Raw genomic sequence first — 262500 nt, 5'->3', positions numbered from 1 at the left:
CCCCACAAGGTTAGCTGTACAAGACTGTGTGTGTGTGTGTGTGTGTGTGTGTGTGTGTGTGTGTGTGTGTGTGTGTGTGTGTATGTGTGTGTGTGTGTGTGTGTGTGTGTGTATGTGTGTGTGTGTGACTCAGGCAGCAGCCCAAACTAAACCCGAGAGGGTACTGATTATGTAAAGTCACATTATGGAACACTGGACTGACTGACTAAGATATGAATCAGTCTGTGAGAGGATTTATCAACTTTAGCGAGGGAGGAATCTACTGCTGCACCACTCCCCTACCTCACCTCTCTCTCCCCTCCCTCACCTCTCTCTCCCCCCCCTCACCTCTCTCTCTCCCCTCCCTCACCTCTCTCTCCCTTCCCTCTCTCTCCCTTCTCTCTTTCTCCTTCTTCTCTCTCCCTCCTCTCTCTCTCCCCCCCCTCACCTCTCTCTCCCCTCCCTCACCTCTCTCTCCCCTCCCTCACCTCTCCCCCCCCCACCTCTCTCTCTCCCCTCCCTCACCTCTCTCTCCCTTCCCTCTTTCTCATTCTCCTCTGTCCCTCCTCTCTCTCTCCCTTCCCTCTTTCTCCTTCTCCTCTCTCCCTCCTCTCTCTCTCCCTCCCCTCTCTCTCCCTCCCATCTCTCCCTCCCTTCCCTCTCTCTCCCTTCCCTCTTTCTCCTTCTCCTCTCTCCCTCCTCTCTCTCTCCCTCCTCTCTCTCCCTCCCCTCTCTCTCTCCCCTCCCTCACCTCTCTCTCCCTTCCCTCTCTCTCCCTTCCCTCTTTCTCCTTCTCCTCTCTCCCTCCTCTCTCTCTCCCTCCCCTCTCTCCCTCCCCTCTCCCCCTCCCTTCCCTCTCTCTCCCTTCCCTCTTTCTCCCTATCCTCTCTCCCTCCTCTCTCTCTCCCTCCCCCCTCTCTCTCACTCCCTCAGGAGGTGGAGGAGGGGGAGGAGACGGAGGCGGGGACTCTTGGCTGTGCAAGCTGTCCTAACTCCCAATGACCAGGTTACATAAGCCAGCCAGTCACCGTGTGGTGTGTGGTGACTGTCTTGTAATCACTGTTTAACACAAGAACAGGACAAAATGAAGAGAAGAATAGCAACGCGTTTTGTTTTATGTCTCGTGTCATCCTCATGTGACCAGCGAAGCCCCCGCTGCAGGCCGACTCTTTAGATCAGCCCTGTGTAACGCCCTATGGCCTTACACGTTTGTTTCGTAGTGATAAATAAAGCCTATGTCAAGCTGCAGTACACTTGGTGCTTGGTGAAGAGCCTTGTGGTGAGATTTAAGAGGTTTCTCTGCTCTAGTAATACCATCTGGTAATCTATCCCTGCTGTAGTGTGTCTGGAGGGTGATGGTCTCTTAACATAATACTGTCCTGTCATTATTAGGATTCAGTTTGATCCCTCTGTCATCATCAGTACACAGCCCCCCCCCCCCCCCCCACACACACACACACACACACACACGCAGGCAGGCAGGCAGGCACGCACACACACATATACACACACACACACATATACACACATACACACACATACATATATATATATATACATATATATATATACATACACACACACATGCATGCACGCACGCAGGCACACACACACACACACAGGGAATGCTCGTCTAATCATATCTCAGTGTCTCTTGTCTCTAATAAACACAGAGTACAGGTTAGACTTCAGATTAACATCCAAATAATAGCCGACATGAATTACTGTGGAGGAAAAAAACGCCTTTTTGAAAAATGTATATCTGCAAGGTTCTGTGTAGCCTAGATTCTGAAATTTCTCTCAAATTGAACTGACTTCAACCTCTATAGCAGTTGTGTGTACTTAACATGGCCTGGTGTGGCCTGGTATGGCCTGATATGGCCTGACATGGCCTGGTATGGCCTGGTATGGCCTAATATAGCCTGGTATGGCCTGATATGGCCTGATATGGCCTGGTATGGCCTGATATGGCCTGGTATGGCCTGGTATGGCCTGATATGGCCTGGTATGGCCTGGTATGGCCTGATATGGCCTGGTATGGCTTTAATCCAGAGTCAATGAGATGTGATGAATACAGAGTAAAATCAACAGACAAACCCCATCATGCAGATTACAGCAGGATTAGTGTTATTCCTCTGAGCTGAACTCATTCACTAATTTGATGGAGACTTTTCCCTATCAGATAGATTTTTCTCTCTACGACCCATGGTGATGATACTAGATGGTTAGCTAACACTGATTTCCTCAGTGCTAATGTCCTAGTGTTAGTGGTTGACTCCACTGCAGACCTGTCCTCTGGCCTGGCTGGTGCTATCCTCTCCTGGCGACTTGGGGCCTTTGCTGTGTTAACACTATTAGAAACCATGCAGCATCTGTCTGGGGGTTGAACACATCTCCCATAAACACAACTCATCTGTGGACTACAGTAATTAAGGAGGTCAGGGAGGACAGGAAGGCTGGAGGGAGATACAGACACAGGAAAGGGAGGGGCTGGAGGGAGATACAGACACAAGAAGGGGAGGGGCTGGAGGGAGATACAGACACAGGAAGGGGAGGGGCTGGAGGGAGAGGCAGAGAGGTGTCTGAGTGGTGATAGGTCCATTAATCAACTGACTGGTCTCTCCTCCCCCCAGTAGCTGACAGCTGTACATTGAGGTGTCTGAGTGGTGATAGGTCCATTAATCAACTGACTGGTCTCTCCTCCCCAGTAGCTGACAGCTGTACATTGAGGTGTCTGAGTGGTGATAGGGCCATTAATCAACTGACTGGTCTCTCCTCCCCCCAGTAGTTGACAGCTGTACATTGAGGTGTCTGAGTGGTGATAGGTCCATTAATCTACTGACTGGTCTCTCCTCCCCAGCAGCTGAGGTGTCTGAGTGGTGATAGGTCCATTAACCAACTGACTGGTCTCTCCTCCCCCCAGTAGCTGACAGCTGTACATTGAGGTGTCTGAGTGGTGATAGGTCCATTAATCAACTGACTGGTCTCTCCTCCCCAGTAGCTGACAGCTGTACATTGAGGTGTCTGAGTGGTGATAGGGCCATTAATCAACTGACTGGTCTCTCCTCCCCCCAGTAGTTGACAGCTGTACATTGAGGTGTCTGAGTGGTGATAGGTCCATTAATCTACTGACTGGTCTCTCCTCCCCAGCAGCTGAGGTGTCTGAGTGGTGATAGGTCCATTAACCAACTGACTGGTCTCTCCTCCCCCCAGTAGCTGACAGCTGTACATTGAGGTGTCTGAGTGGTGATAGGTCCATTAATCAACTGACTGGTCTCTCCTCCCCAGTAGCTGACAGCTGTACATTGAGGTGTCTGAGTGGTGATAGGTCCATTAATCAACTGACTGGTCTCTCCTCCCCAGCAGCTGAGGTGTCTGAGTGGTGATAGGTCCATTAATCAACTGACTGGTCTCTCCTCCCCCCAGTAGTTGACAGCTGTACATTGAGGTGTCTGAGTGGTGATAGGTCCATTAATCAACTGACTGGTCTCTCCTCCCCCCAGTAGTTGACAGCTGTACATTGAGGTGTCTGAGTGGTGATAGGTCCATTAATCAACTGACTGGTCTCTCCTCCCCAGTAGTTGACAGCTGTACATTGAGGTGTCTGAGTGGTGATAGGTCCATTAATCAACTGACTGGTCTCTCCTCCCCAGCAGCTGAGGTGTCTGAGTGGTGATAGGTCCATTAATCAACTGACTGGTCTCTCCTCCCCAGTAGCTGAGGTGTCTGAGTGGTGATAGGTCCATTAATCAACTGACTGGTCTCTCCTCCCCAGCAGCTGAGGTGTCTGAGTGGTGATAGGTCCATTAATCAACTGACTGGTCTCTCCTCCCCCCAGTAGCTGACAGCTGTACATTGAGGTGTCTGAGTGGTGATAGGTCCATTAATCAACTGACTGGTCTCTCCTCCCCAGTAGCTGACAGCTGTACATTGAGGTGTCTGAGTGGTGATAGGGCCATTAATCAACTGACTGGTCTCTCCTCCCCCCAGTAGTTGACAGCTGTACATTGAGGTGTCTGAGTGGTGATAGGTCCATTAATCTACTGACTGGTCTCTCCTCCCCAGCAGCTGAGGTGTCTGAGTGGTGATAGGTCCATTAACCAACTGACTGGTCTCTCCTCCCCCCAGTAGCTGACAGCTGTACATTGAGGTGTCTGAGTGGTGATAGGTCCATTAATCAACTGACTGGTCTCTCCTCCCCAGTAGCTGACAGCTGTACATTGAGGTGTCTGAGTGGTGATAGGTCCATTAATCAACTGACTGGTCTCTCCTCCCCAGCAGCTGAGGTGTCTGAGTGGTGATAGGTCCATTAATCAACTGACTGGTCTCTCCTCCCCCCAGTAGTTGACAGCTGTACATTGAGGTGTCTGAGTGGTGATAGGTCCATTAATCAACTGACTGGTCTCTCCTCCCCCCAGTAGTTGACAGCTGTACATTGAGGTGTCTGAGTGGTGATAGGTCCATTAATCAACTGACTGGTCTCTCCTCCCCAGTAGTTGACAGCTGTACATTGAGGTGTCTGAGTGGTGATAGGTCCATTAATCAACTGACTGGTCTCTCCTCCCCAGCAGCTGAGGTGTCTGAGTGGTGATAGGTCCATTAATCAACTGACTGGTCTCTCCTCCCCAGTAGCTGAGGTGTCTGAGTGGTGATAGGTCCATTAATCAACTGACTGGTCTCTCCTCCCCAGCAGCTGAGGTGTCTGAGTGGTGATAGGTCCATTAATCAACTGACTGGTCTCTCCTCCCCCCAGTAGCTGACAGCTGTACATTGAGGTGTCTGAGTGGTGATAGGTCCATTAATCAACTGACTGGTCTCTCCTCCCCAGCAGCTGAGGTGTCTGAGTGGTGATAGGTCCATTAATCAACTGACTGGTCTCTCCTCCCCCCAGTAGCTGACAGCTGTACATTGAGGTGTCTGAGTGGTGATAGGTCCATTAATCAACTGACTGGTCTCTCCTCCCCCCAGTAGCTGACAGCTGTACATTGAGGTGTCTGAGTGGTGATAGGTCCATTAATCAACTGACTGGTCTCTCCTCCCCAGCAGCTGAGGTGTCTGAGTGGTGATAGGTCCATTAATCAACTGACTGGTCTCTCCTCCCCAGCAGCTGGGGTGTCTGAGTGGTGATAGGTCCATTAATCAACTGACTGGTCTCTCCTTCCCCCAGTATTTGATTAGCTGTACATTGAGGTGTCTGAGTGGTGATAGGTCCATTAATCAACTGACTGGTCCAAAATCTGTGCCATGCGATATTTGAAAAGACAACATTTTACTAGTCTGACGGGCCAGTTTTGCACATTTTCTACTAGCCCGGTGTGAAACGTACTAGCCCCGGGCTGACCTAATTTCCACCCCTGGTAACGCCCCACTGCACAGAGCATATGCTAAGACATCATGTTCCCAACATCTAAAATGTTAATGAAGTCTCTACATTTCCACTCCTCTATGCGGTGTATTAAGCTGTTGTTGTAGTTGTTGTTGTGGTAGTTGCTGTTGTTATTGTTTGGTAGTTGTTGTTGTTGTGCTAGTTGTTGTAGTTGTTGTTGTTTTGGTTGTTATTGTTGTAGTTGTTGTTGTGGTAGTTGTTGTTTTGGTTGTTGTGGTAGTTGTTGTTTTGCTGGATGTTTTGGTAGTTGTTGTTGTTTTGGTTGTTGTGGTAGTTGTTGTTTTGCTGGATGTTTTGGTAGTTGTTGTTGGGGTAGTTGTTGTTTTGCTGGATGTTTTGGTAGTTGTTGTTGTTTTGGTTGTTATTGTTGTAGTTGTTGTTGTGGTAGTTGTTGTTTTGCTGGATGTTTTGGTAGTTGTTGTTGTTGTGGTAGTTGTTGTTTTGGTTGTTGTGGTAGTTGTTGTTTTGCTGGATGTTTTGGTAGTTGTTGTTGGGGTAGTTGTTGTTTTGCTGGATGTTTTGGTAGTTGTTGTTGTTTTGGTTGTTATTGTTGTAGTTGTTGTTGTGGTAGTTGTTGTTTTGCTGGATGTTTTGGTAGTTGTTGTTGGGGTAGTTGTTGTTTTGCTGGATGTTTTGGTAGTTGTTGTTGTTTTGGTTGTTATTGTTGTAGTTGTTGTTGTGGTAGTTGTTGTTTTGCTGGATGTTTTGGTAGTTGTTGTTGTTTTGGTTGTTATTGTTGTAGTTGTTGTTGTGGTAGTTGTTGTTTTGCTGGATGTTTTGGTAGTTGTTGTTGTTTTGGTTGTTATTGTTGTAGTTGTTGTTGTGGTAGTTGTTGTTTTGCTGGATGTTTTGGTAGTTGTTGTTGGGGTAGTTGTTGTTTTGCTGGATGTTTTGGTAGTTGTTGTTGGGGTAGTTGTTGTTTTGCTGGATGTTGTGGTAGTTGTTGTTTTGCTGGATGTTTTGGTAGTTGTTGTTGTTTTGGTTGTTATTGTTGTAGTTGTTGTTGGGGTAGTTGTTGTTTTGCTGGATGTTTTGGTAGTTGTTGTTGTTTTGGTTGTTATTGTTGTAGTTGTTGTTGTGGTAGTTATTGTTGTTTTGGTTGTTGTGGTAGTTGTTGTTTTGCTGGATGTTTTGGTAGTTGTTGTTGGGGTAGTTGTTGTTTTGCTGGATGTTTTGGTAGTTGTTGTTGGGGTAGTTGTTGTTTTGCTGGATGTTTTGGTAGTTGTTGTTGGGGTAGTTGTTGTTTTGCTGGATGTTTTGGTAGTTGTTGTTGTTTTGGTTGTTATTGTTGTAGTTGTTGTTGTGGTAGTTGTTGTTTTGCTGGATGTTTTGGTAGTTGTTGTTGTTTTGGTTGTTATTGTTGTAGTTGTTGTTGTGGTAGTTGTTGTTTTGCTGGATGTTGTGGTAGTTGTTGTTGTTTTGGTTGTTATTGTTGTAGTTGTTGTTGTGGTAGTTGTTGTTTTGGTTGTTGTGGTAGTTGTTGTTTTGCTGGATGTTTTGGTAGTTGTTGTTGTTTTGGTTGTTATTGTTGTAGTTGTTGTTGGGGTAGTTGTTGTTTTGCTGGATGTTTTGGTAGTTGTTGTTGGGGTAGTTGTTGTTTTGCTGGATGTTTTGGTAGTTGTTGTTGGGGTAGTTGTTGTTTTGCTGGATGTTTTGGTAGTTGTTGTTGTTTTGGTTGTTATTGTTGTAGTTGTTGTTGTGGTAGTTGTTGTTTTGCTGGATGTTTTGGTAGTTGTTGTTGTTTTGGTTGTTATTGTTGTAGTTGTTGTTGTGGTAGTTGTTGTTTTGCTGGATGTTTTGGTAGTTGTTGTTGTTTTGGTAGTTGTTGTTGTGGTAGTTATTGTTGTTTTGGTAGTTGTTGTTGTGGTAGTTATTGTTTTGTGGTTGTTGTTGTTGTTTTGGTTGTTGTGGTAGTTGTTTTTGTTTTGGTTGTTTTGGTAGTTGTTATTGTTGTTTTGATAGCTGTTGTTGTTTTGGTAGTTGTTGTTTTGGTAGTTGTTGTTGTTCTGGTGGTAGTTGTTGTTGTGGTAGTTGTTGTTGTTGTTGGTTTGGTCCCACTCCCTCCATTACACATAGTCCTACTGACCAGGTACTTCCTCATGACCAGTATAGTTCTTGTGTTGGAGGACTCTCTCTCTGTCTGTTAAGGATGTGTCATGCCGCCGTGCGATGAGGGTCTCACATGGGCCCCTGGGACTAACTACGCACCACACTACGCTCATCAACCGTACCCCTAGATATAGCTCAAAGACTTTGAGGGCCAACTTCAACCTTTGGTTACAAGGGCCAGTCCAGTGTTTACCTCTCCAGTGCTCATCACTCTCGTCAGAACAGAGTCAGATTGTGCCAACAAACCTCTGATAGTTCTAAACCAGCGGAGGCCGACATCCCAAGAGACACCAATCAGTCCACTTCTATAACAAGGAGGAAACACTCATTATGGGATGTCACAGGAGAGATATTTTAATTTAATTTCACTAATGGAAGACCGCGCCCCACTCTGCTATTAAAAATAAATGGATCTAAGGGGGGGAAATGATGTTCAGACAATGAAATTAGGATTATATTAAAAAACATTATCTTGAAACGGATTCATATATACTGAAATAAATCCCCATTGCAATATCTACACAGACTGGAATCTAGCATAGTTCATATATTTTGCCCATTGTTGGAGTACGGCATGCCTTTTTTCAAAGTCAGAATCTTAAGCACCCTGGAGGACAGATAAAAGTCAGAATCTTAAGCACCCTGGAGGACAGATAAAAGGCAGAATCTTAAGCACCCTGGAGGATAGATAAAAGGCAGAATCTTAAGCACCCTGGAGGACAGATAAAAGGCAGAATCTTAAGCACCCTGGAGGATAGATAAAAGGCAGAATCTTAAGCACCCTGGAGGATAGATAAAAGTCAGAATCTTAAGCACCCTGGAGGACAGATAAAAGGCAGAATATTAAGCACCCTGGAGGATAGATAAAAGGCAGAATCTTAAGCACCCTGGAGGATAGATAAAAGGCAGAATCTTAAGCACCCTGGAGGATAGATAAAAGGCAGAATCTTAAGCACCCTGGAGGATAGATAAAAGGCAGAATCTTAAGCACCCTGGAGGATAGATAAAAGGCAGAATCTTAAGCACCCTGGAGGATAGATAAAAGGCAGAATCTTAAGCACCCTGGAGGATAGATAAAAGGCAGCATCTTAAGCACCCTGGAGGATAGATAAAAGTCTGTGTTTTTTCATGTTGTCTTACAGTACATTTACCTCAATGTTAAAAGACTGTCTGAAGACCTTCTCTCAATGGACACTCTCCCTTCATTTCTCTCTCCCTCCCTCCATTCCTCTCTCTCCCTTTCTTCCTTCCTCTCTCCCTCCCTTCCTCTCTCCCTCTCTTCCTCTCTCCCTCCATTTCGCTCTCCCTCCCTCCATTCCTCTCTCCCTCCCTCCATTCCTCTCTCCCTCGCTTCCTCCCTTCCTCTCTCCCTCCCTTCCTCTCTCCCTCCCTTCCTCTCTCTCTTTCCCTTCCTCTCTCCCTCTCTCTCCCTTCCTCTCTCTCTTTCCCTTCCTCTCTCACTCTCTCTCCCTTCCTCTCTCTCTTTCCCTTCCTCTCTCTCTCTCTCTCCCTCTTTCCCTTCCTCTCTCCCTCTCTCTACCTTCCTTTCTCTCTATTTCCCTTCCTCATCTCTCTCTCTCCCTTCCTTCCTTCCTCTCTCTCTCCCTTTCTTCCTCTCTCTCTCCTTTCCTCTCTCTCCCTTCCTCTCTTTCTTTCCCTTCCTCTCTCTCTTCCTTCCTCCCTTCCTCCCTCGCTCCCTTCCTTCCTCTCTATTTCCCTTCCTCGTCTCTCTCTCTCCCTTCCTCTCTTTCTTTCCCTTCCTCTCTCTCTCCCTTCCTCTCCCTCTTTCCCTTACTTCCTCCCTTCCTCGCTCCCTTCCTCTTTCTCTCTCTCTCTCTCTCTCTCTCCCTTCCTTCCTTCCTTCCTTCCTTCCTTCATCCCTCTCTTCCTTCTTCTCTCTCTTCTCTGTGAGTAAGAAGGCTGTGAGCTTCAGGCTGGCTTCTACCTCAACGAGATCTATTTTAAGCTTCTGCTCTTTTCTAACTCCTTGCAGCTATACTGATTTTAATATCAATACTAGTTATGACAATAGCCGGCCACTGAGATTTGAGGGGCTAGCAACTCACACTTCAGGCCTATTTTGCTTTTGGAACACCAATATGAGTTTGATGAGCTCCTGTCTCTGGTGAGGTGCATGCTGGGACATTAGATGTTCTCACCAGGAACCAAATGGAATAAAATGGTCTGAAACGGGGAGTTTTTGTTTTCCGTTGCAAAATGTTTTGCCACAGTGTGCACTAATGAATATGACCAAGTATAGCAGGTGGTTATCTTTAGATAGCAATATATGAACTAGACTCTCCTCTGTCTCGTGAAGGACATTACGATCCATCCAACCATTAAGCCAATTGGCGGTATGATCAGGAGGGCAGAACAGTACAGAATGTATTGTGTATAACACATTTGATTGATTTAATGTTTAAATAAGTATAACAATTAATTTAATGAGAATATCTAGAGCTCAGTAAAATTACAATTAATGAAATTCAACAACAACAACAAAAAGACCAGTTACTCTGTATGAAGCTAATGGTTTACTGCCATCTGGTGTTGTCATGATGTTACTGCAGTCAAAAATAAGCAACCTGGGGTTTATGCTTTTGCTACACTAGATGGCGCTCCAAACAGCTAAGTTAAAACTATTTCATCATTTATTTCTACATGTTGCCTGTAATTTCAATATAAAAGCTGTTCAAAGTATTTTTTTTATATATAGTTTTCCATAAATTACCATTTTATTACAGCGGCATAAGGTAAGTCTCATCTTGACTACATGGCAAAAGTATGTGGACACCTGCTCGTCGTCGAACATCTCACTCGAAAAATCATGGGCATTAATATGGTGTTGGTCCCACCTTTGCTGCTATAACAGCCTCAAATGTTCTGGGACGGCTTTCCACTAGATGTTGGAACATTGCTGCGTGTACTTGCTTCCATTTTGCCACAAGCGCATTACTGAGGTCAGGCACTGATGTTAGGAAATTAGGTCTGGCTCTCAGTCGGTGTTCCAATTCATCCCAAAAGTGTTCGATGGGGTTGAGGTCAGGGCTCTGGGCAGGCCAGTCAAGTTCCACACTTATCTCGACAAAACATTTCTGTGTGGACCTTGCTTCGTGCACGGGAGCATTGGCATGGTGAAACAGGAAAGGGCCTTCCCCAAACTGTTGCAACAAAGCACAGAATCGTCTATAATGTCTTTGTATGCTACATCCTTAAGATTCCCCTTCACTGGAACTAAGGGGCCTAGCCCGAACCATGAAAAAGACAGCCGGCCTCCGATGCACAACCAAGCCACACTGCTTCTTTAACACAGCGCGCATCCAACCAGGAAGCCAGTCCCACCAATGTGTCAGAGGAAACACCGTACATCTGGCGACCTGGTCAGCGTGCACTGCGCCCGGCCCGCCACAGGAGCGATGAGACAAGGATATCTCTACTGGCCAAACAAACCCTCCAGAGTCTCTGGTGGCACAGCTAGCACTGCGACGCAGAGCCTTAGACCACTGCGCCACCCGGGAGGCCCTATAAAGTGTATTTCTATGTTCATATACTACACCAAAGTCACATACAACACCAACATAGCAAATATATTTTTAGACACACACACACACAGATAGATACACACAACGTCTGCAAAACAAAGGAGCTGATTGTGGACTTCAGGAGGAACCAGGCTGGGCACGCCCCCATCTTGGTCAACGGAGCCGCCGTGGAGAAGGTCAAAACCGTCAAGTAACTCGGTATACACCACAGAGGAGCTGAAATGGTCAAACCACACGGACACAATGGTGAAGAAGGCAGCAACTTTTTAAACCTCAGGAGGCTGAAGAAATTCGGGAGCTCTGCCGCCACTGACCCAAAGACACTGCCGAGTGGCGCAGCGGTCTAAGGCACTGCATCTCAGTGTTTGAGGCGTCACTACACACACACCCTGGTTCGATTCCAGTCTGTATCACAACCGACCATGATCTGGGAGCCCCATAGGGCAGCGGGACAATTGGCCCAGCGTCGTCCGGGTTCGGCTGGTGGACGCTGTCATTGTAAATAAGAACAAATTGTTAACTGACTTGCCTAGTTAAATAAAAGGTAAAAACATGTTTTCGTACACTGAGCCAAACAAATCATTGGGTGAACACCGCCTGCCCTCCAGGACACCTACAACAGGGGTTACAGGAAGGCCAATAAGAGCATCAGACATTTTCCCTGCCCCCACCCCAATGGTCATCTATCATGTTACAGTTGTAAACATGTACAGTGCATTCAGAAAGTATTCAGACCCCTTGACTTTTTCCACATTTTGTTATGTTACAGCTTTATACTAAAATGGATGAAATAAAAATCTACACATAATACCCCATAATGACAAAGTCAAAAAAATGCCAAACGTATTTACACAAGTGTTCAGACCCTTTGCTATGAGACTCGAAATTAATCTCAGGTGCATCCTGTTTCCATGATCATCCTTGAGATGTTTACACAACTTGGAGTCCACCTGTGGTAAATTCAATTGATTGGACATGATTTGGAAAGGTACACATCTGTCAATATAAGGTCCCACAGTTGACAGTGCATGTCAGAGCAAAAACCAAGCCCTGAGGTTAAAGGAATTTTTCGTAGAGCTCCGAGACAGGATTGTGTCGAGGCACAGATCTGGGGAAGGGTACCAAAAAAATGTCTGCAGCATTGAAGGTCCCCAACAACAGAGTGGCCTCCATCATTCTTAAATGGAAGAAGTTTGGAACCACCAAGACTATTCCTAGAGATGGCCAAACTGAACAATCGGGGGAGAAGGGCCTTGGTTCTTGGTCACCTCCCTGACCAAGAACCCAATGGTCATTCTGCCAGGAGAGGGAGGAGGGAGTGAGAAGGGAGGGTTTACTGTCCTGGGGCTGTGGAGGGTTTACTGTCCCTGGGGCTGAGGGGGGGCTTACTGTCCTGGGGCTGTGGAGGGGCTTACTGTCCTGGGGCTGAGGGGGGCTTACTGTCCTGGGGCTGTGGAGGGCTTACTGTCCTGGGGCTGTGGAGGGCTTACTGTCCTGGGGCTGTGGAGGGTTTACTGTCCTGGGGCTGTGGAGGGGTTTACTGTCCTGGGGCTGTGGAGGGCTTAACTGTCCTGGGGCTGTGGAGGGCTTACTGTCCTGGGGCTGTGGAGGGCTTACTGTCCTGGGGCTGAGGGGGGCTTACTGTCCTGGGGCTGTGGAGGGCTTACTGTCCCTGGGGCTGTGGAGGGCTTACTGTCCCTGGGGCTGTGGAGGGCTTACTGTCCCTGGGGCTGTGGAGGGCTTACTGTCCTGGGGCTGTGGAGGGCTTACTGTCCTAGGGCTGTGGAGGGTTTACTGCCCTGGGGCTGTGGAGGGTTTACTGCCCTGGGGCTGTGGAGGGTTTACTGCCCTGGGGCTGTGGAGGGTTTACTGCCCTGGGGCTGTGGAGGGTTTACTGCCCTGGGGCTGTGGAGGGTTTACTGCCCTGGGGCTGTGGAGGGTTTACTGCCCTGGGGCTGTGGAGGGTTTACTGCCCTGGGGCTGTGGAGGGTTTACTGCCCTGGGGCTGTGGAGGGTTTACTGCCCTGGGGCTGTTGAGGGTTTACTGCCCTGGGGCTGTTGAGGGTTTACTGTCCTGGGGCTGTGGAGGGTTTACTGCCCTGGGGCTGTGGAGGGTTTACTGCCCTGGGGCTGTGGAGGGTTTACTGTCCTGGGGCTGAGGAGGGTTTACTGTCCTGGGGCTGAGGAGGGTTTACTGTCCTGGGGCTGTGGAGGGTTTACTGTCCTGGGGCTGTGGAGGGTTTACTGTCCTGGGGCTGTGGAGGGTTTACTGTCCTGGGGCTGTTGAGGTTTTACTGTCCTGGGGCTGTGGAGGGTTTACTGTCCTGGGGCTGTGGAGGGTTTACTGTCCTGGGGCTGTGGAGGGTTTACTGTCCTGGGGCTGTGGAGGGTTTACTGTCCTGGGGCTGTGGAGGGCTTACTGTCCTGGGGCTGAGGAGGGTTTACTGTCCTGGGGCTGAGGAGGGTTTACTGTCCTGGGGCTGAGGAGGGTTTATTGTCCTGGGGCTGAGGAGGGTTTATTGTCCTGGGGCTGAGGAGGGTTTACTGTCCTGGGGCTGTGGAGGGTTTACTGTCAGTTTAATGTTCTGTACACTGTATTGTTCAAGGTACACATTCCTGGTAGTAAACTCAGTGCAGACATGAAGACTAATGTAAATTATAGAAGAGACAGGACACATTTACCTGCTATTTCCCTTTAATTTACAGCTGTGTGTAATGGTGTCACAATAATGACACATTAAAGTGAAATGTATCTATAAACAACACTGAACGAGACCTACCATTTGAAAAGATAACTTTTCTCTCTTTAAAGAGTAAAAAAGGTTCTGCCTTCACAAAACTGAGGTAGAAGAGACCCAGGGAAATACAGAACATATCAGGTACATCATTTAAAATGTATTTGAACAACGAGTTGAAAAATGTTTGTGACCAAAAAAGGTATGACAAAGTGAAAACAGGACTTTACTGGCTCCCCCCCCCCCCCCCCCCACCCCCCATACAAAAAAAACCCAACTAGTTAATTTAAAAAAACATTACATTTTACAAACCTTCTGGCACAAAGAAGGAAAAAGGCACATTTCGAAAACATGACATGAAAGTACTGTAGAATTGATCATGGCGTCACATAGATGTCCGTAACTATTTCTGCTTCGTTTCTTTTAAGCCCCCGTTGTAATAAGCCCCCGTTGTAATAAGCCCCCGTTGTAATAAGCCCCCGTTGTAATAAGCCCCCGTTGTAATAAGCCCCCGTTGTAATAAGCCCCCGTTGTAATAAGCCCCCGTTGTAATAAGCCCCCGTTGTAATAAGCCCCCGTTGTAATAAGCCCCCGTTGTAATAAGCCCCCGTTGTAATAAGCCCCCGTTGTAATAAGCCCCCGTTGTAATAAGCACTGTTTTTTTTATACACATTAAACAAAACAAAACACTAAACTATCCACAAAGTAACAAAAATAAATAATCACACAGAGACTTCATAATAAACTGATTTGATAGTTGCATTGGGTTAGTTATCCCGTTTAGTAAAGAGTTAACTGCATGAAACAGAACTAGTTATGACTTAAACACCCCCCCCCCCCCCCCCCCTTCCATATTTGCTGGATTCCGTTTTGTACCTATTTAAAGAACCTAAAATGCACAGCTTCGAAAGCTTTTTGATTAATACATGTGGCAATGCATGAACAAAACTGTGGTTGAGTTTACGGAAGACATTTCTAAGCAGCATTCGACCCAATTTACAAATCATTTGGGGGAAAAAAAAAGTACAGGAACTACTTGGTTGGAGGGAACTTGTTCCACGTCATCTGCAAATCAGTCACACATCTCAAAACACCTGGATAAGTGTTCAACAAGTCAGAAATCACATAAGAGAGGAAAATCTTAACTTCCACAATGTCACATTGTCTTTTATTGGCATCGATGCATGACTATGTGAGAATTTGAGTGGAGGTTAAGATTCGCCCCGAAAGATTGGTTAATTTACGCAGTGTGGCTGCATTGTGCAGGCAGTCTGGAACACAGCCGTTGACAGCAGAGAGAACTGCCCAGTTAGGACGGCAAGGGTCTGACCCCTGAACCCTCTTCTACGTCCGCAGGGGGGTTGGCTGACTTGTGGAAAGATGTTTCCTTGAAGATGAACCAGCAGTTACCACCCCATAATATCAGATTGAGGAATCCAAAGATCTGCCGTAAGGGGGGGGGGGAAACAAAATCATTTTTCTTAGTCAGGAAGAGTTACATTTGCTACTATGCCTCATTATGAACCTTTCCCGTTGTGAGATTGAAAGAGGGTTCTACAAAAGAGAACTTCAAGTGAAGCAGGGTTCAATTCAATCAATTGAGGAAGTAAACTTTTTTTATTTTTTTTTAAAGCAGTTTCCTTGAATTGAAGGCGCAGATTATAACCAACGTACCACAGAGGAGTTGAGTCGCCCCATGTGAGGCACTGCTCCTGGCGTGCACTTGTTTCTGACGTCCTTGCAGGTGGCGATTAAGCCTACCAGGTTAGAGGGGCTGGTAGCCCACTTCACGTCCGTCAGGCCTTTACCCCAGGCAGAGGAGGACACCAGCCACAGGAAGGTGAAGGCTGCAGTCACCAGCAGGTCCTGTTGGAAGGATGGGAGACATGGTAAATTAAAAGTTCAATTACATTCAGGTTCAGGATGAAAGTTGGAACTTTAAAAAAAGAGAAACCCAACTAAACGGTTCCGTCAGAAAGTATTCACAACCCTTCATTTATTCCACATGTTGTTGTGTTACAACCCGAATTCAATAGATCAATGCAATACCGCAGAATGACAAAGTGAAAACATGTTGTAGAAACGCGAAAAAAAGAAAAAAATGGAAACAGAAATGTAATTATTTTATTTCAGTTTACTAAATTGTTTTTTTCATGATTCATTTTATAGCCTACTGGCAATGCCCCCAAAATTTGTTCTGTATGGTTCTGCCTGACAATAATGACTGAGGGCTGGCCACTAGCCTACTATAAACAGCCTTGCTCTAGAGGTGGTTTTAATAGCTGTAACAAACACGCCTGTTATACATACACACTACAGGATACAAGGGGCGGCAGGTAGCCTAGTGGTTAGAGCGTTGGACTCAGATCCAATCCCCGAGATGACAAGGTAAAAATAAATCATCTGTTGCCCCTGAACAAGGCAGTTAACCCACTGTTCCTAGGTAGTAACTGAAAATAAGACTTTGTTCTTAACTGACTTGCCTGGTTAAATAAATGTAAAATAAAAATGTCTAAAACACTTGTCAATCTCAACAAACACCACCTACAGACGGGTGTGAATGACTTGATACTGACAGATTTGCTGCAATGAAAGATGGCTGATAGTATTAAATTGTGTTGAGTATTACAGCCGTCTTTTAGTAATATACTGGTAGTATTTTATCAACATTTGTAGGAAGATGAAAACCGAGATTCTAAAGAGTAAAATGGGCTACCGTCTCTTCTCTAACGGCACAATGTGTCGGTGTTTCAAATGAATTCGAAATCCGTGCTACCGTCGCATATCCTTGAGTGGCCCAGCCAGAGCCCGGACTTGACCGCAAACAAAACATCTCTGGAGAGACCTGAAAATAGCTGTGCTGCAACGCTCCCCTTACAACCTGACAGAGCTTGAGAGAATCTGCAGAGAAGAACGGGAGAAACTCCCCAAATACAGGTGTGGCAAGCTTGTAGCGTCATACCCAAGAAGACTCAAGGCTGTAAATCGGTGCCAAAAGGTGCTTCAACAATGTACTGAGTAAAGGGTCTGAATACCTATGTAAATTTTACAATTTTTAATACATTTGCTAAAATGTTAAAAAAAAACAGTTTTGATTTGTCATTTTGATTGATGAGGAGAATTTTTTTTTTAATCAATTTTAGAATAAAACTGAACTAAATGAAGATAAAGAGGTCTGAATACTCTCTCGAATGCACTATAATAACCTCACTCTGTAACAGGTTAGTACTGCATTCCACAAAAATGTGTTATAAGGCTTATGATCTCCATTTTAATGCATCTGATTGTTTGGGACTTAAACTAGTGAATGAGACCTGGGTTAAATACACAATGTCAAAGACTTGAAAGTATTTGATGTGCGCTTGATTTAGCTTGGTTCCAGAGGACCCCCTCAGCCTCCCCAGTTCCAGAGGACCCCCTCAGCCTCCCCAGTTCCAGAGGACCCCCTCAGCCTCCCCAGTTCCAGAGGACCCCCTCAGCCTCCCCAGTTCCAGAGGACCCCCTCAGCCTCCCCAGTTCCAGAGGACCCCCTCAGCCTCCCCAGTTCCAGAGGACCCCCTCAGCCTCCCCAGTTCCAGAGGACCCCCTCAGCCTCCCCAGTTCCAGAGGACCCCTCAGCCTCCCCAGTTCCAGAGGACCCCTCACCCTCCCCAGTTCCAGAGGACCCCTCACCCTCCCCAGTTCCAGGTCTTCATTGACACACCCATTAAGTGCGCTTTCTCGGACCTCGTTTTAGACTCCACGGAGGTGGTGTTAGTCGAGGTGTGGTGTTACACTTCCTTGTAGTAAAACAAGGGTAGAACCAAAAGCATGAGTTTTTTAAAATTGTATAAGAATCAATGTGTGATCCAGATTGTTTGCAGAATATTTTTTTTAAAGTGCCGATATCAGGTGTCTTTAATTACACTCGAGTCGTTTAGTGTGTTTCATGCCACTCTTAACAAAAACAGTCGAGTGAAAATAGTTCTAGGAGGATTTTGCACAACACCATCTCACCACTACCACAGAGAGCATAAACACCATCTCACCACTACCACAGAGAGCATAAACACCATCTCACCACTACCACAGAGAGCATAAACACTCATCAACACCATCTCACCACTACCACAGAGAGCATAAACACCATCTCACCACTACCACAGAGAGCATAAACACTCATCAACACCATCTCACCACTACCACAGAGAGCATAAACACTCATCAACACCATCTCACCACTACCACAGAGAGCATAAACACTCATCAACTCCATCTCACCACTACCACAGAGAGCATAAACACTCATCAACACCATCTCACCACTACCACAGAGAGCATAAACACTCATCAACTCCATCTCACCTCTCATAAAGTTCACCATTCCAGTTTATTCACCTCAATGGGGCCAAGTTTACAGAATGTTTGCTTGTTCCCAAAGTCTCACACAGATTTCAAATGTCTTTAGCTACACACAACAAAATCTCTCAAGCTCTTTAGTGTTCAAGTCGTTCTATAGACGGGCTCAACACCTACCACCTTCAACTCACCACTACAACAACAACAAAAAAAGAGCATGAACAGAACAATTCCCAGTTAAAATCACCACAATGGGGCCGCGGCTGGTCTGCCTGTAGACGTGCTGGTAACCCAGGTAGATCACCAGGCTGGCGGTGCTGTAGAGGAAGGCAAACACCCCGATACAGACGTAGAACTCGGCTGAGGAGGAGTAGTCGCCGGTCAGATAGGTCTGGATAGTGCTGGAGTCGTTCTTACAGGAGGGGACAGTGAATGGATGAGCCATGAGTCTGTAGGGGTAGAGTGAGATAAGGTTACGAAGGGACGAACACGCACACACACACACAAACACACACACTTCTCAGGTCAGTCATAGTCGTACATAAATGCATGTTTTTGTTTTATGTTCTGCTTACCTGAACGGGTAGTTAAAGTCAGCAGTGATTTCTTGGCTTCTGCTTCCCTGGCACAGCACGTTGATGCTCGTAGCGCCGGCATAACCCGACGTTGTAGCGAAGGCAAATATGGAGAAGACCTGCAGAGAGACGAAAGCTCAAATAAGGACAGGACACAATCAACGTGAAAGAAGCAGATGACACACGACAGGACATAACTTTCTGAAATTACGTTCAGTCCAAAAACCTACAGAACGAAAGAAAAAAAAAACAGACCTTCAGGAGTCTCAACAGGACGTGACTGGGTTGGATAGGGGCACTAGGCGTTATTTTTTTAATGACTATGTCACCCCGTGGTAACTATAACGCCAGTTTGCCTTACAGGTTTAAAGCAGTCTGAAGGCGTTGTGACAGGAGTTGATAGGTCAGGTAACAGATCAGATAGAACTCCTGACAGAATGTGGAGCAAGACTGGATCATAGGGGCCTTCGAGTCATCGTGGATGAGTAACACACACACACTAGAATGACATCCTTCCTCACAGGAAGTGATTTTTATCACTTGAATATAGAATGAAAAAAAAACAGCCTTAGAGAAATCAACTGTGGTTGTAGAACTGTAGTGACGGTCTGGGTTTGATCCAAGGGTTAAATGTTTATGTAAACATTTATTTTTGCCCGCAACCAAAAAAAAAACAATCATGATTTATGTTCAGTTTAAAAGTTATTTTAGTTTGTTTTGGAGTCAAACATAGTTTCAGTATATTTTGTTTTTTCCAAACAGATTTGTACATTTTTTCCCCCCATTTGTTTTTCATTTGAGTTTTATAAGCTACTGGCAATGCCCCCAAAATCTGTTCTGTATGGTTCTGCCTGACAATAATGACTGAGGTCTGGCCACTAGCCTACTATAAACAGCCTTGCTCTAGAGGTGGTTTTAATAGCTGTAACAAACACGCCTGTTATACATACACACTACAGGATACAAGGGGCGGCAGGTAGCCTAGTGGTTAGAGCGTTGGACTCAGATCCAATCCCCGAGATGACAAGGTAAAAATAAATCCTCTGTTGCCCCTGAACAAGGCAGTTAACCCACTGTTCCTAGGTAGTAACTGAAAATAAGACTTTGTTCTTCACTGACTTGCCTGGTTAAATACATGTAAAATAAAATTGTCTAAAACACTTGACAATCTCAAGAAACACCACCTACAGACGGGTGTGAATGACTTGATACTGACAGATTTGCTGCAATGAAAGATGGCTGATAGTATTATATTGTGTTGAGTATTACAGCCGTCTGTTAGTAATATACTGGTAATAGAGGTCAACCGATTAATCGGAATGGCCGATTAATTAGGGCCGATTTTAAGTTGTCATAACAATCGGAAATCTGTATTTTTGGACACCGATTTTTTTATTTATTCACTTTTATTTAATCTTTATTTAACTAGGCAGGTCAGTCAAGAACATATTCTTATTTTCAATGGCGGCCTAGGAACTGTGGGTTAACTGCCCCGTTCAGGGGCAGAGCGACAGATTTTTACCTTGTCAGCTCGGGGGATCCAATCTTGCAACCTTACAGTTAACTAGTTCAACGCTCTAACCACCTGCCTCTCATTGCACTCCACGAGGAGACTGCCTGTTATGCGAATGCAGTAGAAGCCGAGGTAAGTTGCTAGCTAGCATTAAACTTATCTTATAAAAAAATAAATCTATCAATCGTAATCACTAGTTAACTACACATGGTTGATGATATTACTAGTTTATCTAGCGTGTCGTGCGTTGCTTATAATCGATGTGGTGCGTATCGTTGCTCCAATGTGTACCTAACCATAAATATCAATGCCTTTCTTAAAATCAACACACAGAAGTATATGTTTTTAAACCTGCATATTTAGCTCAAATAAATCGAGGTTAGCAGGCAATATTAACCAGGTGAAATTGTGTCAGTGTATATGCAATAGTTTGGGCCGCCTAATTTGCCAGGATTTTACGTAATTATGACATGACATTGAAGATTGTGCAATGTAACAGGAATATTTAGACTTATGGATGCCACCCGTTAGATAAAATACATAACGGTTAACTTTCTTACATGGCACATATTGCACTTTTACTTTCTTGCATTATTTAAACCAAATTGAACATGTTTCATTATTTATTTGAGGCTAAATTGATTTTATTGATGTATTATATTAAGTTAAAATAAGTGTTCATTCAGTATTGCTGTAATTGTCATTATTACAAATAAATAAATAAAAATTGTCCGATTAATCGGTATCGGCTTTTTTTGATCCTCCAATAAATCGGTATAATTGTTGAAAAATCATAATCGGTCGACCTCTAACTGGTAGTATTTTCTCAACATTACCAGTCAGATGAAAACGATAATCTAAAGAGGTATGTATGTATGTATGGTCTATAGTCTTTTGTAACTGCACAATGTGTTCCGTGTCACAACTCAGACAGGCAGTCATAACATGCTTCGCAAACTACAATGTAACAATCTCATAATTGCAACCATGTTTAATGTTCCGTTGACTACAACGAAGTTCTTACAATATAGGTTCAGGACGCCTAAATGATTACATTGTACTTACATGATGAATAGGTGAACTCTTACCATACCACCACTATGGGCATGCGCTGTACAGTGACAAGGTAGTTTCAACCAATTAGAAACTCATTCTGCCATACTAAGACCAGTGAAATGTAGGTTAAACTGACAAGAGTGAAGAGCAGAAACAAGCAAGTCGCAGCAATGAAGAACGCGAAGGGGTGGGGGATTTTCCCGCACAACACCAGCAACATGGTTTAAAAAGTCACCGGTTGCATAGGCCTAAATGATTTAGCTAAATAAAAACATATATTTGATACATTGAATTCCTCCCCATCCTAGGCCACATAATAACTAAGCGAAATTCGACTCGTCGATGTAACGTTACTTCACATCAACAGCGTTGAGCCTAATCGAGGCTATTTTTTGGTTAGACCAAAAGCCGTTTTGTTTTTTAAATAAAAACTTCATATTATGTGACGTGGGAGCGCCAGTCCGTCCACACGTCTCAACTCCGTCCGTGTAGAGTACATCTCCGGGTTGAGCTCTACTTGGTTACCTACATAATATCCTAATATGTAAAGAAGAACAACAAAAAACTCACTTACCCATTCAAGCACTCTAATAAATGCCAAGGGCTCTTTCAAGGCCCCCAGGTCAAGAGCAAATCCTGAAGTCAGAATTTTCTTTTGATATTCAGGGACGAAGAGGTAGACAACGTTTTTATTAGCTAAAACAAGGTGTTCGTTAGAGCTTCCGCATTCAACCACCACATGCATTGATTACCACGCAATATGTTTGCGGAATAGAAGTAGGTTGAACATTATATTTAGAAAACACATAAAAACGTATTTGACACGCTGTTGTTACCTGGGATATCCCGTCCATCGTACCACTATCCAAGTTTATTTATCGGACAGTATTAAACACTTAGACAATTACAAAATAATTTTCGAAATTTATGTCAAACTTTTTGTGTGTGTGTGTGTGAAAAGCGCTGCACACGTGATCACCGACGTTCTTAAAGTGACACGTTGTGAATGGATAGTCCGCCTTTCCGTCTTCAACTTCGTCTTCTTCTATGATATCATGGCGGTCCGCAAACAATCGTTTAAATGCACACCGCCACCTACTGTGTGGAAGGTTCGATCAATCGCGATCTGCCCGATTCTGTATTACCATGAAAATACAACTCTAAACCAAATAAATCCCTGACTTCTGCCACACCCCTCTCCCCAACCCCAGTAAACTGTATCTATATCATGCTGAAACACTCCACCCAGCATGTCAACAACCATTTCAACAGTAACATCTGTTAACCCCCCAATAAATGTTTTGCCATCTCCACAATAACCTTCAACCTGGCAATTCTGCTTTCCACAACCCAAGTCGTATTTTTTTATTTTTTTTATTAACAAATATCAGCAAACAAAAGAGGAATAGTCACATGCAAACAAGCATACATACAAACTATTTATATTGCCAGGAATCCTAAACAAACAAATCATATTCATTAATAATACAAGTTTTAATTGCCTTTTTGTTTTTCAGTTTAGTTAAAGTATTGCCACATTGTACCCAAGTCGTATTGATAGCCTTACTAATAAAAGCTATGAAGTGAACTTTATTCATTATCAAAAGTGTCCTTTGACACCACACATTACTGCACCTGTACATAGCCCACCTATAATTTAGCCCAAACAACTACCTCTTTCCCTACTGTATTTTATTTATTTATTTATTTTGCTCCTTTGCACCCCATTATTTGTATTTCTACTTTGCACATTCTCCCATTGCAAATCTACCATTCCAGTGTTTTACTTGCTATATTGTATTTACTTTGCCACCATGGCCTTTTTTGCCTTTACCTCCCTTATCTCACCTCATTTGCTCACATCGTATATAGACTTGTTTATACTGTATTATTGACTGTATGTTTGTTTTACTCCATGTGTAACTCTGTGTCGTTGTATGTGTCGAACTGCTTTGCTTTATCTTGGCCAGGTCGCAATTGTAAATGAGAACTTGTTCTCAACTTGCCTACCTGGTTAAATAAAGGTGAAAAAAAAAACATTCATGAACAAGATTTCTGAACAGGCCTTGAAACCATGACAGGACCATCAGAAACATCAGCCCTGACAGCAGGTCCACTTACTACAGGTACATCCATGTCAGCTCCATCAGCAGGTCCACTTACTACAGGTACATCCATGTCAGCTCCATCAGCAGGTCTACTTACTACAGATACATCCATGTCAGCTCCATCAGTCTGACAGCAGGTCCACTTACTACAGGTACATCCATGTCAGCTCCATCAGCCCCGACAGCAGGTCCACTTACTACAGATACATACATGTCAGCTCCATCAGTAGGTCTACTTACTACAGGTGCATCCATGTCAGCTCCATGAGTAGGTCCACTTACTACAGGTACATCCATGTCAGCTCCATCAGTCTGACAGTAGGTCCACTTACTACAGCTCCATCAGTCTGCACTGTAGTTCTACCAATCTGTTTTATGGCCTCTGAGTATGATACATCATGACTGATCCTTTATCTCTGAGCCTCTCTGGCCTCTCTCTGTACCTGTCATCCACCAAATGCTGCACTGTGTTCTCCCCCCCCCCCCCCTCAATTACAGCACTTAACCTTCACATTGCTTCCACATTCACCATAATCATGTTCTCCTCCTACAACACTTAACCTTCACATTGCTTCCACATTCACCATAATCATGTTCTCCTCCTACAGCACTTAACCTTCACATTGCTTCCACATTCACCATAATCATGTTCTCCCCACATTGCTTCCACATTCACCATAATCATGTTCTCCTCCACACTTGACACATCTTTTCTTTCCTTTACACTGAGCAGCTACATGTCCCATTCTTTGGGGCAGTTAATACACCATACTGCATATGGAAAAAAAATGATCTAAAATTGAAACTAAGGATTTTTTTATTATTTAACCTTTAAGAACAAATTCTTATTTACAATGACAGCCAAGCTAGTTCTCTATTGGCCAGTCTGTCCAACCCCGGACAAATTGTGCGGCTCCCTATGGGACTCCCAATCACGGCCGAGGGAGTGATACAGCCTGGATTCGAACCAGGGACTGTAGTGACGCTGCTTGCGCTAAGATGCAGTGCCTTAGAGCGCTGTGCCACTCGGGGAGCCCCGATCTGAACTTTTCCAGACAAGACTTTCTCAAACCTCAGCATCACAGATTAGCTTTCCCTTCTTCGACTCTCTTTCCTACTGATCAACCTTTTCGGCCTCAATCACTCTGCCTCGCTTCACATGTTCTTTAATATCATCTGTGGACATAGATAATGGGACACCAGTGATGACTCCCCTCAATCTAGCATAAGCACCAGGGACATGGTTTTTAATCTTCTTCCCATTAAGCTTTTCCATTTTAAAAATCTTCTCTTACTGAGCCTGGCTGCCACACAATATTAACAATCTACCATTTCCAATGAACCAAGCTAATTTCACTTCACCTACCTCTTTCTCTATGGTATGAGTTAGTCTGATAGGGTGTAAGTGAGGCCCTGTGGTCTCATCAAACACTATCACCACTTTCCACTCCAACACATCACCACTCCTGCTTCCTACCTTGGCCCTCTTTATGCTTTCTTTACTAGATGCTCAACTGCTTTCTGTATCATGATCTCTCTTCTTCCCGTGTCTTTCTGTATCATGATCTCTCTTCTTCCTGTGTCTTTCTGTATCATGATCTCTCTTCTTCCTGTGTCTTTCTGTATCATGATCTCTCTTCTTCCTGTGTCTTTCTGTATCATGATCTCTCTTCTTCCTGTGTCTTTCTGTATCATGATCTCTCTTCTTCCTGTGTCTTTCTGTATCATGATCTCTCTTCTTCCTGTGTCTTTCTGTATCATGATCTCTCTTCTTCCTGTGTCTTTCTGTATCATGATCTCTCTTCTTCCTGTGTCTTTCTGTATCATGATCTCTCTTCTTCCTGTGTCTTTCTGTATCATGATCTCTCTTCTTCCTGTGTCTTTCTGTATCATGATCTCTCTTCTTCCTGTGTCTTTCTGTATCATGATCTCTCTTCTTCCAGCACAGCTGTTGCTTTACCAACTTTTTCTCAATTTCTACCATTTTGTCCGCACTACTCGCCGCCATTTCAACTCTACACGCTTCACCAATCAAGGAGCCTCTGGAAAATAACGTACACAACTCGACATCGCACGGGACAATGCTGGCCTTCCAACCTCGCTGCAGCCCACCCCCCCGACCACCATTCTAAGTCACCATTCTAAGTCACCAGTCTAAGTCACCTTTCTAAGTCACCATTCTAAGTCACCATTCTAAGTCAGCTTTCTAAGCCACCTTTCTAAGTCACCATTCTAAGTCACCATTCTAAGTCACCAGTCTAAGTCACCTTTCTAAGTCACCTTTCTAAGTCACCTTTCTAAGTCACCTTTCTAAGTCACCATTCTAAGTCACCTTTCTAAGTCACCATTCTAAGTCACCTTTCTAAGTCACCATTCTAAGCCACCTTTCTAAGCCACCATTCTAAGTCACCTTTCTAAGTCACCATTCTAAGTCACCATTCTAAGTTACCTTTCTAAGCCACCTTTCTAAGTCACCTTTCTAAGTCACCTTTCTAAGTCACCATTCTAAGTCACCATTCTAAGTTACCTTTCTAAGCCACCTTTCTAAGTCACCTTTCTAAGTCACCTTTCTAAGTCACCATTCTAAGTCACCTTTCTAAGTCACCATTCTAAGCCACCATTCTAAGTCACCTTTCTATGTCTCTGTAGTTTATCCCTCTTGCTTCATCTCCTCCTAACTGTTAAAGAAAAGACGATATCTTTTCATCACCTTCTGCAAACAATCAATGTAACAATCATTGTAAAAAAAAAAGTATAATAACATATATATTACATATAATTCTGAATGAGTCGTGAATAATGACGAGTGACAAGGTTACAGAGGCATACCCCTCAAAAATGCTAACCTCTCCTGTTATTTGTAATGGTGAGAAGTCTGCATGTTTTGGGGACATGTTCTTTGTGCATCTGTAAAGTTCTCACTCATCATTATATGTAATCATTATCCGTTGTGGGGTGGCAGGTAGCCTAGTGGTTAGAGTGTAGAGGCGGCAGGTAGCCTAGTGGTTAGAGTGTAGAGGCGGCAGGTAGCCTAGTGGTTAGAGTGTAGAGGCGGCAGGTAGCCTAGTGGTTAGAGTGTAGAGGTGGCAGGTAGCCTAGTGGTTAGAGAGTAGAGGAGGCAGGTAGCCTAGTGGTTAGAGTGTAGAGGAGGCAGGTAGCCTAGTGGTTAGAGTGTAGAGGCGACAGGTAGCCTAGTGGTTAGAGTGTAGAGGCGGCAGGTAGCCTAGTGGTTAGAGTGTAGAGGCGACAGGTAGCCTAGTGGTTAGAGTGTAGAGGCGACAGGTAGCCTAGTGGTTAGAGCGTTGGACTAGTAACCGTAAGGTTGCAAAATCGAATCCCCCGAGCTGACAAGGTAAAAAAAAAAAATGTTGTTCTGCCCCTGAACAAGGCAGTTAACCCGCTGTTACCCTGAGCGAGGCAGTTAACCCACTGTTACCCTGAACAAGGCAGTTAACCCACTGTTACCCTGAACAAGGCAGTTAACCCACTGTTACCCTGAACAAGGCAGTTAACCCACTGTTACCCTGAGCGAGGCAGTTAACCCACTGTTACCCTGAACAAGGCAGTTAACCCACTGTTACCCTGAACAAGGCAGTTAACCCACTGTTACCCTGAACAAGGCAGTTAACCCACTGTTCCCCGGTAGGCCGTCATTGAAAATAAATAATAATAAGAATTTGTTCTTAACTGACTTGCCTTGTCAAATAAAGGTAAAAAAATATATATAATAATGGTAGTATACACATAGAAGTGTTCATAAACATACTATATTCTTAATTACAATAAAAGTGACCGCAAAATGACACTACATTATTTACCATTCATTTCTATTTGGCTCAAAATAATCTGAAACAACCAAAACAAACAGCAAATGCATCCAACACGTTTCTAGAGTCACAAACTTGATGTACCCATTGCATGCTGGGAATATGAAACCAAATAGGTCGATCCGATTGAAACATTTGACTCAATGTAACACGCTATAAGTGAATTTGTCCAAATACTTATGACACCTTTTAAAATGTGGTGGACTAGATACACAAAGTGCATTTATTTCCAAACGGTAAAATGGCAAAACCCTCAAATAAACGGAGATATTCTGTACTGTTGCCTCATTATTATTATTATTATTATTAATTTTTTAAATCTAAAATCCAAAATGCTGGTAGTATAGAGGCAAATAAAAAGTTTTAGCTTCTATGGGAGTGTATGTTCAAGACAGATGCATGACATTGCTTAATTTAAAGGTTCATAACATTGATTCATATGTCCTCTGTTGAACAAGTTGATGCCCTTCCTTTCTCTAATCTCTGTCAATGAATTCTCCTGGTTTCTCTCTGAACACGGAAGCCCAAGCCCTGTTGCCCACCAAGCGGCCAGACCCTGAACAACCAGCCATTTCTCTCTGAACACGGAAGCCTAGCCCTGTTGCCCACCAAGCGGCCAGACCCTGAACAACCAGCCATTTCTCTCTGAACACGGAAGCCTAGCCCTGTTGCCCACCAAGCGGCCAGACCCTGAACAACCAGTCATTTCGCTCTGAACACGGAAACCCAGACCTGTTGCCCACCAAGCGGCCAGACCCGGAACAACCAACCATTTCTCTCTGAACACAGAAGCCCAAGCCCTGTTGCCCACCAAGCGGCCAGACCCTGAACAACCAGTAATTTCTCTCTGAACACGGAAGCCCAGCCCTGTTGCCACACCAAGCGGCCAGACCCGGAACAACCAGCAGTTACTGTTAGAAAGGCTCCAGTCACAGTTTTCTCCACATCGTTGGGCACATCTCCAACAAGGAATAAGACTTTTGTTTGTTCTACACATTATGATGGTGGACTGGGCGTCCATGTTGGGGCCATGGGGGATGGGTCGCCTGTGCATTGTACAGTTCTGTCTACATCCTAAATGGAAACCTGATCTCTACATAGTGGAGTTTTGGTTCACTAAGCAGATCGTAGCGCTGCTTGCCTCAGTCGCCGGCCTCGCCAGAACGGTTGGCACTGAATCTGTGAGAGAAGTACTGTACATGTACCCAGTAACCACTGGGGCGTGGCTGGTATATATGTACCCAGTAACCACTGGGGCGTGGCTGGTATGTATGTAACAGGTAACCACTAGGGCGTGGCTGGTATATATATATGTACCCAGTAACCACTGGGGCGTGGCTGATGTTGTGGTTTAGGAAGAGAAAAGTAGGTCTGTACAACAACTCACCACACTGTTCGGATTGACGTAGGCCAATGTTTTGACAACAGGTCACACACAGTCAGGCTGTTGCACGGTTAGCAAGGCATCTTACATCTCGTCTAAAGATATTCAAACTGTTTACAGTAAAGCTGGATCATATTATTTGTTTACCATGTTACTGTTCTTCTGTATCTTGTTCTGAAACTATTTTCACCACCAGATGTTAAATAGTGGTGCTTGAATATGGTATCAAGAGTCCAAAAGGATGTTGGAAATGACACTGAATCTATGGGTGTGGGTTGGCATTGTGTTGCATCGTGTTATGGATTGGAATAGAGAAAAAGTGGCTCAGATGTGGCAACAGGTCACAGGTCAGGTCATCATCAGATTTGTGGGCGTGATAGTATGGTATCAAAAATCAACAGTCTAAAATAATGTGTAAATGGGTGGGGTTTGGGTGGATACTAGGTTGTCACATCAGCTGGCTAGAGTTGTCACTATCATGGTAGTGTGAATGTCTTCTCCTCCTTTCCTTACTCCCATCCAATCAGTGCAGGGACTTGTTGTTGTGGAAATATTCCTGCAGTGGAATGACTCAGCATTCTGGAACTCTGGAAGGCTCTAGAATGTCTTTCATCATTCTCAATGTTCCACCGCCAGGGAAGTAGGCTAGGGGTCCTGTGGTCGTGATGGCCACTGAGTTTTAAAACCGTCTGGCCGGCAAGAGACTCTCTCCAGGCAGTCTTTTTTCTCCAACACCACATGATCTCCAGTCATGGGTTCCCCCAATCCCCCTGGCACTAGGGCTCTCCCATCACATGAATACATTTAACATCTTATCGGGAAACAAAATCGGTTTCTGACTCACTCCTTCTCGTAAAATGAATTAAATCTAATCTGAGGTTGTGTACGGCGAACAAATAACACATTATGTGAGTTAATTCAGGGACAGAACGGAGAGCATAGTACGGTCATTTAGGCAGGGTTGAATTTTTCACCTGAATGACCCACCCGTCAGCACCTCCATCAATGTAGCCTATGGAATTCTGTAAGTAACAGGCGGATGGGTGGGCGGACCAAAGAGCAGACAGACAGACATACAGGGCAGGCCTGTTTACTGAGGGTTTATTCAAGCTGAGTATATACACTACCGTTCAAAAGTTTGGGGTCACTTAGAAATGTCCTTGTTTTTGAAAGAAAAGCAAAAAAAAAAAAATCCATTAAAATAACATCATATTGATCAGAAATACAGTGTCGACATTGTTAATGTTGTAAATGACTATTGTAGCTGGAAACGGCAGATTTTTTAATGGAATATCTACATAGGCGTACAGAGGCCCATTATCAGCAACTATCACTCCTGTGTTCCAATGGCACGTTGTGTTAGCTAATACAGGTTTATCATTTTAAAAGGCTAATTGATCATTAGAAAACCCTTTTGCAATTATGTTAGCACAGCTTAAAACTGTTGTACTGATTAAAGAAGCAATAAAACTGGCCTTCTTAAGACTAGTTGAATATCTTGAGCATCAGCATTTGTGGGTTCAATTACAGGCTCAAAATGTATAGAAAAAAAGAGCTTGTGAGACGATGTCAATAGCCTCCAACACTCTACTCAGCAAACTGGATGCAGTCTATCACAGTGCCATCCGTTTTATCACCAAAGCCCCATATACTACCTACCACTGCGACCTGTATGCTCTCATTGGCTGGTCCTCGCTACATATTCGTTGCCAAACCCACTGGCTCCAGGTCATCTATAAGTCTTTGCTAGGTAAAGCTCCGCCTTATCTCAGCTCACTGGTCACCATAGCAACACCCACCCGTAGGACGGGCTCCAGCAGGTATATTTCACTGGTCATCCCCAAAGCCAACTCCTTCTTTGGCCGCCTTTCCTTCCAGTTCTCCGCTGCCAATGACTGGAACGAATTGCAAAAATCACTGAAGCTGGAGACCTATATCTCCCTCACTAACTTTAAGCTTCAGCTGTCAGAGCAACTTACCGATCGCTGCAGCTGTATACAGCCCATCTGTAAATAGCCTATCAAACCAACTACCTACCTCATCCCCATATTTGTTTTTCTGCTAATTTGTACACCAGTATTTCTACCTGTACATCCTCATCTGCACATATATCACTCCAGTGTAAATTGCTAAATTGTAATTACTTCGCCACTATTGGCCTATTTATTGCCTTACTTCATTTGCACACACTGTATACAAATTTGTCTAATGTGTTATTGACTATACGATTGTTTATCCCATGTGTAACTCTGTGTTGTTTTTGCCGCACTGCTTTGCTTTATCTTGGCCAGGTTGCAGTTGTAAATGAGAACTTGTTCTCAACTGGCCTACCTGTTTAAATAAAGGTGTTTCCCTCTGCTCCAGTCCCTCGATTGTTCTTGGTTTACCGGTGTTGACCATTCTGCCTGCCGTTCTGTACCTTTACCCCACGTATCTTGATTACTGACCTCTGCCTGCTGTCCTCTACCTTTGCCCCACCTATCTGGATAACTGACCCCTGCCAGCCCTTGACCTGTCTTTTGCCTGCCCCGGTTGGATTAATAAACTGTTGTTACTTCGACGTTGTCTGCATCTGGGTCTTACCTGAAACATGATGGTATGAATTGGTCATGACTGACCCTGCAGACACGGGCCAGCTGCGCAACGCCATCTCCTCCCAAGGAGCCACCATCGGTAGGCACGAGGAATTGCTTCGTGGCCTTATGGAGGGGGTCCAAAAGTTGGCTGAATACCATGACCGGCATTGGACATTTTGCTGGAGCAATTACGCGGGTTGACTGGGAGGCAGCCTACCACGGTGGTAAACCCACAGCCCCTCAGTAACTCAGCTGTTAGCAGCTCATCGCCATTCCACCTTCTTGGGAGTCCCGCTTACCTCCCCCGGAACTATTCAATGGAGAGCTGAGCACCTGTCGGGCGTTTCTAGCTCAGTGTGCCCTCATCTTCGAACTTCAGCCCTCCTACTTCTCCTCAGATTGCTCCAAGATAGCCAACCTCATCACGCTCATGACCGGAATCTAATCCAGCTTCAGCAGGACTCCCGCAGTATGGCAGACTATGCGGTGGATTTCCGCATGTTGGCAGAGAAGAGTGCTTGGAACCAGGAAGCGCTGTTCGATATGTTCATGCACGGCGTCTCGGAGGAGGTCAAGGACGAGCTTGCTGCTCGGGAGTTACCTAGAGATCTCGATTCCCTCATCGCATTGACCATCCGAATCAATGGGCGATTATGGGAATGATGGAGGGAGAGTAAATTTGATTTTGCTCGCACGTCCAGGGATTTCACCTTGCCTCCGAGTCATCCCAGAAGTCCCAGACGGTCCCGTTGCCGAGAGAACCCGAGGCTTTCCGACCTTCCCCGAGAGTCGCCGAGGACGGCTGAGTCACCGCTTCCCGAGCCTATGCAACTAGGCAGAGCTGGGCTGTTGCCAGCGGAACGGCAATACAGAATCAACACGAAGAGTTGTCTGTATTGGGGACTCTTGGTCATTTTGTGTCCTCTTGTCCTTTAAAAGACCAGGTTCACAGGTAGGAGTTCTCTGGTGGGCAATATCGGCCAGGATCCAAGAATGTCAAGCCGGATGCACTGTCTCGCCGCTATAACCTTATGCTATTACCCCGGAGCCCGAGACTATCCTTCCCACCTCGTGCCTGGGGTATAGGGAAGCAGGTCCGGGAGGCGCAGTGTTCCCAGCCGAACCCCGGAGGGGGGTCCAGATAACCAGATGTTTGTGCCTGATGCAGTCCGCTCCGCGGTCTTGGCTTCCGTCGGACCCTGGCTTTTGTGCTACAATGCTTTTCGTCCCTGACGTCTCCGCATTCGTCAACAGTTGCACGGTTTGTTCACAAAACAAGACTCCTCGACAAGCTCAGGCTGGTCTTCTCCAATCACTGCCTGTCCCTCACCGTCCCTGGCCTCACATCTCCCTGGACTTCGTCACGGGTCTTCCCCCATCTGATGGCAACACCGCCATCTTGACAGTGGTTTTCCAAAGCCGACCACTTCATTCCTCTTCCCAAACTACCCTCTGCCAAAGATACGGCCCAGCTCATGATGCAGCACGTCTTCCTGATCCATGGCATACCAGTCGACATGGTCTCTGACCGGGGCCCTCAGTTCTTGTCCCAATTCTGTAAGGCGTTCTGCACCCTCATTGGGTCATCAGCCAGCCTGTCCTCCGGGTTCCACCCCCAGTCCAACAGCCAGTCGGAGCAAGCCAAACAGGACCTAGAGACTACTCTGCGCTGCCTGGTCTCCGCCAATCCCACCACCTGGAGCCAGAAGCTGGTGTGGGTCGAATACGCCTGCAAACACCTTTCTCTGCACTGCCACGGGCCTATCTCCTTTTGAGTGTTCCTTGGGGTATCAGCTCCCGCTCTTCTCTGAACAGGAAGAGGAAGAGGAGGTCGGCATACCTTCTGCCTCATATGTTTGTCCACCTCTGTCATCGTAACTGGAGGACAGCCCGGTTGGCCCTCCTCTAGACCACCTCCAGGAATTGACGACAAGTGGATCGCCACCAGACCCCGACATCGTCTCGGGCAGAAGGTAAGGCTTTCCACCCTGGATCCAAAATCATTAGCCCCTCTGCTGTTCGTCTTCTGTTGCCCCGAACCCTTCTTATACATCCTACCTTTCATGTGTCCAGAGTTAAACCCATGTCTCACAGCCCTTTGTCTCCTGTTTCCAGGCCCACCCCTCTCCCTCTTCTCATCAACAGCCAACCGGCTTACACAGTGAGGCCTCTCCTGAAGGTTTGACCTCGGGGCAGGGGGTTCCAGTACCTGGTTGACTGGGAGGGCCTCATCACAGATTTCCAACACCGGCATCCCAGTCAACCAGGTATGTGCCCAGGTAGGACGCCAGGGGGTGCCCCTAGAGAGGGGGGGTACTGTCACACACTGATCTGTCTCACCTGTCTTTGTGATTGTCTCCACACCACTCCAGGTGTCGCCCATCTACCCCATTATCCCCTATGTATTTATACCTGTGCTCTCTGTCTGTTGCCAGGTAATTTTTTTGTCAAGCATACCAATGTTTTTCCCTCTGCTCCTGTCTCTCGATTGTTCTTGTTTTCCCGGTGTTGACCATTCTGCCTACCCTGAGTCTGCCTGTCGTCCTGTACCTTTGCTTCACCTATCTGGATTACTGACCCCTGCCTGCCCTTGACCTGTCTTTTGCCTGCCCAGGTTGGATTACTAAACTGTTGTTACTTTGATGTTATCTGCATCTGAGTCTTACCTGAACCATGATAAGAGGATGCCACAACTAGGCTCTGCCATCTAATAAACTCGTATTTTGGACAATGGCTTTTCTAACATTTTATACAGTAGGTAGGCCTATACATGTTTTGCATGCTTATAAACATGTATTCATATTCATGTACAGTACCAGTCAAAAGTTTGGACACACCTACCCATTCAAGGGTTTTTCTTTATTTTTACTATTTTCTACATTGTAAAATATTAGTGAAGACATCAACTTTGAAATAACACATATGGAATCATGCAATAACCAAACAAAGTTAAACTAATCCAAATATATTCAATAGAAACATAATGGACATTAGACCAGTGGAAATGTATTCTTTGGTCTGATGAGTCCAGATTCGAGATTTTTGGTTCCAACTGCCGTGTCTTTGTGAGACGCAGAGTAGGTGAACGGATGATCTCCGCATGTGTGGATCCCAACGTGAAGCACGGAGGAGTAGGTTTGATGGTGTGGGGGTGCTCTGCTGGTGACACGGTCTGTGATTTATTCAGAATTCAACACTTAACCAGCATGGCTAAAACAACTTTATGCAGTGATACGCTATCCCACCTGGTTTGTGTTTAGTGGGACTATCATTTTTTTTTCAACTGGACAATGACCCAACACACCTCCAGGCTGTGTAAGAGCTATTTAACCAAGAAGGAGAGTGATGGATCTGATGCAGCATCAGATGACCTAGCCTCCACAATCACCTGACCTCAACCTTATTGAGATGGTTTGGGATGAGTTGGACCACATATTGAAGGAAAAGCAGCCAACAAGTGCTCAGCATATGTGGGAACTCCTTCAAGACTGTTGGATAAGCATTCCAGGTGAAGCTGGTTGAGAGAATGCCAAGAGTGTACAAAGCTGTCATCAAGGTAAAGGGTGGATATTCACACATGCAAAGAATATAACATATATTTTGATTTGTTTAACACTTTTTTTGTTACTACATGATTCCATATCTGTTATTTCATAGTTTTGACGTTTTCACTACTATTCTACAATGTAGAAAATAGTACAAAAAAATAAACAAAGAAAAACCCTGGAATGAGTAGGTCTGTCCAAACTTTTGACCGGTACTGTATATTTCCTTTGATAATTGTACATATTCTGAATCATAAATATTAACAAATTGATGAAGCTCACTGAAGGGACAAATACTTCCATAATGGAGAGAAATAGGCTAGTAATGGCATCTTTTTGTAGGCACTCCTCCGTGGCTCGTTGGACAAAACCTATTGGGAAATGAATGCCGTTTTTGGATAAACGCCCGGAAATAAGGTCCGTGGTAAACACAGGTTTAGGAGATCTGATACGTTTTGTTCTATCAGCTAACGCGACTTTTTGTGAATTTTTAAGCATTTATGTAATTTTAAAAAAAAGCACATAAATCACACTAAGGCTTCATAATTCATAGAGGTCATGTTAGCTGACTGCTTTTATCTCATAGAACAAAACATGAAGGATTCATAATTCATAGAGATCAGGTTAACTGACTAATAGTAACTCATAGAACAGAACATGACGGCTTCATAATTTATAAAGGTCATGTTAACTAACCCTTATTTTGACAGATCTCCTAAGCCGGTGTTTATCTCAGACCTTGTTATCGTCGTCGACCCCAAAACCCTATTCTCTCCCCGTTCATTTTCCCCATGGGGGAAAAAATTGGCAATATGGTCAAAAATATGACAACAAAAAGTAGCTTTTTGGTCTTAATTTAAGGTTAGGCATAAGGTTAGAAGTGTGGTTAGGGTTAATGTTAGGTTTAAAATCACATTTTAAGAAGATAAATTGTAGAAATCATTGTTTAGGTTTATGACTTTGTGGCTGTGCCAACTAGTAACAACCCTACAAGCTGGCGAGTAGTCCTTAAAACCGGAAATTAGTTACCCCTGGTTCGTTTAGTCATGTGGAAAATTGGTTTTGGGATAGACGACGATAATAAGGTCTGAGGTTAACACAGGTTTAGGAGATTTTATATGTTTTGTTCTATGAGATATTAGTAAGTTAACGTGACCGTATTTTTGGCGTTTATCCAAAACCCTACAAAAACTCAATTCATTTCCCCATAGGCTTTGTCCAACGAACCATTGCGAAGTTAGTGCCTACAAAAATACGCCATTATTATTGCTCTCTATCGGTATATCCATAATCTTTGTCTCTATAGAATAGCTGCAGTGCCCTCAACCAAGCTTGACAAGGCTTTGCCAGCGATCAGAAAGTTGTGTGATAGGAAGTGCGAATGGGGTCTTAACCAATCAGAAGACTCGTTTTCAGTGTCAAACACAGTAAAATCCAATCACAGCGGGCTATCTGCAAAGGTGTGTAATATCCATCCCATAGACACAATTTCATGCACCGTTACATTGTATAATTTTTGGACAAGGAGTTGCACGGTGGACAATTGGACCTAATGTATCTCGGCACATTATTGCGTCTGATTTGTTGTTAGCTGGGGACTTCCGAATTTTTTTCCGCGCATCGGGACGTAAAACTAAGCGCTCTGGAGACTGGAGCGCACCGCCTCAAATAGTCTATGACCCATGCAGAGCATACAAAGCCCGAAGTAGGTTACCACTCGCTGTCAGGACTACTGTTTGTGTTGATGTCATCGGCGGCCGTGTTCGAACCGGAGCGAACCACGATTTATAGTCAGGATTACTAGAATAACAAAAATATATCGTACAATAATAGTCGTGTTTTTGGCCAACAGTGAATATGGGAGTTCTGGCGCACTGTGTTATTCTTTTTATATTCCAGCATTTGACGTCATCTTATGATTTTAAAGAAGGACAATATAACAGCGGTCAGTATGAATTTGTGAAAGATCCCAGTTTGAATATCGAAAAGAGATCACCAGATTTAGATCCGTTTGATTCTGAATCATCCGACCACATTAGGAGCAGAAGAAGTGCGGATCAAGGAGACTGTGACCGTCTCCAGGGATTCGACACCAAGTTGACTAACAACACCCAAACCGTAAGTTAACCCCGCAGGTCCGGTTAGGTTACACTCACCCACATAATAGGTTAATGCTCTTCAGGTGACACTTTACCTCGACAATTATCCTCATAATGACTTGACTGCTCCCTTCTCAAATGACGTGGGTTTTAACAGTGCAACTGATCTGTTGCGGTTGCCATGCAACTAACCAAATAGCATATACTTTCCAGTTGTGTAAAACACTTCTTGTGTTAATGCTACGGCATGTGAACGAGATCAATGTTTTCATGTTTGACTCACTGAACTATCGTTAAGCCAGCCCTTACCCCCCCTAAAGAAATATTGCCGTTTTGAAACTGCGGTAAAAGTACAGTAACTGCAATCGAATGTTGTATCTTGGACGCATTTGCAGCATACTGCAGTTATACGGCAATCTGACTGCGATATTTTTTCGTAAGGGCTAATGAGGATTCATAATAAATGCAAATCAAGATAAATGTTTATTTGTCACATGCTTCGTTGACAAGTGTAACGCGTACACCCCTCCCTTTACTTACGGATCTGTTTCCAACAGCATATGATTGACACAAGTAGGCTACTGGAGTTAAAGATTACTTCAACCCCGTACAGTGCAGGACTATGGGTTATAATCTTCAATTTAGCATCTCTGTAGCTAATTGTTTTAGGGTATCCGTAAATCATGTCACGTTTAATCTTATGTGAGTTTAGCATACAGTTTGTCTTCTGTTCTACAGCTCTAATACAGTATAGAAATACAAAGAGCAATTAATTTAAATGTTATATCCCGCCCAGTGCCGTACTGCATGGAGGCCATTCTCCAGTCTAGTGTAAACATATACTAATATGCGTCTCCAGTTAGTCCGGTCTCTCAACTGTTCCCTGTCTAATGGTTATGAGTCTGACCTATATTTCCCCATAGGAATGATGCTGCTCTACTTCATACTAGGCCTTGTTTAGCTACCTTTTTTTCTCCACATGGCTTGAACTGGCATTGTTTTTCAATAAGGATATGTTCTTTATCTATGTAAGCTATAGACAATAGTTGTAACCCAGTGTGCCGTTTGATAGTTAGGTAATTCATGGAATGATGGTGGTGTACTTAATGCTACAAATTACATGGCCTGCTAGCTTGTTTTCATTTTCTGCCTAACTCTAGAATAGATAGTAAAATATCCTGTGTAGTCCATGGAGAGTATTTCATATCCTGTGTAGTCTATTTCATATCCTGTGTAGTCTATGGAGGGTATTTAATTTCCTGTGTAGTCTATGGAGAGTATTTCATATCCTGTGTAGTCTATGGAGGGTATTTCATATCCTGTGTAGTCAGTGGAGGGTATTTCATTTCCTGTGTAGTCAGTGGAGGGTATTTCATTTCCTGTGTAGTCAGTGGAGGGTATTTCATATCCTGTGTAGTCTATGGAGGGTATTTTCAAGAAAGTACTGGTGTCATCGGGTGTGAGTTTAGTTGTTAGGCATTTAGCTTATCAAATTCACACATGCAAAACCTGTAGGTCAGGCTACCTTGTTATCATGTTCTGACTCAGTGTGTCTGGATGGTAAAATGTTTTTCAAGAATGGTAATAGGCTAGGCATATAGGGAAAGGGTGTGTGTAGTTAGATATGTTCACAAGCAACTGTTTCTGCTTCTGAGAGCACATCGGACATTTACAATAAGCTACTTGGCAGAACTGATGAGAATTGGGAGTAAGGCCCATATTCATAGGTTTTTGACCATCCATTGATCAGCCTTGAGATGTTTCTACAACTTGATTGGAGTCCATCTATGGTAAATTCAATTTATTGGACATGATTTGGAAAGGCACACACCTGTCAAGGCACAGATCTGGAGAAGGGTACCAAAAAAAGTGAAAGAAGTTTGGAACCACCAAGACTCTACCTAGAGCTGGCCTCCTGGCCAAACTGAGCAACCTAGGGGAGAAGGACCCGATGGTCACTCTTGACAGAGCTCTAGAGTTCCTCTGTGGAGATGGGAGAACCTTCCAGAAGGACAAACATGTCTGTAGCACTCCACCAATCAAGCCTTTACGGTAGAGTGGCCAGACGGAAGCCACTCAGTAAAAGGCACAAGACAGCCTGCTTGGAGTTTGTCAAAAGGCACCTGAAGACTCTCAGACCATGAGAAACAAGATTCTCTGGTCTGATGACACCAATATTGAACTCTTTGGCCTGAATGCCAAGCGTCACGTCTGGAGGAAACCTGCCACCATGTCTACGGTGAAGCATGGTGGTGGCAGCATCATGCTGTGGGGATATATTTCAGCGTCAGGGACTGGGAGACTAGTCAGGATGAAGGCAAAGCTAAACGAAACAAAGTACAGAGCGATCCTTGACGAAAACCTGCTCCAGAGCGCTCATGACCTCAGACTGGGGAAAAGGTTCACCTTCCAACAGGACAACAACCCTAAGCACATAGCCAAGACAACTTAGGAGTGGCTTCGGGACAAGTCTCTGAATGTCCTTCAGTGGCCCAGCCAGAGCTCGGACCTGAACCCGATCGACCATCTCTGGAGAGACCTGAAAAATAGCTGTGCAGCAACGCTCCCCATCCAACCTGACAGAGTTTGAGAGGATCTGCAGAGAAGAATGGGAGAAACTCTCCAAATACAGGTGCCAAGCTTGCTTCATATTTGTAGTCATTTAATTGCTGCCAAAGGTGCTTCAACAAAGTACTGAGTAAAGGGTCTGAATATTTATGTAAATGTGATATTTCAGATTTCGATTTTTCTAAAAAGCAGTTTTTGGTTTGTCATTATGCGGTATTGTGTGTATATTGATGAGGTGGAAAAATACAATTTTAGAATCAGGCTATTTTACCTTTATTTAACTAGGCAAGTGAGTTAAGAACAAATTCTTATTTTCAATGACGGCCTAGGAACAGTTAACTGCCTGTTCAGGGGCAGAACAACATATTTGTACCTTGTCAGCTCGGGGATTCGAACTTGCAACCTTTCGGTTACTAGTCCAACGCTCTAACCACTAGACTACCGTGCCGCCCCTGTGGGAAAAGTCAAGGGGTCTGAATATTTTCAGAATGCACTGTACATCATGAACAAGCTGCTGACTGCCTTTCTTAATGATGTTGTCCTCAAACACCCTGTAGCTAGCTCTTCCTTAAAGCACAGTCTAATTTCAGATCACCAGATGTCCTTGAAACAAGGCTATATTATTATCTGGCTGTGTTAACACAGGATAGAGTAAACCATTTTTTTTAACAACATCTTACCCAATACGTCTGTGGTCTATTCGGATAACAAAACCGCTTACTCACAGACACCTCGTTGATTTAGTTGGTAGTTCCTGATAAGAATGTGTGTGTATGTCCTGTTCTTGATTGTCCTTACCGCCGTCCTTCATTACCTTCTAGCAAGTGAAAACAAATTACATTTAGTATAAACATTTTAGTAGGAACTTATAACGATGCACTTTCTTCTAAATTATTACCTTCTTCCTCCTACATATGAATGTGTTATTGCACGTTGGCTACATCACACATAAGGAAGCTTGACATGATTCAGATGTGGTAACACCAGGCCCTGAGGTGGAAAGAGTAGGGACACCACCTCCTGCACCCTAGTTAACCTCTGACAATGAACAATCAGCTTTATAGTCAGTCCTTGGCAACAACTTGTACATCTCTGAACCAACCGTGAATAGGACAAACAATGACCACTTAGTCATTATGGGCTTCCCAAAACATAATAAATGGATTCACTCCTGTACGTACAGTATTGTGTTGTCACAGATCTTCTTAGAGTCATGCACTGATAATGATCGACATAGTTTCAGATCTAACGGCATTCGTCCAGCCATTCCAAAGCGATATACTTTGCACAGTTGCTCTGTCCCAGCCAGACCTTGAAGCCAAAGGCAGGATTATGGGTAATCTAGGGACTAAATGTGTGTCCCAAATGCCACACTTTCTCCTATGAGCCCTGGTCAAAAGTAGTGACCTTTTATAGTGAATAGAGTCCTATTTTGGAAGAACCCTAAAGACTGAAGGCAGAATTCCAAGAGGCTCAACCTAAATGTCCTCCATAGGTCCAACATATTCCTGTTTGGGTACCGTACAGCATAGTTCCCACTGCAGCTTATAGTAGACCTGGGTTTACATACTATTTGAAATATTTCAAATCTATTAAATACTCTGAGAGTTTGACTGGAGTGCCAGGTGCACTTTTGGGATTGGTCTATTGGTTCCATTGCAGCAGGCAATCTCAACCAAGCATAGATGTAAGTATTTAAAATGATTTCAAATACTATTTGAACCCATGTCTGGTTTATAGATAGTACTGCCCGGATGTGGCCTGGGCCTAATCCTACGAATGTCCACATAGTGAAAGAGTAGAGTAACCGCTTGATGAGATTAAGAGTTTTAAGTATCTTATTCTAGCTAGCTAGCAGAACCAACAGCTCCGGTCAGAAATCCATGCTTTTGGTTTAATTTCCCTGGCACTGTTTCCACATGCTTAACGTTTTAGAAGTTGTGGCACAAATCCCATTTCAAGTCATATTAGCATTTGTTTTCACGCATCATTTTCAAATCATCTAGAAGTGACTTTGTTGAGCTTAACAATCCATTTTAGATCCTTTTAGGAGGATTTTGGAGAAAAAAAATGCTAATATCGGGATATCGATTTGAACTTGCAACCTTCCGGTTACTAGTCCCAACGCTCTAACCACTAGGCTACCCTGCCGCCTCTACACTCTAACCACTAGGCTACCTGCCACCCCTACACTCTAACCACTAGGCTACCTGCCACCCCTACACTCTAACCACTAGGCTACCCTGCCGCCTCTACACTCTAACCACTAGGCTACCCTGCCACCCCTACACTCTAACCACTAGGCTACCCTGCCACCCCTACACTCTAACCACTAGGCTACCCTGCCACCTCTACACTCTAACCACTAGGCTACCCTGCCATGTAAACTAAATCATGGATTGGCTGTCATAAGGAAAACAACATGTCATTTTTGTAATTTGGGTTAAGTACGTGTACGTTTGACTCTTCTTCTAAAGAGGATTTGGCAGTTGATTGACAGTTGGGACTACCGTAGTTGTACTATAGTGCAGCCTCCTACTGTGAGGACATTTTGGCCCAAGGCCTACTGGTCTGGTTCTGCACGCTAAGGATTAGCAGTGCGTGGCTTTGTAACACTCTAGTGTCTACATGTGATGCGTTGTAACACTAGTGTCTACATGTGATGCGTTGTAACACTCTAGTGTCTACATGTGATGCGTTGTAACACTAGTGTCTACATGTGATGCGTTGTAACACTCTAGTGTCTACATGTGATGCGTTGTAACACACTAGTGTCTACATGTGATGCGTTGTAACACTAGTGTCTACATGTGATGCGTTGTAACACACTAGTGTCTACATGTGATGCGTTGTAACACTCTAGTGTCTACATGTGATGCTTTGTAACACTCTAGTGTCTACATGTGATGCGTTGTAACACTCTAGTGTCTACATGTGATGCGTTGTAACACTAGTGTCTACATGTGATGCGTTGTAACACTCTAGTGTCTACATGTGATGCGTTGTAACACTAGTGTCTACATGTGATGCGTTGTAATACTCTAGTGTCTACATGTGATGCGTTGTAACACACTAGTGTCTACATGTGATGCGTTGTAACACTCTAGTGTCTACATGTGATGCGTTGTAACACTCTAGTGTCTACATGTGATGCGTTGTAACACTCTAGTGTCTACATGTGATGCGTTGTAACACTCTAGTGTCTACATGTGATGCGTTGTAACACACTAGTGTCTACATGTGATGCGTTGTAACACTCTAGTGTCTACATGTGATGCGTTGTAACACTCTAGTGTCTACATGTGATGTGTTGTAACACTCTAGTGTCTACATGTGATGCGTTGTAACACTAGTGTCTACATGTGATGCGTTGTAACACTCTAGTGTCTACATGTGATGCGTTGTAACACTCTAGTGTCTAGTGTCTACATGTGATGCGTTGTAACACTTGGGTGTCTGGAGAGTGAGAGGCAGACGAATGGTACAGCAGTAGGGAGGGAAAGGGAATTAGGTTCACTTGTGCACACACACAAACATACATAATACTTATGTTTCTTAGCTATTTGGGCACTTTATTAAATGTAGATTAGGCGTATAACTTTCTTATATGTATATGTATATGTATGTATATATATATATATGTATATATATGTATGTATGTATGTATGTATGTATGTATATGCGTATATATATATATATGTGTATATGTATGTATGTATATATATATATATATATATATATATATATATATATATGTGTGTATATATATATATATATATGTGTATATGTATGTGTATGTGTGTTATATGTCTAATCTATATTTTATAAAGTGCCCAAATAGCTTTTTAGCATTTACCCGTATGTTTAATATAATGACCATCTTCCTTGAATACACTATATACACAAAACTGTGTGGACACCCCTTCAAATTAGTGGATTCGGCTATTTCAGGTGGCAGGTGACAGGTGGGTATAAATCGAGCACGCCGCCATGCAATCTCCATAGACAAACACTGGCAGTAGAACGGCCGGTACTGAAGAGCTCAGTGACTTTATACGTGGCACCGTCGAAAGATGCCACCTTTCCAACAAGACAGTTCGTAAAATTTCTGCAATGTTAGAACTGCCCCGGTTAGCTCGAAGTGCTGTTTTTGTGAAGTGGAAACATCTAGGAGCAACAACGGCTCAGCCGTGAAATGGTAGACCACACAAGCTCACAGAACTGGACCGCCAACTGCTGAAGCGCGTAACACGTAAAAATGAATCCTCGGTTGCAACACTCACAACCGAGTTCCAAACTGCCTCTGGAAGTAAAGTCAATGTCAGCACAAAAACTGTTAGTCAGGAGCTTCATGAAGTGGGTTTCCATGGCCGAGCAGCTGCACACAAGCCTAACATCACCATGCGCAATGCCAAGAGTCGGCTGGAGTGGCGTAAAGCTCGCCGCCATTGGACTCTGGAGCAGTGGAAACGCGTTCTCTGGAGTGATGAATCATGCTTCACTATCTGGCTGTCCGACAGATGAATCTGTGTTTGGTGGATACCAGGAGAACGCTACCTGCCTGAATGTATAGTGCCAACTGTAAAGTTTGGTGGAGGAGGAATAATGGTTCGGGCTAGGCCCCTTAGTTCCAGTGAATATAAATCTTAATGCTACGGCATACAATGACACTCTAGATGATTCTGTGCTTCCAACTTGTGGCAACAGTTTCAGCATGACAATGCCCCTGTGCACAAAGCGAGGTCCATACAGAAATGTATTGTCGAGATCGGTGTGGAAGCACTTGACTGGCCTGCACAGAGTCCTGCCCTCAACCCCATCAAACACCTTTGGGATAAATTGGAACACCGACTGCAAAGCCAGGCCTAATCGGTGCCCGACCTCACTAATGATCTTCCAGCTGAACGGAAGAAAATCCCCTCAGCAATGTTCCAACATCTAGTGGAAAGCTTTCCCAGAAGAGTATAGGCTGTTATGGCAGCAAAGGGGGAGGGATCAACTCCATATTAATGCCCATGATTTTGGAATGAGATGTTTGACGAGCAGGTGTCCACATACTTTTGGTCATGTAGTGTAAATTCCAGTTAGACAACGTGCTGCCAGTCAGAACAAGATATTTTGGTCATGTGGTGTATATCCTTATTACGTTGTTAGATCTTCTGCAGTTAATTTTCAAGATCACGTATGCCTAAAAACCACTCCTGTATTACACACCCCATGACTAATGTGATGGCTTGCTTCCTTTTTAGTTACAGTTGAAGTCGGAGTCATTAAAATCTCGTTTTTCAACCACTCCACAAATTTCTTGTTAACAAACTATAGTTTTGGCAAGTCGGTTAGGACATCTGATTTGTGCATGACACAAGTCATTTTTCCAAAAATTGTTTACAGACAGATTATTTCACTTATAATTCACTGTATCACAATTCCAGTGGATCAGAAGTTTACATACACTAAGTTGACTGTGCCTTTTAAACAGCTTGGAAAATTCTAGAAAAATATGTCATGGCTTTAGAAGCTTCTGATGGGCTAATTGACATAATTTGAGTCAATTGGAGGTGTACCTGTGGATGTATTTCAAGGCTTACCTTCAAACTCAGTGCCTCTTTGCTTGACATCATGGGAAAATCAAAAGAAATCAGCCAAGACCTCAGGAAAAAAATTGTGGAACTCCACAAGTCTGGTTCATCCTTGGGAGCAATTTACAAACGCCTGAAGGTACCACGTTCATCTGTGCAAACAATAGTACGCAAGTATAAACAAGTATGAACACCATGTAAAACACGCAAGTATAAACACCATGGGACCACGCAGCCGTCATACCGCTCAGGAAGGAGACGTGTTCTGTCTCCTAGAGATGAACGTACTTTGGTGTGAAAAGTGCAAATCAATCCCAGAACAACAGCAAAGGACCTTATGAAGATGCTGGAGGAAACCGGTACAAAAGTATCTATATGCACAGTAAAACAAGTCCTATATCGACATAACCTGAAAGGCCGCTCAGCAAGGAAGAGGCCACTGCTCCAAAACCACCATAAACAAGCCAGACTACGGTTTGCAACTGCACATGGGGACAAAGATCGTACTTTTTGGAGAAATGTCCTCTGGTCTGATGAAACAAAATTAGAACTGTTTGGCCATAATGACCATTGTTATGTTTGGAGGAAAAAGGGGGAGGCTTGTAAGCCGAAGAACACCATCCCAACCGTGAAGCACGTGGGTGTCAGCATCATGTTGTGGGGGTGCTTACAGGCCTACAAACCTGACTCAGTTACACCAGCTCTGTCAGGAGGAATGGGCCAAAATTCACCCAACTTATTCTGGGAAGTTTGTGGAAGGTTACCCGAAACATTTGACCCAAGTTCAACAATTTAAAGGCAATGCTACCAAATACTAATTGAGTGTATGCAAACTTCTGACCCACAGGGAATGTGACGAAAGAAATAAAAGCTGAAATAATTTGTTCTCTCTACTATTATTCTGACATTTCACACGTTTAAAATAAAGTAGTGATCCTAACTAACTAACCTAAAACAGGTTTTTTTTTACTAGGATTAAATGTCAGGAATTGTGAAAAACCTGAGTTTAAATGTATTTGACTAAGGTGTATGTAAACTTCCGACGTCAACTGTATGTATGTGATGCATATCAGTCAGTCAACAATAAACAGAATGCAAATATTCTGATTTATCTCACTTTTTTTTTTCTTCTCAGTATTCCTTCAATGACCTGAGTGGGTCCGTGTCACTGGCCTGGGTTGGAGACGCCACTGGGGTGAGTTTTACCATGTTCCATTCTGTCATAATTATGTGCTGATTTTAAATGATCATTGTGTCAAACTCATTGATGGAATACAGGTGTTCTTTACTAAAGCAGCAAGGCCCGTGGGGTGTGTGATTTATATATGACCAATACAGCTCTTAGCCGTGGTATATTGACCATAGACCACCATCCCCCTGAGATACCTTGTTGCTATTATAAACTGGTTACCAACGTAATTAGATTAGTAGAAATACGTGTTTTGTCATACCCTTGGTATACGGTCTTACATACTACGGATTTCAGCCAATCGGCATTCAGGGCTCGAACCACACAGTTTATACTAGTCCTGAAGCTGGACTTGTTCTCTACAGGTCATCCTGGCTCTGACAACATTCCAGGTGCCGTTCTTCATGTTGCGATTCGGTCAGTCTAAACTCTATCGAAGGTAAGGGTTCTTCATGTTGCGATTCACCACCAGTTATGTCGCAAGAATGTCCGCGTAAGAATACAGCTATTATTTGAGCTGACAACTGGTTAAATATTTAAAAGTATATTAAGTGTATTTGGACAAGAAAGTGTCCTTATTTGACCGTCTCACCTCCTTCTCTGCCTCCTCAGTGAGAACTACGGGAAGTCGTTCCAGGACGTCACAAACCTCATCAACAACACTTTCATCCGGACAGAGTTCGGCATCGCCATCGGACCAGAGAACTCTGGGAAGGTAAGACTCGTTTTGTGTTTAAAACCCGTGAACTAGCTTACATGGCATATAATGGCAACACTTTTACTGAAAGCTTAGTTACTTTTCTAAGTTTATAATACGGGATGTCTCCGTATGTAGCAAAAAAAAAATCTGTTCGATGTTCCTAATAGTTCTAGGAGTTAATTTGGTTTTGCCTGTCCTGCTCCTCTCAGGTGATCCTGACAGGTGATGTGTCTGGCAGCCTGGGCTCTCGTATCTTTATCTCCAGAGACTTTGGGAACAGCTTTGAGCAGCAGGACCTTCCCTTCAACCCCTTGATGCAGATCATATACAACCCCATAGACGCCAACGTTCTCCTGGTCATCAGCAACACTGTGAGTGGGGGGGTCAGGGTGTTTGTGTGTGTGTGCTTGCTTATGGAAGCTGTGGAGTAATACAACATATTCTTACTTCTCCTAACACCCAGACCCATCAGCACACACAAGTTATCAGCACTTTTACACACCTGTCGTCTGGCCAGTCTCCCGTGATGTAGCGCTCAGGATTGATGAGCTGTTCAGACCTTCTTTATCTATGACCTTATTCCCACTACAAGATAATAAAGGAGAGTCTGAGGAGTGGCCAATTCATATTACATCCTTGCCTTAGCCTTTTGTTGTGTCTGGAAACGTGACATTCTTGGGTCGCAGCTCAAATTTACCGTAAATATCACAGTAGCCACTAGCCATTTAAGCACAAACTATTTAACAATCCAAGCCCGTGGGCCCCCCCGCCTTGCTCTGGGGGTCCCCAACCCCCCCAAATATATAATAATAATAATAAAAATAATAATAATAATCAATATATCTAAATTGAATCCATTTTAAATTTGGGCTGTAAAACAACAAAATGTTGACTAAGGCAAGGGGTGTGAATCCTTTCTGAAGGCACTAGCTCTCTAGCAGGAGTTAGCTGTGTAATGTCAGCTAATCTAATGTGTACGGACAAGAAAATAAACCCTTTAATAAAATAAACCCTTTAATTGTCTGCACATACTTGTGAATTGTTACATTATTCAAGAGCGTAATATGGTTCAGAGGTAGACTGGCTCTGGCAGCCAAAACAGCCAAAATACTCCATCTAAACGTGAATCCATTCTCAATTGTGATACGATTCTAGAAACATAAAGCCCTTTACTTTCATATCGCATAAAAATTATTTTAAAAATGCAAAATACCCACTGTTTTAACCTGCTTTTTCACAGTTGCAGAAGAAGATGGTGTTTTTCAGTGACATCACATTTCTGGCGGCCATTCTTCCATTCCACACAGGTGTTCGGAGCTTCCGTCTGTCTTTAATTTAATCAGTTTGAGGTTCTGAGAGCTCTGGAGCAGGTTTTCATCAATAATCTCTCTGTTCATCTTTGCCTCGATCCTGACTAGTCTCCCAGTCCCTGCTGCTGAGAAACATCCCCACAGCATGAGTCTGCCACCACCACCATGCTTCACCGTAGGGATGGTGCCAGGTTTCCTCCAGACGTGACGCTTGGCATTCAGGTCAAAGAGTTCAATCTTGGTTTCATCAGATGAGAGAATCTTGTTTCTCATGGTCTGCGAGTCCTTTAGATGCCTCCTAGCAAACTCCAAGCAGGCTATCATGTGCCTTTTACTGAGGAGTGGCTTCCGTCTGGCCCCTCTACCATAAAGGCCTGATTGGAGGAGTGCTGCAGAAATGGTTGTCCTTCTGGAAGATTCTCCCATGTCCACAGAGGTTCACTCTGACATCTGACTCTGTTCATCGGGTTCTTGGTCACCTCCCTGACCAAGGCCCTATTTAAATATTTTTTTAACCTTTATTTAACTAGGCAAGTCAGTTAAGAACAAATTCTTATTGACAATGAGGGCCTACCCCGGCCAAACCCGGACAACACCCTATGGACTCCCAATCACAGCCAGATGTGATGCAGCCTGGATTCGAACCAGGGACTATAGTGATGCCTCTTGCACTGAGATGCAGTGCCTTAGAACGCTGCGCCACTCGGGAGCCCCTTCTCCCCCAATTGTTCAGTTTGGCCAGCTCTAGGTCTTGGTGGTTCCAAACTTCTTCCATTTAAGAATGATGGAGGCCACTGTGTTCTTGGGGACCTTCAATGCTGCAGACATTTTTTGGTACCCTTTCCCAGATCTGTGCCTCGACACAATCCTGTCTCTGAACTCTATGGACAATTCATTCGACCGTGTGGCTTGTTTTTTTCTCTAGCATGCACTGTTAACTGTGTGAGCTTATATAGACAGGTGTGTGGACTCCAATCAAGTTGTAGAAACATCTCAAGGATGATCAATGGAAGCAGGATACACCTGAGCTCAATTTTGAATCTTATAGCCAAATGTCTGAATACTTATGTAAATAGGGTGTGTCTGTTTTATACATTTGCTAAAATGTCTAAACCTGTTTTTGCTTTTTTCATTCTGGGGTATTGTGATGTCATTCTGGGGTATTGTGATGTCATTCTGGGGTATTGTGATGTCATTATGAGGTATTGTGATGTCATTATGGACTATTGTGTGTTGATTGCTGATTGCTGAGGAATTTTTATTTATTTAATCCATTTTAGAATAAAGCTGTAACGTAACAAAAGGTGGAAGAAGTCTCGGGGTCTGAATACATTCCGAAGGGACTGTATGTACTCTTAGGCTTACACTAGCATATCAAAGTGACCTTAGAACAAAGCAGGCTTCATTTGATCAGTATCATGGAAGTCATTATACGAGGTAAAAGCACGTTTCCATTGAAAACGTTGATGATTCACCGGGGGAGTTTCTTTATTGCCTGCAAAGCAACAACAACAAAAACGCTGCTGGGATTTAAAGCTACGGCGACAATTTCAAAATGAAACAGCCTGTTACTACAATTCAAGTAAAAAACTTAAGACAAGTCTTCAAAATGTCTGTACGTTTCAGTTGTTTCAAAAACATTGCTCTGCGATTTAAAAAAAATATATATATATACGTTGTAAGAGTGTTGGCTCAATGAGACAATTCTGTTTACACTGCCCCGACAGAGGGGGAGCAACTGTCGGACGAGCAGGACTCTACATTTTTTAAATGTATTAATTAGTAGCACTGGTGCTTCCTACTTAACAAAGTAAGGAGCACCACATGAAATTTAGGAGCACCACATGAAATTTAGGAGCACCACATGAAATTTAGGAGCACCACATGAAATTTAGGAGCACCAGAAAATACTTTTTTTTTTTAAAAACCGTTTTATAATGGATTGAGATTCAGCCTATACTGGGCCTGTATGAATTCAATCTACTTCTGAAGGACATCTACAACTATTACATAATGCTGTAAAGACATATAGATTTATTATAAAAACCTAAATTGTTGATACGATTAAATGTGTTAACGATACATGAGTAGATTTAGAACGGTCCATGGCATGGTTTCTACATTTATTCATTTATTTAAATTCGCTATAGGAAGATCCATATTTGGTGCCGGTAATATGGGTCAGATCTTTCGACCCTGATCGGGTTGGAAGCAAAGCCGTTTTCACTGTAGTGATGGTGCAGCCATGACGCTTTTGAAATCTGCACTCGTTTCTCTAAGGCCGTCCTGAAACAATGGTACAATGGGAAGCCTTATCACCACAACCGTTATTATCTGGGAGATTTATTTCCTAATAAATAAAACTCCTGCTCGAATATTTTGTTGCATATGAAACGGTCGCACTTTTTGAGCCCATGCTCAGAGAGTATTTTAGCAGAAAGTCTTTAAGTGTGAAGACCCTCTAAATCCCTTTATGATCTGACGCAATAGCAGGTCCGACGCAATAGCAGGCCTGTGTCAGAGGTGGAGAGTTGAGCTGTGGGAATCCAAACAAAACTAGAGAACATTACTGGCGTCCATTATCTTTTGTGTGTGTGTGTGTGTGTGTGCATTTTGAATACCCTTGTTAACCATTTAACCCTTTTTACAGAATGAACTCTGGCTGTCTGAGGACTTTGGGGAGAAGTGGAGGAAGATCCACGACATGGTGTGTCTGGCCAAATGGTAAGAGACAACTTTTTTTTTAGGTAAATATGTTAAGAATAGAGTTAGCAGAAGAACCCATCCTTACATGGCTGCCACAGGGTAATAGTTATATATATATATATTATATATATATATATGATCTATTAGCAGCCAGTTATACCATTGTTCACGGTCTGTTTTGATTTCCTATAATGACCACTATTGTTATGTAGACTGTACTGAATGTTCATTCCCTCTCGAACTGCAGCTCTGAGTCCCTGAGGTTGATTTGATGGAATTATATTTATATATATATATATATCGTTACTTATCAGTACTATATCGGTACTTATCATTACTATATCGTTACTTATCAGTAATATATCGTTACTTATCAGTACTATATCGTTACTTATCAATACTGTATCGTTACTTATCAGTACTATATCGTTACTTATCATTGCTATGTCGTTACTTATCAGTACTATGTCGTTACTTATCAGTACTATGTCGTTACTTATCAGTACTGTCGTTATCAGTACTATATCGTTACTTATCAGTACTATATCGGTACTTATCAGTACTATATCGGTACTTATCAGTACTATATCGGTACTTATCAGTACTATATCGGTACTTATCAGTACTATATCGTTACTCTTTATCGTTACCGTTACTATATATCGTTACTCTTTATCGTTACTATATATTGTTACTAGTTATTATTATTCTTTATCATTACTGCATGTCAGAGGCATGAAAAATGAACGAATGGACTTGAAAACGTGTGGTATAGCCTACGTTCCAAAATGTGCCGTGCTTAGATGAAAACACTGACAAGGCAGAGGTCGAGTGGGCGACACTGAGACGTGCGGACCGGTTGTGTTTATGACACAATAAAAGGTAATGCAGTTTAAACGTTAAATGACAAATCTTCACGACTAGGCCCGGTCCACAGACTAGGCCCAGTCCACAGACTAGGCCCACAGAGAGCTCATACACACATAGGATTGTCCCGTGTCAGGAAGAAATTACATCTACTTTCACCCCTGAGTATGTTGAATAAACATCCAGTACTTCCCCCACTGTTGTCAGGGCACCATGCAAACAGTAAAAGCAGGCAGGAAACTGGCATTGCAGTTATGTTAGTTTAATGTTTGACTAGGTGTTCTCTGGGCCAAGCCCTTTGTTAGTTTAATGTTTGACTAGGTGTTCTCTGGGCCAAGCCCTTTGTTAGTTCGTGTTTGACTAGGTGTTCTCTGGGCCAAGCCCTTTGTTAGTTTAGTGTTTGACTAGGTGTTCTCTGGGCCAAGCCCTTTGTTAGTTTAGTGTTTGACTAGGTGTTCTCTGGGCCAAGCCCTTTGTTAGTTTAGTGTTTGACTAGGTGTTCTCTGGGCCAAGCCCTTTGTTAGTTTAGTGTTTGACTAGGTGTTTTCTGGGCCAAGCCCTTTGTTAGTTTAGTGTTTGACTAGGTATTCTCTGGGCCAAGCCCTTTGTTAGTTCGTGTTTGACTAGGTGTTCTCTGGGCCAAGTCAGTACTAGCTGTGATGAAAGGGCATCGGTACTAGCTCTGTTTGTTTACCTTCGCCGGTTCACTTTCTAATGCTGCAGCACCAGTAGTGTTGAGTACACACACACACACACACACACACAGACACACACAGACACACAAAGGCAGGCAGGCAGGCAGGCAGAAACACATACAGCGATATCACGCCACCCAGCCTCTCTTCCCAGTCCCCTTGAAACCTAACCTTGATAGTTTAGCTTGACCTATATTCCTAACTAGGACATGACGAGATTCTGAAGATCGGCACAATGGAACCGTTGGCGCGAAGTACCTGTTTGAGAAGGGCACGGCTCTAACCGTCTGCGGGATGAGACGTGTGGTAAACTAACTGTTGCACCATGACAATTAGCCGCTAAGATGATGAAACACGTCACCGAGGTCTTTTTTTAGTACCGCAGGAGCAGCGCATTTTCAACTGTTACCAGTGTGTCCCGAAGAATATCCTCAACGAAGTCATATTTTATTCCACTATAGTTTCAAAAACAGTGACCATGGTGCTGTACTTACAACAAAACATGTTTGGCTATTTTGTAAATGTTTCCAAAGGCTAGGTTCTGTACAGTAATGTTTGGGGGGACAGCTTGTACATGTTTATAAAGGCTAGGTTCTGTACAGTAATGTGTGGGGGACAGCTTGTACATGTTTATAAAGGCTAGGTTCTGTACAGTAATGTGTGGGGGACAGCTTGTACATGTTTATAAAGGCTAGGTTCTGTACAGTAATGTGTGGGGGACAGCTTGTACATGTTTATAAAGGCTAGGTTCTGTACAGTAATGTGTGGGGGACAGCTTGTACATGTTTATAAAGGCTAGGTTCTGTACAGTAATGTGTGGGGGACAGCTTGTACATGTTTATAAAGGCTAGGATCTGTACAGTAATGTGTGGGGGACAGCTTGTACATGTTTATAAAGGCTAGGATCTGTACAGTAATGTGTGGGGGACAGCTTGTACATGTTTATAAAGGCTAGGATCTGTACAGTAATGTGTGGGGGACAGCTTGTACATGTTTATAAAGGCTAGGTTCTGTACAGTAATGTGTGGGGGACAGCTTGTACATGTTTATAAAGGCTAGGTTCTGTACAGTAATGTGTGGGGGACAGCTTGTACATGTTTATAAAGGCTAGGTTCTGTACAGTAATGTGTGGGGGACAGCTTGTACATGTTTATAAAGGCTAGGATCTGTACAGTAATGTGTGGGGGACAGCTTGTACATGTTTATAAAGGCTAGGTTCTGTACAGTAATGTGTGACAGCTTGTACATGTTTATAAAGGCTAGATTATGTACAGTAATGTGTGGGGGACAGCTTGTACATGTTTATAAAGGCTAGGTTCTGTACAGTAATGTGTGACCGCTTGTCTTCTCTGTTTCCAGGGGGATGGACAGTAACCTATTCTTTACCACCAACCTCAATGGATCCTGCAGTGAGTGACACTGACATCCATTCAAATAGCTAATAAACCTTGAAAATGATTTCACAGTCTCTCGTGACAGACTGACATAAATAGTTGACATGGATGCCAAGGAAAGAGCGAGAGAGGGATTGATGGAAACAGTGATAGAGGGATTGAGAGAGAAAGATGTTTACTTTTATCTATTCTTATAGTTAGAAACTGAAAGTCTTGATCAATCCCAAATCCAAGTCTTTCATCAATCCCTCTCTTTCTTTCTCTCTCAATCCCTCTATCGCTGTTTCCATCAATTCCTCTCTCTCTCTCTCTCTCTCTCTCTCTCTCTCGATCAATCACTCTCTTTCCATCTCTCTCTCTCTCTCAGATGAAAGGGGGATGCTAGACTTGAGAAAGACGGTAGACTACGGGAAGACCATCAAGACTGTTGCCATTAAAATCTTCTCTTTCGGCCTGGGGGGAAAGTTCCTCTTTGCTTCTGTTATGACTGGAACTGTAAGTATGAGTGTGTGTCGGTGTGGTGTACTTGTTTATTTGTGTGTGTTAGTTTGCAAATGTTTTGTATGTGAGCTTGTTCTTTAAGCCTAAGGCCTAGCTGATACCATCTCTCTATCTCCCTCTCACTGTCTTTCTCATTCCCTCGCACTCTCTCATTCCCTTGCACTCTATCTCTGCATCTCTATCTTTGCATCTCTCCCCCCCTCTTTCTCTCTCTCCCCCTTCTTTCTCTCTCCCCCCTATTTCTCTCCCCCCCCCTCTCTGTCTCTCCCTCCCCTCTCTCTCTGCCCCCCTCCCCCCCCCCCCCCTCTCTGTCTCTCCCTCCCCTCTCTCTGTCTGTCTCTCTGTCTCTGTCTCCCTCACCCAGGGCACTCTGAGGATGATCCATGTGTCGACTAACCAGGGGGAGGATTGGAACATGGCTCAGCTGCCTCCGGTTGGCCACGAGGAGTTCTATTCTATCTTGTCAGCCAATGACGACATGGTGTTCATGCACGTGGATGAACCAGGAGGTCAGTCAATAGCCTATACTGTGTTCTTTTTTTCCACAGAATGTCACTCTAGTTAACCATGTTGGAGAGGACCCTAACAGGACCGATGTTCTCTCCTCATCCTTTCATGTCCTCTTGACCTCCCTTCATCTCCTTCCGCTCCTATTCCGATCTTCTTCTACTTGTTTTAAGAAGGTCATAGCAAGGATCATTTAGCTATTTGAATTGGATTTTTAAGACACCTTGAAGTCCATAAAAAAAAATATATATATATATATATATATATGTGTGTGTGTGTCAAAAGTTTGGACACACTCATTCAAGGGTTTTTCTTTATTTTTTAAAACTATTTTTCTCAGCCCAAACTACCTCAATTGTGTTGAGGTCGGGTGATTGTGGAGGCCAGGTCATCTGATGCAGCACTCATCACTCTCCTTTTTGGTCAAATAGCTCTTACACTGCCTGGAGGTGTGTTGGGTCATTGTCCAGTTGAAAAACAAATGATAGTCCCACTAAGCGCAAACCAGATGAGATGGCGTATCACTATCATTAGCCATGTTGGTTAAGTGTGCCTTGAATTCTGAATAAATCACAGACCGTGTCACCAGCAGAGCACCCCCACACCATAAAACCACCTCCTCCATGCTTCACGGTGGGAACCACACATGCGGAGATCATCTGTTCACCTACTCTGCGTCTCACAAAGACACGGCAGTTGGAACCAAAATTCAAAAATGTGGACTCCTCAGACCAAAGAATAAATTTCCACTGGTCTAATGTCCATTGCTTGTGTTTCTATTGAATATATTTGGATTAGTTTAACTTTGTTTTTGTTACTGCATGATTCCATATGTGTTATTTCATAGTTGATCAAATTTATTTATATAACCCTTCTTACATCAGCTGATAGCTCAAAGTGCTGTACAGAAACCCAGCCTAAAACCCCAAACAGCAAGCAATGCAGGTGTAGAAGCACGGTGGCTAGGAAAAACTCACTAGAAAGGCCAGAACCTAGAGAAGAAACCTAGAGAGGAACCAGGCAATGAGGGGTGGCCAGTCCTCTTCTGGCTGTGCCTGGTGGAGATTATAACAGAACATGGCCAAGATGTTCAAATGTTCATAGATGACCAGCATGGTCAAATAATAATAATCACAGTAGTTGTCGAGAGTGCAGCATGTCAGCACCTCCGGAGTAAAGGTCAGTTGGCTTTTCATAGCCGATCATTCAGAGTATCTCTACCGCTCCTGCTGTCTCTAGAGAGTTAAAAACAGCAGGTCCTGGACAAGGTAGCACGTCCAGTGAACAGGTCAGGGTTCCATAGCCGCAGGCAGAACAGTTGAAACTGGAGCAGCAGCACGGCCAGGTGGGCTGGGGACAGCAAGGAGTCATCATGCCAGGTAGTCCTGAGGCATGATCCTAGGGCTCAGGTCCTCCGCGAGAGAGAATTGGAGAGAGCATACTTAAATTCACACAGGACACTGGATAAGACAGGAGAAGTACTCCAGATATAACAGACTGACCCTAGCCCCCCGACACATAAACTACTGCAGCATAAATACTGGAGGCTGAGACAGGAGGGGTCAGGAGACACTCTGGCCCCATCCGATGATACCCCCAGACAGGGCAAACAGGCAGGATATAACCCCACCCACTTTGCCAAAGCACAGCCCCCACACCACTAGAGGGATGTCTTCAACCACCAACTTACCATCCTGAGACAAGGCCGAGTATAGCCCACAAAGATCTCCGCCACGGCACAACCCAAGGGGGGGGCGCGAACCCAGATGTCTTCACTAATATTCTACAATGTAGAAAATAGTAAAAATAAATAAAAACCCTTGCAATTTCTGAGGCTGGTAACTCTAATGAACTTATCCTCTGCAGCAGAGGTAACTCTGGGTCTTCCTTTCCTGTGGTAGTCCTCATGAGAGCCAGTTAACTCTAATGAACTTATCATCTGCAGCAGAGGTAACTCTGGGTCTTCCTTTCCTGTGGTAGTCCTCATGAGAGCCAGTTAACTCTAATGAACTTATCCTCTGCAGCAGAGGTAACTCTGGGTCTTCCTTTCCTGTGGCGGTCCTCATGAGAGACAGTTACCTCTGATGCGGAGGATCAGTTCATTAGAGTTAACTGGCTCTCATGAGGACCGCCACAGGAAAGGAAGACCCAGAGTTACCTCTGCTGCAGAGGATCAGTCCATTAGAGTTATCTCTGGGTCTTCCTTTCCTGTGGCGGTCCTCATGAGAGCCAGTTAACTCTAATGAACTTATCCTCTGCAGCAGAGGTAACTGGGTCTTCCTTTTCTGTGGCGGTCCTCATGAGAGCCAGTTAACTCTAATGAACTTATCCTCTGCAGCAGAGGTAACTGGGTCTTTCTGTGGCGGTCCTCATGAGAGCCAGTTTCATCAGAGCGCTTGATGGCTTTTGCGACTGCACTTGAAGAAACTTTTGAAGTTCAAGAAATTTTCCACATTGACTGACCTTCATATCTTAAAGTTTATCTTTGCTTATTTGAGCTGTTCTTGCCATGATATGGACTTGGTCTTTTACCAAACAGGGTTATCTTCTGTATACCACCCCTACCTTGTCACAACACAACTGATTGGCTCAAACGCATTAAGAAGGAAAGAAATTCCACAAATGAACTTTTAACAAGGCACACCTGTTCATTGAAATGCATTCCAGGTGACTACCTCATGAAGCTGGTTGAGAGAATGCCAAGAGTGTGCAAAGCTGTCATCAAGGAAACGGGTGGCTCCTTTGAAGAATCTCAAATATAAAATAGATTTTGATTTGTTTAACACTTTTTTTAAATTACTGCATGATGTAACAATGTAAATAATAGTACAAATTAAGGAAAAACCCTTTAATGAGTAGGTGTGTTCGAACTTTTGACTGGTATTATGTTTATACATTAAAAAAAATTTGGAGGGTCTTATTGCTTTTAGCCCATACAAATGCATTGAATAACAGGTTCACTACATGGAACAACTTTCTCTTAAAAAGTTTTCCTTTAGTTTCTAAATGTTTCAGTGTCTCCAGACACTTGCCATGTCTCCTCTATTCCTCTCCTTCACTTTTCTCCATTGTTTATCTATTCTAATACAGTTGTCGCAGTGACCTAATACAGTGACCTAATCCTTTATGTCCCCGGACACTGGCTTTGGCACCGTCTATGTGTCAGATGACAAGAGGCACTGTTTAAGTCTCTGTTCCCCTCTCCTCCCCTGTTCCCCTCCTCTCCTCCCCTGTTCCTCCTTTCCTCCCCTGTTCCTCTCAATCTCCTCCCCTGTTCTCCTCCTCGCCTCCTCTCCTCCCCTGTTCCTCCTTTCCTCTCCTCCTCTCCTCCCCTGGACCTGTCATCCTCTCCTCCCCTGGACCTGTCATCCTCTCCTCCCCTGGACCTGTCATCCTCTCCTCCCCTGGACCTGTCCTCCTCTCCTCCCCTGGACCTGTCATCCTCTCCTCCCCTGGACCTGTCCTCCTCTCCTCCCCTGGACCTGTCCTCCTCTCCTCCCCTGGACCTGTCCTCCTCTCCTCCCCTGGACCTGTCCTCCTCTCCTCCCCTGTTACTGTCCTCCTCTCCTCCCCTGGACCTGTCATCCTCTCCTCCCCTGGACCTGTCATCCTCTCCTCCCCTATTCCTGTCCTCCTCTCCTCCCCTGGACCAGTTCTCCTCTCCTCCCCTGGACCTGTCCTCCTCTCCTCCCCTGGACCTGTCCTCCTCTCCTCCCCTGGACCTGTCCTCGTCTCCTCCCCTGTTACTGTCCTCCTCTCCTCCCCTGTTACTGTCCTCCTCTCCTCCCCTGTTACTCCCCTCCTCTCCTTCACTTTTCTCCATTTCTTATCTCTACAGTACCCAAATACAGTTCTTCTCCTATATGTCCCCAGACACAGGCTATGGCAGCATCTACGTGTCAGACGACAGGGGTACCGTGTACTCTAAGTCTCTGGAGCGTCACCTCTACACCACCACTGGGGGAGACACTGACTTCACCAACGTTACCTCTCTACGAGGGGTCTTCATCACCAGTATACTGGCAGAGGGTAGGGACTACACACACACACACGCCTGCTTTGAATCCCCCAACAGGTAGAGCAGGCCTGAGATGGTAAAGGGAGTTCCAACGGCATTGGTGCGTGACTGTGTCCCAGACAGACTGCGGTGTGTTTCCGCCGTAACAGTTATGAGGCCTAGGATGAATGACTTTCATTTGCTGTTCAGTGTGAGTTCAGCTGCATGTCTATAGGAGAGCAGCCATACATGGAGAAACGCTGGATTATATCTATATGTCTCTCAGGATAACCTCTGTCTCGTCGTTGTGTTTATTTATTTCTCCTCCAGACGGCTCGGTGCAGTCCGTGGTGTCCTTCGACCAGGGAGGGGAATGGGTGCCCCTGCAGAAACCTGCCAACACCAAGTGTGACTCCACAGCCAAAGACCCCGACAAGTGCAGTCTCCACATCCACGCAGCTTACAGCACGGCTATGAAGCTGAACGTCCCCATGCTGCCTCTCAGTGAACCAAACGCTGTAGGACTCATCATGGCTCACGGTAAATCACTCACACACACACACACACACACACACACACACCTCATCCTCATTAACCTGTCCATGACTATTTCAATTTGACTAAGCAAAAAGGACAGGCAGTTGTGTTTGTGCCGGAGGCTGGTCCAGCGTTGACACTTGTGGTTCATGTCTAGACTCAGCCACTGATCTGTGGCCTTCTCCCGTAATCTAAAAGACATACAGTGCCTTCGGAAAGTATTTAGACCCCGAGACTTTTTCCACTTTTTGTTTTTTAACGTTACAGCCTTATTCTAAAATTGATTAAATAAATACAAATCCTCATAATTAATTTTGACCTGAAAATAGCTGTGCAGCAACGCTCCCTATCCAACCTGACAGAGTTTGAGAGGATCTGCAGAGAAGAATGGGAGAAACTCCCCAAATACAGGTGCCAAGCTTGCTTCATACTTGTAGTGTCATTTAATTGCTGCCAAAGGTGCTTCAACAAAGTACTGAGTAAAGGTTCCAAATACTTATGCTAATGCAATATTTCAGTTTCTAAAAAAACACTTTGCTTTGTCATTATGGGGTTTGTAGAAATGATGAGAGGGGGGGGGGACTATTTTATCAATTTTATAACCCAAATTCACAAAATGTGGAAAACGTCAAGGGGTCGGAATACTTTCCGAAGGCACTGGATATTATATTATTATTAATAAATTAGTGTGACACCCCTGTAATGATACAATATATGCCTTTTAGGAGACAGTTTTATCCAAAGCAACTTATTCATGCTGCATACATTTAGTGGTGGTCCCGGGTATCGAACCAACTATCCTGGACCATGCTCTACCAACTGAACAACAGAGGACCGTGCTCTACCAACTGAACTACAGAGGACCGTGCTCTACTAACTGAACAACAGAGGACCGTGTTCTACTAACTGAACTACAGAGGACCGTGTTCTACTAACTGAACTACAGAGGTCCGTGTTCTACTACCTGAACTACAGAGGACCGTGTTCTACTAACTGAACTACAGAGGACCGTGTTCTACCAACTGAACTACAGAGGACCGTGTTCTACCAACTGAACTACAGAGGACCGTGTTCTACTAACTGAACTACAGAGGACCGTGTTCTACTAACTGAACAACAGAGGACCGTGTTCTACCAACTGAACTACAGAGGACCGTGCTCTACCAACTGAACTACAGAGGACCGTGTTCTACTAACTGAACTACAGAGGACCGTGTTCTACTACCTGAACTACAGAGGACCGTGTTCTACCAGCTGAACTACAGAGGACCGTGTTCTACCAGCTGAACTACAGAGGACCGTGTTCTACCAGCTGAACTACAGAGGACCGTGTTCTACTACCTGAACTACAGAGGACCGTGTTCTACCAACTGAACTACAGAGGACCGTGCTCTACCAACTGAACTACAGAGGACCGTGCTCTACTACCTGAACTACAGAGGACCGTGTTCTACCAACTGAACTACAGAAAACCACCAATATATAATGTTCGAATCAGTTGTGTCTAATAGGTAGTCTGCTCACCTCATCCTCAGAGAATGATTAAGTTATTTATTTATTTGCACACAGGAAAATACAAGACAATGTGATGATGAGGGTTTAAAAGGCAAGTCAAAATAGCATTTACAGGAGAGGTAGAAAACCCAGAGGGGCTTGTAAAGGCTCCTCCCTGTTTCAAATATTTATAGAACAAAACCAACAACAAATGATATCCTGATTATCAAAACATAGAAAAAAATAGTTGAGGATTAATGCCCAAAACATTTTAAAACCTCTATGAGGAAGAAAAGAAAGGAACTAGATTGAGAGAGCCCTGGTACAGGGGAGCTTCCCAGCCCTGTGGACATAGAGGCGAGGCTGCACAAACCCAGTGATCACAAAAATGGATAAGCCAATGGTATGTGTGAAGTACTGCATTTCATCATGATTGAGGGACAATAGCTAAAGATAGAATTACAATAATGGGGAGGTAACTCGCCATCATAGACACCGAGATAATCAAAATGACCTTAAACGCCCTCATCTTCATGTTATTTGTCCCCTTCCCCCGGGCCAGGCCGTTTCACAGCCTTGAGAGGCAGCAGAACGCCTTCACATACATCAGGAGGAGGTACAGAACCAAAGTAAGCATAGATGTATATAGACATTTTAAATCAGATGCACACCGAACAAACCGGCCCCAAGAACTATCAGCCAGACAGCACCACAACAGCCCACCCTGTATCTCAGGGGTTTGTACTTCAGAAAGGTTACAGGGTGAACCACCGCCAGGTAACGCTCCACACAGATACAGCTTTGAAACAAGGGTTGACCAGTGTACAAGAGACCCGTGCCAAATGCTGCAAGACTTGAGACGGCAGTTGATTTGATGTGTATGCTGACAACAAAGAAGACAGAATTCAGGCAGAAGAGACACGGCCAGGTCTGAGCGAGAATAACTCTGAGGCCATATTGTCCCTCCCACTCCAGTCAGGATCAGCCACAGGACGTAGCCATTGGTGGGGACACTCGGGATGAGATTGAGTGCGCAGGAAGCAGTGTTGATGGATGTGCCTTGTGCATGGAGGCCAGCTACTGAGGTTCTGTTTGTCTCTGAGGTGTTCATGTCTTCACTTTCTGGATTGGTGTGTGGGCTTTAGTATGCTTTGACAATGATAGAGTTTATTCCTGTTGCAAATGGTACGGTAAAGCATGTGTCAATCAAAGGAATCAAGATTTTGGGATGAATTCCATTTCTACTCAGTCAATTTAAGGAAATCACTCCATATCAGAAAATGACATGACACTTATTTTCATCAGATGTGTTGAATAAGACATTATCAAATTCTGCAAAAACTAGCATTTCCCCCATTTTTGTTTCATACATTAGATTTAGAACTGGTTTTAAATACACGTGTGTTTGATTGGTAGTAATATAAATATTGGGAGTATTTTTAAATTTAATGTGGACTGAATCACCTACCTCTGTTGGAACTATTTGAAAGTATTTTCAAATAATGTCCTATAAATAACCAACTTTTTCAAAATATGTCCATATACATCATTTTAAATACAGGGTTTAAATGCAGCACAGTATGTATTTGTATAAATACTGTGTATTTTAGTATTTTCAAATACATGCCAATACTTTCCAAGTGTAATTCCAAACATATCAAATATTCAACTGATTGTGTTTAAAAATATATATATATTCTTCCAATTATTTACTAACAAATGTCTTGGAAAGTAATTGACATACTATTAAAATGGTATTTAAAACCCAGGTCTGCATTAGACACACATTCTGAGATAGAAAGGAACACACCTGAATGGACGGAGTTCTCCTCCTGGTCTGGAAAGTGTAGAGCTGATGTTACATTGACAAAGTTGAAGCTGATTGTGTGCTGTAAACACACACACACACACACACACACACACCTGTGTCACTCCATCACCTTGATGGACCACACCCTGCTGGCATGCAAATGATGACGTGCAAAATGTAGTCAATATCGCACCACTAAGTGACTGTGATTTTGATTGAAGAGGATATGCCGTGCAGTGTGTTATGGATAGGGCTGTGGGGTTTCTTCTTCTTCTTCTTCTGATAGGTCAACTGGTTCAGGAGGTATACCATCTGTTCTCTAAACGGATTGGTGCATCCATTTCAAAAAAATAATAATTCACATGGATTCTTGAAGAATATACAGTAACTTAATAAATAAACTATCAGATGACAGAGGCTACACCTTACTGTCTATTTAATTTTGACCTCTAACCTCTCCCCTCTGACCCCTGACCCCTCTTCCCTCTGACCTCTCAGGGAGTGTGGGCGATGCCATCTCTGTGATGAAGCCTGACGTATTCGTGTCAGATGATGGAGGTTACACCTGGCTACAGGCCCTGGAGGGACCTCACCACTATGCCATCCTGGACTCTGGTGGACTCCTGGTGGCCGTGGAGCACTCTGCTCAGCCCATCAAAGACATCAAGTACGTCTGTGTTTCCATAAGAAGGGCTCTGGTCAAAAGTTGTGTACTGTATAAGGAATAGATCAGGCTGTCGTTTCAGACAGGCGACGCAGGAAGCCTGGATCCCAGTCTCGTACTATTCGGCTGTAAGACAAACTGGTACCCAGGCTAGAATGCAGAGGCCAAGAAAGAAATAAACCACTTAAACGTACAATAAAACACCTCATTGTGCTGATATACAGTATTGTGTTCTTTCCTGTCAGGTTTTCCACAGATGAGGGCCAGTGCTGGCACGTTCACCAGTTCACTAGCGATCCCATCCACTTCACAGGGCTAGCGTCGGAGCCGGGGGCGAGGTCTATGAACGTCAGTGTCTGGGGCTACAGAGACTCTCTGCTCAGTCAGTACTGGGTATCAGTCACCATCGACTTCAGAGAGCTGCTCACTAGAGACTGTGAGTACAAGTAATACCATGGGATACAGCTACTGTAGGCTAATGATGTGATACAGACATGCATTATAACACCGAGTACCCAGACATGCATTATAACACTGAGTACCCAGTACCCAGACATGCATTATAACACTGAGTACCCAGTACCTAAACATGCATTATAACACCCAGTACCCAGACATGCATTATAACACTGAGTACCCAGTACCCAGACATGCATTATAACACCCAGTACCCAGACATGCATTATAACACTGAGTACCCAGTACCCAGACATGCATTATAACACTGAGTACCCAGTACCAGGGGAAAAAAGCTGCCGTAATAGATGGCTCCTGGGTCTCCAGCACATCACAGGTCTGTGTTAGCCCACCGAACTAAAACCTTGTGCAAACTCATGTCTGTTTCTCAGGTGAGGACCAAGACTACGTGCAGTGGCTGGCGCACTCTGATGACATCAGCGACCCTAACGACGGCTGTATGTTGGGTTACAAGGAGAAGTTCCTGCGTCTGAGGAAGGCCTCTGTCTGCTTGAACGGACGGGACTATGAGGTCAACAAGCAACCCGCCCCTTGTCCCTGCACCCTGGATGACTTTCTGTGGTGAGAAGTCTAGTCCTCATGAATCTGTTCCCTTAGCCACGCTAGTATACCTCCTAAGATCAAGCCTTGTATTGGGCATGCATTCTGGTGTGGCGGTATGGAAATGGGAACGTAACCACAATGGTATTTAAAGTTGGGCGAACTTTACAGTTTACTGCATATGTTTCAGTCAGCTCCAGTACACTGTGGTGGTCACCCTAGCTCCAGTACATAGTGGTGGTCACCATAGCTCCAGTACATAGTGGTGGTCACCCTAGCTCCAGTACATAGTGGTGGTCACCCTAGCTACTGTACACTGTGGCAGTCACCCTAGCTACTGTACACTGTGGCGGTCACCCTAGCTACTGTACACTGTGGCGGTCACCCTAGCTACTGTACACTGTGGCGGTCACCCTAGCTACTGTACAATGTGGTGGTCACCCTAGCCACTGTACACTGTGGTGGTCACCCTAGCTCCAGACATTTTACCAGTGGCAGAAGAATAGTAATTGTTCTCAACACCACTAACTGTGCTGTCTGCCTGCTGTCCCTGTCTAACCTGCTCCACGCTGCCATCCTGCAGTGACTTTGGGTACTATCGTAAAGAGAACAGCTCCGAGTGTGTGGAGCAGCCTGACCTGAAGGGCCACGTTCTGGAGTTCTGTCTGCAAGGCAAGAAGGAGCTGCTGCAGACCAGAGGGTAAGGCTTTAGTCATCTGTGGTCCAACCTGGATCTCCTGCACTGTGTATCACAAGACTGTTAGCCCACTGTGCTAAAGTCTAGGAATTAGCTTGAGGAGCTAACACAAGTCTACAGGTCTAAGACAAGGTGACTTATCAGAGTGTGCATCACGGAACCACCTGATCGTGCTGCACAACTGTCAGTAGTCATGGTAGCACATGGGTTCCTATTTCTGGAAGTTTCCAGAAAATCACATTGTACGATTTTTAATTAATTTATTTGCAAATTATGGTGGAAAATAAGTATTTGGTCAATAACAAAAGTTTATCTCAATACTTTAAATATCCTTTGTTGGCAATGACAGAGGTCAAATGTTTTCTGTAAGTCTTCACAAGGTTTTCACACACTGTTGCTGGTATTTTGGCCCATTCCTCCATGCAGATCTCCTCTAGAGCAGTGATGTTTTGGGGCTGTTGCTGGGCAACACGGATTTTCAACTCCCTCCAAAGATTTTCTATGGGGTTGAGATCTGGAGACTGGCTAGGCCACTCCAGGACCTTGAAACGCTTCTTACGAAGCCACTCCTTCGTTGCCCGGGTGATGTGTTTGGGATCATTGTCATGCTTAAAGACCCAGCCACGTTTCATCTTCAATGCCCTTGCTGATGGAAGGAGGTTTTCACTCAAAATCTCACGATACATGGCCCCATTAATTCTTTCCTTTACACGGATCAGTCGTCCTGGTCCCTTTGCAGAAAAACAGCCCCAAAGCATGATGTTTCCACCCCCATGCTTCACAGTAGGTATGGTGTTCTTTGGATGCAACTCAGCATTCTTTGTCCTCCAAACACGACGAGTTGAGTTTTTACCAAAAAGTTATATTTTGGTTTCATCTGACCAAATGACATTCTCCCAATCTTCTTCTGGATCATCCAAATGCTCTCTAGCAAACTTCAGACGGGCCTGGACATGTACTGGCTTAAGCAGGGGGACACGTCTGGCACTGCAGGATTTGAGTCCCAGGCAGCGTAGTGTGTTACTGATGGTAGGCTTTGTTACTTTGGTCCCAGCTCTCTGCAGGTCATTCACTAGGTCCCCCCGTGTGGTTCTAGGATTTTTGCTCACCGTTCTTGTGATCATTTTGACCCCATGGGGAGAGATCTTGCGTGGAGCCCCAGATCGAGGGAGATTATCAGTGGTCTTGCATGTCTTCCATTTCCTAATAATTGCTCCCACAGTTGATTTCTTCAAACCAAGCTGCTTACCTATTGCAGATTCAATCTTCCCAGCCTGGTGCAGGTCTACAATTTTGTTTCTGGTGTCCTTTGACAGCTCTTTGGTCTTGGCCATAGTGGAGTTTGGAGTGTAACTGTTTGAGGTTGTGGACAGGTGTCTTTTATACTGATAACAAGTTCAAACAGGTGCCATTAATACAGGTAACGAGTGGAGGACAGAGGAGCCTTTTAAAGAAGAAGTTACAGGTCTGTGAGAGCCAGAATTTTTGCTAGTTTGTAGGTGACCAAATACTTATTTTCCACCATAATTTGCAAATAAATGATTTTCTGGATTTGTTTTCTTCTCATTTTGTCTGTCATAGTTGAAGTGTATCTATGATGAACATTACAGGCCTCTCATCTTTTTAAGTGGGAGAACTTGCACAATTAGTGGCTGACTAAATACTTTTTTGCCCCACTGTATATTTAAGCACAAGCATTTTGCTACACTCACAATAACATCTGCTAACTGTGTGTATGTGACCAATAACATCTGCTAACTGTGTGTATGTGACCAATAACATCTGCTAACCATGTGTATGTGACCAATAACATCTGCTAACCATGTGTATGTGACCAATAACATCTGCTAACTATGTGTATGTGACCAATAACATCTGCTAACTATGTGTATGTGACCAATAACATCTGCTAACTATGTGTATGTGACCAATAACATCTGCTAACCATGTGTATGTGACCAATAACATCTGCTAACTATGTGTATGTGACCAATAACATCTGCTAACTATGTGTATGTGACCAATAACATCTGCTAACTATGTGTATGTGACCAATAACATCTGCTAACTATGTGTATGTGACCAATAACATCTGCTAACTATGTGTATGTGACCAATACAATTTGATTTATGTAAGATACTTTCTTTGTGACCATGACTAACCACTAACCATGTCGTCTTGGTCCACAGCTATAGGAAGATCCCTGGGGATAAGTGTGAGGGAGGAACACAGCCGGAGAGAAAAGAGATAGACCTCAGTAAGAGGTGTGTCAATGACCTACTGGGACCTCAGGAACTACTGGTGAGTAGAGATGACCACGCCACTGGTCCACACTGGTTTTCACTGGTTCTCACTGGTCCTGTTCTAGAATGTCAAAAAAACTATGGAAGGAATCCTTGCGTAACATTTATTGAATTTGACAACTTACATATAACAAGGGCAGTTTGAACGTGGAATCACTTAAAACATTTTAACCCAAGAGACTGACAGAAAGATTGATAGGGATTTCATCTTCAAAACAGTGTAAACCTCAGTAACCATCGGTTACATGACCTTAATCCTGCTGCACGACTGTCAGTAGTCATGGTAACACATGCTTTCCCATTTCTGGAAGTCTCTCTCTCTATGTATACTGCATGACAACGATGGAAGAGTTGTCCTTTTTACTCTCTCTGTATCTCTCCCCTCCTAAAGACGGACGGCCATCTGTCCAGCTCAACGCCCATCGTAGTGACAGTTCTGATCATTATCCTGCTCAGTGTCGTGGCCGGGTTCCTCTTTGTCAAGAAGTACGTCTGTGGTGGAAGGTCAGTACAGCAACTGTTGTTTTAAGTTCGGTACAGAGCAAATCAAGCTATACTGCTGTTGTTTTAAGATCGGTACATAGCAAATCAAGCTATACTGTTGTTTTAAGATCGGTACATAGCAAATCAAGCTATACTGCTGTTGTTTTAAGATCGGTACATAGCAAATCAAGCTATACTGTTGTTTTAAGATCGGTACATAGCAAATCAAGCTATACTGCTGTTGTTTTAAGATCGGTACATAGCAAATCAAGCTATACTGCTGTTGTTTTAAGATCGGTACATAGCAAATCAAGCTATACTGCTGTTGTTTTAAGATCGGTACATAGCAAATCAAGCTATACTGCTGTTTTAAGATCGGTACAGAGCAAATCAAGCTATACTGTTGTTGTTTTAAGATCGGTACATAGCAAATCAAGCTATACTGTTGTTTTAAGATCGGTACATAGCGAATCAAGCTATACTGTTGTCGTTTTAAGATCGGTACATAGCAAATCAAGCTATACTGTTGTTGTTGTTTAAGATCAGAGACGGTTACTCAAGCACAGTGAAAAAAAATGTCAATATCTGAGCCAGCACCGTTTGGTTCTGGTCGGCACAATGATGTGTGAAAAGGTTATAAGTGGCTCGGTGTGTTTTGATTGGCTCCTCCAGGTTCCTGGTACACAGGTACTCTGTCCTACAGCAGCATGCTGAGGCCCAGGGAGACGGAGTAGACGAGCCATTAGACAGCAACCACACTCGGGCTAGCAACAAGACCGGCTTACACGATTCAGACGAGGTAATGGTACAAACACACAAACGTTTTTTTTGTATGGCCTCCGCACTTATTATAAATATACAATTTACCTCAATCCCTTGGTGAAGAATTGGTTGTGACTTTCCTTTGCCTCAGTGTTTTCTCTAGTCCTTCCTATTAAAAGTCCACTTACATAGGAATGTTTGTTCTCTGTGTGTCTCTAGGATCTTCTGGAGTAACAGGTGGCATTTCCAGCTACCAGGAGGAACCCCTAGCCTCCTGTCTCTCCTTTACAACCTAGAAGCTCCTGCAGCTACCGGGGGAATCTAGTCTCCTGTCTGTCCTTAGGCTCACTGCTCTATATTGAAGAACAAGTTTGTCCTATGTGTACACCGAGGCTCGCTGCTGCTCTCTTCTTCGCTTCCTGTTACTTCCTCCTTCTCCCCTCCACCATGACCCTTTAACTCTTAACCCCTGACCTTACATCGCCTGGTGGAGAGTCCTTCTAACGCAGCTCTCATCAGTGAGGTATCCAATGAGGCTTTCTGTTCTGAGTGAGAAACGCATACAGAGTTCAGCAGGAGAGCAAAGGGGGCCAGTAGTAGTGTTGTTGTGGTTGATTTTAGAATGTAATCTCCCAAGTTCCTTTGGGAACAATTGAGTGATGGAATGTGGTGGTTCTGGACTACTGGTGAACATTTAAATAATGGACCTCTGGAACTGCTGTGTAGAAGCTGTTTTTAATCATCATCAGCCATCTTCTCTTAGCTTTACGTTGTCTTTTTTTTTCAACCAAGTGAACATAAACAACATTACGGGTTATAAACGCTTGAGACTGGGGCTCTTGGGAATATTACGTATACGCTTCTAATGAAGACTTTTCCTGTTTCCCCCCCTCCCCCCTGCACTGTACATAAAGAGCTTTCCTTTTTTCATTGATGTGACAGGAGTCGGGGACATGGTACATGGGTTGCTGTTGGGTACTGTGGCTTGGGAAAAATGATTTGTAAGTATTTTGCCTAACTAATAAGATGCAAGTGGAAATATTTATAAGCATTTAAAGTTGGATAGCAATAACATGTTTTAGATCCACTGTATCAACACACTAAGCTTTCATAGCAGGAGTGAACGTCCCTCTAAACTAGACTGAACTAAAGCGACGTATCCTAACCTGAGAAATGTGTACCTGACTCAAACTTTCACCGCCTAAATCATGCATTTGATTTCAATGGGGTAATACAAATGTGTTGCGTGCATGTATTTCAAATTATAATTTGACTGTATTGGAACAATGTCCTTTTTTTTTTTGTATTTGAAAACTGTCTGTTTTAGTTAGTCAGAGGGAGAAAATCTATTGGCCTTACGCCTCTTCATTTCTCAATAAAAAAAATCTTACTTGTGTTTTAATATGTTAAGGTAATCCTACACCAGTGAAAGTAGATCTAAAAGTGAAGAAAGAACAGTAGGAATCCATCACTGGACTACACAATGAGTTAGCGCTAACACACACACACACACACAAACATCGAGGCTGCTGGTTTATATTTGGCTGCTACTGTGTTTGTGCCCAGGTGTTGCATTGTGGGCAGAGCATGTTTGAGCAGTAGATAGGAGCTGATAAGATGGAGAGGGCACCAACGTAAACACAGGAACTAAAAGCACATTTGTAAATGTAGTACATAGATCTGAACATTATTGATGAAGCAGTTTGCTAGAAGAAGTGGGTTTTTATAACAATGTTGTATGGATGTGTAGCAGTTTAACACTGGCGTGCCTGTTTTCAGTGTGTGTAGAACCGACCTCTATGTACTGTAGCTCATATGTGAATATGAGATGAGCTAATTCTACTGAATCACATATTTTATTACGGTTTAACTAGCTGAGAAGGTCATTGACTTTAGTTTCACAGAGACAGGATCATTCTAGCTTCGGAAGCCCATTTGGGGGTAATGTCTGTGTAGTATGGGGGGTTGGGTCTGTGCCTTCCCAATGAGTGGCAAGTGTATGTACTGTCTATAATAGATTCAAAGTGTGCATCCCAAATAGCACCTTGTTCCCTATATAGGGGACTACTTTTGACCAGGGCCCATAGGATGCACCCTAGATATCAGATGTCCGTGTAACCACAGTTGCATTCACTTTGTCATTGACACCCCGTAGATTGCACTTACTGTAATTATGTGAATAAGGATTTCACCTCAAATGAAACTCCCTTCAATACCGACTACCCTTCTGTTCAGTACAACTGTTCTCTGAATACTCTCCCAAACTATAAGGCAATGGGAACATACAACTAATTTGATTCCCTTGTCATGTAATACAACTTGATTTGTCCACTGTGAAAACAGACAAATGCAATGTTTCATCTAATTTATAATGCAGCCTATACTTGGGTGTTCGGTTTGTACAAAAACATCTCTGTACTTGCACAGGACTAAAATAAATGTTGATTGGCATTAGAGGCAACACCTGTACTGTAGTTAACACTGGGAAGACCCTTGTTCTGAATGATTCATACCTATTTAATCATGCTGGTTTTATGTCTTTGATTTGAGAGGTGAGACTTTTTTTTTCTTACATTTTTAAAAATGGCTGTATAAAGAAATGATCAATTGTTGAATCTGGGTATCGGCGGTGTCTCTTGTTCTGTATATTTGAGATAATTTTGCTTTGGGTTGACGACCAATAAATTAACTTGTCCCTTTGAAAGTTGCCTCTTCTGAACTTAAAATTACATTTCATTCCAATGTCAATATGTGCAACATTCAAGAAAACAAAGTATAGAATCAAAACTTGTGACTAACCCATACATTTGAAATGGTGCTTTATTGGTTTGCGGCATAATCAGAGTCTCCGGCATCTTCCAACAGAAGTCTATTGCATTTGACTGTATTTAGGAAACCAACACATTAACAACATCTCAGGCTACTTCTAAAATGGCACCCATCAGGTCCTGGTCTAAAGTAGTGCACTAATATAGGGAATAGGGTGCCATTAGCCCTGGTCAAAAGTAGTGCACTATGTAGGGAATAGGGTGCCATTTTGCCAGCTCAGATTCTGTACAGGAAGTTTCCTTCACTGTCAAAGAACTCTCTCCCATTCGGTACCACTGGCGAAGGCTTTGACGTCAGCATTAGTTCCTCCAGTTCTTCCTCTGAAAACACCCTTCCATCCCATCTCTCCTCCTGGTCGTCTTTCTCCGACACATTTTCCTCTTCCTCCCACTCCCCTCTCGAGTCATCTTGTCCTGAGGTGTGTCTGCTGTGCAGGGTTGGTGAGGATGAGAGCTGGGTGGGTAGTGAGGTGAGAGGAGCAGCAGGATAATTTGCAGTAGTCATCATGGCTCTTGGGCCAGGGTCATCCTCCAAGTCCCTGGCTATCAGCCTCTGGCTACTGTGGCTAGCCAGGGTGACCAGGGCACCAGTGTCACTTCCTGTGGGCAGCATGGCTGGTTTCCTACTTCTATGTCCAGAGGCAGGCAGCTGTGTTCTGCCCGGCCTCCCTGCCTCTCCACCACCAGGTAGGGCCACCTGCCTATCCTGTCCCCCTGCTCCACCCCCAGGTAGGGCTTTCTGTCCCCCTGCTCCACCCCCAGGTAGGGCTTTCTGTCCCCCTGCTCCACCCCCAGGTAGGGCTTTCTGCCTGCCCTGTTCCCCTGCTCCACCCCCAAGTAGGGCCACCTGCCTCTCCTGTCCCCCTGCTCCACCCCCAGGTAGGGCTTTCTGCCTGCTCTGTCCCCCTGCTCCACCCCCAGGTAGGGCTTTCTGCCCGCCCTGTCCCCCTGCTCCACCCCCAGGTAGGGCTTTCTGCCCGCCCTGTCCCCCTGCTCCACCCCCAGGTAGGGCTTTCTGCCTGCCCTGTCTCCCTCCAGGTAGGGCCACCTGCCTATCCTGTCCCCCTGCTCCACCCCCAGGTAAGGCCTGCTGTCTCAGCCTGGCCCACACGCTGGTGTCCTGTTTAGCTTTCCTCTCTGGGGTGGGGGCGAACTTGCTCCTCAGGACTCGTAGGATGACGTCACGATGGACCGAGAATCCCTCTGCCAGACGGTCAATGGTCCATTCCTCTGGTAGCTCCTGCTTCAGATACCTGGGTGTAGTCAGTAATGGAGTCATTGAGACAAAACGTTGACAATGTTGCAGATAAAGCTGACACGACTCCCTAGTCTACCTGACAGACAATCAAAACATGTCATTCATACAGTACAGCAAAGCTGTCATTAAGGCAAACGGTGGCTACTTTGATGAATCTCAAATCTATTTATATATATAACACTTTTTTTTGGTTACTACATGATTCCATATGTGTTATTTCATAGTTTGTTTTCACTATTCTACAAGGTAGAAAATAGTAAAAAAATAAAAAAATAAAGACAAACCCTGGAATGAGTAGGTGTGTCCAAACTTTAGACTTTTGTACTGTGTGTGTGTATGTATATATGTATGTATGTATGTATGTATGTATGTATGTATGTATGTATGTATGTATGTATGTATGTATGTATGTATGTATGTATGTATGTATGTATGTATGTATGTATGTATATGTATATATATATATATATATATATATATATATATAAAATATATTTCAGAATATTTAGTAACATTGCAGTCTTCCTCACCTGATCTGTTCCATGGCGTCCCAGCTCAGCCTCCTCTCTGGAGCTCCAGACTCGGTCAGCTGTCTCTTAACTATATGGTACTTCACCGTCCTCTGTCTCCTCCTCTCTTCACTAGACAGGGGCCAAGGTGAGACGGGCGGCATTAGGCCTAGTTGCATCACGAGTGTGGAGTGACGACTTTGTTAAATGATATGATATTTATCTTAAGATACTATGTAGACCCATCACTGACTGGGTGAAAGTGGCAGAGTATGTAGACAGGCATCCTTCAATAGGCCTGGTGGTCCCAGGTCTGTTTGTGCCGTATAAGTCACCAACAGCTGTTGTCAGAAAGGCTGCTCAAACAGAACTTGGGACCAGACAAAGCCTAGGGTTCAGTTTAGGATAAATGTTTCTCACCTGAACACAGCCTGGACCTTGTCGTCTACATCGTCCACATCTGGATCTGGATCTTCAGACCTCTCCTCCTTCCCTCTGTGTCTGTGGGCCGAGGTCCTGTGTGTCTGCCTCTGATCCATCCAGGCCTTGCTGGCATCGCTGCAGAGGTGTCGACTACAGCTCCTTGTGGGCATCACTGACAGTTTGCCAAGCCTTGAGGCTATCAAGGAGACAATCCTGAAAGACATCATGGCTATTCTGAAGGCTCACCACTGGTCACCAGACACTACTGGATGAAGAAAAGACAGGATCAGAAATTCTCAACATTTTCAATCTATCCGATTTGCCCAGTACGTCCATTTTGTCTGATCTAGTTAGCAAAAAAAAAAAAAAGTTAATCTCAATGAAATAACCTCATTGCCAATGGAAAGACTCTCAAACTTTTACAGATGCACAACAGAGCATCCTGTCGGACTATATCACCGCCTGGTACCGCAACTGAAAAACAGCTTCTATCTCAAGGCCATCAAACTGTTAAATAACCATTACTACTCGGCTACCACCCGGTTACTCAACCGTGCACCTTAGAGGCTGCTGCCCACTGTGCATAGACATGGAATCACTGGTTACTCAACCCTGCACCTTAGAGGCTGCTGTCCACTGTGCATAGACATGGAATCACTGGTTACTCCACCCTGCACCTTAGAGGCTGCTGCCCACTGTGCATAGACATGGAATCACTGGTTACTCAACCCTGCACCTTAGAGGCTGCTGCCCACTGTGCATAGACATGGAATCACTGGTTACTCAACCCTGCACCTTAGAGGCTGCTGTCCACTGTGCATAGACATGGAATCACTGGTTACTCCACCCTGCACCTTAGAGGCTGCTGCCCACTGTGCATAGACATGGAATCACTGGTTACTCAACCCTGCACCTTAGAGGCTGCTGCCCACTGTGCATAGACATGGAATCACTGGTTACTCAACCCTGCACCTTAGAGGCTGCTGCCCACTGTGCATAGACATGGAATCACTGGTTACTCAACCCTGCACCTTAGAGGCTGCTGCCCACTGTGCATAGACATGGAATCACTGGTTACTCAACCCTGCACCTTAGAGGCTGCTGCCCACTGTGCATAGACATGGAATCACTGGTTACTCAACCCTGCACCTTAGATGCTGCTGCCCACTGTACATAGACATGGAATCACTGGTCACTTTAATAATGGAACACTAGTCACTTTAATAATGGAACACTAGTCACTTTAATAATGTTTACATACTGCTTTACTAATTTCATGTGTATATACTGTATTCTACTGTATTTTAGTCAATGCCACTCCGAAATTGCTCGTCCTAACATTAATATATTTCTAATTCCATTATTTTACATTTTGTGTGCATTGTTGTGAATTGTTAGATACTACTGCACTGTTGGAGCTAGGAACACAAGTATTTCGCTACAAACGCAATAACATCTGCTAAATATGTGTATGCGATCAATAAAATGTGATTTGATAGTAACCTTGGATAGTATACAGAGCCAAAGACCTTAGCTAGTTAGCTAAATACGCCTCTTGCTGCTACCGCACATTCACGTCTCACAAAGTAGTCAAACAATAACCAGGTGTCTAGCCAACATTGATAGAAATAATTAACAATTGTATTCACCCAAATAAGATTCTCCTGCTTTCTTTAGCTACATTTCAGTCTAGACCTGCTTGTCTCGTGGAAACGATGCAGCCTTTCCGCAAACAGTCTGGCATACAACCTATATTTCCACATACTGCCACCTACTGGCATGTGGTGTTGAAAACCCCCGATACATTTCAGTCACTACTTGGTCGAAAATACCAAACAACAAACTTTTAATTTAAGTAAATGCATTGATATTTATGAATATTAGACTCACATAGGCTCATTAAATAGACTCATTAAACGCAAATTATTAGCTTGAAAATGATGTCTGAGTGTTGGAGTGTGCCCTTGGCTTTCCGTAAATGTAAAAAACATAACGGTGCCGTGTGATTTTCTTAAAATAAGGATTTGAAATTATTAATACCTTTACTTTTAATACGTAAGTATATTTAGCAATTACATGTACTTTTTGATACTTAAATATATTTAAAACCAAGTAATTTTAGACTTTTACTCAAGTAGTATTTAACTGGGTGACTCACTTTTACTTGAGTCATTTTCTATTAAGGTATCCTTACTTTTACTCAAGTATGACAATTGGGTACTTTTTTCACAACTGAATCCAACAGTAAAAAAAAAATAATAATAATCTGAGTACTACAGGCAGGACATTACATACTGAAACAATTGCGTCATCAGTCGGGTTGTAAAGATCGGCAATCTTCGTCGTTCTTCGCCTAAACGATCACATGGCGTAACTCTTCGACATCGCTGTTGTTTTTCATTTGCGCCATTTTGTCTGCTCACTTTGGTGATTGGGCTTTGGAACCCTGAACTGGAGCCAATCAGAGGGATACCGGACAGCAGAGAAACGGTAATAGAAGCCCTATGGTTGTTGTCAGCACGGATTGGTTTGTCATTGACCAACCAAATTACTAACTCTACAAAATACAGGAATCGCATGTTGAAGCAAATCAACGTTGTTGTATTTTTGAACTGTAATGATTTCAGTATGATTGTAGTATAACATAATCCTTGTTACATAACCGAGACAGATTTGCATGCTAAATGCAACGTTAGCTTGGAATAAATCCTATAAATAATGTGATTTTTTTGTTGTTGTTGTAACTAGCTAATGTTATACGCAAATATTTATACATTTTCAACACGCTTCCGTTCTTTATGTGAACATTTAACTTGCTAGCTAAGCTAACTAGCTAGTCAACTATCCAGCTAGCTAGTTACCTAATGTAATACCTGTGCCTTGTCTCAAGCTAGCTAACGTTAGCTGTGTAGCTAGCAACAGTAAAGCTAGCGAACAACAAAGAAAAAGCACACACTTCAAGATGTCCTTCAACAAATCTAACGTTAGCAAGCATTTGTATTCATTTGCTGCAGGATGTAACATGTAGCCCATTTTGTTAATTTCAAGAAATATTGTCCAAATCAAATTTTATTGGTCACATACAAATATTTAGCAGATGTTATTGCGGTTGTAGCGAAATGTTTGCACTCAAACTGAGTGATAATCCGATGATGTACCCGCCTCAGCTGAATCTTTAAATTAGACTACAATCCTGGGGAACAAGAACCGGAAAACACATAAACGCTTGTGTTCCACATGTCCGCTGAAATGGTGACTGTTTAGCTAGTCCAGCTAATGGCCCAACAATCAATCACAGTATTTTTCCTTGTTATATGTGGCAACAACAACCTCATAGCCTATGATTGCTTGTGTGACCCTTCGGGATTGATATGCCAGTTTGTATTGGATTTTTCCCTTTGTATCCCTAATTTGTCACAATGCCTCTAATTTGATTGATCAAACTGTATTTTGACAATTGACAGGAAGGACTGTGACTAACTGACCATGGAGTACACCACCTCAACAGGGGAGCAGATAGTCGTACAGACGTCCAATGGACAGATCCAACAACAGGTGAGTGGCAACGGTTCAACCTGAGCTGGGTGAATCTCAACCAGACTTTACTGAGGTACACCAACTGAATACATGTTGTTGAGTCTAGACTGAGACGTGTCATTATAGGCAATTCATTTTATATGAAATGATTCAATCTAATCTCTTGAGACTTCTGGGATAAGTGAACTGTAGCTGTTCATTAGGCACTAAACGTCAGAAAACTGAACGAAACAGGGAGGGACTACCTGGATTTAGGGGCTTGTTTAAATAAGAAATGCAAATGATTATTTTTTTCCGTTACAAAAATGCTTTGAAACGGTTTCCGGTTGCGTGCCCTAATGAACATGACCTTGTCTGCAGACTCAGGGCACAATGACGGCTGTGCAGCTGCAGACCGAGGCGCCGGTATTGACGGCCTCTGGCCAGCAGGTGCAGACACTCCAGGTAGTGGTGTGACCGTCTGCCTATGTCACATTGTCACCCGGTCACAGTATTACATCGCACTGCATTATTGTCACAGTGTACAGCATGCCTCTCGCCTACCATGATTACCATGCCCCATCTCAGTGCTAGCTTCCCTAGAATGCTATCGCTGCTCTGAGCTGCATGTCCCCAGCTCAGTGACTGGTTTGACTGAGTCAGTCCGAGTCATCCATGAAGGTACTAGCAACAGTCTGAAACATCGGATTGACCATCACATTATGGCCATTTGCCAGAGTTTTTCACCATTGTTCACGCTATGATACGCTTACACTGTCAACTGGTTCATGTGTTCATAATTTTATGTCCTAAAACAGGAATTATATTCTGTTTTAATGACACGCTTGGTGTTTTATCAGCGCTCTGGCTGTGACATGAAACTACAGAGTTATAGTATACACTGAGTGTACAAAATATTATGTATACCTGCTCTTTCCATGACATAGACTGACCAGGTGAGTGCAGGTGAAAGCTATGATCCCTTATTGATGTCACATGTTATATCCACTTCAATCAGTATAGATGAAGGGGAGGAGACGGGTTAAAGAAGGATTTTTAATCCTTGAGACAATTGAGAAATGGATTGTGTATGTTTGCAATTCAGAGGGTGATTGGGAAAGACAAAAGATTTAAGTGGCTTTGAACGGGGTATGGTAGTAGGTGCCAGGCGCACCGGTTTGTGCCAAGAACTGCAATGCTTCTGGGTTTTTCACACTCAACAGTTTCCCGTGTGAATCAAGAATGGTCCACCACCCAAAGGACATCCAGCCAACTTGACACAACTGTAGAAAGCATTGGAGTCAACATGAGCCTTCATCCCTGTGGAATGCTTTAGACACCTTGTAGAGTCAACATGGGACAGCATCCCTGTGGAACCCTTTAGACACCTTGTAGAGTCAACATGGGACAGCATCCCTGTGGAACCCTTTAGACACCTTGTAGAGTCAACATGGGACAGCATCCCTGTGGAACCCTTTAGACACCTTGTAGAATCAACATGGGACAGCATCCCTGTGGAACGCTTTAGACACCTTGTAGAGTCCATGTCCTGACGGATTGAATCTGTTGTGAGGGGGAAAAGGAAAGCATTCTTAATTATTTGTACACTCAATGTATATGATTATCTAGGAATGAATGTATCAACTTTAACCCACCCACCCACAGGTCCAAGGCCAGCCCCTGGTGGTGCAGGTGAGCGGAGGGCAGCTGATCACATCGTCAGGGCAACCCATCATGGTGCAGGCTATGGGGGGAGGACAGGGACAGACCATCATGCAGGTGCCTGTGTCTGGAGGACAGGGACTACAACAGGTGAGGAATTGGATGAGAGGAAAACCATAGACATATAATTGCTAGAACCCATTCAATTCAATTAGAATGCTTTCAGAGTGCAGTGTTCTTAAGAGTCTTTTCACATTCTAGGAATCATATTTATTTGAGCCAGAGTCTGGAGTTGGAATGATATTATGAGCACACTATCATCTGATTATGTTTCATTGTCAGATCCAGCTACAGGGTGGACAGCAGATCCAGCTGCAGAACGGTCAGACGATCCATCTAGGGGGACAACAGATCCAGCTGCAGAATGGACAGATGTTACAGCTAGGGGGACAGCAGGGTCAACCCCAACAGATCATCATCCAACAGCCACAACAAGCCATCACAGCCGGACAGAACCAGGTACGCGCGCGTGCGCACACACACACACACACATACATATGATGTACACACACACACACTCTGAAAGGTATACACCTATACAGACTTCTGATTACACACTTCCTCTTTAGGGACAATGTGACATCATCGCTAACCATCAGCATTTTATGTCTGAATTCAAACATATTTTTAGTGCAACTTCCACATGACGAACTACAATGTAAATTCAAATCTCTCATTGACACTGATTCATGGGTCAACTGATCCAGCTGCAGCAAGGCCAGAGATGTTTAGCTTCAATCCTATGCAATATATACATTCAGTGTTCCGATTGACCTTTAGATTGGGCAAAACGAGTGACCTAAGAGACATTGAGCGTGATATGAATCGTCGGTGCCAAACGTGCTGGTTCCAGTATCTCATAAACGTCTGGCCTCCTGGGCTTTTCACGCACAACACAGTGTCTAGGGGTTTACAGAGAATGTTGCGACAACAGATAAAACAGTCAGTGACAGTCCTGTGGGCGACAACAGATAAAACAGTCAGTGACAGTCCTGTGGGCGACAACAGATAAAACAGTCAGCGGCAGTCCTGTGGGCGACAACAGATAAAACAGTCAGTGGCAGTCCTGTGGGTGACAACAGATAAAACAGTCAGTGACAGTCCTGTGGGCGACAACAGATAAAACAGTCAGTGACAGTCCTGTGGGTGACAACAGATAAAACAGTCAGTGACAGTCCTGTGGGCGACAACAGATAAAACAGTCAGTGGCAGTCCTGTGGGCGACAACAGATAAAACAGTCAGTGACAGTCCTGTGGGCGACAACAGATAAAACAGTCAGTGACAGTCCTGTGGGCGAAAACAGATAAAACAGTCAGTGGGTGACAACAGATAAAACAGTCAGTGACAGTCCTGTGGGCGACAACAGATAAAACAGTCAGTGGCAGTCCTGTTGGTGAAAACAGATAAAACAGTCAGTGGGTGACAACAGATAAAACAGTCAGTGACAGTCCTGTGGGCGACAACAGATAAAACAGTCAGTGGCAGTCCTGTTGGTGAAAACAGATAAAACAGTCAGTGACAGTCCTGTTGGTGACAACAGATAAAACAGTCAGTGACAGTCCTGTGGGCGACAACAGATAAAACAGTCAGTGGCAGTCCTGTGGGCGACAACAGATAAAACAGTCAGTGACAGTCCTGTGGGTGACAACAGATAAAACAGTCGGTGGCAGTCCTGTGGGCGACAACAGATAAAACAGTCGGTGGCAGTCCTGTGGGCGACAACAGATAAAACAGTCAGTGACAGTCCTGTGGGCGACAACAGATAAAACAGTCAGTGGCAGTCCTGTGGGCGACAACAGATAAAACAGTCAGTGGCAGTCCTGTGGGCGACAACAGATAAAAGTCGGTGGCAGTCCTGTGGGCGACAACAGATAAAACAGTCAGTGACAGTCCTGTGGGCGACAACAGATAAAACAGTCAGCCGCAGTCCTGTGGGCGACAACAGATAAAACAGTCGGTGGCAGTCCTGTGGGCGACAACAGATAAAACAGTCAGTGACAGTCCTGTGGGCGACAACAGCACGTTGATGAGAGGGTCAAAGGAGAACGGCAAGAATTGTGTAAGTTAACAGGCGGGGGAAATTACTAAACACATAACTCGTCGGTCCTTGTCACGGATTGGCTATTACAGCAGACGACCATACCGGGTTCCACTCCTATCAGCTACAAACAAGAAGAAGCAGGGCTAGTTGGGCACGCCATCACCAACACTGGACAATTGGAAGAGTGGAAAAACATCTCCTGGTCCGACGAATCCCGGTTCCTGTTGCGTCATGCTGATGGCAGAGTCATGATTAGGCGTAAGCAGCATGAGTCCGTGGCTCCATCCTGCCTGGTGTCAACAGTACAGGATGGTGGTGGTGTAATGGTGTGGGGAACGTTTCATTGGCCCCCGTTAGGTCCCTTGATTCAAATTGAGTAATATTTCCATGCCCTGAAGAATTAAGGCTGTTCTGTATGCAACGGGTGCTGGACACGGTACTAGATGGGTGTACCTAATAAACTGGCATGTGTGTGTACAGTGGCAAGAGAAAGTATTTGAACCCTTTGCAATTACCTGGACTTCTGCATAAATTGATCATAAAATGTAACAACAATATACAAACACAGTCTGCTTAAATTTAACGACACAAACACTTATACGTTTTCATGTGTATTGAACACACCATGTAAACATTCACAGTGCAGGGTGGACAAACTGTGAACCCTCGGATTTACTTCCGTGTTTTGGGTCATTGTCCTGTTGCATCACCCAACTTCTGTTGAGCTTCAATTCAGCAGGTAGCCTAGTGGTTAGAGCGTTACGCCAGTAACCGAAAGGTTGCTAGATCAAATCCCCGAGCTGACAAGGTAAAAATCTGTTGTTCAGCCCCTGAACAAGGCAGATAACCCACTGTTCCTAGGCCGTCATTGTAAATAAGAATTTGTTCTTAACTGACTTGCCTGGTTAAATACATTTAAAAAAAAAAATGCGAACAGATAGCCTTACATTCTCCTGAAAAATGTCTTGATAAACTTGAATTCATTTTCCCGTCTGATAGCAAGCTATCCAGGCCCTGAGGCAGCAAAGCAGCCACAAACCATGATGCTCCCTTCACCATACTTTACATTTGGGATGAAATTTTGATGTTGGTGTGCTGTGCCTTTTTTTTCTCCACACATAGTGTTGTGTGTTCCTTCCAAACAACTCAACTTTAATCTGTTCACAGAATATATTTCCAGTAGCGCTGTGGAACATCCAGGTGGTCTTTTGAGAACATCAGACGTGCAGCAATGTTGTTGTTTTTTGGACAGCAGTGACTTCTTCCATGGTGTCCTCCCATAAACACCGTTCTTGTTTAGTGTTTTACGTATCGTAGACTCGTCAACAGAGATGTTAGCATGTTCCAGAGATTTCTGTAAGTCTTTAGCTGACACTCTAGGATTCTTAACCTCATTGGGCATTCTGTTCTGTGCTCTTGCAGTCATCTTTGCAGGACGGACACTCCTAGGGAGAGTAGCAACAGTGCGGAACTTTCTCAATTTTAAAGACAATTTGTCTTACCGTGGACTGATGAACATCAAGGCTTTTAGAGATACTTTTATAACCCTTTCCAGCTTTATGAAAGTCAACCATTCTTAATCTTAAGTCTTCTGAGATCTCTTTTGTTTGAGGCATGGTTCACATCAGGCAATGCTTCTTATGAATGGCAAACTCAAATTTTGAGAGTTAAATTTTTTTTTAAATATAGGGCAGGGCATCTCTAACCAACATCTCCAATCTCGTCTCATTGATTGAACTCCAGGTTAGCTGACTCCTGACTCCAATTAGTCATTAGCCTAGGGGTTCACATACTTTTTCCAACCTACACTGAATGTTTAAATGATGTATTCAATATAGACAAGAAACATAACAATAATTTGTGTTATTAGTTTAAGCACACTGTATGTGTCTATTGTTGTGACTTAGATGAAGATCAGATGAAATGTGATGACCAGTTTATGCAGAAATCCAGGTGATTCCAAAGGGTTCACATAGTTTGTCTTGCCACTGTATATACCCTTCAATGGGCAAAACCCCCCTTGTTGGTTCAGTCTGATAGATATATACACTATTTTTTTTGTATTTTTTTAAAATTATATTCTATATTTCTTAATTTCTTTCTATTTATTTTGGGGATTTGTGTATTGTTAGGTATTACTGCACTGTTGGAGCTAGGAACACAAGCATTTAGTTAGATATTACTGCACTGTTGGAGCTAGGAACACAAGCATTTAGCTAGGTATTACTGCAATGTTGGAGCTAGGAACACAAGCATTTAGCTAGGTATTACTGCAATGTTGGAGCTCGGAACACAAGCATTTAGCTAGGTATTACTGCACTGTTGGAGCTAGGAACACAAGCATTTAGCTAGGTATTACTGCAATGTTGGAGCTAGGAACACAAGCATTTAGTTAGATATTACTGCAATGTTGGAGCTCGGAACACAAGCATTTAGCTAGGTATTACTGCACTGTTGGAGCTAGGAACACAAGCATTTAGCTAGGTATTACTGCACTGTTGGAGCTAGGAACACAAGCATTTAGCTAGGTATTACTGCACTGTTGGAGCTAGGAACACAAGCATTTAGCTAGGTATTACTGCACTGTTGGAGCTAGGAACACAAGCATTTAGCTCCACCCACGATAACATCTGCGAAATATGTGTACGTGACCAAATAACATTGTATTTAGATTTTTAATTATATTTTTATAGCATTAAGGAGATCGATCAGGGGTAAGGCCCTGCGATAGACTAGCGTCCTGTCCCTGTACTGGTACATCAAGCTGCCCCACACGACAGAAACAAGAGAGATGCTCATGCTCCTATGAGCCATTGTGGCTCGCACAAGCCAAGGCTACTTACTTTACTTGTCGTCATACTGTATATGACCCTGTCCTGTGTGTTCCTACAGGGCCAGCAGATTCAGTTGCAACAGGGCCAGCAGATTCAGTTGCAACAGGGCCAGCAGATTCAGTTGCAACAGGGCCAGCAGATTCAGTTGCAACAGGGCCAGCAGCTGGCTCAGACGGCTGATGGACAGACCATCGTCTACCAGCCAGTCAACGCAGATGGCACCGTCCTGCAACAGGGTATGTTTACAGTATGGACACACACACACATACACACCGACATGCTTGGACGCACGCTTGTCCGCACACACACACACACACACACACACACACACACACACACACACACACACACACACACACACACACACACACAAATAAAATGGTGAAGGTGGTGGTGATAAGAAGGCTTTTTCTCCCCAGGAATGATCACCATCCCAGCAGGCAGCCTGGCGGGGGCCCAAATGGTACAGACAGGGGGTGCCAACACCACCACTACCAACAGTGGACAGCAGGGCACTGTGACCGTCACCCTGCCAGTCTCAGGCAACATGATGAACGCTGGTGGCATGGTCATGGTAAGGCCCTAACCAGAGATACCCAGACATCCTATTACCTAGATCACTGAGGGGGTTGGGGCACGGTGGGTTCGTACCTGGTTAGTATAGAGCCTGTAGTGGGTTCGTACCTGGTTAGTATAGAGCCTGTAGTGGGTTAGTATCTGGTTAGTATAGAGCCTGTAGTGGGTTAGTATAGAGCCTGCAGTGGGCTAGTACTTCGACTCAGTGAGGTCATATAATTAAATATTACACAATAGTTTATCTCTGTGGTATGGGGTGTTTGATCAGAAATAATTGTTGCAAATTAGCCTTGGTCAGACACAAACACACACACACAGCGATCACTGTGTTTGCTAGTCAGATAGTCTATGCAGTGTCTCTCTTCTCCCCCCCCCCCCACACACTCTCTCTATCCTTCTCTCTCCTCCTTGCCAGAGGCTCTATCTAGTATGTCTCTTTTCCTCTCTCTCCCTGCTAGATGATGCCTAGTGGAGGTGCGGTGCCTGCTATGCAGCGTATCCCTCTACCCGGGGCTGAGATGTTAGAGGAGGAACCTCTGTATGTCAATGCTAAACAGTACCATCGCATCCTGAAGAGAAGACAGGCCCGAGCCAAGCTGGAGGCAGAGGGCAAGATCCCCAAGGAGAGGAGGGTGAGTAGCCCGGGTTAGTGTTAGTGTGTGACGACAGGCCCGAGCCAAGCAGGAGGAAGAGGGCAAGATCCCCAAGGAGAGGAGGGTGAGTAGCCCGGGTTAGTGTGTGACGACAGGCCCGCGCCAAGCTAGAGGAAGAGGGCAAGATCCCCAAGGAGAGGAGGGTGAGTAGCCCGGGTTAGTGTTAGTGTGTGACGACAGGCCCGAGCCAAGCAGGAGGAAGAAGGCAAGATCCCAAAGGAGAGGAGGGTGTGTAGCCTGGGTTAGTGTGTAACGACAGGCCCGAGCCAAGCTAGACTAAAGTAATAATACAAAAATAACACAATAAGAATAACAATAAGGAGGTTATACAGGGGGCACCGGTACCGATCTATGAAATTGAAAATGGCTATTTACTCTGTTCCATCTGACTGCGCAATCCACTGTCTCATCAGCCCAGCAAGACAATTTATAAACTTGATCTCCACTATAAAAAGCATCTAGACATTATCTCACATTTATTTTAGACTAACATTTAGTTTTCAACAGCAGAGATTTGTATAAACCTTGCTGTCTGTCTCTCCGACATTTGCAACATCGTTTCAATATTGAAATTCAATCTCCAGCTGACCCATAGTAATGAATGTCGGGAAGAGAGAGAGAGGCAGACAGCTTTTCTTAGACAGTCGAAATCACGAATTAGACTAATTTTTATGGCTATATACGAATAAATGTCTATAAAAAAACACGAAATGCAGCTAGTTTGTCTTTTCAGCTTCTGTTTTAAGTTATTGTGTTAGCTGTTGTAGTTGGCTATCTCTTCTGAACGGTGGCCTGGCGAGAGAGCAAATGTTCATTGTCAGGTGAAATCGCACATCGTTATGGATGTATACCAACCAAACAAATCACTAGAAAACAGCTTAAACAAACTATATTTATAAGTGTCAAGAAATGTAATGGCCATCCAATTTTCTCGGTTTTGTTCTATTTTTTTTATTTATTCGCAGCTACTTTACTGTTACTCTTTACTGTTACTCTGGCTGCACTGCTAGTTGGCTAGCTACCAAACAACGTTGCCAGCCATCATGACAACGGAACATTTAGAAGGAACGACTGGGTCGCGTCCAGAGATGTAGAACTAAAAGACATAACAACTGGGTCGCTTATCTGGCAAACGAACCGATATAACGAAACAACCAGCCGGTTTGGGTATGCCAGCAGCATACCACCCTGCATACCACTGCTGGCTTGCTTCTGAAGCTAAGCAGGGTTGGTCTTGGTCAGTCCCTGGATGGGAGACCAGATGCTGCTGGAAGTGGTGTTGGAGGGCCAGTAGGCACTCTTTCCTCTGGTCTAAAAAATATCCCAATGCCCCAGGGCAGTGATTGGGGACACTGCCCTGTGTAGGATGCCGTCTTTCGGATGGGACGTTAAATGCTCTTTGCGGTCTTTAAAGATCCCATGGCACTTATCGTAAGAGATGGGGTGTTAATCCCGGTGCCCTGGCTAAATTCCCAATCTGGCCATCAAACCATCACGCTCACCTAATAATCCCCAGTTTACAATTGGCTCATTCATCCCCCTCCTCTCCCCTGTAACTATTCCCCAGGTCGTTGCTGCAAATGAGAATGTGTTCTCAGTCAACTTACCTGGTAAAATAACAGATAAAAAATAAATTTAAAAACAAACCCTAGATTTGTGTTGAGACTATATCTCGTGAAAGGATGAAATATTATGTTGTAAAAAAAAAAATGTTTTAATGAAAATGTTTCAATCATTATTTTTGAATATGTTGGTAACTCATTGTGATAAAAGTGATAAAGCCCGAGAAAACCGGTTGTTTGGAGAAGGTTTGAAGGGCTTCTCTGACATTCTAGGACATTCTCTCTCTTGAAGGACATTCTAGAGCCTGCATTATTTCCCTGTAACCTACAGTATATTTGCACGGTAGAATTGAACGGTGAAAAGTACAGTGTGTTTGTTAGTCAGATAGTCTATGCAGTGTCTCTCAGAGCAGGACTGTGTGTTTGTTAGTCAGATAGTCTATGCAGTGTCTCTCAGAGCAGGACTGTGTGTTTGTTAGTCAGATAGTCTATGCAGTGTCTCTCAGAGCAGGACTGTGTGTTTGTTAGTCAGATAGTCTATGCAGTGTCTCTCAGAGCAGGACTGTGTGTTTGTTAGTCAGATAGTCTATGCAGTGTCTCTCAGAGCAGGACTGTGTGTTTGTTAGTCAGATAGTCTATGCAGTGTCTCTCAGAGCAGGACTGTGTGTTTGTTAGTCAGATAGTCTATGCAGTGTCTCTCAGAGCAGGACTGTGTGTTTGTTAGTCAGATAGTCTATGCAGTGTCTCTCAGAGCAGGACTGTGTGTTTGTTAGTCAGATAGTCTATGCAGTGTCTCTCAGAGCAGGACTGTGTGTTTGTTAGTCAGATAGTCTATGCAGTGTCTCTCAGAGCAGGACTGTGTGTTTGTTAGTCAGATAATCTATGCAGTGTCTCTCAGAGCAGGACTGTGTGTTTGTTAGTCAGATAGTCTATGCAGTGTCTCTCAGAGCAGGACTGTGTGTTTGTTAGTCAGATAGTCTATGCAGTGTCTCTCAGAGCAGGACTGTGTGTTTGTGTGTTTGTTAGTCAGATAGTCTATGCAGTGTCTCTCAGAGCAGGACTGTGTGTTTGTTAGTCAGATAATCTATGCAGTGTCTCTCAGAGCAGGACTGTGTGTTTGTTAGTCAGATAGTCTATGCAGTGTCTCTCAGAGCAGGACTGTGTGTTTGTTAGTCAGATAGTCTATGCAGTGTCTCTCAGAGCAGGACTGTGTGTTTGTTAGTCAGATAGTCTATGCAGTGTCTCTCAGAGCAGGACTGTGTGTTTGTGTGTTTGTTAGTCAGATAGTCTATGCAGTGTCTCTCAGAGCAGGACTGTGTGTTTGTTAGTCAGATAGTCTATGCAGTGTCTCTCAGAGCAGGACTGTGTGTTTGTTAGTCAGATAGTCTATGCAGTGTCTCTCAGAGCAGGACTGTGTGTTTGTTAGTCAGATAGTCTATGCAGTGTCTCTCAGAGCAGGACTGTTGCAGTCCTTTTTTTACATGTTCTATGTTTGAGCTGCTTTTGAAAGCAGAAGTCGAATTGAAAACATTATTGGCGTTGTTGAATTCGATTTTCATAATAAAAGCAAGCTATAGGACTGATGGTTTGGTTAGCCAAACTAGCAAGTCTGTTTGGTTACCAAGGCAACTACTGTACTACTACTACTTCAGTGGATGTTGATCACATTTTTGGGGGGGGCGTTAATAAATGTGTTGAATTATAGCCATGGTATATAAGGGATAATCAACCCGGAGATCTATGCGTTCTCTGGAAAATAATGCAACTCGGTAGGTCAGTTCCGCTCTGCCAGCGTGTTGTGGAACGCACCTTCCACGTCGTTTCCACAGGGAACGCACAGCCCCTAGTTAACGATCTCTTACTGTACGTGTGTATCTTACCGTCTGCAAACTACCGTCGGTTAGTTTGGCTTTTCTTAGCAACGTGTTTATATGTTTTTTTATTTGCGTCTCGGTGGTTGTGAATAGGGGGTTTCAGCACCGTGCGAAAGGCCTCGAACCACGTTACTAGCTTCCCTCTTGCACCCATTTCAGCAAACAAGTAGTACCCGCTCTCTATATGCACCCAGTGTTGCGCTTACTTAAAGGCCCAGTGCAGTCAAAAACATGATTTGCCTGTGTGTTGTATATACTTCTACACTATTTGGTTGAAATAATACTGTGAAATTGTAAAACATTATGATAATGCCCTTTTATTTATTATTAATGTTATTTTTTTTATTTCATTTTTTATTTTACCCTCTCTTTCTCCCCAATTTCAATCTTGTCACATCGCTGCAACTCTAGTGGGAAACTGACGATCATCCTGAGCTCCCACTTCTCACACATGGGGTTCTCTAATGTCACCTACTAAGAAAATGGCTTCTATAACAGCATTGTTGGCAGTTAAATGCAACAAAAAAAACTGTATTTATAAAAAACAATCTATAAATTGAGTTTTTGAACTCAACAATTTGTTTACAAGCATGATAGCTGTACTTTTAGTTCATTAGCCTATCAGTGTTTCTCAATGAGTTAAAATCACACGAATGCAACTAGTATTTACGATTTTACGGTAAATTCCCACCCCCCCAGCATGGTTACGAACGCAGCATCAGTTAGTGACTAACACCTCTCTCTTTCTCTGTCTCTCTTTCTTTCTCTTTCTCTCTCTCTTTCTCTCTCTCTCTTTCTCTTTCTCTCGATCTCTCTCTGACAGAAATATCTGCATGAGTCCCGTCACCGCCACGCCATGCAGCGCAAGAGGGGAGACGGAGGACGCTTCTTCTCTCCCAAGGAGAGGGAGGAGATGGCCCTGGCTCTGGCCCAGGTAGGAGAGCTGGAGAGGGGGAACCAAAAGCAGAAATTGAACAAGGGATTGTTTGAGCTCCTACTGGCTGCCTCAATCTGCCTTCTCCCCATAACCGCCATTATACAATTTGAAGTGAAGAGTCCTTACTAAGTTCTTCAGGCTATATACAATACACATAAATCCAGGGCTACAGACAACAATTCACTGGTGCCAATACGTTTTTCAGTTGGTGGCACTAGCCCATGATTTGGCGTCACAATAGAAACAAATTCAATGTCATTCCAGTGTTCCAGGGTTCTGCGATTGCATTTAAAAATAAAAATACATCTCAAATTCCCCTTAGATTATGCAAGGGCTTGTTAATTTGACCAATCACTGCTCCCGAGAGGTGCAGCGGTCTAAGGCACTACATCACAGTACTATTGGCCCAGCATCGTCCGGGTTAGGTGAGGGTTTGGCCGGGGTAGGCCGTCATTGTAAATAAGAATTTGTTCTTAACTGACTTTCCTAATTAAATATAGGTTAAATATTTTTTTTAAAAACAGCACTATTTCCGCATAAAATTGCCAAGTCATGGTTCAATCAAGCCACACGTCAATTTTCACGACAATTTCAACAAAAATCGTTGCATATCGCCATGCAAAATGTCATAATAGCCACAGCAAAATCAAGCCTCACAAAAATCACTGCAAAATTCAGTGCTTTGTGAAAGGTGCCACTATGCAGACATCGCTCCGCCATTTCCTGTTTGCAAAAATGATAATAGTTTGGCCTAATTTCAGTTTGTGACAACAAAGAAAGCAAGTGTACTGTAGAGAATCAGTGTACCATCTAAACCGCTAAAAAAAAACATCTAAAATATATTTTCAATAACACAAAAAATATTGTATTTTCGGCTGTTTGAATCTGGTGTTCAAAAACGAAACTTAAAAACGGGAAACAAAGAAATAGCGCACATAGAACAGATCTACCGTTTCATTAAAAAAAAAAGTTTTTGTCCCGAATACAAAGTGTTATGTTATGTGTTACATATTGCAGCTTTAAGAGGTGTATTAGACGACTGAAAAGGTATTCAATAACAAGTTTTTATCTAAAAATGTGATTTCAAAATATTTTTTATGTGCAAACTAATCCAGTTACTGTTGTATTTTACTGTTAAAATAGGGCTGCAGTCAGCATGCCAATTGCATTTCCCATTTCACAACTTGAGACATCTGTGGGCATTGTTTCGTGTGACAAAAATGCAACATTTAGAGTGGCCTCATGCTGTTTAATCAGCTTCTTAATGTCACACATGTCAGTTGGATGGATTATCTTGGCGAAGGAGGAATACTCACTAACAGCGACGTCAACAAATGTGTTGCCAAATTTTGAGAGAAATAAGAGTTTTGTGTGTTTTATTTCAGATCATAAAACATGGGGCCAACACTTTACATATTCCGTTTATACCCGTTGTTCAGTGTAATTTGTAAACATTTAAAAAAAAAAACATATTTCCACTTTAACATTAATGGGGTATTGTGTGAATTAAAAAAATAATAATCTAAATTTGATCTATTTTTAAATTCAAGCTGTAACACAACAAAGTGTAGAAAGTCTTGGGGTGAGAATACTCTCTGAAGACACTGTAGGTAGAATCTTATTCAAAATGATTCCACAGCTGTGATGGGCTGGGGATTCCAACAGGCATTAACTCTGGGCCGTGAAGACATACGCTACGAAGAAAGCTGAAGAAATTATTTTATTAATAAATAAAGAGTAACTTTTTTTTTTTACTTTGAAAATGCGGATTGGGTTGTAGATCAGTAAAAAAAAAAAAAAACATCAAATATATTCCCTTTTGAGATGCAATTTTGAGGCATTGATGACTGTGTAATGGGTGTATAGACATTTAACTAGTGAATGTTTTTGGTTGCATGTGTTGACTGGTATCCTTACATCTTTCCCCCATCTCTCTTGCTCTCTCTCCTTCTCTCCCCGTAGCAACAGGCAGAGCTGGCCGCCCAGGCAGGAGAAGACTCTGTAGCCCAGATGGTCCGTGTTTCATAGCATTCGACACCCCGACAATGTCTTCCTCCGTATATACACCTCTCGCTAGGCTTGGCCGATAAACCGTGTACCGGGGTGTTTCCAAATACCGACAGTATGATTTTTAATACCGTTTAAAAAATATATATATTATAATATTTTTGTTTTGGGGGGTGCATGCTACAGCACTGCTTAGAAATCTCAAAAGTGTCAAATCCTATTCAGGGCTCCAGCTATGCATTTGGTTTGCTAACTTGCTCGCTAAGTGGCTAGATGTCAAGATCAAGCTTCTTGGTTACTGCAAAGACAGTCAATCCCATCCTGGATTAAGAACACTCAACCCTCTTGCCTAAATTGTTTATTGCGTAATTATATATATATATATATATATATATATATATATATATATATATATATATACACATACACACACACACACACACACACACACACACACACACACACACACACACACACACACACAGTGGGGCAAAAAAAGTATTTAGTCAGCCACCAATTGTGCAAGTTCTCCCACTTAAAAAGATGAGAGAGGCCTGTAATTGTCATCAGGGGTACACTTCAACTAAGACAGACAAAAATGAGAAAAAAATTCCAGAAAATCACATTGTAGGATTTTTAATGAATTTATTTGCAAATTAGGGTGGAAAATAAGTATTTGGTCAATAACAAAAGTTTAGATCAATACTTTGTTATATACCCTTTGTTGGCAATGACAGAGATCAAACGTTTTCTGTAAGTTTTCACACACTGTTGCTGGTAGTTTGGCCCATTTCTCCATGCAGATCTCCTCTAGAGCAGTGATGTTTTGGGACTGTTGCTGGGCAACACGGACTTTCAACTCCCTCCAAAGATTTTCTATGGGGTTGAGATCTGGAAACTGGCTAGGCCACTTCAGGACCTTGAAATGCTTCTTACGAAGCCACTCCTTCATTGCCCGGGCGGTGTGTTTGGGATCATTGTCATGATTTTTGCTCACCATTCTTGTGATCATTTTTACCCCACGGGGTGAGATCTTGCGTGGAGCCCCAGATCGAGGGAGATTATCAGTGGTCTTGTATGTCTTCCATTTCCTAATAATTGCTCCCACAGTTGATTTCTTCAAACCAAGCTGCTTACCTATTGCAGATTCAGTCTTCCCAGCCTGGTGCAGGTCTACAATTTTGTTTCTGGTGTCCTTTGACAGCTCTTTGGTCTTGGCCATAGTGGAGTTTGGAGTGTAACTGTTTGAGGTTGTGGACAGGTGTCTTTTATACTGATAACAAGTTCAAACAGGTGCCATTAATACAGGTAACGAGTGGAGTACAGAGGAGCCTCTTAAAGAAGAAGTTACAGGTCTGTGAGAGCCAGAAATCTTGCTTGTTTGTAGGTGACCAAATACTTATTTTCCACCATAATTTGCAAATAAATTCATTAAAAATCCTACAATGTGGTTTTCTCATTTTGTCTGTCATAGTTGAAGTGTACCTATGATGAAAATGACAGGCCTCTCTCATCTTTTTAAGTGGGAGAACTTGCACAATTGGTGGCTGACTAAATACTTTTTTGCCCCACTGTATATATTTATATATATATTATATAAAACAAATATTATCATTTTAATTGCGCCCATTATGTGCATTTCCAGTAATACCCAGTATGGTACAGAAACGGTGTGACATTATGAAAATCTTGATACTGCCCAACCTTACCCCTCGCCCATATAAGGATCTGCCTGTATTCTATGACTGAGATTTCTCCATGATCGCCCATATAAGGCTCTGCCTGTATTCTATAACTGGGATTTCTCCATGATCGCCCATATAAGGCTCTGCCTCTATTCTATAACTGGGATTTCTCCATGAAGGGTCACTATGAATGAACTTCAACCCTTGACCTTTTACTGGAACCGTTGTGCTGTGTCCTGGAAACCAATACTACGGTTACAACTATGAGATGCTTTTTTGCCTTCAGTAAAACCCTGGTCGATGACTTCATGTTTGCTAAAGCAGGTCATAACTGATGGTAGTTTAGTTGCAGAATACATTTCGTTGGTCTTAATTTTTTTGTGTGTGTATTTTACTGAAGAAGAGACTGTTTACAAATTCAGCTGTCGGAGTCAAAAAAAAAATTATGGTAGTTATGCATCTTGTTTGTTGAAACAGGCAACATTATAGAAGCCTTGGTCCATAGGGATTCTCAAGTCAGATATTGACAGACTGAATGAAAATGGATATTCGTTAAGAATGTTTCTGGAAGCACTTCTCATAGAAAAAACAGAGGAGAATTGGAATTTCACTTTACTTACTGAATTGAAATGGAATTGACCCCAACACTATTTTTCAGAAAGGTTTTCAATATCCAGTCCCCCGGTTGTTTGTACAGGGAATGTATTTTATACAACCGTCGTGATAAAAACTAGATGTTTGTTGTGAGATAGACAGCACATGTATGTTGCATTGATGTCTGACTATCCCGTGTACTTTGTCTGTTTAACTCTACGTGGATCTTTATTTGAAAAGTACATTTTATATTCTTCTGATTCTGAAGGACCATACATTTTTTTTTTTGTGGTTTACAACATTGTTTGACTGTGAACTCTTGTGTATTAATCTGTTAATTAAATTGTATTAGGTTCACTTTGTCTTTTTTATAGTTCTGTGTGTTTCATTGATTGTATTTCTAGGGTGTGTGTGTGTGTGTGTGTGTATGTATATGTAGGTATGTATATATATATGTATATATATATATATATATATATATATATATATATATATATATATATATATATATATATATACACACACACAGTGGGGCAAAAAAGTATTTAGTCAGCCACCAATTGTGCAAGTTCTCCCACTTAAAAAGATGAGAGAGGCCTATAATTTTCATCATAGGTACACTTCAACTATGACAGACAAAATGAGGGAATAAAATCCAGAAAATCACATTGTAGGATTTTTAATGAATTTATTTGCAAATTATGGTGGAAAATAAGTATTTGGTCACCTACAAATAAGCAAGATTTCTGGCTCTCACAGACCTTCTTCTTTAAGAGGCTCCTCTGTCCTCCACTCGTTACCTGTATTAATGGCACCTGTTTGAACTTGTTATCAGTATAACAAGTTCATAGTTGAAGTGTACCTATGATGAAAATTACAGGCCTCTCATCTTTTTAAGTGGGAGAACTTGCACATATATATATGTGTGTGTTCATATTGTTTTCATTAGGATCCCCATTAGCCGATACCAATGGCAACAGCTTGTCATATAGACAAAATATTTTAAACATTAAAATTTAGTGTGTGCATCTATCCGTTTCACATGTATGTCAGTACATACACGCAACAAGTAGGTCACATTATTTGTATTTTTTTGAAACCAGGTTTGCTGTTCACTTGTGTTTATATAGGATGGAAGGGAGTTCCATGCACTCATGGCTCTGTATAATATTGTATGTTTCCTTGAATTTGTTCTGGACCTCGGGGGCTGTGAAAAGATCCCTGGTGGCATGTCTGGTGGGGTAAGTGGGTGTGTCAATGCTGTGTGTAAGTGGAACATGCAACCATTTGGAATTTCCAAAACAATGTTTCTTATAAAAACAAGAAGTGATGCAGTCAGTCTCTCCTCAACTCTTAGCCAAGAGAGACTGACATGTATAGTATTTCTATCAGCCCTCTGATTACAATGAAGAGCAAAACGTGCCGCTCTGTTCTGGGCCAGATGCAGCTCAACTAGGTCTTTCCTTGCAGCACTGGACCACACGGCTGGACAATAATCAAGATAAGATAAAAGTAGAGCCTGCAGGACTTGCTTTGTGGAGTGTGGTGTCAAAAGAGCAGAGCATCTCTTTACATTACAGCTAGGCCTCTCCTCATCTCTTTATATTACAGCTAGGCCTCTCCCCATCTCTTTATTACAGACAGACCTCTCCTCATCTCTTTATTACAGACAGGCCTCTCCTCATCTCTTTATTACAGACAGGCCTCTCCTCATCTCTTTATTACAGACAGGCCTCTCCTCATCTCTTTATTACAGACAGGCCTCTCCTCATCTCTTTATTACAGACAGACCTCTCCTCATCTCTTTATTACAGACAGACCTCTCCCCATCTCTAAATTACAGACAGACCTCTCCCCATCTCTTTATTACAGACAGACCTCTCCTCATCTCTTTATTACAGACAGACCTCTCCTCATCTCTTTATTACAGACAGACCTCTCCCCATCTCTTTATTACAGACAGACCTCTCCCCATCTCTTTATTACAGACAGATCTCTCCTCATCTCTTTATTACAGACAGACCTCTCCTCATCTCTTTATTACAGACAGACCTCTCCCCATCTCTTTATTACAGACAGACCTCTCCTCATCTCTTTATTACAGACAGACCTCTCCTCATCTCTTTATTACAGACAGACCTCTCCTCATCTCTTTATTACAGACAGACCTCTCCTCATCTCTTTATTACAGACAGACCTCTCCCCATCTCTTTATTACAGACAGACCTCTCCTCATCTCTTTATTACAGACAGACCTCTCCTCATCTCTTTATTACAGACAGACCTCTCCTCATCTCTTTATTACAGACAGACCTCTCCCCATCTCTATATTACAGACAGACCTCTCCTCATCTCTTTATTACAGACAGACCTCTCCTCATCTCTTTATTACAGACAGACCTCTCCCCATCTCTTTATTACAGACAGACCTCTCCCCATCTCTTTATTACAGACAGACCTCTCCCCATCTCTTTATTACAGACAGACCTCTCCCCATCTCTATATTATGACAGACCTCTCTCCATCTCTTTATTACAGACAGACCTCTCCTCATCTCTTTATTACAGACAGACCTCTCCCCATCTCTATATTACAGACAGACCTCTCCCCATCTCTTTATTACAGACAGACCTCTCCCCATCTCTTTATTACAGACAGACCTCTCCCCATCTCTTTACTATGGACAGACCTCTCCCCATCTCTTTATTACAGACAGACCTCTCCCCATCTCTTTATTACAGACAGAACTCTCCCCATCTCTTTATTACAGACAGACCTCTCTCCATCTCTTTATTACAGACAGATCTCTCCTCATCTCTTTATTACAGACAGACCTCTCCCCATCTCTATATTACAGACAGACCTCTCCCCATCTCTTTATTACAGACAGACCTCTCCCCATCACTTTATTACAGACAGACCTCTCCCCATCTCTTTATTACAGACAGACCTCTCCCCATCTCTTTATTACAGACAGGCCTCTCCCCATCTCTTTATTACAGACAGACCTCTCCCCATCTCTTTATTACAGACAAACCTCTCATCTCTTTATTACAGACAAACCTCTCCCCATCTCTTTATTACAGACAGACCTCTCATCTTCACAACCATTGAACCTATATGTTTTGAACATGACAGTTTTACAATCCAAGGTGACACCAAGTAATTTAGTCTCCTCAACTTGTTCAAAAGCCACACCATTCATTACCATATTCAGCTAAGGTATAGAACTTAGTGAATGATTTATACCAAATACAATGCTCTTAGTTTTTCTACTGGCCACCAATTTTCCAAAACAGACCTACAACTCTTTAAGGGCTTCAGTGACTTCATTAGCTGAGGTTGCTGATGTGTATATGGTTTAAATCATTAGCATACATGGACACACAGGCTTTGTTTAATGCCAGTGGGCATGTCATTGGTAAAAAAATATAAAAAAAGAGTAGAATACCTAGAGCTGCCCTGTGGTACACCACGCTGTACATGTTTGTCGTTAGCGAAGCTTCCATTGAAGAAAACCTTCTGAGTTCTATTAGATAGATGGCTCTGAATCCACGATATGGCAGAGGTTGAAAAGCCATAACACAAAAGTTTTCTCAACAAAAGGTTATGGTCAATAATATTAAAGGCTGCATTGAAATCTAACAGTACAGCTCCCACAATCATCTTATTAACTTTTTTCAAACAATCATTATTAATTTGTGTTGTTAGAACCAGTAAAGGCCGCTTTATCACTCTTGGGTAGCGGAATGACTTTGGCTTCAATCCAGGCCTGAGGACAAAGACTTTCTTCTAGGCTCAAATTAAATATAGGAGTGGCTATGGAGTCAGCTACCATCCTCAGTAGCTTTCCATCTAAGTTGTCAATGCCAGGAGGTTGTCATACTGATCAATAATAATATTTTTTCTCAATTTGCAGTAAGTCAGATATGCAGCCAGACTTATCAGCCACTCCTTTTGCCCCATCTCTTTCAACCATACAGTTTTTTCAATTCCTCATCAATCCATGAAGCCTTGACAGTTCTAACAGTCAGTTTCTTAACAGGTGCATGTGTTACACATGTTTATCAATAATTGGAAGAAGCACTTTCATAAAGTCGAGTGTAAAGTCTGGATGCTCCTTATTAAATCACATCTGACCAACAAATGTGTTTTACATCATCCACATAAGAGTCACAGCTAAATCTTTTGTATGATTTCTTCTACACTGTTTTAGGCCCAGCTTTTGGAACTTTGTCTTTCCTGTATATAACCACTATATTGTGATCACTGCATCCAATGGGTACGGATACAGCTTTAGAACAAAGTTTTACAGTATTAGTAAAAATGTGATCGATACATGTGGATGATCTTGTTCCTGTAGTGTTTGTAAACACCCTGGTAGGTTGATTAATAACCTGAACCAGATTACAGGCACTTGTTACAGCTTCCTCTTGAGCGGACAGCTTGATGAAAACCAGTCAATATTCAAGTCCCCAAGAAAGTAGACCTCTCTGTTTACATCACATACACTATCAAGCATTTCACACATTATTTAGATACTGACTTTTAGCACTTGGTTGCTTGTAGCAACAACCCTAAAAGAACACCTACCTTTTACTTGAATCTCAGGAACTTGACCACTATCGGGCCTGGGCCTGTCACCTGGGCCAGTGGTGGGTTTTCCAATGCTGTGGGCGCGCTTCCACCTCGATCTTCCTGTGGTCCATCTTCAGTTTCTCCGAGATCGTTTCCCTCACTCTGTCCTCAGTCTCACGGGGCTATTCTGCAATTCCATCCACAACCATGGTATTCCACTTAGATTCTCCCGCGGGATAATCCGATTTCTCATTCATTGTTATCATGGACTCACATGCAGAACTGATGTCCTCTCTCGATGACTTACAAATTTCTGTCATCTTGCCGTTCTCCTGTTTAAACTCATCGAGCTGACCCCTGGGAGAACTGAAAGCTGTTCTTCAGGTCCTGGACCTCTCTGGTTACGTCGTCCATTTCTTTTATTAGTTGACTCCACCAGTAATTTGGATAAAACACTTGAAGCTATTTTCTTGTTGTTGTAACAACTGCTGGTAGAGCTCTTTTTTTGTTCATTTTTAAAGATCCTTCACCTGTGATAGAGAGACACTACTGTCCTCAACGGTGCTCCCACCGGCTTTGGTTTTTGTAATCCCCACAACAGTAGGTTACGCTGTTACTCCTTGCGGTTCCAGACAGGGCAGTTCACAGGGAAGATTTAAAAACAACAGCAAACAGCAGGGGTCTAGACAGCCACAAGCCCCAGATAATCCGATGTCCCAGCCGTAATGGCTAACCTCTCACGTTCAAGACCTCAAGAAAACCATCTATCTTGATAGGCAGCTAGCTAGCAGCTACTCTAGCTGCTACGCCAAACAGCTTCTCAAACGCGGCCTTGGTCGGCAGGATCCCTGAACAGATAGTAGGGGTCCCAGCAACTGATGCCAACTGCGTTGCTGGATCCTAACTCAAAAAGGTAGGTAGCTAGCTAGTAACCAAACTTGTTCAATAGACTTTCAAAACTTTCCAAAATAACAAACTTTCCAAACAACAAACTGAGCTCTTCCTCAATTTCGCGTTCAACAGGTTTTAGAGTGAGTTCAGGTTCTAGATTCTGGGGGTTTCTGTCTCACTGTGAAGGAAATGAGAAAGCCTGGTGGTTTCTGTCTCACTGTGAAGGTAATGAGAGCGCCTAGTGGTGAATGTGCTTAGTATGCAGTACCACCACCACACAGACTCTGTGACCATACCCAGGATCCATGACAAAATATATATACAGTACATACAGTACCAGTCAAAAGTTTGGACACACCTACTCATTCAAGGGGTTTTCTTTATTTTTACTATTTTCTATTTTCGACCCTGGGGGTTTCTGTCTCACTGTGAAGGTAATAAGACCCTGTTTTTTTGTCTCACTGTGAAGGCACTGAGAGACCCTGGGGGTTTCTGTCTCACTGTGAAGGCACTGAGAGACCCTGAGGTTTTCTGTCTCACTGTGAAGGCACTGAGAGACCCTGGGGTTTTCTGTCTCACTGTGAAGGTAATGTGAGGCCCTGGGGGTGAGACAGAAACCCCCAGGTATTACCTTCACATTGAGACAGAAAACCCCAGGGTCTCTCATTACATTCACATTGAGACAAAAAAAAAACAGGGTCTCTCAGTGCCTTCACAGTGATATAGAAACCCCCAGTGTCTCTCAGTGCTTTCACAGTGAGACAGAACCCCCCAGGGTCTCTCAGTACCTTCACATTGAGACAGAAAACCCCAGGGTCTCTCAGTGCCTTCACAGTGAGAAAAAAAAACAGGTCTTATTACCTTCACAGTGAGACAGAAACCCCCAGGGTCTCTCAGTGCCTTCACAGTGAGACAGAAACCCCCAGGGTCTCTCAGTGCCTTCACAGTGAGACAGAAACCCCCAGGGTCTTTCATTACCTTCACAGTGAGACAGAAACCCCCAGTGGGGGGAACAAACACACAACTACACACACATTCACCGAGAGACACTTTCCATACATTATATACACATTATTGTGAAGGTCATCCTCTGAAGATTTTACCTGTGAAAGTATCTGTAACAGTGGTTTCTACATCTGTCTCAATCAGAGATTGTATCACGCTGTAAATGGGTCCGTAAAACTCTTAATTCTTAAATTCCTATCAATTGTTCTAAGAATATAATTTGTCCATAAGTAGTTAGTTCATAATTAGTTCTTAATATAGGCCAATGATAACACCCTCTGATTTCATGACCTTCAGTGTACGATTTCTCCATCAAGAAAATCCCTGCTATTAATCTCCTCAATCAATGACTATGTTATATTCTTCTGGTATAGTCTTTCAGGGATGATAGAGCCATTTTTTTGTGCTTAACAAATTATTTGAGGGAATTATTTTATTTTTTTTTACAAATTAAATTGTAAATTAAATTGTAAATTGTAAGTGATTTTGACCATCAACACAGTTTAATGACAGTAATAGAAATTTGAACAAAATGTCCTATGGTGGGCTCACAGTGGTCATGACGCTATCAAACTGTACCAGAAGTGAGATGGGTCAAATCCAGTTCTCATTGGGCACAGAAGCAGTCCCTTGTCACCATTGGATGAAAGACTCCCACTACCCGGCCCCTCGTTCAGGTGACTTATCCAACAAACCGCCCACTTCGGATGCTGAGCTTGTGACTTGGCAACCGACTGGTTAACCGGCCGAAGACCGAAGTCACGACGGCAAGAAAAATAGAGTTCTCATTCAACACTGCCCACACACTGTCTATAATAGTCAGGCTAGTGCTACAAGGTCCGTCTTTACATTTTGCGGTTGACAGCAGGCCGTTTCGGTTCGGAAATTACAAACACGAAACAGAAAAGCTCACAGGACAAGGAGACGAGAGAGGTGCGTGACAGCAGAGAGAGAGAGAGATCCTAGCCTACACAGTTGCTACTAAGTCTGACATCATCACAATTATATCCCAAGAGGTCGGAATCACTTGAATGCGAAGATGACAGACGCGGTCGTGGACGGTAAATTGGAGGCGGTGAAACAGGCTACTAAATATGTCAAAGAGACCGAGAACGTCGCGGAAAAATATTCTGCGATGACCGTTAGCAAGAACAGCGACATGAACATGAACGTGGGTGAATTGCAGTCCGCAGCGTTTACTGCTGTGCCAACTCTCAAACCCATCAAGAAGGTAAGAAGCAAAGCACAGTCATCATCACCATCAGCATCATCATCACCATTCACTACCGTAGGCCTAGGATACTGTTGTGGAAACTGCATATTATATACGGGATGGAGCGATGGGTGCAGGATCTGCCTGCAATAGCATACTCACGAGAAGAAACATCCTATTGCATGTCTGACCTTCTAAAATATAACATTTCAATCATACCAAATATGTGTTAAACCTCATGTTACGCAATGATAAAGGTTTGATTTATTTATTGAGAAATTCTAAATTTAGAGCAGGACCTTTTATTCTTATAATATACAGGTAACTGTCAAAATAAAGGAAACGTGTCTTAATGGGGCGCTGGGCCATAACGAGCCAGAAGCACCTTCACAATGCTCGTTGGAATATATTCTACAAGTGTAACTGGCCAAATAAAGAACGTGTCTTAATGGGGCGCTGGGCCATAACGAGCCAGAAGCACCTTCACAATGCTCGTTGGAATATATTCTACAAGTGTAACTGGCCAAATAAAGAACGTGTCTTAATGGGGCGCTGGGCCATAACGAGCCAGAAGCACCTTCACAATGCTCGTTGGAATATATTCTACAAGTGTAACTGGCCAAATAAAGAACGTGTCTTAATGGGGCGCTGGGCCATAACGAGCCAGAAGCACCTTCACAATGCTCGTTGGAATATATTCTACAAGTTTAACTGGCCAAATAATGTAAACACTTGAGTAAATGAGGAGGAATACAAAGTATATTGAAGGCAGGTGCTTCCACACAGGTGTTGTTCCTGAGTTAATTAAGCAATTAACATCCCATCATGCTTAAGCCGGGTGTACATTACACGATTTTGGCCCCGATCTAGCTCTTTCAGACAAGTTTTTGAGATCGGAAACTAAAATCCCCATGCGCAGCCGTCATCGACGCTCGTTTAATGTGAGCGGTTCAAGAGACGCAATCAGGGGGGCTACCGATCTCGTCTTTGAGCAGTCCCAGACGTCCCGATATTTTCAAAACATTTTTTGATTTTATTCGCGCAGAATCTGCAGTGCTCTTGTAATGTGAGATGTCTAATGACACATTTTGAGAACGGAGATCAGCAATAGACAATAAGGGCTCGCCAAATAAGCCAGTGAGATGCTGATGTTGTTTCGCGTCACCCAGAATGTGAAGACTTTCAAGCTATTAGTTTACGTTTGTACTTGCCTGTACAAGTCGTTACAGCTCTGAAGTTCACAAGCAATGTTATTCAATTCAAAATGTTGGCTAGATATTTTAACTCTGTATGGGAAGTGTGAATGTCTGACGGAAAACGTTGATGAGGCTGCTTTAGGCCAGCTCCCTTTGTTATAACGGCGTTAAATGTAATCAATCACATGATTGTTTTCGTTAGACAACGTTGTATCGAGAGAATCCTCAAGACCAAGTGAAGAACCTTGTAATGTGTGGCCCCTGTCTGTGCCACATCGTTTAAGCCTGGGGGACATCATGACTTTCAAAATCCTAACATCGCTGAGCCTCTCACATTGAACGACCGCCTTTCTTTCCTGTAGTTTTTTCTCTTCGTGTTCCCAACGTAGTGTTGCGCACACCAAACGATATGGCACAGATGGTGGTCACAACCCTTACAACCCCACAACCCTTAAAATATTGCAGTTAAAGTGCAGTATATCTGCAGTATGATGTAAACACTGCGTCCAAAATGACACTTGTTTTACTGAAGTAATTCTGCAGTGGTTCTGCAGTTACAGTGCAGTATAACTGCAGTTACAGTACAGTATAACTGCAGTTACAGTACAGTATAACTGCAGTTACAGTGCAGTATAACTGCAGTTACAGTGCAGTATAACTGCATTTACAGTGCAGTATAACTGCAGTTACAGTGCAGTATAACTGCAGTTACAGTACAGTATAACTGCAGTTACAGTGCAGTATAACTGCAGTTACAGTGCAGTATAACTGCAGTTACAGTACAGTATAACTGCAGTTACAGTGCAGTATAACTGCAGTTACAGTGCAGTATAACTGCAGTTACAGTACAGTATAACTGCAGTTACAGTACAGTATAACTGCAGTTACAGTACAGTATAACTGCAGTTACAGTGCAGTATAACTGCAGTTACAGTGCAGTATAACTGCAGTTACAGTACAGTATAACTGCAGTTACAGTGCAGTATAACTGCAGTTACAGTGCAGTATAACTGCAGTTACAGTACAGTATAACTGCAGTTACAGTACAGTATAACTGCAGTTACAGTGCAGTATAACTGCAGTTACAGTGCAGTATAACTGCAGTTACAGTGCAGTATAACTGCAGTTACAGTACAGTATAACTGCAGTTACAGTACAGTATAACTGCAGTTACAGTGCAGTATAACTGCAGTTACAGTGCAGTATAACTGCAGTTACAGTGCAGTATAACTGCAGTTACAGTGCAGTATAACTGCAGTTACAGTACAGTATAACTGCAGTTACAGTACAGTATAACTGCAGTTACAGTGCAGTATAACTGCAGTTACAGTACAGTATAACTGCAGTTACAGTGCAGTATAACTGCAGTTACAGTACAGTATAACTGCAGTTACAGTACAGTATAACTGCAGTTACAGTACAGTATACACGGCCGCTATTCGGCAATAATCTGCGTCCAAAGTAACACAGTCGACTGCATTTACTGCACTTTTACAGCAGTTTCAAAACATCAGTCTTTTTTTGTTTGTAAGGGACACTACAAGATTATTCAATGTGATTATATTTAAAGTAGCTACGAGCTGTGACTCAAAAGAAGACTCGTGAACGTTAAATCAGACATTCACGCTTGCCATACAGAGTTGAAGTATCTAGCCAACATTTTGAATGGAAAAACATTGCTTGTGAACTTCAGAGCTGTAACTACCTGACACCTTGGCTTTGGTTAAAGGTAAGTACAAGGTCATACTACAGTAGTAGTAGTCATCCCTCCTGCTAGAGTCAACACATTCTGGGTGATGCGAAACAACGTCATCATCTCGCTGGTTTCTTCTCTGGGGAGCTCTCATTGGCTATTGCTGATCGCTGTTCTTTAAACTTGTCGTTGCGCGTCTCACACTACAAGAGCGTTGCAGATTTTGTGCTGAGAAAATATCGGGACATCTGGGACTGCTCAAAGATGAGATCGGTAGTCCTCAGATTGCGTGTTTGATCCGCTCAAATTAAACGAGCGTCGGTGACTGCCGTGCGCCCAGAGTCGGCAATGGCATGGGGATTTTTTTCTCCGATCTCAAAAACTTGTCTGGGACTCTTTATTGGTGTGCGTACCACTACACTTGCAAGACAACAACAAAAAACGGCTGGAAATAAGGTAGTTTAATGTGAGAGGCTCAGCGAGAACCAGTTTGGATTTTGAACGTAGTGTAATACACACCCAGCCTTAGGGTCATAAATGCTGGGCAGGCCATTATTTTGGCTACCATTTGGAAAGGTGGATACCTGGTCAGTTGTACAACTGAATGCCCTCAACTGAAATGTGTCTTCCGCTTTTAGCCCAACCCCTCTGAATCAGAGAGGTGCGGGGGCTGCCTTAATCGACATCCACGTCTTCGGCGCCATTGCTATAGGATGAATTAAATAATACATTAATTCATATTGTCGCGTACTCCCTGGTAGACCTGACAATATGTGGATTGAGCAGGCCAGAGCCTCAGCCATATTCACAAAGCAACTCAGAGTGCTGATATCAGATACGTTTTCCCTTTAAGATAATAATTAATAAGGTTATATGTACAGCCGGGATCTGATCCTAGATCAGCACTCCTACTCTGAGAAACGCTGTGATTACGGGTCCTGGTGTTTAAACAGTGGAGGAATGTGGTCTGAGTCTTAGGAAAATAAATCTGTGTTATGAATTCATGTGAGAGGCTGTGAGCCAGGACTCCTGTGACTGTTGTCAAACTGTGCCACATGTAATGGTGTTAAAGTCTTGAGTAAGAAGATGAATTTACAGGGTTAAAATAGTGAAGAAGATTATGTAAACACTAAACATAAGATTATGTAAACACTAAACATAGATTTTGTAAACACTGAACATAGATAAAATCTAAAAAGTATTTACCAAAAATATGCTTTTCTGTTGCATGAGTGGGAAGCGGTATTTGGGGAAAATACATAGCTTTATTATGGTTTTCTAAAACCATACAAACACATTTCAAATGGAAGAGATTTATTTACCCCAAGTCTCAACCAGGACCTCTCGCCATACCAAATGGCTGCACCCTGCAAGTTGGGAGTGTAGTTATCGGCCTGAGAGTGTGTCATCAAGGCTGTCATCAAGGCAAAGGGTGGCTACTTTGAAGAATCTCAAATATATATTGATTTGTTTAACACTTTTTTTTGGTTACTACATGATTCCATATGTGTTATTTCATAGTTTTGATGTCTTCACTATTATTCTACAGTGTAGAAAACAGTAAAAATAAAGAACAACCCTTAAATGAGTCGGTGTTTCCAAACGTTTGACTGGCTGTGCCTGCCCTGTGTGTGTGTGTGTGTGTGGGTGGGTGGGTGCCTACTTCCTCCTCTTCAATCTACCCACTAGTAACACAACAGTACACCTCCTGGGAGGAATGTGGCTGAGAATGGAGTCATCATTACGATACATTTATAACAGTGTTTACCTTTGATGTTATCACTTAGGTAATAGGCAGTCATATCACTTAGGTAATAGGCAGTCATAACACTTAGGTAATAGGCAGTCATATCACTTAGGTAATAGGCAGTCATAACACTTAGGTAATAGGCAGTCATATCACTTAGGTAATAGGCAGTCATAACACTTAGGTAATAGGCAGTCATATCACTTAGGTAATAGGCAGTCATATCACTTAGGTAATAGGCAGTCATATCACTTAGGTAATAGGCAGTCATATCACTTAGGTAATAGGAAGTCATATCACTTAGGTAATAGGAAGTCATATCACTTAGGTAATAGGCAGTCATACACATAGATAATAGATAGTCATATCACTTAGGTAATAGGCAGTCATATCACTTAGTTAATAGGAAGTCATATCACTTAGGTAATAGGCAGTCATATCACTTAGGTAATAGGCAGTCATATCACTTAGGTAATAGGCAGTCATATCACTTAGGTAATAGGAAGTCATATCACTTAGGTAATAGGCAGTCATATCACTTAGGTAATAGGCAGTCATATCACTTAGGTAATAGGCAGTCATATCACTTAGGTAATAGGCAGTCATATCACTTAGGTAATAGGCAGTCATATCCCTTAGTTAATAGGCAGTCATATCTCTTATGGAAATAGGCAGTCATATCACTTAGTTAATAGGCAGTCATATCACTTAGGTAATAGGCAGTCATATCACTTAGGTAATAGGCAGTCATATCACTTAGATGATAGGCAGTCATATCACTTAGGTAATAGGCAGTCATATCACTTAGGTAATAGGCAGTCATATCACTTAGGTAATAGGCAGTCATATCACTTAGGTAATAGGAAGTCATATCACTTAGGTAATAGGCAGTCATATCACTTAGGTAATAGGCAGTCATAACACTTAGGTAATAGGCAGTCATAACACTTAGGTAATAGGCAGTCATATCACTTAGGTAATATGCAGTCATATCACTTAGGTAATAGGCAGTCATATCACTTAGGTAATAGGCAGTCATATCACTTAGGTAATAGGCAGTCATATCACTTAGGTAATAGGAAGTCATATCACTTAGGTAATAAGCAGTCATATCACTTAGGTAATAGGCAGTCATAACACTTAGGTAATAGGCAGTCATATCACTTAGGTAATAGGCAGTCATATCACTTAGGTAATAGGAAGTCATATCACTTAGGTAATAGGCAGTCATAACACTTAGGTAATAGGCAGTCATATCACTTAGGTAATAGGCAGTCATAACACTTAGGTAATAGGCAGTCATATCACTTAGGTAATAGGCAGTCATAACACTTAGGTAATAGGAAGTCATATCACTTAGGTAATAGGCAGTCATATCACTTAGGTAATAGGCAGTCATATCACTTAGGTAATAGGCAGTCATATCCCTTAGTTAATAGGCAGTCATATCTCTTATGGAAATAGGCAGTCATATCACTTAGTTAATAGGCAGTCATATCACTTAGGTAATAGGCAGTCATATCACTTAGGTAATAGGCAGTCATGAAAGACTGACTACCTCTTAGGAAAAACAATGTTCTACATTAGTCAAACATTCAAAGCCATTTTATTTTGTGATAGCATTTTATGGCATACTTTGTTTACGTCAAGGTCAAGCTCAGATATTCATTTTAATATACACTGCATGTTTGAGATAGAAGATAAGCTATTAGCAAATAGCTATAGAACGAACTTGAATGCTTACTTACTATCTAGGCTTTATCTCTGTTGATCTTATGACAGAAACTGTTCTGGTGCCTCGTGGATCTAAATTCAACACTAAAATCAAACAGCAACTCTGATAACATTGTTTAATCTGGAACAGTAAGTACCTTCTCTATTTCTGACATTACCAGCAGTACTGAGTCATGCTGCAGTGCTGTGCTCACAGTGTTTGACTATCAGTCAAATCAAATCAAAAATAATATTAAATGCTTACTTACAAGCCCTTAATGCAGAGAAACTCGAATCAGTTTTACTTCATTTCTATCAGCATGTTAAATGTGCAACCAGAGGAGAAAAAAACTCTAGACCACCTTTACTCCACACACACAGATGCGTAAACATCTCTCCTTCGCCCTCCATTTGGCAAATCTGACCATATTTCTATCTTCCTGATTCCTGCTTACAATCAAAAAAAATCACAACAGGAAGCACAAGTGACTCGGCCTATAAAAAAAGTGGTCAGATGAAGCAGATGCTAAACTACAGGACTGTTTCGCTATCACAGACTGGAACATGTTCCGGCATTCTTCCGATGACATTGAGGAGTACACCACATTAGTCACTGGCTTTATCAATAAGTGCATCGATGACGTCGTCCCCACAGTGACTGAACTTACATACCCCAACCAGAAGCCATGGATTATAGGCAACATTAGCACTGAACTAAAGGGTAGAGCTGCCGCTTTCAAGAAGCGGGATTCTAACCCGGAAGGTTGTAAGAAATCCCGCTATGCTCTCTGACGAACCATGAACAGGCAAAGTATCAATACAGGACTAAGATCGAATCGCACTACACTGGCTCCGACGCTCGTCGGATGCATCAGGGCTTGCAACTGTTACAGACTATAAAGGGAAGCACAGCTGAGAGCTGCCCAGTGACACAAGCCTATCAGACAAGCTAAATCACTTCTATGCTCGCTTCGAGACAAGTAACACTGAAACATGCATGAGAGCATAAGCTGTTCCGGACGTTTGTGTGATCACGCTCTCCGCAGCCGTCATGGCTCACATCAACACCATTATCCCAGAAACCCTTGACCCACTCCAATTTGCATACCGCACCAACAGATCCACAGATGATGCAATCTTTATTGCACTCCACACTGCCCTTTCCCACCTGGACAAAATAAACACTTATGTGAGAATGCTATTCATTGACTACAGCTCAGCGTTCAACACCATAGTGCCCTCAAAGCTCATCACTAAGCTAAGGACCCTGGTACTAAACACCTCCCTCTGCAACTGGATACTGGATTTCCTGACGGGCCGCCCCCAGGTGGTAAGGGTAGGGTAATAACACATCCGCCATGCTCATCCTCAAAACGGGAGCCACTCAGGGGTGCGTGCTCAGTCCCCTCCTGTACTCCCTGTTCACTCATGACTGCACGGCCAGGCACAACTCCAACACCATCATTAAGTTTTCCGATAACACAACAGTGGTAGGCCTGATCATCGACAACGACCTGACCGTGTGGTGCAAGGACAACTACCTCTCCTTCAACATGATCAAGACAAAGGAGATGATTGTGGACTACAGGAAAAGGAGGACCGAGCACGCCCCCATGCTCATTGACGGGGCTGTAGTTGAGCAGGTTGAGAGCTTCAAGTTCCTTGGCGTTCACATCACCAACAAACTAACATGGTCCAAGCACCCCAAGACAGCTGTGAAGATGGCACGAGAACCTATTCCTCCCCAGGAGACTGAAAAGATTTGGCATGGCTCCTTAGATCCTCAAAAGGTTTTACAGCTGCACCATCAAGAGCATCCTGACTGGTTGCATTACTGCCTGGTATGGCAACTACTCGGCGTCCGACCACAAGGCACCTCAGAGGGTAGTGCGTACGTCCCAGTACATCACATGGGCCAAGCTTCCTGCCATCCAGGACCTCTATACCAGGCAGTGTGACTATGACTTGGGTGCCTGGAGTCTTTGATCATTTTTAGGACCGCATGGTATAAAGGTCCTGGATGCGAAGGTTCACCTTTCAACATGACAATGACCCTAAGCACACAGCCAAAACAACGCAAGAGTGGCTTCGGGACAATCTCTAAATGTCCTCGAGTGGCCCAGCCAGAGCCCAGACTTGAACCCGATCTAACATCTCTGGAGAGAACTGAAAATAGCTGTGCAGCAATGCTCCAAATCCAATCTGACAGACCTTGATAGGATCTACAGAGAAGAATGGGAGAAACACCCCAAATTCAGGTATGCCAAGCTTGTAGCGTCATACCCACTCTTGCGTTGTGTTATTGACTTTACGTTTGTTTATGTGTAACTCTGTTGTTGTTTGTGTCGCACTGCTGTGCTTTATCTTGGCCAGGTCGCATTTGTAAATGAGAACTTGTTCTCTATTGGCTTACCTGGTTAAATAAAGGTGTTCTCAACTGGCTTACCTGGTTAAATAAAGGTGTTCTCAACTGGCCTACCTGGTTAAATAAAGGTGTTCTCAACTGGCCTACCTGGTTAAATAAAGGTGTTCTCAACTGGCCTACCTGGTTAAATAAAGGTGTTCTCAACTGGCCTACCTGGTTAAATAAAGGTGTTCTCAACTGGCCTACCTGGTTAAATAAAGGTGTTCTCAACTGGCCTACCTGATTAAATAAAGGTGTTCTCAACTGGCCTACCTGATTAAATAAAGGTGTTCTCAACTGGCCTACCTGGTTAAATAAAGGTGTTCTCAACTGGCCTACCTGGTTAAATAAAGGTGTTCTCAACTGGCCTACCTGGTTAAATAAAGGTGTTCTCAACTGGCCTACCTGGTTAAATAAAGGTGTTCTCAACTGGCCTACCTGGTTAAATAAAGGTGTTCTCAACTGGCCTACCTGGTTAAATAAAGGTGTTCTCAAAAAAAGATTAATAAAAAAATACCAAAGAAGACTCGACACTTTTCAATTAATTTGCGAAAAATGTCTGAAAACCAGTTTTTGCTTTGTCATAATGGGGTATTGTGATGTCATAATGGGGTATTGTGATGTCATAATGGGGTATTGTGATGTCATAATGGGGTATTGTGTGTAGATTGATGAGGGGGAAAAACTATGTAATCCATTTTAGAATAAGTCTGTAACGTAACAAAATGTGGAAAATTTCTTTTCGAATGCACCGTATGTGTGACCCGACCCTTTTTAAAATCGTAGTTGACTACCCCTGGTCTATGGATTACACGTACTGTCCTGTCCTGTCCTGTCCTGTCCTGTCCTGTACTGTCCTGTACTGTACTGTCCTGTTCTGTCAGATGGTGGTATTAGTGGTGCCACTCTAAGTGGTTTTAATGATCCTCTATACTTAGCCTGTTCTCTGCTCCTACACCTCCTATTGACAGTCACAAGGGGATCACAGAGTCCAGGGGAACCAAAAGACCTACTCAGTCACCTAAGAGACAGAAGGGAGTATTTTTAGGATGACTAGATGGGTATAGGAATGCACTGTAGGCTTGTAGCCAGCACAAACTGATCTGGAACCAGGCTAGGAGGCTCATGGAAACTAAGGTTTAATTCCACCTCAATCCCCTTTTCATTAGCTAGGAGTCCTGTCTGACTGGGAACCAACAGTAGGAAAGGAAGAGCTGTTGGCAATGGCCTCGGGTAGATTAAGTAAGGCAGGACTGAGAGTTTGGTGTGTGTGTGGTGTCTTGTGTGCAGGTGTGTTAAACATATGGTCTGCGACTCTAGCTAGCATATAGTTGCCAAGGACAAGACCGAGACACACAGAGAGACAGAGGGGGAGAGTAGAGATTGTTCAGGTTGAACAGTTTGGACACCACCACTTTCTACATAATGTCCATTAGACATGATGGTGATCTCCAATGCCTGAAACCTCCCGCTGTCTGTCTGGTCTGGTATGTTCAGTAATAATAACCCAGTAGCAACGTAACGTCAGGGACACGCAGGACCATCCCTCAGAGGGCGACACGCACGACCATCACTCAGACAGCGACGGGCAGGACCATCACTCAGACGGCGACACACAGGACCATCACTCAGACAGCGACGCGCAGGACCATCACTCAGACGGCGACACGCAGGACCATCACTCAGACAGAGAAACAGAGGCTGAGGGAAAGAGGCAGAGCTAGAGACTAAGAGCTGACCATGGAGAAGGACAGACAGGGAACCACGACATATAGAAAAGCACAACATGGATGTGGGCATGGGCATCGGCACGGGATGGAGCAGGCAAGTTACCTACTCTTTATGAAGTCGTTTAGCGTAATTATTCTCTATGCAGACCTATAAACAGTGTTTATATAGTGTTTTCGTCCAGAATATGTCTCTGCTCTGTAATCGGATACCTACTATATAAGACATTTAGATATTAAGATTTTACTGAGTTACAGTTCAAGGAAATCAGTCAATTTAAATAAATTCATGATGTCCTAATCTACGGATTTCACATGACTGGGCAGGGGTGCAGCCATGGGTGGCCAACCAGGCCCACCTACTGGGGAGTCAGGCCCAGCCAATCAGAATGAGTTTTTTCCCCACAAAAGGGCTATGTGGGGCCTGCAGATGAAGAAACCGAATGTGGAGGTCCTGGGTCCTTTGCATATTCAACCCTGTCTCTAATTACAACACTGCCCCTTTAAGGCTCTCCTGGAGGATGGTTGGCCGTCCTTGGTAGCCTGTAAAATATTGCAACTTTACAATTACAATACTTTTTATGTCTTTATAAAATATGTCGAGGGCAGTTCAAAACAAACAGTTGTGGGACTACAGAACTCATACGATCACTGCACACACACACACACACACACACACACACATATATATATATATATATATATATATATATATATATATATGTTTTTTTTAAAGCAATGTTTCAAATGTTAATACAGTTTGCTATTTATTTATTATGAAGAAATCAATGTGCACATGGCTGTAGGCTACGAGTGAATGGCTGTAGGCTATGAGTGAATGGCTGTAGGCTACGAGTGAATGGCTGTAGGCTATGAGTGAATGGCTGTAGGCTACGAGTGAATGGCTGTAGGCTATGAGTGAATGGCTGTAGGCTACGAGTGAATGGCTGTAGGCTATGAGTGAATGGCTGTAGGCTACGAGTGAATGGCTGTAGGCTACGAGTGAATGGCTGTAGGCTACGAGTGAATGGCTGTAGGCTACGAGTGAATGGCTGTAGGCTACGAGTGAATGGCTGTAGGCTACGAGTGAATGGCTGTAGGCTACGAGTGAATGGCTGTAGGCTACTGGCTGTAGGCTACGAGTGAATGGCTGTAGGCTACGAGTGAATGGCTGTAGGCTACTGGCTGTAGGCTACGAGTGAATGGCTGTAGGCTACGAGTGAATGGCTGTAGGCTACGAGTGAATGGCTGTAGGCTACGAGTGAATGGCTGTAGGCTACGAGTGAATGGCTGTAGGCTACGAGTGAATGGCTGTAGGCTACGAGTGAATGGCTGTAGGCTACGAGAGGAAAACGCCTTTCTCAAAAGCGCACCTCACAGCTAGCGGTTTCATGAGACAGAGATGAACACGTCCATGAGAAATGAAGAAAGAGGGAAGATCTGAAGATGCATCAATAGGCTACTAATCCTATTCCTAATATGACTAGGAGTATGCCTTTTGGCTACTGGACAATACATTCCAGATGGGATGGAGTATCGCAGTAGCATGCTGCGGTAGCCATGCTGGTTAAGTGTGCCATATTAAGCGTTTATAAAAATAATTCCCTCAACATTTCTGTGGTCGTTTTTTTTTGTCTACTTTGTAACAAGGTAAGACATGCTTCATAAAATGACATTAAAACGTCCAGGTGGTTAAACTATTACGTTCATGAGTTGAAATAGTTTCAAAATGCTGACCGCCTCCACACAGATTGGAGGTGGGTGATATGCGGTGCTAAACAGCCACTGTCCTTCACTCTCCGGGTCCTGTGACCATTTTGATCTGAACGGACCGTGCCTTAGCCTCGAATACGTCGACAGAGTCAAGCCTTTTGACCAGGGATCAACAACTAGATTCAGCCCATGTCATGACTTCATGTTGGGAAAAGCAGGACATTTGAAATGGACTCCATCTAGCAGTGAGTTGATTAGGTTATATTGCACCTATCTCTGGAACTTGCGCTGAATTCTTCAAAGTGAAGCCTACATGTTCTAGATGCAAAGCAAACACCAAATAGTTTTCCACTAAAATGTGAGACAGAGCACACTGCAGGCCAGTAAGGCCACACACCTAGTTGCCAAAACAGCGACATGCTGATTTCTCCACTTCATGCTGTTTTTAATTTTTTTTAAAACAGTTTGTTTGTTACTCTGGCTCTCACTGATTTCTTAATCTGAGGTTATGAAAGGTCAATGGATAGTCTACTACCCACTGGGCACAGACGTCAGTTCAACGTGTAGTTGGTTGAGTTGTCAACTAACTTGAATTCAACGTGAAATCAGTCCGTATCTAAATAATATGTGTGAAATGCTTGATAGTGTATGTGATGTAAACAGAGAGGTCTACTTTCTTGGGGACCTGAATATTGACTTGTTTCATCAAGCTGTCCATAACCAGTGCCTGTAATCAATCTGGTTCAAGTTATTAATCAACCTACTAGGGTGTTTACAAACACTACAGGAACAAGATCATCCACATGTATCGATCACATTTTTACTAATACTGTAGAACTTTGTTCTAAAGCTGTATCCATACCCATTGGATGCAGTGATCACAATATAGTGGCTATATACAGGAAAGACAAAGTTCCAAAATCTGAAATATTTTATAAGAAATCATACAAAAGATTTGGCTGTGACTCTTATGTGGATGATGTTAAACACATTTGTTGTTCTCATGTGATTAATTTTTTATTTTATTTTTTATTTAACCTTTATTTTACTAGGCAAGTCAGTTAAGAACAAATTCTTATTTTCAATGACGGCCTAGGAACAGTGGGTTAACTGGGCAGAACGACAGATTTGTAGCTTGTCAGCTCGGGGGTTTTGAACTCGCAACCTTCCGGTTACTAGTCCAACGCTCTAACCACTAGGCCACCCTGCCGCCCCATTAATAAGGAGCATCCAGACTTTACACTTGAATTTATGAAATTGCTTCTTCCAATTATTGATAAACATGCACCTGTTAAGTAACTGACTGTTAGAACTGTCAAGGCTTCATGGATTGATGAGGAATTTAAAAACTGTATTGTTGAAAGAGATGGGGCAAAAGGAGTGGCTAATAAGTCTGGCTGCACATCTGACTGGCTTACTTAATGCAAATTGAGAAATGATGTGACTAAACTCAACACAAAGAAGAAACTGTATTATGAAGCCAAGATCAATGATGCAAAGAATGATGGGAAAAAAAACTTTGGATGGAATTATGGGCAGAAAGACATTCAACTCCATCTTTCATCCGATGGCTTATTCATCACAAAACCCTTTGACGTTGCCAGTCATTTTGATGATTACTTCATTGGCAAAGTGGGCAAACTTATGCAGGCAATGCCAGTTTAGTTTGTCTTATCTTGATTATTGTCCAGTCAAATGGTCTAGTGCTGAAAGGAAAGACCTAGTTAAGCTGCAGCTGGCCCAAAACAGAGTGGCACGTCTTGCTCTTCATTGTAATCAGAGGACTGATTATAAATACTATACATGCCAGTCTCTCTTGGCTAGGAGTTGAGGAGTGACTGACTACATCACTTCTTCTTTTTATAAGATACATTCATGTGTTGAAAATTCCAAATTGTTTGCATAGTCAACTTACACACAGCTCTGTCACACACACTTACCCCACCAGACATGCCACCAGGGGTCTTTTCACAGTCCCCAAATCCAAGAAAGTGTACAGTATTATATAGACCCATTGTTGCATGGAACTTCCTTCCATCTCATATTGCTGAAAGGAACAGCAAACCTGGTTTCAAAAAACAGATAAAGCAACACCTCACGGCACAATGCCTCTCCCCTATTTGACCTAGATAGTTTCTGTGTACTGTTGTATTGATAAGTAGGCTATTTGTTCCTTTTTATAAATTGATATATTCTGTCCTTGAGCTGTTCTTGTCTATTAGTGTTCTGTATTATGTTTCATGTTTTGTGTTCTGTTACCCCAGGAAGAGTAGCTGCTGCTTTCACAAACAGCTAATGAGGATCCTAATAAAATTCCAAAACAATTTCCCAATGCCATTGGAGTGAAAGAAAATAGGAAATGCCCTTAAATGGATAACTTTTTGCAAATCCAATAAGTTATCCACGTTGATTCAAAGTCCACATATTCATTTTTGGGGTTGAAATGAAGTGGAAACAACTTTGATTCAACCAGTTTTGGCCCAGTGGGTAGCGTCTACTCTTCAAACTACTAACTAGGTACATAGCTAACTAACCAACTCTACTACTGACTAGGTGTATAACTAACTAACTCTACATATCAGGCCATCTTTAAGACAGTTCCTGTCATGGTTGTAAGTGTCAACGCATGACATTTGTTTCTGTGTTTTGGGTTTGGCCTCTATAAAATATTGTCACTAACAATACTGGTTTTGACTTTGTGTACCTTTTTTAAAAAAAAAATATTGTCAATATAAAGTATGGATGACCATGCAATGACTATGTGTGCTTATCATACGTGAATGAAACCAAAAATAGCCAAGTCACTGTTGTTAGTCTGCCTCCATGTTGTCTGTGAGCCATCCCTTGCGTGTTTTGTCAACACGTCTGCTCCACACGTGTCGTTTTCAGTCCAAACACAACCTATGGACATCTAAAATATAGCAACAGAACATCCAGGAAGCTGACGATGCAGGAATGGATGGCCAGGGAGGTTGTTCTTGTAACAGTATTGCTTCTGTCCCTCTCCTCGTCCCATACCTGGGCTCGAACCAGGGACCATCTGCACACGTCAACAACTGACACCCTCAAAGCATCGTTACCCATCGCTCCACAAAAGCCGGGGCCCTTGCAGAGCAAGGGGAACTACTACTTCAAGGTTTCGGAGCGAGTGACATCACCGATTTGAAACGCTATTAGCGCGCACCACCGCTAACTAGCTAGCCGTTTCACATGGTTACGTCCTTCTCTTCAACGTTGTGTTGAGTTGCATGAGTTAAATGAAGAAGGAATGTCTGCAACTCTTGCAGAGGGACAAATCTATAGACATCACACAGACACACACACACCCAGACACGCCGGCACGCCCCCACACGCGCGCAAACATACACACACACACGCAGGCACGTACACACACAGATACAGACACTGGTGGACACTGGACACTGTGGCGCTGTGGAAGTGTCATTGAGGAGTGAGGACACTGGACATTGTGGCCCTGTGGAAGTGTCATTGAGGAGTGAGGACACTGGACATTGTGGCCCAGTGGAAGTGTCATTGAGGAGTGAGGACATTGTGGCCCTGTGGAAGTGTCATTGAGGAGTGAGGACACTGGACATTGTGGCCCTGTGGAAGTGTCATTGAGGAGTGAGGACACTGGACATTGTGGCCCAGTGGAAGTGTCATTGAGGAGTGAGGACACTGGACATTGTGGCCCTGTGGAAGTGTCATTGAGGAGTGAGGACACTGGACATTGTGGCCCTGTGGAAGTGTCATTGAGGAGTGAGGACACTGGACATTGTGGCCCTGTGGAAGTGTCATTGAGGAGTGAGGACACTGGACATTGTGGCCTTGTGGAAGTGTCATTGAGGGGTGAAGACATTGGCCCTGTGGAAGTGTCATTGAGGGGTGAGGACACTGTCTGTTAATGAAACCTAATGATGTGAAATGACCACAGGGAAACAGAGCTATGATATGGATACATCACTGGTACATTATTGTCTTAATAAGGCTGAGTTGTTAGCTGGACCCTGTGTGTGTGTGTGTGTGTGTGTGTGTGTGTGTGTGTGTGGGTGTGGTGTCAGGTTGGGGTATCGTGACAACAACTAAAATAAGAGGCTATACACACAAGTGGACAATACAGATCTATTCTGTTACTGGGGTCTACTTTGGGTCCGGTAAAGTGGTCCCTGTTTATTATCCTGGTGCAACCAGCCTGATCGCTAGATATCATGCTTCTCTTTTTCTGAGGATATCAGTGGGGCCGTCACTACAAGGTAAATCAGTCTGTTCTCACTACAAGGTAAATCAGTCTGTTCTCACTACAAGGTAAATCAGTCTGTTCTCACTACAAGGTAAATCAGTCTGTTCTCACTACAAGGTAAATCAGTCTGTTCTCACTACAAGGTAAATCAGTCTGTTCTCACTACAAGGTAAATCAGTCTGTTCTCACTACAAGGTAAATCAGTCTGTTCTCACTACAAGGTAAATCAGTCTGTTCGCACTACAAGGTAAATCAGTCTGTTCTCACTACAAGGTAAATCGGTCTGTTCTCACTCTATAAGCTTTCACAGGTCGCTCCACAGAGCTGTACCTCCAACACCATGGCTGTCTCAGTTGCCCTCATTGACCCAGTTAAAACTCTCCCTTAATCTCTTTAATGTCCAACACCTGTGTTTCTTTCAGGATGAGCGTCTTTCTATCTGCCCACACTGATCTCTGTGTGTGTGTGTGTGTGTGTGTGTGTGTGTGTGTGTGTGTGTGTGTACTTCCAAGAAGAAACGTGTTAGTCCAGACTGACCTCGTAACAGCAAAACAGAGCATCTCTACATAGTAGTTAGAGGATTAATCAAATATATTTATTTTCTAATCCACTCAATTTTGAATTTATTTAATATATTTTACCTATTTAACTAGGCAAGTCAGTTAAGAACAAATTCTTATTTTCAATGACGGCCTAGGAACAGTGGGTTAACTGGCCTAAGAACAGTGGGTTAACTGCCTGTTCAGGGGCAGAACGACAGATTTGTACCTTGTCAGCTCAGGGATTCAAACATGCAATCTTTTGGTTACTAGCCCAACGCTCTAACCACTAGGCTGCCCTGCCACCTCTACACTCTAACCACTAGGCTACTTGCCACCCCTACACTCTAACCACTAGGCTACCCTGCCACCTCTACACTCTAACCACTAGGCTACCTGCCACCCCTACACTCTAACCATTAGGCTACCCTGCCACCTCTACACTCTAACCACTAGGCTACCTGCCGCCCCTACACTCTAACCACTAGGCTACCTGCCGCCCCTACACTCTAACCACTAGGCTACCTGCCGCCCCTACACTCTAACCACTAGGCTACCTGCCGCCCCTACACTCTACCCACTAGGCTACCTGCCGTCCCTACACTCTAACCACTAGGCTACCTGCCGCCCCTACACTCTAACCACTAGGCTACCTGCCACCCCTACACTCTAACCATTAGGCTACCCTGCCACCTCTACACTCTACCCACTAGGCTACCTGCCGTCCCTACACTCTAACCACTAGGCTACCTGCCGCCCCTACACTCTAACCACTAGGCTACCCTGCCACCCCTACACTCTAACCACTAGGCTACCCTGCCACCTCTACACTCTAACCACTAGACTACCTGCCGCTCCTACACTCTAACCACTAGGCTACCTGCCGTCCCTACACTCTAACCACTAGGCTACCTGCCGTCCCTACACTCTAACCACTAGGCTACCCTGCCACCTCTACACTCTAACCACTAGACTACCTGCCGCCCCTACACTCTAACCACTAGGCTACCCTGCCACCTCTACACTCTAACCACTAGACTACCTGCCGCCCCTACACTCTAACCACTAGGCTACCCTGCCACCCCAATGGGGTTGGTTTACCATTCACTTTGATAACAACTTTATATACACTGGCTCCAGGTCATCTATAAGTCTTTGCTAGGTAAAGCTCCGCCTTATCTCAGCTCACTGGTCACCATAACAACACCCACCCGTAGCACGCGCTCCTGCAGGTATATTTCACTGGTCAAAGCCAACACCTCCTTTGGTCGCCTTTCCTTACAGTTCTCTGCTGCCAATGACTGGAACAAATTGCAAAAATCGCTGAAGTTGGAGACATATCTCCCTCACTAACTTTAAGCATCAGCTATCTGAGCAGCTTACCGATCGCTGCAGCTGTACATAGTCCATCTGTTATTTACTTTTCTGCTCTTTTGCCCACCAGTATCTCTACTTGCACATCATCATCTGCACATCTATCACCCCAGTGTTCATTTGCTAAATTGTAATTACTTCGCTACTATTGGCCTATTTATTGCCTTACCTCTTTACTCCATTTGCACACACTGTATATGGATTTCTCAATTGTATTATTGATTGTATGTCTGTTTTATTCCATGTGTAACTCTGTGTTGTTGTTTTTTTTCCGCACTGCTTTGCTTCATCTTGGCCAGGTCGCAGTTGTAAATGAGAACTTGTTCTCAACTGGCCTACCTGGTTAAATAAAGGTGTTCTCAACTGGCCTACCTGGTTAAATAAATGTGTTCTCAATTGGCCTACCTGGTTAAATAAAGGTGTTCTCAACTGGACTACCTGGTTAAATAAAGGTGTTCTCAATTGGCCTACCTGGTTAAATAAAGGTGAAATAAAAAATAAAGAAAGAAATGCAGTAATAAGTTCTGGACAAATACAATCTGATTTGTCTTTTATATTTACAGAAACTATAGCCTTGTGCTAACAAGTGAGTTTCGTGACATGATCAATATGATCCAATTACTATCTGGTCAAGGTTTGTCCCATTTACACGTTGTAATAAAATGTGTCTCTTGTCCTTCCACTGTGTCAACATTGTGACCAGGTTCTCTTTTCAAAATAAGAAGATGAATTAATATATTTTAGGACCATTCAATGGTGTTACCTGTCAATCATTTTTTGGAGACCAGTATAACGATTTTAATAGTTGGACCATCCAGATCTTTCTTCTTTCTTCTTTGTTTTTTTTTACATCGGATTGATATCGAAACACAACGCTTGACTACCAGGAAGATCACAATCAGATCACAATCAGATCACAATCAGATCACAATCAGATCACAATCAGATCACAATCAGATCACAATCAGATCACAATGTCTTTTAATGGTCTACACCTGTATATAAAAAAAATGTGGGCACAATCGGAATGTGGCCAAGATCAGGACAAAGGATGCATGTTAGAACCAGGTATAAACAGGGCTGAAGGCTGTGACGTAATTGAATAACTGTGTTACTGACAGTTAAATAGATGAAGACTGTCATGAAACCATTTAAAAATAATTGTTGTGTAAATAAACTTGATTTAATTCATTGGAGTGTTTACTAAAGATTATAAGCAGTTGTTTTGCTAACTTAGTCTTTCTATTAAACTCTCGAGATCTCCTCCTCTTTCCGCCTGTCCTCTGATGCTCCAGCAGCTAAGACAGCTGTAGGCTATGGCGCTTCAAGTCAAAAAATAATTTGAAGTGTGGACTTTCTTTCACACAATGCACATTTTCATTGCTTGCTAGTAAATAAATAAATTACGTGGTGTTTAAAAAAAAAAGAAAGTTGGATGTGTCTGACCTATTCGTTAATTATTCAACAGCAGTCGACAAGGTTGTTCTGGCTCTGAGGCCTATAATGTGCTAACGTTGTGTCAAATGGACAATGCGCCAATCTTATCCAACCTGGCATGGTATAATTTGATACCGTATCTTTTCTTAATTTATAGACTAATCGGTGCTGATTAGGCCTGGTCCTGGTTGATATGCTGCCCCTATCCCCACGAAGTAGACTAGTAGCCTAGGCTATACAATGGCGGCCCACAATGCACTTTGATGAATGCTCATGTGGTAGCCTGGTGGAAGTTTCGCTGCCGTGTCGGCTGTCCACAGCCTCCCCCTTCCCTAGAGAACGGAGCTGTTCTCGACCAAACCAACCAGCCATGGAGGGACGTCACTCGCCGTGAAAGTCGAAGAAGGCATCCTTTGGCAACGGGGGTCTCCATGGAGATGTTGAGCATGGAATTGACACAGACCAGAAACAGCTGTGCCACCCTGGATCCAGAGGTTCCGGCACCTTCTTCCTTGGTGGCTTCCCAATCAAGATCGGATCTGGAGGTACCTGCTTCTTCGTCTTCGGTTCTGTCTCCCTCTCCGGTGGCTTTTACCTCTGGTTCAAATCCTCTGAGCTCACCAGACCGTGAGGCTGCCTGATAGACCAGCCCATTCAACATCACCAGCTGTCATCATAGGCAGCTCTATGGTAAGAAACATCTAGGTCCCCAAGGCAAAAACCCTGTTCTACCCAGGAGCACAAGTACAGGACATAACATGGCTGCTTCCGACTGTTCTACGACAGGCGCCGGGAGATGACACTGTCGTAGTCCATGTGGGGTCAAATTACATCAGAAGAGCTAGCTCGGAACATTTGAAAATGAATTTTAAAGAAGTGATTTTAGCATTAAAAGAAAGAAAAAAAACGGGCAATAATTTCAGGTCCAGTACCATCGTTGGGCCGCAGATTACACATCTGGCTAAAATACTACTGTAGCTCTGCTGGAGTCACTTTTATTGATGACTTTGACACCTTCTGGAAACAGAAGATACTCTACAGGAATGACGGAGTCCATCCAAAATCATCTTGGCTCCTGGACTCTGTCCACGTATTTCAAGGCTGCGTTGAAACAATGACTGGTAAATGATCCAAGACCAGCTCAGTTAATCCCTACCGTTGTGACAATGAGTCATCATAATGCTGCATCAAATGTACATGATCTTAGGGGCATTGGCAAACACAATGTAAGTAATTTAATTTATGAATCCCCAATTATGTATCTCTGATAATACATTTGAAGAAACAGTGGTAGCAATACATGGTTCTAACATCGACCGAAAAGACAGAAATTCTAACAGAGGCAGTGTTGAGGTCTATATTCAGAACCACATTCCTGTAAAGCTTAAGAGATTATCTCATGTTAAATACTGTTGAAGTAATATGGCTACAGGTCCATCTGCCTCACCTAAAGCCCATTCTGGTGGGAAGCTGCTATAGACCACCAAGTGTTAATAGTCAGTATCTGGATAATATGTGTGAAATGCTTGATAATGTATGTGATATCAACAGAGAAGTATATATGCTGGGTGATTTAAAAAAAAAACATTGTCTGGCTTTCATCCAGCTGCCCACTCAGGAAACAACTTCTAACTGTTACCAGTGCCTGCAGCCTGGATCAGGTTATCAGTCAACCTGCCAGGGTATTTACAAACAGTACAGGAATGAAATCATCAACATGTACTGATCACATCTTTACTAATGCTGCAGAAATGTGCTTTAAAGCAGCATCCAGATCCATAGGATGTAGTGATCACAATATAGTAGCCATATCTAGGAAAACCACAGTTCCAAAGGCTGGGCCTAATATAGTGTATAAGAGGACAGGCTGGGCCTAATATAGTGTATAAGAGGTCAGGCTGGGCCTAATATAGTGTATAAGAGGACAGGCTGGGCCTAATATAGTGTATAAGAGGACAGGCTGGGCCTAATATAGTGTATAAGAGGTCAGGCTGGGCCTAATATAGTGTATAAGAGGACAGGCTGGGCCTAATATAGTGTATAAGAGGTCAGGCTGGGCCTAATATAGTGTATAAGAGGACAGGCTGGGCCTAATATAGTGTATAAGAGGACAGGCTGGGCCTAATATAGTGTATAAGAGGTCAGGCTGGGCCTAATATAGTGTATAAGAGGACAGGCTGGGCCTAATATAGTGTATAAGAGGTCAGGCTGGGCCTAATATAGTGTATAAGAGGTCAGGCTGGGCCTAATATAGTGTATAAGAGGTCAGGCTGGGCCTAATATAGTGTATAAGAGGTCAGGCTGGGCCTAATATAGTGTATAAGAGGACAGGCTGGGCCTAATATAGTGTATAAGAGGACAGGCTGGGCCTAATATAGTGTATAAGAGGTCAGGCTGGGCCTAATATAGTGTATAAGAGGACAGGCTGGGCCTAATATAGTGTATAAGAGGTCAGGCTGGGCCTAATATAGTGTATAAGAGGTCAGGCTGGGCCTAATATAGTGTATAAGAGGTCAGGCTGGGCCTAATATAGTGTATAAGAGGTCAGGCTGGGCCTAATATAGTGTATAAGAGGTCAGGCTGGGCCTAATATAGTGTATAAGAGGTCAGGCTGGGCCTAATATAGTGTATAAGAGGTCAGGCTGGGCCTAATATAGTGTATAAGAGGTCAGGCTGGGCCTAATATAGTGTATAAGAGGTCAGGCTGGGCCTAATATAGTGTATAAGAGGACAGGCTGGGCCTAATATAGTGTATAAGAGGTCAGGCTGGGCCTAATATAGTGTATAAGAGGTCAGGCTGGGCCTAATATAGTGTATAAGAGGTCAGGCTGGGCCTAATATAGTGTATAAGAGGACAGGCTGGGTCTAATATAGTGTATAAGAGGTCAGGCTGGGCCTAATATAGTGTATAAGAGGACAGGCTGGGCCTAATATAGTGTATAAGAGGTCATACAATACGTTTTGTAGTGATTCATATGTTGATGATGTAAAGAATATTTGCTGGTCTGTGGTGTGTAATGAGGAGCAATCAGACGGTACACTTGACCGTCTGCTACCCTCCTCTAATGTTTTCACTCCAACCCTGTTCCTGGAGAACTACTGTCCTGTAGGTTTTCACTCCAACCCTGTTCCTGGAGAACTACTGTCCTATAACCCAAATATTATAGCAGATCTCCATAGATCTCCATAGATCTCCATAGATCTCCATAGATCTCCATAGATCTCCATAGATCTGTTCCCCTCCTCATTAAACACTGTAACATATCTACATCATTGTCCATAGTTGGAAATTCAATGTCACTGACTGTATATCTGACTCACTACAGGCTCTCTGACTGTATTTCTGACTGTATCTCTGACTGTATATCTGACTTACTACAGGCTCTCTGACTGTATATCTGACTCACTACAGGCTCACTGACTGTATATCTGACTCACCACAGGCTCTCTGACTGTATATCTGACTGTATCTCTGACTGTATATCTGACTTACCACAGGCTCACTGACTGTATATCTGACTCACCACAGGCTCTCTGACTGTATATCTGACTGTATCTCTGACTGTATATCTGACTTACCACAGGCTCACTGACTGTATATCTGACTCACCACAGGCTCACTGACTGTATATCTGACTCACCACAGGCTCTCTGACTGTATATCTGACTCACTACAGGCTCTCTGACTGTATATCTGACTGTATCTCTGACTGTATATCTGACTCACCACAGGCTCTCTGACTGTATATCTGACTGTATCTCTGACTGTATATCTGACTCACCACAGGCTCACTGACTGTATATCTGACTCACCACAGGCTCTCTGACTGTATATCTGACTCACTACAGGCTCTCTGACTGTATATCTGACTCACTACAGGCTCACTGACTGTATATCTGACTCACCACAGGCTCACTGACTGTATATCTGACTCACCACAGGCTCTCTGACTGTATATCTGACTCACCACAGGCTCTCTGACTGTATATCTGACTCACCACAGGCTCACTGACTGTATATCTGACTCACCACAGGCTCTCTGACTGTATATCTGACTCACCACAGGCTCTCTGACTGTATATCTGACTCACCACAGGCTCACTGACTGTATATCTGACTCACCACAGGCTCTCTGACTGTATATCTGACTCACCACAGGCTCACTGACTGTATATCTGACTCACCACAGGCTCTCTGACTGTATATCTGACTCACCACAGGCTCTCTGACTGTATATCTGACTCACCACAGGCTCTCTGACTGTATATCTGACTCACCACAGGCTCTCTGACTGTATATCTGACTCACCACAGGCTCACTGACTGTATATCTGACTCACCACAGGCTCACTGACTGTATATCTGACTCACCACAGGCTCACTGACTGTATATCTGACTCACCACAGGCTCACTGACTGTATATCTGACTCACCACAGGCTCACTGACTGTATATCTGACTCACCACAGGCTCACTGACTGTATATCTGACTCACTACAGGCTCACTGACTGTATATCTGACTCACTACAGGCTCACTGACTGTATCTCTGACTCACCACAGGCTCACTGACTGTATATCTGACTCACTATAGGCTCACTGACTGTGTCTCTGACTCACCACCAGCTCTCTGACTGTAAATCTGACTGTATATCTGACTCACTACAGGCTCTCTGACTGTATATCTGACTCACCACAGGCTCTCTGACTGTACCTCTGACTGTATCTCTGACTCACTACAGGCGCACTGACTGTATCTCTGACTCACCCCATCTCACTGAATAAAGTTTACACCATGTCAGCAGGCGAGTAACTCATGCCCCCCCCCTTCTTCTTCAGATCCAGTTTGCTAATGCGGAGGATAAACAGGAGTTTCAGAAGTACCCCACTAAGGTTGGCCGGCGCTCCCTCTCTCGCTCCATCTCCCAGTCCTCCACAGATAGCTACAGCTCAGGTAGATCACACACACACACACGGTACACACACACACGGTACACACACACACACACGGTACACACACACACACACACACACGGTACACAGCAATAGGTGCTGGTGATTAACAAGGTAGCAAAAGTCCTCAGTCGAGGATCATGCATCTATTATTAGCTGCCAATCCTTCTATTACTCTACTGATGTAAAAGACCATGTCAAGCTACTCCACTGTCTGCTATAGACTGGTAGACCAGAAATCACTTCCTGATGTGTCTCTGACTCTTTGTTCTCCCCCCCCCCCCCTCTCCACCAACACAATGTCCAGCTGCGTCCTACTCAGACAGCTCAGATGACGAGACCTCTCCTCGGGACAAGGCCCAGGCCAACTCCAAGGGCAGCAGTGACTTCTGCGTTAAGAACGTCAAACAGGCAGAGTTCGGCAGACGGGAGATCGAGATCGCAGAGCAAGGTGTGGAATTACCACTGTCTTTGCGTACACTTTCTGGCATCCACTGTCTTTGCGTACACTTTCAGTCATCGTTCTGATACATTTGATCGACTACGGTAGATTTGCAATCAGGCCAGCCCAGTACAGCTTATATTGGCTGGGCTCATTATTGTGAAAATTATAAGTGTAAGTGCTGATTCAGGATCAGTGGGTTAGAGGCTGCAGAGAGTGCTTTAGAGCTGCCATGTACCTCGTCGAGGACCGTCTCCGCATCAGTAATAAGAAGATACGGCATACAAATCAAATCAAACTTTATTAGTCACATGCGCCGAATACAACAAGTGTAGAACCTTACCGTGAAATGTTTACTTACAAATCCCTTAACCAACGGTGCAGTTTTAAGAAGAGTTAAGAAAATATTTACCAAATAAACAAAAGTTAAAACATAATAAAAAATAAAAAAGGTGACACAATAACATAACAATAGAAAGACTATATACAGGTGGTACCGGTACTGAGTCAGTGTGTGGGAGTACAGGTTAGAGGTAATGTGTACATGTAGGTAGGGGTGAAGTGACTATGCATAAATAATAAACAGCGAGTAGCAGCAGTGTACAAAACAAATGGAGGGGTGGGGTGGGGGTGGGGGGTGGGGGGGTCAATGTAATAGTCTGGTGCTCCATGTGATTAATTGTTCAGCAGTCTTATGGCTTGTGGGGTAGAAGCTGTTAAGGAACTTTTTGGTCCTAGACCCTAGACAGATCAAACAGCAGTGTTATCTTTCTGCTTTGCTGGTGTAGTTTGACTTGATGATTTGCTATGGAAGTTATGGAAGTTCTACTAAGCTGACATTTGTAATTGTTTTAAGATGGTCATACCAAGGATCATTTAGCCTTTTGATTCTGAATTTTAGGGCCCCTGTAGGTATCAAAGAAATGTAGACAAAAAATAGACAGTATCTCTCTCTGGTTGTATAGACAGTATCTCTCTCTGGTTGTATAGACAGTATCTCTCTCTGGTTGTATAGACAGTATCTCTCTCTGGTTGTATAGACAGTATCTCTCTCTGGTTGCATAGACAGTATCTTTCTGGTTGCATAGACAGTATCTCTCTCTGGTTGAATAGACAGTATCTCTCTGGTTGTAGAGACCGTAGTCCTCTGATTTTATAGACAGTATCTCTCTCTGGTTGTATAGACAGTATCTCTCTCTGGTTGTATAAACAGTATCTCTCTGGTTGTATAAACAGTATCTCTCTGGTTTAATAGACCGTAGTCCTCTGGTTTAATAGGCAGTATCTCTCTCTGGTTGTATAGGCAGTATCTCTCAGGCTGTGCAGACCTAGATGATAAGGAAGTGCTCTGTAAGTGGTCCTAGAACCGCTGCCTGTGCCTTGACAGCTGTCGCTGGCATTTACCGTAAGCCTACTGCAAGCATAAGTAGAGGAGCATGTGGTTTTACATGAATTGTGACCGACCACCTGGGTTCGGTCTTATATAGCAAAATTAGAAATTGTGTTTTTTTACATTGGATAAAAGCAGATACACAGAGCTACCACATGGTATATCATATACTGCATTTGAGGAACAATGGGAAAGTAAGTCTGCTAAAGAAAGTTGATAAACTTGTAACCTCACTTTTGAGAAAATGGCCTTTGAAAGTTTTGGTACCTACTGGAGAGCTCTTCTTTGTCTACACCTGTTCAGCGTCGTTCACACCCTCTTAAGCTTTAGCTCCACCAATCTCTTTAAGGGTTGATCCGAGCGTTCTGTCCTAACCACAGCAGTCAAGCACCCAAGCTAACTGGCTAACAGTTCCCGCAGTGACATTTTTTAAAAATGGACACTTGCATAGTGGAGTCCTTTATTAAGACATGTAGCTAGCTAGCTAAACAATGAACCATAATCACAACTCATGACGTTACTACCCAGCATTAGGCTATAACAAGCAAAGCAAATGGCTCTAAGATACGAATAATAAGATCATAAACGTAACATTAGCTAGCGAGCCATCCAGCTAACATTAGCTAGCTAGCTAACAGTACACTTTAACTTGAAATAAAAATACTTTGTCAAAATTAGAAATGTGTAATATCTGAAAATGTAGCTAGTTAGACTATCTTACCCGTCCGTAATGAGCTAACATTAGGCTATAACTAGCTAGCTAGTCTATCTTAGATCATGATTGGACGCTTCTCCCTGTCATGGATGCCATGGTTGCCCTTAGTTTGAAGATATAATCCAGAGACATGTGTTTTCTCCATCTCCTAAACTATCATACTCTAATTCCACTGATTTCTAAACTCGGTCCTCCAGAAAGTGGAGTTCAGTTCTACTAAGCATTTTACATATACATTTTTTTTAAACGCGTTAGACAGGATTACATAGACATACTAACCAGCTCAAATAGACAGAAGCGTGCTATATAGCAGACCAAACCAAACTCATCTCTCGGCATGTCCAGCCCACTCATTATCTCAGCCAGTCATAGCTAGCGGGAAGGTTGCTGGCTTTTTCTGCGGCTAAACCAACTAGGCTCGTAATTTAACAATTATATTCGTATTTACAGATGGCATACAAGTTTGTTATTAAGGCACATGAAAGTTCACATGTTCCAGAAGGCATTTCTGCCCCAAAAATGTATTTTGATTTTTTTTTTAATTAAAAAGATTATGTTCAAATGGCTGTGAAGTGGTGACCCGCGACATACGCCTAGTTTCCTGAAATGTGTCACAATTGTGCTCCATCTGTCATTATCTTTTCCCCTGGCCTATTTTTTTCATATTTATTCCTGCTTCTCCTATACTCATCTTAAAACAAATCAAATTGTATTTGTCACATGCGCCCGGATACAGAAAATGCTTACTGACATACTTAACCAACAATGCAGTTTATACACACAAAAAAGGAAGAGAAAATAATAAATAAAGAGCAGCAGTAAATTACAATAACCCGGGCTATATACAGGGTATTACGGTACAGAGTCAATGTGGAGGCTATATACAGGGTATTACGGTACAGAGTCAATGTGGAGGCTATATACAGGGTGTTACGGTACAGAGTCAATGTGGAGGCTATATACAGGGTATTACGGTACAGAGTCAATGTGGAGGCTATATACAGGGTGTTACGGTACAGAGTCAATGTGGAGGCTATATACAGGGTATTACGGTACAGAGTCAATGTGGAGGCTATATACAGGGTATTACGGTACAGAGTCAATGTGGAGGCTATATACAGGGTATTACGGTACAGAGTCAATGTGGAGGCTATATACAGGGTATTACGGTACAGAGTCAATGTGGAGGCTATATACAGGGTATTACGGTACAGAGTCAATGTGGAGGCTATATACAGGGTATTACGGTACAGAGTCAATGTGGAGGCTATATACAGGGTATTACGGTACAGAGTCAATGTGGAGGCTATATACAGGGTATTACGGTACAGAGTCAATGTGGAGGCTATATACAGGGTATTACGTTACAGAGTCAATGTGGAGGCTATATACAGGGTATTACGGTACAGAGTCAATGTGGAGGCTATATACAGGGTATTACGGTACAGAGTCAATGTGGAGGCTATATACAGGGTATTACGGTACAGAGTCAATGTGGAGGCTATATACAGGGTATTACGGTACAGAGTCAATGTGGAGGCTATATACAGGGTATTACGGTACAGAGTCAATGTGGAGGCTATATACAGGGTATTACGGTACAGAGTCAATGTGGAGGCTATATACAGGGTATTACGGTACAGAGTCAATGTGGAGACTATATACAGGGTATTACGGTACAGAGTCAATGTGGAGACTATATACAGGATATTACGGTACAGAGTCAATGTGGAGACTATATACAGGGTATTACGGTACAGAGTCAATGTGGAGACTATATACAGGGTATTACGGTACAGAGTCAATGTGGAGGCTATATACAGGGGGTAGAGTACAGAGTCAATGTGGAGACTATATACGGGGTATTACGGTACAGAGTCAATGTGGAGGCTATATACAGGGGGTACCGGTACAGAGTCAATGTGGAGGCTATATACAGGGGTTACCAGTACAGAGTCAATGTGGAGGCTATATACAGGGTGTTACGGTACAGAGTCAATGTGGAGGCTATATACAGGGTATTACGGTACAGAGTCAATGTGGAGGCTATATACAGGGTATTACGGTACAGAGTCAATGTGGAGGCTATATACAGGGTATTACGGTACAGAGTCAATGTGGAGGCTATATACAGGGTATTACGGTACAGAGTCAATGTGGAGGCTATATACAGGGTATTACGGTACAGAGTCAATGTGGAGGCTATATACAGGGTATTACGGTACAGAGTCAATGTGGAGGCTATATACAGGGTATTACGGTACAGAGTCAATGTGGAGGCTATATACAGGGTATTACGGTACAGAGTCAATGTGGAGGCTATATACAGGGTATTACGGTACAGAGTCAATGTGGAGGCTATATACAGGGTATTACGGTACAGAGTCAATGTGGAGGCTATATACAGGGTATTACGTTACAGAGTCAATGTGGAGGCTATATACAGGGTATTACGGTACAGAGTCAATGTGGAGGCTATATACAGGGTATTACGGTACAGAGTCAATGTGGAGACTATATACAGGGTATTACGGTACAGAGTCAATGTGGAGACTATATACAGGGTATTACGGTACAGAGTCAATGTGGAGGCTATATACAGGGTATTACGGTACAGAGTCAATGTGGAGACTATATACAGGGTATTACGGTACAGAGTCAATGTGGAGACTATATACAGGGTATTACGGTACAGAGTCAATGTGGAGGCTATATACAGGGGGTAGAGTACAGAGTCAATGTGGAGACTATATACAGGGTATTACGGTACAGAGTCAATGTGGAGGCTATATACAGGGGGTACCGGTACAGAGTCAATGTGGAGGCTATATACAGGGGGTAGAGTACAGAGTCAATGTGGAGACTATATACAGGGTATTACGGTACAGAGTCAATGTGGAGGCTATATACAGGGGGTACCGGTACAGAGTCAATGTGGAGGCTATATACAGGGGTTACCAGTACAGAGTCAATGTGGAGGCTATATACAGGGTATTATGGTACAGAGTCAATGTGGAGGCTACATACAGGGGGTACCGGTACAGAGTGAATGTGGAGGCTATATACAGGGGTTACCAGTACAGAGTCAATGTGGAGGCTATATACAGGGTATTACGGTACAGAGTCAATGTGGAGGCTATATACAGGGGGTACCGGTACAGAGTCAATGTGGAGGCTATATACAGGGGTTACCAGTACAGAGTCAATGTGGAGGCTATATACAGGGTATTACGGTACAGAGTCAATGTGGAGGCTACATACAGGGGGTACCGGTACAGAGTCCATGTGGAGGCTATATACAGGGGTTACCAGTACAGAGTCAATGTGGAGGCTATATACAGGGTATTACGGTACAGAGTCAATGTGGAGGCTATATACAGGGGGTCAATGTGGAGGCTATATACAGGGGGTAGAGTACAGAGTCAATGTGGAGACTATATACAGGGTATTACGGTACAGAGTCAATGTGGTGGCTATATACAGGGTATTACGGTACAGAGTCAATGTGGAGGCTACATACAGGGGGTACCGGTACAGAGTCAATGTGGAGGCTATATACAGGGGTTACCAGTACAGAGTCAATGTGGAGGCTATATACAGGGTATTACGGTACAGAGTCAATGTGGAGGCTATATACAGGGTATTACGGTACAGAGTCAATGTGGAGGCTATATACAGGGTATTACGGTACAGAGTCAATGTGGAGGCTATATACAGGGTATTACGGTACAGAGTCAATGTGGAGGCTATATACAGGGTATTACGGTACAGAGTCAATGTGGAGGCTATATACAGGGTATTACGGTACAGAGTCAATGTGGAGGCTATATACAGGGTATTACGGTACAGAGTCAATGTGGAGGCTATATACAGGGTATTACGGTACAGAGTCAATGTGGAGGCTATATACAGGGTATTACGTTACAGAGTCAATGTGGAGGCTATATACAGGGTATTACGGTACAGAGTCAATGTGGAGGCTATATACAGGGTATTACGGTACAGAGTCAATGTGGAGGCTATATACAGGGTATTACGGTACAGAGTCAATGTGGAGGCTATATACAGGGTATTACGGTACAGAGTCAATGTGGAGGCTATATACAGGGTATTACGGTACAGAGTCAATGTGGAGGCTATATACAGGGTATTACGGTACAGAGTCAATGTGGAGGCTATATACAGGGTATTACGGTACAGAGTCAATGTGGAGGCTATATACAGGGTATTACGGTACAGAGTCAATGTGGAGGCTATATACAGGGTATTACGGTACAGAGTCAATGTGGAGGCTATATACAGGGTATTACGGTACAGAGTCAATGTGGAGGCTATATACAGGGTATTACGGTACAGAGTCAATGTGGAGGCTATATACAGGGTATTACGGTACAGAGTCAATGTGGAGGCTATATACAGGGTATTACGGTACAGAGTCAATGTGGAGGCTATATACAGGGTATTACGGTACAGAGTCAATGTGGAGGCTATATACAGGGTATTACGGTACAGAGTCAATGTGGAGGCTATATACAGGGTATTACGGTACAGAGTCAATGTGGAGACTATATACAGGGTATTACGGTACAGAGTCAATGTGGAGACTATATACAGGGTATTACGGTACAGAGTCAATGTGGAGGCTATATACAGGGTATTACGGTACAGAGTCAATGTGGAGACTATATACAGGGTATTACGGTACAGAGTCAATGTGGAGACTATATACAGGGTATTACGGTACAGAGTCAATGTGGAGGCTATATACAGGGGGTAGAGTACAGAGTCAATGTGGAGACTATATACAGGGTATTACGGTACAGAGTCAATGTGGAGGCTATATACAGGGGGTACCGGTACAGAGTCAATGTGGAGGCTATATACAGGGGGTAGAGTACAGAGTCAATGTGGAGACTATATACAGGGTATTACGGTACAGAGTCAATGTGGAGGCTATATACAGGGGGTACCGGTACAGAGTCAATGTGGAGGCTATATACAGGGGTTACCAGTACAGAGTCAATGTGGAGGCTATATACAGGGTATTATGGTACAGAGTCAATGTGGAGGCTACATACAGGGGGTACCGGTACAGAGTGAATGTGGAGGCTATATACAGGGGTTACCAGTACAGAGTCAATGTGGAGGCTATATACAGGGTATTACGGTACAGAGTCAATGTGGAGGCTATATACAGGGGGTACCGGTACAGAGTCAATGTGGAGGCTATATACAGGGGTTACCAGTACAGAGTCAATGTGGAGGCTATATACAGGGTATTACGGTACAGAGTCAATGTGGAGGCTACATACAGGGGGTACCGGTACAGAGTCAATGTGGAGGCTATATACAGGGGTTACCAGTACAGAGTCAATGTGGAGGCTATATACAGGGTATTACGGTACAGAGTCAATGTGGAGGCTATATACAGGGGGTCAATGTGGAGGCTATATACAGGGGGTAGAGTACAGAGTCAATGTGGAGACTATATACAGGGTATTACGGTACAGAGTCAATGTGGTGGCTATATACAGGGTATTACGGTACAGAGTCAATGTGGAGGCTACATACAGGGGGTACCGGTACAGAGTCAATGTGGAGGCTATATACAGGGGTTACCAGTACAGAGTCAATGTGGAGGCTATATACAGGGTATTACGGTACAGAGTCAATGTGGAGGCTATATACAGGGGGTACAGAGTCAATGTGGAGGCTATATACAGGGTATTACGGTACCGAGTCAACGTGGAGGCTATATACAGGGGGTACCGGTACCGAGTCAATGTGGAGGCTATATACAGGGTATTACGGTACAGAGTCAATGTCGAGCCTGTATTACGGTACTTGGAGGCTATATTCAGGATGTACAGGTACAGAGTCACTTTTTCGTGGTATCCAATTGTTGTAGTAGCTACTATCTTGTCTCATTGCTACAGGCTCGGGAGAGACGAAGGTTGAATGTCATGCGTCCTCCAATACACAACCCAACCAGCCATACTGCTTCTTAACACAGCGCTCATCCAACCCGGAGGCCAGCCGCACCAATGTGTCGGAGGCTACACCGTGCACCTGGCAACCTTGGCTAGCGCGCAATGCGCCCGGCGCGCAATGACTCTGTACCGTAACACCCTGTATATAGTATATATCCACATTGACGCTGTACATCCTGTTCCTTTTGCGCGATGAGACAAGGAGATCCCTCCCTAACCCGGACAACGCTAGGCCAATTGTGCGTCGCCCCACGGACCTCCCGGTCGCGGTTACGACAGAGCCTGGGCGCGAACCCAGGGACTCTGATGGCACAGCTGGCGCTGCAGTACAGCGCCCTTAACCACTGCGCCACCCGGGAGGCCAATGAATAGTATTCTCACATAGGTGTTCCTTTTGTCCAGGTGTGAAAGGGCAGTGTGGAGTGCAATAGAGATTGCATCATCTGTGAATCTGTTGGTGCGGTATGCAAATTGGAGTGGGTCTAGGGTTTCTGGGATAATGGTGTTGATGTGAGCCATGACCAGCCTTTCGAAGCATTTCATGGCTACAGACGTGAGTGCTACGGGTCGGTAGTCATATAGGCAGGTTATCTTAGTGTTCTTAGGCACAGGAACTATGGTGGTCTGCTTGAAACATGTTGCGATTACAGACTCAGGCAGGGAGGTTGAAAATGTCAGTGAAGACACTTGCCAGTTGGTCAGCGCATGCTCGCAGTACACGTCCTGGTAATCTGTTTGGCCCTGCGGCCTTGTGAATGCTGACCTGTTTAGAGGTCTTACTCACATCGGCTGCGGAGAGCGTGATCACACAGTCGTCCGGAACAGCTGATGCTCTCATGCATGTTTCAGTGTTACTTGCCTCGAAGCGAGCATAGAAGTTATTTAGCTTGTCTGGTAGGCTCGCGTCACTGGGCAGCTCTCGGCTGTGCTTCCCTTTGTAGTCTGTAGTGGTATGCAAGCCCTGCCACATCCAACGAGCATCGCAGCCGGTATAGTACGATTCAATCTTAGTCCTCTGTTGATGCTTTGCCTGTTTGATGGTTCGGCAGAGGGCATAGCGGGATTTCTTTATAATTTTCTGGGTTCTTATATGCTTCCACTCCTTAAAAGCGGCAGCTCTACCCTTTAGCTCGGTGTGAATGTTGCCTGTAATCTATGGCTTCTGGTTGGGATATGTACATACGGTCACTGTGGGGAAGACGTCCTCGATGCACTTATTGATAAAGCCAGTGACTAATGTGGTGTACTCCTCAATGCCATCGGAGGAATCCCGGAACATATTCCAGTCTGTGCTAGCAAAACAGTCCTGTAGTTTAGCATCTGCTTGATCTGACCACTTTTTTATAGACCGAGTCACTGGTACTTCCTGCTTAATTTTTTTGCTGGTAAGCAGGAATCAGGAGGATATAATTATGGTCAGATTTGCCAAATGGAGGGCGAGGGAGAGCTTTGTACGCTTCTCTGTTTGAGGAGTAAAGATTGTCTAGAATTGTTTTCCCTCTGGTTGCACATTTAACATGCTGATAGAAATGAGGTAAAACTGATTTAAGTTTCCCTGCATTAAAGACCCCGGCCACTAGGAGTGCTGCCTCTGGATGAGCGTTTTCCTGTTTGCTTATGGCGGTATACAGCTCATTTAGTTTCTGTTTTAGTGCCAGCATCCGTCTGTGGTGGTATGTAGACAGCTATGAACAATTCAGAAGAAAACCATCTAGGTTGATAGTGTTGTCTACAGCTTATTATGAGATGCTCTACCTCAGGCGAGCAAAACCTTGAGACTTCCTTAGATATCGTGCACCAGCTGTTTACACATATGCAAAGGCCCCCGCCCCGTGTCTTACCAGAGTCTGCTGTTCTATCCTGTCGATAGAGTGTATAACCCGCCAGTTGTATGTTCGTAATGTCGTCGTTCATCCAAGACTTGGTGAAACATAAGATATTACCGTTTTAATCTCTCATTCACTGTTTTGCTCTCCCACATCCAAATCCTTAACCTCTCACCTCTATCCCGCTCTCTGTATTTCCCCCCACCCACAGATATGTCAGCCCTGATCTCCCTGAGGAAGAGAGCCCAGGCTGAGAAGCCTCTAGCTGGGGCAAAGATAGTGGGCTGCACCCACATCACAGCTCAGACTGCAGTAGGTTATCTTGCTTTCTCCTCCACCATACACCATCTTAGATCCATAGACCTACAGTATATGAGAAGCCTCTAACTGGGGCAAAGATAGTGGCTTTTTGTTGTTGTTGCTGCCTCCTCCAGTAATACAATCATACTGTCTTTGCCTTTCCTGACTGTCAAATGAATCAGACATTCAGTGATGATGAACAGCTTTGCTTAAAGCACTTTGCTCCAGACATGTCAGATTACAGCTTGATAGATAGATTTTGGTGTTGTTTTTTATGGTTTACATTTACCTCAATGTAAGAGCTTATCGTGTTTGTGTGTTGCCCCCAGGTTCTGATAGAGACCCTGGTAGCTCTTGGAGCTCAGTGTCGTTGGACAGCCTGTAACATCTACTCTACTCAGAACGAGGTGGCGGCTGCCCTGGCAGAGACTGGTGAGATCACACATCACATAGTGAACCCTCTCTCTCTCTCTGTCTTGCTCTCTCTGTCTCTCTCTCTCTTTCTGTCTCTCACACTCTTTTTCTCTCTCTCTCTCTCTCTGTATCTCTTTCTTTCTCTCTGTCTCTATTTTTTTCTCTCTCTCTCTCTCTTTCTTGTTCTTTGCTTTGTTTTTCTGTCTCTCTTTGTCTTTCTGTCTCTGTCTTTCTGTCTCTCTTTCTGTCTCTTTGTCTTTCTGTCTCTGTGTGTCTCTCTCTCTCTTTCCCCCTACCCCCACCCGCTCTCCCAATCCATTATAATAGTTTCATCCTCATTCTCCCTCTCCTCCAGCCATAATAAATACTAGCCTCTTCTTCCTCTCTCTCTCTCCTCTCCCCTACAGGGGTGCCTGTGTTTGCATGGAAGGGCGAGTCAGAGGATGATTTTTGGTGGTGCATCGACCGCTGTGTCAACAAAGAAGGCTGGCAGGCCAACATGGTACCTAAATACTAAACTATTCAATAATTGATTTTACGTCAGAGCTGGGTCAAATATTTATTGTATGTACGCACTTGAGACGTGCTTGATTTAAGTTACCAGGAACAATTGAACCATTGGAATTGTCGCAATACTGAAAACTCCATACCAGGCAAGCAAAATCATGCACACCTTCGGTATTTCAGATAATGGAAATGCACACACATTCGCCCCCAAGGTCTGCTTGACATTGATCGTGCAGTGATGCCCCACCCCTACTGTGGAAGGTGATTGTTGACTTCACCATTTAATATATATATATTACCATTGTGCTGTCATTGTTAGATTCTGGATGACGGAGGGGATCTGACCCACTGGGTTTACAAGAAGTACCCCAGCGTGTTTAAGAAGGCTCAGGGCATCGTGGAGGAGAGTGTCACTGGAGTCCACAGGTGAGAAAGAGCCTTCCTAAAATATTGGTCACATACATCCACAGGAAAAAAAGAGACATTTTTTATTAAAAATAGTCCAGTTTATTCTCCGTTAGTCTGTGGCTTTATGTCTTTACTTTCTTTATTCTCAGGTTGTACCAGCTGTCCAAGGCAGGCAAGCTGTGTGTCCCGGCCATGAATGTGAACGACTCGGTTACCAAGCAGAAGTTTGATAACCTCTACTGCTGCAGAGAGTCCATCCTGGACGGGTGAGGAGGAGTTGTCATGTAGAATATAGTACAGTAACTACTGCTCCAGAGAGTCCATCCTGGACGGGTGAGGAGGAGTTGTCATGTAGAATATAGTACAGGAACTACTGCTCCAGAGAGTCCATCCTGGACGGGGAGTTGTCATGTAGAATATAGTACAGTAACTACTGCTCCAGAGAGTCCATCCTGGACGGGGAGTTGTCATGTAGAATAGAGTACAGGAACTACTGCTCCAGAGAGTCCATCCTGGACGGGTGAGGAGGAGTTGTCATGTAGAATATAGTACAGTAACTACTGCTCCAGAGAGTCCATCCTGGACGGGTGAGGAGGAGTTGTCATGTAGAATATAGTACAGTAACTACTGCTCCAGAGAGTCCATCCTGGACGGGGAGTTGTCATGTAGAATATAGTACAGTAACTACTACTCCAGAGAGTCCATCCTGGACGGGTGAGGAGGAGTTGTCATGTAGAATATAGTACAGTAACTACTGCTCCAGAGAGTCCATCCTGGACGGGGAGTTGTCATGTAGAATATAGTACAGTAACTACTGCTCCAGAGAGTCCATCCTGGACGGGTGAGGAGGAGTTGTCATGTAGAATATAGTACAGTAACTACTGCTCCAGAGAGTCCATCCTGGACGGGGAGTTGTCATGTAGAATATAGTACAGTAACTACTGCTCCAGAGAGTCCATCCTGGACGGGGAGTTGTCATGTAGAATATAGTACAGTAACTACTGCTCCAGAGAGTCCATCCTGGACGGGGAGTTGTCATGTAGAATAGAGTACAGGAACTACTGCTCCAGAGAGTCCATCCTGGACGGGGAGTTGTCATGTAGAATATAGTACAGTAACTACTGCTCCAGAGAGTCCATCCTGGACGGGGAGTTGTCATGTAGAATATAGTACAGTAACTACTGCTCCAGAGAGTCCATCCTGGACGGGGAGTTGTCATGGCAACATTAACAACTGTTCGTTCTCTACTTAGACATGAAATAATCTTCCTCTACGGAATCACAAATATGTCTCCAAGCAGATCAGAATGTTTTTTTTTTATTTTCATTTTTTAGTTTGTGATAGTTGTCACAAATGTATTTCCCTTCTTGCTGTAGTTTGAAGAGGACCACTGATGTGATGTTTGGAGGGAAACAGGTGGTTGTGTGTGGTTACGGAGAGGTGGGTAAGGGTTGCTGTTCTGCTCTGAAGGCTATGGGAGCCATCGTCTGCATCACGGAGATAGACCCCATCTGTGCCCTCCAGGGCTGGTAAGAAACCTCAGGGTGACATTTTACTCTTCTTAATATATATATATATATATATATATATATATGTTTTTTTACAATACAACAGTGGTGGTCATAATGAGCATAATGTCTGTGGATGATTTCTCTCCAACACGATAGCATGGATGGGTTCAGGGTGGTCATAATGAGCCTAATGTCTGTGGATGATTTCTCTCCAACACGATAGCATGGATGGGTTCAGGGTGGTCATAATGAGCCTAATGTCTGTGGATGATTTCTCTCCAACACGATAGCATGGATGGGTTCAGGGTGGTCATAATGAGCCTAATGTCTGTGGATGATTTCTCTCCAACACGATAGCATGGATGGGTTCAGGGTGGTCATAATGAGCATAACGTTTGTGGATGATTTCTCTCCAACACGATAGCATGGATGGGTTCAGGGTGGTCATAATGAGCATAACGTTTGTGGATGATTTCTCTCCAACACGATAGCATGGATGGGTTCAGGGTGGTCATAATGAGCATAATGTCTGTGGATGATTTCTCTCCAACACGATAGCATGGATGGGTTCAGGGTGGTCATAATGAGCCTAATGTCTGTGGATGATTTCTCTCCAACACGATAGCATGGATGGGTTCAGGGTGGTCATAATGAGCATAACGTTTGTGGATGATTTCTCTCCAACACGATAGCATGGATGGGTTCAGGGTGGTCATAATGAGCATAATGTCTGTGGATGATTTCTCTCCAACACGATAGCATGGATGGGTTCAGGGTGGTCATAATGAGCATAACGTTTGTGGATGATTTCTCTCCAACACGATAGCATGGATGGGTTCAGGGTGGTCATAATGAGCATAACGTTTGTGGATGATTTCTCTCCAACACGATAGCATGGATGGGTTCAGGGTGGTCATAATGAGCATAACGTTTGTGGATGATTTCTCTCCAACACGATAGCATGGATGGGTTCAGGGTGGTCATAATGAGCATAACGTTTGTGGATGATTTCTCTCCAACACGATAGCATGGATGGGTTCAGGGTGGTCATAATGAGCATAACGTTTGTGGATGATTTCTCTCCAACACGATAGCATGGATGGGTTCAGGGTGGTCATAATGAGCATAATGTCTGTGGATGATTTCTCTCCAACACGATAGCATGGATGGGTTCAGGGTGGTCATAATGAGCATAACGTTTGTGGATGATTTCTCTCCAACACGATAGCATGGATGGGTTCAGGGTGGTCATAATGAGCATAACGTTTGTGGATGATTTCTCTCCAACACGATAGCATGGATGGGTTCAGGGTGGTCATAATGAGCCTAATGTCTGTGGATGATTTCTCTCCAACACGATAGCATGGATGGGTTCAGGGTGGTCATAATGAGCATAATGTCTGTGGATGATTTCTCTCCAACACGATAGCATGGATGGGTTCAGGGTGGTCATAATGAGCATAATGTCTGTGGATGATTTCTCTCCAACACGATAGCATGGATGGGTTCAGGGTGGTCATAATGAGCATAACGTTTGTGGATGATTTCTCTCCAACACGATAGCATGGATGGGTTCAGGGTGGTCAAGCTGAATGAAGTCATTCGTCAGATGGATATTGTGATAACCTGCACAGGTAAACTAGAAACCAATCACATCAATCATTTATATATATATATATATATATTCTCAATCAATCAAAGCAATAATTTATCTATATTTATATATACATTTTTGATTTGATTGATACATATATATTCATAAAGTCAGTTGTCACAAAATGTCTTTCCAGTAACTCAGCCTAGAGGGGCAAGTGGAAGCACAGTGGTCCCAGAAAGCAGACGGATTCATTCTGTTCCACTCTGATAATCATACAAACATAAAACACCCTGTGTCTTCAAATTGAAATGCCCCAGCAGATGTCCATGTTTATGACTCAGCTTTATCCACCAAACGTCACCTGTTTAAACCACGCAGTATCTTTATCAAACCAGTTGGTGACTCACTTCATAACAGATTGCAGTCATTATTCTCTCTGCCTCTCTCTCTATCTCTCGCTCTGCCTCTCTGCCCCTCTCGGTCTCTCTCTCTGTCTCTATCTCTCTGTCTCTATCTCTCTCTCTATCGCTCTCTCTGCCTCTCTCTCTATCTCTCTCACTCTCTCTTTGCCCCTCTCGGTCTCTCTCTGTCTCTATCTCTCTCTCTGTCTCTATCTCTCTGTCTCTATCTCTCTGTCTCTATCTCTCTCTCTAGCTCTCTCTGTCCCTCTCTATGTCTCTCTCTGTCCCTCTCTGTCCCTCTCTGTCTCTCTCTGTCTCTCTCTCTCTCTCCCTGTCTCTCTCTGCCCCTCTCGGTCTCTCTCTGTCTCTATCTCTCTCTCTGTCTCTATCTCTCTGTCTCTATCTCTCTCTCTAGCTCTCTCTCTGCCTCTCTCTGTCCCTCTCTATGTCTCTCTCTGTCCCTCTCTGTCCCTCTCGGTCTCTCTCTGTCTCTCTCTCTCTCTCCCTGTCTCTCTCTGTCCCTTTCTCTCTCTCTCGCTCTCTGTCTCTATCTCTCTCTCTGTCTCTATCTCTCTGTCTCTATCTCTCTGTCTCTATCTCTCTCTCTAGCTCTCTCTCTGCCTCTCTCTGTCCCTCTCTATGTCTCTCTCTGTCTCTCTCTGTCTCTCTCTGTCTCTCTCTGTCTCTCTCTATCTCTCTCACTCTCTCTCTGCCCCTCTCGGTCTCTCTCTGTCTCTATCTCTCTCTCTGTCTCTATCTCTCTGTCTCTATCTCTCTCTCTAGCTCTCTCTCTGCCTCTCTCTGTCTCTCTCTGTCCCTCTCTGTCTCTCTCTGTCCCTCTCTGTCCCTCCCTGTCTCTCTCTGTCTCTGTCTCTCTCTCTCTGTCTCTCTCTGTCCCTCTCTATGTCTCTCTCTGTCTCTCTCTGTCCCTCTCTGTCTCTCTCTGTCTCTCTCTATCTCTCTCACTCTCTCTCTGCCCCTCTCGGTCTCTCTCTGTCTCTATCTCTCTCTCTGTCTCTATCTCTCTGTCTCTATCTCTCTCTCTAGCTCTCTCTCTGCCTCTCTCTGTCCCTCTCTGTCCCTCTCTGTCTCTCTCTGTCTCTCTCTCTCTCTCCCTGTCTCTCTCTGCCTCTCTTTCTCTCTCTCTCTCTCTGTCTCTCTCTCTCTCTCCCTGTCTCTCTCTGTCCCTTTCTCTCTCTCTCTGTCTCTGTCTCTCTCTCTCTCTCTGTACTACCGATGACTTACCTAACAATGTACATTTCAATCAGAGCTCAGATGAGCAAGGAGTGTTCTGACTACGTTGGTGTCTTGATGTCACTCAGGCAATAAGAACGTGGTGACCAGAGACCAGCTGGATCGGATTAAGAACGGATGTATAGTCTGCAACATGGGACATTCCAATACTGAGATTGATGTGGTGAGTTACTTTTGGTTGGGTGGGTTGGTGTGGGTGGGTCTGCTGCTCTGTCACTAACCGCTGTGTCTGGTCTCTCTCCCATCTAGGCCAGCCTGCGGAGCCCAGAGCTCACCTGGGAAAGGGTGCGTTCTCAGGTGGACCATGTGATCTGGCCCGACGGCAAGAGGGTCATTCTGCTGGCTGAGGTACTAGACACACACACACACACACACACACAGTACCTGGTCGTGTTGGCTGAGGTACAGTACCTGGGTCTGTTGGCCGAGGTACCTGGTCCTGTTGGCTGAGGTACAGTACCTGGGTCTTTTGGCCGAGGTACCTGGGTCTGTTGGCCGAGGTACCTGGGTCTGTTGGCCGAGGTACCTGGGTCTGTTGGCCGAGGTACCTGGGTCTGTTGGCCGAGGTACCTGGGTCTGTTGGCCGAGGTACGGTACCTGGGTCTGTTGGCCGAGGTACGGTACCTGGGTCTGTTGGCCGAGGTACGGCACCTGGTCCTGTTGGCCGAGGTACAGCATCTGGTCCTGTTGGCCGAGGTACGGCACCTGGTCCTGTTGGCCGAGGTACGGCACCTGGTCCTGTTGGCCGAGGTACGGCACCTGGTCCTGTTGGCCGAGGTACGGCACCTGGTCCTGTTGGCCGAGGTACGGCACCTGGTCCTGTTGGCCGAGGTACGGCACCTGGTCCTGTTGGCCGAGGTACGGCACCTGGTCCTGTTGGCCGAGGTACGGCACCTGGTCCTGTTGGCCGAGGTACGGCACCTGGTCCTGTTGGCCGAGGTACGGCAACTGGTCCTGTTGGCCGAGGTACGGCACCTGGGTCTGTTGGCCGAGGTACGGCACCTGGGTCTGTTGGCCGAGGTACGGTACCTGGGTCTGTTGGCCGAGTAGTATTTCTATCTGTAATAATGCCTTTTGTGGGGAAAAACTCATTCTGATTGGCTGGACCTGGCTCCCAATTGGGTGGGCCTATCCACTCCCAGTCCCACCCATTAATGTGCCCCTGCCCAGTCATGTGAAATCCATTGATTAGGGCCTAATGAATTTATCACAATTGACTGATTTCCTTATATGAACTGTAACAGTAATATCAGTAATATCTTTGAAAATATTTAATGTTGCGTTTAGAGGTCGACCGATTATGATTTTTCAACGCCGATAACGATTTATTGGAGGACCAAAAAAATCCGATCCCGATTAATCGGCCGATTTTTATATATAGTGTGGCAAAAAAGTATTTAGTCAGCCACCAATTGTGCAAGTTCTCCCACTTAAAAAGATGAGAGAGGCCTGTAATTTTCATCATAGGTACACTTCAACTATGACAGACAAAATGAGAAATCCAGAAAATCACATTGTAGGATTTTTAATGAATTTATTTGCAAATTATGGTGGAAAATAAGTATTTGGTCACCTACAAACAAGCAAGATTTCTGGCTCTCACAGACCTGTAACTTCTTCTTTAAGAGGCTCCTCTGTACTCCACTCGTTACCTGTATTAATGGCACCTGTTTGAACTTGTTATCAGTATAAAAGACACCTGTCCACAACCTCAAACAGTCACACTCCAAACTCCACTATGGACAAGACCAAAGAGCTGTCAAAGGACACCAGAAACAAAATTGTAGACCTGCACCAGGCTGGGAAGACTGAATCTGCAATAGGTAAGCAGCTTGGTTTGAAGAAATCAACTGTGGGAGCAATTATTAGGAAATGGAAGCCATACAAGACCACTGATAATCTCCCTCGATCTGGGGCTCCACGCAAGATCTCTCCCCGTGGGGTCAAAATGATCACAAGAACGGTGAGCAAAAATCCCAGAACCACACGGGGGGACCTAGTGAATGACCTGCAGAGAGCTGGGACCAAAGTAACAAAGCCTACCATCAGTAACACACTACGCTGCCTGGGACTCAAATCCTGCAGTGCCAGACGTGTCCCCCTGCTTAAGCCAGTACATGTCAAGGCCCGTCTGAAGTTTGCTAGAGAGCATTTGGATGATCCAGAAGAAGATTGGGAGAATGTCATATGGTCAGATGAAACCAAAATATAACTTTTTGGTAAAAACTCAACTCGTCGTGTTTGGAGGACAAAGAATACTGAGTTGCATCCAAAGAACACCATACCTACTGTGAAGCATGGGGGTGGAGACATCATGCTTTGGGGCTGTTTTTCTGCAAAGGGACCAGGACGACTGATCCGTGTAAAGGAAAGAATGAATGGGGCCATGTATCGTGAGATTTTGAGTGAACACCTCCTTCCATCAGCAAGGGCATTGAAGATGAAACGTGGCTGGGTCTTTCAGCATGACAATGATCCCAAACACACCGCCCGGGCAACGAAGAAGTGGCTTCGTAAGAAGCATTTCAAGGTCCTGGAGTGGCCTAGCCAGTCTCCAGATCTCAACCCCATAGAAAATCTTTGGAGGGAGTTGAAAGTCCATGTTGCCCAGCAACAGCCCCAAAACATCACTGCTCCAGAGGAGATCTGCATGGATGAATGGGCCAAAATGTATTTCAGGATACTAAGATGGAATGAGCTTTAGTTTGTATTTCCGGATACTGAGATGGTATGAGCTTTAGTTTGTATTTCAGGATACTAAGATGGAATGAGCTTTAGTTTGTATTTCAGGATACTAAGATGGAATGAGCTTTAGTTTGTATTTCAGGATACTAAGATGGAATGAGCTTTGGTTTGTATTTCAGGATACTAAGATGGAATGAGCTTTGGTTTGTATTTCAGGATACTAAGATGGAATGAGCTTTAGTTTGTATTTCAGGATACTGAGATGGAATGAGCTTTAGTTTGTATTTCAGGATACTGAGATGGAATGAGCTTTAGTTTGTATTTCAGGAAACAATTCCCTCTCAAACCTTTCTCTGTGATTGAAAAAGCTCCGAACAACCTTCTAGAGTTACAAAATACTTCATTGGAGAGGGAGAGATTTTCCACAGTGAGCTGTATCCTGGTGACCTTTTTGTCACCTTTGTCAGCTCCCAAACCTGACTCTGTTATTGAAAATGCAATAAAATACTGGCTTGGCCAGAGAGGTTTCCCACTAACTTCATGGACGTTAGTGTTAACCAATGCTCTGTGCCCAGTGTTAACCAATGCTCTGTGCCCAGTGTTAACCAATGCTCTGTGCCCAGTGTTAACCAATGCTCTGTAGTATCAGGGTGTACTCTGAGGTGTAGTATCAGGGTGCACTCTGTGGTGTAGTATCAGGGTGTACTCTGAGGTGTAGTTTCAGGGTGTTCTCTGAGGTGTAGTATCAGGGTGTTCTCTGAGGTGTAGTTTCAGGGTGTACTCTGTGGTGTAGTATCAGGGTGCACTCTGGGGTGTATTATCAGAGTCTACACTGGGGTGTAGTATCAGGGTGTACTCTGGGGTATAGTATCAGAGTGTACTCTGGGGTGTAGTATCAGGGTGTACTCTGGGGTGTAGTATCAGGGTGTACTCTGGGGTGTAGTATCAGAGTGTACTCTGGGATCTTCTTTCATAGCTGGACTCATCTGTGTGTTATGCTCTTCTATCTGTTCTAATCTCTGTTTTGATTTCAAAGTGCATTGTCAGTTTCCCTGTGAATGGCTACATGACTGACCAGTTGATTCGTGTAATGTGTGTGCTCTGTGTTTCCCTATAGGGTCGTCTGTTGAATCTGAGTTGTTCCACAGTCCCCACGTTTGTTCTGTCCATCACAGCTACTACTCAGGTGAGGCATCTAGTTTGTTTAGATGACAGTTGTGTCAAAAACACACAGAAAAAAACTAGTTATTTTCTATTCCTAAAAATATTAATTTAGTTTTTTTTTCTGTCTTTTTTTTTAATGCTCGTCGTATAAACTTAGACAATAGTCTGTACCAATAATATCTAAGCACCCCTAAATTGAATGTGAAAATGCTGAGGGTTTTTTTTTTACTAGTCATACTTGTTGCTTTAGAGGTTTGCTGAAGACGAGACTTGAGTTAGGATATCTCCTGCTCTCCTGTTGTTTTGCTGTTACCTGAGCTTTGTGGGAATGGGATGTTGGCAGCGTTGAGACTCTGTGGTGGTCTGTGTCTCTCCGCAGGCCCTGGCTCTGATTGAGCTGTTCAATGCTCCCGAGGGACGCTACAAACAGGACGTCTATCTGCTGCCTAAGAAAATGGGTAAGACCTGGGCCCGTCCGTAATGGCACCCTATATTCCCTTTTATAGTGCATTACTTTGGACCAGGCCATAGGGCTCTGGTCAAAGTTAGTGCACTATGTAGTGAATAGGGTGCCATTTGAGGAGCAGACCATTGATCTGCATACATACAAGTAGTCTCTGACTGAGCCTTATTGGTGAAAATTTTCATGAATTCATGTGATAAATGTGTACCGCATAGGTTTCAATGGGCAGTTTGTTGTATGTGGCTCGACGTCGCCACCTAGTGTTTTCTTTTTACACACGACGCTCCATTTTTCCTAACAAGTATGTGTGTGCTGTAAGTAGTGAACTACAAAAGAGGCGTTCCTCTTCACAATCCACCTGTGTCTTCCATCCAGATGAGTACGTGGCCAGCTTGCACATGCCCAACTTTGACGCCCACCTGACAGAGCTGTCTGACGAGCAGGCCAAATACATGGGCCTGAACAAGAATGGACCCTTCAAACCCAACTACTACAGGTACTGAGACTTGTCTTTTCTCTATCTGATTGTCTCCCTATGGAAACATTTAAGTGAGCCTTGTCCGAACCAGAACTGTCCATATCTCCTGTTACAGGACAACTGGTCGAAGGGCCTTGAGAGCCATCAGGTCTCATTTTGAGAGTCTTTGGTATGACTAGACTGGGGATCAACTCTGCGATAGGGTTGGAGTGAGGACCACTATCAAATGTCAAGCTAAACAATTAACCTAGGCTACAAACAAATCTAAAAGTGAAATAAGAAATTCTAAATGCAAAATGTAAAAAACCAAGTCAGAAAGAAAACAAAAAACAAAACAAGTATTCTCTCATCAAATATTTTGAGGTAATATTACCGGTTGCCACGGCAATGACTCTGATGAGGTTGTCTGTATTTGAGTGAGTGTGGTGATGGGTGTTGGGGAAAACAGTCCAGAAGGATGATCTGGGGTTTGAGTTTTAGATGTGGGTTAGTAAGTGGTACTAACTAGTTCTGGAAAAGGGAAAGTAAAATCATACACTCATGGAACACAGCAACAAACAAAACAATGATATGACATGGTCCTGTATTTCACGGATATTATGTAGACAAATTCAATCAAATTGTAGTCACATGATTGTTTTTTAATAAAATCATACCTACTGTCTTTGTCTCCAAGGTATTAATGGAAATGGACAACGCGGTGACCTGCAAGCAACAACATATGGAATAAGTGAATATAATATCTCTATTTTATTTGATAAGTTATTACAAAAGGGAAGAATAATAATCATTTTGCTTTTGCTGAATGTAAATGTTATTATTAACATTGTCACGCATAATAATATTGATTATATCTAACTTGTCTGTCAGGTGCATGAATCTAACCATGCATATCAAACAGCAGAGACCAAGCACGTGTTCCAAATGGCACCCTATTTCATTTGTAGTGCACTACTTTTGACCAGAGCCTATGGGTAGTAGTGCACTACATAGGGAATAGGGTGTCATTTGGGACTTAGGCCAAGAGAAGTAACCATTAAAAATGTTAGTCATATAATTTTAGTCTGCTGGCTATCCTTTAAATCTCTTGAAGTATTAATTTAGTCACAATCACAATGTTCATTAATGTCAATATGTCACTGTTACTGTGTACACACACACTGACATTTTAAATTAAGTACATTCCATGAGCCAGAATTGTGTTTGTGATCCTAACTGGACTGTTTTAATGTCTGGTGAAGCATTGAAGAAGCTACGTGTCATTAAGCTGAGAGTCGATGTGTCTTCACAGCCACTTGCTATCAGTTCATCTCAATGTTAAGTTTCATTCGTGGCTATTTGTTATGTTTGAAAGTATTCTCTATTTTATAGATTTAAAAGCACAGTTTGTCCAAGTTGATTTGTAAAGTCTCTCATAGAAACTGTTCTGCTGTCGCTTAATGGTTCTGTTGATTTTTAAGTCGTATGTTGACAGACATGCCTTGTGGTGATTTCTGCTTTCACTTGCTTATGTGGATCATCTAAATTATTTATACTTGTGATTGTTGTAACTGGATGTATGATATAGCAGCAATAAGCTCATCCTATAATTAATAAACAGAAATATACATTTATAATTTGTTTGTAGAATTTATTTGTGTGTGTGTGTGTGTGTGCATTGGCAATTTTAGAGTGTAAATCTTGTTGGGCAAAAAAATAAAAGTGGGATGCATGCCAGCAAAGCCACCATACAACACAACTTTTGACCGGTAGTGTGAATATATTTTATTTTAGGTAAAACATGTGGGGCTATAAACCAGTGGCGCTGTACCTTTTCATTCTTCCAGCGAGGTTCACGTCTAAAGCGACTTTTCATGTTCATAAATGCTCTTTCGCGCACTTTCCCGAACCTGTTGCCTATTGCCTTTTCAAAACGGTCCAGAATGTTAGCTCTCCGCGGTGTGTTCAGCTCTACTGGTGTGGTGTCGGGTTGCCTCCAACTCTAGAATATTCACCGGCTTTCCCAGAGCGTCGCTACGGCTGCACTAACTAATATTAGTTACTGCAGCTGGGAAAGCCGGTGAATATTCTAGAGATTCACGTGTCACAGAAGAAGTGTGATCATTCTAGAAAGCTGTTTTTATGTATATAAGCCATGGATCTCTCTCAGTTGAGGTGTATCTTTTTGGAATAACCACACGACTCAAGAGCAAAGACCCGAGCAGGGGGGCGGACACCACTCAGGACTCAAAACGAGGTCCTTCAATATATCGAAGAGAAGAACCAAAGCTGTCTACCGTTGTAAGTTATAATGTTGACGCTGACAGACAGTTCGTAGACCATGCCTATACAGTTACCTTAAATGGATTGATTATTGGTTCTTCTGACTATGAACAGGGAGAGAAAAAAACATGATATTACCAAAACCATTAAAAAATCTAATGTAAATAAGCAGTTATTTACATGATTTGAATTGTAGATATGTAGAACCATGTCCATGTTCAATATTAGACTATACACCTCTAGACATCTCAGTTGAGTGTAAATGACTGAATCAAATCATAAAAGTATAAATGCCATAATAACAGTAAGACCTTTCATAAAATACAGAAAATATTAAATCATGATAATAAAATGTTGTTCTTAATCTTACTCATGTAGGAACTCAAACAACAACAACAACAACAACAAAATTAACCAAGATGTCTTCAGCAAAGGGAGTATCCATTGGCATTGACCTGGGCACCACCTATTCCTGTGTGGGGGTGTTCCAGCATGGCAAGGTGGAGATCATCGCCAACGACCAGGGAAACAGAACAACGCCCAGCTACGTGGCCTTCACCGACACAGAGAGACTCATTGGAGACGCAGCAAAGAACCAGGTAGGTCCCACTTTGGAAAGTCTGTCTGTCTAATCTAGTAGATTCATGTATTTTGTTTTCAAAAAATACATTTATATTTAAATTATTTCACTGCAGGTGGCCATGAACCCCACTAACACTGTGTTCGACGCCAAACGCCTGATTGGCAGGAAGTTCGACGACCAGATTGTTAAATCAGACATGAAGCTGTGGCCCTTCAAGGTGATTTAAAATATATATTTTTTTTTTCAGTTTTGAAAAATACAAGCTCAAATGTATTACAACCAAGTGCTCATTCTTCTACAAATTGTAACTGAAAAATCACAAACAAATAAACACAAAAACATGTACAGTGTTCATAGATACAGGATTACATACATACAAGGTTACACACATACAGGGTTACACACATACAAGGTTACATACATACAGGGTTACATACATACAAGGTTACATAGATACAGGATTACATACATACAATGTTATATACATACATACATACATACATACATACATACATACATACATACATACATACAAGGATACATACATACATACAAATATACATAAAGGTTACATACATACATACATACAGGGTTACATACATACAGAGTACATACACTAAAAGACGTGAAAAGCTTGAGTATATCAATAGACTTCATGACCTTGTTGTTCTCACTCTTCTAGGTGATCAGCGACGGTGGAAAGCCCAGAGTCCAGGTGGAGTACAAGGGAGAGACCAAGGCCTTCTACCCCGAAGAGATCTCCTCAATGGTCCTCGTCAAGATGAAGGAGATTGCTGAGGCCTACCTGGGCCAGAAGGTGTCCAATGCAGTCATCACAGTCCCAGCCTACTTCAACGACTCCCAGAGGCAGGCTACTAAAGACGCTGGGGTGATCTCTGGACTGAACGTCCTGAGGATCATCAATGAGCCCACGGCGGCGGCTATCGCCTATGGCCTGGACAAAGGCAAGAGAGGGGAGCGCAATGTTCTCATCTTTGATCTCGGCGGAGGCACCTTTGACGTCTCCATCCTGACCATCGAGGACGGGATATTCGAGGTGAAGGCCACAGCTGGGGACACTCACCTGGGAGGGGAGGACTTTGACAACCGCCTGGTCAACCACTTTGTGGAGGAGTTCAAGAGGAAGAACAAGAAGGACATCAGCCAGAACAAGAGGGCAGTGAGAAGGCTGAGGACAGCCTGTGAGAGGGCCAAGAGAACTCTCTCCTCCAGTTCCCAGGCCAGCGTCGAGATCGACTCCCTCTTCGAAGGCATGGACTTCTACACCTCCATCACCAGGGCTCGGTTTGAAGAACTCAACTCGGAGCTCTTCAGGGGAACCCTGGACCCGGTCGAGAAGGCCCTGAAAGACGCTAAGATGGACAAGGCTCAGGTCCAGGAGATAGTCCTGGTCGGTGGCTCCACTCGAATCCCTAAGATTCAGAAGCTCCTGCAGGACTTCTTTAATGGAAGGGAACTCAACAAGAGCATCAACCCAGATGAAGCGGTGGCTTACGGCGCTGCCGTCCAGGCGGCCATCTTGATGGGCGACACCTCTAAGAATGTCCAGGACCTTCTCCTCCTTGACGTGGCTCCTCTGTCCCTGGGCATCGAGACGGCTGGAGGGGTCATGACCGCCCTGATCACACGTAACACCACCATCCCCACCAAGCAGACCCAGATCTTCTCCACCTATGCTGACAACCAGCCAGGTGTGCTCATCCAGGTGTACGAGGGAGAGAGAGCCATGACCAAGGACAATAATTTGCTGGGAAAGTTTGAGCTCACGGGTATCCCTCCCGCTCCTAGAGGAGTTCCCCAAGTCGAGGTGACCTTCGACATCGACGCTAACGGCATCCTGAACGTGTCGGCTGTGGATAAAAGTACAGGCAAGGAGAACAAGATCACCATCACCAACGACAAGGGGCGACTCAGTAAAGAAGACATAGAGAGGATGGTGCAGGACGCAGACAAATACAAAGCTGAGGACGATGCCCAGAGGGAGAAGATAGCAGCCAAGAACGGGTTGGAGTCCTACACGTTTAACATGAAGAGTAGTGTAGAAGATCCAAACCTGGCAGGGAAGATCAATGAGGATGACAAGAAGAAGGTTGTTGAGAAGTGCAACCAAACTATCTCCTGGTTGGAGAACAACCAGATGGCTGAGAAGGAGGAGTTTGAATACCAACAGAAGGAGCTGGAGAGAGTGTGTAACCCAATCGTATCCAAGCTCTACCAGGGGGCGGGAGGGGCTAGTCCAATGGGGAGTTGTGGCAGCCAGGCTGGGGGCGGTGCTAGCTCTCAGGGCCCTACCATTGAAGAGGTGGACTAAATAATCAATCAGTAAATCAATTGCCGATCAATGGATCGATCACTAAAGAGGCCTCATAAGCTAATGGTGCTTCTAATATAGGTACTGTTTGTCAGCTAGCTCAACTTTCATAGCACTATATATGTACATAGATTTGCTGTCACTACAAGTGCACTTTATTTTTTGTGTCAAATCTTCAACCCTAAACTGTTTGCAGAAATTCATTAAATGGTGATTACGTGCATCAGAATTATGAGTGCAATATTTATTTGTTATTTATTTATTTATTTATTTGACCACTAAGTGAAATGCCATACCCAGTTGTTTTTGTATCATTATTCTCACGTACACTCTCTCAGAATACAACCACAGTTCAGATAACTGTGCCACCGTGCTTCTACACCTGCATTGCTTGCTGTTTAGGGGTTTCAGGCTGGGTTTCTGTACAGCACTTTGAGATATCAGCTGATGTACGAAGGGCTATATAAATACATTTGATTTGATAATGTTTTTTTTTTAAATAAATCCTTTTGTAATTATATTACCATTCAAATGTTTAAAAAAAATACAAATACTATACTCAAGTTTATACTCAAGTATTAATCGTGTTTATAAACAATGTACTCTACAACAGTAGAGTGATTGACATTGATATTCAAACCAAACTTGATGATGTATGTTTCGATGGATTATTCACTCTAAACTCAAGTGAACATAAATACGTCCCAAATGGCACCCTATTCCCTATATAGTGCACTACTTTAGACCAGGGCCCTATGGAACCCTATTCCCCATATAGTGCACTACTTTTGACCAGTGCCCATAGGGTAGTGGACTAATAAGTGGACTATGTAGGGAAATAGGGTTTCATTCAATTATGTGTTCAATTAAACCCATAACAGTTTAAATGATTGGTTTCTTTAGGTTATTCTCAAGCTGTTATGCATCAATATGTACACTAGATGGCAGAGTTAGGCATGCAAAGAAACTCATTATTTCAAAAATAGGTTATTTTGAACCTGTTCGCCTGTTGAAGCCGACTTGTCTTATGTAATGAATTTGAATATGCTAATATGCTCATCAGAATACTCTCTACAAGTGTAAACACTAAGCAGCCTATGTGAGCAGAATTAAATTACATTTTACTCTGGGTCTGAAAATGAAACGCATCACAAGATGGGGGATGATGACATGAAAGTATTACGAAGCTGAACAAAAAATATAAACACAACATGCAACAACTTCAAAGATTTTCCTGAGTTACAGTTCATATGAGGAAATCAGTCAATTTAAATAAATTAATTAGGCCCTAATCTATAGATTTCACCTGACTGGGAATACAGATATGCATCTGTTGGTCACAGATACCTTAAAAAAAAAAAGTAGGGGCGTGGATCAGAAAACCAGTCAGTATCTGGTGTGACCACCATTTGTCTCATGCAGATGCAGTCATCTTCACATAGTGTTGATCAGGCTGTTGATTGTGACCTGTTGGAATGTTGTTCCACTCCTCTTCAATGGCTGTGCGACGTTGCTGGATATTGGCGGGAACTGGAACATTCTAAATGGGTGACTGCATGCAGGCCATAGAATAACTGGGAAATGTTCAGCTTCCAGTAATTGTGAAACGACAACGGGCCTCAGGATCCCGTCACTGTATCTCTGTGCATTCAAATTGCCATCGAATAAAATGCAATTTTATTCGTTGTCCGTAGCTATGGGCATATCATAACCCCACCGCACTTTGTTCACATCAGCAAACCGCTCGCCCACACGGCGCCATACACTCAGTCTGCCTGGTACAGTTGAAACTGTGATTCATCCGTGAAGAGCACACTTCTCCAGTGGCCATTGAAGGTGAGCATTTATTTATTTTTTTACATTTATTTAACTAGGCAAGGCAGTTAAGAACAAATTCTTATTTTCAATGACTGCCTAGGAACAGTGGGTTAACTGCCTGTTCAGGGGCAGAACGACAGATTTGTACCTTGTCAGCTCGGGGGTTTGAACTTGCAACCTTATGGTTACTAGTCCAACGCTCTAACCACTAGGCTACCCTGCCGCCCCAGGGTTGCCTAGTGACCACTGAAGTCGGTTACGACGCAGAACTGCAGTCAGGTCACGACCCCGGTGAGGACAACGAGCACGCAGACGAGCTTCCCTGAGACGGTTTCTGACCGTTTGTGCAGAAATTCTTTGGTTGTGCAAACCCCCAGTTTCATCAGTTGTCCAGTTGGCTGGTTGCAGACGGTGAAGAAGGGGAGGTCCTGGACTGGCGTGGTAACACTTGGTCTGTGATTGTGATGCCAGTTGGACATACTGACAAAATCTCAAAAAACTATGTTGGAGGTGGCTTATGCTAGAGCAATGCATATTCCGTCTATCAACAGCTGTGGTGAACAGTCATCATGCCAATTGCACGCTCCCTCAAAAAACTTGAGACATCTGTGGCATTGTGTTGTGTTACAAAACTGCACATTTTAGAGTGGCCTTTTTATTGTCCCCGGCACAAGGTGCACTTGTGTAATGATCATGCTTTTTAATCAGCTTATTGATATGCCGCACCTGCCAAGTAGATGGATTATCTTGGCAAAGGAGAAGTGAACAAATTTGTGCACAACATTTGAGAGAAATAAGCTTTTGGTGTGCATGGAACAATTCTGGGCTGTTTTATTTCAGCTCATTTAACATTTTTTATTTATATTACCTAGGCAAGTCAGTATAGAACAAATTCTTATTTTCAATGACGGCCTAGGAACGGTGGGTTAACTGCCTGTTCAGGGGCAGAACGACAGATTTGTAACCTTGTCAGCTCGGGGGTTTGAACTTGCAACCTTCCGGTTACTAGTCCAACGCTCTAACCACTAGGCTACCTTGGAACTCACACGTCATGTGTTGTGTTTATATATATATTTTTGTTCAGTGTACACACTTATTTCCAAAGTGGTCATGGCATTAGGACACAACAGGTAGCGTTAATGCTTATTCTATCCCCATGCAATTGTTGTTTTTCTTCTTCAGTCAGCAGCTAAGTTGATAGATACAAGGATAACTTGGTGCTAATGCACTTATGTCAAATCCGCCTCCTCTAATGAAGGAGACGTATCTTAGTCAAAGAGCATCAGTGCGAGGAAGAGAAACATTCAAGAGTGAAGTACAGGCATCGCATCATATTCCCTCCTCATTGCAAGAGCACATGTGTTACGAGGAGGAGAAGTGAAAGTTCCTCTCGCACAGCATCACTTTTTAATAAGATAGAAGAACAATAATCGTTGATAATTGTTGATAATATAGAAAATACAATCGCGATGCTCCGATTTTCTAATGATTTCTAATGACGTTGTTATGAAGAGGTGATCCATGGGTAATAACGACTGTTACTTCTTAACCCTATCTCAAAGGACTTGTATAAGTGCTGATCGGCACCTTGGTAGCAACACATGAGTGAGGAATTTATATAGGCAATGATGTATAGTTTGAACCTGCTGTATTACAGCAAATGAAGCTGCCCATTTTTCAAGGACCTCACAGTAGTGTAACTCATATCATTTCATATTTATAGAGGTGTTTGTGTGTGTGTGTGTGTGAATTCATTGTTTAGCTATCCTAATTGAGTCTCTCTCTATATATAATGAGGTGTACCCCTGATGTGTCCTCAGCCTACATTGCACAGCGCACCCAACAAGTTGCTGACACAGGCCTGCATGAATCTACAGATGGTGATATTTTATTAAATATTAAATTAAATTAAAGGGAGTGGCATAGAATAATATCTCCTTCAAATGACTCTTCAGCGCAAAAAGGGTTAATTTATTGGGGCTGTCGCACGCCCCAGGCAGCCTGCAGGATGTGTTGGTTGTGTCGTCTCTGACTGACTATGGTGAGGCTGAGGGAGGAGGAGGAGGGAGGATACTTCTGGTTGGAGAAGCAAAAGATCCTGAACCTTCCTGAAAAACAACCTCACACATCTCACGCGCCTCTCTGCCTCGAGGACGACATCGTCGCAAATTGATGGAATATTCCAAGCGCGTGTATCCATTTGGATCATAGGGGTCAACTTTCATGTTAAAGAAACTTGTTCGATTTCTTATTTTTTTTTTTTGAGGGGGGAGGGGGGGGGGGGCTCCGATGGATTTCGTGACTAAGGTGAGAGGACCTTGGGTTATTGCTTTTAAGCGGCTCCAATCACTTGACAACATTCACATAGAAATAGCAGCTCTCCAAATTTGAACAATTTATAGATTTGATGTAGAATACAAAACTCCCAATATTCCATCATTTGAAACTCGTTTAAGGTCGAGAAGTAGGTATCCTTGACTGAACTGTTGAATTATTGAAGCTACAACATTTGCTTATTTATAGACATTAGGCTATAAATAATTTATATTAGTACACAAATATTTTGTGAACAAAAGCCCGCCAATCCCATATTTATATAGATATTTTGAGATTGCGAACATTATTTAGGGGAGGTATTTATCGCAGGTGGTTTTTATTCAAGGCCACTCTGTCTGCCGCTCGCATTGGACTTGTTGAAGCAGAGAACCAACTGTCGACGGGACGAAGAGTTGGATAAATGAGTCGTATCACAAGGACTGACATGAGAACGAACTCTGAACCGTCACCGTGTAGTTGCTTCAGGGGTATATAATAAAGGATAAACACAAACCAACGTAATAACCAACCGTTTATTCATCTAAATCTATGATCAGCTCGGTGTGTGTTTCGTCTTACCGAGGACGAAAGTCAGGTAACAAACCTCCGTCCAAGACATGTCTGAAGGAAGAGATGACCAGGGGGGAGGACTCGGAGAAAATTGTTATCAATGTTGGTGGCACAAGACACGAAACTTACAAGAGCACACTTAGGACCCTACCGGGGACACGCCTGGCCTGGTTAGCCGACCCGCCAGAGACAAACGCAAACAAGGAATCCCTCCCCGTAGGACCCATATCGCCAACTACAAACGAGTTATTTTTCGACAGGCACCCTGGCATATTCGCTTATGTGTTGAACTATTATAGAACTGGCAAGCTTCATTGCCCCGCCGATGTCTGCGGGCCTCTTTTTGAAGAGGAGTTGGCGTTTTGGGGGATAGATGAGACCGACGTGGAGCCGTGTTGCTGGATGACCTACCGGCAGCATCGGGACGCAGAGGAGGCGCTGGACATATTCGAACCACCGGACCCAGATGACACGGACGATGAACTACCCAGACGGTTCGGCATCGAGGACTGCCCGGAAAGATCGAGGGGATGCTGCGAAGTTTGTCAACCAAAGATATGGGCACTCTTTGAGGACCCCTACTCATCCAGGGCTGCTAGAGTAAGTGTACCTTTTTGTTTGTTTTGCATAATAAACCATGCTTATAAACCAGGGTCGCTACAATACTATTGTAATTTGTAGTAATAGGCGTCCTGTTCACAAACTCCCACAGTTAATCTTTAGAATAATGCAATGCAATCAACAGGTGTTGTAGAGAGCGTGTCCGCCGACGCGCCACCGAAAATCAACAGGTGTGTGTGTCTGTTCTCTCAGTTGCATCTGGCTGCTGTGGAACACCAAACAAGACAAGCCGCTAGCAGGAAAGAATGCGCTGGTGTGGAAATAGCATCGTACGAGAATGATGTTGTGTCACTACATTCAAAGCCATATTATTTTCCTGGGGTCGTTTAATTAACATAGGGGTTATATATATCAAATCTAATTTGTTTGGTCACATACACGTATTTAGCAGATGTTATTGAGGGTGTAGCTCTCCAGGTTACCATTAATGACGTGAGGATTCTATGACGAGAATGCAATCTCTGGCATTATGTACTACTACTACTACAGTATATATAAAACACACTAAAGTAAACCATTCAAGTCCAATGCAGACGTTGGAAGTCTTATAGGCCTATTGTCATGTTCACCTATGACTGTCCCTATGACTGTCTTGCCCTGGCACCTTATCATAGCAGTAACAGCCATCAGCAGCATGAATGGTTATCTCTCTGTCATGAATGTGTGTCATATTGGGTCTCATGCTCATCACTTAAAAATAGACTCTTAAATGTTTTCGTAAGGAGGCAGATTTCCATTCACCCTGTTTTATTTAACAAAAGCAATGTCTCAAAAAAATATTACTGGACACGTCCCAGCTAACACAGTGGATCTGGGCCGATTCCTGCTGAGAGTCAGGGGAACCCTGCTGAGAGTCAGGGGAACTCTGCTGAGAGTCAGGGGAACCCTGCTGAGAGTCAGGGGAACTTCTTCTGCAGTATTACTTATGGCTAGGATGTGGGGATTGAGCTCGGGCCGATTCCTGTGTGAGTTATCTGGCCCAAATGTATTACTTGGGGCATGGGCCGATTCTGGTGAGAGTTATCTGGCCCAAATGTATATATTACTTGGGGCTCTGGCCAATTCTGGTGAGTGTTATCTGGCCCAAATGTATATATTACTTGGGGCTCGGACCAATTCTGGTGAGTGTTATCTGGCCCAAATGTATATATTACTTGGGTCTCAGGCTGATTCTGAAGAGAGTTATCTGGCCCAAATGTATATATTACTTGGGTCTCGGGCCGATTCTGGTGAGAGTTATCTGGCCCAAATGTATATATTACTTGGGTCTCAGGCCGATTCTGGTGAGAGTTATCTGGCCCAAATGTATTACTTGGGGATCGGGCTTATTGGGGCTACTCTCTGGCAGATAATTACACGGGCTGCATTATATAATTAACATTTCATGATTTATTTTTCCATATTCTCTCATTGTGTCTTTGATAATTGTATTTTTTTTAACATTTAAATTAAATTCTTTAAGAGTCCTGGCCGCGTTCGGTGAGACCCATGAGGCGACACACAATTGGCCGAGCATCGTCCGAGTTAGGGGAGGGTTTGGCCGGCCGGGATGGCCTTGTCCCATCGCGCTGTAGCGACTCCTGTGGTGGGCAAGGTGCACGCTGACATGGTCACCAGGTGTACGGTGTTTCCTCTGAAACAACATGTTTTTTTTTGTGAATGGGAATAATTTTTATGTATAAAATAGTAATATTTAAAATGACTAAATCGGTTAATTTTGTATACATTTATTTAAATTTGCATCGGGGGGGAGATGCTGGTAAGATGTCGGCAAAGTCGGCTGAATTCCGGGAGACAGAAACGGGCTGATTCCAGACCCAGTCCGACACCCGACACCGAGCTGATTCAATCAGTTCCGGCCACCCGGAAGAGGGCCGCTTCTGGGCTGATTCCTCATTGCTAGCTGGGGTGTAATGGAAACGGCAGATATAGGAGACATTTTATCTGTACGACAGGGGAGGATTTTTATTTAGTCTAACTTTCTGTATTACAACAAATGATGTAATACAGTTTTTTCCTGTGTTTTCCAATAAATTATTATTGTAGAATACTTTTGAAGGTACAAGGGGCACCTGATGTCATTACGTAATTATACGTAATGTAACCAGTGATTCCATGTCTATGCACAGTGGGCAGCAGCCTGTAAGGTGCAGGGTTGAGTAACCAGTGATTCCATGTCTATGCACAGTGGGCAGCAGCCTGTAAGGTGCAGGGTTGAGTAACCAGTGATTCCATGTCTATGCACAGTGGGCAGCAGCCTCTAAGGTGCAGGGTTGAGTAACCAGTGATTCCATGTCTATGCACAGTGGGCAGCAGCCTGTAAGGTGCAGGGTTGAGTAACCAGTGATTCCATGTCTATGCACAGTGGGCAGCAGCCTGTAAGGTGCAGGGTTGAGTAACCAGTGATTCCATGTCTATGCACAGTGGGCAGCAGCCTCTAAGGTGCAGGGTTGAGTAACCAGTGATTCCATGTCTATGCACAGTGGGCAGCAGCCTCTAAGGTGCAGGGTTGAGTAACCGGGTGGTAGCCGAGTAGTAATGGTTATTTAACAGTTTGATGGCTTTGAGATAGAAGCTGTTTTTCAGTCTCTCGGTCCCAGCTTTGATGCACGTGTTCTGACCTTGCCTTCTGGATGATAGTGGGGTGAACAGGCCGTGGCTCGGGGGGGTTGATATCCTTGACGATCTTTTTGGCCTTCCTGTGCCACTCGGGAAGGGTAGGGTAGGTAGCATGAGTTTTTACTCACCAAAGTAACAACGTGGTCAAAGACTTAGTAACTTAGTTGTAGTCACAATGTGGTTACCTATAACTACAAAAGTACAATGTGGTTACCTATAACTACAAAAGTACAATGTGGTTACCTATAACTACAAAAGTACAATGTGGTTACCTATAACTACAAAAGTACAATGTGGTTACCTATAACTACAAAAGTACAATGTGGTTACCTATAACTACAAAAGTACAATGTGGTTACCTATAACTACAAAAGTACAATGTGGTTACCTATAACTACAAAAGTACAATGTGGTTACCTATAACTACAAAAGTACAATGTGGTTACCTATAACTACAAAACTACAATGTGGTTACCTATAACTACAAAAGTACAATGTGGTTACCTATAACTACAAAAGTACAATGTGGTTACCTATAACTACAAAACTACAATGTGGTTACCTATAACTACAAAACTACAATGTGGTTACCTATAACTACAAAAGTACAATGTGGTTACCTATAACTACAAAAGTACAATGTGGTTACCTATAACTACAAAAGTACAATGTGGTTACCTATAACTACAAAAGTACAATGTGGTTACCTATAACTACAAAAGTACAATGTGGTTACCTATAACTACAAAACTACAATGTGGTTACCTATAACTACAAAAGTACAATGTGGTTACCTATAACTACAAAAGTACAATGTGGTTACCTATAACTACAAAAGTACAATGTGGTTACCTATAACTACAAAAGTACAATGTGGTTACCTATAACTACAAAAGTACAATGTGGTTACCTATAACTACAAAAGTACAATGTGGTTACCTATAACTACAAAAGTACAATGTGGTTACCTATAACTACAAAAGTACAATGTGGTTACCTATAACTACAAAAGTACAATGTGGTTACCTATAACTACAAAAGTACAATGTGGTTACCTATAACTACAAAAGTACAATGTGGTTACCTATAACTACAAAAGTACAATGTGGTTACCTATAACTACAAAAGTACAATGTGGTTACCTATAACTACAAAAGTACAATGTGGTTACCTATAACTACAAAAGTACAATGTGGTTACCTATAACTACAAAAGTACAATGTGGTTACCTATAACTACAAAAGTACAATGTGGTTACCTATAACTACAAAAGTACTATGTGGTTACCTATAACTACAAAAGTACAATGTGGTTACCTATAACTACAAAAGTACAATGTGGTTACCTATAACTACAAAAGTACAATGTGGTTACCTATAACTACAAAAGTACAATGTGGTTACCTATAACTACAAAAGTACAATGTGGTTACCTATAACTACAAAAGTACAATGTGGTTACCTATAACTACAAAAGTACAATGTGGTTACCTATAACTACAAAAGTACAATGTGGTTACCTATAACTACAAAAGTACAATGTGGTTACCTATAACTACAAAAGTACAATGTGGTTACCTATAACTACAAAAGTACAATGTGGTTACCTATAACTACAAAAGTACAATGTGGTTACCTATAACTACAAAAGTACAATGTGGTTACCTATAACTACAAAAGTACAATGTGGTTACCTATAACTACAAAAGTACAATGTGGTTACCTATAACTACAAAAGTACAATGTGGTTACCTATAACTACAAAAGTACAATGTGGTTACCTATAACTACAAAAGTACAATGTGGTTACCTATAACTACAAAAGTACAATGTGGTTACCTATAACTACAAAAGTACAATGTGGTTACCTATAACTACAAAAGTACAATGTGGTTACCTATAACTACAAAAGTACAATGTGGTTACCTATAACTACAAAAGTACAATGTGGTTACCTATAACTACAAAAGTACAATGTGGTTACCTATAACTACAAAAGTACAATGTGGTTACCTATAACTACAAAAGTACAATGTGGTTACCTATAACTACAAAAGTACAATGTGGTTACCTATAACTACAAAAGTACAATGTGGTTACCTATAACTACAAAACTACAATGTGGTTACCTATAACTACAAAACTACAATGTGGTTACCTATAACTACAAAACTACAATGTGGTTACCTATAACTACAAAAGTACAATGTGGTTACCTATAACTACAAAAGTACAATGTGGTTACCTATAACTACAAAAGTACAATGTGGTTACCTATAACTACAAAAGTACAATGTGGTTACCTATAACTACAAAAGTACAATGTGGTTACCTATAACTACAAAAGTACAATGTGGTTACCTATAACTACAAAAGTACAATGTGGTTACCTATAACTACAAAAGTACAATGTGGTTACCTATAACTACAAAAGTACAATGTGGTTACCTATAACTACAAAAGTAGTTGTGTTTTGGGGTTTTGAAATATTTATCACTTTTTTTTTTTAGGACATCTTTGAAACTACCCACAAAGCACTCTTTCTTGACATCTTATGGAGAATCTACTCTTCGTTTGCTAGCTCGAGCTGGCTATTGTTAGCCCGCCTTGCTAGCATGTAATTACATTCTAGACCGAGCATTGGCAGTGGTGAGTTACAATCCACCAAGCACAAGGAGGTGTGATTGTAAACGACAAATCAGATTCCCCACTCATGGGGGCCAACACGATCTTGCTCGACTATTCCAGGCAGCTCTGACTTCTCCTCTGCTGGCAGACAAAATGAAAGTAGAAAATCAATCTTACCTGCTCTAATTGTTTAGTACCTTGTCTGTTCTTTCATTGTCCTATATTTGTTTTGTCAACTTTTAGACCTGTTCTCTGTGATCTAAGCTACCAGAATTTTTCAACCTTGGCTTAGGGCTCGCTATATAACTTTTGGATTAGCTACCCTCATTGATTCTCCCCTCGGATGATGAAACTGCCTCACTCTCATCTCGGCTCTTCCTCGTTAGCTACCTCAGCCGCTCTTTACCATGGTATGGGCATCAACCGTGAATCGGTAAGTATCCACTCTGTCTATACTTTTTATCTGAACGTACTTTGGTTACGAAAAGTGCAAATCAATTCCAGAACAACAGCAAAGGACCTTGTGAAGATGCTGGATGAAACATGTACAAAAGTATCTATATCCACAGTAAAACGAGTCCTATATCAACATAACCTGAAAGGCCGTTCAGCAAGGAAGAATCCACTGCTCCAAAACCGCCATAAAAAAGACAGACAACGGTTTGCAACTGCACATGGGGACAAAGATCGTACTTGTTGGATACTTTTGCACCTGTTTCCTCCAGCATCTTCACAAGGTCAGTTGCTGTTGTTCTGGGATTGATTTGCACTTTTCGCACCAAAGTACGTTCATCGCTAGGAGACAGAATGCGTCTCCTTCCTGAGCGGTATGACGGCTGCGTGGTCCCATGGTGTTTATACTTGCGTACTATGGTTTGTACAGATGAACGTGGTACCTTCAGGCATTTGGAAATTGCTCCCATGGATGAACCAGACCTGTGGAGGTCTACAATTTTTTTCTGAGGTCTTGGCTGATTTCTTTAGATTTTCCCATGATGTCAAGCAAAGAGCCACTGAGTTTGAAGGTAGGCCTTGAAATACATCCACAGGTACACCTCCAATTGACTCAAATGATGTCAATTAGCCTATCAGAAGCTTCTAAAGCCATGACATCATTTTCTGGAATTTTCCAAGCTGTTTAAAGGCACAGTCAACTTAGTGTATTTCAACTTCTGACACACTGGAATTGTGATACAGTGAATTATAACTGAAATAATGTCTGTAAACAATTGTTTAAAAAAATGACTTGTGTCATGCACGAAGTAGATGTTCTAACCGACTTGCCAAAACTATAGTTTGTTAACAAGTAATGTGTGGAGTGGTTGAAAAACTAGTTTTAATGACTAGAACCTAAGTGTATGTAAACTTCCAACCTCAACTGTAGGTATGCCAGTCAGCTTAGACATCGGTTCTCCACATCGGTGTTAAACTAGACATCTGGCCTATGCCGATGTTGTCATTTTTAGATAATATTGTCAGATTCCGATATGCGTACCGATATATCGTGCATCCCTAATATTTATGTCAGAGTTTGCATTGTAGGGAATAGGCTGAAAGGACAAGGATTGCCCTGACTTTCAAGAATGTCTGAATTGCTTCACCTTGCTCTTCTGGTTGGCTGGCAAGCTTTACCATCCAATTATTTCAGGTCTACAGGAGTGAGAGTTTCACCATGGTACGGCCTGTGGCAATACGTTGGCACATGAGGAATATTCGAATATGGCAAATATTAGTAAATTATTGCATTCTATCCATGCTGGCTTTCCCAGGATACCAGAGACATGAAACAGATTGTTGGGAGGGCTGAGACATGGAATAGAGAGGTGGGAGGACTGAGACATGAAATAGAGAGGTGGGAGGACTGAGACATGAAATAGAGAGGTGGGAGGGCTGAGACATGAAATAGAGAGGTGGGAGGACTGAGACATGAAACAGATTGGTGGGAGGACTGAGACATGAAATAGAGAGGTGGGAGGACTGAGACATGGAACAGAGAGGTGGGAGGACTGAGACATGGAACAGAGAGGTGGGAGGACTGAGACATGGAACAGAGAGGTGGGAGGACTGAGACATGGAACAGAGAGGTGGGAGGACTGAGACATGAAACAGAGAGGTGGGAGGACTGAGACATGAAACAGAGAGGTGGGAGGACTGAGACATGGAACAGAGAGGTGGGAGGACTGAGACATGGAACAGAGAGGTGGGAGGACTGAGACATGGAACAGAGAGGTGGGAGGACTGAGACATGGAACAGAGAGGTGAGAGGACTGAGACATGGAACAGAGAGGTGAGAGGACTGAGACATGAAACAGAGAGGTGGGAGGACTGAGACATGGAACAGAGAGGTGAGGGGAATGAGACATGAAACAGAGAGGTGAGAGGTGAGAGGACAGACATGAAACAGATTGGTGGGAGGACTGAGATGTGAAACAGATTGGTGGGAGGACTGAGACATGGAACAGAGAGGTGAGGGGAATGAGACATGAAACAGAGAGGTGAGAGGTGAGAGGACAGACATGAAACAGATTGGTGGGAGGACTGAGATGTGAAACAGATTGGTGGGAGGACTGAGACATGAAACAGATTGGTGGGAGGACTGAGACGTGAAACAAATAGGTGGGAGGACTGAGACATGAAACAGAGAGGTGAGAGGTGAGAGGACAGACATGAAACAGATTGGTGGGAGGACTGAGACATGAAACAGATTGACGGGAGGACTGAGATGTGAAACAGATTGGTGGGAGGACTGAGACATGAAACAGATTGGTGGGAGGACTGAGACGTGAAACAGATTGGCGGGAGGACTGAGACATGAAACAGATTGGCGGGAGGACTGAGACATGAAACAGATTGGCGGGAGGACTGAGACATGAAACAGATTGGCGGGAGGACTGAGACATGAAACAGATTGACGGGAGGACTGAGACGTGAAACAGATTGACGGGAGGACTGAGACATGAAACAGATTGGCGGGAGGACTGAGACGTGAAACAGATTGACGGGAGGACTGAGACGTGAAACAGATTGACGGGAGGACTGAGACATGAAACAGATTGACGGGAGGACTGAGACATGAAACAGATTGACGGGAGGACTGAGACATGAAACAGATTGACGGGAGGACTGAGACATGAAACAGATTGACGGGAGGACTGAGACGTGAAACAGATTGACGGGAGGACTGAGACGTGAAACAGATTGACGGGAGGACTGAGACGTGAGACAGATTGACGGGAGGACTGAGACATGAAACAGAGAGGTGAGAGGACTGAGACATGAAACAGATTGACGGGAGGACTGAGACATGAAACAGATTGACGGGAGGACTGAGACATGAAACAGATTGACGGGAGGACTGAGACATGAAACAGATTGACGGGAGGACTGAGACATGAAACAGATTGACGGGAGGACTGAGACGTGAAACAGATTGACGGGAGGACTGAGACGTGAAACAGATTGACGGGAGGACTGAGACGTGAGACAGATTGACGGGAGGACTGAGACATGAAACAGAGAGGTGAGAGGACTGAGACATGAAACAGATTGACGGGAGGACTGAGACGTGAAACAGATTGACGGGAGGACTGAGACGTGAAACAGATTGACGGGAGGACTGAGACGTGAAACAGATTGACGGGAGGACTGAGACGTGAAACAGATTGACGGGAGGACTGAGACGTGAAACAGATTGACGGGAGGACTGAGACATGAAACAGATTGACGGGAGGACTGAGACGTGAAACAGATTGACGGGAGGACTGAGACGTGAAACAGATTGACGGGAGGACTGAGACATGAAACAGATTGACGGGAGGACTGAGACATGAAACAGATTGACGGGAGGACTGAGACGTGAAACAGATTGACGGGAGGACTGAGACGTGAAACAGATTGACGGGAGGACTGAGACATGAAACAGATTGACGGGAGGACTGAGACGTGAAACAGATTGACGGGAGGACTGAGACGTGAAACAGATTGACGGGAGGACTGAGACATGAAACAGAGAGGTGAGAGGACTGAGACATGAAACAGATTGACGGGAGGACTGAGACGTGAAACAGATTGACGGGAGGACTGAGACGTGAAACAGATTGACGGGAGGACTGAGACGTGAAACAGATTGACGGGAGGACTGAGACGTGAAACAGATTGACGGGAGGACTGAGACATGAAACAGATTGACGGGAGGACTGAGACGTGAAACAGATTGACGGGAGGACTGAGACGTGAAACAGATTGACGGGAGGACTGAGACGTGAAACAGATTGACGGGAGGACTGAGACGTGAAACAGATTGACGGGAGGACTGAGACGTGAAACAGATTGACGGGAGGACTGAGACATGAAACAGATTGACGGGAGGACTGAGACGTGAAACAGATTGACGGGAGGACTGAGACATGAAACAGATTGGCGGGAGGACTGAGACATGAAACAGATTGGCGGGAGGACTGAGACATGAAACAGATTGGCGGGAGGACTGAGACATGAAACAGATTGGCGGGAGGACTGAGACATGAAACAGATTGGCGGGAGGACTGAGACATGAAACAGATTGGCGGGAGGACTGAGACATGAAACAGAGAGGTGAGAGGACTGAGACATGAAACAGAGAGGTGAGAGGACTGAGACATGAAACAGATTGACGGGAGGACTGAGACGTGAAACAGATTGACGGGAGGACATACAGGCTGTCACCAATATGTTATTGCAAAATTTTCCTGCATGGGTAATATAACACTTCAACCAATATATATTTTGTCAACACTGTAGGTTTTTGCGAAAACGTTACATTTGTGATTGATGATAACACTTTCAAATGAGAACATCACTTCAATACAATATAATAGCATTTGGGAGCCTAGAATTAGGAACATTGACCTTTTGATTATGCCACAATGGTTACATGTCATTATGACATCATACTGTATCACTTATAGCCAATAAATATATTATTTGGTGGACTTTCATTTGGAGAATTTCCCTTAGATTATGCGACTACTGTAACCTATATAATAGTCATATAAAGTGACCATAATAACAACCCCAAAAGGTAGATCAGGTGGTATTTTGTGTGTAATTCACTGGATCGTCAGTGTAATGTCAATATTTCTAGCCAGTTGAGATAATCTTCGATTTTCAGCTAAATATTTCCCAGAGGACATCACATTATGAGGCAGACGTGTCAGAGAGCAGAGTGCTCCGCAGTTAATGGCTAGCATCTAGCCGCTAATGGCTTCTCAACCAATGCTGCAGAGAGAGAGAGAGAGGGAGAGAGAGAGATGAAACGAAAGAAAGAGTTGGAGAGAGAGAGGAGAGGAAAAAAGAGATGGAGAGAGAGACAGAGAAAGAGAGACAGAGAGAGAGATGAGCTCGAGAGAGAGAGAGAGAGAGAGAGAGAGAGAGAGAGAGAGAGAGAAAGAGTGGGAGAGGGATGTAAAGAAAGACAGTGCCTATTGAGGCAAATGCGAAGGCAGCTATCAAGTTACATTATATCAGCAACTACCTCATAAATGGGAAGCAAGGCCAGGTTGCTGTATATATATTGTCATCAAGTGCATTTATCATTTGATGGACCTATGATTGCATTGCATTCAAGGAGAATGCATTACTGGCCTAAGGCTTTCGATCAGGTCTATTGACAGTTTCCTCATATTTAGCCTCTAATGCCTTGGTGGATTGGTGCCACACAAGCCTTCTCATCTCTATATAGAAACAGGATATTTCCCATTCATATATATTAAGTCTATAGGCCACACTGTCCTGTTCTACCAGACAGCTTAGTACCTCCTTGTACATACAGTCTGTCACAGTGCAGTGCAGAGAGCAGACAGACATCACAGTGGCTTGCAACCGTATGTCTTGTCTGCTGTCACAGCTGAGCTTCTAGAATTGTGTGTGTGTATAGTATGTGTGTGTATAGTATGTGTGTGTGTGTGTATAGCATGTGTGTGTGTATAGTATGTGTGTGTATAGTGTGTGTGTATAGTATGTGTGTATAGTATGTGTGTGTGTGTAGTATGTGTGTGTGTGTAGTATGTGTGTGTGTGTATAGTATGTGTGTGTGTATAGTATGTGTGTGTGTATAGTATGTGTGTGTGTGTATAGTATGTGTGTGTGTGTATAGTATATGTGTGTGTGTATAGTATATGTGTGTGTATAGTATATGTGTGTGTATAGTATATGTGTGTGTATAGTATATGTGTGTGTGTATAGTATGTGTGTGTGTATAGTAGGTGTGTGAGTGTATAGTATGTGTGTGAGTGTATAGTATGTGTGTGAGTGTATAGTATGTGTGTGTGTATATAGTGTGTGTGTGTGTGTGTGTATAGTGTGTGTGTGTATAGTATGTGTGTGTATAGTATGTGTGTGTATATAGTGTGTGTGTGTAGTATGTATGTGTGTGTGTGTATAGTATATGTGTGTGTATAGTATGTGTGTGTGTGTAGTGTGTGTGTGTGTGTGTGTGTAGTATGTGTGTAGTACTTTATTTTACAGGTCCTCCTCTCTTGACTGCATGTGCAGCCAAATTGAATGTATAGATTACAAGTGTACCAATAGGAGCAAAGCAGGAAGTAAAAGCAGGAAGTTGTACCCATCAATATGGTGAGTGTAGCCATGAGTTTACCCGTCAAATTGCCAGGGTTAAGTCGTTCGCATACATAGGTTTGGTTTGCTCCTAGCAGAACTCGGATAGGCGAAGTGAAGGTCTGTACTAAGCATCCCAGCTAGCAACGAGGAATCGGCCCAGAAGTGGCCCTCTTCCAGGGGGCCGTAACTGATTGAATCGGACTCGGACTCGGCCTGGAATCAAAATGAATGACTGCCCAGAATCGGCCCAAGTACATCGGGTTGTTTCCGTCTACATGAATTCAGCCGACTTTGCCGACATCTTACCAGAATCTCCCCTGATGCAAATTTAAATAAATAAATATATACAAAATTACTCGATTTAGTAATTTTAAATATTACTGGTATACATTTTATACATACCCATCCACCAAAAAACAGTGTGTGTCGTAGGTATCGCCATACACCTGGGGACCGCGATGGCACTCTCAGCCGGGATCAGTTATCCACTGTGCTAGCTGGGATACTCCCTTAAAATGCCTTCGCTACAGCACGATGGGACAAGGACATCCCGGTCCGGCCAAACCCTCCCCTAATTCGGACGACTCTGCGTCAATTGTGCATCGCCTCATGGGTCTTCCGGTCGTGGCCGGCATGGGTCTCAAACCAGCATCTGTAGCAATTCAGTTTGCACTGCGATGCAGTGTCTTAGACCACTGCGCCACTCGAGGCTCCATCCACAATATAAAAAATTTAAAAAATACCCCCTTTTTCTCCCCAATTTCGTGGTATCCAATTGTTAGTCGTTACTGTCTTGTCTCATCACTACAACTCCCGTACGGGCTCGGGAGAGACAAAGGTCGAAAGCCATGCGTCCTCCGAAACACAACCCAACCAAGCCGCACTGCTTCTTAACACAGCACACATCCAACCCGGAAGCAAGCTGCACCAATGTGTCGGAGGAAAAACCGTATGCCTAGCGACCTGGTCAGCATGCACTGCGCCCGGCCCACCACAGGAGTCGCTAGTGCGTGATGAGACAAGGATATCCCTACCGGCCAAACCCTCCCTAACCCGGACGACACTAGGCCAATTGTGCGTCGCCACATGGACCTCCCGGTCGCGGCCGGCTGCGACAGAGCCTGGGCTCGAATCCAGAGTCTCTGGTGGCACAGCTAGCACTGTGGTGCAGTGCCTTAGACCACTGCGCCACCCGGGAGGCTTATCCACAATGCTTATCAATTGCCTTGCACAAAGTATCAAATTACTAAAATACAATCCCAGCCATAAGCAATACTGCCGAAGGTGTCCCAGAGTCGGGCCACATGACGTCGGCCGAGTCTGACTCAGCTGAGTGCCCCGACTCAGATCCACTGTGCTAGCTGAGATACTCCCTTAAAATGCATTCGCTTGAAAAACAAGAAAAAAGCGGCAACATTACTGTTTGTCCCTCTTGAGATTCCGTAGCCAGTACACTTCCTCAAAATAGTCTGAATTAATCAAAGATATCTCAAGAAATCTGTCATTGATTTAGAAGTTTTTTCCAAGAAGGTCTTAGTCGCAAAATTTTACATCTTCCTAAGATGTTTGGTGTAGTAGTTCTAAAGTGAAAAAATATATGCATCAAAACTAGTCGTCTGTCATTGAACAAACACTTCATTTAAGGATTCCTACTGTTGACCAATCTCCGACGAAGGGGCATAGAGTTCGGCTACCGAGCTTCGACAAGCTTCAAGAAAAAATATTGTGTGTGCTCGAACAGCCAAAAAACAAAACCTGTCTAACACCAAAAGTAAAAAAATATATATCACAAAATGTTGTCATAATCTATGAGTGAACTGTTTCGACTGGGAAGCATTTACAGCTTCCAAGCCCATTCAATTCATTCTATTTCTATGTGCTGCTGCATTGTGGGGGGCGTTGCCTAGGCGATAAGCTACAACAAAATGTTAATGTTACATTTGTCTTAAGCACTTATTTGGTATTTGGTATTTTATTAGGGTCCCCCGTTAGCTGTTGAAAAAGCAGAAGCTACTCTTGCTGGGGTCGACACAAAACATGATACACAATACAGAATGACATTATACAGAACATCAATAGACAAGAACAGCTCAAGGACAGCACTACATCCTTTTTATTTTTAAAGGCACACGTAGCCTACATACAGTTGAAGTCCGAAGTTTACAGACACTTAGGTTGGAGTCATTAAAACTAGTTTTTCAACCACTCCACAAATGTCTTGTTAATCAACTATAGATTTGGCAAGTCAGTTAGGACATCTATTTTGTGCATGACACAAGTAATTTTTCCAACAATTGTTTCCAGACAGATTATTTCACTTATAATTCACTGTATCACAATTCCAGTGTGTCAGAAGTTTACATACACTAAGTTGACTGTCCCTATAAAAAGCTTGGAAAATTTCTAGAAAATGATGTCATGGCTTTAGAAGCTTCTGATAGGCTAATTGACATCATTTGAGTCAATTGGAGGTGTACCTGTGGATGTATTTCAAGGCCTACCTTCAAACTCAGTGCCTCTTTGCTTGACATCATGGGAAAATCTAAAGAAATCAGCCAAGACCTCAGAAAAAAATTGTAGACCTCCACAAGTCTGGTCCATCCTTGGGAGCAATTTCCAAACGCCTGAAGGTACCACGTTCATCTGTACAAACAATAGTACGCAAGTATAAACACCATGGGACCACGCAGCTGTCATACCGCTCAGGAAGGAGACGCATTGTGTCTCCTAGAGATGAACGTACTTTGGTGCGAGAAGTGCAAATCAATCCCAGAACAACAGCAACTGACCGTGTGAAGATTCTGGAGGAAACAGGTACAAAGTATCTATATCCACAGTAAAACGAGTCCTAGATCGACATAACCTGAAAGACCACTCAGCAAGGAAGAGGCCACTGCTCCAAAACCGCCATAAAAAAGCCAGACTACAGTTTGCAACTGCACATGGGGACAAAGACCTTTTTGGAGAAATGTCCTCTGGTCTGATGAAACAAAAATAGAACTGTTTGGCCCTAATGACCATCGCTATGTTTGGAGGACAAATGGGAAGGCTTGCAAGCCGAAGAACACCATCCCAACCGTGAAGCACAGGGGTGGCAGCCTCATTTTGGGCGGGGTGCTTTGCTGCAGGAGGGACTGGTGCACTTCACAAAATAGATGGCGTCATGAGGAAGGAAAATTATGTGGATATATTGAAACAACATCTCAAGACATCAGTCAGGAAATTAAAGCTTGGTCGCAAATGGGTCTTCCAAATGGACAATGACCCCAAGCATACTTCCAAAGTTGTGGCAAAATGGCTTAAGAACAACAAAGTCAAGGTATTGGAGTGGCCATCACAAAGCCCGGACCTCAATCCTTTAGAACATTTGTAGGCAGAACTGAACAAGCGTGTGCGAGCAAAGAGGCCCACAAACCTGACTCAATTACACCAGCTCTGTCAGGAGGAATGGGCCAAAATTCACCCAACTTATTGTGGAAAGCTTGTGGAAGGTTATCCGAAATGTTTGACCCAAGTTAAACAATTTAAAGGCATTAATACCAAATACCAATTGAGTGTATGTAAACTTCTGACCCATTGGAAATGTAACGAAAGAAATACAAGCTGAAATAAATCATTCTCTCTACTATTATTCTGACATTTCATATTCTTAAAATAAAGTGGTGACAATGTCGGAATGTCATTCACCTATTATCTTCAGTCTATGAGCATGGCACACTAAGGCTATTCCACCACGCTTCCTGATTAACCTGGGGGCTCAGTTGTGCATATTACCACAGGTTCCAGATCAGTGCCTCTATCTCCCTCCTTGTTACGTTACCGCAGGTTCCAGATCAGTGCCTCCATCGCCCTCCAGATCAGTGCCTCCATCGCCCTCCAGATCAGTGCCTCCCTTAGAAAGAGGATTAACCATCAGACAGAAATCCATTGAGGTTATGTTTGCTGTTTTATTCTACTGTGGGCTAAACTGTTTGTACACTGTCTGGACGAGAGCATGGGCTCTGTGCTGTGAAATCATTAGACGCATCAAAAGAGCAGGAAAGAGTAAAGTCTAAGAGTCTGTGTGTGAACGACAATTAAGTCTGAAATAAATGAATTTTATTTTATTTTTTGTGTCAAATCCCCAGTTGGCAACCCATCCCTTATGGGATTAATTGACACATAAACAAACATTACTATAATTCACTGTGGTAATTAAATGATAATTCTTTTTCCGGTGTTCTCTGCATTGCTCATCGCATAAATAGTCTATACATAATAGTAAATAAGGTTATCCAAAAAATAATTACACACCTAGAGCAGTAAAATAATATACATACATATATATTTACATAAATACACTGCATATATACATACATGCATGCATACATACATACACAGTAAAAACAAAACAGCTCTCAGGCATAACAGCCTTCAAACAGGTAACACAGAGATGTCAGTCTTTTGGATGTTTTTTGACTTTAAAGCCCCAATTCTGGGTCTGAGTTTCTGTCCAACAGCAGCCTCTCCACTTGGTTTGGTATACAGTGTCTTTGGAATAGATTCATATCCCTTGACCTTTTTCCACATTTTGTTACTTTACAGCCTTATTATAAAATTGATTAAATATTTTTTTTCTCAGAAATCTACACAAAATACCCCCTAATGACAAAGTAAAAACAGGTTATTATACATTTTTGCAAATTTATTACAAATAAAAAACAGAAATACCTTATTTACATAAGTATTCAGATCCTTTGCTATGAGACTCGAAATTGAGTTCAGGTGCATCCTGTTTCCATTGATCATCCTTGAGATGTTTCTTCGACTTGATTGGAGTCCACCTGTGGTAAATTCAATTGATTGGACATGATTTGGAAAGGCACACACCTGTCTATATAAGGTCCCACAGTTGACAGTGGATGTCGAGCAAAAACCAAGTCTTGATGTCAAAGGAAGTTTTCGTAGAGCTCCGAGACAGGATTGTGTCGAGACACAGATCTGGGGAAGGGTATCTGCAGCATTGAAGGACCCCAAGAACACAGAGGTCCCCATCATTCTTAAGTGGAAGGAGTTTGGAACCACCAAGACTCTTCCTAGAGCTGGGCGCTGGGCCAAACTGAGCATTCTAAAGATAAGGCCCTTGGTCAGGGAGGTGACCAAGAACCTGATGGTCACTCTGACAGAGCTCTAGAGTTCCTCTGTGGAGATTGGAGAAATCTTCCAGAAGGAACTCCACCAATCAGGCCTTTATGGTAGAGTCGCCAGACGGAAGCCACTTCTCAGTAAAAAGGCACATGCCAGCTCGCTTGGAGTTTGCCAAAAGGCACCTAAAGACTCTCAGACCATGGGAAACAAGATTCTCTGGTCCAATGAAACCAAGATTGAACTCTTTGGCCTAAATGCCAAGCGTCACGTCTGGAGGAAACCTGGCACCATCCCTACGGTGAAGCATGGTGGTGGCAGCATCATGCTGTGGGGATTTTTTTCAGCGGTAGGGATTGGGAGGCTAGTCAAATCAAATCACACTATTTGTCACATGCGCCGAATACAACAAGTGTAGACCTTACCACGAAATGTTTACTTACAAGCCCTTAGCCAACAGTGCAGTTCAAGAAGAGCTAAAAAAATATTTACCAAATAAACTAAAGTAAAACAAATAACACAATAACATAACAGTAACGAGATTATATACAGGGGGTACCGGTACTGAGTCAGTGTGTGGGAGTACAGGTTAGAGGTAATGTGTACATGTAGGTAGGGGTGAAGGGACTATACATACAGTGCCTTGCGAAAGTATTCGGCCCCCTTGAACTTTGCAACCTTTTGCCACATTTAAGGCTTCAAACATAAAGATATAAAACTGTATTTTTTTGTGAAGAATCAACAACAAGTGGGACACAATCATGAAGTGGAACGACATTTATTGGATATTTCAAACCTTTTTAACAAATCAAAAACTGAAAAATTGGGCGTGCAAAATTATTCAGCCCCTTTACTTTCAGTGCAGCAAACTCTCTCCAGAAGTTCAGTGAGGATCTCTGAATGATCCAATGTTGACCTAAATGACTAATGATGATAAATACAATCCACCTGTGTGTAATCAAGTCTCTGTATAAATGCACCTGCACTGTGATAGTCTCAGAGGTCCGTTAAAAGCGCAGAGAGCATCATGAAGAACAAGGTACACACCATAATAATATTGAAATGGAAGGAGTATCAGACCACTGCAAATCTACCAAGACCTGGCCGTCCCTCTAAACTTTCATCTCATACAAGGAGAAGACTGATCAGAGATGCAGCCAAGAGGCCCATGATCACTCTGGATGAACTGCAGAGATCTACAGCTGAGGTGGGAGACTCTGTCCATAGGACAACAATCAGTTGTATATTGCACAAATCTGGCCTTTATGGAAGAGTGGCAAGAAGAAAGCCATTTCTTAAAGATATCCATAAAAAGTGTTGTTTAAAATTTGCCACAAGCCACCTGGGAGACACACCAAAAATGTGGAAGAAGGTGCTCTGGTCAGATAAAACCAAAATTAAACTTTTTCGCAACAATGCAAAACGTTATGTTTGGCGTAAAAGCAACACAGCTCATCACCCTGAACACACCATCCCCACTGTCAAACATGGTGGTGGCAGCATCATGGTTTGGGCCTGCTTTTCTTCAGCAGGGACAGGGAAGATGGTTAAAATTGATGGGAAGATGGATGGAGCCAAATACAGGACCATTCTGGAAGAAAACCTGATGGAGTCTGCAAAAGACCTGAGACTGGGACGGAGATTTGTCTTCCAACAAGACAATGATCCAAAACATAAAGCAAAATCTACAATGGAATGGTTCAAAAATAAACATATCCAGGTGTTAGAATGGCCAAGTCAAAGTCCAGACCTGAATCCAATCGAGAATCTGTGGAAAGAACTGAAAAACTGCTGTTCACAAATGCTCTCCATCCAACCTCACTGAGCTCGAGCTGTTTTGCAAGGAGGAATGGGAAAAAATTTCAGTCTCTCAATGTGCAAAACTGATAGAGACATACCCCAAGCAACTTACAGCTGTAATCGCAGCAAAAGGTGGCGCTACAAAGTATTAACTTAAGGGGACTGAATAATTTTGCACGCCCAATTGTTCAGTTTTTGATTTGTTAAAAAAGTTTGAAATATCCAATAAATGTCGTTCCACTTCATGATTGTGTCCCACTTGTTGTTGATTCTTCACAAAAAATACAGTTTTATATCTTTATGTTTGAAGCCTGAAATGTGGCAAAAAGGTCGCAAAGTTCAAGGGGGCCGAATACTTTCCCAAGGCACTGTAGATAATAAACAGCGAGTAGCAGCAGTGTACAAAACAAATGGAGGGGGGGGGGGGTCAATGTATTAGTCTGGTGCTCCATGTGATTAATTGTTCAGCAGTCTTATGGCTTGTGGGGTAGAAGCTGTTAAGGAGCCTTTTGATCCGACACTTGGCGCTCCGGTACCGCTTGCCGTGTGGTAGCAGAGAAAACAGTCTATGACTTGGGTGACTGGAGTCTCTGACAATTCTATGGACTTTCCTCTGACACCGCCTATTATGTAGGTGCTGCATGGCAGGAAGCTTGACCCCAGTGATGTACTGGGCTGTATGCAGTACCCTCCTGTAGTGCCTTACGGTCAGATACCAAACAGTTGCAACCGGATACTTTCAATGTTGCAGATGTTAGAACTTTTTGAGGATCTGAGGGCCCATGCCAAATCTTTTCAGTTTCCTGAGGGGGAAAAGGTTTTGTCGTGCCCTCTTCATGACTGTCTTGGTGTGTTTGGACATTGATAGTTCGTTGGTGATGTGGACACCAAGGAACTTGAAACTCTCGTCCCGCTCCTCTACAGCCCCATTGATGTGAATGTGGTTCTGCTCTAGCACGTTTTTCTGTAGTCCACGATCAGCTCTTTTGTCTTGCTCACATTGAGGGAGAGGTTGTTGTCCTGGCACCACACTGCCAGTTCTCTGACCTCCTCCCTATAGGCTGTCTCATCGTTGTCGTGATCAGGCCTAACACTGATGTGTCGTCAGCAAACTTAATGATAATCTTGAAGTCGTGTTTGGCCACGCAGTCGTGGATGAATAGGGAGTACAGGAGGGTACTAAGTACACACCCCTGAGGGGCCCCCGTGTTGCGGATCAGTGTGGCGGATGTGTAGTTACCTACCCTTACCACCTGGGGGCGGCCCATCAGGAATTCCAGGATTCAGTTGCAGAGGGAGGTGATTAGTCCCAGTGACCTTTGCTTAGTGACGAGCTTCGTGGGCACCATGGTGTTGAATGCTGAGCTGTAGTCAATGAACAGCATTATCACATAGGTGTTCCTTTTGTCCAGGTGGGAAAGGGCAGTGTGCAGTGCGATCGAGATTGTGTCATATATGGATCTGTTGGGGTGGTATGCAAATCGGAGTGGGTCTAGGGTATTCGGGAGGATGCTGTTGATGTGAGCCATGACCAGCCTTTCAAAGCACTTCCTGGCTACCGACGACTTCCTGGCTACCGATGTGATTACCGCTACGGGTCGGTAGTCATTTAGGCAGGTTACCTTCGCTTACTTGGGCACAGGGACTGTGGTGGTCTGCTTGAAACATGTAGGTATTACAGACTCAGTCAGGGAGAGGTTGAACATGTCAGTGAAGACACTTGCCAGTTGGTCCGCACGTGCTTTGAGTACACGTCCTGGTAATCCATCTGGCTCTGCGGCTTTGTGAATGTTGACCTGTTTAAAGGTTTTGTTCACATCGGCTACCGAGAGAGTTATCACACAGTCATCCAGAACAGCTGGCGCTCTCGTGCATGCTTCAGTGTTGCTTGCCTCGAAGCGAGCATAAAAGGCATTTAGCTTGTCTGGTAGGCTCGCGTCACTGGGCAGCTCGCGTCTGGGTTTCCCTTTGTAGTCCGTAATAGTTTTCAAGCCCTGCCACATCCGACGAGTGTTAGAGCCGTTGTAGTAGGATTCAATCTTAATCCTGTATTGACGCTTTGCTTGTTTGATGGTTCGTCTAAGGGCATAGCGGGATTTCTTATAAGTGTTCGGATCAGTGTCCCGCTCCTTGAAAGCGGCAGCTCTAGCCTTTAGCTTGATTCCTTATGTTGTCTGTAATCCATGGCTTCTGGTTGGGATATGTACGTACAGTCTCTGTGGGGACGACGTCGTCGATGCACTTATTGATGAAGCCGATGACTGGGGTGGTATACTCCTCAATGCCATTGGATGAATTCCAGAACATATTCTAGTCTGTGCTAGTAAAACAGTCCTGTAGCTTAGCATCCGCCTCATCTGACCACTTCCGTGGTGAGCGAGTCACTGGTACCTCCTGCTTTACTTTTTGCTTGTAAGCAGGAATCAGGAGGATAGAATTATGGTCAGATTTGCCAAATTGAGGATGGTTGGAGAGCTTTGCATCTCTGTGTGTGGAGTAAAGGTGGTCTAGAGTTTTCTTTCCTCTGGCACATTGCTGGTAAAAATTTGGTAAAATTAATTTAAGTTTGCCTGCATTAAAGTCCCCAGCCACTAGGAGTGCCCCTTCTGGATGAGTATTTTCTTGTTTGCTTATGGCCTTATAGAGTTGGTTGAGTGCGGTCTTAGTGCCAGCATCGGTCTGTGGTGGTAAATATAGATGAGAATTCTCTTGGTAGATAGTGTGGTCTACAGCTCATCATAAGGTACTCTATCGCAGGCGAGCAATACCCCGAGACTTCTTTAATATTAGACATTGCTCACCAGCAGTTATTGACAAAAAGACACACACCCCCACCCCTCGTCTTACTAGACGTAGCATCTCTGTTCTGCCGGTGCATGGAAAATCCCGCCAGCTCTATATTATCCATGTCGTCTTTCAGCCACGACTTGGTGAAACATAAGATATTACCGTTCTTAATGTCCTGCTGGTAGGATAATCGTAATCATAGGTCATCCATTTTATTTTCCAATGATTGCATGTTAGCAAGCAGAATGGAAGGCGGAGAGAGTTTACTCGCTCGCCTACGGATTCTCAGAAGGCAGCTCGATCTGCATCCTCTTTTCCTCTGTCTTTTCTTCAAGCAAATGATGGGGATTTGGTCCTGTTCCCGCAGTTAAAGGAAAAAGCTTCTTCCAGTTCGTGGTGAGTAATCGTGAGTAATCGCTGTTCTGATGTCCAGAAGTTATTTTTGGTCATAAGAAACGGTAGCAGCAACATTATGTACAAAATAAGTTACAAACAACGCAAAAAACAAACAAATAGCACAATTGGTCAGGAACATGTAAAATGTCAGCCGTTCTCTTAGTCCTTTATTGATGCTTTGCCTGTTTGATGGTTCGTAGGAGGGCATAACGGGATTTCTTATAAGTGTCCGGGTTATAGTCCCGCTCCTTGAAAGCGGCAGCTCTACCCTTTAGCTCAGTGCGGATGTTGCCTGTAATCCATGGCTTCTGGTTGGGGTATGTACGTATGGTCAGTGTGGGGACGACGTCATCAATGCACTTATTGATAAAGCCAGTGACTGATGTGGTGTACTCCTCAATGCCATTGGAAGAATCCCGGAACATATTCACGTCTGTATTGAGCAAAACAGTCCTGTAGCTTGGCATCTACTTCCTCTGACCACTTCCGTATTTTGTGAGTCACTGGTACTTTCTGCTCTACTTTTTGCTTGTAAGCAGGAATCAGGAGGATAGAATTATGTTCAGATTTGCCTAATGGCCGGCGAGGAAGAGCTTTGTACGCGTCTCTGTGTGTGGAGTAAAGGTGGTCTAGAGTTTTTTTTCTCTGGTTGCACATGTAACGTGCTGGTAGAAATGAGGTAAAACGGATTTAAGTTTCTCTGCATTAAAGTCCTCGGCCACTAGGAGTGCCGCCTCTGCATGAGCATTTTCTTGTTTGCTTATGGCCTTATACAGCTGATTGAGTGCGGTTTTAATGCCAGCATCGGTTTGTGGTGGTAAATAGACGGCTACGAAAAATAAAGATGAAAACTCTTGGTAGATAGTGTGGTCTATAGCTTATTATGAGATACTCTATCTCAGGTGAGCAAAACCTCGAGACTTCCTTAATATTAGATTTTGTGCACCAGCTGTTATTTACAGATAGACACAGACCACCACCCCTTGTCTTACCGGAGGCAGCTGTTCTATCTTGCCGATGGACTGAAAACCCATCCAGATGTATGTTATCCATGTCGTTGTTCAGCCACGACTCTGTGAAACATAAGATATTACCGTTTTTAATGTCCTGTTGGTAGGATAGCCTTGATCGAAGCTCATCCAGTTTATTATCCAATCATTGCCCTAATCACCCAAGAATGTTGGAAAAGCATTCCAGGTGAAGCTGGTTGAGAGAATGCCAAGAGTGTGCAAAGCTGTCATCAAGGCAAAGGGTGGCTCCTTTGAAGAATCTCAAATATAAAATATATTTTGGTTTCATTAACACGTTTTAGATTACTCCGTAATGCCATATGTGTTATTTCATCGTTTTGATGTCTTCACTATTATTCTACAATGTAGAAAATAGTACAAATAAAGAAAAACCCTTGAATGAGTAGGTGTGTCCAAACTTTAGACTGGTACTGTACATATAACTTGGGAATAAAGTGACTTGGCAACAGGATAGATATTGAACAGTAGCAGCAGCATATGTGGTGAGTCAAAAAATAGTTATTACTAGGGTAATTATTAGGTTAATTACTACTCATGAAGAATGTTTCTTCTCACTATTAAATCAGATATTGTCTTTCTACTTTTCAGCCATTCTTTTCACTTGAGCACCTTGTTTAAATGGACCTGTTTGTTTGTGTAATGGAGGTCTGGAATGTTCAACATGGAGGATGTGTAACCAGGCCAGTACAGCACAGCTCGGCATGACACCCTTTGGGTCAGTATGGTGAAAAGAGTACTGTCAATACAGCGGGCGGCGGCAGCTGGTGAGTATTCTCTCTCTCTCCTCGAGGTGGGAGGTAGCAGCTGGTGAGTATTCTCTCTCTCTCCTCGAGGTGGGAGGTAGCAGCTGGTGAGTATTCTCTCTCTCTCCTCGAGGTGGGAGGTAGCAGCTGGTGAGTATTCTCTCTCCTCGAGGTGGGAGGTAGCAGCTGGTGAGTATTCTCTCTCCTCGAGGTGGGAGGTAGCAGCTGGTGAGTATTCTCTCTCCTCGAGGTGGGAGGTAGCAGCTGGTGAGTATTCTCTCTCTCTCCTCGAGGTGGGAGGTAGCAGCTGGTGAGTATTCTCTCTCTCTCCTCGAGGTGGGAGGTAGCAGCTGGTGAGTATTCTCTCTCCTCGAGGTGGGAGGTAGCAGCTGGTGAGTATTCTCTCTCTCTCCTCGAGGTGGGAGGTAGCAGCTGGTGAGTATTCTCTCTCTCTCCTCGAGGTGGGAGGTAGCAGCTGGTGAGTATTCTCTCTCTCTCCTCGAGGTGGGAGGTAGCAGCTGGTGAGTATTCTCTCTCTCTCCTCGAGGTGGGAGGTAGCAGCTGGTGAGTATTCTCTCTCTCTCCTCGAGGTGGGAGGTAGCAGCTGGTGAGTATTCTCTCTCTCTCCTCGAGGTGGGGGGTAGCAGCTGGTGAGTATTCTCTCTCTCTCCTCGAGGTGGGAGGTAGCAGCTGGTGAGTATTCTCTCTCTCTCCTCGAGGTGGGAGGTAGCAGCTGGTGAGTATTCTCTCTCTATCCTCGAGGTGGGAGGTAGCAGCTGGTGAGTATTCTCTCTCTCTCCTCGAGGTGGGGGGTAGCAGCTGGTGAGTATTCTCTCTCCTCGAGGTGGGAGGTAGCAGCTGGTGAGTATTCTCTCTCTCTCCTCGAGGTGGGAGGTAGCAGCTGGTGAGTATTCTCTCTCCTTGAGGTGGGAGGTAGCAGCTGGTGAGTATTCTCTCTCTCTCCTCGAGGTGGGAGGTAGCAGCTGGTGAGTATTCTCTCTCTCTCCTCGAGGTGGGAGGTAGCAGCTGGTGAGTATTCTCTCTCTCTCCTCGAGGTGGGGGGTAGCAGCTGGTGAGTATTCTCTCTCCTCGAGGTGGGAGGTAGCAGCTGGTGAGTATTCTCTCTCTCTCCTCGAGGTGGGAGGTAGCAGCTGGTGAGTATTCTCTCTCTCTCCTCGAGGTGGGGGGTAGCAGCTGGTGAGTATTCTCTCTCCTCGAGGTGGGAGGTAGCAGCTGGTGAGTATTCTCTCTCTCTCCTCGAGGTGGGAGGTAGCAGCTGGTGAGTATTCTCTCTCTCTCCTCGAGGTGGGAGGTAGCAGCTGGTGAGTATTCTCTCTCCTCGAGGTGGGAGGTAGCAGCTGGTGAGTATTCTCTCTCCTCGAGGTGGGAGGTAGCAGCTGGGGAGTCCTCACAGATGCCCATCACTTCCAGCTGTTTAGCTTCACAGTCTGTTAGCAGCACGGCGACACTGTTTCAGACAAGGACACAGGGCACCGTGCAGTGGGACAGCCTTGTGTGGTCAGCCTTGTGTGGTCAGCCTTGTGTAGACAGCCTTGTGTAGACAGCCTTGTGTAGACAGCCTTGTGTAGACAGCCTTGTGTGGTCAGCCTTGTGCAGACAGCCTTGTGTGGTCAGCCTTGTGTAGACAGCCTTGTGTAGACAGCCTTGTGTAGACAGCCTTGTGTGGTCAGCCTTGTGTAGACAGCCTTGTGTTGACAGGACAATGGAATAACAGCTGGAGACCTAATAAGAGCAGTCTCTGCTGATTTCATGTCAAACTGGATCATATATCTGTAGTGAAACAGGTAGCAGGGAACCCAGGTACTCCTACTGTCTCTCTCAGTGCACCCAGTTACCCCTACTGTCTCTCTCAGTGCACCCAGTTACCCCTACTGTCTCTCTCAGTGCACCCAGATACCCCTACTGTCTCTCTCAGTGAACCCAGTTACCCCTACTGTCTCTCTCAGTGCACCCAGTTACCCCTACTGTCTCTCTCAGTGAACCCAGTTACCCCTACTGTCTCTCTCAGTGAGCACAGTTACCCCTACTGTCTCTCTCAGTGAGCACAGTTACCCCTACTGTCTCTCTCAGTGCACCAAGTTACCCCTACTGTCTCTCTCAGTGCACCAAGTTACCCCTACTGTCTCTCTCAGTGCACCCAGTTACCCCTACTGTCTCTCTCAGTGTACCCAGTTACCCCTACTGTCTCTCTGTGAACCCAGTTACCCCTACTGTCTCTCAGTGCACCCAGTTACCCCTACTGTCTCTCTCAGTGCACCCAGTTACCCCTACTGTCTCTCTCAGTTAACCCAGTTACCCCTACTGTCTCTCTCAGTTAACCCAGTTACCCCTACTGTCTCTCTCAGTGCACCCAGTTACCCCTACTGTCTCTCTCAGTGCACCCAGTTACCCTTACTGTTTCTCTCAGTGAACCCAGTTACCCCTACTGTCTCTCTCAGTGAACCCAGTTACCCCTGCCTCTCTCAGTGCACCCAGTTACCCCTACTGTCTCTCTCAGTGCACCCAGTTACCCCTACTGTCTCTCTCAGTGCACCCAGTTAACCCTACTGTCTCTCTCAGTGAACCCAGTTAACCCTACTGTCTCTCTCAGTGAACCCAGTTACCCCTACTGTCTCTCTCAGTGAACCCAGTTACCCCTACTGTCTCTCTCAGTGCACCCAGTTACCCCTACTGTCTCTCTCAGTGAACCCAGTTACCCCTGCCTCTCTCAGTGCACCCAGTTACCCCTACTGTCTCTCTCAGTGAACCCAGTTACCCCTACTGTCTCTCTCAGTGCACCCAGTTAACCCTACTGTCTCTCTCAGTGAACCCAGTTACCCCTACTGTCTCTCTCAGTGCACCCAGTTACCCCTACTGTCTCTCTCAGTGCACCCAGTTACCCCTACTGTCTCTCTCAGTGCACCCAGTTAACCCTACTGTCTCTCTCAGTGAACCCAGTTACCCCTACTGTCTCACTCAGTGAACCCAGTTACCCCTACTGTCTCTCTCAGTGAACCCAGTTACCCCTACTGTCTCTCTCAGTGCACCCAGTTACCCCTACTGTCTCTCTCAGTGCACCCAGTTACCCCTACTGTCTCTCTCAGTGCACCCAGTTACCCCTACTGTCTCTCTCAGTTAACCCAGTTACCCCTACTGTCTCTCTCAGTTAACCCAGTTACCCCTACTGTCTCTCTCAGTGCACCCAGTTACCCCTACTGTCTCTCTCAGTGCACCCAGTTACCCTTACTGTTTCTCTCAGTGAACCCAGTTACCCCTACTGTCTCTCTCAGTGAACCCAGTTACCCCTGCCTCTCTCAGTGCACCCAGTTACCCCTACTGTCTCTCTCAGTGCACCCAGTTACCCCTACTGTCTCTCTCAGTGCACCCAGTTAACCCTACTGTCTCTCTCAGTGAACCCAGTTAACCCTACTGTCTCTCTCAGTGAACCCAGTTACCCCTAATGTCTCTCTCAGTGAACCCAGTTACCCCTACTGTCTCTCTCAGTGCACCCAGTTACCCCTACTGTCTCTCTCAGTGAACCCAGTTACCCCTGCCTCTCTCAGTGCACCCAGTTACCCCTACTGTCTCTCTCAGTGAACCCAGTTACCCCTACTGTCTCTCTCAGTGCACCCAGTTAACCCTACTGTCTCTCTCAGTGAACCCAGTTACCCCTACTGTCTCTCTCAGTGCACCCAGTTACCCCTACTGTCTCTCTCAGTGCACCCAGTTACCCCTACTGTCTCTCTCAGTGCACCCAGTTAACCCTACTGTCTCTCTCAGTGAACCCAGTTACCCCTACTGTCTCACTCAGTGAACCCAGTTACCCCTACTGTCTCTCTCAGTGAACCCAGTTACCCCTACTGTCTCTCTCAGTGCACCCAGTTACCCCTACTGTCTCTCTCAGTGCACCCAGTTACCCCTACTGTCTCTCTCAGTGCACCCAGTTACCCCTACTGTCTCTCTCAGTGCACCCAGTTAACCCTACTGTCTCTCTCAGTGCCAGCACAGTACGGTTGCAGCGAGCTCAGAGCTGTGTACGTCACCTTCCCTGGGAGTCTATAGTGAAGCAGACCCCGTTAATACAGTCACCTTCCCTGGGAGTCTATAGTGAAGCAGACCCCGTTAATAGTCACCTTCCCTGGGAGTCTATAGTGAAGCAGACCCCGTTAATAGTCACCTTCCCTGGGAGTCTATAGTGAAGCAGACCCCGTTAATACAGTCACCTTCCCTGGGAGTCTATAGTGAAGCAGACCCCGTTAATAGTCACCTTCCCTGGGAGTCTATAGTGAAGCTGTCATGTACTGTCATGTTGTGTCTTGTCTCTGTCCTTTCCCTTCACCCTGTCTCCCTCTGCTGGTCGTTGTTAGGTTACCTTTTCTCCCCCTCTTTCCCCCAGCTGTGCCTTGTCTCCTCCTAACCACCTCGTCACCCCGTTTCCCACCTGTTCCCTTTTTCCCTCTGATTAGGTCCCTATATCTCTCTCTGTTTTTGTTCCTGTCCTTGTCGGATTCTTGTTTGTTGTGTTTCATGCCTGAACCAGACTATCGTCATGTTTGCTGTAACCTTGTCCTGTCCTGTCGGAATCTGCCGGTCTATCTGAGCCTACCTTTGTTTGGTTATTAAAGAAGCTCTGTTTAAGTTAGTTCGCTTTTGGGTCCTCATTCACTCACCGTAACAGAAGAATCCGACCAAGAATGGACCCAGCGACTTCGGATCCTCTCCACTCAGCCGTCGGGATCCAGGGAGCGATGCTAGGCAGACACGAGCAGGAAGTGTCTGCTGCTCGACATGCCGTTGAGACCCTGGCCACCCAAGTCTCCAACCTCACAGAACAGGTTCACCATCTCCGCCTCGATCCACCGGCCACTTCCAGGGCTTTCGAATCTCCGGAGCCCAGAATCAATAACCCGCCGTGTTACTCTGGGGAGCCCACTGAATGCCGCTCGTTCCTCACCCAGTGTGATATTGTGTTTTCTCTCCAGCCCAACACTTACTCCAGGAGCACTGCTCGTGTCGCCTACGTCATATCTCTCCTTATTGGACGGGCTCGTGAGTGGGGCACGGCAATCTGGGAGGCAAGGGCTGAGTGTACTAACCAGTATCAGGACTTTAAGGAGGAGATGATACGGGTTTTTGATCGATCTGTTTTTGGGGAGGAGGCTTCCAGGGCCCTGTCTTCCCTATGTCAAGGCAATCGATCCATAACAGACTACTCTATTGAGTTTCGCACTCTTGCTGTCTCCAGTGGCTGGAACGAGCCGGCCTTGCTCGCTCGTCTTCTGGAGGGTCTCCGCGCAGAGGTAAAGGATGAGATTCTCTCCCGGGAGGTTCCTTCCAGCGTGGATTCCTTGATTGAACTCGCTATTCGCATTGAGCGACGGGTTGATCTTCGTCACCGAGCTCGTGGAAAGGAGCTCGCGCTCTCCGTCGCCCCCCTCTCCGCATCACTACCATCTTCCTCTGCCGGCTCGGGTGCTGAGCCCATGCAGCTGGGAGGTATCCGCATCTCGACTAAGGAGAGGGAACGGAGAATCACCAACCGCCTCTGTCTCTATTGCGGTTCCGCTGGTCATTTTGTCACTTCATGTCCAGTAAAAGCCAGAGCTCGTCAGTAAGCGGAGGGCTACTGGTGAGCGCTACTACTCCTGTCTCTCCTTCAAGATCCTGCACTACCTTGTCGGTCCATCTACGCTGGACCGGTTCGTCAGCTTCCTGCAGTGCCTTAATAGACTCTGGGGCGGAGGGCTGTTTTATGGACGAGACCTGGGCTCGGGAACATGACATTCCTCTCAGACAGTTAAAGGAGCCCACGGCCTTGTTCGCCCTGGATGGTAGTCCTCTCCCCAGGATTCAGCGTGAGACGCTACCTTTAACCCTCACTGTTTCTGGTAATCATAGTGAAACCATTTCTTTTTTAATTTTTCGTTCACCTTTTACACCTGTTGTTTTGGGCCATCCCTGGCTAGTTTGTCATAATCCTTCCATTAATTGGTCTAGTAATTCTATCCTCTCCTGGAACGTCTCTTGTCATGTGAAATGTTTAATGTCTGCTATCCCTCCTGTTTCCTCTGTCTCTTCTTCACAGGAGGAGCCTGGTGATTTGACAGGGGTGCCGGAGGAATATCACGATCTGCGCACGGTGTTCAGTCGGTCCAGGGCCACCTCTCTTCCTCCACACCGGTCGTATGATTGTAGTATTGATCTCCTTCCGGGAACCACCCCCCCCCGGGGTAGACTATACTCTCTGTCGGCTCCCGAACGTAAGGCTCTCGAAGATTATTTGTCTGTAGCTCTTGACGCCGGTACCATAGTCCCCTCCTCCTCTCCCGCCGGAGCGGGGTTTTTTTTTGTCAAGAAGAAGGACGGGTCTCTGCGTCCCTGCATAGATTATCGAGGGCTGAATGACATAACAGTGAAGAATCGTTATCCGCTTCCTCTTATGTCTTCAGCCTTCGAGATCCTGCAGGGAGCCAGGTTTTTCACTAAGTTGGACCTTCGTAACGCTTACCATCTCGTGCGCATCAGGGAGGGGGACGAGTGGAAGACGGCGTTTAACACTCCGTTAGGGCACTTTGAATACCGGGTTCTTCCTTTCGGCCTCGCTAACGCTCCAGCTGTCTTTCAGGCATTAGTCAATGATGTCCTGAGAGACATGCTGAACATCTTTGTTTTCGTTTACCTTGACGATATCCTGATTTTTTCACCGTCACTCCAGATTCATGTTCAGCACGTTCGACGTGTCCTCCAGCGCCTTTTAGAGAATTGTCTTTTTGTGAAGGCTGAGAAGTGCACTTTTCATGCCTCCTCCGTCACATTTCTCGGTTCTGTTATTTCCGCTGAAGGCATTAAGATGGATCCCGCTAAAGTCCAAGCTGTCATTGATTGGCCCGTCCCTAAGTCACGCGTCGAGCTGCAGCGCTTTCTCGGCTTCGCGAACTTCTATCGTCGTTTCATCCGTAATTTCGGTCAGGTGGCAGCTCCTCTCACAGCCCTTACTTCTGTCAAGACGTGCTTTGAGTGGTCCGTTTCCGCCCAGGGAGCTTTTGATCTCCTCAAGAATCGTTTTACATCCGCTCCTATCCTTGTTACACCTGACGTCTCTAGACAGTTCGTTGTCGAGGTTGACGCGTCAGAGGTGGGCGTGGGAGCCATTCTTTCTCAGCGCTCCCTCTCTGACGACAAGGTCCACCCATGCGCGTATTTTTCTCATCGCCTGTCGCCGTCGGAACGTAACTATGATGTGGGTAACCGCGAACTGCTCGCCATCCGGTTAGCCCTAGGCGAATGGCGACAGTGGTTGGAGGGGGCGACCGTTCCTTTTGTCGTTTGGACTGACCATAGGAACCTTGAGTACATCCGTTCTGCCAAACGACTTAATGCGCGTCAGGCGCGTTGGGCGCTGTTTTTCGCTCGTTTCGAGTTCGTGATTTCTTATCGTCCGGGCTCTAAGAACACCAAGCCTGATGCTTTGTCTCGTCTCTTCAGTTCTTCAGTAGCCTCCACTGACCCCGAGGGGATTCTCCCTGAGGGGCGTGTTGTCGGGTTGACTGTCTGGGGAATTGAGAGGCAGGTAAAACAAGCGCTCACTCACACTCCGTCGCCGCGCGCTTGTCCTAGGAACCTTCTTTTCGTTCCCGTTCCTACTCGTCTGGCCGTTCTTCAGTGGGCTCACTCTGCCAAGTTAGCCGGCCACCCTGGCGTTCGGGGTACGCTTGCTTCCATTCGCCAGCGTTTTTGGTGGCCCACCCGGGAGCATGACACGCGTCGTTTCGTGGCTGCTTGTTCGGTCTGCGCGCAGACTAAGTCCGGTAACTCTCCTCCTGCCGGCCGTCTCAGGCCGCTTCCTATTCCCTCTCGACCGTGGTCTCACATCGCCTTAGATTTTGTCACCAGACTGCCTTCGTCAGCGGGGAAGACTGTTATTCTTACGGTTGTCGATAGGTTCTCTAAGGCGGCTCATTTCATTCCCCTTGCTAAGCTTCCTTCTGCTAAAGAGACGGCACAAATCATCATCGAGAATGTTTTCAGAATTCATGGCCTTCCGTCAGACGTCGTTTCGGACAGAGGTCCGCAATTCACGTCTCAATTTTGGAGGGAGTTTTGCCGTTTGATTGGGGCTTCCGTCAGTCTCTCTTCCGGCTTTCACCCCCAGTCTAACGGTCAAGCAGAACGGGCCAATCAGACTATTGGTCGCATCTTACGCAGTCTTTCTTTTCGCAACCCTGCGTCTTGGTCAGAACAGCTCCCCTGGGCAGAATACGCCCACAACTCGCTTCCTTCGTCTGCGACCGGGCTATCTCCTTTTCAGAGTAGCCTCGGGTACCAGCCTCCGCTGTTCTCATCTCAGTTCGCCGAGTCCAGCGTCCCCTCCGCTCAGGCTTTTGTCCAACGTTGCGAGCGCACCTGGAAGAGGGTCAGGTCTGCACTTTGCCGTTATAGGACGCAGACTGTGAGGGCTGCTAATAAGCGTAGAACTAAGAGTCCTAGATATTGTCGCGGTCAGAGAGTTTGGCTCTCCACTCAGAACCTTCCCCTTAAGACGGCTTCTCGCAAGTTGACCCCGCGGTTCATTGGTCCGTTCCGTATTTCTCGGGTCATTAATCCTGTCGCAGTTCGACTTCTTCTTCCGCGATACCTTCGTCGCGTCCACCCGGTCTTCCATGTCTCCTGCATCAAGCCCGTCCTTCGCGCCCCCGCTCGTCTCCCCCCCCCCCCCCCCATCCTTGTCGAGGGCGCACCCATCTACAGGGTCCGTAGAATTTTGGACATGCGTCCTCGGGGCCGTGGTCACCAGTACCTCGTAGATTGGGAGGGGTACGGTCCTGAGGAGAGGAGTTGGGTTCCCTCTCGGGACGTGCTGGACCGTGCGCTGATCGAGGATTTCCTCCGTTGCCGCCAGGTTTCCTCCTCGAGTGCGCCAGGAGGCGCTCGGTGAGTGGGGGGGTACTGTCATGTACTGTCATGTTGTGTCTTGTCTCTGTCCTTTCCCTTCACCCTGTCTCCCTCTGCTGGTCGTTGTTAGGTTACCTTTTCTCCCCCTCTTTCCCCCAGCTGTGCCTTGTCTCCTCCTAACCACCTCGTCACCCCGTTTCCCACCTGTTCCCTTTTTCCCTCTGATTAGGTCCCTATATCTCTCTCTGTTTTTGTTCCTGTCCTTGTCGGATTCTTGTTTGTTGTGTTTCATGCCTGAACCAGACTATCGTCATGTTTGCTGTAACCTTGTCCTGTCCTGTCGGAATCTGCCGGTCTATCTGAGCCTACCTTTGTTTGGTTATTAAAGAAGCTCTGTTTAAGTTAGTTCGCTTTTGGGTCCTCATTCACTCACCGTAACAGAAGCAGACCCCGTTAATACAGTCACCTTCCCTGGGAGTCTATAGTGAAGCAGACCCCGTTAATAGTCACCTTCCCTGGGAGTCTATAGTGAAGCAGACCCCTTTAATACAGTCACCTTCCCTGGGAGTCTATAGTGAAGCAGACCCCGTTAATAGTCACCTTCCCTGGGAGTCTATAGTGAAGCAGACCCCGTTAATACAGTCACCTTCCCTGGGAGTCTATAGTGAAGCAGACCCCGTTAATACAGTCACCTTCCCTGGGAGTCTATAGTGAAGCAGACCCCGTTAATACAGTCACCTTCCCTGGGAGTCTTTTGTGAAGCAGACCCCGTTAATACAGTCACCTTCCCTGGGAGTCTATAGTGAAGCAGACCCCGTTAATACAGTCACCTTCCCTGGGAGTCTATAGTGAAGCAGACCCCGTTAATACAGTCACCTTCCCTGGGAGTCTATAGTGAAGCAGACCCCGTTAATACAGTCACCTTCCCTGGGAGTCTTTTGTGAAGCAGACCCCTTTAATACAGTCACCTTCCCTGGGAGTCTATAGTGAAGCAGACCCCGTTAATACAGTCACCTTCCCTGGGAGTCTATAGTGAAGCAGACCCCGTTAAAACAGTCACCTTCCCTGGGAGTCTATAGTGAAGCAGACCCCGTTAATTCAGTCACCTTCCCTGGGAGTCTACAGTAACTTGACCTGTCATTAAACCCTGGTCTTCATTTGAACGTCAATACTTCTTACCCCCATTTAAGCTTTTTCATAGGCCTCCCATCCCCAGCTTGGCGTTAGGTGTTTCGTTTTGCTTGTATAACACTGAGGGATTCTTCAGTCCAACATGGCAACGCACCCTGGAAAGAGTCTGACACTGGCAACTGTTCAAACATTGTGACACTGTTTAAATTCTCGGATACTAAATAGTCAACGTTAATATCTTTGTTAGTGCGTTCCAAATTTCACCCTATTCACCTATATAGGGCACGACTTTTGAACAGGGTCGATAGGGCTGTGGTCAAATGTAGTGCACTATATAAGGACTAGGGAATTTTATTTTATTTTTATTTCACCTTTATTTAACCAGGTAGGCTAGTTGAGAACAAGTTCTCATTTACAACTGCTACCTGGCCAAGATAAAGCATAGCAGTGAGACACAAACAACAACACAGAGTTACACATGGAGTAAAACAATAAACAAGTCAATAACACAGTAGAGAAAAAAAAAGAATCAAGTACACTTCCCTGGTAGACTCTGTTGTCAAGGTATAAACAGACTGACAAGCAGATCAGTGTTATCCAGGGGAATAGCAGACCCCCGCATAGCGGATGTTTTGGGGGTATTGGTTGGTGACACTGCCTTGGAGCTGTCAAAGCGCCGAGCAGCTGCTCTTGCTGTCATTGTCACAAAGCCACACCTGCACCACTTTCTTTAGAAAATGTAGGACTAATATAATTATATAAATCATTTACTTACTTAAATGGAAAAAAATCAGGAAACAAAAAAGAATGAGGATTTATATCAACCTAATCCAGGTGTGGATTACATCTCACTGTCCAGTGTTTGAACTTGTGAACATAGTCTGTATTCGATTTCTGTTCATGTCCGCATTAGGTATAAAGCCGGGAGCCACTTGTGGATCTGACAGTTCGCAGTTACGCCTCATGCGCATGTTGGCTAAAGCAGATCTGAGATTGAATGGAGCCCCAACACTCTCACCCATGAGGACAGATCGTATAGACGTCTAGGCTTGGTCTCTTTCACACACTGGCTAAAAGTGTAGGTAGAAAGGGTCAGACAGACAAAGAGACAGACAGACAGACAGACAGACAGACAGACAGACAGACAGACATGGAAGGGTGCGTGCATGTTTTTCGTGCATGCTTGCCGTGTGTGTGTGTGCGAACGTTTGTGTGTGCGAGCGTTTGTGTGTGCGTGTGTGTGTGAACTACCACCTTCACTCCAAAAGAGTCTCGGTGGACCAGATTGTGTTCAGGCCAGATTTCCAGCTCTGTTTATTTCTGGGGTGTAAACTATACCGTGTTTCAATAATCCAGATGCTGAAGCGGCCTGTTTTGTTGGGCTTCTCCACACAGATACATAGACAAGCTGAGGGGCTTCTCCACACAGATACATAGACAAGCTGAGGGGCTTCTCCACACAGATACATAGACAAGCTGAGGGGCTTCTCCACACAGATGCATAGACAAGCTGAGGGGCTTCTCCACACAGATGCATAGACAAGCTGAGGGGCTTCTCCACACAGATACATACACAAGCTGAGGGGCTTCTCCACACAGATACATAGACAAGCTGAGGGGCTTCTCCACACAGATACATAGACAAGCTGAGGGGCTTCTCCACACAGATGCATAGACAAGCTGAGGGGCTTCTCCACACAGATACATAGACAAGCTGAGGGGCTTCTCCACACAGATACATAGACAAGCTGAGGGGCTTCTCCACACAGATGCATAGACAAGCTGAGGGGCTTCTCCACACAGATGCATAGACAAGCTGAGGGGCTTCTCCACACAGATGCATAGACAAGCTGAGGGGCTTCTCCACACAGATACATAGACAAGCTGAGGGGCTTCTCCACACAGATACATAGACAAGCTGAGGGGCTTCTCCACACAGATGCATAGACAAGCTGAGGGGCTTCTCCACACAGATACATAGACAAGCTGAGGGGCTTCTCCACACAGATACATAGACAAGCTGAGGGGCTTCTCCACACAGATACATAGACAAGCTGAGGGGCTTCTCCACACAGATGCATAGACAAGCTGAGGGGCTTCTCCACACAGATACATAGACAAGCTGAGGGGCTTCTCCACACAGATACATAGACAAGCTGAGGGGCTTCTCCACACAGATGCATAGACAAGCTGAGGGGCTTCTCCACACAGATACATAGACAAGCTGATGGGTCAGCATTTCATCAACCAACTAGCCTGATCCCAGATCTCCAGTATTGCTAACTCCTATGGTCTGTTAGTACAGTATTGCTAACTCCTATGGTCTGTTAGTACAGTATTGCTAACTCCTATGGTCTGTTAGTACATTATTGCTAACTCCTATGGTCTGTTAGTACAGTATTGCTAACGCCTATGGTCTGTTAGTACAGTATTGCTAACTCCTATGGTCTGTTAGTACAGTATTGCTAACTCCTATGGTCTGTTTGTACAGTATTGCTAACTCTTATGGTCTGTTAGTACAGTATTGCTAACTCCTATGGTCTGTTAGTACAGTTTTGCTAACTCCTATGGTTATTGTCACATCAAGCAAATGTTTTTAAAAATAAAAACATAAATACCTTATTTACATAAGTATTCAGACCCTTTGCTATGAGACTCGAAGTTGAGCACAGGTGCATCCTGTTTCCATTGATCATCCTTGAGATGTTTCTACAACTTGATTGGAGTCCACCTGTGGTAAATTCAATTGATTGGACATGATTGGACACCTGTCTATATAAGGTCCCACAGTTGACAGTGCATGTCAGAGCAAACACCAAGCCATGAGATTGAAAGAATTGTCCGTAGAGCTCCGAGACAGGATTGTGTCGAGGCACAGATCTGGGGAAGGGTACCAAACAATGTCTGCAGCATTGAAGGTCCCCAAAATCACAGTGGCCTCCATCATTCTTAAATGGAAGAAGTTTGGAACCACCAAGACTCTTCCTAGAGATGGCTGCCCCTGCCAAACTGGGCAATTGGGGTAGAAGGACCTTGGTCAAGGAGGTGACCAATATCCCACTGGTCACTCTGGCAGAGCTCTAGAGTTCCTCTGTTGCGATGGGAGAAACTTTCAGAAGGACAACCATCTCTGCAGCACTCCATCAATCAGGCCTTTATGGTAGAGTGGCCAAACGGAAGCCACTCCTCAGTAAAAGGCACATGATAACCCACTTGGAGTTTGCCAAAAGGCACCTAAAGACTCTCAGACCATGAGAAACAAGATTCTCTGGTCTGATGAAACCAATATTGAACTCTTTGGCCTGAATGCCAAGCGCCACATCTGGATGAAACCTGGCACCATCCCTACAGCGAAGCATGGTGGTGGCAGCATCATGCTGGGGGGATGTTTTTCAGCGACAGGGACTGGGAGACTAGTCAGAAGTGAGGCAAAGATGAACGGAGAGATCCTTGATGAAAACCTGCTCCAGATTGCTCAGGACATCAGACTGGTGCGAAGATTCACCTTCCAACAGGACAACAACCCCAGGCACACAGCCAAGACAACGCAGGAGTGGCTTCGGGAACCGGTCTCTGAATGTCCTTGAGTGGTCTAGCCAGAACCCGGACTTGAACCCGATCGAACATCTCTGGAGAGACATGAAAATAGCTGTGCAGCAACGCTCCCAATCCAACGTGACAGAGCTTGAGAGGATTTGCAGAGAAGAATGGGAGAAACTCCCCAAATACAGGTGTGCCAAGCTTGTAGCGACATACCCAAGAAGACTCAAGGCTGTACTCGCTGTCAAAGGTGCTTCAACAAAGTGCTGAGTAAAGAGTCTGAATACTTATGGAAATGTTATATTTTAGTTTTTTTTTTTGCTTTGTCATTATGGGGTATTGTGATGTCATTATGGGGTATTGTGATGTCATTATGGAGTATTGTGATGTCATTATGGAGTATTGTGATGTCATTATGGGGTATTGTGATGTCATTATGTGGTATTGTGATGTCATTATGGGGTATTGTGATGTCATTATGGGGTATTGTGTGTAGATTGATGACGAGAAAAAAATACAATTTAATCAATTTCAGAATAAGGTGTAACCTACCAAAATGTGGAAAAAGTCACGGGGTCTGAATTCTTTACAAAGACACTGTACATACAGACATAGATCTGATACACTTGTTGGTCTGTGAGCTTTGTCGAGTCTGAGATTCAGTTCATTTATCTCACAGATGTGAAACAACACTTTTATCGCTAGTGATTTAAGGAGATATTACTGTGAAAGTGATTCTGACAGAATACAATTTCCTTTTTCTAAGTACTTGTTTTCTATGTGCGGCCACAGATTGAATTTCTAGATAATTGTCTAATTGAATCAAAGAGGCGATTAGAACGGTCACTGAGAGACCAATTTGATTTGCCAAGTTGTAAATAGGCTACCATAAATCAACAATGCATAATTAAAATTGAAATAATTATGCAGACAAACCTATCCATCCATAGTAAGTGCCATTCCCCGACACAGATTCAAGAGGAATTCATTCTCAGGCATCCTATTTTCGACAGTATATAGTGCACTACTTTTGACCCCCATAGGGGCTAGGGAATAGGATTCCATTCAGGTCAGCCTCAGACATCATTACCATGTCAACACAGTCCCATTCATACATTCTCAGAGCTTCCTATTTATTATACACGATTTCATGTGTGCACACATAGGATTATTGGAAGAGATGAGGTTTTCACATTGAGTAAATCTCACAGTATCGTGTCCTACTGTTTCTTCTGTTTCTCACTTTACTGTCAGTCACTTTTTGTCTTATTATTATTATTATTATTGTTATATTGATCACATATATGAATGTGATCGGCAGCCCCCAGTTCAATAGAGATTAGTGTCTCTACAGACGTGATCGGCAGCCCCCAGTTCAATAGAGATTAGTGTCTCTACAGACGTGATCGGCAGCCCAGTTCAATAGAGATTAGTGTCTCTACAGACGTGATACAAGCATCCCAGTTCAATAGAGATTAGTGTCTCTACAGACGTGATACAAGCATCCCAGTTCAATAGAGATTAGTGTCTCTACAGACGTGATACAAGCATCCCAGTACAATAGAGATTAGTGTCTCTACAAACGTGATACAAGCATCCCAGTTCAATAGAGATTAGTGTCTCTACAGACGTGATACAAGCATCCCAGTACAATAGAGATTAGTGTCTCTACAGACGTGATACAAGCATCCCAGTTCAATAGAGATTAGTGTCTCTACAGACGTGATACAAGCATCCCAGTTCAATAGAGATTAGTGTCTCTACAGACGTGATACAAGCATCCCAGTTCAATAGAGATTAGTGTCTCTACAGACGTGATACAAGCATCCCAGTTCAATAGAGATTAGTGTCTCTACAGACGTGATACAAGCATCCCAGTTCAATAGAGATTAGTGTCTCTACAGACGTGATACAAGCATCCCAGTTCAATAGAGATTAGTGTCTCTACAGACATGATACAAGCATCCCAGTTCAATAGAGATTAGTGTCTCTACAGACGTGATACAAGCATCCCAGTTCAATAGAGATTAGTGTCTCTACAGACGTGATTACAAGCACCCCATTGGCGTATATATGACTGTATTATAATCATAGTGATGAGTAGTGCAATATGAAGCTACAGACACTCTACAGACATGTTATTGAACCAGAGAGACTAGAGTGCAATATGAAGCTACAGACACTCTACAGACATGTTATTGAACCAGAGAGACTAGAGTGTAATATGAAGCTACAGACACTCTACAGACATGTTATTGAACCAGAGAGACTAGAGTGCAATATGAAGGAGTCAGTCTGATAAATAAGGAATGGCCTTTTTAAAAGTAGCTTTATAGGCAAGTTATTTAACCAGGGGTGACAAAGGAACAGAGTATTGATCTGGCCTTCATCCTCCATCGAGGAGGTGTGTTCTATGACCCAGGTGTTACACAGTACCTTACATATATCACCATCACAAAGATGTACAGCCGTGGCCAGGTGTTACACAGTACCTTACATATATCACCAACACAAAGATGTACAGCCGTGGCCAGGTGTTACACAGTACCTTACATATATCACCATCACAAAGATGTACAGCCGTGGCCGGGTGTTACACAGTACCTTACATATATCACCAACACAAAGATGTACAGCCGTGGCCAGGTGTTACACAGTACCTTACATATATCACCAACACAAAGATGTACAGCCGTGGCCAGGTGTTACACAGTACCTTACATATATCACCAACACAAAGATAGGGCGGCAGGGTAGCCTAGTGGTTAGAGTGTTGGGCTAGTAACCGGAAGGTTGCAAGTTCAAATCCCCGAGCTGACAAGGTTGTCGTTCTGCCCCTGAACAGGCAGTTAGCCTAGTGGTTAGAGTGTTGGGCTAGTAACCGGAATGTTGCAAGTTCAAATCCCCGAGCTGACAAGGTTGTCGTTCTGCCCCTGAACAGGCAGTTAGCCTAGTGGTTAGAGTGTTGGGCTAGTAACCGGAATGTTGCAAGTTCAAATCCCCGTCTGTCGTTCTGCCCCTGAACAGGCAGTTAGGCTGCCATTGAAAATAAAAATTTGTTCTTAACTGACTTGCCTAGTTAAATAAAGGTTAAAAAAATATTGTTGTTCCCCGATGTTACTACTACAGCCGTGGCCAAAAGTTGAGAATGACGCAAATATTAATTTCCACAAAGTTTGCTGCTTCAGTGTCTTTAGATATTTTTTGTCAGATGTTACTATGGAATACTGAAGTATAATTACAAGCATTTCATAAGTGTCAAAGGCTTTTAGTAACAATCACATGAAGTTGATGCAAAGAGTCAATATTTGCAGTGTTGACCCTTCTTTTTCAAGACCTCTGCAATCCGCCATGGCATGCTGTCAGTTAACTTCTGGGCCACATCCTGACTGATGGCAGCTCATTCTTGCATAATCAATGCTTGGATTATGTCAGAATTTGTGTGTTTTTGTTTGTCCACCCGCCTCTTGAGGATTGACCACAAGTTCTCAATGTGATTAAGGTCTGGGGAGTTTCCTGGCCATGAACCCAAAATATCGATGTTTTGTTCCCCGAGCCACTTAGTTATCACTTTTGCCTTATGGCAAGGTGCTCCATCATCAACTTGAAAGAGAGGAGGAAGGCATTGGTGTTTCCTACTAGGAGCCAAGACCTGCACATATTATACCGTCTCCTACTAGGAGCCAAGACCTGTACATATATCGTCTCCTACTAAGAGCCAAGACCTGTACATATTATACCGTCTCCTACTAGGAGCCAAGACCTGCACATATTATACCGTCTCCTACTAGGAGCCAAGACCTGCACATATTATATCGTCTCCTACTAGGAGCCAAGACCTGTACATATTATACCGTCTCCTACTAGGAGCCAAGACCTGCACATATTATACCGTCTCCTACTAGGAGCCAAGACCTGCACATATTATATTGTCTCCTACTAGGAGCCAAGACCTGCACATACAGTGCCTTGCGAAAGTATTCGGCCCCCTTGAACTTTGCGACCTTTTGCCACATTTCAGGCTTCAAACATAAAGATATAAAACTGTATTTTTTTGTGAAGAATCAACAACAAGTGGGACACAATCATGAAGTGGAACGACATTTATTGGATATTTCAAACTTTTTTTAACAAATCAAAAACTGAAAAATTGGGCGTGCAAAATTATTCAGCTCCTTTACTTTCAGTGCAGCAAACTCTCTCCAGAAGTTCAGTGAGGATCTCTGAATGATCCAATGTTGACCTAAATGACTAATGATGATAAATACAATCCGCCTGTGTGTAATCAAGTCTTCGTATAAATGCACCTGCACTGTGATAGTCTCAGAGGTCCGTTAAAAGCGCAGAGAGCATCATGAAGAACAAGGAACACACCAGGCAGGTCCGAGATACTGTTGTGAAGAAGTTTAAAGCCGGATTTGGATACAAAAAGATTTCCCAAGCTTTAAACATCCCAAGGAGCACTGTGCAAGCGATAATATTGAAATGGAAGGAGTATCAGACCACTGCAAATCTACCAAGACCTGGCTGTCCCTCTAAACTTTCAGCTCATACAAGGAGAAGACTGATCAGAGATGCAGCCAAGAGGCCCATGATCACTCTGGATGAACTGCAGAGATCTACAGCTGAGGTGGGAGACTCTGTCCATAGGACAACAATCAGTCGTATATTGCACAAATCTGGCCTTTATGGAGAGTGGCAAGAAAGCCATTTCTTAAAGATATCCATAAAAAGTGTTGTTTAAAGTTTGCCAGAAGCCACCTGGGAGACACACCAAACATGTGGAAGAAGGTGCTCTGGTCAGATGAAACCAAAATTGAACATTTTGGCAACAATGCAAAACGTTATGTTTGGCGTAAAAGCAACACAGCTGAACACACCATCCCCACTGTCAAACATGGTGGTGGCAGCATCATGGTTTGGGCCTGCTTTTCTTCAGCAGGGACAGGGAAGATGGTTAAAATTGATGGGAAGATGGATGGAGCCAAATACAGGACCATTCTGGAAGAAAACCTGATGGAGTCTGCAAAAGACCTGAGACTGGGACGGAGATTTGTCTTCCAACAAGACAATGATCCAAAACATAAAGCAAAATCTACAATGGAATGGTTCAAAAATAAACATATCCAGGTGTTAGAATGGCCAAGTCAAAGTCCAGACCTGAATCCAATCGAGAATCTGTGGAAAGAACTGAAAACTGCTGTTCACAAATGCTCTCCATCCAACCTCACTGAGCTCGAGCTGTTTTGCAAGGAGGAATGGGAAAAAATGTCAGTCTCTCGATGTGCAAAACTGATAGAGACATACCCCAAGCGACTTACAGCTGTAATCGCAGCAAAAGGTGGCACTACAAAGTATTAACTTAAGGGGTCTGAATAATTTTGCACGCCCAATTTTTCAGTTTTTGATTTGTTAAAAAAGTTTGAAATATCGAATAAATGTCGTTCCACTTAATGATTGTGTCCCACTTGTTATTGATTCTTCACACAAAAATACAGTTTTATATCTTTATGTTTGAAGCCTGAAATGTGGCAAAAGGTCGCAAAGTTCAAGGGGGCCGAATACTTTCGCAAGGCACTGTATATCGTCTCCTCAAAATGCACCTGTTAGTCAAGACTGATGGTTCTGTTTTAATTGTCTGTCTGTCTGTGTGTCTGACTGTGTGATCTCTGTCTGTGTTGTCTCTGCTAGGAGGTTATTGATGAAGGGACACAATGGAAACATCTGCATGAGTTGTGTGTGTGTGTGTGTGTGTGTGTGTGTGTGGACAGACTGTAGGTCTGCAGTGTCTCTCAGTGCAGTGTAAATATGCTTGCCACTTGTACTCTCCAGAGCCATTATCAACATTTCACGTTCTGAAAGACAAAGAGGAGCAGAAAGACAGACAGACAGACAGACAGGCAGACAGGGAGAGAGGGAGGAACAGAGGGAGGCAGACAGGGAGGCCGGCAGACAGACAGGGAGGCAGGGAGGGAGGCAGACAGACAGGGAGGCAAGCAGACAGACAGACAGACAGGGAGGGAGGGAGGCAGGCAGACTGGCTGTCTTTGTCCTCTGGCTGGCCCCACAGATCCACACTCCTCTGTTGTGCAGGAGAAACCCCAGGGACCTGCACTCTCTGTGGGGCAGAATAGGGCCTTGTGAGTGACCCCTGTGGCTAGAGACCCAGGGGACCGTGCTTTACACACACTGATGAATGTTGTTATGATGATAGACTATATGGGCTCAGATAGATGTTCTGTAGATATTTCTCTTTCCATCCATCCCAAGATTTATAGCACTCATTCTACAATCAAAAGTCATACTTATTGTAGTTCCCAGACCCTATACTCCAGAGACCAAAGAGACCAGGGACCAGACACCAGAAAGACCAGGAACCCAGGTACCAGGGACCCAGATACTCTGGACCAGAGACCAGGACCAGACACCAGACACCAGACACCAGAAAGACCAGGAACCCAGGTACCAGAGCCTGGGGACCAAGGACCCAGATAACCTGGACCAGAGACCAGGACCAGAGACCAGGGACCAGACACCAGAAAGACCAGGAACCCAGGTACCAGGGACCCAGATACCCTGGACCAGAGACCAGGACCAGAGACCAGACACCAGAAAGACCAGGAACCCAGGTACCAGAGCCTGGGGACCAAGGACCCAGATAACCTGGACCAGAGACCAGAGACCAGACACCAGAAAGACCAGGAACCCACGTACCAGGGACCCAGATACTCTGGACCAGAGACCAGGACCAGAGACCAGACACCAGACACCAGAAAGACCAGGAACCCAGGTACCAGAGCCTGGGGACCAAGGACCCAGATAACCTGGACCAGAGACCAGAGACCAGACACCAGAAAGACCAGGAACCCAGGTACCAGAGCCTGGGGACCAAGGACCCAGATAACCTGGACCAGAGACCAGAGACCAGAGAACAGACACCAGAAAGACCAGGAACCCAGGTACCAGAGCCTGGGGACCAAGGACCCAGATAACCTGGACCAGAGACCAGAGACCAGACACCAGAAAGACCAGGAACCCAGGTACCAGAGCCCGGGGACCAAGGACTCAGATACCCTGGACCAGAGACCGGGACCAGAGACCAAGTACCAGAGACCCAGGGGACCCAGAGACCCAGGGGACCCAGAGACCCAGGGGACCCAGAGACCCAGGGGACCCAGAGAGGAACTAAATCTTTTCTTTGTGGAGATGTACTTCAGATGTCGTTTTAATTACATCAATAAAGACTGATGGTATTCATTCTATTAAAATAACACATTCAAAATGTGATGTACCCATAATGATGGAGCAGTTAATCATTTAGTGTGATTTACCCTTAGTGTGATTTATCCCTCAGTGTGATTTAGACTTTAGTGTGATTTATCCCTTAGTGTGATTTATCAGTTAGTGTGATTTATCCCTTAGTGTGATTTATCCCTTAGTGTGATTTACCCTTAGTGTGATTTATCCCTTAGTGTGATTTATCCCTTAGTGTGATTTATCCCTTAGTGTGATTTATCCCTTAGTGTGATTTATCCCTTAGTGTGATTTAGACTTTAGTGTGATTTATCCCTTAGTGTGATTTATCCCTTAGTGTGATTTATCCCTTAGTGTGATTTATCCTTTAGTGTGATTTATCCCTCAGTGTGATTTATCCCTTAGTGTGATTTATCCCTTAGTGTGATTTATCTCTTAGTGTGATTTATCCCTTAGTGTGATTTATCAGTTAGTGTGATTTATCAGTTAGTGTGATTTATCCCTTAGTGTGATTTATCCCTTAGTGTGATTTATCAGTTAGTGTGATTTATCCCTTAGTGTGATTTATCAGTTAGTGTGATTTATCCCTTAGTGTGATTTATCCCTTAGTGTGATTTATCCCTTAGTGTGATTTATCCCTTAGTGTGATTTATCAGTTAGTGTGATTTATCCCTTAGTGTGATTTATCAGTTAGTGTGATTTATCAGTTAGTGTGATTTATCAGTTAGTGTGATTTATCAGTTAGTGTGATTTATCAGTTAGTGTGATTTATCAGTTAGTGTGATTTATCCCTTAGTGTGATTTATCAGTTAGTGTGATTTATCAGTTAGTGTGATTTATCCCTTAGTGTGATTTATCAGTTAGTGTGATTTATCCCTTAGTGTGATTTATCCCTTAGTGTGATTTATCCCTTAGTGTGATTTATCCCTTAGTGTGATTTATCCCTTAGTGTGATTTATCCCTTAGTGTGATTTATCCCTTAGTGTGATTTATCCCTTAGTGTGATTTATCAGTTAGTGTGATTTATCCCTTAGTGTGATTTATCCCTTAGTGTGATTTATCCCTTAGTGTGATTTATCAGTTAGTGTGATTTATCAGTTAGTGTGATTTATCCCTTAGTGTGATTTATCAGTTAGTGTGATTTATCCCTTAGTGTGATTTATCCCTTAGTGTGATTTATCCCTTAGTGTGATTTATCCCTTAGTGTGATTTATCCCTTAGTGTGATTTATCCCTTAGTGTGATTTATCAGTTAGTGTGATTTATCCCTTAGTGTGATTTATCCCTTAGTGTGATTTATCCCTTAGTGTGATTTATCAGTTAGTGTGATTTATCCCTTAGTGTGATTTATCCCTTAGTGTGATTTATCCCTTACTGTGATTTATCAGTTAGTGTGATTTATCAGTTAGTGTGATTTATCAGTTAGTGTGATTTATCAGTTAGTGTGATTTATCCCTTAGTGTGATTTATCCCTTAGTGTGATTTATCCCTTAGTGTGATTTATCCCTTAGTGTGATTTATCCCTTAGTGTGATTTATCCCTTAGTGTGATTTATCAGTTAGTGTGATTTATCCCTTAGTGTGATTTATCCCTTAGTGTGATTTATCCCTTAGTGTGATTTATCCCTTAGTGTGATTTATCCCTTAGTGTGATTTATCCCTTAGTGTGATTTATCAGTTAGTGTGATTTATCAGTTAGTGTGATTTATCAGTTAGTGTGATTTATCAGTTAGTGTGATTTATCAGTTAGTGTGATTTATCCCTTAGTGTGATTTATCCCTTAGTGTGATTTATCCCTTAGTGTGATTTATCCCTTAGTGTGATTTATCAGTTAGTGTGATTTATCAGTTAGTGTGATTTATCAGTTAGTGTGATTTATCAGTTAGTGTGATTTATCAGTTAGTGTGATTTATCCCTTAGTGTGATTTATCAGTTAGTGTGATTTATCAGTTAGTGTGATTTATCCCTTAGTGTGATTTATCCCTTAGTGTGATTTATCCCTTAGTGTGATTTATCCCTTAGTGTGATTTATCCCTTAGTGTGATTTATCCCTTAGTGTGATTTATCCCTTAGTGTGATTTATCAGTTAGTGTGATTTATCAGTTAGTGTGATTTATCAGTTAGTGTGATTTATCAGTTAGTGTGATTTATCCCTTAGTGTGATTTATCAGTTAGTGTGATTTATCCCTTAGTGTGATTTATCCCTTAGTGTGATTTATCCCTTAGTGTGATTTATCCCTTAGTGTGATTTATCCCTTAGTGTGATTTAGCCTTTAGTGTGATTCATCCCTTCGTGTGATTTATCCCTTAGTGTGATTTACCACTAGTGTGATTTAGCCTTTAGTGTGATTTACCACTAGTGTGATTTATGCCTTAGTGTGATTTAGCCTTAGTGTGATTTATCCCTTAGTGTGATTTATCCCTTAGTGTGATTTACCCCTAGTGTGATTTAGCGTTTTGTAATTTATCCCTTAGTGTGATTTAGCCCCTAGTGTGATTTATCCCTTAGTGTGATTTAGCCCTCAGTGTGACTTAGCCTTTAGTGTGATTTATCCCTTAGTGTGATCTAGCCTTTAGTGTAATTTAGACTTTAGTGTGATTTAGCCCTCAGTGTGATTTAGCCTTTAGTGTGATTTATCCCTTAGTGTGATTTAGCCCTTAGTGTGATTTAGCCAATAGTCAACTATCTATTAATCACAGCATGTTGTTGATTATGATGCGGCCACAGTACGGAGGTTGACAAATGTCACCTATCGACTATCAACACATCTGAAAATGAGCTGTTTTCATATTCCCTTGTATAGTCTGAGTGTACATTCGAAATGACACCCTTTTTCCTATATAGTGCACTTCTTTTGACAAGAGAGCCCTATATGCCCCGGTCAAAAGTAGTGACACTGTGTAGGGAATGGTGTGTAATTTGGGACGGCGCTGTGACTGTGAGAGGACTCGGGTTATTAGTCTTGACTATATCACCATGGACAGATTGGATTAACTCTCTACTGTGCTTCTGTCTCCTCCTCCTCCTCTGGCAGCTGGATAAATATGTCCCCATCAATGCCATTCAGGCACTTAGTACCTGCCATCTCTACATTCAGCCCACCCACACAAATCAATCAGCAGTACAGTACATTGTTTGGATTTGTTTTCCAAATGCTAACACAAACACAGACAGAGCAGAGTTATTGTGGGAGATGAGCAGGAAAGCAGGTGAATGGTGAGCTTTTCAGCGGTGAGTTTAAGGTCAGAGTAGAGCTGGGTGATATGGACAACAACAAAAAAAATCCATATCCCAATAAATGGACTGAATTATCACGGTAATTATACAGTTAACGATAAATTCATAACGTGAATGTTTATTTTTATTTTATTACCCAATAAATCTACTACTACTACTTTGAATGTTGTAAGTTATCAATTGTCCAGTTAGCATTAGCCCATACTAGCAGACGTATTACATTCTGCTAGTAAAAGCTACTTATTGTTATTATCGGTATCAGTCACAAGTTCTCTATGTATTCAGTCTGTATCGGTCAGAGGCAGAGTAGACACCTGTCAAGATCATCTTCTGTAAACTGTTTAACTAGGGCAGCGGTTGAGTTGTACTCTGAAGGCACTTTGAATGTTACTATTGAGTTGTACCATCAAGCCACTTTCTGAAAACTGCTGGCTTTTCAATGATTGGTTAATTGAGTGATTGGTTAATTGAGTGATTGGTTAATTGAGTGATTGACTGGTTGATTGTCTTGTTTCAGGGCATAGCGTTTGCCTCCCTCTTCTTCATTCTGGTTTCCATCACTACGTTCTGTTTGGAGACCCACGAGTACTTCAATGACCTGCAGAACCGCACGGAACACGTGGTGGTGGGGAACCACACGGAGGAGGTTGTCTCGGTGGAGGTAAGAGAGAGGGTTCCTCATTGTCAATAGACTGTGATGCTTTCCAGAAAGAACCCAGAGCCTCTAGCCTCTAGTGGAGAACCCAGAGTCTCTCGTCTCTAGTGGAGAACCCAGAGCCTCTAGCCTCTAGTGGAGAACCCATAGCTTCTAGCCTCTAGTGGAGGACCCAGAGCCTCTAGTCTCTAGTGGAGAACCCAGAGCCTCTAGTGGAGAACCCAGAGCCTCTAGTGGAGAACCCAGAGCCTCTAGTCTCTAGTGGAGAACCCAGAGCCTCTAGACTCTAGTGGAGAACCCAGAGCCTCTAGACTCTAGTGGAGAACCCAGAGCCTCTAGCCTCTAGTGGAGAACCCAGAGCCTCTAGACTCTAGTGGATAACCCAGAGACTCTAGAATTTATTGGAGAACCCAGAGCCTCTAGCCTTTAGTGGAGAAAACAGAGCCTCTAGACTCTAGTGGAGAACCCAGAGCCTCTCGAAATTAGTGGAGAACCCAGACCCTCTAGCCTCTAGTGGAGAACCCAGAGCTTCTAGCCTCTAGTGGAGAACCCAGAGCCTCTAGCCTCTAGAGGAGAACCCAGAGTCTCTAGACTCTAGTGGAGAACCCAGAGCCTCTAGCCTTTAGTGGAGAACCCAGAGCCTCTACTCTCTAGGATCTAGTGGAGATCTGAGCTTGGGCAGGTGAAAACAATATGGTGATCATTTCATTGTTTCTGGATAGGGACCTAAACGTATTGGACATTTTTTCTTTGTATGGTACTGTATTGTATGGTATTGTATGGTACTGTATTGTATGGTACTGTATTGTACTATATTGTATGGTACTGTATTGTACTGTATTGTATGGTACTGTATTGTACTATATTGTATGGTACTGTATTGTACTGTATTGTATGGTATTGTATGGTACTGTATTGTACTATATTGTATGGTACTGTATTGTACTGTATTGTATGGTATTGTATGGTACTGTATTGTACTATATTGTATGGTACTGTATTGTACTATATTGTATGGTACTGTATTGTACTGTATTGTATGGTATTGTATGGTACTGTATTGTACTATATTGTATGGTACTGTATTGTACTGTATTGTATGGTATTGTATGGTACTGTATTGTACTGTATTGTATGGTATTGTATGGTACTGTATTGTATTGTATGGTACTGTATTGTACTATATTGTATGGTACTGTATTGTACTGTATTGTATGGTATTGTATGGTACTGTATGGTATTGTATGGTACTGTATTGTATGGTATTGTATGGTATTGTATGGTACTGTATTGTATGGTATTGTATGGTACTGTATTGTATTGTATTGTATGGTACTGTATTGTACTATATTGTATGGTACTGTATTGTACTGTATTGTATGGTATTGTATGGTACTGTATTGTACTATATTGTATGGTACTGTATTGTACTATATTGTATGGTACTGTATTGTACTGTATTGTACTATATTGTATGGTACTGTATTGTACTATATTGTATGGTACTGTATTGTACTGTATTGTATGGTATTGTATGGTACTGTATTGTACTATATTGTATGGTACTGTATTGTACTGTATTGTATGGTATTGTATGGTACTGTATTGTATTGTATTGTATGGTACTGTATTGTACTATATTGTATGGTACTGTATTGTACTGTATTGTATGGTATTGTATGGTACTGTATTGTATTGTATTGTATGGTACTGTATTGTACTATATTGTATGGTACTGTATTGTACTGTATTGTATGGTACTGTATTGTACTATATTGTATGGTACTGTATTGTACTTTATTGTATGGTACTGTATTGTACTATATTGTATGGTACTGTATTGTATTGTATTGTATGGTACTGTATTGTACTATATTGTATGGTACTGTATTGTACTGTATTGTATGGTATTGTATGGTACTGTATTGTATTGTATGGTACTGTATTGTACTATATTGTATGGTACTGTATTGTATGGTATTGTATGGTACTGTATTGTACTATATTGTATGGTACTGTATTGTACTGTATTGTATGGTACTGTATTGTATTGTATGGTACTGTATTGTATGGTACTGTATTGTACTATATTGTATGGTACTGTATTGTACTATATTGTATGGTATTGTACAGTATAGTATTGTACTGTATTGTACTGTATTATACTGTATTGTATGGTACTGTATTGTATGGACCTGTATTGTACTATATTGTATGGTACTGTATTGTACTATATTGTATGGTACTGTATTGTACTATATTGTATGGTACTGTATTGTACTATATTGTATGGTACTGTATTGTACTGTATATTATTGTACTGTATTATATTGTATTGTACTGTATTATATTGTATTGTACTGTATTGTACTGCATTGTATTGTACTGCATTATATTGTACTCTGTTGTATTGTACTGTATTGTATCTTTGTGTTATGGCCAACATTTTTAAGCACATTTTAGTGACCAAATTAATTTAGATAATATATTGATTAATAGATTGATACTTCAATGATCCCTCAATTGAAATTCAATAATCTAATGTATAATCTAATCTACAATCAAATCTAGTGTCTACTCTAATGTAATGTATAATCTAATAGAATGTATAATCTAATGTAATGTACAATCTAATGTATAATCTAATGTAATGTATAATCTAATGTACAGTCTAATGTAATGCATAATCTAATAGAATGTATAATCAAATGTATAGTCTATCTATAATCTAATGTGTAATCTAATCTAATGTATAAATGTATATATAATCTAATGTAATGTATAATCTTATATATAATCTAATGTAATATATAATCTAATGTAATGTATAATCTAGTCTGTAATCTAATCTAATGTATAATCTTATATATAATCTAATGTAATGTATAATCTTATATATAATCTAATGTAATGTATAATCTAGTCTGTAATCTAATCTAATGTATAATCTAATATATAATCTAATGTAATGTATAATCTTATATATAATCTAATGGAATGTATAATCTAATGTACAGTCTAATGTAATGCATAATCTAATAGAATGTATAATCAAATGTATAGTCTATCTATAATCTAATGTAATGTATAATCTTATATATAATCTAATGTAATATATAATCTAATGTAATGTATAATCTAGTCTGTAATCTAATCAAATGTATAATCTTATATATAATCTAATGTAATGTATAATCTAATCTGTAATTTAATTTTATATATAATCTAATGTAATATCATTTTATATATAATCTTATATATAATCTAATGTAATATATAATCTTATATATAATCTAATGTAATATATAATCTTATATATGATCTAATGTAATATATAATCTTGTATATAATCTAATGTAATGTATAATCTTGTATATAATCTAATGTAATATATAATCTTGTATATAATCTAATGTAATATATAATCTTGTATATAATCTAATGTAATGTATAATCTTGTATATAATCTAATGTAATGTATAATCTTGTATATAATCTAATGTAATATATAATCTTGTATATAATCTAATGTAATATATAATCTAATGTAATATATAATCTTGTATATAATCTAATGTAATGTATAATCTTGTATATGATCTAATGTAATATATAATCTTGTATATAATCTAATGTAATATATAATCTAATGTAATGTATAATCTTGTATATAATCTAATGTAATATATAATCTTGTATATAATCTAATGTAATATATAATCTTGTATATAATCTAATGTAATGTATAATCTTGTATATAATCTAATGTAATGTATAATCTTGTATGTAATCTAATGTAATATATAATCTTGTATATAATCTAATGTAATATATAATCTAATGTAATATATAATTTTATATATAATCTAATGTAATGTATAATCTAACATAATGTATAATCTAATCCATAATGTGATCTACTCTAGGTGGTGACCAAGCCCATTCTGACCGTGGTGGAGGGCGTTTGTGTGGTCTGGTTCACCTTGGAGTTCTTCGTCCGCATCGTTTGCTGTCCCGACAAGCTGCTCTTCATCAAGAACATGTTAAACGTCATTGACTTCGTGGCCATCCTGCCCTTCTACCTGGAGATGGGCCTCAGCGGCCTGTCCTCCTCTAAAGCAGCCTCCGACATCCTGGGGTTTCTACGGGTAGTCCGTTTCGTCCGGATCCTCCGGATCTTCAAGCTGACCAGGCATTTCGTCGGTCTGAGGGTTCTCGGCCACACGTTGAGAGCCAGCGTCAACGAGTTCTGCCTGCTTATTGTCTTCCTGGCGTTGGGCGTCCTCATCTTCGCCACGATGATCTACTACGCAGAGCGGATAGGGGCCCAACCGGACGACCCCCGCGGCTCTAAACACACCCACTTCAAAAACATCCCTATCTCCTTCTGGTGGGCCGTGGTCACCATGACCACCCTGGGCTACGGGGACATGTACCCCCAGACGTGGCTGGGCATGATGGTGGGCGCGCTGTGCGCCCTGGCGGGGGTGCTGACCATCGCCATGCCCGTGCCTGTTATAGTCAACAACTTTGGGATGTACTACTCCCTGGCCATGGCTAAACAGAAGCTGCCTAAGAAGAAGAAAGCACACAATCCGAACCCGGACGCTCCCACGGACACGGCCTCGTTCGGGAAGTCTGTCGCTAACTCTCCCAGGGACAGTACTCAGAGTGATACATGTCCTCTGGCTGCAGAGGAGAATATCAACAGGAACCGCTCAGGTCAGACCAATTCAAAGTAGAATCTGAATATAAACATCAATGTTTTGGCACTAATTTCCCCCATATACTCTATTCATTCATTACACTGTCACTGCACACTTAAAATGTTTTTTGAAGCATTGATATGAGAAAATCAGCTAGATCAACTCAGGTCAGAGACACATTCAAAATGATTTAAATCCGATTCTGTTGGCAGTAATATCACTCCATTGACCATGCTTTATCCACCCGTCTCTGTACCAGAATGTGTTTGAAGCATCGTTATGATATATATACCATAGGCCACAATGATGAGTGGATGTTTCATAATTCAGAACCATCAACCGTTCCACCCATTTACACTCGGACGTCATGCAAACTTTTTCAAACCCACTACTCCCCTTTACACATCAAACTGAATGATGGTGTACGAACCGACGCCATAATGATAAATGGATTTATCATTCATTTATACCATCACTAATTTTACCCATTCAAATTGAAGGCGTCAGTAATGAATACTACAGTAGTGCATTTTTTACACCAATAGCTATTAGATGATGTTGTATTTGCTGCGTTGTTTCACAAACGGTAAAATAGAACTCTTTCTTTTCTACTGTAGTCATGTATCATGGTTTATTTTGTATTTTTTCCGATAATAAAGTAATAAAATAGGCTTACTGTACCTAGCCCTGAAGACAGTAACACAACGTGATATGATCATTCTCATACCCTTCCCACATAAGTTAAGTTCAGTTCAGAGTTTGCCCAGGGAGAAAATGAGTGTTTTCACAGTAAAGTTACATTGTGGCTCTGTAGTTTAACTTTCTCTCTTAAAAAACCTGAGGAGATGTTGAGTAAAATCTTTGGCATTTACTGTCAGTCCGGGCCCTGTCAGTCCGGGCCCTGTCAGTCCGGGCCCTGACAGTCCGGACCCTGTGTCTCTTGTAGACCCGGTTTCAAATACTACTCCAAACATGTTGAATAGTTTGACCGTTTGCTTCCAGATGGGTTAGAACTCTGGAGGATAATCCACTGGTTCCGTTGTAAACATGTTGAATAGTTTGACCGTTTGCTTCCAGATAGGTTAGAACTCTGGAGGATAATCCACTGGTTCCGTTGTAAACATGTTGAATAGTTTGACCGTTTGCTTCCAGATGGGTTAGAACTCTGGAGGATAATCCACTGGTTCCGTTGTAAACATGTTGAATAGTTTGACCGTTTGCTTCCAGATGGGTTAGAACTCTGGAGCATAATCCACTGGTTCCGTTGTAAACATGTTGAATAGTTTGACCGTTTGCTTCCAGATGGGTTAGAACTGGAGGATAATCCACTGGTTCCGTTGTAAACATGTTGAATAGTTTGACCGTTTGCTTCCAGATGGGTTAGAACTGGAGGATAATCCACTGGTTCCGTTGTAAACATGTTGAATAGTTTGACCGTTTGCTTCCAGATGGGTTAGAACTGGAGGATAATCCACTGGTTCCGTTGTAAACATGTTGAATAGTTTGACCGTTTGCTTCCAGATGGGTTAGAACTGGAGGATAATCCACTGGTTCCGTTGCGCCTGGCAAGCTTATTCAAGCCCGGCTGAAGTATCGCATTTATTACAAATAGTATTTTGAATCCAGGTCTGGGTCGGCTTGTGTATTCACAAAGACTCTCAGAGTAGGAGTGCTGATCATGGATTTTTAAATCATTTTTAAATCATATTGAATAAGATAACATGAGCAGGACAGAGGGACCTGATCCTTGATCAGCACTCTTAGTCTGAGACCCTTAGTGGGGGATATGAGCAAAATGGAGACAACAACATGACGCTGTCAGAGTAGGAGTGCTGATCACGGATCAGTTTAGCCATTTATACCCTAATGAATAAGATTAAACGGACAGGGAGGACCTGATCCTAGATCCACTGCTTTATGAACCAAGTCTGTCTGTCCTGTCAGACTCCAAGCAGAACGGAGACGCCAACTTGGCTCTGTCGTCGGATGAGGGGTGCAGCCTGACCCAGCCGCTGTCACCCAGCGAGAAGTGGAACCTACGGCACGGCCACGGCCGCAAACACGCCCGGTCGGACAGGGGGAACAAGGCCACCAAGAAAGAGGCTACCTGCTTCCTGCTTACCTCTGGGGACTTCTCGTGCACTGGAGGAGAGCACACCATACGTACTGGTAGGTTGACCCACAGACAGGCACGCAGGCACTGACACTCCTCTCTCTTTCTGAAACATGGAGCCCACCATCCGCAACCATAGGTCCTACACACAACGAACACTCTGAATTAGAGGAACGGATGGGAATGGTAACTGTGAATACAATGACAAAGGAGGCTGCAGACTCGAGGTCAATAGGTCAAAACCTAGACAACCTCAACGCCATTGTATCCATTATTCAGAACCCTCTTATCCTCACCATGACGACCCTGATAACCATAACAACCCAGAGTAGAATAAGCCTGAGGCTTTATGGGAAAATCGATTGATCAGCTTTACATCAACTATCTGGATCAACAATGAGGTACAATTTAACCTCTGTGGGAATAATCCTTAGATGAGTAGAGTGAGGCAGTAGTCCCAGATCTGGGAACAGCCAGCTTCAGAACTAGCAACATTTACATTTTAGTAATGTAGCAGATGCTCTTATCCAGAGTGACTTACATTAGTGTGTGCATACTGTAAGTCCCAGTGGGAATCAAACACACAAGCCTGGCGTTGCAAGTGCCATGATCTACCAAGTGAGCCCCCATGTGTAACGGCTTTCTTCCGTCGAAGGAGAACCAAAATGCAGCGTGGTTAGAGTTCATGTTTTTTTTTTTTTTATAAGTGAAACTAAACATGAACAGAATACAAAATAATAAACATGGCAAACCCGAAACAGTCCTAACTGGTGCAGAAAACACAAAGACAGGAAACAATCACCCACAAAATAGCCAAAGAATATGGCTGCCTAAATATGGCTCCCAATCAGAGACAACGATAAACACCTGCCTCTAATTGAGAACCAATCTGGGCAACCATAGGCATACAATTTACCTAGACAGGAAACAGCCCCATAAACATACAAAACTACCTAGAAAGGACACAGCCCCATAAACATACAAAACTACCTAGAAAGGGAACTGCCCCATAAACATACAAAACTACCTAGAAAGGAAACAGCCCCATAAACATACAAAAACCCTAGACCAGACAAAACACAAATCCCCATGGGGCTGTGTCCTTTCTAGGTAGTTTTGTATGTTTATGGGGCTGTTTCCCATAAACATACAAAACTACCTAGAAAGGACACAGCCCCATAAACATACAAAAACCCTAGACCAGACAAAACACAAATCCCCCATGGCACACCCTGACCTAACCAAGATAATAAAGAAAACAAAGATAACTAAGGCCAGGGCGTGACACCATGTGTATGTCCCTGTCCTCGTCTCCCGCTCCCTCTCCCTTGATTTGATAAATATGTTTTGTGATGGCAGGCTATACATCCTCAGCCCTCGGGTAAATATTTACACCACCAACCCACCTTTTTTTAGCAGCTTTTAACTGGTGGAAATGGTATGGCACAATGTGGTTTTATCATTCACGTGGTATGACTAGCCTGCTTTGAAACAGGATGCTATGAAGGGAATGAGACAGAAATGCTGTCTGTCGGGGGTAGATTTTCTAGCGTTTGTATTGTGACGGTATACCTTCTCGGGTGAATACTGGCAACACAATAGGATATATTTTTTTGGGGTGGTGCGTGATTCAGTGTTTTATCATCTAAGTCAACGGTTTGATTTGAAACACAGGAGGCTTGGAGGCATTGAACAAGACAAGAGAGATACAGAAAAGCCTCTTCCTATAATTCCCTTCATTACCATCTGGCTGTCAGACTGGCAGCAATTATTCTCTGCTTGAATAGGCCTGCTGCTGCCTGACACACACACACACACACACTGTGTAAAGCATATCATCACATCACAGCTCCCCAAAGTCCCCCAGAGCCTGGAGTGACAACAAGACTATATTTGGACGTAATGGATTCACTTTTCACATCCTGAACAAACATTTACCACCCATTAGCATCCTGAATCTTATCTACAGATGGTGTGTGTATGTGTGTGCGTGTGTGTGCGCGTGCATGTGTATGCGTGTGCGTGTGTGTGCGTACAGTGGTGCCTGGAGAAGTGGGTATACTCTAATTTTGAAAACATGTCCCAATCGGCCCGCCAGAGAAACAGAGACATTACCTAAAATGATGAATTCCACATTGTCCTTTCAGAGTCAGGCCAACCCAAGCTGTTCAAGTAGGCCATTAGTGGGCCTACTATTGAAATAGAGAGTCAGAAATGCACAGGTTTCAAATGTGTTTCTTTTTTTTTCTCTAAATTGGATGTTCTAATTAAATCCGTAACAATGTTTAAACCATTTCAGGAGACCACTTTGAGGTCTGGGAAAAATCTAGGGAAATGTAGATTTTTTTTTTTTTAGTAAAGTTACTAAAAGTGCACAGGCACCTAGCACTGTTGCTTGGTTAGCACATGAGATGGAGTGTGAAAAACAAATGGCTACTGGATTGATGCAAATAACCATGCAGGAAGGCCTAGCTAGTTAACTTTTAATTGAGAAGGGTTATGGGAAAGCCTTTACCATAAACCAGAAGATGGTTCCCACGAGGAAAAAACAGATTGAACCAACATTGTTTCCACCTCATGTCAACCCAAACAAGGCAACGGTAAACATGTCTTCCCCCATGAATGATGCAGCGCCTCCCCCCTTGGGCCAATCAGTGTAATTTAGTAAATGTTGGATCACAATGACAAGACAAGTCATTCACCCAAGTTTAGTCAAAATAGGGCCAGTAGTGTCTGATATATCACGTGGGTTAGCTAGACTCATATCCCTGAGCATGTGTGCCAAATTTCATCACTCTGAGTCAAACAGATCGAGAGATATAAACATGTGCCTGTTATAGCACCACTGTGTGGTCAATATGAATCTTATTGCATATGTTGAGTCTTGGCAGTGTTTGCAACATGTTCACCAAATCTTGTTACAATATGAATATCCATGACTGATTTATGCACCAGACCAGTAGTGTCTGTGTAATATTTTCCAGACTAGTACCTAAAACAACACTGACTAAGTAGTGTCTGTGTAATATTTTCCAGACCAGTACCTAAAACAACACTGACTAAGTAGTGTCTGTGTAATATTTTCCAGACCAGTACCTAAAACAACACTGACTAAGTAGTGTCTGTGTAATATTTTCCAGACCAGTACCTAAAACAACACTGACTAAGTAGTGTCTGTGTAATATTTTCCAGACCAGTACCTAAAACAACACTGACTAAGTAGTGTCTGTGTAATATTTTCCAGACCAGTACCTAAAACAACACTGACTAAGTAGTGTCTGTGTAATATTTTCCAGACCAGTACCTAAAACAACACTGACTAAGTAGTGTCTGTGCAATATTTTCCAGACCAGTACCTAAAACAACACTGACTAAGTAGTGTCTGTGTAATATTTTCCAGACTAGTACCTAAAACAACACTGACTAAGTAGTGTCTGTGTAATATTTTCCAGACCAGTACCTAAAACAACACTGACTAAGTAGTGTCTGTGTAATATTTTCCAGACCAGTACCTAAAACAACACTGACTAAGTAGTGTCTGTGTAATATTTTCCAGACCAGTACCTAAAACAACACTGACTAAGTAGTGTCTGTGCAATATTTTCCAGACCAGTACCTAAAACAACACTGACTAAGTAGTGTCTGTGCAATATTTTCCAGACCAGTACCTAAAACAACACTGACCAATAAACATTCACGTGGTCAGTGTTTGTTTTAGGTACTAGTCTGGAAAATATTGCGTTGAGAGATCTGTGTCCATAGATAGCACATATTAGGTTTCGTGCAGATCGGTCATTCGATGCCAGAAGAAGAAGCGTTTGAAGTGTTTTTCACAACATTCAAAATGGTGGATCTTAAATGTTCACGTGGGAATCTGAGGCAGATCTGCTCCTTGTGAGGAGAGGGAACTATGGATCGAATTCCGTGACTTTAGGTCAAACAGGGTGAGGGGTGTGACCTTTCAAAGTTAGCATTTTTTATATATCTTGTTATAGCGCCACCATCTGGCCAATCCGTGTAATTTTGTTAATGCCAGATCTCTATTTCAAGATGCATCATTCACCCAAGTTTCGTAAAAATTGAGCCAGTGCTGTCTGAGATATTGTGTGTGTCTTACGTATGAACGGACGTACTAACAGACGGACACAGATCAACAATCCCCTCACAGATTTTATCGTGGGGGACAGCAGCCTAACAGCCAAATGCATTATCCTAGTCATATTAGCAACCCATGCTAGTTGTTGCAACTTTAGATCTCCCCTCTTTCTACATTTCTAACAGATATTTCCATCTCTGTCCATGAAACCGCTTGCATGAGAGTTGCTCATTTTAGAACAGTTTACCCCCCTCTCCCGCAAATTACATTTAGGAATATATGCACGTAGGCCTACTGCCGTGTGCACATTGCTGCGCCCAAAATGTGAAGAAATAATAGCCTATCAACATTTTAAGCTAAACATTCTGAATTGTTCCATCAGCCTTCATAATTGATACAGTGTTTACCTCCACTACCCCACTTTGATATGCATCATGGGTATTAAGAAGCGAGTATATGCAATATATGACAATATTACTAACTTCCCTCTCCTTGCCCCACCCTGGGCTCGAACCAAGAGTATCGTTACCTATCGCACCGCAGAAGCTGTGGTCCTTGCAGAGCAAAGGAACCAACTGCTTCTACGTCTCAAAGGAAGTGATGTCACCAACTATCTAGCCGTTTCACACCAGCTACACTCATCCCCCTTTGACCTCTGAGTGATCCGTGTCACGGCACCAATGTAACAGTATCGTTTTCGTCCTTTTCCTAGCCACAACCTGGGCTCGAAACAGAGACCCTCTGAACACATTGACAGCAGTTACCTCAGAAGCAGCGTAACCTTTCGTTCCACAAAAGCAACGGGGCAAAGGGGAAACAACTCCTCAGAGGTCTCAGAGCGAGTGACGTTGCCTATTGAAACGCTACTTGCATGCACCGCTAACTTCCTAGTCATTTCAGACCGGTTACAAATGCCCATTGAAAAATAAATGGGTATAGGGTGTATATCAGCATATACCCTCCACTACACCACTGTGTGTGTGTGTATCTGTGTCTGTGTCTGTGTGTGATGTGTCCTGAGCTATGTACCCATAGTATTGTCGTGAGACAGACAAGACCTCAAAACTCATTAGAAAAGCCCACAGATTACTCACTTTTCTGAAGGTCTGATGTTAATGTCATCTTGTTTTTTCACCCTTTCTTTCTCACACACACTTATGGAAGGAAATTAGGGGAAAGGGGATACCTAGTCAGTTGTTCAACTGAATGCATTCAACTGAAATGTTTTTTAACCCAACCCCTCTGAATCAGATTTCAGTGTTTTGATCCAATCCTGGCCAAGCATGGAGGAACGTGTTGAGTGGTGGAGATGTGAGGAATTTGATTGTCTTCCATTGCTCTTGGCTGATATAATCCACAATTATTCCAGAACTTTAGTCAAGAGGATGAGAGGGGATGTGTTATTGATGTGTGTAAACCTGTTGTGACAACCAAATTTGACTTTCTTTATTCTATCTTGCTCTTAAGGTCAACTCTGCCTCAAGGGCAAGAATTCGTTAGAGCTGCACTCAGAACAAGATTGAATGAGGATTTTGTTTTTTTAATAAGGAACTACACTGAGTCTTGTCCTCTGAGTGATACGTCTTGTGATTCTTCTCATCCCCCCCTGCCCCCTGCCTCCGACTCTGCCCCCCGATGATCCTCTGCCTGCCTGTCTTTCCTCTGCTTGAGAAGCCTTGTGATTCTCCTTACCCCCTTCTGGCCCCTGCCTGTCTGCCAAACCAGAGAGATAAAGAGAGAGTAGAGACAGAGAGAGAGATAGAGAGAGCAAAGAGAGAGAAGACCACAAATGTGAAATTTACTTTTTACCAAATGACCATATATTCAGCCTGCACACCCTTATTAACAAACAAATATACCAAAACAAACGCAAAGTCTTCTCATGCTTTATTGATTTAAAATAATATTTTGACTCAATTTGGCATGAGGTTCTGCTTTGCAAATTGGTGAAAAGCGGTGTTGGGGGAAATACATACAACATCATAAAATGTACACAAACAAAAAAAAATAGCAAAAAAACACCCATTTCTTTCCTCAGGGCCATGGGGTGAGACAGGGATGAAGCTTGAGCCCCACCCTCTTCAACATATAAATTATATCAACCAATTGGCGAGGGCAATAGAACAGTCTGCAGCTCCCGGCCTCACCCTACTCGAAGTCAAATGTCTACTGTTTGCTGATGATCTGGGGCTTCTGTCCCCAACCAAGGAGGGCCTACAGCAGCACCTAGATCTTCTGCACAGATTCTGTCAGACCTGGGCCCTGACAGACCTGGGCCCTGACAGACCTGGGTCCTGACAGTAAATCTCAGTATGACCACGAATACAAATTCCATCTAGACACCATTGCCCTAGAGCACACAAACAACTATACATACCTCTGCTTATACATCAACACCACAGGTAACTTCCACAAAGCTGTGAACGATGTGAGAGACAAGGCAAGAAGAGCATTCTACGCCATCAAATGGAACATTTGACATACCAATTAGGATCTGTCTAAAAAATACTTGAATCAGTTATAGAACCCATTGCCCTTTATGGTTGGGAGGTCTGGGGTCCGCTTACAACCCAATAATTCACAAAATGGGACATACACCAAATTGTACGCAAAAATATCCTCAATTGTACAACATAAAACACCAAATAATGCACACAGAGGAGAATTAGGCCGATACCCGCTAACGACCAAAATCCAGAAAAGGGCTGTTAAATTCTACAACCACCTAAAAGGAAGCGATTCCTAAACCTTCCATAACAAAGCCATCCCCTATAGAGAATTAAACCTGGAGAAGTGTCCCCTAAGCAAGTTGGTCCTGGTTTGGTTGGGTCTAATTGTGTTGCTGTCCTGGGGCTCTGTAGGTTTCTGTTAGTGTTTGTGAACAGAGCCCCAGGACAGCAACACAATTAGACCCAACCAAATCATGAGAAAACAAAAAGAGAATTACTTGACACATTGGAAAGAATTAACAAAAAAACAGCAAACTAAAATGCTATTTGGTCCTAAACAGAGATTACACAGTGGCAGAATACCTGTCCACTGTGACTGACCCTAAACAGAGATTACACAGCAGCAGAATACCTGACCACTGTGACTGACCCTAAACAGAGAGTACACAGCGGCAGAATACCTGACCACTGTGACTGACCCAAAGTTAAGGAACGCTTTGACTATGTACAGACTCAGTGAGCATAGCCTTTAATTGAAAGAGGCCGCCATAGGAAGACCTTGCTCTCAAGAGAAGACAGGCTATGTGCACACAGCAAATCCAATTTTGATAAACTCACATACCTACTGGGTGAAATACTACAGTGTGACATCACAGCAGCAATATTTGTGACCTGTTGCCACAAGAACAGGACCACCAGTGAAGAACAAACACCATTGTAAATACAACCCACATTTATGTTTATTTATTTTCCCTTTTGTACTTTAATTATTTACACATCGTTACAATAGACGTAATATGACATTTTAAATGTCTCTATTCCTTTGGATCTTTTTTTGTATTTTTTATTTCAGTTTTGTTTATTATCTATTTCACTTGCTTTGGCGATGTTACCATATGTTTCCCAAAGCATGAATTGAATTGGATTGAGAGACAGAGAGAGACAGAGAGAGCAGAGACAGTGCGAGCAGAGAGAGAGCAGAGATGGAGAGAGAGAAAGTAGAGAGAGCAGAGACAGAGACAGAGACAGAGATGGGGAGAAGAGAGAGAGAGAGAGAGAGACCACAGCATCACCAGCCACACCCCAACCAGCTAAGACCACCTCAAGCAAACCCTGGCCACACCCTATATAGCCCCCCCCCCCCCCCCATATCAGACCTATGCCCCTTCTGCCCACACCATGCCCCATGCGGCAAGGACCTCAACATGACAGCAGGACATATGCCCAGGCTGTGAGCAGAGCAACAGGCCCATCCCCCACTATTACACCCGCCCAAGCCTCATCCTGCGACCTAAGAGGTATGTATCAGGTGCTCAACATGCTCTGTTCACACCTACTGTGATGGTCCGAGCCTAAACCACACAAAAACAACACAAGACACTATGGAACACAAAGCTTTTACTATCTCAACCTGGAATATTCAAGGGGTTGAGGTAATCTGCCTTTGCCTAAAGAGCAGGAACCCAGACTTCATCAAAGTAATCAGAAATACAGACATCCTACAAGAAACATGGTATGGAGGAGACGGGCCCACTGGTTGCCCTCTAGGTTACAGAGAGCTGGTTGTCCTATCCACCAAACTACCAGGTGTGAAACAGGGAAGAGACTCAAGGGGTATGCTAATTTGGTATAGAGCAGACCTAACCCACTCTATTAAATTAGTCAAAACAGGAACATTTTACATCTGGATAGAAATTAATAAGGAAATTATCTCAACAGAGAAAAATGTCTTCATGTGTGCCACCTATATCCCCCCACTAGAATCCCCATACTTTAACTATGACAGCTTCTCCATCCTAGAAGGGGAGATCAACAATTTCCAGGCCCAGGGACGTGTATGTACTAGTCTGTGGCGACATAAATGTCAGAACCGGACAAGAACCTGACACCCTCAGCACACAGGGAGACGAACACCTACCTGGAGGTGACAGCATTCCCCCCCCCCCATATGCTCCCCCTTTAGACACAACTACGACAACATAACCAACAAAAACAGGTCACAACTCCTGCAGTTCTTTCGGACGCTGGATATGTACATAGTGTGGTTATAGGTTCTAATGCAGAGTAAAAACTCAAAGGAAACCAAAGCTTTAAACCAAGTTTATTCTGCCCCGAGGGTCAATACAGCGGCATTAGACAAAGACATGGTTTCATCCATGGTAGTATTCGTACCCCACCCTGGGTGGAGTCTCCTCGTTATCGCCAAACATTGCATCAATATTGTCTGTCAGGGAGCTGAGTGATCTGGTCCTTAAAATGGTTCTTCCCCTTATCTGTACTGCCACATGTTGTCCCTGCACTCAGCCCCTCCCAAGCTTCATTATGGTACCCCTCATGTCACTTTTATAACTAATGATTCATAATAGATTAAGCTCAGAAATCCTTTCCTATCGGTGTGGTAGGCTTTGAGGGGGACTCCTACGGTGGGTACACCTAATGCTCATCTCTTGGCAGTAGTGCCGTAGACTACTTTATCACTGACCTCAACCCAGTCTCTTAAAGCATTCGGTCAGTCCACTGACAGCCCTATCAGATCACAGCAAAACCACACTCTACTTGACCAGAGCTATGCTCAATCATGAGGCATCAAAGCTAAATGAACTGAGTAATATTAAGAAATGCTGTAGATGAAAGGAAAATAGTGGAAATATACCATAAAAACTATTGGGCAACAACAAATTCAATCCCTTCTAGACAATTTCCTGGACAAAATGTTTCACTGTAATAGTGAAGGTGTAAACTTGGTAGTAGAAACCTAAACAGTATATTTGACCTCTCAGCTTCCCTATCAAACCTAATAATTTCAAGCAGACAACCTAAGAAAATTAACAACAATGACAAACGGTTTGATGAAGAATGCAAAAACCTAAGAAGGAATTGAGAAACCTATCCAACCAAAAACAGAGAGACCCAGAAAACGCCTTCACTATGGTGAATCACTAAAACAATGCAGAAATACACTACGGAAAAAGAAGGAACAGCACGTCAGAAATCAGCTCAATGTAATTGATGAATCTATAGAATCTAACCACTTCTGGGAAAATTGGAAAACACTAAACAAACAACAACACAAAGAGTTATCTATCCAAAATGGAGATGTATGGTTAAACCACTTCTCCAATCTTTGTGGCTCTATAACAAGGAACAAACAGCAAAAACATATACATGATCATATACAAATCTTAGAATCAACTATTAAAGACTACCAGAAACCACTGGATTCTCCAATTATATTGAATGAACTACATGACAAAATACAAGCCCTCCAACCCAAAATGGCCTGAGGGTTTGATGGTATCATAAATGAAATTAAAAAATATACAGACCACAAATTCCAATTGGCTATACTTAAACTCTTTAACATCATCCTCAGCTCTGGCATCTTCCCCAATATTTGGAACAAAGGACTGATCACCCCAATTTACAAAAGTGTAGAACAATTTGACCCCAATAACTACTGATTCAGAGGGGTTGGTTAAAATGCGGAAGACACATTTCAGTTGAATGCATTCAGTTGTACAACTGACTAGGTAACATCAGTACAATAGACCACATATTCACCCTGCACACCCAAATCGACAAACAAACAAACAAACCAAAACAAAGGCAAAGTCTTTTCATGCTTTGTTGTTTTCAAAAAAGCTTTAGATTAAATTTGGCACGAGGGTCTGCTATACAAATTGATGGAAAATGGTGTTGGGGGGGGGGGGGGGGAAACAAATGACATTATAAAATCTGTGTACACAAACATGGAAAGAATTGACAAAAAAACACACATTTCTTTCCACAGGGCTGGGGGAGGGGGAGGGCAGGGGGGTGAGACAGGGATGCAGCTTAAGCCCCACCCTCTTCAACACATACAGTACCAATCATAAGTTTGGACACACCTACTCATTCCAGGTTTTTTTTTTGTGACTATTTAGAATAAGAGTGAAGACATCAAAACTATGAAATAAGACACAAGGAATCATGTAGTAACCAAAAAAGTGTTACACAAATCAAAATATATTTTATATGTGAGATTCTTCAAAGTAGCCAACCTTTGCCTTGATGACAGCTTTGCACACTGGCACTGGTGTCTTCACTGACATTTGATTGAGTCTGATTGAGTCTGTAATACCAACATGTTTCAAGCAGACCACCATAGTCCCTGTGCCCAAGAACATGAAGGCAACGTGCCTAAATGACTACAGACCCGTAGCACTCACGTCCGTAGACATGAAGTGCTTTGAAAGGCTGTTAATGGCTTACATCAACACTATTATCCCAGAAACCCTAGACCCACTCCAATTTGCATACCGCCCAAACAGATCCACAGATGATGCAATCTCTATTGCACTCCACACTGCCCTTTCCCACCTGGACAAAAGGAACACCTATGTGAGAATGCTATTCATTGACTACAGCTCAGTGTTCAACACCATAGTGCCCTCAGAGCTCATCACTAAACTAAGGATCCTGGGCCTAACTCCTCCCTCTGCAACTGGATCCTGGACTTCCAGACCGGTCGCCTCCAGGTGGTGACAGAAGGTAGCAACACATCTGTCTCGCTGATCCTCAACACGAGCCCCTTAGGGGTGCGTGCTCAGTCCCCTCCTGTCCTCCCTGTACATCCACGACTGCGTGGCCAGGCACGACTCCAACACCATCATTAAGTTGTCAGATGACACAACGATGAGACAGCATATAGGGAGGAGGTCAGAGACCTGGCCACGTGGTTACAGAATAATAACCTATCCCTCAACGTAACCAAGACTAAGGAGATGATTTTGGACTACAGGAAAAGGAGGACCGAGCACGCCTCCAATCTCATCAATGGGGCTGTAGTGGAGCAGGTTGAGAGGTTCAAGTTCCTTGGTGTCCACATCACCAACAAACTAGAATGGTCCAAACACACCAAGACAGTCGTGAAGAGGGCATGACAAAGCCTATTCCCTCTCAGGAAACTAAAAAGATTTGGCATGGGTCCTCAGATCCTCAAAAGGTTCTACAGCTGCAACACCAAGATCACTGCCTGGTACGGCAACTGCTCGGACTCTGACCGCAAGGCACTACAGAGGGTAGTGCGTACGGCTAAGCTGCCTGCCATCCAGGACCTCTACACCAGGTGGTGTCAGAGGAATGCCCTAAAAATTGTCAAAGACCCCAGCCACCCCAGTCATAGATTGTTCTCTCTACTACCGAATGGCAAGCGGTACCAGAGTGCCAAGTCTAGGACAAAAAGGCTTCTCAACAGTTTTTAACCCACAAGCCATAAGACTCCTGAACAGGTAATGAAATGGCTACCGGGACTATTTGCATTGTGTGCCTCCCCCCAAACCCTATTTTACACTACTGCTACTCTCTGTTCATCATACAGTGCCTTGCGAAAGTATTCGGCCCCCTTGAACTTTGCGACCTTTTGCCACAATTCAGGCTTCAAACATAAAGATATAAAACTGTATTTTTTTGTGAAGAATCAACAACAAGTGGGACACAATCATGAAGTGGAATGACATTTATTGGATATTTCAAACTTTTTTAACAAATCAAAAACTGAAAAATTGGGCGTGCAAAATTATTCAGCCCCCTTAAGTTAATACTTTGTAGCGCCACCTTTTGCTGCGATTACAGCTGTAAGTCGCTTGGGGTATGTCTCTATCAGTTTTGCACATCGAGAGACTGACAGTTTTTCCCATTCCTCCTTGCAAAACAGCTCGAGCTCAGTGAGGTTGGATGGAGAGCATTTGTGAACAGCAGTTTTCAGTTCTTTCCACAGATTCTCGATTGGATTCAGGTCTGGACTTTGACTTGGCCATTCTAACACCTGGATATGTTTATTTTTGAACCATTCCATTGTAGATTTTGCTTTATGTTTTGGATCATTGTCTTGTTGGAAGACAAATCTCCGTCCCAGTCTCAGGTCTTTTGCAGACTCCATCAGGTTTTCTTCCAGGTCCTGTTCCTGTATTTGGCTCCATCCATCTTCCCATCAATTTTAACCATATTCCCTGTCCCTGCTGAAGAAAAGCAGGCCCAAACCATGATGCTGCCACCACCATGTTTGACAGTGGGGATGGTGTGTTCAGCTGTGTTGCTTTTACGCAAAACATAACGTTTTGCATTGTTGCCAAAAAGTTAAATTTTGGTTTCATCTGACCAGAGCACCTTCTTCCACATGTTTGGTGTGTCTCCCAGGTGGCTTGTGGCAAACTTTAAACAACACTTTTTATGGATATCTTTAAGAAATGGCTTTCTTCTTGCCACTCTTCCATAAAGGCCAGATTTGTGCAATATACGACTGATTGTTGTCCTATGGACAGTCTCCCACCTCAGCTGTAGATCTCTGCAGTTCATCCAGAGTGATCATGGGCCTCTTGGCTGCATCTCTGATCAGTCTTCTCCTTGTATGAGCTGAAGGTTTAGAGGGACGGCCAGGTCTTGGTAGATATGCAGTGGTCTGATACTCCTTCCATTTCAATATTATCGCTTGCACAGTGCTCCTTGGGATGTTTAAAGCTTGGGAAATATTTTTGTATCCAAATCCGGCTTTAAACTTCTTCACAACAGTATCTCGGACCTGCCTGGTGTGTTCCTTGTTCTTCATGATGCTCTCTGCGCTTTTAACGGACCTCTGAGACTATCACAGTGCAGGTGCATTTATACGGAGACTTGATTACACACAGGTGGATTGTATTTATCATCATTAGTCATTTAGGTCAACATTGGATCATTCAGAGATCCTCACTGAACTTCTGGAGAGAGTTTGCTGCACTGAAAGTAAAGGGGCTGAATAATTTTGCACGCCCAATTTTTCAGTTTTTGATTTGTTAAAAAAGTTTGAAATATCCAATAAATGTCGTTCCACTTCATGATTGTGTCCCACTTGTTGTTGATTCTTCACAAAAAAATACAGTTTTATATCTTTATGTTTGAAGCCTGAAATGTGGCAAAATGTCGCAAAGTTCAAGGGGGCCGAATACTTTCGCAAGGCACTGTATATGCATAGTCACTTTAACCATATCTACATGTACATACTACCTCAATCAGTATATAGCCTCTACTGTTATTTTTCACTGTCTTTTTACTGTTGTTTTTATTTCTTTACTTACCTATTGTTCACCTAATACCTTTTTTTTCTAACTTAGAAATTGCACTATTGGTTAAGTAAGCATTTCACTGTGAGGTCTACTACACCTGTTGTATTCAGCATTTCACTGTGAGGTCTACTACACCTGTTGTATTCAGCATTTCACTGTAAGGTCTACTACACCTGTTGTATTCAGCATTTCACTGTAAGGTCTACCTACACCTGTTGTATTCAGCATTTCACTGTGAGGTCTACTACACCTGTTGTATTCAGCATTTCACTGTAAGGTCTACTACACCTGTTGTATTCAGCATTTCACTGTAAGGTCTACTACACCTGTTGTATTCAGCATTTCACTGTGAGGTCTACTACACCTGTTGTATTCAGCATTTCACTGTAAGGTCTACTACACCTGTTGTATTCAGCATTTCACTGTAAGGTCTACCTACACCTGTTGTATTCAGCATTTCACTGTGAGGTCTACTACACCTGTTGTATTCAGCATTTCACTGTAAGGTCTACCTACACCTGTTGTATTCAGCGCACGTGACAAATAAACTTTGATTTGATTTGTTTAACACTTTTTTGGTTACTACATACTACAATATCTGTTATTTCATAGTTTTGATGTCTTCATTATTATTCTACAACGTAGAAAATAGTTGAAAAAAGGAAAACCCTGGAATGAGTAGGTGTGTCCAAACTTTTGACTGGTACTGTATATCAACGAATTGGCGAGGGCACTAGAACAGTCTGCAGCACCCGGCCTCACCCTATTCGACTCTGAAGTCAAATGTCTACTGTTTGCTGATGATCTGGTGCTTCTGTCCCCAACCAAGGATGGCCTACAGCAGCAACTAGATCTTCTGCACAGATTCTGTCAGACCTGGGCCCTGACAGACCTGGGCCCTGACAGTAAATCTCAGTAAGACAATAATGATTGTGTTCCAAAAAAGGTCCTGTTGCCATGACCACGAATACAAATTCCATCAAGACACCGTTGCCCTAGAGCACACAAAAAACGATACTTACCTCGGCCTAAACATCAGCGCCACAGGTAACTTCCACAAAGCTGTGAACGATCTGAGAGACAAGGCAAGAAGGGCCTTCAACACCATCAAAAGGAACATCAAATTTGAAATACCAATTAGGATCTGTCTAAAAAATACTTGAATCAGTTATAGAACCCATTGCCCTTTATGGTTGTGAGGTCTGGGGTCCACTCACCAACCAAGAATTCACAAAATGTTCCAAACACCAAATTGAGACTCTGCATGCAGAATTCTGCAAAAATGTCCTCTGTGTACAACGTAAAACACCAAATAATGCCTGCAGAGCAGAATTAGGCCGATACCTGCTAATTATCCAAAGAAAAGAGACGTTAAATTCTACAACCACCTAAAAGGAAGCGATTCCCAAACCTTCCATAACAAAGCCATCACCTACAGAGAGATGAACGTGGAGAAGAGTCCCCTAAGCAAGCTGGTCTTGGGGCTCTGTCAACAAACACAAACAGACCCCACAGAGACCCAGGACAGCAACACAATTAGAACCAATCAAATCATGAGAAAACAAAAAGATAATTACTTGACACATTGGAAAGAATTAACAAAAGAACAGAGCAAACTAGAATGCTATTTGGCCCTAAACAGAGATTACACAGTGGCAGAATACCTGACCACTGTGACTGACCCAAAATTAAGGAAATGTTATAGATATTATATAGACATAATATGACATTTGTAATGTCCTTATTCTTTTGGAACTTTTGTGTAATGTTTACTGTGCATTTTCTATTGTTTATTTCACTTTTGTTTTTTATCTATTTCACTTGTTTTGGCAATGTTGACATATGTTTCCCATGCCATATGTTTCCCATGTTTCCCATGCTTCTGTACAGCACTTTGAGATATCAGCTGATGTCCGAAGGGCTATATCAATACATTTGATTTGATTGAGAGAGAGGGAGAAATAAAGAGAGAGAGAGATGGAGAAGGTGAGAGAGAGAGAGAGAGAGAGAGAGAGAGAAAGCTACAGAAGGAGAGAAGGCTAAGTAATTCAATATCACGGGCTCTGTATCTGGTGAGTATGTGGGTAATGACATCCCGGCCTGTGAAAGGGGAACATCACACATAGACTCTCACATTTTAGTGCACATTAGCTGCAGGGAGAAGAGGTTTGCATCCCAAATGGCATCTTATTCCATACATAGTGCCCTACTTTTGATCAGAGCCCTGGTCTAAAGTAGTGCACTATATAGGGAATAGGATGCCAGAGTCCTACTGACCTTGGTCATTTACAGAGTCTGGGTGGGTTCTAGCTCAGCATTCAAATTGATAGCCGCTAGAAACATAGAAACAAGGATGTAGAAACATCCTTGAGATGTTTCTACAACTTGATTGGAGTCCACCTGTGGTATATTCAACTTGATAGCCACTAATATGTTTCCAATTAGGAATAGTGGTCATCATGACCATCATAGCCTGAGGGCTTCCTCTTCCTCTAGACTCTCTCTCACTGGTCCACGTTATGATCTGCAGACAGTAAAGCTTTTCATTTGCCTGAGGGCTTCCTCTTCCGCTAGACTCTCTCTCACTGGTCCACGTTATGATCTGCAGACAGTAAAGCTTTTCATTTGCCTGAGGGCTTCCTCTTCCTCTAGACTCTCTCTCACTGGTCCAGGTTATGATCTGCAGACAGTAAAGCTTTTCATTTGCCTGAGGGCTTCCTCTTCCGCTAGACTCTCTCTCACTGGTCCAGGTTATGATCTGCAGACAGTAAAGCTTTTCATTTGCCTGAGGGCTTCCTCTTCCTCTAGACTCTCTCTCACTGGTCCAGGTTATGATCTGCAGACAGTAAAGCTTTTCATTTGCCTGAGGGCTTCCTCTTCCTCTAGACTCTCTCTCACTGGTCCAGGTTATGATCTGCAGACAGTAAAGGGCTTCCTCTTCCTCTCAACATATTGCTGAATTACAGTCAGGGTGTCGTCTAAAACAAAGGTGCAGTGAAATGTGTTGTTTTACAGGGTGGGCCATAATAGTACTGCACCCAGGGAGCACATTAGGGTTAAGTGCCTTGCTCAAAGGTACATCGACAGACCTTTATCCTCTAGGCTACCTGCCGCCTAGTGTTCATAAATACAAGTAGGGGAGATGGGGTAAGTTGAACCACCCTTGTTCCTAGGAAACTACAGTGCCTTAGGAAAGTATTCAGACCCCTTCACTTTTTTTCTACATTTTGTTATGTTACAGCCTTATTCCTAAAATTGATTTAAAAAAATAAATACATCCTCAGCAATCTACACTCAATACCACATAATGGCAAAGTGAAAACAGGTTTTTAGACATTTTTTTTGCTAAATGTATTAATAATAACAAACTGAAATACCTGATTTACTTATTTACGTAAGTATTTAGACCCTGTGCTATATGACTGGAAATTGAGCTCAGGTGCATCCTGTTTCCATTGATCATCCTTGAGATGTTTCTACAACCTGATTGGAGTCCACTTGTGGTAAATTCAATTGATTGGACATGATTTGGAAAGGCACACACCTGTTATAGACTAAGATACAGTAGAATAGGATAGAGTACAGTATATACATATGAGATGAGTAGCGCAAAACATTTAAACCTTATTAAAGTCACTAGTGTTCCATTATTAAAATGGCCAGTGATAGAGGTGTCCTCGTTTCTAGGAAACTGTACACACAATCAAAAATGTGACCAACTATTTAGGAAGAAGTCATAATTGTATGGAGTTTGTGAAGTTAGAAACCACATGGAAAAGGTGAGAGATTTTCACCAGTCAAATGAAATGGATTGTGATAGAGATTTCATGATGCTTGTATCTAAACCAAAGTAGATACTTTTAAGATTGTTCTATACATCAGTTGGGGTCTCTATAAGCTTCATTATAAGGTCATAAACCTAGCATGAAAGTGCATAATTATAGCTGTGTATCCTAATACAGCCAATATGTTTGCCTTGGGGTAAGTTGATCCAATGGGCATGGGGTAAATTGAGCCAGTGGTTGAGCCAATGGCCATGGGGTAAATTGAGCCAGTGGTTGAGCCAATGGGCATGGGGTAAATTGAGCCAGTGGTTGAGCCAATGGCCATGGGGTAAATTGAGCCAGTGGTTGAGGCAATGGCCATGGGGTAAATTGAGCCAGTGGTTGAGCCAATGGCCATGGGGTAAATTGAGCCAGTGGTTGAGGCAATGGCCATGGGGTAAATTGAGCCAGTGGTTGAGCCAATGGCCATGGGGTAAATTGAGCCAGTGGTTGAGCCAATGGGCATGGGGTAAATTGAGCCAGTGGTTGAGCCAATGGCCATGGGGTAAATTGAGCCAGTGGTTGAGGCAATGGCCATGGGGTAAATTGAGCCAGTGGTTGAGCCAATGGCCATGGGGTAAATTGAGCCAGTGGTTGAGGCAATGGCCATGGGGTAAATTGAGCCAGTGGTTGAGGCATTGGCCATGGGGTAAATTGAGCCAATGGTTGAGGCAATGTGGTAAATTGAGCCAGTGGTTGAGCCAATGGCCATGGGGTAAATTGAGCCAGTGGTTGAGGCAATGTGGTAAATTGAGCCAGTGGTTGAGCCAATGGCCATGGGGTAAATTGAGCCAGTGGTTGAGGCAATGGGGTAAATTGAGCCAGTGGTTGAGCCAATGGGCATGGGGTAAATTGAGCCAGTGGTTGAGCCAATGGGCATGGGGTAAATTGAGCCAGTGGTTGAGGCAATGGTGTAAATTGAGCCAGTGGTTGAGCCAATGGCCATGGGGTAAATTGAGCCAGTGGTTGAGCCAATGGGCATGGGGTAAATTGAGCCAGTGGTTGAGGCAATGGGATAAATTGAGTCAGTGGTTGAGCCAATGGCCATGGGGTAAATTGAGCCAGTGGTTGAGCCAATGGCCATGGGGTAAATTGAGCCAGTGGTTGAGCCAATGGCCATGGGGTAAATTGAGCAAGTGGTTGAGCCAATGGCCATGGGGTAAATTGAGCCAGTGGTTGAGCCAATGGCCATGGGGTAAATTGAGCCAGTGGTTGAGGCAATGGGGTAAATTGAGCCAGTGGTTGAGCCAATGGCCATGGGGTAAATTGAGCCAGTGGTTGAGGCAATGGGGTAAATTGAGCCAGTGGTTGAGCCAATGGCCATGGGGTAAATTGAGCCAGTGGTTGAGCCAATGGCCATGGGGTAAATTGAGCCAGTGGTTGAGCCAATGGCCATGGGGTAAATTGAGCCAGTGGTTGAGCCAATGGCCATGGGGTAAATTGAGCCAGTGGTTGAGGCAATGGGGTAAATTGAGCCAGTGGTTGAGCCAATGGCCATGGGGTAAATTGAGCCAGTGGTTGAGCCAATGGCCATGGGGTAAATAGAGCCAGTGGTTGAGCCAATGGCCATGGGGTAAATTGAGCCGGTGGTTGAGCCAATGGCAAGTTGAGCAAATTGAAGCAAATGTTCTTGCTCGGCGTAATGCAAGCCATTATTGCTGGGATATGAGTTAACAACAGGGCCTGGCCTATGTTAAAAGTGTTTGTTAGGTGTTAAGCCTCTGTTAAAAGATGCTTAATTTTTTTTTTTTTTTTACTGAATAAGCTATTGCGATTGTGTTGAATTATGTCTGGGGAAAAAAGACAGTCATGGTTTTAAAAACATAGTAGTATTTAATTCACATCAGAAATTTGTAAGCAGCTTAACTTACCCTATCCCACGGCTCATCTTACCCCATAACCAGGGCTCATCTTACCCTATCCCACGGCTCATCTTACCCCATAACCAGGGTAAGTTGTGTCAGGAGACTACTTTTCTTTTGGACAAGCTATGTTTTCATGAATGTTTACATTAATTCTGATTACTTCCAGGGATACACAACATCCTGAAATATATGTCGATATCTTTGTTAGAAGGAATACGATGTTTCCCTTGACAGAGTGTTGCTGAATGTAAAAAAATGGCTCAACTTCCCCGTAGTATGTATTCATGCCTTTACCACTATGGTTGGCAATGAATTTCTGATCCCATAAATGTATAGAATATTTGTCTCAAAGTCCCAATATTGAATGAACGTTATATTATCCTTCATTCAGTGATATTGCCAACTTGTCCATCATTGTCATGCCATACATACACAGAACATTGTTTTGACTTTCCTGTCTCTAATTTCCACCCCTTTATGTACCTTTGTTACAGAGAGCTGTAAAGACATCCTGGCCGCTACTGGGAACTACGCCCAACCAGAAATCACCACTCTGACCTGAAGAAGTTGATTGGTCGATGAAGGAGAATTGCGTGTGAACCAGGATGCAGCACTGAAGGACATGGGGTGGAGCTTCAGGTCTAAGGTCCCTCCTTCCTCTAACTGAGATGAAGGTCCGGGTCCTTCCGGAAAGGTTCTGGAAGAAGATCTCTTGTCTTTCTGTCAAGTACACAGTACCCAAACTCTGTTGTAGAATACGTCTATCTGATGCTTTAGGAGGTATAGTTATGTATGTACACATATCTTTCTGTTTCCAAGCATTTAGCATGTATTGTATTGCATGATCTAGCACTATATAATGTACCATGAAAGAAAATATCATCAGTGAACTTAATGTTAAGGGACACATCTAAAGTTGAGGAGTGTTTTGAATATCTGAAGTAACTCCTATTTCCAAATGGTGTTTTCAAGAAATTGCTACTATTTGTGAAGGATTCGAGTTATTTGACGTTTCTGTAAAAAATTCTTCCGTCTTTCATCAATTAAGTGTAATTGGTAAATATTGACTAACAAAAATTCAACAGAAATGTGGAGTTGCACTGTTGCATGGGGCGGCAGGTAGCTTAGTGGTTAGACCGTTGGGCCAGTAACCAAAATGTTGCTAGAGTGAATCCCCGAGCCGTCAAGGCAAAAATCTGTCGTTCTGCCCCTGAACGAGGCAGTTAACCCACTGTTCCTAGGCTGTCATTGAAAATAAGAATTTGTTCTTAACTGACTTGCCTCGTTAAATAAAGGTTAAATAAAAAACAATAATAAATAAAAAAAAGTGACTGTCAACAGACTACAGTTGGATTGGAACTAGGAGTCGTTGTTCCCAGCCGACTGACTCCCAGCAAGTCCAGCTTTGTTTTGATTAAGTGAAAGTTAAAACAGGTTGGTCTCTGCCTGGTGTCATGCCAGTCAACAGACAGGCCGTAGTCAAGCAGTGGCATGTGACTATGAAAGCTCACGCTATTTTCCTTTCACAAACAAAGTATCTTGCAAATCCTTATAGAAAGAATAAAAATGATGCATGAAATAATAAAAAAATCATGTATTTCTATTACAAGTACAGTGCGTAAACAGTTTCAGGAAGAGGAGTGTCAACATGCAGACAGTAGTAGCATGTGACTATTAAAGCTCACGCTGCTGTTCACAAACACAGTGTCTTTATGTCGTTGTACCAAAAAAAAAGAGAAATACAGAATGTAAAAAATGCCTTGAGAGACCAGATGCAGTCAGACAGTAGTCAAGATTTAGCATGTGACTGAAGAAGCACACACTACTTGTCTTTTCACAAACAAAAGTGTCTTGCAAATAATATATAAATGCTATTGTACTTCTTTGACAATACATTTGCTTGGTTGAAAAAGGGGACCAAAAATGTGGGCAGCCATATTAGATTAAAAGAGATTATCTCAACATCATCATTGCTAAATGCATCATCAACATTGTTAGTAAATGCATTGTTAAGATCCATATCGGCACATGCTGTGACATCATCCGCCCGTTCCAGTCGTGCTTAATGTTAATGTTATGGAGTAATGTGAAGAGATTTAGATTTTGTTCCTAAAACGCCAATCTTGGTTCTTTAAGATCTTGGTTATTTTTACGATCTTCGTTGTTTGATAATCATTGTACATGTATCTAACATGCTGACCACACCGGCGGCGTAACGTGCGCGAGCGTTGCAGAATAAATGTACACATACATGTTATTCAGTCATCTTGTCCAAACTGCTCGCTCGCACAACGAGCGTCTGCTAGCCAGGCGCTAAAATAATACTTTGGTTCTATTGTAGACGCTTGACACGCTGCAAGTCCCGCCTCTTCCATCTCCTCATTGGTTTGTAGGAGCATATTGGGTGAACTGAGGTCCACACTCCAGTCCAGTTGGTTGTAGTAATTCACCTTAAAGTTGGTAGCCAACCACCATATAAAATCCACAGAAGAAGAATACTGAACTAGGACAGATTACTAGAAACTAACTAGGTTTCCCCTTTTATCTGTGGATTCATTGTCAGAGTAGAGAACACACTATTTTGTGTGACTCAAAATGGGTCGATATTCTACAAAGATCCAGCAACAACAACAAAAAAGGACCTTGTGCATTTCAAGCAAAATAACAACCAAATGTTTATATCCCAGGACAAAATGAGATAGCAACAGCAATCTAGCTAGCTAAATGTCCATGAATGTTTCATATATGTTTTTACCTGTCTCCAAATGAATATATTTGGTTCAGAGTTCTTTTTGATATTTCAACCTGTGTGTCCTGATTGCGTCTGGTGTGGATAGACAAAATCGAAGGCACGCGCGTGGCCGGTTTAATCAGCGTGCCCGGTTTAATCAGCCGGCCCGGTTTAGTCAGCGTGCCCGGTTTAATCAGCGTGCCCGGTTTAATCAGCGTGCCCGGTTCAGTCGGCGCGCCCGGTTTAGTCGGCGTGCCCGGTTTAGTCGGCGTGCTCGGTTTAATCGGCGTGCCCGGTTTAGTCGGCGTGCCCGGTTTAGTCGGCGCGCCCGGTTTAATCGGCGCGCCCGGTTTAGTCGGCGTGCCCGGTTTAGTCGGCGTGCCCGGTTTAATCGGCGTGCCCGGTTTAGTCGGCGTGCCCGGTTTAATCGGCGTGCCCGGTTTAGTCGGCGTGCCCGGTTTAATCGCCGTGCCCGGTTTAGTCGGCGTGCCCGGTTTAATCGGCGTGCCCGGTTTAGTCGGCGTGCCCGGTTTAATCGGCGTGCCCGGTTTAGTCGGCGTGTCCGGTTTAGTCGGCGTGCCCGGTTTAGTCGGCGTGTCCGGTTTAATCTGCGTGCCCGGTTTAGTCGGCGTGCCCGGTTTAGTCGGCGTGCCCGGTTTAGTCGGCGTGCCCTGTTTAGTCGGCATGCCCGGTTTAGTCGGCGTGTAAGGTGGAAAAAGGTTGCTTCTCAAATGGCACCCTGTTGTGTTTTGAGAGTGGGATTTGGGACGCAAGCCAAGGAGAGTGTGTTTTGAGAGTGGGATTTGGGGGCAAGCCAAGGAGAGTGTGTTTTGAGAGTGGGATTTGCGGGCAAGCCAAGGAGAGTGTGTTTTGAGAGTGGGATTTGGGATGCAAGCCTAGGAGAGTGTATTTTGAGAGTTGGATTTGGGACGCATCCAAGGAGAGTGTGTTTTGAGAGTGGGATTTGGGGGCAAGCCAAGGAGAGTGTGTTTCTAGAGTGGGATTTGGGGGCAAGCCAAGGAGAGTGTGTTTTGAGAGTGGGATTTGGGGGCAAGCCAAGGAGAGTGTGTTTTGAGAGTGGGATTTGGGACGCAACCAAGGAGAGTGTGTTTTGAGAGTGGGATTTGGGGGTGTAACAGATGTGAAACGGCTAGCTTAGTTAGCGTGGGCGCTAAATAGCGTTTCAATCAGTGACGTCACTTGCTCTGAGACCTTGAAGTAGTAGTTCCCCTTGCTCTGCAAGGGCCGTGGCTTTTGTGGAGCGATGGGTAACGATGCTTCGAGGGTGACTGTTGATGTGTGCAGAAGGTCCCTAGTTCGCGCCCGGGTATGGGCGAGGGGACGGTCTAAATTTGTACTGTTACAGGGGCAAGCCAAGGAGAGTGTGTTTTGAGAGTGGGATTTGGGGGCAAGCCAAGGAGAGTGTGTTTTGAGAGTGGGATTTGGGAAGCAAGCCAAGGAGAGTGTGTTTTGAGAGTGGGATTTGGGATGCAAGCCAAGGAGAGTGTGTTTTGAGAGTGGGATTTGGGACGCAAGCCAAGGAGAGTGTGTTTTGAGAGTGGGATTTGGGGGCAAGCCAAGGAGAGTGTGTTTTGAGAGTGGGATTTGGGGGCAAGCCAAGGAGAGTGTGTTTTGAGAGTGGGATTTGGGGGCAAGCCAAGGAGAGTGTGTTTTGAGAGTGGGATTTGGGACGCAAGCCAAGGAGAGTGTGTTTTGAGAGTGGGATTTGGGACACAAGCCAAGGAGAGTGTGTTTTGAGAGTGGGATTTGAGGCGCAGCCAAAGGAGAGTGTGTTTTGAGAGTGGGATTTGGGGGTAAGCCAAGGAGAGTGTGTTTTGAGAGTGGGATTTGGGAACAAGCCAAGGAGAGTGTGTTTTGAGAGTGGGATTTGGGACGCAAGCCAAGGAGAGTGTGTTTTGAGAGTGGGATTTGGGATGCAAGCCAAGGAGAGTGTGTTTTGAGAGTGGGATTTGGGGGCAAGCCAAGGAGAGTGTGTTTTGAGAGTGGGATTTGGGACGCAAGCCAAGGAGAGTGTGTTTTGAGAGTGGAATTTGGGACGCAAGCCAAGGAGAGTGTGTTTTGAGAGTGGGATTTGAGGGCAGGCCAAGGAGAGTGTGTTTTGAGAGTGGGATTTGGGACGCAAGCCAAGGAGAGTGTGTTTTGAGAGTGGGATTTGGGACGAAGCCAAGGAGAGTGTGTTTTGAGAGTGGGATTTGGGACGCAAGCCAAGGAGAGTGTGTTTTGAGAGTGGGATTTGGGACACAAACCAAGGAGATTGTGTTTTGAGAGTGGGATTTGGGACGCAAGCCAAGGAGAGTGTGTTTTGAGAGTGGGATTTGAGGGCAAGCCAAGGAGAGTGTGTTTTGAGAGTGGGATTTGGGACGCAAGCCAAGGAGAGTGTGTTTTGAGAGTGGGATTTGGGACGAAGCCAAGGAGAGTGTGTTTTGAGAGTGGGATTTGGGACGCAAGCCAAGGAGAGTGTGTTTTGAGAGTGGGATTTGGGATGCAAGCCAAGGAGAGTGTGTTTTGAGAGTGGGATTTGGGACGCAAGCCAAGGAGAGTGTGTTTTGAGAGTGGGATTTGGGACGCAAGCCAAGGAGAGTGTGTTTTGAGAGTGGGATTTGGGACGAAGCCAAGGAGAGTGTGTTTTGAGAGTGGGATTTGGGACGCAAGCCAAGGAGAGTGTGTTTTGAGAGTGGGATTTGGGACGCAAGCCAAGGAGAGTGTGTTTTGAGAGTGGGATTTGAGGGCAAGCCAAGGAGAGTGTGTTTTGAGAGTGGGATTTGGGACGCAAGCCAAGGAGAGTGTGTTTTGAGAGTGGGATTTGGGACGAAGCCAAGGAGAGTGTGTTTTGAGAGTGGGATTTGGGACGCAAGCCAAGGAGAGTGTGTTTTGAGAGTGGGATTTGGGACGCAAGCCAAAGAGAGTGTGTATTGAGAGTGGGATTTGGGACGCAAGCCAAGGAGAGTGTGTTTTGAGAGTGGGATTTGGGACGCAAGCCAAGGAGAGTGTGTTTTGAGAGTGGGATTTGGGACGCAAGCCAAGGAGAGTGTGTTTTGAAAGTGGGATTTGGGGGCAAACCAAAGAGAGTGTGTTTTGAGAGTGGGATTTGGGGGCAAACCAAAGAGAGTGTGTTTTGAGAGTGGGATTTGGGACGAAGCCAAGGAGAGTGTGTTTTGAGAGTGGGATTTGGGACGCAAGCCAAGGAGAGTGTGTTTTGAGAGTGGGATTTGGGGGCAAGCCAAGGAGAGTGTGTATTGAGAGTGGGATTTGGGACGCAAGCCAAGGAGAGTGTGTTTTGAGAGTTGGATTTGGGACACAAGCCAAGGAGAGTGTGTTTTGAGAGTGGGATTTGGGACGCAAGCCAAGGAGAGTGTGTTTTGAGAGTGGGATTTGGGACGCAAGCCAAAGAGTGTTTTCTTTCACGTGGTGTCTTAATATATTTCTCTTGGTCGACCATAGTTGCCTGTTTACTATTTAAAAAAGTAACGTTTTATTGAAATGTATTTTAATTTATTTCTCAACCCTATTTTGACTCCTCTGACACAAGTCTGTATATAGAAGCACAGTTGTATGTAGCACAGTATAGGCCTATTGACTTTACCTTAATCCTGTAGAAAACCCCTCTAGAAATTTGATTATCTGCACATTTAGTAACAATATTATTACATTATATGAAGATGATTTTATTTTGATAATTTAAATCTAGAATCCTTAGTTGCTACATCCATTTTTGGACTTTTGGACAAAGGAATGATTCTTGAAGAATATTACTTGTAAATGCCTCGTGAGCTTAGTTCAACTGTCACACCCCATCAGAACACAATATATAAAGTAAATGTAAACAAAACACTGTATAGTCTCAAAACATGGTTCATACTATAATGTTGATATCATGGATGGTCAGTCCTTGTATCCGTACCGTAGCTCTGTCTATGAATTTGAGAGTGGTTACATTTCTCCAGCATAATCCCACAGCTGTTTACCAAAACACAGACGGGGTGGCCCTTTGTTATTGTTTCAATTAAGGATTCCAGCTTTATCTATATCTACCTATACAGCCTCCTTTTCCACTTGTACTGTTGTGTTTTAGCAGGGGTGAACTGAATCATAGCTATATGAGTCTAAGCTGGTTTCTAGAATGATTACAATGAGAATTAGAATGGTTAGAATATTCTCCATAGAACATAGCACGATTCTAAGATTCTCATTCTAATTAAATGGGGTTCTCATCATGGGGTTGGAGGCTTTGTATGGAGCTGTGTATCTGGTGCAGTTTGTGAAGTTGAACGGTCCATTTTGGCGATTGAAACGCAGTGAAACTGTCAGATGTTGTGTGTCTTAAAGCATTGCAGTTGATATCCTTGTATCATGTGAAAATAAAAATCAATTTTCTCTATGACTACAGTAAAAACCAAGTGTGCCACTGTCTCTGCCTTTCCACAAGCTGATGGCTGTTATTGTTTCTGTCTCCGAGGCTGCATGTTTCCACGGTGACGTCTTTGCCCCGTGGCCTTTATACACTCAACCATTTACTGCACAACGTGGGGGCCAACTTGTCGTGCTTTGATTACTACTGTTTTCTGTTCTTGGTGGGATCAAAACTAGAATCAGTGTGATTGCTGTTGTGGTTGTGAATTCTTTTTAAAATTTTTTTTTAAACAGTGTTTTGTGCTCAAAAAACAGGAGTAGAGGTGCTTAGAATGTGCGTGTGATTTTTATTGTGGTTATTAGCAGCTACCAGAGCACCAGACTAGTGTGTGTGTGTGTGTGTGTGTGTGTGTGTGTGTGTGTGTGTGTGTGTGCGTGCGTGTGTATATGTGATATTGTGGTTATTAGCAGCTACCAGAGCACCAGACTAGTGTGTGTGTGTGTGTGTGTGTGCGTGTGTGTGTGCATGTGTGTGTGTGTGATATTGTGGTTATTAGCAGCTACCAGAGCACCAGACTAGAATATGTGTGTTATTGTGGTTTGTTGTAAAGAGGTGTAATGAAAGTCATAGACATGCCTCCTACTCCCCAGTGTCTGTGTGATCACTCGCCGAAGGTGTAGATGGAACACAACACACAGCCGTCTCCACGGAGATCTGGAATGACAGGCTACTAATTACTGTTCAGTTGCTTCTCTGCTGCTGATCCTCACACTTGGAAGCACACACACACATAAACAGAAAAAATAAAGTGTGTGTGTGTGTGTGTGTGTGTGTGTGTGTGTGTGTGTGTGTGTGTACATACATGCATGCATGCGCACTATGCTGTCTACAGAGACACAGAGGTTGGACTTAAAACAATGAGTCACAAATCAGGCTAGCTGTTTTCTTGATGAACGCAGACACACTCCTTTAGTATGAGCTAAACATCGGTACAAAATAGTAAACTCTGTTCAACATGTCAGATGCTGACTGAAGTGTGCTACTCTATTATTTCCTGGTAGCACCCCTTCGCTGAATTAACGGAACACCTCACCGGAATGGAACACATATGGAATGGAACACCCAGTGAATGGCAATGTTCTTTCTCAGTCTCCCAAAAGGCACACTATTCCCTATTTAGTGCACAACTTTTGACCAGGGCCCAAAGGCACTATAGGGAATAGGGTGCCATTTGGACACACAAGTGACTCCAGATCTAGCACAGAGCTCACTCTGAGTGTACTCTCAATGGCGCCGACAGAGAGGGCTGCTGTGCTTCTAGCTCTTAGGACACTTTGCAGTATTTTGTTTTTTCATGTATTATTTCTTACATTGTTAGCTCAGATTTTTTTATTGATGTTATTACATAAGGCCAGGAAGAACTATTGGATATCAGAGCGGCGGTAACTCACCAGCACTTCCAGCCCTGCGACCAGGAATACGACTTTCCAGAAGCGGATCCTTTGTTCACACCCCCCAGGGCAATTTAACTGATTTCAGAGGCCGACCCAAAACACAGCAGTCGGAGGAGAGGTATTCGGAGTGGTCTTCTAGTCCGATTTAGGAGGCGTGCACACCACCTACCGCTTCCGAGTATATTACTCACTAATGTTCAGTCTCTGGATAATAAAGTTGACGAGCTCAGGGCGAGGATCTCTTTCCGGAGAGACATCAGGGATTGTAACATACTCTGTTTCACGGAAACATGGCTCTCTCGGGATATACTGTCTGAGTCGGCCCAGCCAGTTGGGTTCTCAGTTCATCGCGCAGACAGGAATAAATATCTCTCCGGAAGAAGGGCTGGGGTGTATATTTCGTGTTTAACGACTCATGATGTAATTGTGATAACATACAGGAACTCAATTCCTTTTGGTCACCCGACTGGGAATACCTCACAATCAAATGGCGACCATATTATCTCTCAAGAGAATTCTCTTCGGTTATCGTCACAGCCGTGTTTATCCCCCCCGCGGATACCAAGACGGCCATCAAGGAACTTCACTGGACTTTATGCAAACTGGAAACCATATATCCTGAGGCCGTATTTATTGTAGCTGGGGATTTTAACAAAGCAAATTTGAGGGAAAGGCTGCCAAAGTTCTATCAACACATTGACTGTAGTAGTCGCGCTGCTAAAACACTCGACCACTGTTACTCCAACTTCCGGGATGCCTACAAGACCCTCCCCTGCCCTCCTTTCGGCAAATCTGACCATGACAGTTTTGCTCCTCCCTTCTTATAGGCAGAAACTCAAACAGTAAGTAATATTTAAAAATATACTAAAAAGATGAATGAGTTTATCAGGAAGTGTATAGTAGATGTTGTACCCACTATGACTATTAAAACCTACCCAAACCAAACACTGTGGATAGATGGCAGCATTCGCGCAAAACTGAAAGTGTGAACCACCGCATTTAACCATGGCAAGGTGAATAGGAATATGGCAGAATACAAACAGAAAGGCAATCAAACAGGTACAACTTCAGTATAGAGACAAAGTGGAGTCGCAATTCAACGGCTCAGACACAAGACGTATGTGGCTTGGTCTACACACAATCACAGACTACAAAAAGAAAACCAGCCACGTCTCCGAGACCGACGTCTTGCTTACTGACGAGCTAAACACCTTCTTCTCACGCTTTGAGGATAACACAGTGTCACCAACGTCTTGCTTACGGACAAGCTAAACAACTTCTTCTCACGCTTTGAGGATAACACAGTGTCACCAACAGGGCCCACTACCAAGGACTGTGGGCTCTCCTTCTCTGTGGCCCGACGTGAGTCAGACATTTCAGCGTGTTAACCCTCGCAAGGCTGCCAGCCCAGACGAGCTAGCATTGGTATCCACGTCGGCACCAATGATGTTAGGATAAAACAATTAGGGGGGAGTGATGAGTTCTACAGCAGTCTCGGACAACAATTTGTAGATAACTGGCCTTCTTTCTGGGACTCTCCCACAAACAGGACCAAGCAAGGCCTACTGATGAGTGACGGACTCCATCCAAGCTGGAGGGGTGCTCTCATCTTATCTATCAACATAGACATGGCTTTGTCTCCTCTAGCACCACACTAGGGTGCAGGCCAGGCAGCAGGCTGTTAGCCACCCTGCCAGCTTAGTGGAGTCTGCCACTAGCACAGTCAGTGTAGTCATTTCAGCTTTCCCCATGGAGACAGTGTCTGTGCTTTGATCTAGGTCGGGCAAAACCGAACATGGCGGTGTTCGCCTTAGCAATCTCACTGGAACAAAGACCTCCTCCATTCATGTCAATATTGAAAGAGGTTGTGACAATATCTCACATCTCAAAATAGGGCTACTTAATGTTAGAGCCCTCACTTCCAAGGCAGTCATAGTTAATGAACTAATCACTGATCATAACCTTGATGTGATTGGTCTGACTGAAACACGGCTCAAGACTGATTAAATTTAAACCATTTTACATGGTGTGTGTGTTTGTGTGTTTGTGTGTGTGTGTGTGTTTGTGGTTTAAATGAGGCCTTACTGAGGCTGCGTTGCTAGAATCTTCACTAGAACCCAAAAAATCTGATCATATTACTCCAGTGCTAGCCTCTCTACACTGGCTTCCTGTTAAGGCAAGGGCTGACTTCAAGGTTTTACTGCTAGCCTACAAAGCATTACATGGACTTGCTCCTACCTATCTCTCCGATTTGGTCTTGCCGAACATACCTACATGTACGCTACAGTCACAAGACGCAGGCCTCCTTACTGTCCCTAGAATGTCTAAGCAAACAGCTGGAGGCAGGGCTTTCTCCTGTAGAGCTCAATTTTTATTGAATGGTCCGCCTGCCTATCCATGTGAGAGAGGCACACTCAGTCTCAACCTTTAAGTCTTTACTGAAGACTCATCTCTTCATTAGGTCCTATGATTGAATGTAGTCTGGCCCAGGGGTGTGAAGGTGAACGACAAGGCACTGGAGTGATGAACCACCCTTACTGCCTGGTCGGCTCCCTTCTCTCCACTGGGATTCTCTACCTCTGACCCTATTATGGAGGCTGAGTCACTGGCTTTCTAGTGCTCTTCCGTCCCTAGGAGGGGTATGTCATGTTGTGCCAAGCTTTTCTTTTCATTAGTCTGGTGTTCTGTGTGAACTAAAGATTACCCCCTTTAATTCTCTCTCTCTCTCTTTCTCTCTCCCTCTCTCTCTCTCTCTCTCTCTCTCTCCCCCCCCCCCCCCCCCCCCCCAAACATAACACTTGGTATTCAGGATATCAAGTACGATAGTGAGTTTAAGGGTACAAGACTGGACATACAGTGCCTTGCGAAAGTATTCGGCCCCCTTGAACTTTGCAACCTTTTGCCACATTTCAGGCTTCAAACATAAAGATATAAAACTGTATTTTTTTGTGAAGAATCAACAACAAGTGGGACCCAATCATGAAGTGGAACGACATTTATTGGATATTTCAAACTTTTTTAACAAATCAAAAACTGAAAAATTGGGCGTGCAAAATTATTCAGCCCCTTTACTTTCAGTGCAGCAAACTCTCTCCAGAAGTTCAGTGAGGATCTCTGAATGATCTAATGTTGACCTAAATGACTAATGATGATAAATACAATCCACCTGTGTGTAATCAAGTCTCCGTATAAATGCACCTGCACTGTGATAGTCTCAGAGGTCCGTTAAAAGCGCAGAGAGCATCATGAAGAACAAGGAACACACCAGGCAGGTCCGAGATACTGTTGTGAAGAAGTTTAAAGCCGGATTTGGATATAAAAAGATTTCCCAAGCTTTAAACATCCCAAGGAGCACTGTGCAAGTGATAATATTGAAATGGAAGGAGGATCAGACCACTGCAAATCTACCAAGACCTGGCCGTCCCTCTAAACTTTCAGCTCATACAAGGAGAATACTGATCAGAGATGCAGCCAAGAGGCCCATGATCACTCTGGATGAACTGCAGAGATCTACAGCTGAGGTGGGAGACTCTGTCCATAGGACAACAATCAGTCGTATATTGCACAAATCTGGCCTTTATGGAAGAGTGGCAAGAAGAAAGCCATTTCTTAAAGATATCCATAAAAAGTGTTGTTTAAAGTTTGCCACAAGCCACCTGGGAGACACACCAAATATGTGGAAGAAGGTGCTCTGGTCAGATTAAACCAAAATTGAACTTTTTGGCAACAATGCAAAACGTTATGTTTGGCGTAAAAGCAACACAGCTGAACACACCATCCCCACTGTCAAACATGGTGGTGGCAGCATCATGGTTTGGGCCTGCTTTTCTTCAGCAGGGACAGGGAAGATGGTTAAAATTGATGGGAAGATGGATGGAGCCAAATACAGGACCATTCTGGAAGAAAACCTGATGGAGTCTGCAAAAGACCTGAGACTGGGACGGAGATTTGTCTTCCAACAAGACAATGATCCAAAACATAAAGCAAAATCTACAATGGAATGGTTCAAAAATAAACATATCCAGGTGTTAGAATGGCCAAGTCAAAGTCCAGACCTGAATCCAATCGAGAATCTGTGGAAAGAACTGAAAACTGCTGTTCACAAATGCTCTCCATCCAACCTCACTGAGCTCGAGCTGTTTTGCAAGGAGGAATGGGAAAAAATTTCAGTCTCTCGATGTGCAAAACTGATAGAGACATACCCCAAGTGACTTACAGCTGTAATCGCAGCAAAAGGTGGCGCTACAAAGTATTAACTTAAGGGGGCTGAATAATTTTGCACGCCCAATTTTTCAGTTTTTGATTTGTTAAAAAAGTTTGAAATATCCAATAAATGTCGTTCCACTTCATGATTGTGTCCCACTTGTTGTTGATTCTTCACAAAAATACAGTTTTATATCTTTATGTTTGAAATGTGGCAAAAGGTCGCAAAGTTCAAGGGGGCCGAATACTTTCGCAAGGCACTGTATGTCTGTGGCAGAATCAGTGCTGACTGCATCCCATCGAGCCACAGCTGCCCTTTGTCACAGTTCCAAGACCAGTCAGAAATGTCCGGATAATCCTACGCCAATGATCCCGGTTGATCTCAAAACTGAACTTGGATCCACATTAAGTAGCAATGATATCTTTCGTTACCGTCTTCTTACGACAGGAGACACGTTGTAGTTTTTAACATATCAGGAGCTGGCAGCGAGAGGTTTGAATTGAGACTGAAATGAATCAAAGACTTATATTTAATGAAAGCGAAAAGACATACAATCCCGAAATCAACTGTAACTAACAATAGTAAAACAAAGCTTAAAGCGATGTTTGAGTGAACCCTGAATACGGGAAATGACTTGGTGACATCACTTCTGAACATTGTAGACTCCTCCTTCTCACCACTCTATGAAGTATGTAGCGATCATAGAGCAGGGGAAGAATTCAGTTTGGGTCGGTCAAGATCAAACGTAGCCTCTACGGGATTGGTGTCCCTAAACTGGGACAGTTAAAATGACTAGAATGGCATTGTAAACAACAGCCAACTCCGGGACATAGGCATCTCTTATAAGGGCAGAAAGCATCAATTGTTGTTAATCTAACTCAAGTGTCCAATTTACAGTAACTATTAGAGCAACAAAAAAATATCACGCTATTGTTTGAGGATAGTGCACAAAAACAAAACACTTTTATCACAGCAACTGGTTTGATACATTCACCTCTGTAGGGAAATAATGTACTTACATTCCTATATTATGTCATTTTTTAGGAAACCCCCCCTGCAATCTAGACGTGTGAAGGTTAGTTTATTTTCTATAGGGAAGCTAATGATCCATCATGAATGACATTCTGGATGTGTGTAAACTTAAATGGTTCATTACCATAGCATCTTAGTATGTTCGCTATAGTTATGTATTTGAAAATTTATAAATTTACCAATTCGGCACATTTGGGCAAACTCCTGGCAGACTTGATACAAAATATTGTGTAGTGAAGTAATTATTCACTGGATCAATCTGAAACTTTGCACACTACTGCCAACTGGTGGACAACATCTAAACTACACCTAGGATCCTATGTCAATGTATGGCCTTTCTCTTGCATTTCAAAGATGATGGAACAAAAAAATAAATAGAAAACATTTTTTGGTTTGTATTATCTTTTACTAAATCTAATGTGTTATATTCTACTACATTCATTTCACATTTCCACAAACTTCAAAGTGTTTCCTTTCAAATGGTACCAAGAACATGCATATATCCTTGCTTCATGTGCTGAGCTACAGGCAGATTTGTGTATGTCATTTTAAGGGAAAATTTGGAAAAAAAGAGTCCGATCTTTAAGAGGTTTTTTAAAGTATTTGAAAGAAAACAAATAGCAGGTGAACCCAGGCCTGTCCACCTGTATCCACCTCAAGATGTAGCAGGCATCATCAAGCACCATCACCACCACCAGCCGTAGGCCAGAAAACACATCCCAAGATAGGCAGACAGGAGGTTATCAGACAGATGCTCTTCTTGGCAGTTATGGCTAAAGGAAATGCTTCCAGCTCAGATAAGGTTGAGATAACATTAGTCATCTTGTATCCCAAATGGCAACCTATTCCCTATATTGTGCATTATTGTAGACCGGAAATCCCCATAGTACGCTGCCTGTCATTTCTTATTAGGCTCTTTCATTTCATTCAATGTTTTTGCTCATTTGTGGTCGTCGTATTTTTTACCCCCTTCCCAAATATGGTTGTCATGGTGATATCGAACACAGTTTCCATGGAGAAGTGCTCATCCGTTCAGCACGCAGCCGGGTCACAGGAGTGGCTAGATGGTTTAACCCCTGGAAGAACACAGACATCTTCATATCCTGGGGGGAGGGTGTGTGTGTGTGCTTGTGAAGGATACGTGTGTGTGTTTGTGTATCTGTGTATTGAACTGCATCCTTAGACCTGCGCTTCACTTTTGCCCCCCCCCCCCCCCAAGCTAATGCCTAGCCTTTAGCTCATCCAACTAACCCAGTCATGTAGTATGCGGTCAGAAGGCCCTGGTTTGAGCCCAGAGAATCATGAATTTGAATTTTGTTCTGCAATCATTTCCATGGCTAAAGTACTGCACTCTACAGCTAGGGTTGTAAACACAGATAGCTGAAATAGTAACAGAAAGGAGCCATAGAGCTACAGATACTACAACGAGTCTAAAAGCCCAGAGAGGCATGAGAGAGAGACAAAGTGGTTTAGATTCCTTTGTAGTACACAACACTCACTTTTTCTCTCTCTCTCTGCCTCTCTCTTTGTCTCTCTCTCTCTACCTCTCTCTTTGTCTCTCTCTCTGCCTCTCTCTCTCCCTCTCCTCTCTCTCTGCCCCTCTCTCTCTCTCTGTCTCTCTCTCTCTGCCTCTCTCTCTCTGCCTCTTTCTCACTCTATCTCCATCTCTTCTTCTCTCTCTGCCTCTCTGTGTCCAGGTGCTATAAGGCACTCTCTCTCCCTCCATCTTTCTTCCTCTCTCTCCCTCTCTGTCCTGCTGTTAGGAGGCTCTCTGATATACAGACAATCTATCCACTCCTTGTGTCAAGGCTGTCAAACCATGTGGAATGCCAAATGGCACCCTATTCCCTACATAGTGCACTACTTTCAACCAGATAGAGCCCCAGTAAAGGGAATACAGTGCCATTTGAGACGCAAACCCATGTTTGACCATTAATTCTCTACGTTGTTTGGTTTCTGGTTTCATTCGAAGTGGGGAAAAAACTACACCCAGTAAGTAAGATGGACAGCTCAACTTAAGTGTTGAATAGTATTCAGTAGAAACCATGTGTGAACTACTTAGAATCAAGGAATTTCATTGTATCCTCGTCCTTATGATCATCCGTTCAGCACGCAGCCTCAGCGCCAGCCAGGTCACAGGAGTGGCCAGGGGTGGGGGCGGGGGTGGTGGTATATGTGTGTGCTTGTGAAAGGGTACGTGAGATTTAGCAACCTGTCTGAGCTAATGTATGTTTTGTGTCATATCAACCACCTGCATGATTCTCCGTCTGATGCAAGGAAATGTAATTCAATGAAAAGTAAACATTCAAAGCTGCTACAAACACTTCAGATCTTGTACTATTGCGGTCAGAACGCCCTGGTTCGAGCCCAGTCGGTCACATCAGCACCATTACAATCATGGTTTAAATTTAAATTAGTTCTGTAGTAATTTCCATTGCTAAAGAAGTAATTTCCATTGCTTCCTCCTCTCCATGCTACCATGTCTAAAAAAAAAGAATAAACAGGTTTAATTGGCTCTGACTCAGGCCCTGGCCTATCAGTACTCTGGTCCTCTTCTCTTCCACACCCCTCCTGTTCCATTCCACCAATCCCGCGCCTCTTATACATCACATGACAACCCGAATGGAATGAAGGAACAACAACAGACAGAGCCACACGGCCACCTGTGGTTACCATGGCGACACTGCTATTAGGGCGTTGTTTTTCCCTCTCCTCTCCCCTCTCTTCGACACAGTCATCGAGCATCAAGCATCATCCCCCTATTTGGAGAGCCTACAGCCATTAGCCGTTAGCCCTTGACGTGGAGAACTGTGGGCCATCTAGCTTCATCACTGACAGTCGTCAAGTCAGTCATTGTCAAGCCATCAGAGTCGTAGGTCATTTGGTGATATCTGTAAGCTGAACACCTGTTGAGTCCGTGTCTGTTCTGAGACTCTAAAGACAAGCCAGAGGCTCAAGAGTCAATCAATATTAGCTGGCTGCTTGTAGAGAGAGAGAGAGGGAGAGAGAGAGAGATTTAGGTGTTTAACCTTTCGATTTGTACATCTTGCCGTCACTGAGGAACGGGCAGCAGTGGCCTACATGCAATCGACATGTGCCTCGAAATATCTAACAATCACACAAGAATTGTTCAAGTGCAGTACATGAGAGACGTAGCCTTCTACTACTGCAGACTAAATGCACGTGTCAGGAAATTAGATTTGACATAAAACAAAACAGATCATTAAAATACCCCTTTTTTTTGCCTTTTTGGTGTGGTATGTCCCGCCCAGGTCTGCTTGTCCTCTGAGAATAGGCTGAGGAACGACATGGAAGGAAAAGGACAAAGAAATGACTCAATACTATGAGACATATCGATCCACGAAGAGCAGAAGGAGAACTATTTATTGGTCAACACACCTAAAAGGAACAACTACCAATCTAGTTGTATCTGTTGTTCAACAGGAGAGCACTCAGTGGTGTGTGTGTGTGTTTATTGTGTAGTGTGTGCATTGTGTGTGTGTTTTGTGTATTGTCTGTGCATTGTATATGTGTATTGTGTGTTGTGTATTGTCTGTGCATTGTATATGTGTATTGTGTGCGTGTTGTGTGTGTGTGTGTCTTGTGTGTGTGTGTGTTGCGTTTATTGTGCGTGTGTATTGGGTGTATTGCGTGTAGTGTGTGTATTGTGTGTGTGTATTGTGTGTGTGTGTAATGTGTGGGTGTGTATTGCGTGTGTGTATTGTGTATTGTTTGTACTGTGTGTGTGGTTTGTGTGTATTATGTGTGTGTATTATGTAGTGCGTGTATTGTGTAGTGTGTGTATTGTGTGTAGTGTGTGTATTGTGTAGTGTGTGTATTGTGTTTATTGTGTATTGTATGTAGTGTGTGCATTGTGTTTATTGTGTAGTGTGTATAGTGTGTGTAGTGTATATAGTGTTTGTAGTGTGTGTATTGTGTGTAGTGTGTGTGTTGTGTTTATTGTGTATTGTGTGTAGTGTGTGTATTGTGTTTATTGTGTAGTGTGTATAGTGTGTGGTGTGTGTATTGTGTGTAGTGTATGTATTGTGTGTATTGTGTAGTGTGTGTATTGTGTTTATTGTGTATTGTGTATTGTATGTAGTGTGTGCATTGTGTTTATTGTGTAGTGTGTATAGTGTGTGGTGTGTGTATTGTGTGTAGTGTATGTATTGTGTGTATTGTGTAGTGTGTGTATTGTGTTTATTGTGTATTGTATGTAGTGTGTGCATTGTGTTTATTGTGTAGTGTGTATAGTGTGTGTAGTGTATATAGTGTTTGTAGTGTGTGTATTGTGTGTAGTGTGTGTATTGTGTATTGTGTGTAGTGTGTGTATTGTGTTTATTGTGTATTGTGTGTAGTGTGTGTATTGTGTTTATTGTGTAGTGTGTATAGTGTGTGGTGTGTGTATTGTGTGTAGTGTATGTATTGTGTGTATTGTGTAGTGTGTGTATTGTGTTTATTGTGTATTGTGTATTGTATGTAGTGTGTGCATTGTGTTTATTGTGTAGTGTGTATAGTGTGTGGTGTGTGTATTGTGTGTAGTGTATGTATTGTGTGTATTGTGTAGTGTGTGTATTGTGTTTATTGTGTATTGTGTATTGTATGTAGTGTGTGCATTGTGTTTATTGTGTAGTGTGTATAGTGTGTGTAGTGTATATAGTGTTTGTAGTGTGTGTATTGTGTGTGTGATCCGGAAACAGGAGAGCACCAGTCTCACTAGAGACGATAATGGACATCACTCCTTGCTCTGCCCCTCCTGTGACTTCTCTATGCACTCTGTGGTGTTTGGGGAAAACAGGGATGGAAAGAGAGGGGGAGTCGGGACAGTGAAAGATAGAGGCTATTGCGTGAATGAGAGAGAGAGAGAGAGATGACGAAAACCTGGGCCTACGCCTTCACTATGGTGAATCCCTTAATTAAACAATACAGAAATACACTACGGAAAAAGAAGGAACAGCACATCAGAAATCATCTCAATGTAATTGAAGAATTCATAGAATCTAACCACTTTTGGGAAAATTGGAAAACACTAAAGAAACAACAGCACAAATAATTATCTATGCAAAACGGAGATGTATGGGTGGACCACTTCTCCAATCGTTTTGGCCCTATAAGAAAATAACAAACAGAAAAAAACATACAAGATCAAATACAAATCTTAGAATCAACTATTAAAGAGTACCACAACACACTGGATTATCCAATCACATTGAATTAACTACAGAACTAAATACAAACCCTCTAACCCAAAATGGCCTGTGGGGTTGATGTTATCCTAAATGAAATGATAAAATATACAGACCACAAATTCCAATTGGCTATACTTAAACTCTTTAACATCATCCTCAGTTCTGGCATCCTCCCCAATATTTGGAACCAAGGACTGATCATCCCAATCCACAAAAGGGGATACAAAATTGACTCCAATAACTACTGCGGCATATGCATCAACATCAACCTTAGCAAAATCCTCTGCATTATCATGAACAGCAGACTCGTACATTTCCTCAGCGAAAACAATGTACTGAGCAAATGGCAAATTGGCTCTTTAACAAATTACTCTACGACAGACCACATATTGCACACCCCTGTTGACAAACAATCAATCCAAAACAAAGGCTAAGTCTTCTCATGCATTGTTGATTTCAAAAAAGCTTTAGCCTGAATTTGGCAGGAGAGCCTCTTATACAAATTGATGGAAAGTGGGGCCGGGGGGTGAGACAGTGATGCAGCTTAAGCCCCACCCTCTTCAACATATACGAATTAGGGAGGGCACTAGAATAGTCTGCAGCACCCGGCCTCACCCTACGAGAATTCTGTCCCCAACCAAGTATGGCCTACAGCAGCAACTAGATCTTCTGCACAGATTCTGTCAGACCTGGCAGTAAATATCAGTAAGGCAAAAAGTAAGACAAAAAGAATGGTGTTCCAAAAAAGGTCCTGTTGCCATGACCACGAATACAAATTCCATCTAGACACTGTTGCCCTAGAGCACACAAAAAACTATACAAACCTCGGGCTAAACATCAGCGCCACAGGTAAACTTCCACAAAGCTGTGAACGATCTGAGAGACGAGGCAAGAAGGGCCTTCTATGCCATCAATGTAGCAACTGCTTGCTTGCGGAGGACTACAGGAGCGAAGTAGCTCCTCTTAGCAAGCAAGTAGCAAACCTACATAAGCTACTGGGGAACCCACCTACTTTTTATTTTTCTTCCACCCCAGTAGCCGGACGCCGCTCTGGTCTGCTGGAAGTTTCGCTGCCATGTTGGCTGTCCACAGCCTCCCCATTCCCTAGAGAACGGAGCTGTTCTCGACCAAACCAACCAGCCATGGAGGTACTTCACTCGTCGAAGATGTTGTCCTCTGGCAAACGGGGGTCTCCATGGAGATGTTGAGCCCTGAACTGACACAGACCAGAAACAGCTTTGCCGCCCTGGATCCAGAGGTTCCGGCGCCTTCGTCCTTGGTGGCTTCCCAATCAAGATCGTATCCGGAGGTACCTGCGTCTTCGTCCTCGGTTCTGTCTCCCTCTCCGGTGGATTCTACCTCGGGTTCAGATCCCCGGAGCTCACCAGACCGTGAGGCTGCCTGAGAGACCAGACCATTCAACATTACCAGCTGTCATCATAGGCAGCTCTATGGTAAGAAACATCTAGGTCCCCAAGGCGAAAACCCTATGCTACCCAGGAGCACAAGTACTGAAAATAACATGGCTGCTTCCGACTGTTCTACCTCAAATGCCGGGAGATGACACTGTCGTAGTCCATGTGGGCTAGCTCGAAGGGCTAAAAGACCCCAAAAAACTGCCAATAATTTCAGGTCCAGTATCATCAAATGTACATGATCTTAGGGGCATTGGCAACCACTGCGCCCACAGACAGATTATTTCACTTATAATTCCCTGAATCACAATTCCAGTGGGTCAGAAGTTGACATACACTAAGTTGACTGTGCCTTCCAGAAAATGATGTCATGGCTTTAGAAGCTTCTGATTGGCTAATTAACATAATTTGAGTCAATTGAAGGTGTACTTGTGGATGTATTTCAAGGCCTACCTTCAAACTCAGTGCCTCTTTGCTTGACATCATGGGAAAATCAAAAGAAATCAGCCAAGACCTCAGAATTTTAAATATTTTTTTTACTTGGATTAAATGTCAGGACTTGTGAAAAATTGAGTTTACATGTATTTGGCTACGGTGTACAGTCGAAGTCAGAAATTTACATACACCTTACCCCTTTTGCACCCTTTTTAGAGAGCAATTTGGGACAGAACCATGGCCTCTTCTTTCTTTACCAGTGTACTGTAGCATAAAGTCTGTTCTGTCGCCACTTAGCTAGCAAGGTATCAACACATTTAGCTATCTAGGTATAAACACATTTAGCTAGCTAGGTATCAACACATTTAGCTAGCTAGGTATCAACACATTTAGCTAGCTAGGTATCAACACATTTAGCTAGCTAGGTATCAACACATTTAGCTAGCTAGGTATCAACACATTTAGCTAGCTAGGTATCAACACATTTACAGTGGGGAGAACAAGTATTTGATACACTGCCGATTTTGCCGATTTTCCAACTTACAAAGCATGTAGAGGTCTGTCATTTTTATCATAGGTACACTTCAACTGTGAGAGACGGAATCTAAAACAAAAATAGAGAAAATCACATTGTATGATTTTTAAGTAATTCATTTGCATTTTATTGCATGACATAAGTATTTGATCATTTGAGCTGAAAGTCCGTATTGCCCAGCGACAGCCCCGAAACCTGAAGGATCTGGAGAAGGTCTGTATGGAGGAGTGGGCCAAAATACCAAAATGGGCCAAAATACAAGACACCATGTCTGAACTGGACTGTTGACCAATCGTAAAAATGTATGACAGCTGTGATGGAAACACACAGTTTCACTACAATTGTATAAACGCCGACAGATAATTTGTTAATTTGTTAATGGTGGGATCTTTTTTTTGTGTCGGTAAAATTCACTATGTGAGAAATGGCAGTAGAAATGTCTTTATGCGCAAATATTGATATAATAACCATAATATTGAACTAAACTTGTGAGCGGTGAGGATATGGTGTGTGGTCCTACCACTACAACTCAGGAAACCAGTTCATTAGTCTACAGACAAAACTTCACAGGGGGCTGAAAGTGCAGTGATCTTGATGCTCTTTTCTAATAAATATAGAAGGGTCTTATTCTAGTGACATGATGATCTACGCTTGAATAATCAATGATTGACTGACCTCAAAAATATTTTCACTCTTATCCATAATAATCTCATCATGTAGACTAGCCTACCCGTACAGTATCTGAGAGCTGTTGTCTAGAGCTTAAGCACCAAGACCAGAGTAGTAGAAACATTTGCTATTTAACAGTTTTTGTGACTTAACTAGTTGAAAATGAGATGGAAACATATTGAGAAGTACATGTTGTGTGGACTACGTCATCACGCGCTGATCATTAATCAGCAAAAAAAACAAAATGGTGGAAACACATCTCTGGTGGGCAAACGTGCATGTTTTCATTATGCGGATTCTAGAACATTCGCATGAAAATCTGTCGGCCAATTGGTTGAAAACCTAGCTAGTGACATTGGGGGCATTCTTTATGTATGTTTTGTTTGAGCAGAAACCTAGCTTGACGTCCCTTAATATTCTGGTCTGAAAAACCGTGGGAATGTTTAATTTGGAACCTGTTGTTACTACTGATTGGACTGCCATGAATCAGTAACCGGTCGTGATTCGAGCTTAATAAATTCTGGGGTTTGGGATAATTCTGAGTTTTGTAAGGCATTGGAAAGTCAAATGCGTTTGGTTCAGTGATTAACTCAGGCTAAGTTTATGATATAAAGCTTAAGATGTGATGTCACAAATGGTTCTTAGTTCTTTCTATGAAAAGCACTTTTCATGTCTCTCTGGTGTATCAGGTCCTACAGTATAACTCCTCACAGTCTGGACTCTGACTGGCCTTCCTCTCAGACCAGGAAAGGGCAAATGGTGGTATTTACTGGTATCAGGAGGGGTCTCAATTGACTGTTAAGAGTTAGAATAGTAAAACGCACACAAGTTGCTATTTAGAAATTTGTATCAGCAGTTTTTCTCTTGTTATGTCAGTCACCCAGCTAGCCCATGTTAGCTAAAATATTTTAGATTGGTAAATTAGCCTAGCAGCCAACGATCTAAACTTGTAATAACTGCTAGTATCCCCCCCCCCCCCCCCCCCCCCCAAGGCAAAATGTGTAGAATTTCAGCATACCTGCTTTAAAACAGCAACAACATCCATACACCCCACCCCATTCTAACATGTTAGAATTGCACAAAATGTATTCGGGTGGGGGGTTTGGCAGTGGTGCAACTGCAGCCCCTCCTGATGAGTTCAGTTTTTTTGTGCCCCCCCCCACTCCCATCAAAGTTGCCCATCCCTGTCTCAGACCAACCAGAACCTCTTCTCCCAAACATTGAAGTGTATTTTCTCCGTACAATACATCAGGGAAGCTATGCTATCTGGTTTACACAGCACTTTAGTGGGTGGGGGGGGGGGGCTTATTGCCTTTGAAATCGTGTCTCGTCTTGTTCATAGTCACCACCATGGTTTCTGATAGAGAATTGTATTTCCATCAAGGTGTCTTAATATCGATATTTACGCGTGACTTCAGTACTATACTGTGAATTTGGTAGGTAGGGTTTTAAAATACACTGTTCTCATTGACAGACCCCCTGTCCTATCCATTGATGCCAGACATAAGAAGAGAACAGATGAGCCAGTAGCCTAGCGCTTCTTGTGTACAGCTATTTAGCATGAACCATATTGCTCTGGTCAAAAGTAGTGCACTAGATAGGGAGTAGGGAGCCATGTGGAACACCCCTAGGTTACCTTGCCATGTGGTGGGAAGAGGCCCCTCGCTATCATGTTTTGAGAAACACTGGTTGTGTTCCTGTCTGATTAAAATACCAACAAGTGATGAATAAAGACTAAAGGGCACAGGTTGTTTCTGGTTTGTTTGTTTACTTCAGAATGGAGAGAATCCAGCCGGGGGTCTCTGCACACCCCCTTTGCTTTTCCTGAGGCCTTTCAACCTCTTCCTATTTATCTGTGACCCTTATAGCTGTGACCCTTATATCAGGCTGAGACCAATACCCTTTAAAGGCAGAGATGAATGGAATGGCTAACTGAGAGAGAGAGAGGCTAACTGAGAGAGACTGGCTAACTGAAAGAGAGAGAGAGAGAGAGAGAGAGAGAGAGAGAGAGAGAGAGAGAGAGAGAGAGAGAGAGAGAGAGAGAGACAGAGAGACAGAGAGAGTGAGAGAGAGAGACGGAAAGAGACAGAAAGAGAGAGACAGAAAGAGAAAGAAAGAGAGACAGAAAGAGAGAGAGAGAGATAGAGAGATGGAAAGAGAGAGAGAGACGGAAAGAGAGAGAGCGAGAGAGGAGAGAGAGAGAGAGAGAGAGAGAGAGAGAGAGAGACGGAAAGAAAAAGAGAGACGGAAAGAGAGAGCAAGAGAGACAGAAAGAGAGAGAGAGAGAGACAGAAAGAGAAAGCAAGAGAGACAGAAAGAGAGAGAGAGAGAGACAGAAAGAGAGAGCAAGAGACAGAAAGAGAGAGAGAGAGACGGAAAGAGAGAGCAAGAGAGACAGAAAGAGAGAGAGAGAGACAGAAAGAGAGAGAAACAGAAAGAGAGAGAGAGAAAGACGGAAAGAGAGAGCAAGAGAGACAGAAAGAGAGAGAGAGAGAGACAGAAAGAGAGAGCAAGAGAGACAGAAAGAGAGAGAGAGTCAGAAAGAGAGATGGAAAGAGAGAGAGAGAGACAGAAAGAGAGAGAGAGAGCGAGAGAGATGGAAAGAGAGAGAGAGAGAGAGATGGAAAGAGAGAGCAAGAGAGACAGAAAGAGAGAGAGAGACAGAAAGAGAGACGGAAAGAGAGAGAGAGACAGAAAGAGAGAGAGAGACAGAAAGAGAGAGAGAGAGACGGAAAGAGAGAGACGGAAAGAGAGAGACGGAAAGAGAGACGGAAAGAGAGAGAGAGACAGAAAGAGAGAGAGCGAGAGCAGGAGAGAGGGAGAGAGGAAGAGAGCGGGAGAGAGAGATGGAAAGAGAGAAGGAAAGAGAGAGAGAGACAGAAAGAGAGAGAGCGAGAGCAGGAGAGAGGGAGAGAGGAAGAGAGTGGGAGAGAGAGATGGAAAGAGAGAAGGAAAGAGAGACAGAGACAGACAAAAAACAGAGCAAACTAGAATGCTATTTGGCTCTAAACAGAGAGTACACAGTGGCAGAATATCTGACCACTGTGACTGACCCAAACTTAAGGAAAGCATTGACTATGTACAGACTCAGTGAGCATAGCCTTGCTACTGAGAAAGGCCGCCGTAGGCAGACCTGGCTCTCAAGAGAAGACAGGCTATGTGCTCACTGCCCACAAAATGAGGTGGAAACTGAGCTGCACTTCCTAACCTCCTGCCAAATGTATGACCATATTAGAGACACATATTTCCCTCAGATTACACAGACCCACAAAGAGTTTGAATACACACCCAATTATGATGAACTCCCATATCTACTGGGTGAAATACCACAGTGTGCCATCACAGCAACAAGATTTGTGACTTGTTGCCACAAGAACAAGGAAACCAGTGAAGAACAAACACCATTGTAAATACAACGCATATTTATGTTTCGTTATTTTCCCTTTGGTACTTTAACTATATGCGCATCATTACAACACTTTATATAGACATTCAACATTTGTAATGTCTTTATTATTTTGGAACTTTTGTGAGTGTTATGATTACTGTACATTTTTTGTTTATTTCACTTTAGTTAATGACCTATTTCACTTGCTTTTTTGCAATGTGTAACATTCATATTCTGACTATCTCTGAAACTCATTTAGATAATACATTTGATGACACTGTGGTAGCAATGCAACATATTCCCGAAGAGACAGGAATGTCTGTGTGTGTCACGTAGACTCCCGCTCCCCCTCTCCGGTGCTCGACGTCGCCCGGCCTACTAACCACCGATCCTGGCAACCCATCTTTACGCACACCTGCGTCTCATTATCAGTCACACCTTGACTTCATTACTTCCTGATTACTTACCCTTTATAGAACTTCTTCTTCTGTTATCAGGTAGTATTGGTTATGTTTCCTTTTCAGATGTTTCTCTAGAGATCCTTTTTATTTCTCTATTTTGGTTTGGTCAGGGCGTGAGTTGGAGTGGGCATTCTATGTTTTGTGTTCTATGTTTTCTATTTCTTTGTGTTTTGGCCCGGTATGGTTCTCAATCAGGGACAGCTGTCTATCGTTGTCTCTGGTTGGGAACCATACTTAGGTACCCTTTTTTCCCCACCTGTGTTTGTGGGAGGTTGACTCTGTTTAGAGCACTTCGCTTTTGAGCTTCACGGTTTGTTTTTGAAGTGTTTAGTGTTTTGTTTGGTGTCATTTTGATATCACACATCACAATAATTTAATAATTACATTGATGATGACAGTTTGTCTATCGAAACGTTGGTTATTAAATTATTGCATCTGAGCTCCTGGAGTGTGCGGTTCTCCTTTAATTTTTCAAGAGTCAGGCATTCCCCAGGGCAGATGTCTAAGCCTCTTACTTTTTCAATCTTTACTAATGAGCTGCCACTGGCTCTGAGTAAAGTCTACAGTATGTGTCTATGAATGCAGATGAGTCAACACCATACACATCAGCTACCACAGCAAGTGAAATCACTGCAACATTTAACAAAAAGTTGCAATCAGTTTCAGAATTGGTGGAAAATACCAAGTTAGTCCTAAATATTTCAAAAAATGAAAGCATTGTATTTGGGACAAATCATTCACTTAACCCTAAACCTCAACTAAATCTTGTAATGAATAATGTGAACATTTTGCAAGTTGAGGAGACTAAACTGCTTGGAGTAACCCTGGATTGTAAACTGTCGTGGTAAAAATATATTGATACAACAGTAGCTAAGATGGGGAGAGTTCTGTCCATAATAAAGCGCTGCTCTTTCTTAACGACACTATCAACAAAGCAGGTCCTCCTAGGTTGGTAGCACCTGGACTATTGCTCAGTCGTTTGGTCAGGTGCCACAAAGAGTGACTTAAGAAAATTGCAATTGGCCCAGAACAGGGCAGCACGGCTGGCCCTTAAATGTACATGGAGAGCTAACATAATATGCATCTCTCCTTGCTCGAAGTAGAGGAGAAATTGACATCATCACTTATATTTGTGAAAAGTATTGACATGTTGAATGCACTGAGTTGTCTGTTTTAAACTATTAGCACACAGGTCAGACACCTATCCCACATGACAGAGGCCTCTTCACAATCCCAAAGTCCAAAACAGACTATGGGAGGCGCACATAGAGCCATGACTACATGGAACTCTATTTCAAATCAAATAATTAATGAATGCAGGAAAATCAGATTTAAGGTATACTTATGGGGATACATAATAGATACAAATGAAAAGACACTGGCCAGCTGGTGCTTTGAGTATGCGTCCTGGTAATCTGTCTGGCCCTGCGGCCTTGTGGATGTTAAGCTGTTTAAAGGTGTAACTCATATCGGCTATGGAGAGCGTGTTCACACAGTCATCCAGAATAGCTGGTGTTCTCGTGCATGGTTCAGTGTTGCTTGCCTTGAAGCGAACATAGAAGGCATTTAGTTCGTCTGGTAGGCTAATGTCACTGGGGCATCTCTTGGCTGGGTTTCCCTTTGTAATCCGTTATAGTTTGCAAGCCCTGCCACATCTGACGAGCGTCAGAGCTTGTCAGATGCGTACTATAATTTGATCTTAGTCCTGTATTGACACTTTGCCTGTATGGTGATTCTTCGGAGGTTGTAGTGTGATTTCTTATATTAGTGTCCCTCTCCTTGAAAGCAACAGCTCTAGCCTTTAGCTCAGTCAGGATGTTGCCTGTAATACATGGCTTCTGGTTGGGATATGTACGTACGGTCACTGTGGGGACGACGTCATCGGTGTACTTATTGATGAAGCCGGGGACTGATGTGGTAAACTCCTCAATGCCATAGGATGAATACCAGAACATGTTCCAGTCTGTGCTAGCAAAACAGTCCTGTAGCTTAGCATCCGCCTCATCTGACCACTTCCGTGGTGAGCGAGTCACTGGTACCTCCTGTTTTACTTTTTGCTTGTAAGCAGGAATCAGGAGGATAGAATTATGGTCAGATTTGCCAAATTGAGGATGGTTGGATAGCTTTGCATCTCTGTGTGTGGAGTAAAGGTGGTCTAGAGTTTTCTTTCCTCTGGCACAGTGCTGGTAAAAATTTGGTAAAACTAATTTAAGTTTACCTGCATTAAAGTCCCCAGCCACTAGGAGTTCCCCTTCTGGATGAGTATTTTATTGTTTGCTTATGGCCTTATAGAGTTGGTTGAGTGCACTCTTTAGTGCCAGCATCGGTTTGTGGTGGTAAATAGGCAATTAAAAAATGATGTACGCTAAATAGTATGGCCTACAGTTTTTAATTAGGTATTTTAACTCAGGCAAGAAGACTTCGTTAATATTGGAGATTGCTAACAAAGTGATACACCCTTCCCCCCCTAACCTTACCCGACACTTGACGATGCATAGAAAAAAAACATCTAGATGTGTGTTACCCTGTATATTGTATGTACAGTGCCTTGCGAAAGTATTCGGCCCCCTTGAACTTTGCGACCTTTTGCCACATTTCAGGCTTCAAACATAAAGATATAAAACTGTATTTTTTTGTGAAGAATCAACAACAAGTGGGACACAATCATGAAGTGGAACGACATTTTTTGGATATTTCACACTTTTTTAACAAATCAAAAACTGAAAAATTGGCCGTGCAAAATTATTCAGCCCCCTTAAGTTAATACTTTGTAGCGCCACCTTTTGCTGCGATTACAGCTGTAAGTCGCTTGGGGTATGTCTCTATCAGTTTTGCACATCGAGAGACTGAATTTTTTCCCATTCCTCCTTGCAAAACAGCTCGAGCTCAGTGAGGTTGGATGGAGAGCATTTGTGAACAGCAGTTTTCAGTTCTTTCCACAGATTCTCGATTGGATTCAGTTCTGGACTTTGACTTGGCCATTCTAACACCTGGATATGTTTATTTTTGAACCATTCCATTGTAGATTTTGCTTTATGTTTTGGATCATTATCTTGTTGGAAGACAAATCTCCGTCCCAGTCTCAGGTCTTTTGCAGACTCCATCAGGTTTTCTTCCAGAATGGTCCTGTATTTGGCTCCATCCATCTTCCCATCAATTTTAACCATCTTCCCTGTCCCTGCTGAAGAAAAGCAGGCCCAAACCATGATGCTGCCACCACCATGTTTGACAGTGGGGATGGTGTGTTCAGCTGTGTTGCTTTTACGCCAAACATAACGTTTTGCATTGTTGCCAAAAAGTTCAATTTTGGTTTCATCTGACCAGAGCACCTTCTTCCACATGTTTGGTGTGTCTCACAGGTGGCTTGTGGCAAACTTTAAACGACACTTTTTATGGATATCTTTAAGAAATGGCTTTCTTCTTGCCACTCTTCCATAAAGGCCAGATTTGTGCAATATACGACTGATTGTTGTCCTATGGACAGAGTCTCCCACCTCAGCTGTAGATCTCTGCAGTTCATCCAGAGTGATCATGGGCCTCTTGGCTGCATCTCTGATCAGTCTTCTCCTTGTATGAGCTGAAAGTTTAGAGGGACGGCCAGGTCTTGGTAGATTTGCAGTGGTCTGATACTCCTTCCATTTCAATATTATCACTTGCACAGTGCTCCTTGGGATGTTTAAAGCTTGGGAAATATTTTTGTATCCAAATCCGGCTTTAAACTTTTAAACTTTCACAACAGTATCTCGGACCTGCCTGGTGTGTTCCTTGTTCTTCATGATGCTCTCTGCG

At 43.6% G+C, this 262500-nt stretch overlaps 7 protein-coding genes across 22 annotated transcripts; 5 read left to right on the top strand and 2 right to left on the bottom strand.

Moving 5' to 3' along the window:
* Positions 1-13693: 13693 nt before the first annotated feature.
* sypl2b (synaptophysin-like 2b) lies at positions 13694-22289 on the bottom strand. 2 transcript variants are annotated; one of them, XM_021567151.3, is made up of 6 exons: positions 22070-22289; positions 21808-21885; positions 18665-18783; positions 18337-18538; positions 15426-15617; positions 13694-15195 (listed from the first exon to the last, which is right to left on the bottom strand). In XM_021567151.3, exons 1-6 carry the CDS (start codon positions 22085-22087, stop codon positions 15061-15063), a joined length of 744 nt encoding a protein of 247 aa, XP_021422826.3. In that variant the 5' UTR covers positions 22088-22289; the 3' UTR covers positions 13694-15060. The 2 variants fall into 2 exon arrangements, with proteins under 2 accessions (XP_021422826.3, XP_090060064.1); XM_090203938.1 differs by lacking the exon at positions 21808-21885 and having other exon boundaries at positions 22070-22217.
* Positions 22290-28090: 5801 nt separating this feature from the next.
* On the top strand, positions 28091-71257 carry LOC110492692 (sortilin). Of its 3 annotated transcripts, XM_090203933.1 has the most exons (20): positions 32709-33101; positions 33244-33395; positions 46055-46114; positions 46474-46547; positions 46721-46823; positions 47018-47179; positions 50769-50842; positions 53746-53795; positions 54148-54275; positions 54646-54790; positions 58662-58817; positions 59116-59325; positions 63125-63293; positions 63536-63726; positions 64139-64328; positions 64891-65007; positions 67195-67306; positions 67700-67812; positions 68464-68590; positions 68773-71257. In XM_090203933.1, exons 4-20 carry the CDS (start codon positions 46513-46515, stop codon positions 68785-68787), a joined length of 2097 nt encoding a protein of 698 aa, XP_090060059.1. In that variant the 5' UTR covers positions 32709-33101; positions 33244-33395; positions 46055-46114; positions 46474-46512; the 3' UTR covers positions 68788-71257. The 3 variants fall into 3 exon arrangements, with proteins under 3 accessions (XP_090060058.1, XP_090060059.1, XP_036803626.1); XM_090203932.1 differs by lacking the exons at positions 32709-33101; positions 33244-33395 and adding an exon at positions 28091-28433; XM_036947731.2 differs by lacking the exons at positions 32709-33101; positions 33244-33395 and adding an exon at positions 36025-36791.
* A 98-nt stretch (positions 71258-71355) lies between these two features.
* Positions 71356-76003, bottom strand: ngrn (neugrin, neurite outgrowth associated). Of its 4 annotated transcripts, XM_090203936.1 has the most exons (5): positions 75221-75331; positions 73569-73836; positions 73170-73280; positions 72430-72634; positions 71356-72396 (listed from the first exon to the last, which is right to left on the bottom strand). In XM_090203936.1, exons 2-5 carry the CDS (start codon positions 73796-73798, stop codon positions 71599-71601), a joined length of 1344 nt encoding a protein of 447 aa, XP_090060062.1. In that variant the 5' UTR covers positions 73799-73836; positions 75221-75331; the 3' UTR covers positions 71356-71598. The 4 variants fall into 4 exon arrangements, with proteins under 4 accessions (XP_090060062.1, XP_090060063.1, XP_036801695.1 ...); XM_090203937.1 differs by lacking the exon at positions 75221-75331 and adding an exon at positions 75867-76003 and having other exon boundaries at positions 71356-72634; XM_036945800.2 differs by having other exon boundaries at positions 71356-72634.
* LOC110492693 (nuclear transcription factor Y subunit alpha) lies at positions 75927-91711 on the top strand. Of its 8 annotated transcripts, none has more exons than XM_036947733.2 (10): positions 75927-76061; positions 77036-77126; positions 77469-77552; positions 78753-78899; positions 79092-79268; positions 83744-83921; positions 84105-84259; positions 84720-84893; positions 89174-89284; positions 91250-91685. In XM_036947733.2, exons 2-10 carry the CDS (start codon positions 77058-77060, stop codon positions 91313-91315), a joined length of 1161 nt encoding a protein of 386 aa, XP_036803628.1. In that variant the 5' UTR covers positions 75927-76061; positions 77036-77057; the 3' UTR covers positions 91316-91685. The 8 variants fall into 8 exon arrangements, with proteins under 8 accessions (XP_036803628.1, XP_036803632.1, XP_036803630.1 ...); XM_036947735.2 differs by having other exon boundaries at positions 76061-76185; XM_036947734.2 differs by lacking the exon at positions 75927-76061 and adding an exon at positions 76164-76823 and having other exon boundaries at positions 91250-91687.
* Positions 91712-100466: 8755 nt separating this feature from the next.
* LOC110492690 (S-adenosylhomocysteine hydrolase-like protein 1) lies at positions 100467-149153 on the top strand. 3 transcript variants are annotated; one of them, XM_036947728.2, is made up of 16 exons: positions 100467-101278; positions 125882-125996; positions 126303-126446; positions 136570-136670; positions 136988-137090; positions 137480-137574; positions 137899-138005; positions 138137-138253; positions 139364-139516; positions 141062-141132; positions 142819-142913; positions 143000-143098; positions 146553-146621; positions 146979-147057; positions 147438-147558; positions 148217-149153. In XM_036947728.2, the coding sequence occupies exons 1-16, from the start codon at positions 101087-101089 to the stop codon at positions 148221-148223; spliced, it is 1668 nt and encodes a 555-aa protein (XP_036803623.1). In that variant the 5' UTR covers positions 100467-101086; the 3' UTR covers positions 148224-149153. The 3 variants fall into 3 exon arrangements, with proteins under 3 accessions (XP_036803623.1, XP_036803624.1, XP_090060057.1); XM_036947729.2 differs by lacking the exon at positions 148217-149153 and having other exon boundaries at positions 147438-147565; XM_090203931.1 differs by lacking the exons at positions 141062-141132; positions 142819-142913; positions 143000-143098; ... (2 more) ...; positions 147438-147558; positions 148217-149153 and adding an exon at positions 139655-139736.
* A 162-nt stretch (positions 149154-149315) lies between these two features.
* Positions 149316-152946, top strand: hspa1b (heat shock protein family A (Hsp70) member 1B). Its single transcript, XM_021567143.3, has 4 exons — positions 149316-149820; positions 150181-150401; positions 150498-150602; positions 151068-152946. The coding sequence occupies exons 2-4, from the start codon at positions 150222-150224 to the stop codon at positions 152715-152717; spliced, it is 1935 nt and encodes a 644-aa protein (XP_021422818.3). The 5' UTR covers positions 149316-149820; positions 150181-150221; the 3' UTR covers positions 152718-152946.
* A 3601-nt stretch (positions 152947-156547) lies between these two features.
* Positions 156548-234416, top strand: LOC110491176 (potpotassium voltage-gated channel subfamily C member 4). Its single transcript, XM_036947726.2, has 5 exons — positions 156548-158021; positions 206337-206480; positions 210401-211196; positions 213125-213349; positions 233321-234416. The coding sequence occupies exons 1-5, from the start codon at positions 157401-157403 to the stop codon at positions 233386-233388; spliced, it is 1854 nt and encodes a 617-aa protein (XP_036803621.2). The 5' UTR covers positions 156548-157400; the 3' UTR covers positions 233389-234416.
* Positions 234417-262500: the final 28084 nt, after the last annotated feature.

Source organism: Oncorhynchus mykiss, chromosome 16 (assembly GCF_057628025.1).
Source record: "Oncorhynchus mykiss isolate SJ-2025 chromosome 16, ASM5762802v1, whole genome shotgun sequence".
Lineage (NCBI taxonomy): Eukaryota > Metazoa > Chordata > Actinopteri > Salmoniformes > Salmonidae > Oncorhynchus > Oncorhynchus mykiss.
Note: the sequence above shows the minus strand (reverse complement) of the source record. Positions and strands in the feature narration are given on the sequence as shown.

Excerpts from the sequence above, each read along its gene's own strand:
- sypl2b (XM_021567151.3), bottom strand. Across the intron at positions 18,539-18,664 it reads GACTTTAACTACCCGTTCAG|ACTCATGGCTCATCCATTCA; the intron begins GTAAGCAGAACA and ends CTACCCCTACAG. Across the intron at positions 15,618-18,336 it reads CCAGCCGCGGCCCCATTGTG|GACCTGCTGGTGACTGCAGC; the intron begins GTGATTTTAACT and ends TCCTTCCAACAG.
- LOC110492692 (XM_090203932.1), top strand. The coding sequence starts at position 28,167 with ATGATGGTGGACTGGGCGTCCATGTTGGGGCCATGGGGGATGGGTCGC. Across the intron at positions 50,843-53,745 it reads ATGGTGTGTCTGGCCAAATG|GGGGATGGACAGTAACCTAT; the intron begins GTAAGAGACAAC and ends CTCTGTTTCCAG. Across the intron at positions 64,329-64,890 it reads ACCCTGGATGACTTTCTGTG|TGACTTTGGGTACTATCGTA; the intron begins GTGAGAAGTCTA and ends GCCATCCTGCAG.
- ngrn (XM_090203937.1), bottom strand. The coding sequence starts at position 73,798 with ATGATGTCTTTCAGGATTGTCTCCTTGATAGCCTCAAGGCTTGGCAAA. Across the intron at positions 73,281-73,568 it reads AAGGTCCAGGCTGTGTTCAG|TGAAGAGAGGAGGAGACAGA; the intron begins GTGAGAAACATT and ends GCCCCTGTCTAG. Across the intron at positions 72,635-73,169 it reads GACGCCATGGAACAGATCAG|GTATCTGAAGCAGGAGCTAC; the intron begins GTGAGGAAGACT and ends GACTACACCCAG.
- LOC110492693 (XM_036947734.2), top strand. The coding sequence starts at position 77,058 with ATGGAGTACACCACCTCAACAGGGGAGCAGATAGTCGTACAGACGTCC. Across the intron at positions 78,900-79,091 it reads GAGGACAGGGACTACAACAG|ATCCAGCTACAGGGTGGACA; the intron begins GTGAGGAATTGG and ends TTTCATTGTCAG. Across the intron at positions 79,269-83,743 it reads TCACAGCCGGACAGAACCAG|GGCCAGCAGATTCAGTTGCA; the intron begins GTACGCGCGCGT and ends GTGTTCCTACAG.
- LOC110492690 (XM_036947728.2), top strand. The coding sequence starts at position 101,087 with ATGACAGACGCGGTCGTGGACGGTAAATTGGAGGCGGTGAAACAGGCT. Across the intron at positions 138,254-139,363 it reads AGAGAGTCCATCCTGGACGG|TTTGAAGAGGACCACTGATG; the intron begins GTGAGGAGGAGT and ends TTCTTGCTGTAG. Across the intron at positions 147,058-147,437 it reads TCTGCTGCCTAAGAAAATGG|ATGAGTACGTGGCCAGCTTG; the intron begins GTAAGACCTGGG and ends TCTTCCATCCAG.
- hspa1b (XM_021567143.3), top strand. The coding sequence starts at position 150,222 with ATGTCTTCAGCAAAGGGAGTATCCATTGGCATTGACCTGGGCACCACC. Across the intron at positions 150,402-150,497 it reads GAGACGCAGCAAAGAACCAG|GTGGCCATGAACCCCACTAA; the intron begins GTAGGTCCCACT and ends ATTTCACTGCAG. Across the intron at positions 150,603-151,067 it reads TGAAGCTGTGGCCCTTCAAG|GTGATCAGCGACGGTGGAAA; the intron begins GTGATTTAAAAT and ends TCACTCTTCTAG.
- LOC110491176 (XM_036947726.2), top strand. The coding sequence starts at position 157,401 with ATGATCAGCTCGGTGTGTGTTTCGTCTTACCGAGGACGAAAGTCAGGT. Across the intron at positions 158,022-206,336 it reads ACTCATCCAGGGCTGCTAGA|GGCATAGCGTTTGCCTCCCT; the intron begins GTAAGTGTACCT and ends GTCTTGTTTCAG. Across the intron at positions 213,350-233,320 it reads AGAGCACACCATACGTACTG|AGAGCTGTAAAGACATCCTG; the intron begins GTAGGTTGACCC and ends CCTTTGTTACAG.